This window comes from Rhipicephalus microplus, chromosome 2 (genome assembly GCF_043290135.1).
Source record: "Rhipicephalus microplus isolate Deutch F79 chromosome 2, USDA_Rmic, whole genome shotgun sequence".
NCBI classification, from domain to species: Eukaryota; Metazoa; Arthropoda; class Arachnida; order Ixodida; family Ixodidae; genus Rhipicephalus; species Rhipicephalus microplus.
Window position 1 is genome coordinate 256397044 of NC_134701.1, and position 288358 is coordinate 256685401.

The 288358-nt window shown below is 45.4% G+C and overlaps 1 protein-coding gene and 1 pseudogene across 1 annotated transcript; one reads left to right on the forward strand and one right to left on the reverse strand.

The window, feature by feature from the left end:
• Nucleotides 1-69055: 69055 nt before the first annotated feature.
• Nucleotides 69056-187775, reverse strand: LOC142794652 (cell adhesion molecule Dscam1-like; annotated as a pseudogene).
• Nucleotides 187776-265983: 78208 nt separating this feature from the next.
• On the forward strand, nt 265984-271299 carry LOC142794667 (uncharacterized). Its single transcript, XM_075885927.1, has one exon. The coding sequence runs from the start codon at nt 265984-265986 to the stop codon at nt 271297-271299; it is 5316 nt and encodes a 1771-aa protein (XP_075742042.1).
• The last annotated feature ends 17059 nt before the right edge of the window (nt 271300-288358 follow it).

The window sequence follows — 288358 nt, forward strand, 5'->3', positions numbered from 1 at the left end:
TCAGGAGAACGTTCCCCATTGAGTATAATGACCTTGTGGTCCGTGAAGTAGAAAGCGAAGGGATCTTGAATCATTGGATGTAGTGGAAGGTTCCTCGCCTATCGCACCTTTTCGTGGGCTCAACTCTTGGGGTCCACTATCGAGGAGTCTATGCTGTTTCAGCTGCGCAAGCCGTCACGGCTGTCGCCACCTGGGTGCTGGCTTGTGCTTGCGGCTGGTGATGATTTCTCGCTTTGTCTCGCGACCTCTCGACACGAAGTCTCGAGGGCGGGCTCACGCTACAACCACACTGAGAGCCCTCCGCGCCTCCGCTTTGGCTTCTGTGTTCATGGTGGAAGCTGAGTGGCAGTATCTAAGTGCATTGACTGATGTTCGGCGAGAGAAAAAGGCAGCTCGCTAAGAGCGAGCATTCTATGTAGGCGCGGCCCTTTAGCGGTCTCGTATCAAACTAGATTACGCGCCGAGAGTGGACCGCTCCCTGAGCGGCGGTGCGCCATTTAGTGAGCTCTCTAGACATCAATGAAGAACACAGCTGGGCGTCTAGCGAGAGCAACCAGAACTAGTTCACACGACGCAACGGTGAGACACAATCCCCATGTAAGAAGGAAGCTCCTAAAAAGTGCTATGAAGGTATAACGTAGTGGTTCGAGGATCTCTAAAGCATATAAAATGGCGTTGCAGAATCATATAATTGCACCAAGTGTCAAGACAGGTAAATTACGCAATGAATGAGTGAACTAAAGCTGCCCATTCATTACAATATGCGCAGCGGCGCAGGGGGCATGATGTCCTGCCGACACATAGAGGGTACTTCGGCAATTTCAAATACTTATGGCGTAGTGGGCACTTATAAACTGCGCACGTTCAATAGACATTCTAAGATAATTTGAGATAATTTGAAGCAACCCAATTACGCGTGCGAATGTTGTTTACTTGCAGCAAAGTGGAAGGCGATGCACCGGGGGCTCAGTTCCGCAATCGCAATCTACTATTGAAGCGACAGCAACCTGCAAAACATTAACAGACTTTTTAAACAAACTTTTCAAACAAACTTTCCAAACAAATGTTCTTATCAGAGCGTTCCTAGAGCAGTGCACGACTTTAGTTATATATGCTGAAATATTACCTAGATGGAATAAATATAAAGCAAAGCAGCCGTCAATCGCTCTACTAACTCACTTTCAAACTTTCGATTTACTCTCTCTCACTGTGTCGTGCATGTAAATCTAGTAAACTAGTACTTTCAACGCACATCTCTAGCGACGCTTACGGTGAACCTAGTAACGATGTACTGGAAAACGCGTGGACGTGAGTAAACGCACTTGCGGTGCTGGATGCCGAGTTGAATCAACATGTGCTGACCTTTTAATTTGATGAGTGACAGCATCCGAATATAGCGCTGAAGTAACCGTTCTAAATGCATTTGGCATTGATCATGAACAGACAAAAATTTAGTGCAGTGCCAAAGTGGCTTCTATGTAACATAATTAACCAAAACCGTCACCACCGCTGTCTGTTCCCGGAGACATGGGTTGCACTTCAGTATAACTACGTACTACTGTCAGTTGTTGTTGGGAAGGTAGATTTATTTAGACACGCTCTGTTTATTTTAACAAATAGATAGGCCTATACACGCCTACTTGTGTGTGCGTGTGTCTTCTCTCAGTCGCCAGTTCTGGTTTCATTACGTTCATGCGTAGTTCCGCATGGCAGTGCATCAGGTACCAAATTTAATTTCATCGCGAGCTCAGACAAACAGCAAATGGAATCTTACTTTGCGTGTGTAAGTGCTACAGGGTTCTTGAATAACTATTTGGCTATGACTGGACCTCACCGTAGAAACAGCAATCGACGCGTGAGCGATTTTAACGTATACCATTCTTTCGGCCACGCACATCCTAATTACCGTCGGGCCAGAACCTATACCATGCAAGCAGCCACGTAGTTAGACGGGCACACTTTTTAACAACCTATTCCGCGTCACTTCTTGTTAAGAGCACGTCGTCACCGCCCCCGCCCCGCTTTTCCGCATAGCTCTCACACCGAGAGACTCTGTCGCTCTCTCTTCGTAACGACGAAGAAAATTTGTGAAATGAGTGGTGAGCTAGTGGAAGAGAGGCGAGGCAAAGTACGGATGTGGGAGGCGTGTTCTTGACGTGAGAGGTCGCTGGCTGCTGGCGCTGTGTAGAGTTACTGTATATGCTACCTTTACCTAAAGGTAGCATAAAGAGTAACTCTAGCACCGTGCGACATTATTCACAGTGTCCTCTAAGGGTTACACAGAAGGTGCGTGAGAGCCCTTTTGCTTTCCCTCCTTTCTCTCGCGCTCACGAGTTTCGTAACACCGGAAAGAGAGAAAAAAAGAAGCAAACAAAATATACACTTGCGTTACAGTAGGTTCTCCTCAACCTTTCTTTTTATGTGTACGTGTGGTTGCATCTTTCCCTTTCACTAAACGCAAACGCCATTGGGAGCATGCAGCCATGGTTAGAAAACAAATATACATGTGCGCATGCTCGTGCTCCAACGCACGCACGTTCCTCGGGCTCAAACCATCAGCGCTTCCTGTGCATCACGGTAGTCTAGGCAGTGCGTTAAGGAGAAGACCGTATTCTTTATTATTTTCTATTTTCTCCTACTTCTTCTCTCTTCGCGATTCCTCTCCCCCTCCTTCTCTCTACATATTCCTCAACTCTCCTCTCTAGTCATTGTGTTGTTGTCGTGGCAACTAGAGTGAAGCTAGCGCGCTCCGGTGAAAGAAGGAATCCTAAGGAGACGTCGGACCACAAAGAATAAAGTATTCAGGAGCGGAACGGTGCGCGTTAAGAAGAGGAAGTGGCGGGTGAAAAACGCGTCGGTGTATTGTGGCATGGTTAGTTATCGTCACAAAAACTTTGATATGAAGAAAAGCTGATGGCGCAAGATGAAACCAAGTAAAATGAAAAGAAAAAAAGAAAACAACTTCCAGCGAACGGGGGCGGCACCAGAAGGCTAGGCTTCAGATTATGTTGGTCTTAATGGGCATCTTTCTCTACGTGCAATGAAGAGAGCCTAATTAGCAAAACCAAGTCAGTTGTTGGCAGAGAGAAAAAGGGACCGACTAGAGAGAATGCCGTCCTTAAGGCCATGGTTCTGCAAAGAAGACGGAAGCAAGCTCCGGTTCCGGCTGGTTTGTAGCCAGCTGCAACTTTTGTTTTACATCTCATACAAGAGCTATCATGCGTAGGGTAGCGCGTGTCAATGTTTGTGCAATATATTGAATTACGCAAACTTGATTAGTATTTCTTGATTTTTTTTGCCGAGTCATCAAGTGCACATGAATGCTCCGCAGAGTCACCACTTATGGTGCATGCTGGTTAGAAAGAAAAAAGAAGGAAGGCACTAAAGTTCGACCTGCTACATCGTAAATTAATGACGATGCAGCGCAGTCCTCAGAAACTGGCACGAAAGGAAAGACATGCGCTAGTATTTTTCTTCAATTCACCTCAACGTTTTTGAGTGTCATACGAGGCTCGAAAAGACCCTTACTTGATTATATTCCACTTACTAAAGCAAACGTTCATTCATGCTTGATTTTTCACGCGGGCTGCCTTATTTAACGCACGAGCGCAAGCGTATCTCCCCCCCCCCCCGACTGAATAGGTCAGTTGCCTGTTAGTTCTGGGTGAACAGAATGTTTCTTTCTTTTGTTTCCGTTCTGTGGCGCTAAGATTTCTTAGTCATGAACAGAATGTCACACGACTTTATAAAAAATGTTGTTCTCATAAGAGAGAACAAAAGGAATGTTATACTGATTGCTTAGTGCTTAGTTATTGCCTAATATTTCTCACTTGTGATATACACATGAATTGATAAACGAAAAACTTTACGCATAACATCGTGAAGATCCACGCCATATCTGCTACTTGAATTCCTTTAATCTCTGTCGGAGCCAACGCCAGTCAGTTACGCAGTAATTTTCCCTGCAAGCGCTGCACGTGCGTTTTTTGTCAACTAAACTATAAGCACAAGATTGGTTACTGTCAGAGGTGCGTTAAATGGAATACAACTGAAGCATATGCAGCGAAATCATATATACAAAAAAAAAGTAGCTCTGCATTTCTGGCGCACATCGCGAGACCCTGCCGACCACGGCAGCTGGCGCAGCCTGTCAACGCACTGCTTGGTGCCACCCGTGTACACACACTGTTGCGGCAGCTAACTCCCAACTCCCGCTCCCAGCCATCTCGCCGTCCTCCTGAAGGACGTGCCAGCCGAGCTCGACGCAGTCATGTCGCAACTCGGCGTGCGTGTCACACGGCCGCCGCGGTAATCTATAACGGGAGAGAATTGCAGCTTTACGGCCGAGCCCTGTTAGATTCCTTGCCCTGCCTGATGTGCTCCGTGGAGAATGACGTGGAAACAGAACTTGGGCCAACAACCTTTTGACTACGCGAGCGCACACGGCAGTTGAAGTGAAACTGGTGGACAGATGTGTGGATTTCGAAAACAGTTTGACCAACTCCCCCTCCTCTCACCTATCTCCTCTGCACACTTTCACCACGTGTCGCCTTTCCACTACACAATTCCTAAGCTTTCGCTTAACCCCACTAATTACCAAGTTAATTCGGAAACGCTTTCTACCTGAAAGCTAATTTTATGGCTACGTGAAGCAGGAAGAAAAATACTTTTATTGTACGGGCTAGTAATTGTATAACATAGACTAGCTTTCATTTTAATATAGATTCCATTGACTACGGGGCATATTTGAGATAGTTGTGCACAGCATATCTGGTGATATGCTCACTATTCACTTTCGTGTAATTTCTTACAGCACGTTACTTCGGTGTTTAGGGCTAACTTTGTTTCAGCACGATAGAAGCTCGGATGCACTGTGATGTACACCAATATAGTGAATGTAAGATGTTCCAGTTAGTTGAATGTAGCGCTTTGAACCTAAAAAAAAAACTTCCACTTAGGACGCCTGTAAAGCGTGCTTTACCAATTCAAGTGCAGTTCTGAGGTGAAGACAACTAATAAACACCACGCCTGCACGGTAGGCGCAGCACAATCACAGCGAAAGCTAGAAGAGTGGCCTTTCAGAGCCTTTTCAAAATGCTCATTGAGTAACCACTGCAAGGACACTTGCTTGATGCCCACTAGGGCGTTATAGCAAGCTTTTGGGTAGTAGTCCGGCAGTCGCTATGCTATTTTTTGTAATTCGTAAAAGCGTGTTATCATCCAAGCACTTCCAGCCCCACCGCGGTGGTCTAGTGGCTAAGGTACTCGGCTGCTGACCCGCAGGTCGCGGGTTCGAATCCCGGCTGCGGCGGCTGCATTTCCGATGGAGGCGGAAATGTTGTAGGCCCATGTGCTCAGATTTGGGTGCACGTTAAAGAACCCCAGGTGGTCGAAATTTGCGGAGCCCTCCACTACGGCATCTCTCATAATCATATGGTGGTTTTGGGACGTTAAACCCCACATATCAATCAATCAATCAATCAATCAATCAATCCAAGCACTTCCAAGGAATTCCGTGCCAATTGTTCATGCAGTGCCTGATGTAGATGACGAATTATGGCTGAAGTGCGTATGCACCACAGTTAAAAGGGAAAAAGAACAAGCTTTTGTAATAGGTTGGAGCATCGGACGGCCCACTTGTTACGCTATTTGCATTGTGCGGCGACTGGTTGTTCTTTCGCTATTGTAAAATGCTGTATAAGTCGTATTAACGTGATTGCTTTCTCGACATCAAGATTGCCCAAGCCAAGTTTGACAGTAACTCACAAGCACCGGTGTAGCTCAGTGGTATAATACTGGGCTGGCACCCAGCGGACCCGCGTTCTAGCCCCCCTGGGCTATACGTGTTAGGTCATGTCTGTCTAAGGCAATTTTGACAAGTTACAAGCACCGGCGTAGCTCAGTGGTAGAATATTAAGCTAGTGCCCAGCAGACCCGGGTTCAAGCCCCACTGCGTCATTGGGTGCAAGGTTTTTTTTTTTCTATTTCCCACGATGTGGTTACGGACACCGGTGGCGGCAGTGGCGTACAACATGCAACTGCGCGTGACCGAAAAAGTGATCTCATAACAGGTTTCGCTGTAAAAGGAACGGTCATAAACGGAACCTCGAATATTGTGCTTTCGAACTAGTCATGGACATGCGTGGAAGTCCCAAATTTTTGCATAAAGATGAAATGAGTCGAAGTAGTTATGCTATGACAAGAAAATTTAAAAGAAAAACAGATGATTACGTAGTTGATAACAAGCAGCAACGCCTATAATTACAAACAGAAGTTGCGAATTACATTCTGCCGTGACGACTATCCATTACTTCTATATATACGCATCAGATTCAGCAGCGTGTAACAAGTGGGACATGCCATAACCAAATGAGTGGATCAATTCAGCGAGTGCCGATGCAATAGAACTGTCAACAATATGCGCTAAGTTGACTCACACGACAAGGTTCGATTTACGGCACGAATAAGACATAAATGAAAATAAAACAGCGTGTGAACGAATAGCGATGTTACACACATCTTCAGGAGAAATGAAAAGGAATGTGATGGAAAGAGCATTCGGCCTAAGAGGGAGGTCAGATGCACGGTAGCATCGCATCACACATATCAGTTCCTTTAAATGTGATGCTCTTTTTTCCTCTTTAGCAGTACACTATAAAAAACAAGAAAAAAAGAACAGAAATACACCCGTGGTTAAGTTGAAGCAGCGCTTGCAAAATGTGATTTCGTGAAGTGCAGTGACGAAGGCGTCCCGACATTTGCATTCGTGGCGTCACAGTGAGCTTTCAAAATAATGTTGCATATGGTGGCCCACTCAAAACGACTAAAGATGCTCCCTACATTCTTCAGCGCCAAGTGACTTCCCCTCCTTCCCTTCCCTCCTAAAATACCTCAAACACACCAACTTTTACCTTCCCTGGTCTCTTTTTTTATGACCGTGGTTATTTTTACCCTTCATCTGAAGTCCTCGCCTCTTCCCCACCCGCTACTTTAAACATGCAAGCTCTTCATACCCCCTCCCGTGCAGAGGAAGCATGGTTCTAAAGTTCGGGCAGCCGTCACTGAGGCGTGGAGTCACTTTACCCAAAGCGCGTGGACGAACATCGTACTGGAAGCTTAGGTTAACGACTCTCAGAAATTCTCGTCGCACCTGAAGGACACTACAGATGAAAGGCAGAAAAGATGGAGCGGACGGTTTAATGTCATCCCAACTGTGCCGTGGCGCTATTAATATTTAATTGAAGTAAAGAGGTCACCGGCAACTTTCCTCGTCGAGAGTTTCTTGCCTAATGAGAATGCGTCAAACAAAACCCACCGTTTTCCAAGTGTACGCCTACGTGCAAGGCAACATGATTTTACGTCCAGACTACCAGGACAAATAGCACTTAGCGTGATACAAGTGCAGAGTAGGAGGAAGAAGGAAAAAAAAGAAGGGGATGGACGGAGAGGATAGCCACTTCTTGGACCGGCTGGCTACCTTGTGGTTGGGAAGGGGGTAAAGGGAGTAAAGACTATAGATTGGACCCGTATCTGCATGTTACACTGCAAACGTCGTCGAAAGACGATAGCCTTGTGTCTAGAGAGAGTGAAACAAAAACATTATTTGATGTTCTGCGCAAGAAAATCGGTGTATGGCATTCTGGAGGCGCCGCGTTAGAGCGCCTCGAGTGTGCAGCGGAGTCGAACGATCTCATCGAGTCACTTCACACGTGAGACGTGAGCGCTATCTGGCAGTTGGAAAACGAAGCACGCGGCGTGCGCAGCCGTCTCTTAGGCTACAAAGTGTACAACGCAAGGCGACGAGTAGGTGCCACCACCGTGTCATCTTAGTGAATAATTGGAAAGACTTGCTTTTCGTGCAAGCGTTGCATCGTCCGCGCAGCGTGATAAGCGCTACGGTCCTTAAAATTAATTATGTATGCCTTTTCTAGTAAAAAGATGCACATACAGAATATTAACCTGTTGTTGTGGTGCCTGAAATATGCGCAACAATTGCTTAATTTGACAATTGCGCACGTATGAAAGCTAAATCTTGAGCAATATTGGTGGGCGCTGCGGATGGAGTCGGCCGTTTGGAGTATGATTTGGTGCCGTTTAGGCCTTTAAAGTATCGTTAAGGGCGGACAAAGAGACAACTGTACAGACAGACAGACCAAATTATTTTGTCGAAAGTCACAAAGAAAGCCTATCGTCTTTAAAGCCGATGCTATTAGAAAGCACTGGTTTATTGTGTTTCTACTTGCGTATAGCGTTCAGAACACGAAACCTTCTGAAACGAATTAATATTTGTAAGACTCGCACCGAAGGGCACGCATCTGTCTCACGTTGTGCGCGATAAGCGGTGACTGGGGAGTGTAGCGCATCGCTTGCGTGTTTCCGGACGCCTTTTCCGTGCTTACTTCTGGTCTTATCAATGTTAGACGTTCTTGAAAATTCTCATAAAGTGAGCGACGGCCAGTTGGGCTAAACATTCAAGGTTTCATTCTAGCTCGGGAAAGGCGCGATGGAGCGTTATATATCTCAAGGTCGCAGCAGTGCTCTGAAGATGAGTCTCATCTAAAGGTTACAGCAGGTTTGACATTTAAGTACGGAGAGCATTAGTGACCCAAACTCACGTACATTGTCGTCGTCTCATGTAGTTCGGCGTAACGCCGACCAAACCGCGTGTAGTGAGCCATCTGTAGCGCAGTAATTATGCGCTCGAGTCAAGGAGAAGTCTTTTTCATATCGTTTTGAGAGTACCTCGCTAACATCAAGTGCAGAGCGCTTTAGGAACTTGGTCTGTCGAATGCTGCTACCGCTTGGAATAGCGCAAAAAAAACGACTTTTAAAAACAAAAAAAGAAGCAAACGAAAAATCGAAAGCTTAGAAAAAGAGAAAAATAAAGAAAAGATAAATGAGATCAGAAGAGAAAAGAGAGAAGAAAACTGGGAAAGCGAAAAGAAATCATGACATATCTAAGGAGTGAATAATGTGAGGTGGGCGAAGCACTGGGTTAGTTTGATGTAACTATTAATGACCCGTGACATTGGCCACTCACGCATGTAAATGTGTGACAAAGTGGTGTATAGTAATAAGCAATTTTTATTAGCCATGAATGGTATGTTGTGTTCAACTGTGGATCTGTGGATTTCACTTGCCCTTCAATATGCTGGTTTATGGTTCGTAAAATGTAGAGCCTGTGGTTCCTCTATTGAATATAGCCTGAACTTGGCAAGGTCGAGGTCTACGCACGTTCCCCCGGTGGTTCTAGATGACTTCTAGTCATACAAAACGCATTGTAGAACGTAACGAGACATCACGTACAATAGAAGCCAGTCATTGTCCGTGATGTCAGCGTTGACATCACCGAGAAGTATGATGGCATTGTTCTTGTACTTGTTTTTATAATCGTGCATAGCTGCATCCTTATACTTTCCTACGTTGCCTCGGGAGACATTCGGGGACCATAACATTGTCACAACAATTTCGTCAGAGTGATTCATAGCTCCGTGTTCGCCGTTGTCTGATTGGCTTGTTTTTGGTAGGTTGAGATTCAGCGTGGTCTCTGGCCACTTCACGTGCATGCCAACCCCACTCGCCAGATGGTGTGCTTGTTCTGTGCAGATGACGAAGCAGAATCTACTCATTTACGGACTTCTTGCATTCCACATTTCCGCAAAAAAAAAAAAAAAAAAGAAGTTTGCTTTCGTACGGGATCCCGCTCGATGTCGTCTGCGTGGGCATCGAGGGAGCAATTGTTTAGAAAGATCGGGTTAAACTTTATCGTTGGATCCACGTCTTCTTGAAAGGCTTTGAAGTACCATTGTAACAGTGTCGGCAAACTGTGTTGCTGGAGACGTTCAAACTCAAGCGCCATGTCCTTGTCCATGTTACAATTTTTGTGGTAGAAATGCTGATTCCGTCGGAATCGGTAAGGTAGGGCTTGCTAACGTTAATGCAACGACTGAAAGCAATCCATACCAACTTTTGCGGGTGATTTTTATTATGCTAATGGAGAATAGATGAGTACGTCCTTCCGTTCGATTTAGGCTCAATTACTGCTCTCGCACTAGCTAATAGAAATTGCTGTCGTCCGCACACAACATCCGTCTTGCAATCTAACGTTACAGTGGCCACGCGAGGTTCAATGCAGATCTCCGTGGAATAACAAAGATCAGTTAACGCCTCTGAGGTATCAAGGCTAACGCCGGGTGTTGTCGTGGTACTGCTTCTACCAGATGGCCTCGCATGGGTCGTCACATTTGCTGCAATTTGAGCAAATAGATTAAACACATCCGAAATTGTGTGGACATCTGGTCGAACCTGAGCGCACGCTTGCATCATGCGTGAAGTGCTAACTGTTGCATGTCATGCACGTGAATGATTAATCATTTTTACAACATCAAGCAAGGGGAGTGAAGAATCATTCATATCACGAATCAGTATATTTTGGGCTTGGGTTCGATAAGTGCCATAGAAAGTTTGATAAGAGTATGTACGAAGTGGTCTTAGAAAAAAGCAGGTGGGGTACATATCATGCCAGAGATTTCCCAATTCAATGCTCAATTAGAATGCTGCAACATAAGCGGCTAAGCTTTCCGAAGCCCATCATTCTAGTTGTGAGTTTTTTATTTTTAGCGGCGAACAATATTAAAACGTTGATAACCTCTAGAGGCTGCCTAAGTTTTTGAATATTTTTTTCAGCTAATAAGGACAGAGAAAAGCCACCAACACGTACTCATAAGGAGGATTGAGAAAAATATGTGTCTCTGGGCAACACCATTGACGAAAGAGCATAGAGCACGTCTTCTGAATAACGTGCAACAGATAGGACACCAAGAATGACGACGACTTTATTGACCAACAACTACGCCACCACCACTACCACCAACATCACGTACACCACCAACAACAGCGGCAGCAACAACAGCAACAACTACACCAGTAAACAGCAAGAAATGCGTATCTGATTTTTCTTAATCTATTGGGATGAGCGAAGCGATTGATGACTTTAAGAAGGTTAAGGAATATCTAGACAGAGAGTGTAAAAAACTTAGAGACAAACAAAGACGTTCACCTCTATGTCACAGTAGAAATGAATTGCTCGGGGTAACACTCGAGCACTTCTACCCTGGATAAGCATTTCCAGCACAACGGAGAAAGATCCCTGATGCTAGGAAGGCTGCCCCATAATTACGTTTTGGAGGACCCCGGCAAATCTAAACTGGACGTACGCCACTCACCAGGGAAAGGCACCGAGAAGTAAGGCAGCCCCCGGTTCACAGAGGTGCCCCTTTGATGGGGAAGAATATTGAAGCATTCATTCAACGCTCCCGTCTTCCGATCGGCTGGAACCAGACTCACGCCCCGATCTGTAATTACATTGGTGGGCCGAGTCGATCAGTCAGAAGGGCTCGAGCAGCACTTTTCACTTGGTGTATAGTTTGCAGTCGGAGGAGCTGAAGCGATGTGTGGGTGGACGGATTTATTGTAGTTGATAACGCACCGTATAGGCAATGGCGAACTGCTTCATTGTTTTTTACGGACATACCTAAAAGATCTGCTCAGCTTTACGTCAGCAATCGTGTTGTGTTTGTTAGTTCTCGAGGCGGCATGAGACGCTAAACCTCACAAAGTGTGGACGACGCGGTACGTGTGACGTTGACACCTTCTGCGATATATACAAAAGTAAGGGAGGTCATTGTATACACAAATATAAATAAAGCATGCCAAGCATAAGGGCTACTTTCGAAATCAGTGTATGGTGCTGAATGGAAACAATTTATTATTGCACTTACCAGTAGTCAATTGGTGAAACGGAGAAAGAAAAAAAGGGACGCACTAAGCAGTATATTCTGAGGGTAACCAGCATTACGCTACGTCACTTGTTCCCTGAAGCACGACTGCACCTGGTGGTGGCATGATTGGTCGAAGGCGTTTTCGCCACTAAGCACTCTCACCTCTGTGCTGCATTTAGCCCTCTCGTGCTGCTAGTGAGCTACACGAAGCACCCTCGTGCATCTCCTTTTTCTTATGTAGAACAGTAATGATAAATAGATAGATGCACTGGTCGCTGTTATTTACAATACAATGTACTGCGATTCTGCGGCAAATAATTGGTAGAAACAGTGCCTTCAAAACGAACGAAATAGTAAAATGTTGATACGTAATGAGATGGGCAACGTAAAAAATATATTCGATGACAGGAGGTGGGGGGTGATGGGATGTCGGCGGCACTAAAGCACAAGGAATGAAGCCAGAAGCGTACAAAGGCTCTTCTGGCGCCGCCATCGGTGGCTAGCAATGTTTAGTCATGTAATGGTTGCGCACGAGTCTGGGTTAGTGTTGAATCATTAAAAGCTATTTCATTCAGGGTCAGTATGAAGTTCTTGGTGGGTGAGAAAGATATAGAGATACGGAAAGGCACTTTAAGAGAGGAAGTGAGTCACGATTCCCAGCAAATGGCTTCCCCCTCTCGGCAGTGCGAACTTTATACGGTCTCCCCATGTCTGCGTCTGTCGTCACGCACCACTGTATGCCACCACCACGCGCTGGCATTATACACAACCTTAGAGTACCTGCGCAGACTGCCACCACATCACGCCTGGCGCGACCGAGCGCGCACTTGCACTGTTCAGGCAGGTGAGCTGATAATAGAACAGTGTATGTACTAGGAAAGCAGGCTAACAGTTGTCAGTTGTGCAACCAGTTGCAAGCGATTGCGCGGTTATGTTATTGCGGCGTGTAGCTTCATTCATTTTCCTAAATTTTTTTTTCGAGTTGGACAAACTATGACCGGCTTAGATAGCCCCGGTGTAAGGTTTTTTTTCTTCTAGTCACGGCTAGTTAACTTTAGACACTGACCACGCACTTGCTCCTTTATTCTAAACGCCCACTAAATGTTCGTCACTGTGGTACATGTGCTACCAACTGCATCCCAGATCTCTGTGTGCCGGTAGTTCCCATATAATTTTCTCTTGGCTGACCGGGGGAAAGGAGCCTATCGCTTAGTAACAAACAGCGCCTCGACCTATCACTTCCGAGGTCAAGCCTTTTTTTGTTATTTTCCTCCTGCCCTTTTTTACTACTTGCTTTACGCGAACAAAGAAGACCTGCACCACCGCCATTACACCAGCCTGCATGCAACGCTAGCCTTGCAGCCGGTGCAAGGCGTGGTCATGCATGTTGGCATTCCAAGCATACCTTTTCTTCGTACCCGAAAACATTCTTTCATTCTTCTTCCTCTTCCTTGCCAGACGACCCGACGTCCTCTTGTTGGACAAAGGAGAACAGGACCGCCGCCCGGGTGTTTGTGAGCGCGTGGTTTGCGCCCCCTGCACACTGGACGTGATGTCGCGACTCTGTTGGAATCAATAACGGGTGATCATTTTACTGGTCACGAGGCCGCCTGTGTTTTTTGTGTACTGTCGGCACAGCCAACTGACTCGCGATGAGAACTATATGTTCTCTCTAGGTACGTGCGGTGAAGTCAAAGCTGCGCCGTAATTTGGCCAGCCAGAACAAAAGTCTAGTAGAAATACTTCGATATGGTGTGCCTCCAATAACTCTACACTACAGATTGGAAGTGTCACAGAAGCCTATCACTTGATTACTCGAGCGTTACAGTTTTGACTTTGCCGGCGCAAAAACTGACATTCTCTAGACTGCACGAGATCAGTGAGACGCCGTGAGAACATTGCTGCTGCACTGCGAATCCTATGCTTACTCGGCACTGCAGCTGTCATCAGTCTGTGCCTTGTAACTGTCATTTGTGTTCGGACTTTAAAGCATGACACCATTCATGTCTTGCATCCTATGTTGCCGCTTCCAAAAAGTTCTACACGTACAGGCTGACTTTCAAAGAAAGGTGAATGGATTTTAAAAGAAGTGTTAAGATGCGGTGCATGCGAACATATCGTGGTTCAAGAGTTCAGATTATTTTCTTTTCTAATCACAAGCAAAATAAAGTGAGTATTTTTGTTAATTCATGTTGATTTTGTGTATTATTGAAATATTGTATCAAAGCTACTCTTTAAAATTTTATGCACCATTTACTTCTTTTATTCTTTCATATCCACTCTCTGAAGTACGAGAAATTGTGGAATATTAGAATATGCCCCAGCGCACTGTCACAACAGCGTATCCCAATGGATACCCAGTCACATTGAAATAAAGAAAATTGAAGAGGCTGACAGCCTCAACAAAAAACATTGAACGAGGGACGGGATTGCGCAATCTTTATGTCTGGGGTGGATATTCGACATTCTAAAACGCAAGGAGCTAACAATTGTTCAATGGAGAAGTGGTTCGATAGCCATAAATCAAAGGAATCAGTTCTTACTTTATGAAATTGATTTACACAGAAAATTTTTCATTGCGAAAGATCTTCCACTGAAATTACAGACGTTAATCCACAGACTTCGACTAGAAGTAGCATACGCAAACAGCTTCCTGCACAATATACATCCATCCAACTCCCCGGAATGCCATTGGGGTCATGCGGAAGAAAATTTTCGCCACATTCTTTAGGAATGCGTTGAATACGCGAATGAAAGAGAAAAATAAAGAACACATTAGCAAGTTCGGACTGACAGCCTCTCACATTAAAGAAATTACTCGGACTGGGGCCTGACATGCATCTTCATAAAAAGGCGAACATCTTCCTGACAGGCTTCTTAGGGGAGACCAGGCGTGATAAGCGCCTGTGATAGACAGCCAGGGATTGACGTATATGAAATCTGTTAGTGCATATACTGACAGTAGAAAAGAAAGATGTGTGTGTGTGAACAGCTTATGACAGTGTGAACTGCTGCAAGCAAACTGTGCATTGGCATGATATTTCAACTGGTTTCAGTGTGCCAATATGTTTTTTTTTCAGCTTGTTCTGACCGTTAAGTATTATTCTTTTTGTTTTTCGCTGCAGAACTTATTGATATGGAGTAGCCGAGGCAATATGGATCTCAACCTTTTCACAGAAAAACAGTTAGAACAGAACAGAACATAACAGATTGCCAATTAGAAACTTTTGTTAAGCTCACAGTGTGAATCACAACAATTGTTATCCACGTATGCAAACATAGAACTTAGTTTTACCTAATGCCTCGACTTCACGTTTCAGTTCACGTGTGCGCATGAACTTGCATTTTGTACGCCTTCATTTCGATCTCATTTGGATATTAGTTTCACTGGCATTACAACACAGCAGCATGATAGAAGCACGGGACAAGCTGAAGTTTCGTGTTAAAGCTCATCAAACGAGTGAAAATACATTAGAATCTTCTGGCACACGTTTTAAGCTCTCCCTGACTTCGAAGGTGAATGGAACAACTTTTGGTGCCCCGTCATCCGCATACAGTATGCAAAAGTTTCTTGTTCAAATCTAACGAAAGGTTATGTGTAATGAACGGTGATGCCGAAGCTTTCAATCAGCATTTTTCTGTTGGCTGTGTGTTAAGAGTATGCCATGACAGCGATAAATCGATCATGCTGCTCAAACGTTCGCGACCAGGTCCATCGCGTCGCTCACTCATCAATTAGTTACGTTTGTTTTGTTATGTTACACAATTTTCACCTCAATTGTTTTGCCTACACTGTATGCCGTCGCCAATATTTCTCACTCAAACCACCATCTCTACTCGGCTGTTTCATTCTGCGCGTCTTCCCTAAAAGCCCTACAGGGAAAGAGTCTTCTCGCCCGAACTTAAAAATTCCTCCAGCACATATCTGCACGCCATCCTATAAACTTGGGTGCCACTGTCACGCAGTACGTAATGCTGCGACGTGCTGCCGTCGCGCTGTCGAAGAAGGTGCCCAAGATTTGCTGATTCACAAGACACTCGATGGAATTCCTTTCCTGTGCCTCACAGCGGCATTCATTTGGAATGGTTCGAAACAGACCAGCATGCGACGAAGAACCCGCAGACCATCTTTGAAAGGAATAGAAAAGAGGGGGGTGGGCGGAGTTGAGGAGTCTCTGCGCGGTGTCCCGAAACGGGTTTGCTTAGGACTTGAAAAAGCATGCCTCAAAAAAGTATGCAAAGTGAATGATATACCATAAAAGGTACGGTTCGCAACAGATACTGAGGAGGTCTTTGCCGTTTCCTTGCAACTAAGGAGATCTTGAAGAGATGAAACGGGAACTCTCTCTTGGTGCGAAGTCACTCATTTGAAATTTCCCCAGAAATGTATACAGGACAGCATTCACCATTGGGAGGACGCTGAATGCTCAATTAAGGATGACTGGTGAGCCCAACTTGAACGCACCGAGGAAGCGATTATGAAGGTCTATAAAACGCCGCTCAAATACATCGCAAACCCTCGTTTTGAACGATATTTACTTCTCACTTTTTATACAACAAATAAGCAATAGGAAATGGCAGATTAGTTTGCTTTCTAAAACAAATATAAAGACAACAAAAAAGAACTAGTAGAGTACTAATAGACTCCTCGTATAAAGGCTACGTCTTGACTATTGCTTAGCAGACGTAAAAATATAAAGCGGTGGTGTTCCGTTTTGCAATAATTACTTAAGCCGTCAAGGATAATGCGCTACATATTTGAGAAGCTTTTCTCATACTCTCTTCTCTCTCCAGTAGTTTTCAGAATTTTGGTTATTTTATGTGGCGGTTTTGGACGTTAAACACCACATAACAAATGAAAACATCACAATTCAGGTTCTTGCTTCACCTCAGGAAAGTAGACAACCTCGCTTTGTGCCCGTCATCTAACAGCGCTGCTGTTTTAGTCACATCGCTAGATCGAAATACGTTCCTTCAACACAGGCTTGTTATAAAGCACAGGGTGCCAGCGTGCGCGCACGTGCGTTTGCGTGCGTGCCTGCGTTGTTGGGTATGGGGTGTCTCAGCACGCGTCTACATCTGCGCAGAGCTGATAGTTGGAGCGGACAAGGCGACGGTGAGTTAAGAAAACATTTGTGTACAGTATAAACAGGGGCGTTACATAGTCTGCACTGAGGCCGACAGCATACAGGTCTTGCAGCGAGGTGCATCGATGACCCGCAATTGGTTACTTTGGTTGGGTGTTGCATTCACAAAGTCGTACTCCTTTCGCATTGGTATGGCAGACACTCCTACATGTGACTACTGCAGAGATGAAGAGACCATCGAACACGTCCTGTGCAGCTGCGCTTGCTACAACACACAGCGATGCCAGCTACGGATGGTTTTGAATCGACTTGACCTCGGACCATTTTGTGTGCAGAAGATACTAGGGCCTTGGGCATCTGCCTCAGTTGCGCAGAAAGCAACTAAAGCACTGCTACTTTACCTTAAGTCAACAAACCTGAGCGACCGCCTGTAAACTGTGCGTGCTCCCCGAGTGTGCTCGTGATTGTGTGTACCTTCTCATCTTTCTGCAACCTCTTTTCTCCCCTTTATCTCCTCCCCAGTGCAGGGTAGCAAACCGGATGTGCGTCTGGTTAACTTCCCTGCCTTTCCTTGCATCTTTATCTCTGTCTCTCTCTCTTCGGTTACTCTCAGATCTTCACGCAGCTTGGTTATTTTATAGCCCATGTGGATACCTTCCATCAGCCAGTACTTTGACGCCTCCAATTAGGAACCGCCGCTGGTGGCTGGCTTGAATTGGATCCGTGGGCGTGCCGCACGTTGCGTGAAGGTTTTCTGTTGGTTACGCCAGGCGCACCGCAAGAGATGCCGTATATTGCATCAGAATTCCGCCTTGGTTGAAGCCACTCGCATCAGACGATACCAACTCGAATGCTTTGCTGAAACTATGCAGTCTGGGTTGGACTCCTAGGCTTAAAAGCGTGTCGATTTCAATACTAGCAGGACATGACATGCGGAAAAACTGACGTGCAATGCGATAAACTTTGAGCGTACGTGTGAGCATCATTGCGCTGTTTTATTTGGATAGCGCGATATTCTGAATGCACTGACGAAGTTTTTACGAGAGGCAGAACTCGACAAGAGACTATATATCCAATGTTTTCCTTTATCGCTACCTTCCTGATCATAATCAATAAAAGCCGTCTCTGTCATTTCTTTTCCACCCTCTCCCCATTCCTAACGCTGAGCAGCAGGTTGGAATATGAATTTTGACCTTAGTCGCAGTTTTTCTGCTATAATAAACATTTCTCTCTCCAAATTTATTGCCGCCTTTTCTAGGTGAACTTTTAAAAACAGTGTTAAAGCGAATGTTCCATTTACATCTTTACAAATAAAAAAAGCAACTTGCAAGAGTGGTCGTTCGTACTGTTGATTAGCTTCGCTGGAAAGACGCTCCTCAAAGGGTGCGAAAATGCATAAATAGGATGGATTCTACACCAGAACATCCCACTGGGCATGCCAGCTGCGTATTATTATTATTATTATTAGGCGTTGCTGTTGTTTTTATTACTAGTGTCACGTGCTCATCAAAGAATGTTCACAATAAATAATCAAATATATCTGGTGTCCATTTGCTCAAGTTCAGTCGCAGAACTACAGCTGAGGCTTCACCGGCCCAAAAGTTAGGGGCTCGATAGTTGATAAATTCGTTATTCGGATCCAATAAGTAGATTCGCTGTTTCTCTCCTGTCTAGCTATAGTCATATGAAAACCCATCCATCAATGCCACCCAGGGCAGGTCCTGTTTTGTTGATGAGTTACGAAATAGAAGGTTGCGTACGGCCGTCGCTATCTGTCATCACCTGAAACCCCGTCTTATCGCTCAGCTGGGAGTGAAACTAAGAAACTATTCACTAAGTCTAAGATAACATTACAACTCCCACAAAGTCGTTATTGCTGTCAATAACCTCCTTCCTGAAGCTTGGAAACCTTGGTGGTTTCCTCCCGACACACCACCTGGTGGTCGCTCACACTCAAAAGGCCACGCCAAGAACGTGAGTTGGCGGCTGATTGCAAGAGATACCGTGGGCGCGTGTTGACAAATGTGCTCGTAAAAACATGGCCGCGCACCACCACTAGTACCACTAGCACCACCACCATGATGAGCAGCAGCAAAATCGTCTGTAGAGAGCGTCATCCTGCAAGTCCCTAAGTGCCCGTGGCGTCGGGTTCCACGCTTTTCGGTAGAAGGCGTGTCAGCCGATGCGCGAGTCAAAGGGGCTGGCAAGTCGGCGCATAGACGCCACCGAGCTATATTTCTGCTGGTAGCGGCCCTTACCGTCGAGCGCATGCCGTCCCCGCATGCGTCAAGAGGCGGAGAAGTGGGAGGTCGCCGGCTCCCAGCGATGGCTCCCAGCGATGATTTACAAGCAGAAGGCGGGTAAAAAATCACCGCAAACACATAAATGCTAGTTATTTTTGTAGTTTCTTTATTATGCCAGTCAGATTTTAGGCCCCGTATATTTCGAAAATATTACTAAATAAAAACTCTAAAATCGAAATGTAAAGAAATAACAGAACTAAAGCCAGCGTGCGTGTACAAGTATGGCGTGAGGAGAGCTACTGTCGTGTCTTAAGCCACGAATTCCTTCTCTCTTCTTTTCTAGAAGACCCCATTTCAATCTAACTGAAATTCAAGTAACGAGAAAGAAGAGCCAAAGTACAAGTCTTTGATCAAGGTTATCATAGTGTCATTTTAAATTAAAGAAAGACGTGACGTCACACCGTGTGTCATAAAAAAAAAGGGCCACGACAGCTGGTCTTGCACCTCTTCCGAGTAGCCTGCTCGTCAACTTGACGCCAGTGCTTCAGTGTGCACTCTGGCTTGTTATCATCGGGAAACAAGATAGGGCGAATCGCTCTGACGCGGCTTCTTGACTTCTGTGCAGAGCCCTCCAAGCCGACTGCAAGGCAAGAACAGGAATTTAATTACACATTTCAGACACGAGGGAACGTTTCTCTGATTTCTGTTCTTCTCGTGTCGTCAATTTCGCTTCTAAGGAGCGTCTTTATCTAGACATTTACTTCGTTCCCGTTAGCGGAGGCTAGGTTGTCATAGTTAGACTTGTATAGGTCTACTTTTTCATAAAGCTGAATTTTGATTTTCCTATGTAGAAAACGTTAGCCGAAATTCGAAGCTTACCGAAGCATTCTTTAGCTCAGCATCTATTGTATATGCATGTAACTTTATTCCTTGGTGTCATGAGCTAGCGACCCAAGGGAGGGTTATCGTGCTAAAAAAAATGTTCGCATGCGCAAAAGAGAAGACGTGTGCGGGTTTTCGCTTTCTATAGGCGGCCGTGATTTTCAAAGGAGACTGCTGAAGAAAAGAAGCCTTCGTTTTTTTTCGCCTTGGGATCTTCTTTTGTCGAAGCTTTGCTGGTGTCAGGTATCGCTCTTGACGGCGCCTTGCCACCGCGCCTTTTCTTTACCGGGAGTCACGCATGGACAGAAGTACAAAGAAAAGGAAAATAGAAGTCTTATCGCGAGCGACAACAAAGCATGTTTTCAATTTGATGTAGTTTATAGACTGCCACTACCACTGGGAACTGTACATCATTTCTTGCTTTGATTAAAAGTTTGCAGTTATTTTTACTACTACTCCGGCGCCTGAAGCCAACAAAACGCTATAGGAGTTGTGTTCTTGTTGTTGGGCTACTTTTTTTCTCATCAAAAATTGGGGGAAAACCGGGAAAATGGCAAGCCGGATACTAAAAACAGATTGAAGTCACTGTCGGCAACATTGCAGAATACAATAAAAATTTAACGTTGTAAAAATGTCGATGTTTGGGGTTAGGATGATGAGGAACATGGATTGATACTATGTGGCTTCAGGACATAACCGCATTACGAAATGCACGCCTTGGGGTGAAGGTACTTTTCATTTCATCTTGGCATTGCGCTTCCGTCTTTCTAGTTTAGCGTGAATAGCATAGGAGAAAAGCGGCAAGTGGCTGTCATGTATGAGTGAGTTTATATAACTATGTCGAATTGTCAAAGCAGCTGGGAGATGCACCGTTTAACTCTTGCAGAACGAAATAAAATCACGGCAGATAGTATTGGGTCACGGACTTCTTCGTTTCCTTTAGACATGAAGGATGCTATTGACAGACCAAAATTAGACATCCTTGTAAGCATACGCACTGTATACTGTAATCAAGGAAGTAAAATGTAGAGAAAGAGGGGAACGGGGTAAGTAAAAGAGAGATGACGAAACGCGTTTCTGGTTTGCTACGCTGTATTTAGAGAAATCGATTAGGGAAAGCGGGTAATTGTTTCCTCTACACGTCGTGATGCATAGGTCCTGGTTTATTCCGGCTTCGTACTATACCAACAATAATATGAACAGCCCGAATGCCTACTAATATTTGTTCCACACTTTTTTTTCACTCAGCTTCGCTCATTTATTTATATTACACCTGCGGTTGTTACTGTGTTGTCGCTAACACTTCTAAATTGTAGTTAGCACTGCTACAAATTTTATTTATTTATTTATTTATTTATTTATTCACAATACTGTAAGCCCTGTCGGGCTGTTACAGAGTGGGAACTACATCATACAATGACAATTCTAATTTACCAACAAAAGATTCAACTGTGTCTACATTCTCAAAGAAATCGGCGCAAGACAGTTCCAGTCGACAATCGTTATGACAAGAAAAGTGTTTTTAAATGTGTCAATTCTCGGTGTGTAGGGCATAATTACGTGTGGGTGATTGGTTCTTGACTAGACTCTTCCTGGGGGACGCAAATAGAGAGAAGGGTTTAAATTGAGTTTATTGTTGTAAAGCTGATATAAAAACTTTAGTCGTGTGATTTTTCGGCGAATGGCAAGTTGACGAAGTTTAACCTCAGTGAGCAGGGTTGTTATTGACTGCCTCCTCTCATAAACGGAAAAAATGAATCGCGCTGCTAGCTTCTGAACACGCTCCACTTTATCTATTTGATATTGGTGATGCGGGTCCCAGATCATACTAGCGTATTCTAAGGTAGGCCGAATAATAGTTTTGTACGCCTGAAGTTTAACCTCAGGAGGAGCACCTCTTAATTTACGTCTCAATAGTCCAAGTTTCCGCTGCGCTGATCCGCAGATATTGTCAATATGTGCATTCCAATTTAGTGTATCTGTAATTGTCATTTCAAGATATTTAATTTGGGTGGACCTTTGATTTGGTTAGTATTCACTGTATAGTCAAACATTAAAGGCGTTTTCTTGTTTGAGACTGTCATGCAGGCAGACTTCTTAGGGTTGATTTCCATATCCCATTTTGCACACCAATTGTGAATAATGTTTAAGGCATCATTTAAACAAAGTTTGGTCAGAGACAGTCTTGACGCGTGTAAACAAAAGACAATCGTCGGCAAACAATCGCACTTCAATGTTGGGATGTACACCATTTGCAATGTCATTAATGTACAGCAGAAACAAAATTGGGCCTAAAACCGACCCTTGCGGCACACCAGAAGGAATGGGCAAAAAAGATGAATGTTTGCCGGCTATTTCCACAAAATGTTGACGATTCGTCAGGTAAGCTTGATTCCACCTAATTATTTGTAAATTAACACCGTAACCATGTAATTTATTTAGAAGTTTCGCATGACATACCCTGTCGAAAGCCTTTGATAAATCTAATGAAATAACATCTATTTGTTCTTTCGAATTCATAGCTGCAGCAAAGTGATGAATGGTTTCAAATAACTGTGTCACAGTTGAAAGGCGTCGGCGAAAACCATGTTGTTTGTTGTAAAAGAGGTTGTTATTTTCAAAGTACGCAACAAGATGTTTACCAATTATATGCTCTAAATGTTTACACACTGTACATGTAATGGAAATGGGGCGATAGTTTTCAACCATCAGCTTGTCTCCAACTTTGGGCACAGGCACAACCCTTGCTAGCAGCCAATCACTCAATACAACACGAGTTTCCAATGAGGAGGCAAAAATTTTGACTAAAAATAATGCAACCCATTCGCAATAGCGCTTTAAAAACTCGTTCGGTATTTTATCAGGCCCTGAAGACTTCTTGACATCTAATTTTAAAAGCAATTCAATTATACCTTCCTTAGAGATAACAATGTCATCTTCACAATGGCTACCACGTTCTTGACTTATCGAGGCCATGTCCGTCGTGCTAGTATATGTACTGTTAAAGAAATTGTTAAAAGCTTCAGCAACTGAAACTGGATCACTGCAAATGTTTCCATTTAAAAGTACACTGGTTGTAGCCGGCTTTGACCCAACCAAGTATCTCCAGAACTTCTGAGGTGAATGTTTCAAATAATCAGCCAACGTTGTTGAAACAAAATGCTTTTTAGCAGTTTTTAACTCCTTCCGCACGTCGGTACTAAGCGTAGCGATGGCAACGGGGTTTCTCGGTCTTTTTTGTCGTGCCCGGCGCAGTCGTCGTTTCAAATGAATTATATGTCGATTAACCCACGGGTTTGTTTTTTGTAAGCATTTCTTTCTTTTCGGCACAAAACGAGATAAGCATTCACTCACAGTAAGTGTAAAGTATTCCCAAAGTTCATGAACGTTATTTCCTCTGGGCATCTTATCAAGAGCAGTTTCTAGTAGATCAAGAATTGATGTGTAATCAGCACGTTTGAAATTGTAAACCTTCACGATCGGATTCTTTACTACGCCCTTATTCGCAATTTGAACCGTGGCCACGACAATCTTATGGTCAGAGATCCCTTCCTCAATTTCGACTGTGTAATAAAACGTTTCCTCTGACGAAAATACGAGGTCCAGCAAACTCTGGCACTGTCCTTTCATTCGCGTGGGGCTGTCAACTACCTGAATAAGACTGTGTGTTGCCATAGTTTTCAATATGCCTTCCGCGTGAGGCTTCTCTAAGGGCCCAGGAATGCGCGCCTCCCAATCTATTCCAGCCAAGTTGAAATTCCCAACCATAATTATCCGGCTTTTGGTACTAGTTAGGGCTGTTAAGTGATCATCTATTTTTTGAATGAATTCGACCGGGCTTCCCGGGGGTCTATAAATAACGCCAATTATTACAGCTATTTCGTCAAGAAATATCTTGCACCAAACACTTTCGTGCTCATCTAAAAGGGGTAACTGCTCATACTTGATGGAACCTTTAATCAGCAATGCCACACCACCCCCTCTCGTTGCCCTATCTTTACGGATTACGCTGTATGAACTGGGAAATACTTCGTCATTCGTAATGTCTTCGTTTAACCATGTCTCAGTTATGGCAATTAAATGTGGATCATGCTGTAACGATACGCACTTCAATTCTTCAAGCTTGTTTACGACACTTCGGGCGTTTATGTTTAGTAGCTTAATTCCATTGCTCGCCTGCTGTCAGTCCCGATCCCGCGAAGCAGTTCCATTATTACTGTGAATTCTGGCCCGAGCATTCGACTGCTTGTCCCACGTGTACATTGTACCATTAATATCGAGCTTGTCGTGAACAAGCTTGACTTTCGCTCCCTCTTTCTTGTCTTTTTGGGCTGATTGCCAAAGTAACCTCCGTTTTTCAAGAGTTTCCTGTGAATAATCATGGGATATACTGACCTCTGATCCTTTCAACTTTTTACACTGGTTGAATATCGCAATTTTTTTGTTGTATTCATATAGCCTCATGATAATAGGTCTGTCTTTATCGGCCTTTTTTCGCCCAAGTCTATGGATTCGCTCTACGGACGACACAGTGACACCAAGACGTTTAGTGAATACGCTTTTTAGCACCTTATCCTGTATATCTTCTCGCGTTTCGTTCTCAGCTTCCGGAATACCGAATGCAATCAAATTGTTCTGTCGGGCTTTATCTTCCATTGTAGTTATGCTTTGCTGTTGGTACTGGATAGTTCGCTCTAGGTTGCGGACGGTTTCTTCGAGGCCAAGGAGCCTCCCACACTGGTCCGCCAGAGATTGAATTTTGCCCTCAATATTAGCAAGCCTGGCCTCCATTTGATTTCGGTTGTCTAAAATTTTTTGAAGGAGTTCCTGAGTGGTTGGGCCCGGATTTGTTTCAACATCACCAGAAAGTAACACTTCTAGATACGACCACAAAGAGCACAGAATTTCACAACACCTCAGTGGGAGCGGCAGCACAACAAGAAAAATGCAGTTAGAACGATAACTTGTTTTTGAGTAATAACTAACCTGCAAAGAGAGCCATGCGTGCGTGAGCGACATGGTCACGAGCGTACTGCCGCCCCCACTGAAGTCCGGCGGGCTCGGAGACGGCTTTATATCCACGCTGCGGCTGGCTTCCGGCGTTGTCCCACTAGGCTGGTCCCTAAATTTTATGCTGTGACTGCACCCTACAGACACTGCTACTTTACGCTTAACCACTTTTTTCCCGTGTGACTTACGCATGTGGCTGAGAGCGAAAATAGAATGAAAAAAAAAAAACGAAAAGCGAATCTCCCGGCTTTCGGCGAATGACTTCCCGGTTGGGAATTTACCCACAAATGCCTTCCCCAGCATGTGCAATAAAAGTAAGCCTATCCACCCGCCAGCTAAATGTTTTCTCAGACCATAAGAAGGCTCCTTGATAACGCTGCAAAACGAATGCGAACGGGGGAGTGAACGCGTGAAAAAATAAAAATGAAAGGCATGGGCTGGGAAGCCCATGGTGCTGTGCCAAGAGAGAAAGTGTTCCTGCTCCTGGCCCTCCTCTCAATTTCCCGTCACCGGTTTGCCAATGGCAACGCGGCACGCGTCAGCCCCTGTTGGCGAGACGCTCGTGCCTGCCAGGAGGAGTTTCTCTCATCTTGTCACTCTTTCTTTTTACCCGCGGCTTACGCAGCAATCACTGATGGCCCATCATGTGAGCGCGCTACCAAGCATCCTCTCCATGCTTACTAATGCCTGATTACTGATTGAAGTATGTGTTCGCTATTAAATGAAATGTTGTGGAATGCTTACCGAGAAAGCTATGGCTAATCCACTTAGGTTTCTTTTACTTTCTTTCTCCGTTGTTTCTGCTCCTGCACTTGGTGTAGTGGTGAATGAAAAAAAAAGTGTCAGTTAAGCTTGAAGCCGGATCACAATGCTTGTTGCTGGTTTGCCTTTTCACCTTGTCTCCGTCTTTCAAACCGTCGCGCAGTCAAATACAAATATTCAAACGTTCACCAGGAAGGTTTGAAACTAGAAACAATATCTTCTCAACAGTTGAAAATGAAGTTGGACCCATAAATAACCCCAAATAGCACGCTTTTAGTTTTCTTTTCAAAGATGGATCTCGCGGACACCCAAAAATGGTATAGGAGATGCGCATTTGAGAACCACTGCTCCAGGAAATTATGTCTCTTCGCGGGGCTTTTTTTGCCATCAACGTTCACTTCAAGAGGAGCCTAAGTACATTACAAATCAGTACAAGTCTTTCTGGAAGTCTTTGTCTTGCACTTAAGATAATCTCTGTTATTTGCGCTTCATTTCATGAAAATTCTATGCTCGCCCCTGTTCACTCAGTATATCAATAATAATTTGTGAAGCCGACAACACGTAATATTGTACTAGGCTGACGAAAAGGACTAGTATGCAGGTAAGATGAATCAATGGTTAGTGAGAGGTACACACTTCATTCAGGTGCGTTTTGGAGTGCTTCCGAAATGTAATATTAAAGGGGCCGTTGGAGTCTATGTTATGAAAGTGTACTGTCAAATGTGTGCTCTTCAAAATAGAGTGCAGTGTGGGCGAGTTTGGGCGTGTGTCTAAGTATGTGTTTTCGCGTCTGCGCGTACAGGTGCTCCAAAAGTAAAATGAAGCATGCGAGCTGGGGCAAAGCGGAGCGAAACTTCATGCGAGCGCGCTCTATCATAAGATGCGTGGCAGATAGCGACACGGCACCAGCATATCCGGCTAAACCATATCTACATTCTGATGCTTTTGCCTTATCGCCGGCTCGAGCGAAGCCATGCTACTGCCACCACGGCTCGAAAGTGGTGGCATTATTGGCGATGTGGAAAGCGTATACCTCCGAAGATTACGTCATGGCGCAGGCAAGCAAGTGCGTAAAGCGTTGATTGCGTCCCCTTAAAAGAAGTAATGGTAGCAGTGCACCTTGGCTCCAGCCTTTATTAAAATATTTGTCGTTCGCTCATTGTAATGACTGTAAATTAAGAAAAATACCTAAAAATAACGCTAGAACGACAATTACTAGAGTGTTACATAGAAATGCACATTGGCTTTTTTTCAAACCGATGAAAACTTCAATTTTTGCCTGTGGGAAGTTGACCAGAAACAGTCACAAATTAAAAACCATGGAGGCATTGCGCCAATACAAAACCAGAGAGCTTTGTTATAGCTCTGGATGGGTGTAAAAATAGAAGCTATCAGAGGCCCCACTCACGGAATTGTGAAGACCTAAATGATGCACTTTTTTCATATTTATTTCCTATTGCCTTGCTTCTGACTCCAGATTATGCGGTCATGCAACGGCGGGTTATGGTTGACTCGATGATATCGCTCTAATTGGCGCCTGGGGAAGAATCACATTGCTGTACGCACCGCTGACTCCTGCTATTCGTTGATGGTATCTCAGAAAATGAATTGTCTTTCCTGTGCCCGAACTTCGTGTTGTCATCTATTGTGAGTTTCTTTTCTGTTTATTGCTTTCGTGAATTTTTCTTTTTTGAAGAGACTCGATGGTTTGTGGTGTACCAGGGGTTCACTATAATGATGGAAAATTTCAGACGCTTAAAACACCACAAAATGAATGGACGTAGAAGAACAGGGAAAGAGCGTCACTCTCAACTGATTTACTAGCAGGAAAAGAAAAAAAAACGAAAAAGCAGGAAGTCTGTAATTTTCTGCATTTTTTGGAGAGAATAAATCCGTCACGAGTGACGCACTTTCTTTATGCTTCTACATTCTTCTTGGGGTTTTAGGAGACTAAAATTTTCCCTCACTATGGTGTAACAACTAGCCTAGCAAAAAGTACTCTTGAGGTGTTACTATAATCTGTTAGAGGGGTTGCAAACTCACCCCTATACACTGTCAAAATTTTCAAAAATGATTGTTGGCTACGCTACTGTTTTGGGTAGTATCCATACAACAGTTCGCAAAAAAAAAATGGGTCGAATGCTATCGTTTCACTTCGACTACGAAACTCGCTGTCAGTGCTTTGTGCGAAAAAAGAAAGAAAGCAGTGAACAAGTGGACCAAGTTTGAAGAGGGTTAGAGACAAGTTAGCGAAAAGATAGTGGAAAATAAATAGCACTCAGTGATGCCGAAAGAGGTAGTTGTTAAATTTTGCGTCATCGTTAGACATTGAGTATTCATTAAATTAATACCTTATTGATGCAGCAGCACCATTCAAAGAATTTCAGAATTAGGGCCGACGTCGCAAAGCCTCTCTCGTGGTTATGTCCTTCCCCCCTATATGACACAGCCCTCTCTATCGCCTTTATTGACGGACCATGACGACTTGTCGTACCATGATATGATACGTCGACAAGCCTAGACCCTATGGGAATCCCTCCTGAACAAAAAAAAATTGCCCGCAGCTTCCCTCGGGGGAACACTGAGGAGGATGCGGAGCATATAATTGGTTAATGGGGTGTTAAAGTGCGACTTACTTGGGTCGATGGCTAAATTGGTTAACGTGGTTGTAGGAGGGGGTGTTAAATGAGTGAACACGTACACACGTATGCGAAAGGGCGGCGCTGGTCGAAGGGACGTCGATCATTGTGTTTGTGGATTCGTTGGAATTCATTTCACCGCGACCTTGGACGTCGACGCGCCGTACAAACCAACCGACGAGCGGCAACTGAGCGAGCGAGCGCCGACCTTGAGTATATATACAGCGCGACGGCGCATGCACTGTCAGCTGTCGAATGTTCGAGAAGGGGGAGAAGCGCAACGGCGCATGCGCGCGCGTCAGCTGCCGATGTTCTCGAAGCGCGACGGCGCATGCGCGCGCGTCAGCTGCCGATGTTCTCGAAGCGTGACGGCGCATGCGCGCTACATTATACAGCTAGCGAATGTTCGTGAAGAGGAGAAGCGCACGCGGTGTGTAGAGGAGGAAGGGTGCACAGATGGTGGAGGAGTGAAGCGCGCGCGGTGTGTAGAGGAGGAAGGGATGCACAGATGGTGGAAGAAGGAGGAGGAAGCTTGCGGACGGCGCCGCACTACAAGCCTCGAGTATTAGATGCTCCGCATCTAAAACAAACTAAATACGTTAGGAATTAAGAAACAGCGGCTTTGAATGCGTTTGTTCTGAACTTCTCAGCGTCGACTCCAACTTTATATCAACGCTGTCTGAAAAGCTGTTATGAAAACTGACCAATAAAAACTTTTTGAAAACTGATCAATAAAGAATATGAATAACTGGAAAGAAATTTCAGTCAGGGAAGTGTAAGCAAAGAACGCAATTCATCTTTTTCAGAGGCCCAGTAAAAATAATCTTCTTTCAAGTACCTTTAAAGATGCCCTTAATTTGAGAATGTTTTCTCGGATCGTTCTGGTATATACTGTTATGAATTTGCTCTGTCGCGATGGTAGCGGTGGCGAAGAGCGGCGAACCGTCGAGCGGACTTCGATGAAGCCTTAGCCCGAAGGTGAAACAGGGAGGCAATCCGTTTGGAAAACAGCAACAAAAGTAGCGTTTACTGTAGCAGGTTGTCGTTTTACAGAGCCGGCCAGCACGACAACGTCGGCTGGGGCAAAATCTTTCTAACATGGGGCCGACTCGGCCTTAAATAGCGTCTTTGGTCCATTCTCTCAGACCAGTTCTCGGGCTCGGAGGGGGAGACGTAGCCATACCCGGAACTGCAAAGTGGTCCGGCGGAGGAAGTGACGTTATCCCCGGAACTGCACGGTTCTTCTGCACGGAAGGCGGCGCTGGGAGGGGGGGGAGACAGTTCGTCGAAACAGGGCTCGATCTTGTGAGACGTGCTCCCGAACGAGGAACATAGCTGTGGCACAACAGCACCCCCGCCGCCAGACAATGCATCCGGAGTTTTGAGCCGTCAGCGCGGCTCGGAAGGAGGGATGCTGGTTGACCATCGGTAGCCGTTCCGCTTTCTCCGCCCGTTGAGACTTCTATAGGCCTGCAGAGGTTCACTGGAACGACGGAGTCGAACACAAAGCCGAACCACTCTGGCCAATACAAGCACCTTCCAAATGCTGATCAAGTCACCAGACCAGCAGACACCAAATGTTTCCTCGACATTACACTGGGCTAACAAATAGCATCACGAGCAACGAATCTCGGGAGGAATACATAATGCGGACACTCCTTTAGCTAAGTGTCAGTGCATGACACCGCTAAACCAAACAGAATTTTTTTTTCAAGCGATTCTCAATCGTGATTTAGGCAGATTCTGGATGATCGAAGCTTCTGAGGATTGCTCAATTTAGCACCGAAACTACAATTTAGTACGCCGACCAATCCTGGATCACGCACATTGGCGTCGCCTGCAAGCGTCATATTGTCAACTTAACAAAGTTCGTCCTCCTACAAGCTCTCTTTTCAATGCGCGCAGCCAATATGATCAAAACAAGATAAGACACGCTTGAAAAGTACGACAATAAGAGTAAAATCATGAAATAAGAATGAAATAAGAACGAAAGAATGAAACTTGCGTGCGTTACACAAAACAAAGTGAAAGTTAACCTACACTGACACGCTTACCAACACGTAATGCCAAACAAAGAACGCATTTTAAACAAGCCTCTTACTCAGCCTTCTCTGTTAAATTAAAACACACTGACTGTTACCTTTTTAAATTTTCTGAAAACAAAATAATGAAACAAACATACCAATGTGTGCTTCTCCAATGAGAAGGAAAGTAAAACACAAAAAATTCAAACACATTTATTACTGAATGGCCTACGACAAACTAGAAAAACAATTTTCAAAGCTGATTACATTGTCCATTCATAGTAATGACAAGACGGGGCCCCTCTCAGACGAACTCTGGGGAGTCGCGCACTCCACAGCTTCTGAGGGTTGCGGTCTGGACAAAAGGACGACGAAGCAACCTGTTCGCCGAACTCAGTAGCAGCGACTTTTGACCCGCAGCCGCTGAACTCGAAGAAAGGGGCATCTGCACTGCATCGTTTACGCCGCCCGGTCGACCAGTGACCCTTTCGCCACGGTGGGGAACAACCGCTTGTGTTACAGCTCAAGCGCTCCCAACGTTTCCCCACTTGCTTGCATCTACGCGGCATCAGAATTGATGAGGCAAGGCCAAGATCTCGTTGTCCGAATTTTCCCGAAAGTCGGTTTTTCTCAGCGCGCTTCCCGCCTAATCTTGAACTCAGTGACAGTCTGAGCTTCAAACGTTTCTTAGAGGGCCCTTTCGCGATCCTACGCCTAGCCCTGAACCTGGCGTATCGAATGAAGACGTCACAGCACTTAACAGCTGCTTTAACATGTTTGATGCCTCTCGTCTCTTCCGCGCTACGCTTTTGCCGATGCTTTTTTCTCTTCGAATGGCTAGGAATGGTGGAAGCCCTGACACACTTATTCACAAGCGCACTGCCTTCGACAGGCTCTGCCAAAACTCTATGCGGCTGAACCAACTTATCTTTGTGGGGAGTCGAAGTTCCCAATTTGTTGGCTAGCGTTTCCTGGCGCCCGGTGCTAGTGGTCTCTGCCTGTGGCATAAGGAGAGGCCCGATTAATTTAAGGCTAACAAAGGCGCTTACAGAGCTTTCAATCGGTGGGGGTCTATCGCTATCGTGGATAGCCCTTTTTCTCTGGCCTTCGAAGTCGGCCTCATGCTCTCTTTGACGCGATTTATCCTGATCGCGCGCGCTGCGCAGCGGCTCCATTTCTAGCGCTTTCTCATGCACCTTGGCGTCCTTAGGTTTCCGATGGGCTTCCGCCCCTAACTCCTCGTGCGGCTCCTCAGTGCCCGGATCTCTCTGACGCACTTCAGCGCCTTGTGCATAGCGACGGGCCTCAACCTCTCTCACGTTCCGTCTCTCTTTATTATTACGTGCTTCCCGACGCGCTTCTCGACGCCCTTCTACTTCTAGCGCTCTTCGGTGAGCCTCATTTTCACGAGCTTCTACCTACATCGCCTTACGCTGCGCCTCATTTCGCTCTTTCTGACGCACGTTGACGTCCTGCGCTTTGCGATGGGCCTCAATTTCTAGCGCTTTACAGCGCGCTTCAGCGCTGTCTCTATCGCTCCGACTTTCCCAGTCAGCAGGACTCGAAAGAAAAAAAATATCTTATCAGGGCATATCTAGCATGACTGAAGACTCCTGCTTCGTCGAAGGGTAAGCCATTCAAAACATGCGCGATCTTGCGCGGCAACAACGTGGCGAGCTTCTCAACCCAAAGGTCGCGGCTAACGCCAACATCACAGCAGACAACTTCAAAATCTTCAAGAAAATTCGCGATGTTCTCGCCTGTCTGAAAGTTGTGGAGCTGGTGTTTAGCTCGCTCCCATTTAAGGGCTTGAATTTTAAGGTCAAGCTCTCTCATTTTGAGAGCATGCTCTGTCCTTTTTCGTCTCTCCTCGGCTTGCCACTGTTCGTGACTTTGAGCTTCCAGCTCTTCGCGGCTTTTCTCGGCCTTTTGCCTTTGCTCACAAACGAGCTCCCAAAACTCGTCAGCTTCCTCGGCCGTCACATTCTCTGCCCGCATCACCTCGAGAATCGCTTCCCTTGTTTTAGCGGGCCCGGCGGAAATCCCCATGGCTCCACAAATTTCAAGGAGGTCCTGCACCAGGTACTGCTCCATCGCGATCTCGTCCCTCGTGATACTCTACTACTGATATTCACCGTACTCTAAAACTAATCTCGTGGTTTAAAGTAGGTGAATATTAAATTATAACCTACAAAACAAAACAAGTCACAACACTCTCCTAACATCTGCCTGTGCTAGAGAGGTCTGGCGAAGTGAACAGTAAATGTTGGGCATTCACCCAAGCAAAGTAGCCGACGATGGTCCAACTCGTGGCTGCCGTCGAACAGTGTCAGGCCTTCAGGGATCCGGTCCAACTTGCCAATGTTGAGATCCGGGGTTGCTTGCCCCAGCTTGCCGAGCGTATCGCAGCGTAGCCAAACGCTATCACGGCGGTCGTCCTCGTGCTCAGAGATCCGATCCAACTTTTCAGCCGTTGAGATCGGGGTAGCGAGTCCCAGAGCAGCAAAACGTTGAGGACAGGGGTCTGATCCGGCGTGCCAAACGTAGGATATCGTATCCCACCGCTGCCACCACTGTTATGAATTTGCTCTGTCGCGATGGTAGCGGTGGCGAAGAGCGGCGAACCATCGAGCGGACTTCGATGAAGCCTTAGCCCGAATGTGAAACAGGGAGGCAATCCGTTTGGAAAACAGCAACAAAAGTAGCGTTTACTGTAGCAGGTTGTCGTTTTACAGAGCCGGCCAGCACGACAACGTTGGCTGGGGCAAAATCTCCCTAACACGGGGCCGACTCGGCCTTAAATAGCGTCTTTGGTCCATTCTCTCAGACCAGTTCTCGGGCTCGGAGGGGGAGACGTAGCCATACCCGGAACTGCAAAGTGGTCCGGCGGAGGAAGTGACGTTATCCCCGGAACTGCACGGTTCTTCTGCGCGGAAGGCGGCGCTGGGAGGGGGGGGGGGAGACAGTTCGTCGAAACAGGGCTCGATCTTGTGAGACGTGCTCCCGAACGAGGAACATAGCTGTGGCACAACAATACGTAGTGGTTATCGTCCTGTTGTTTTGCAAATTTTCCGCTCACATCTGGCTATTTTTTGCTGTTTTCCCAAGCCATCCTAACCGACTTCTTTTCTTCAACCTACAGTACAATGCTTTATCGTCATTCTCTTTCTCTTAAGTCCTCTACTTTCCCTTTTTCCTTCTGCACGCAGTTGCCACAGATAGCAAACAAGACAGAAGCTTTTAGGCAGTCGTTTTCGAGTCGCTTTGCATTCGCAAATACTACCATTCTCCAGCCGAGGAAGAAGTGTCTTCCTCCATCTCCTGCTGCAGCAAAAAAATAAAAGTAATGTAAGGATTGAAATGAAAATAAAAAATATTGTCAAAGACAGCCACCGAAACTTGAGAAAGCTCCTTAGCTGAAGGACAGTTCTGGAGTGGTGCTACTTCAATATTGCGCGCAAGACCAATGCGACTGGGTGAACCTTTGCCGCCTGGAGCACGACTTCCGATACATTTGAGTTTTTTTTCTTTTTTTTCCTTCCTTTTTTTTCTTCTTCAAGACGTCTCCGTTCTACCATGTCATGTCAGCTCGACATTTGGCTCGGTCACGGAAGTTTACTGGTTCTAGTGTACCGTAAGAACTTGGGAAGAAATGTGGATTTGACGAGCTCAATAAACGCGGTGTTTCTTTTCCCTTATCTGTTTTTTCGTGCTTTTTATTTAGTTAGCCTACGAAAACAATGTAAAAGTGTCTTCCTTTAGGCTAGACTGGATTGGGTCTGTCGTTTCGGTGTCCTGCGACTGTTCCTCGCTAAGGAGATAAAGAGTATGCGGCAATCTTCACATATCTTCTGAACGGATGCACCTAGTAGGTGAAAAAGCTTTATCTTCCGACTTTTTTTTTCGAGTAAAGTAGAATTGTCAAAAAGTAATATTGTTTTGGTAAGTTTTGTTAATAAAGCAAACGTAATGTCCAACGTAGTAATTAAAGTTTCAGTCCAATGCAATTAACCCAACGTGAGCGTATTCTTGTTGGTAGGGAGCTGACTCTGTGAAGAAACCCTCACGACATCAATAGTAATGTAACCATAAAATACAAAGAAGCCAAAAGAATTATGTGAAGAGGCCCCGACATGGTGTTCTATGGGCTAAGGTACTCGGCTGCTGACCCGCAGGTCACAGGATTGAATCCCGGCTGCAGCGGTTGCATTTCTGATGGAGGCGGAAATATTGTAGGCCCTTGTGCTCAGATTTGCGTGCACGTTAAAGAACCCCAGGTGGTCGAAATTTCTGTAGCCCTCCACTACGATGTCTATCATAATCACATAGTGGTTTTAGGACGGTAAATCGCACATATCAATCATCCAATATGTGAAGAGATGAAATACCAAGCTTTTGTTTTGGTTGTAGAATGAATAGTAAATCTATGTGTACAAAAAAAGGCATATTGCCAACAATGAAAGCTTCGTGGACCCCGATCGAACTTTTCCATGGTGAAGGGCTAGCCCCTCTGCCATCTTCCTCGTAATTTCTTTTTTTTGAACTTTCTCGAGTATTTGTGATGGATGTCCACAGCCATGAGAGGGTTAATCAGCACCATTCGCATCTGTGAAGGCTGATATAATAAATTGTTATTTTCTCTGTTCTTCCTTCGCTTTCACCTTTGTCCCACACCCGTAGATTTTATTTCTTACTTCTTCGGGAGATTATCAATTCCGAAGAAAACATTGTCTTGGGGCCCAAAGCGAGACCGGATGTGTGTTTAGGGCAAAGCCAAAACTGTACGGAAACTATATAATAAAGAAAAAGAAACAACGCGTCAGTGGGATTAAATCTGACGATGGAAGACGAACATTTGTTCCGGAAAAGCGCCAAATGTTTCCAAGAGGCGAAAATAAAGAAAAACTGTAAATTCAGAGAAAAAAAAGATGAAAACAATACGAAAACACTTTACGCGTTCATGGGCGTAAAATGCGCGATGCGCCTGTTTCCGCGTGAGTCGAGAAACAACTACGCGACGAAGAGGACGTTAAAACCCTGGTCTCAATGTATCCGTGCTTTCTGTTAGACATCATGCTTTTAGGCTTTTTTCTTGTTCTTTTTCCGAACCCTCGAAAACTCACCTCTATCGCTTCGCGAGGAACGGTTTCAATGAAGCGTTTTCCTGCCGCGAAGAGACGTGGCGCTTTCCAGCAATCGCGAAATGGCCTGGAAGCAACGGCAGCTCGCGCCGGCTGCCACAGCCTCACGAAACAGACGCCTCCACGCTGAGTGAGCGAGAGCCAGCAGCTTCCTACGGTTTTTTGTGCTTACGTTCGTCCATGTCTGTGTATATCCGAGATGGAACAAATTTCGCGCGTCCGCGAACAATGACTGCAGGGTTTCACGCATTGCCGGCATAAGCTCGCGTGCTTTCTGTGCCTTAGATGTGCACGAGCTTCCATTGCTGGCTTTACATTTTTTCTGAGCCTTTCATCAGCGTTCTTTTTTCAAGTTCTAGCCCTGCGACGTAGAATCTTGCTGGTTCTCGTATACTTATGTGCTACATTGTTACGCCGAGGTTCGGATTATTTGTTGTCTTTCCTCCTTGTTATTTAGCCTGCGCCCAAAAACAGAACACGCCAACTGAATCATAACCGAAGCACAGGCTTTCATTGCTGCAAGGTATATAAACATTGTATTAAGAGACGTCGGTCACGGCCAGGACCACGGCCATAAACCGATGGAAACTGTCCTTACATGAGTTGCTCCAGTGGACGAAAATGCATTTCACTTTGACCATTTGGATATAGAATAGAGCAAGAACCGCACACCCTCAAAAAAGTATGGTAAGATTATCTTATGTTGAATATTCAGCCATACAGATCCATGATCTGCTAGATTGGGCTGAAGCGTGAGAGTAATACGCGCTCTTCAATGTAGCCAGCGTTGGTTTTAACTTCCTTAGAATTGCATAGCGGACCCCACCAGGTCACCCATTATTGTGACTACTAGGCATATTGGAAGGCTAAGTGATTGAAACTACACACACATTTTTGTTGTCAGTAGCGCCATTGTGTGTGTACCTCCTTCTTTTTTTCTTTGTATTTCTTCCCCACATCCAAAAAGAGTCCATTAGTAAGCACTCTGTATCAACAGGAGGTAGAGAAATAGAATATTTGAATATGATACGAGTATTTGCATTGGATGCATGATCAGTTGGACGTACTTCAACACAGTGCACGACTACGCGGACACAAGAGTAAAAGAAGAGACAAGCTGCAGCGTTGCGCTTTGCCCTCCCCCCTCTCCCTCACCTTATTTTCTTGTGTCCGTGTAGTCGTGCGCTGTGTTGAAATATGTTCCAGTACTGCCACCAAGTGGCACACTTTTAGTCCTTCTGCACAATTATTTGTTTGAGAACGTGGCTTGTCATCAGCCGGCTTGGGGTATATGTACTGTTGATTGTCCGAATAAACTGCATAGCTGAAAGTTAGGGCTATGTGTGTGTTATGTATCTCTTGCTCTGTTCCGTATACTGCGTGCGCGATATATCCGATGATATGGATAGCCAGCGAGCCCGCAGTGTAACTTTAGTACTGTAAAACATCAGAAAAATAAAGAAAGAACGAAGGAAAGAAGGACAGAAAGAAACAAGCAAAAAAGAAAGAAAAAGAAAGAAAGGAAGAAAGAAAGAAAGAAAGAAAGAAAGAGAGAAAGAAAGAAAGAAAGAACTTGAGTTCTAAGCAAACTTGCGTGCACTCTAGGAAAGCAGAGTATAAGTTACTATGTTCAGTTAATCCTGGCTTGCCGCTAATGTGACTCCCTTTCAAGAGGAACGGAAACTCGCTTTGGATTCTACGACTCTCCAAAGAGAGTGTAATAATCTTCAAAGAGGGTTCACGTGTCTCCTTAATGAGAGTCACATACGTGGCAAGTCAGGTCGCTCGAAAAAGAATCAAAAAGGCTCTATTCTTCTTAAACTGCCGTCAAAGAGAACGGATACTAAGACCCCTCTTCAATCAAGCCTCAAGCACGGCGAAAATGCCATCAAATTGCGAAACGCGTCTCATATATAGCTGAATCCCTCTGCTGTTTGCTACAACTCAATCGAATATAAATACTTCAAATAATGAAAATAAAGCAAACAGAAAAGACGGGAAGATGCTCGGACTAACGGTGGTCGCTTCTGACTTCACTGCCGAGGACAGGCCACGAGCGTTCGCGATGACGTCATGAGTGGAAGATGGTTGGTAGGGAATGGTGAGGCGAGAGGAAGCACGGAAGCTTCCTCTTTTCTCAGAGCCAGCCTTCCCGGATCCCGTTGGTCGCCACATTTTTGATTGCCTCCTATGATGGGAGAGGGGGAGGGGGTATTCTATGTTGACTCTTGGCTCCGAGATGCATTAACTTTCCCTCGGCGTATTCTGTGCCTTTATGAACTTTTCGTTATCTCCATTCCTTTTCAGCTCTCACTTTATCCTTCTATTTTTTTCCTTCCCGGAAGTGGAGACTTTTGCAGAAAGATGCTCTTGTGAAGGATCCGTGCCCACCAAAGGATGAATCACCGATGTTCGGCCTCCGGGGCTTGAAGCGCCACTAGCAGCTCACGTTAGCGGCATTGCTTCCCGTCCGGTCATCCGATACATTTACACTACAAGATACGGTCAATTCTGAACAGTGCTGTCAAAGCTATGTGTGCTCAGTGCTCCATACGAACATGACATGCCTTCACCCAAAGTGACGCATTGGAACTCAGATCGGTTACATTCGACAAGGACAGAAAGACAACGGAGGTTTCTTGTCGGGATCATTGGCCTGGCAACGTCGATGACCTGTTTTCTAGAACAACTGGACTCACCAATTTCATAAAATTCACGGACTTTTTATCACTCGACAAAACGCCGAGTGAACGTCTTTAGGCATTGCGAGTTTTCTAGCGCTGCACGGAATCAGTGCGAGGCGCAATGTGAAACGATTCGCTCGAGTAAAGACTCACTGCGCTCGTTTGGTGAAGACGATTTGTTGCGAGTCTATTGCGAGGCAACCTGTCAACGCTATTGGGCAGGCTCCTTTGATACAGGTCGCTACGGTGTCTACTACATATATAGCGAATTATGCGGAGTGATTTTATTAACAGTGCATTAGATATAGAGTAAATCAGAGAAGTCTTGCGTACTGAATCGCCTACAACGCAAGCCACGCTGACTGCCTTTAATGGGCCGACAGAACGTCTCTGCGGTTTGTCCACTCGCTGCGTACAAATTTCACTGACCCGATTTGGCGTTTGCGTAATGAATACCCTAATGGAAATTCGTTACACGGTAGATGTCATTTGACTAGTGCACTGGAGCTTAAATGCATATGCAGTATGGGTGCGTGAAGGAGTTTTTTTTTAGCTCTCCATTGATAGCTTGTTGTACGACGTGCCTTTCTATTCACTTCTGCATTTCAAATATTAATTTTATCACAATAGTTTTTCACGAACATCATGACAATTCAAGCAGAATGATTGTTCCAGGAACTATCAGTATTGCTAAACTTTAATTGCACTTTGCTAAATTGTTTCTATAACTATGAATAAATTTATTTTGTTCTTTCTGGAGCATTAGAGAGGACCTGATTACCTCCGACAGGTTGTTGGATAGAATATGTTCTGTAAGAGCATTTATAGGATTGTAAAATAAACAGAAGTGGAGTATTTGTGATTTTCATCAGTTAAGGAGAAACAAGAAGGTTTGGGCTAACTCTTCCTGGAAGTAGTTTTACTTTGCTAAACTTTTTTTCCTTCAAAAGAAAGTTTTTTGCAGGTAAAAGCAAGTTTAGTTATTATGTAGATCCGTTGTCCGGGCGAATGACATGTCTTTCAGGTGAAAGCCTTAGATGCTGCATATGTAGAGAGGAAAAAATATGTGCCGCAGTGGGTCACGCCTTTAGCAAGAGGAGCCGAGCGCGAGCTGTTGCCCCGAGCGTTGTGTTTCCTGCGTTGGTTCCTGCCGCACGCCTTCCGCATCAATTGACCTGCTGTGCAAGTACTACTTGCGCCAATAAACCCCGTTCCACATATAACGGTAAATTTGACCGTCGGCGGTGACCACCTCGGAACGTCGTGATGGAGTGACGCAAAAATACACGTGATGCCTTCCCCATTCGACATCATTATGACACCGGAAATCATAAAATATTTTGACGTCATTATGAAGTCACAAAATCTTGCGTGACGTCCAAGTACGTAATGCCACCTGAGGCCTTGTACTACCCTCCCTTGGGTGGCGTATAGAGCCGGAATGCGAGCGACCTCAAGAGAAGAAAATGAAATGGCAGTGGTGCGGGAAGCTAGGGCTCGTGTTTCCTGCAAGTAAGAAGAAAAATAGGATAGCATTCATCCTCGAGTGGTCTTAGGCGAACGCACAAGATACCTTATGTGTTCTTTTCTCGTTTTAGCGCAGCACTCCTAGTCATGAAAAACTTTGCCTGATACAGATGTTGAGTAACGAATCTAAAAGGATAACTTAAATAAGCAACCTTATTCGTCTGGAACACTCAACCGCCTTTTGTAGTTCTTTTGTTATTGCATTGGTAATGCAAGAGTGTTAACACGGGGGAAACAGTGTTTCCCAGTGCACGTGAATGTCTCCCGTTGCACTCAAGATGCTCGTTGTCGGTGAACTGAGGCGCAGATGCTTCTGGCTTCACATCAAATTCTCATTTGTACAGCGTAACCTAAACTATACGTCCCTCTTCGCAATTGCTTCACTTTTTCTGATCCTGCGATGAACGGCTTTATTTCCTTCATAGTTCAGTAGAACGCGCGTTTAGCGAAAAAAAAGATGATTATGTTGCCTTCGCGAGCGTAAGTATTAGTTTCTTAACGACAGAGTGATCACTGCTTTGAAACGCTACAGCTGAGCCTTGCAGCTGGCATTGGGACGGATGCGAGTGACTGTTCAGGAAGGCCAATTGGTATTTCCAAATATAGGGCGAGGTGAAATCATTTATAATACCGCGGCTTAGTCGTGGTCATGTTCTGCGCACTCTTTTATGTAACCTTGATTACATTAACGCTTGCAATTGGCCTGGACTTTTCGTTGTCGAATCGTAGTCGGTGGTAAAACATGCTTCCGCTTGCAGGAAATGTAAGTCAGGGCATCAAAAGGATTTTGCGTAATGTTGTTTGCGCTCTGTGGCACGATAAAAATGAAGAGAGAAAGAAACGTTTATTACGCTAAAATTAAGAATGATCTGAAGTCCGCGTTGGCTTTTCACTCGGAAGAGAACGATGATACGAAAGCACTGAAAATAAATGCAGTCATTAAAAGAGCCTACAAAAGAGCGAAATTTACTGTTGAATCTACACGAAGGGCATATAACCACCAGTGGAATGATGAATGTACAAGAGAGCACCGAGGACTTTTTGAGCTTTTCAGTATGTATAATGACGAGTAGAATATTAGGTTTGTATAATGTGTATTATGAGTTATGTCACAAGCTTATATTTATAATTTCTGTTTCAGCGTTGAACTGCTGTTCTCATTTGTTGTTTGTTTGTACCAGAAAAATTGGGGTCAGGAATCGCGTCAAGCCTTGCTGGCTTTTTGTTCACTGTCCTCAACAATGTACACATGTTGAAATAAACTTTCATTTGATTTGATTTGATTTTCCCGTGACCTGTACCTCGAAAAAAAAAACAAAGCATTGAAAGCGTCAGAACTCTTAGACTTATCTCTGCAGTTTGTGATTTTTTTTATCAAACACTTAGGCCAGCAAAATATATAGAAAAAGCGATCTCTCTAGCTAAGTTAGTTTTGAGCTTCGCTCACTGTGCGATGACCCGTAGGGAATTCGCCACATTCTCCCAAAAGTAATCTCTCCCGTCGCCCGTCACACTCCCTTTCTTCGCTGCGGTTTTCACAAAATTTTTGCGAGGCCCGCCCGACAGAACAGAACGAAAAATTTCATATCACTGAGAATCAGCCTCCTCTATTTTATGCTTTCATTGTGTCTTTTCTTAGTTTTATTTTTAGAGCTGCGATACTGCGCTTAATGCTTCACTCCAGGCGTCATCAACCAGGAGCGCACAGTGGAGTGAATATAGCTGCTCCACGCGAACATGACGGGAACATCCGCTTTTCTCTCATTTAATTATTTTACCACAATATCGTTTCTTTGGCACCCTTCTCTTTCTTCTAATCATTTTGTGTTTTTTTTATCCATTGCTGCATGAAAGTACGCACGTGAAGCAAAGCCACGTGCATGAAAAGCCGGCGTATTTGCGAGCACGCCAAGAATGACAATTCTGATTCACGCATTTTACAGAAGAGAGGCGGGGAGTGTCAACACAATGGGCGAACGTCAAGTTGAATGACTCTCCCTCTTTAACTCTTTTTTTCTTGTCACTTGCGAAAACAAGTTCCGGGCTTCAAAAGAAAACAATGGGTAAAGCATCCGTTTCAAACTGTGAAAAAAAAAAGAGTAGTTGAAGACGGGGGTGCAAGAAACAGGCCCCAACATGCCTTGGCTCAGCTTTCGGCTTGGCTTGGCCAGACTTGGTGGCCGGAAAAAAATAGCCTCAATCTTTTGCGCTCACTTTTTTTATAACCAAAGGGCCCTCGAAAAGGCACCCGGTATTGATTTCACCACTGCGTTGTTCGTGAGTCTTCAAAAGCTCTAGGGTGTCGGCGAGTGTATGCTAAAATAGTAGCTTGGCGGCGGCACGGCAGCACTCGGTGATTCACCGCGCTTTCCGTAACCTCCCATCCCGTCATTGTTGTAGCCGTCGGGCAGGCAACAGATATAATCTCGCTGCTGGCTCCGACACGTCTTGGCTGACACCGTCTTGGGCTTTCCGCGTCCACCTCGAAACCACGTTAGCCCTATACCAAAGTTTTCGAATAATTACTGGTTGTATGAATATTGTTATAGTGTTTCATGTTCCACTCCTCGTACTTTATCAGGAAGCAGCTTGCATTTGGAGTGTTGATACGAGCAGGTAGTGAAAGAGTTGCTCGTGCCTGAATTTAAATTGCTGACTTTTTTAAAAGAGCCCAAAGAAAGGCCGGAGTGGAGCTCTTCACAAGGAACAGAAATCGTCGGTTCTATAAAGTCCAGGTGACGCACTGGTAGAGATACTTCGGTTCAGGGAATGATTCATCGTTTCAGCTGATAGCTTCGAGCTTTGGTGACGCTGAGATGTCCCCATACCTCCGTCATGCCAGACTGCTTGTTGTTATGCCTGCGAGTCGACAGCGAACGTCCGTGCCTCTGAAAAAGGCAATCTGTGTCAAGGCCAGCCCGCGTCGCCCGCCTGACGCGATCAACAACTCAACGGCGTCATCACGCCACGGCGCCTTTCTGGCGCGCACGCGCAGTGAGTCATCTCAGCCGCGAGCCCGACGAGTAAACAACCGGCGTCTTCCTGTCTGGCGGCTGACGCAATGCGCGGCGACGTCACTCGTCCTTGGGTGCAGCCACCTGCCGCGCAGCCTCTCCAGATTCGATGAGAAAGAAGGACGCGGCCCAGCGGCGACCTCATTGGAGGATTCTGACCTCGCGACCAGCGGCGCTTCTGGTTGGACATTCGGGTTGGACATTCGGGTTGGACCCGGTGCATATAAAACAAGCCCTGCGGCGCGTCGAAGAGACCCCCCTTTGACAGCAGACCCATTTGAGAGCAGGCCTATGTGTTAGCGAAGAGAGCTCGGCTCTTCGAGTCTCTGTCGGCCCCAGTGCCGAATTTGTAACGCCTCTGTATATATGCTGTACATAAACCTTGTTTAACTCACCCTCGTCTCGTCCGCTCGTCTATCAGCTCTGCGCAGAAGCAGTCGCGAGCTGAGAAACCTACGCTACCAAACGGCTGGTGACCTTTCCGGCGGAGATCGAAACAGTGGTTGCAGCGTTGAGATTTCGAGGCGCCCTTCGTAACGTCGTCGGAGGTGCGCGTCGCAACAGTGGTTGGCAGCTGTGGGATCGGCCGGCGTCAGCGACATCGATGCGGTGAGTGCCTGATGTTTTCCCCTCAGTTCACCAGACTACTGTAGCTCAGGTTGTAGTAGTTTAGAGAAGGGCTGTGTGAAGCCTTGAAGTGAGCTTTGATCGTTTCAAGCAAAGTCGAAGTGCTTTGAAACCAAAGTTAATCCGGAGGGGGTAAACACGGGAGTGTGAAAAATTGCTTGCGCGTCTTGCTAGTTGACTTATAGTGGGTACGGCAAGTAAATTGTTAACAGGGGCAAACAGCAAGAGGCTAGTGTGAACGATGGAGAACGTTAAAGTGAAGGAACTCATCGAAATTTGTGAGGAACTCGGCATTACTTTGGGCCGTGCGAAACGAAAGCAAGCGATCCTTGAGATCATGAAGGATGAGGGAGTGTCGGCTGAGAAAGTCGATGAGGCCTGGGTGGATATCAAAGCACGCCGCGAGGAGGCTGAAAGGCGAAAAGCTCGCGAACGTGAAGAAGCTGAAAGGCGAGAAGCTCGCGAACAGTAAGAAAGGCGAGAAGCTCGCGAACGTGAAGAAAGGCGAGAAGCTCGCGAACGTGAAGAAGCTGAAAGGCGAGAAGTTCGTGAAGAAGCTGAAAGGCGAGAACGCCGCGAGGAGGCCGAGAGACAGGAGCGCCTCGAGTTGAAACGAATAGAATTGGCAATACTACAGTGTTCGCAGGCGCCTAGCGTAGCTTCTCCAACAGTTCAGGTCAGCGGTTATAGAATTCGGGACCAACTGCCACCGTTCGTCGTAGGCGAGGACATGGCGAAGTATCTCGTCAAGTTTGAACACGACTGTGAGCGAAACGCTTTGGAGCGGTCTCTTTGGGCGCAGAACCTGTTAGCTCTTCTTCCCGGCGAAGTGTCCGACCCGATAACTTGCTTGTCGAGGGAAGCGTTCGAGAGCTATGACGAGGTTAAGGAAGTGCTCTTGAGACGTTATAAGTTGTCACCCGAGGCTTTCAGGCAAAGGTTCCGGTATGCTAAAAAGAGGAATGAGTCACATGTTGACTTCGCGTTTCGTCTTAAAGCCGATTTAATTGAATGGCTCAAGGGCGAAGGTGTTTATGACGACCACGATAAAGTGGTGGAATGCGTTGCATTGGAGCAATTCTACCACTGCATCGAGGAGGATGTCAAACTTTGGCTTCAGGACAAAATTGATGAAGTACAGCTAAACAGGGCAGCAGAGGAAGCTGAGGATTATTATACTCGCCGGAAGTTGCATAGCAGGGCAGTGCGTGTTGAAAAGGATGAAAGAAAAGAGGGCTTTTCAAAGAAACCTGATCAACGGAAACCCGCTCCACATCGTAATTTCAAGAAGGACCCGTCTCTTACGAAGGACAGTGTAGGGGAAGGGCAAACAGAAGCGGAGAAATCGAGTGAGGTTCCTAAACAACGCACTGATACCACACGGGCGTTTGAATCACGGAAGCCGCTAATCTGCTACAACTGCAAAAAAGAAGGGCACATCGCGATAAACTGTAAGCAAAAGTTTGCTTTTGCAACAATTCGAGAATCGGAAAAGAACATGCGGTTGTTGGAGCCGTATATCCAGAAATTAGTGTGAATGGGCAAATGTGTCGAGCACTTCGTGACTCAGCGGCAACCATGGATGTTGTCCATCCTTCATTGGTGTCTCCGGATGACTTTACAGGAGAATGCGCATGGATCAGGCAAGTCACCGAGGAACAGAGTGCTTGCTCACCAATCGCCACGGTTGTCATTGAAGGCCCGTTCGGTAAGCTTCGCACCGAAGCGGCTGTGTCGGCCGCGCTTCCCGATCGTTCTCCTTATCTCTTCTCCAACAACTCAGAGCAGCTTCTCAAAGAGCAGGGTAAATCGTTCTTCCCCAACTTAGCGTACATGGCCCTCACGCGATCGCAAGCGCGGAAGCTTTCGCAGGAGCTTGATCTTGTTCAATGCGTTGAACTCTCAAGTGACCTTGTCGGCGGGTCGACGGAACCTCAGAGAGGAAATTTTCCGCGTGAGTCATGTGAGCAGTCACGCGAGCGGCCCGTCGCCGAAGCGACCGGCGCGGTTTCCGTAGAAAGGGGAGACGACATGGCGCCATTGAGTCAGAGCGAGAGGGATGCAACGCTCTCGCCTGTAGCGGAAAGTTGGAGTGAGCTGTCGAGGGTTAATCGAGAAACGCTCATTCGAGACAGGCGTGAGGACCTCTCGATTGAAGCGCTAATGGAAAGCGTAAACTTGGGAAAAAAGAAAAAGAATGTTTCTTTTTTTGAGAAAGCAGGGCTTTTGTATCGGAGCTACACAAATGCGCAAGGTCGCAAGTATGAGCAGCTCTTGGTGCCACAAAAGTATCGTCACCAACTATTGGAACTGGCGCATGAAAACGCATGGGCAGGGCATCTCGGCATAAAAAAAACCAAGGCTAGAGTTTCCCTTGAGTTTTATTGGCCGAAATGCTGGAAGGATATTGAAGACTTTGTGCGCTCATGCGACACTTGTCAGAGAGCGGGGAAATCCACGGACAAGTGGAAGGCACCCATGAAGCTTGTGCCAATTATCACAGAACCTTTTCGGCGCCTAGTAATTGATATAGTAGGGCCATTGCCAGAGTCAAGGCAAGGTTGTCGGTACATCCTGACGGCTCTCTGTGTAGCCACAAATTTTCCGGAAGCGATACCACTTAAGGAGCTCAATTCTCCTCATGTCGTGGATGCACTGCTATCTATATTTTCACGCGTCGGATTTCCTTCTGAAATCCAATGCGACAATGGTAGTGTCTTTACCAGCTGCCTTACCTCTACCTTTATGGATAAATGTGGAATAAAAGTAGTGCACAGCTCGATCCATCACCCGCAACCTAATCCGGTAGAGCGTATGCATTCCGTTCTGAAACGGATACTGAGAGCTCTCTGCTACGAGCACAAATGCGACTGGGAAGCGTGTATTCCTCCCGCTATGTTCGCTTTGAGATCAGCTCCTCATGAGAGCACTGGTTTTAGCCCTGCAGAGCTTGTGTATGGCAGGAGTTTGAGAACACCATTGCGAATGCTACGCGAGTCCTGGGAGGGATTCGATTAGGTCCCTAATGTAGTTGCGTATGTTTTAGACCTCCTTCAGAGGCTTGGAAAAACGAAAGATCTGGTGGAAAGCCACATGAAGGCTGCACAAGTGTTGTCGAAGGAGTACTACGACAAATCGGCGAAGAAGCGCACATTTGAAGTTGGTAGTCAAGTAATGCTGCTGCAGCCGCCCAAAAAGAACAAGCTTGAGGTTCATTGGGAAGGGCCCGCCAAAGTATTATCAAAGCTTTCTGATACCAATTACGAAGTGAAATCAGGAAGGCGGCCGAACAAAATTTACCACAGTAACACAATGAAACCATACGTTCAACGTCAAGCGGTCGTAAATCTGCTGTTGAATGCTTCAGAGGAAGAGGGAGAAGAAATTTTGAGTTCTAGTGATGTCATCGAAAGAGGATCGGAGGCAATCTTGGAGCAGTTGAACCTAGAGCCTAGGTTAAGTGAAGTCCAGAAGGAGGACCTGAGAAGGATTATTTCCGAGTTTCAAGACGTGTTTTCGGACCGTCCCGGAAACACGACGGTGATCGAGCACGATATCGAGCTAACTTGTGAGGAGCCAATCCGTAGCAAGCCGTATCATTGTTCCCCCGTGCAAAAGCAGATCATGAAAGAGGAGATCGATAAAATGCTGGAGTTGGGAGTCATAGTACCGGGCGAGAGTGACTATACATCCCCTCTAATATTGGTTCAGGTGCCAGGAAAAGATCCGAGGCCATGCATCGATTACCGGCGTCTTAACGCAATAACTCGAGACCAAAATTACCCGATACCAAACCTAGAGGAGAGGGTGGAAACTGTGTCACAGTCCAGCTATATTTCCACGTTAGACCTCGTGCGAGGGTATTGGCAAGTCCCCCTTACAGAGCGTGCTAGCCGCTATGCCACATTTGTTTCTCCATTTGGAACGTATCGTCCACTTAAGCTGAGTTTTGGATTGAAAATGCACCCTTTTGTTTTTCAGGCTTAACGGACCGCGTTCTTAAAGGCCTCTCCGAGTTCGCTCTGCCGTACCTTGACGCTGTCGCCATCTTCTCCAACAACTGGAAAGAACATGTCGAGCATTTACGCGTCGTGCTGAACAGGTTGAGAGAGGCTGGCCTTACCGTGAAACCTACTAAATGTCACCTGGGGTGTGGCGAGGTGTCTTACCTGGGGCACGTTGTGGGGCGTGGCCGGCGTAGACCTTCAGAAATTAGGGTAGCCGCTGTCGTGAACTATCCATGACCAACCACGAAATCTGAGATAAGGGCATTCTTGGGCCTGGCTGAATACTATCAGCAGTACGTGCAAGATTACTCTAGCATTGCCAGCCTTCTAACTGACGCACTTCGAAAATCCGAGCCGGTTAAAGTAGTATGGGACTCAAAAAAGGAGAATGCGTTTTGCCAGCTAAAACAGGCCCTAAGCGAAAAGCCTGTTCTCATGGCAACCGATTTCTCTAAAAGATTTGTGATTCAATGCGACGCGAGTGATCGCGGCATGGGAGCTGTATTGTGCCAGGAAGACAGTGCTGGTAACGAATGGCCAGTTTTATATTAAGTCGAAAACTCAGCGGCAGGGAAGAGGCGTACAGTACCTCTGAAAAGGAATGCGCTTGCCTCGTATGGGCCGTTCAAAAGCTAGCTTGTTATGTCTCCGGTTCGAGGTTTGTAGTTGAAACGGACCACTGTCCTCTAACCTGGTTAAATAACATGTCGCCTAAAAGTGGCCGGTTACTAAGGTGGAGCATGATACTCCAACAGCACAACTTTGACGTTCGCTACAGAAAAGGAAAGCTAAACGCTAATGGGGACGCATTGAGCCGTGCGTTTAGTTAGTACTTTCTCCACCTTTCGGTTTCTCGCTGGCGATTCGGGGCAAAATTTTGACCTCATCACGACCTGAGCTGAGCGCTCTCGTCCGGAGTGAGCTCAAGGGGCCAACTTTATGTGGTATTCTAATTCGTTACGTTGTTGAAAGTGGGAAAAAAAATTGAGTTGTCATTTTAAGAGTCTTGTGTCCCACATGTGCCTCTTGATGTAGAGGGAATGAAATTCCGATAGACACGTAGGTAGGTATATGTTGAACTATACTTTGTCTGGTGTTCTGTCGGGTGAGCGAGGGCACTTGCTTGTGTCGTGTGTTGTCTGTTGTCGAACCGTTCTTGGCAAGTTGCAGAACCACCGACAAGTGCTGAAACCAAAGATCGTGAGACGAGCGAAGCTGGTCAACAAGTTGTGGCGACAAGTAAGTGGAGCTGGCATCCGTCCTCAAGAATGGGATGTGTTCCCGGAACGGAGTCTGGAGCTGCATTATCCCCATGGCCCTGGAGGCGAACCTGGAGGGACCTGGCGAACGAGCGCGCCTGTCATCCGAGCCCCGTGGAAGCAGCTCGTCTTTTCGGCACATTGTCTGGCGGCGGGGGTGCTGTTATGCCTGCGAGTTGACAGTGAACGTCCGTGCCTCTGAAAAAGGCAATCTGTGTCAAGGCCAGCCCGCGTCGCCCGCCTGACGCGATCAAATACTCAACGGCGTCATCACGCCACGGCGCCTTTCTGGCGCGCACGTGCATTGAGTCATCTCAGCCGCGAGCCCGACGAGTAAACAACCGGCGTCTTCCTGTCTGGCGGCTGACGCAATGCGCGGCGACGTCACTCGTCCTTGGGTGCAGCCACCTGCAGCGCAGCCTCTCCAGATTCGATGAGAAAGAAGGACGCGGCCCAGCGGCGACCTCATTGGAGGATTCTGACCTCGCGACCAGCGGCGCTTCTGGTTGGACATTCGGGTTGGACCCGGTGCATATAAAAGAAGCCCTGCGGCGCGTCGAAGAGACCCCCCTTTGACAGCAGACCCATTTGAGAGCAGGCCTATGTGTTAGAGAGGAGAGCTCGGCTCTTCGAGTCTCTGTCGGCCCCAGTGCCGAATTCGTAACGCCTCTGCATATATGCTGTACATAAACCTTGTTTAACTCACCCTCGTCTCGTCCGCTCGTCTATCAGCTCTGCGCAGAAGCAGTCGCGAGCTGAGAAACCTACGCTACCAAACGGCTGGTGACCTTCCCGGCGGAGATCGAAACAGTGGTTGCAGCGTTGAGATTTCGAGGCGCCCTTCGTAACGTCGTCGGAGGTGTGCATCGCAACATTGTAAAGGTGATAGCGACGATAAAAAAAGACAATGGAATTACCAGGAATGCATTAGATCTGTCTAACTATGCGATGGCAGTTCTTTCTACTTCATTAGTTTAAGGTTAGTTTATCCCCCTTATCGTGTTCTTCTTCTCTTTATATCAACTTGACACACTGATCTCAATGGGTCAACTGTTCGTATTTCAGGGCATGAACAAAACCAATTTGTATTATGGAATCTATCTATCTATCTATCTATCTATCTATCTATCTATCTATCTATCTATCTATCTATCTATCTATCTATCTATCTATCTATCTATCTATCTATCTATCTATGGTTCTGATAACACTTCTGTTAAGAATTGCGGTAAGTTTGTGTCGTGGGGTTAGGCCACTCTCGAAGGTCGGAGAATCTGTCTCCTCTCAGTTTCACAGATTTGCAAGATGGCCCTTAATTGATCTTGAAGATTTGAGCTGCGCAGTGCAACCATCTCTCGAGCCACAGCGTCATTTGGGAATATATAGCATTTTTATCGCCTTATAGCCTTACATTCCCAGAAATCTGCATAAAAAATGCCTGAGTCTGAGCCCAGTCGCACAATTTCTGCCTGTAATCGTTAAGTGTGGTAATAACCATCTGTCTACACAAAGCTGGGAAGGATAAGGAAACGCATCACTTGCTCAACACTTCGTCGTAAAAATTCGACACTTAAGACTGACAAAGTCTTAGCTAGTGGATTCGTATTTGTCGTTACTTCCTGCCATCAAGTGGCCCGCTTACTATGTGGCAGGCAGTTCTGCCTGTCGTGTCCTCCGAACAAGATACGCAAGCTCCGCAATTTTAGGCACACGGGTTGTGAAAAATCACGTGCATGTTTCCAGGAGCCAATGCTGCAAAGTTTTACGAAACTATAGAGGCTAGTATGTTCACGCTAGAAAATACGCACTGTGGATGAGGTGACCAAATATTTTCCTCGTGAGCAGCACACAGCAAAACGACAATGACAAGTTCAGACTGGACCTCTTACATCAGAGACAACTTTACGTTTAGCAGTGATTTGCAGCTACAAGACGCGCCATCACTGGCCCTCTACATTTTCCAATGTCCTGTTCGGTCCTTTACTGTTTTGATAGGGTTTCGGTACGGGCCAGAACAATTGGTATCGCCAGAATAAAATATGCCGACATTGGAGGGTTTTTCGAGACCTTTCCGCTGCGGAAAGGGCGAATGCGCAGTGGTTTCTTGAAGGAGGCGGATCACTCGTGATGACGTTGTCGCATTTCACACCGTTAGTGCTGTACCTTTGTGCGGGTATGGGCTTGCTAATGTGCGCGCGCGTGCATCTCTTAACGTATGGGTTTCCCTAAGCTTACATGCCGTGTTATAGTCGAATCACTCAGTATTACGTTTTGTAGCATAACTCGGCAAAGTAAGAAAGAACCTGGCATGCCTCCTTGTTTTCCACTCGGTGGAAAAAAATGGCGTGACCTGTTAATACTTCGCGCGCTCATTAATGCAGCCTGAATGGTGTTCCGTGCGGTGTACATAAAGGAAGACATCGTTATCAACTTCCGGCAGGCGCTTTATAAGCAAACCCGGCTACACGTGGTGATCGATAGCGCGGTATAGCACGCCGAGTGCAAGTATTGAGCCGTTTCCATAACGATCCCTTCATAAACGGCAAGCCATCAAAGCTTCTCGCTATGCACAGGGCGTCAAGCTCGCGGGCTTCGTTAACATAAAATCGCGGCCTGCGCCTCGGCCCCCAAAACAACTCCAGGATGAATGGCAGGGCCCTTATTTCCCGGCGGTGCACCGAAATCTAAGCAAACGTGTCTCTGGCGTTTAGACGTCATCGAAATGCTGCCGTCGCGGCTGGGATTCGATTCCGCGACCTTCAGGTAAGCAGTACCAGCACCTAACTAAGTGTATACAATAGCTTCATCATTAAAAGCAAATAATGATACTCTACCCCGTGAGCAATGTTCTCTTTATCAGTTTGCCTTTTAAAATAACAATTAGATAACACCCAAACAATACTGTCCAGAAAAAATTAATAATCCTATTAGTGAAATATTTGCAATGATTGCGTTAATTGTGAACGCAGAATTTTTTTTTGTGTGGCTCAATGGCAGATGGCTAATTACTCATATCGGGACAGGGAGTGAGATCTCCCGTTCTTTATCATTGGTTCTTTTGGCTCTTGACTTCAAAATGCGTTTCAATGCGCATGCTTTAGATATCCGACAGGAACGCTTTAAATTACCCTCTGGAGTACGTGCTGAGGACCTTCCTACCTCAAGACATAATGGGATGAGGAATCGTTTTGCTGGCGCTCTTTAGGACGTCATTATTATTTACCGTATCTTATAAATTAGTGCAAATCGTTTAATACTACTGCATAAAAAGGCTCAAGATTTAATAGTTGAATTTCGATTACATTTAGAGCTCCATACATTCAGAAGAATCTCCCCTCTCCCCGGTGGTAAACACCCGGCGGTAAAATGTTTGATAATTTGGCTTTATCTGACAAACTCCGGTGTTAACAGTCAATATGAGCTTATTCCGCCTTTTCTCGAAAGACGTGATCTGAGCGTCTATTGATGCATCAGCCGGTTTGACCGATAGTTTCGATACTCAACGTCAAGAACATCTCTCGGAAATTGCGCCCACTGAACGTTTGTTAAGGGGCTTGTCGTGCTTGAATCGAGAGACGTCAAACCGCGAGAGCGTAAGGTGACATCTTGATAAACGGTCCTCTGACGACAATGGTTCGTGCCAGAAGACATTTAATATACTGACCACGTAAAGTATGCTTACGTCGACAAGCTTTCAGGTTGTAATTCGCACCAACTTTTTTTTTTCATTTTGTATTGAAGTATTGCTGCTTGTGTGGATGTGTGTGTGAACGTTCAAACCCTTTAGGTTACTGAAGTACGCTTTGTATGTCCTGATGTATCCACGTTCAGATATCTGAGGCAATATTATGCCACAAATATTGGAGGATTGGGGATTTACGAAATAAAACACCGACAAACGCCGAATGCTCGCTAGAAGATGTACTGCGAAAAGCACCCTCTGAATTTGAAAAAGAAAACATTTCTTAGTTCCTGCAAACTTTGGGAATTGGTTCCTTACGAAGCAGTCAGTGAGTGGCTGTCTATGCTACATTTTTTTTTTGTCTTTCAGTCAAGCGTCACGAGCTGGATCAGAGTGTTTTTGTAAATGGTGTCTAGTTGTGTGCAAATTGTTCACTTACGTGGCATGCCCACTCTTCTTGCGTTTAAACGTTAACTAATCGTGTTACGTAATGTAAGCACTCATGGTCGAGACAGGCGTCGCCTTTTTTGAAACCAAGAGCCACTCTATGCGATTCCCATTTCGCGTTCCTGAACACCTGGGATATGAAATATTTAGCTAATACTACGTACAATGTTCACAATCGCACGCTACGGTGATTAGCTGTGAAAGCACACGTAGTATTCGTAAGTGTATTCCTCTGGGGTCAAACAATGGTTTCATATATCTTGCTGAGTTATACGAGTACATATGTAAATTTATTTATTGGTAATAAGAGTGGATCCTGCACTCAAACTAAAAATCACATTAAACCGAAAGGGAGTGACTTTTCCTGCATCATTGCAACGCCTAATGTTTATTACCTTTTTAAACCGGTAGAGAGACAACAATGCAAACACAGTTCACTTTGCACCGACGTGTTTCTTGCGAATAGGATTGTTTTTTCAAGGCAGTTTTAAGAACGTGGAATGAATCCATGGTCGAATACTTGATTTACACGGAGAATGCTCGGGCTGAGTTCTTGCTTGAATTCTGATTTTCGTTTTTTGCATTCGTCGTGGTGAAATGGCTGATGCGGCATATTCTTGAGCTTTGGTGTTTCAATTTTCCGTGTCTGTTATCACCGTTACTAGGTAGATATAATGTGTGAATCACTTTTGGCTCATTCATATTCTGATTGTTGCTTCAAGGCACTGTATTGTCTAACAAAGTTGCTCTAAGTAGGCCCTTAAGAATACAATGAAGGCAATTTAATTTGAGTAATATTGTTCTCCGGGATCTATAGCAGAAAAAAATAGCATGCAATGAAAATTAAGTTTGGACAGAGAGAAAAGAAGTGGAACTAATCTAGCATGTTACTGACTGGCTCCACTTTGGAGCATGCGTCAGAAACACATCTGTTTTCACGGTTCTGTCCATCTATTTTCTCGAAGGAGTTTGCGTGTTTTCCTGTCTGCCGCTCGTCATCATGCACTCTACAGACGAACCCGATGCAAATGCAGTACAGATGTATATTGTTGCGTAACCATTATATATTATCCGTTGGAAGCTAGCTCAAAATGATGACAATAATGTGTTGCATGTAAGTTAACACCATTCCAGAGACGAAACCTAAAAGAACATATATATATATGAAAACCACGTAGTGTTCCGCACAATTTCTCAGTTAATCTTTAGTGCTACATCGTTTTGTAAAATCCGCCCATGACGTGCCCCATCCCCGTATTAGCAGCACAAAACAAACAAGTGCAGACGGTATACATGATTCATAGACTGAGCAGTAACAGACCGACGTAGCAGAGCAGTCAAAGGAGCTTTTGAGACCACGACTCAAAAGCCGAGTCATGTGCCTCAAACTGTGAAGCAAGCGTGTGGCCGAGAGACCGCTACGCTTAAGGTGACAGACGAGCAACGGCGCCTTGCAGCTTCGACCAGTAGTTAAAATGAATAAAAGTAAAAACGCGAAAAATGACAGGCTAACGCCAACCACATTAGTCTGAAGCAAAGAATTCGGGAAGGTTTAAGACGATTGTCTTTCTTGGGGACCTTCGACGCAAAAGTATTGTCTGTCTGTCTGTCTCGCTGTACATTTGTCTGTTTGTCCACTTTTACCGGCATAGGGTACTTGAAACGGCCGATCCCATCCGCAGCGACCACCAATGTTGCTCGAGGTTGAGCGTTCATGCTTGTGCAATTGTCAATCAAAAATCAATTGTTTCGCATGTATGGGGCACCATAACAACACGCATATATTCTGAATATGCATCTCTTGCTAGAAAACGCATACATAAGTAATTTTAAAGACCGTAGCGCTTATCACGCTGTGCTTACCATGCAACGCTTGCACGGAACGGGGAGAGTTTCGAATGCTTTGCTAAGACGAGATGGTGGTGGCACCTACACGTCGCCTCGCGTTCTACACCTTATCACCTTTGAGACGGGCGCGAACGGCCACACGCTTTGTTTTCCAAACGAAAATGCCAGATGGCGCTCATGTCTCGCGTGTGACGTGACTTGATGCACTCGTTCGCCTCCGCTGCACGCTCGAGGCACTCTAACGCAGCGCCTCCGGAATACCATTCACCATTTTTCTTAAGCAGAACATCAAATAAACGTTTTGTTCACTCTCTCCATACGCAAGACTATCGTCTTTCGCCGACATTTGCAGATTAAATGCAGATAAGGGGCCAATTTGTTAACCATTATCTCTTTCTTACGGCTTTTAAAGGAACACATAGCTTTCTGTGCAACACGAGACGAAAGCAAAGGAAAATATTTTCCTAGGGGTGAAAATATGAAAAAAGAAAGCAGGTCTGCGTCCATGACCTTGGAATGCAATAAACATGCACTGGGCTATGAAAATATTAGCGCGATGTATATCAATCTGTCCAACTAAGACAGTCAGCTCAAAGTAAACCACTATGTTATTTTAACGGGAACATTCAGGGCTGCTTCTTTCGCTTCGATATCGGTGTTCTCACGTTTTTGATTGTGTTCCCGGCAGTTTTGGAAAGGTAGAAAAAATGAATGCAGACAAGGTAAAAAAGCTTGCTTCACTGCATCGAGTTTGCTGTCCTACAGATGGGGAGGGAAATAAAAAAGCAAAAGGTAAAGAGAAAAAGAAAAACCTTTTGCAACACACATGGAAGTATAGCGTATCGCAGGCCGCCTTCAAGTGCTACTGGAGGGCTCATGAGGGTTTATGGGTTGATGTGCTGTGAGGCCAGGCTCCCAAGATTGGACACAGCGCCACAAGAAATGGTCAATAGTCCTTACCCAGTTGGGGCTATCGTACAGGCGTGAATCTGCCACACCGATGTGATAGCTTATTGAGTTGAAAGCAGGTCTTGTGAAGAAAGGTTGTGGTGTCAAGCCTGTCAATTCCCTCACCAAATGTCGATCTAATGTCGTTCATTGTATCTCACTGTCTTGTGGCAGGTTATACATCGGACAGACTGGGCACTGCTTGAATATTCGCCTGCGAGAACACTACAATGCACTGAAATCAGCCCCGGGTTTACATTTGTCCGCCCATTGCAAAAGGTGTGGCTGCGTACCTGATTTTTCGCGCACATCTGTCTTATACAGCCATCATGACATGAAAACTAGAGAGATTGTGGAAGCCTTTTTTATTAAAAAGAATATCAATAGTTGTGTTAGTTCACCGTCTATATCACTGTTAGATTGTGAAATATCGTTTCTGGACGACACCTGATCAAGGTGGAACCTTCCCCCAATTGTTTCCCTTTCTCATCTTTCTGGTATATAACTTCTTTGCTGAATAAACTCAGTTTCTGTCTGTGCTTTTTTGTCACTTCTCTTGTGTCCCGTTGGTTTGTGCTTCCAATTCTTTCATTATGAGGTGATAAAAGCTACACCGATTCCCAGCTGACACGTCATTTTACGTCACATCCAGAAATCTTGAATGGCAGTTGAAGCTGTGAGGAATCAAGTTTTTGTATGGCAATTGGAGTTTATCAATAAAATCCTATGCGTTTGTGTACACTTTTGTGCGATGTGGCGAAGTTCTTTTGCAGCATCCACTTTTCACAAAAACAAATTCCATTGCGGCTTGGATAGCGATGAACTCGAACCCCGTAGATGTAGGGAAATGTGATGTCTTCATCGTAACAATGACCGATTGAGATGGTACTGCACAGGCACGTGCTGAACTTTCTAAAAACAAACCGTCCGTGTAAACGTAAATTCATTTAGCGTGTGACATATGCAAAAACTTCAATCGGATATCCCCGAAAGCAGATTACACGTTAGCCCTTTTAGATATCCCCGGCAGTTGAAGGTGCACACGGATTTTTTTTTTTAGGCACCACTCCAGAGGAAGCGGTATGGTTGAAGGCGAGAACACCCACGATGTCGAAAGCTGGTTAGTGACAACAGTTTTGGAAAATGCTGTAATTGGTATTTCTTGTGATACATTGGTGGGGTGGTGGTGAGGCCCTCTAACTGCGGGATGATCGAATGTGCGCCCGGACGCAGTGCATTTATGCGTGCTTGTTGTTATATAGTGAATTCTGTAATTGTTGGCACATGCGTCCGTAAAGTATTCAAAACTCGACAGTTATATGTGTTGTAAGCGGTGGTCTTTGTCAACGGCAATCGTTGTTGTTGTGTTAGCCTACCAGGGAATCCAGAAATTTAAATGCTTTTCGGGACCCGGATGTTATTTTACCACGTGTTGGAGTTCACTGGAGGGCTATAGTGCCAATACCCTGAGAAAAGTGCCCCGAAACTTCAAGTTACAAACTAAAAATATGCTTCAAAATGGTGAGTTGTATGGCATCTTACAGAGAGGAGCGCATAATACGTTGACATATTATGCTTGTAGTTTGACCCTTCTACATCTTTTATCCACAGTAACAACAGAAATATTACTAATCAATCAAGTGCATAATATTATTAATAATATTAATAATAATAATAATATAACAAAAATATTAATAAAACGAGCTTTAACATTGATTATAGGGTCATTTAGAGGCCGTGCTTATTTATTGTTCCTGAATTTCAGAGTGGGATACCAGTGAATATTAAGAAACACGTACACAACAAGAAGCCACTTAACACAGACGAACGCTGTACTTACAAGTGTGATTTATTCCAATTCACATCGCCGCCAGAAATTTCTTACGCATGCACATTGCCATCACTTCCCATGGCACGTGACCCTTTAACCTTATCTTTCAGCTAAGCATTGCTCCTGTAAATAACTCTGACACATGAAATGCAAGATGCAGAGGCAATAAGCGAAAACAAACGTGAAAAATCCTGTCGTTAGAGCAGCAATGAGTAAGATACCACAGTGCAATATTAGTCAGTTCTGCTTAGTACTTTGACCCCTTAGTATTTTCATACTAAGCTAATGATAGCGAAGAAAAAGATAAATATATGTGCTCAACGCACAGCCCCCCAATCATGGCGGGGATACATTACGCAGCAACAGACTGCATTGCATTCTTCTCGCTTACACTCCAGGTCTTAATCGCCATGAAAACATGTGCGTAGGGGCCATTTTCTTGTCGTAGTGTATATGACACGAGCAACTGCTCTTAAGTCAAGTCATGTCAAGGTCCTTGACGATGTGGCGCAGACCCACGCTGGGGGATTGGCCAAGAACCGGATAGTTTTCATGAAAAACTTCCTTAATAACAGGATAAGATTATTATATTTACGGGAAACAAAAGAAAGGTGCAACAGGATGAATTTGATGGTTGAGTGGTAAATATTCTGTAGTGTAATGCAATAAAACGGCGTATTCGATTTATTGTGAATAGGATTCATAAAATCTACCGAAGAATGATTTCAACACCTAAACCTCTATGAACTTTTTGACGAACTCCTCCAATGCGTCAACAATCTTCCCGTCACTGTGGCCAAGGGACAAAGCCCCGAAAGAAAGCACATTTTGAGCATATAAATGTATTACGACAAGTTGGCAAACGGCACCTAATGTGTTTTTGCGTAAGGCAGACAATCTATTACAGTAAATGAGGTAATGTTCAGTTGACTCATTCATTCCAAAACAGGACAATAAGGGGAGGCTGCCAGACCAGCTCTGAGTAAATATAAATTTAGCTGTGGAATTAGACAGCACAGTCCAGTGATTGCGACTTCCGTTCCTCGCGTTCGACATATTTTACTATACCAATAGTACAACAAGCGCTTGAAATATTGTGTGGCTGTTAGTGAAGGTGTAGAAAATTTCTCTAATAGCAGTTTTCTTTTTGATCTAGTGCCCATTAAGAATTTTGATGCCGGTAATATCTCAATAACAGGCCCATTTAAAGATGAATTTGCCAGCCATTTGATTTATATAAATGCCCTTATGTCCTGGAACCAAGACCAATTGGATCAGATTGAGATGCGAGGGATCTAATACATTGAAAGTACTCTGAGCATGCGAGTTCTCATCTGCAGTAAGGGAGGCACATGCTGATAGTGATCCGTTAAAATTACTGCGGAACTTACTGAAGCAGTTATTTTACTGAGAGCTAGAATTATTGCAAAAAATTGTGGTTCAAATATGGCCTCAAAATCTGGAAGGCGAAGCGAAAAGGACGAATCTAGGGCAGGAGAAAAAAAATATTATTTCCACAATATACACAAGGTGAACCTCTGCTTTCTTTCTTTTTTCTTTCTTTTTTTCTCCTTCATTGCAGCTTCTTCCTTAATGTGCCCTCCCTTGTCAAAGACCTCGGTTCCCGATACTCTCCTGGCGCTTCCACTGCAGACGGATGCCCACGACTCGTTCTTTTTTGCCTTTCTAAACCATTACACCTCAAAGTGCCTGTAGCATTTCAAACTTCATAGTGCTTGCTCTCCTTCACTTTTTCTCTTTTTCCTTTACGTGCTCACATAGGAGACGTGGCGTACTATAGAATGTAGAGCCGGCCCACGTTCTCTATGGGATTGGGCTGGCTATTGACAAAAGCTTCGTCCTTGTCGTAAAATTGCACACACTAGACACACCTGTTAGGCGATATAAATCGACAGCAGATCATCGCATTATGCATTTAAATTGTCGCACCCCCTTACTGGTTACGTCCATGTTAATAAAATTTGCTTCGAAGGACATGAATGCCAAGCAATTTCGTTTGCGACTTTGAACGCCTCTTATTTACCTACTCCAGAAATTTCCATTAGGAGGTCTGAAGAAGATCACTGCAGAACGAGCCTTATACCTACCTTCAAACTGCGGAACTGGACGCAGCCTGTAACCCCAACAGCTTCGAAAGATGGGAAGGAGCAAGGGTGCTCTCACAAGTTAAGGAGAAAACCATCGATGTCTGAGCGAAAGGCGGAGCTACGTAGGGAAAGGGGAGGTTCACTTCCTCTCGCGATCATTCCCTAGCACTGCGCGTAGATCCCTGGGTGCATTCCCTAGTAAAGCTTCAAGAGAGAGGGTTTACCCCATGCCCTCTCTTGGCACAAACTCACGATTCAGCTCTCACTCTCGAGCACCTTTCCTTCTCCGGTGGTCACGTGAGTCGATGGAGACGCGTGCTGGATATCGCTGCCAGAGCGGCGGTCCGAAGCGAAGAACCAGCACGGTGTCGTCGAGCGACCCGACCACTTCTCGATGCAACCATAGCGTGCCTGCCACCGCTCGCGTCAACTTTCCAACACAGAGTTGCCCACCACCCGGTTACGGTGACGCGGCCGCACTGGTGCTAATAGCATTGTCTTTGTGGGGGTAGCGCCATCATCGTCGAAGAGATGGAAGTAGTAGTGGCGGTGACACAGTGCCACCTAATGAAACCTCGTGAAGGCCCAAAACTGTACCTCATATGGCACACGTCTTCAGTGGAAGTGGGCTACATTTTTTTTTTCAGTCGGCTGCTTTTGCTCTGTAAACGCTAGCACCCGCGCTATGACTACAGCGCTGCGACGCTGTAGGTTGCACGCTTTCTTGGTGGAGGCTCCTTACAGATTCCAGCGTTCGGCAGCATGTTCGAATCGGCGCTTTGCTCACTTGAGCGTCACTGGACTTTGATGCGGGTGTATATGGCATTTCTCTTGCACCTGCAAGATACCGAAGAAATGGTAATGAGGCACTGCTGCCTGAGTAGCGTCGGTAGCTTCAAACTTGTTATGTGTGCTGCTTTTGTTTGTCGACGGGTTGGACCCCGAGTAACCAGACGGTCAGGTGTGGCCAGAGAGTTGCTGTGTGAACCCTTGCTGTGGATACGACGACTATGGTGTGGAAAATATGACTGCCACTGTGTGTGTTGCTTTCCTCCACGCCTTTCTGGACTGATTGTAGGCACGGTAAGAAGAAAATCATAGCGCTTGCAGACTCGGTGAAGACCCTTTGTGCCATTAAACAAACCCAGCACTCCTGGAGACTGTCAAGTACCGGGTTTATGAGCTTGACATATATATTGCTCGCCTTGGTTAATCTGAAGACCTTCTTGAAGATCGCTTTAGGAACAATAGGCGCCTGGCAAGGTTCCATAAAGAAGTATTTACCAGGCAGCTGAACGAAAACGCTAAAAAGCTTAATCTGCAAGGCACACTAACACAAGTTGGTACGTCCGCTGCAAACCCCACTAACGACGACAAACACTGGAGTTGCAAGAAAGACCAACTTTAGAGCAAGCATTCTGGAACGCCATCTTCCCGAGCATTATCAAATTTAAAGGTCATTTTATAGATGGTAGCGTATATCACAGGGTACGCTGTTCCTGTGACCTTGAACTTCCTACATTGCGACAACTGCAAATATCCACTAAGCGAAATGGGAAAAAAAATGCATCACTTGCATTTCCGCTGTAAATCCTTGCCAAAGAATCAGAAAGATATGACCTTGTTTGCCTCGTAAGGTAAGCTATGAACGCAATTACACAAAGCTATCCCTTATACAACTTCTTGAATCAAAGCCTGATATATTAAAGTCCCACAGGCACCACCAGATAGCCGTGGAATATGCACCACCCTTACTTGTAATTCAAGAGTCCAGATATTTTGAATATTTTAAAAATGGACGTGATAGTGAACTAGTGATAAAGCATGTATTGCAGTATTGCACGAATACTTGTGAAAATTTCTTCCAATCCCTCAATGAGAAGGAACAAGTCAGAGAAGAAAATACTATAAAATAAACTTGTCACGCCTACCATTACCTGAATACATGGGTGTTCGCAACTATAAAGGTACAAAAGCGAGAAGAAGTGTGCAAAATTATTTTAAAATCTGTTTTCTTTAATTAAGAAAGTTTACCACTGTAATACGATGAGTTGTAATAAAAAAAGTCATTCACTAGTTGCACTAATGCTGTTGCTCCTTTTCATAATCCCTCACCTTTTATAGTATTCAATTACATCATTGAAGAAATTTCGTACAAAGTGATGATTTATGGCATGTGAGTAAAGGTGTGCCCCAGACTCACAATGTTAATCTCGGGTCCCCACATGCCTTATGATCGGCGCACGTTCATGGCATGTAATACGGCAAGATTCAGTATATTTGTCTCGTGGCTACCACGAAACTGATGAAGTAACATGGTCAATGGTGCAAGATAATCGACTTCTTTTATTCACCCACAACAGTCGCATAATGTTGAACACAACTGGCACCGTGTTCCTTGCACTTGGCAATTGAGGAGTACCTCAATGCTACAATAACAGCCTGGAACCTAAGGCTGTGCAGAGACATTAGCACAATGTATACCCTGCACAATTGTTGACGCGAGTCACGTACTCTCATAGTTGTCTTAGTAAGTGCATAATTGAATAAAGTTTAAGTTCAGTTAACTTAAAACTCTTGTTTTAAATGTAAAGTTTGTTTTAGTTGTGAAGAAAATTGGCAACTGCAAGTGAAATGTATGTATACAATAGGTATGCCTCTACTTATTCCCGCTGAAATGTTATTTTCTTCTTGTATACGCTTATCAAAGCTTTAGTACATGCGATGTGATGGATGCGTTAGCGTAACATCTGTATAAAATTAACATATCTTTTTTTTTTCATTTCCGAGGTTTCACTCTGAATTTCGAGTCAGTTCAAGACGCTGTTGTTGCTTATTCTGTGGCTCATTTGAGCCTCGCCAAATTCGTTCTGTACTTGAACAATAAAGAAACTAAACCAACAGTGGTCCCAGAGTGGCTTCCTGCACATTTTCGGGAGGTCAGGTACAGTTGCACTCTGCTTGCTCAACAAGATATTTCAGCAACATTAGGTTCACTAGTGAAAGTACTCAGCAATGTTGTGCTATGCCTGTTCCGTTGTTTTCTGTCACGTAAGTGATTCTAAAGCACATAAGTTTGACTTATTTACTCAAATTTGAATATACGATCAATTGTAAGCATATGTTGGATAGAATAACTCTATAGATATTTCCATGTAATGCATGGCACACAAACCCTTCCACACCAAATTAAAGAACTAAGACACTTGGTTTTTGACGAAGTCACTGCTGTGTTAATGTCATTTTTTTTTACCTCCTGCATGCAATTTTGCTCTATGACAGTTTTCTCATGACCATCTTTTTTATTAACATCGTGTATATTTGGTAAATTCTTATCAGGAATTCTACGCTGTTGTATGCCACCTTTCTTTCAGAAAAACAGCTGTTGTGCACGGAAAAACAAAACATGCCCACTACTTCGATTCTCATCGTGGTGTTAGAACGTAATACCAAGCTCAAAGGTCTGACATTCGTGCAGGTCGTTAGATCACAGGTTTCAGTTCTGGATTGACTTGGCTGTTATGAGGCAGTTGCCAAACGTGGAGTTAATGTGGATCATTCTGAATTCCACCATTGCTGTCTGTATTTCCATCTCACCCAGAGGGTGTACATAGGCACCCACATCTGTCTCCGTCCGACATACAACGTTGCTCGAGCTACAAGGTTCAGTTTAGGAAAGTGGTCGCAGTTGTATGTGCTTAGAGGTAAAATGCGCCAAGCTGATGAACTGTGTTAAAAAAAAGAAAAAAAAGAAAGTAGGAGTAACTTGACATGCCGTTACCCCATATCCCTCACGCGCTTCCTCCTTTGGTGCATTGTCCCAACCGCGCGCACACATACACACACACGTTTACTTCGGTCCATATGTAACGGGGTTTATTTGCAGCGCAGAACGCAGAAAGCGAAGCAGTCAGCAGCGTCCGGCCAAGCGCAGCAAGCACGAGCTTATGCTGATGGCGATGCCTCTGATGCGCCGAGAAATGCCGCTGAAGCTCCTCTTCTTCACTACAATCGCCCTCCGCACAAAAAGACGCCATCCTGGCGGATTAGGGAGAAGAAACGACTAATGGGTCGTAATATGGCTTGAGACGAGAGACGTGGACAGTGTCGCGGCCGCGGTAGCGTAGGTCTGTGGATGGGATGATGGGCTCCACGATATAGTTGACGAGTGACGTTTGCTCTACAACGCGGTATGGCCCGATGTATTTGGGAAGAAGTTTTGTGGAGCGGCCAGGCGCGGTAGCAGGTGCCCGAAGCCATACTAATGAACCAGGTGGAAAGTTCGGAGCCGAATGGTCCCCAGTATGGCGGGATTGCTGCTGCCACTGGTCCTCGGTAGAAAAAGAGCGGGCAAGCTGGCGGCATTCTTCAGCATGTCGGGCAGCTTCGGACAGAGTTGTACTTTCGGACTCATAAGGTTTATATGGAAGAATAGTGTCTACTGTATTTGAAGGTTCTCGTCCGTACAAAAGAAAGTATGGCGAAAACCCAGTAGTAGCTTGTACGGCAGTATTATACGCGTAGGTGACGAACGGGAGAACTTGGTCCCAATTTGAATGATCAGAGGCGACGTACATCGACAGCATACTTCCAAGAGTACGGTTGAAGCGCTCCGTCATGCCATTTGTTTGAGGGTGGTACGCTGTACTTGTGCGGTGCACGATTCGGCATTCGTTGAGTAATGCCTTCAAGGCGTCAGAAAGGAAGGCACGGCCTCTGTCACTTAAGAGCTCGCGAGGGGCCCCATGACGCAGAATGAAACGTTGCAATAGAAACGTTCCAACGTCACGGGCTGTGGCAGTCGGCAGCGCGGCTGTTTCGGCATAGCGTGTCAGATGGTCTATCGCAACAATAATCCAGCGATTACCAGCTAGAGTTGATGGTAGTGGTCCGTAAATGTCAATGCCGACGCGATCAAAAGGTCGACTAGGACAAGGAAGAGGTTGTGACGGGTAGACTTGCCCGGGAGGTAACTTTTGTCGTTGGCACTGAGCACACGAGCGAATGAACTTTCGCACGTAGTTATACATGCCACGCCAATAATATCTGAGTCGAAGCCTAGCGTATGTCTTGAAGAGGCCTGCGTGGGCGCACTGTGGGTCCGCGTGAAAAGCTTCGCAGATGGCAGCTCGAAGATGGCGGGGTATCACAAGGAGACACTTGCGACCGTCAGAAAGGTAGTTGCGTCGATAAAGAAGATCATCCCTTAGGCAAAAGTTGCTAGCCTGGCGGCGGAGAGCGCGAGACGGCGAAGGAGTGAGAGGATCAGAAAGAATGCTTATGAGGCCACTGATCCAGGGATCCTTTCGTTGTTCCACCGTCTTGTTGCGCAAGGCGGATGACGCAAGTGCAGGCTCGAGAGAAGAGAGGCAAACACCTTCATCCGATATGGGTGAGCGAGAAAGGGCGTCGGCGTCCGTGTGCTTACGACCAGATCTGTAAATAACGCGGATGTCGTATTCCTGAAGTTTGAGCGCCCAGCGAGCAAGTCGTCCGGAAGGGTCTTTAAGTGTGGATAGCCAACAAAGGGCGTGGTGGTCAGTGACGACGTCGAATGCGTGACCATACAGGTAGGGGCGAAATTTTCCAAGGGCCCAAATAATAGCTAAACACTCTTTCTCGGTCATGGAGTAGTTAGCCTCGGCTTTCGTCAAAGTACGGCTTGCGTAGACGACGACATATTCATCAAACCCTGCCTTTCGTTGCGCGAGCACAGCGCCAAGTCCAACACCGCTGGCATCAGTATGAACCTCCGTGGGAGCGGCAGGATCGTAGTGGCGGAGGATGGGTGGTGAAGTCAGCAGGTGGCGTAATTTGGTGAATGCATCGTCGCATGCTGGTGACCAGGTGGAAAGGTCCTTGTCGCCGCTAAGAAGGTCCGTAAGGGGCGCACATATGGAAGCAAAATTTCTAATAAAGCGTCGGAAGTATGACGACAAGCCGACAAAGCTTCTAAGTTCCTTCAAGTTTTTTGGCTTCGGAAAATCGGCGACTGCTCGAAGCTTGGCGGGGTCGGGAAGTATGCCGTCCCGCGATACGACGTGGCCAATAATGGTGAGCTGCCGAGCACCAAAACGACACTTCTTGAGGTTGAGTTGAAGGCCGGCGTCAGTGAGACGTGTGAGGACGTGCTCGAGACGATTTAAATGGGTGTCGAAATCGGTGGAAAAGACAACTACGTCATCGAGGTAGCATAAACATGTGTTCCACTTGAGGCCTCGTAAAATAGCGTCCATCATTCTTTCAAAAGCGGCTGGAGCGTTACAAAGGCCGAAAGGCATAACGGTAAACTCGTATAACCCATCAGGTGTGACAAATGCTGTTTTCGGTCGGTCAGATGCTTCCATAGGAACTTGCCAGTATCCAGACCGTAAATCCAGCGAAGAAAAATATTCTGCTTTCTGCAAACAGTCAAGGGCGTCGTCTATTCGAGGTAACGGGTAAACGTCCTTGGGGGTGATCTTGTTTAAACGTCGATAATCCACACAGAACCGAATGGAGCCGTCCTTCTTCTTAACAAGAACGACCGGTGACGCCCAGGGACTGTTAGAAGGCTGTACAATACCCCGCTGGAGCATGTCAGCAACCTGGTCGTCAATAACACGGCGCTCCGACGCTGAGACTCGGTAGGGGCGCTGCCGTAGAGCCGTATGGCTTCCTGTGTCAATCTTGTGAGATATGTTCGATGTGCGACTGAGGCCAGAAGCGTGGCTGTCAAAAGAAGTACGAAACTTTTGCAGCAAGTTCACTAACTGGCTTCGTTCTGACGAAGACGTTGCGACATCGATGGAGCGGTGGAAAGCGTCAAGGAGTGACTGGTCAACAACAGAGTCAGAAATGAGTGCGCTGAGGTCCGTAGAAAGTAAACTAGATGGAGCGTCAAAAATGTGACGGGCGTCGATCGGATGCACGTGACCGAGACATTCACCATAGAATAAAGGTAAAGGCCCTTCTAGCGTATTGTACACGAGCATCTTCGTGACGCCATGGTGGAGAGTAAGGAGAGCAATGGGCAGTGGAGAACATTTCCGTTGAATGAACAGGGCAGAGGGCGTAAATACAACATCACCGTCGGAAATAGCGTCACACGACACAGTTACCAGCAGAGAAGAGCGCGGTGGTACGGTGGTGTCGTCGGAAACAAACAGTTTATAACACGGCAGGGAGGCTTCGACAGCGTCAACATCAGGAAGTGCAGATAGCTCAAGTTCAGCGCGACAGCAGTCAATGACGGCATTATTATTCGCAAGGAAGTCCCAGCCGAGTATCATGTCATGGGAACACGAGGGCAGCACTACGAATTCGACAATATACACAATCCCTTCGATGACGACTCGTGTGGTGCAGGCTGCGAGAGGTGTTACACTTTCTGCGTTAGCCGTTCTAAGAGAGAGGCCGGATAATGGTGTCAGAACTTTGCGGAGTTTGCGGCACAGGTTCATGGACAGGACGGATAGAGCGGCTCCGGTGTCAACAAGCGCCATGACGACGATACCATCGACTGACACTTCAATGACGTTAGCTGGACAGGGGCGAGGACTTGTGCATGGCGACGGGGACGCAGTTCGTGCCTCGGGAACTGCGGCCGTTAGTTTTCCTGGTCGGTGGGTCCGGAACGGCGACGCATAGGGGAAAGCGAACGTCGACGTGGAGATGGGGAGCGGCGGGTCGGGCCGTGTGGACGATCAGAAGGAAAGGAAGAGGAAGGAGGGCTTGAAGGCGTAGACGAAAACTGAGGGTCGAAAGAGGGCATTCGTCGAATGTTCTGGGCAGCCTGGCGACGACGACAATAACGTGCCACGTGGCCAACACCACCACAAGAAAAACATATGGGACGGTTGTCGTAGGTCCGCCATTGGTCGGAGTAGACTCCGACTTGCGGCTGGGGGGCAGAAAACTGCGGCCGAGGTGGTATCTGCATAGGCGGCGGTGAATAGGTCGGCGGTGAATAGGTCGGCGGTGAATAGGTCGGCGGTGAATAGGTCGGCGGCGAAAAGGGCGGCGGCGAAAAGGGCGGCGGCGAATACATAGGCGCTGACTGGAACGCAGGCTGTCGAGGTCGAGCAACGGCTTCGGCGTACGTGAGAGGTGCGGCGACTGGGGGAGGTTCACGGGCGGGAGGAAGAACTTGTGCGACCTGGTCTTGAATGAAGTCGCGGAGTGTAGACGGCGATCTGCGTGGTTGATCGGGTACACAGGACATCAAAGAGAGCTGACGAGCGACCTCAGCGCGGATGAACTCTTGGATCTTGGAGAGAAGAGGGGCATGGTCTTCTCCTATGCCAAGGGTGGAAAGGCTGGACGAAGAGTCGTCGAGCACCGAGGGACGTCGGGTGGAAAGACGTTGCCTGCGCAACTCGTCAAAACTCTGGCATAACTCGGTCAGTTCTAGGACAGTGCGAAGACTCTTTGAAAGCAACATTTGGAAAGCGTCGTCCTCAATGCCCTTCATGATATGCTTGATCTTAAGCTCTTCGGACATTGACTCGTTCACTCGCTTGCAAAGGTCCAGAACGTCCTCAATATAGCTTGTGAAATTCTCACCAAGCTGCTGGGACCGAGTATGTAAGCGTTGTTCTGCACGGCGTTTGCGTACCTCAGGCCGCCCGAAAACTTGTGTGAGGCTCGTTTTGAAGGCCGACCATGTAGGGAGTTCCGCTTCGTGGTTTATAAACCACAGCTTGGCCACGTCCGACAGGTAGAAAGAGACGTAGGCCAACTTGGCGGTGTCATCCCATTTGTTGTGAGTACTCACTCGCTCGTACATTGAAATCCAGTCGTCAACATCCTTGTCTTCTGTGCCTGAGAAGACAGGGGGATCTCGCAGACGCAGAGAACCGGCGCAGAGAACAGTAGGCGGTGCCGGTGGAGGAGTTGGAGCGGCGCTTGCGTCGGTAGGCATAATGGATGGTAAAGTGCGATTCCGAAGCTCCAGGGTGATCGAAACCCAGCAGAATCCACCACTTGTAACGGGGTTTATTTGCAGCGCAGAACGCAGAAAGCGAAGCAGTCAGCAGCGTCCGGCCAAGCGCAGCAAGCACGAGCTTATGCTGATGGCGATGCCTCTGATGCGCCGAGAAATGCCGCTGAAGCTCCTCTTCTTCACTACACATATTTTTTGTACAAGGCGACGCTAACAAAGGCGCTTTTGTGGTTCTTGGTAGTTCACAGCACGTCTCCAACAAGGCCGCACGCACACTGTCTGTCTTGTTCGTATGTACAAAGCGCACCAGCATACTTTGAAAGGGCTGTATCCAGCCTGCCACTTGTAGATGATTGAAGCGTGGGTCTCCAGTATGCCAGTGGCCACTCTGTAAAGGTTTGTTCGTTGCATCGACAGTTGCTTCGCAGTCCTCTGGTACTTCTCGTGTTGCCACCATGGACGCGCACACTGACACGAAGTAATCACGTCCGCGTTTCAGTAGTATTTTGCGAAATAACGGCAGAATGTCCAGGCTGCACCTTATAATTTGTTTCCGGCACCTTATGAAAGACTAGACCTGTTTCAGGTGACCCTGGCTGCTGGCCTTCCATTTCTTGCTAGTGCTGCAAGAATTAGAAAAAGAAGGATAGAGCATTAGGAATAGTGAACGTAAAACAGAGTAATAAATAAAATAAACGCAATCTGATCTTGCCAAGAAATCAAGATATGTTGCCAGACGACGCACGTAGTAAATTGTTGGGAGCGAATGCATATGGCAGCTGAATTTGTTAAGCTCAGATGTTGACATGGCCAACAAAGAGAGGTGGTTAACTGTTGTCAAGCACCAAATTGATCAGTAACTAAAAAAATATTGCATGTCCTTAGCACACAGCATTGTTGGAGTCGCTTTTTGAAAAACGGCCTTTTTTTATTGCTGTCACTTAAAGTAGACAACACTACTTGTTGAGACCTTCGGTTAAGCGACACCCGAGTTCAAAACTTTTTCATCCCTTCAGGCTTCTATCCTCCCCTGAACTTTGGCCTTATTTGGCTTACCAGAGTAATGTATCACGTGAAACTTTGTAATAAGGTTCTGGATCATTTTTTTCCTCTTTAGAGTAAGTATGTGATTTTAAACGTGGCACAGACGGGCATGCGAACACCTCACCTGGACACTGGTATATGTGGCCATCAGACCGTGGCGGCCGTGGCGTTCGTTTCACAGTGGCGTAAAGGGGCTCGTCCTATGATAAAAAACAACAAATAAATTGAAGAAATTCGAAGGTGCTATACTACAAATCCTGGCTGTTTTATGACTACACACGGCTGTTTTATGACTAGGTGCCAACGAAGTTTATGTAAAGGCCATGTGATAGACGCTTCAGCAAGCATTGTAACTAAATAGACATTTTGCCTATGTAAAGCATCGTGCTGCGTTAAGCGTGGAACCGTTGAAGTCTTCTGTCAGTGTATTGCACCATATCTTTAGTCGATAATAATTACTTGAAATTGCGCTGTGCGCAGGTCATGCTGCTACGTGAAGTATATATTCAACGAGCTTGACAAAATGTAAAAAGCAAATGTTTGTCGCATTAAACGCAGCCGTTGTAGGTGGACCTAGAGTGGCTTTAACAGTTTCACCCTATGCAGCGTATAATACTTTATATGTTGTAATCAATTTCACACTAGAATTAGCCAAGAGACAAAAGTTCAGCTCCAGCTGCCGAGTATTTATTTGTAACTACGGTTGCAGTTTTCATAGTATACCATCCGTGCAAACTCGCTAGAACACAATCACAGAAGAGGCCTTTCCCCCACAAAGGTCCTTATTGCGGAAGAGGCTGCTTTACGTTAATGCCTAACAGCCACGTACCTTTAGGGGCGAAGCTCCTATAGTCTAACCTTGTCACTAGTCATGCGTAACCAAGAGAAGAAGAGACGAGAAATGAATGACCATTTCTCGTCTCATTTCATAGATGGTGTTAGCCTGTCACTACTCTCCGAAGTGCCACTATTCTCAGATTGGCTGCTGCGCACGCTTTGCCTGAGTGCGCGAACAAGTGCCTCTTTCAGTCCCTCGAACAGTCGCCGTACCAGGCGGATCGTTGGTGGGGCATGGACGAAGCAGAGCGGCGGGCGCGTTGAAAACGCTTGCGCTCGGCTTCTTTGAATGGGGTCTTGTCGGTTTTACCCACGCGCCACCTGCATTTTCGAACGCGATCGAATGCATGAACGCATCCATGGACGGACGGACACGTGGATGGACGGATGGACTGACGATTCGCCCCCCCCCCCCCCCCGCTATCATCATTCACTCTGTGAGTATGCTGTGATTTCTTTGTCGGGCTTCGAAACTTCGGCAGGTATCTATGGTATGGTCCACCATGAAAAGGGATACTCGAATAAGCACCTTCTGATTGCTGGGGCCTTGACTGCTAGTGAATGTGAAAAAAAAAACTTCGCACCTGGCACTGTTCTGTGAAAAAAAGTGGAGTCAGAATTAACCGCCACCATTAGTAGCATGCAAATATGAGCCACCACGCTTTTGCAAGAAAACCATTCCATTTGACTGTGGACTAGTCTGTGTGTCTGTCAAGTGGAAAACAGAAACGCCACTCACCACGTGGTCCGTCCTTTTTTCTGGACCCCTGGTGCCTAGTTGCGTGGTTGCGTAGGGCGCCGGCAAGAAGGCACTGCTGGAGCATTCCTTGCCCACTTTGCCTTCCAGGTCGCTGATCTGCATGGCCTCTTGCATGCCATTCTTTGGGGTGCCATAAAGCGAGCTGCCTGTGAATACGCGCGCAACAGAGCGAATTTAAAAGACTGCCCACTTCGATGTTCCTATTAGCTCGTTACACTTAAACGGGCATTTAACGCATAAGGACAGTAAAGGGCCGCATAGATTCGCCTAAATCAGGCAAGGCAGTTTTTCAAACTCGAATTTTCTTTAGCTCATCAGTAGATGTAAAAATTAAAATAGTCCATTTTCTTTCATTCTGTACCAGAACCTAAGCCACCCCTGCAACATTTTATGTAGTGATTCTAAAATTTATGTGCCCAGCTTAGGCTAATTTTTTTTCTGGAACATAAAGAGTTCTAAGCCGTTTGGTGGAACAATGTTTAGAATGTAGAATAGAATAAAATGTAGAAACTCAATTGCCTCTAAAGAAGTAGTAACAAAGCTTGCGCAGACGCTGTGAGGATGATTGCCTAAGGCATAACTTGCCCTTCAAATGACATCATTAGGCAAACACCAACTCGTCGAAGAAAACAAGGACTTTGTGCAAAAATGTAAGACAAAATTGTTTGCGGTTTCAAAAGCGTATTTCAGATAGAAAAACCTATCACTCCTCAAACACCTTAGTAGACTACTGACAATGCCTTATCATTGATTAAGTTTTATCTCGAGCGATAGCAATTATATGTGCACTGTCGGCAAATTATGTTCTGGATATTCCTCTCCTGGCTGCAAAGTGCCCCTAGAGTGCATGACTTTAAATAGCACTGGCAAAGAACCTACCTTTGGCTCAAGGTAACGCAATTCTAGATGCACTATAAAACGAAGCTTGCTCGCTAAGCAGGCCACACACGCACCGACCATACGACTATTTTATTCTTTTTTGTTCCATCAGATTGCACCACTGGGCAGCGCTGGGCTGATCGGCGCTTCGAATAATTCTGTGAGCACCTGTACGTTACAGAAAACTCTTGACCATATTTGGAATGACCACATCACTAGAAATCTTTTCCAATGCTCTGGGTAAATATTTCAACTAGGTCATGATGTAACGAAGTCAGCAGTTTTCGCATCTAAGATAATTTTATTTGGACGAACTTGTGGTCGGCAAACCGAACAGCAAGCAATGCACGCTGTACACTGATAACGGTGAACGTAGCGTCGGCCACCGATAATCTGATTCGCAACAAGGTGCGTCGGCGTTTATATATACATGCGGCATCGGCGATTCCAGCGTTATCGCGGGTGACTGAATTTCTTCGAGAATAAACGCATCTGTTCGCGTTTGCGCGCTCAAGCCCATCCGGTGATCCTAAAATAATCTGGAATGCTCTCACCCCCGTTTTCACAAACGCTCCTCGACACGGCTTCCACGCTTCACTTGGCAGAGTTGAGCACTGCGCCACCACTCGGCTAAAATGACGCTGTGCTACTCAAGAATCGCAGCAGACTATCGCTGATATGCAGTAACTTGCCATGCCTAGAAACGGCGCTCCCATAGGCTTTCTCAAGTGAAGGTGAAGCGTTGAGTGAAGGGGCGTTTTAGAAAACGGGCGTCAGGCATTCTATAGCGTGGTGCAAGGCAGTATCGACACGTGCAATGGGCAGGTAACCCGAAACATTATAAAATATTGTGGCAATACTTTTAGGAATTTATGCGATATATCGCCGACAGATCTATAAAAGTTTATTCCTAAATGAATGTGGGAACCGTTGTGGATCTGCCAGAACTGTGCATCTTCGCGCGCATGCTGCGTTTGTGACGCTTACCGTTGGCGTACGTACCACTCTGGGAACTGCCGGAGGAATGCTTCCTGCGGATGACCATGCACACGATGACCAGGAGGACCACCACAATGACTAGCGAAACCACCACCGGAACCACCACGGTCGCGTCGGACACTACAGACGACGTTTCGCGATGCACTTTCGTCCGGGGCGTCACCTGGTCTGCCGCTGCACGCGCAGGGAACCAGGTAAGTCATCGTGTATTGTTCAATGCCTTAAGCATTCGCGTCGCTAGTGTGTGTACAGATTGCTCACTAAGGAAGGCACTCACGTTTTACTAAAGTTGAGTAGGTGACCCCACGACATATACCAACAAGAACATAGCTACTTGAAAGGCCGTACGAATAGGTTTGTTGGTGTCGTTAGATGGTGAAACTTCTAGCGCATAAAAAAATGACAAAGAAGAGAAACCACTTTTAACTTAAGTGAGCGGCGATGGCTATAACTAGCCCTTTCGCCTATGAATGAAGCACGCACATAGCCTAATGTAGTATACCCATTACTCAAACGTTGTAACCGTGGAAGGTCGCACTGTGTGTAAATGTTTTGGCACAGTTTTCATGAAGGTGAGGTGACGGCTTTAAAACTGTTAACCTCACTTCGTGTAACTTTTTAACCCTTCTTTATCACTAGTCGGCCACATTCAAGCAAAACTGCGGGTTTTTTTTTCAGCGTTATGCCTTTTATAAAAATTCAAGTATCCATATCCCTATCTTTATTACCTTAGTGAAGACACATTTGATGACGGGGATTAGAGAAATCTGATTGGCGAACCGGGCTGAGGAGAACTAAGAAAGATTTCGACACAAGTCCCCAGTCCTGGTCGTGTCGCTCACTTCGCAAAAGAGCAAATTATGTTAAATTGCTAATTGACCCAACTTGTAGTTTTATTTGAATGATCATTGAGCGTATTAAACTTGTCAGTGTACCTCCGTACTTGGAGAGTGTGGCGAACGCGTACTCGGCTTCGGTGACACAGGCGCTGTTGTGCGCCGTCATCTGGAGCGTGTACCAGGTGGCTGGCGTGAGACCAGGGATCTCGAGGCGCTCGTCACGAGGCCTGGTTGCCTGCAACGTGGTCCAGTCAGCGTCCTGTCGACGCCGGTACTTGACCGTGAACTGGTGAATAGGGCAGCCGCCGCTGTGCCACGCTCCGAGCAGAACCACTGCCGAGCTCACGTTAGTCTGCACCAGCGACTGGCGATCCGGAGCCACCGGCGCTGCGCACGTAGAGGAGATGTCCGGTAACAATAGGGTGTTTTAGCCATGATGCTAATACCGCAGTGTAAGTATGCAAATGCCTTACACGTAAGAAACGAAATTGACAATGAATCACTTGTAGCACAAAGCCGGAAGGAAATTATGCGGATTTCTGAGACAGAAGCTTTAGTTGCGGAAAAGTATTTACGAGGATTCTTGGACAAAATTTACATTGTTGCCCGGTGAGAGAGGACCGGTGCACACCAAATTCCACCAGTCTGCGGCTATCCGCATGGTAAAATAATGCGACTGTACTTCAATTCTCGAGTGTCTCCGTGAAGTCGTATTTCTCTCCAACAGAAATCTCGGAGTTTGTCATTAGTTCAAACGAAAAAGAGGGCACATATTTTCACATTGTCAATATACAACGATATCACCTGCTTACCGGCCCCGCTTGTCTTGACGGTAACAATGTCGCTGTTTTCGCCATTGCCGGCCGCATTGTATCCTCGCACGGCAAACTGGTAGTTGGTGCCGCACTTGAGCTTGTCAACCATCAGGGAGTTCTGGTCCCCCGGCACGTGCGTCTCGTGCCACTCGCTGCCGGTGACGGCTTCTTTCTGCCGCACATAGTAACCTACAGCCCAAAAGCACATCGTAAATACATATTGCGCTTTCGGAAATTGGCCATTGCCTAAGTAGGTCGATCTCGGAGGCCATCTCGAGAGCTCGAAGGTAGAGCAACGTAAATGCGCCGAAGACAAGGACGGAGAGGAGACTTGAAACACACGAGTTCGATAAGCTGCAATCTCTGCACGCGAGCCACATCTCTGTCCTTGTCTTCGGCGCGTTTACCCTGTGGCAACTGCACCAACAAACCCTGGCTGGTGCCTTTTTAATGCGAAAGCCGTCAAGGGCTTACACTCGTGTCCGTCCATCTGTCCGTACCCTGGAACAGCGTAAGGTGTGGGCTATTCATTCTACACTCTCCAAGCAACAACGTGATTGCTAGGGTTACGCAACCCTTGACATCACATTGGTATTACTGTAGGCGCACTCTTTTCAGAGAAGTGTACACACCTGTGACGGGGTTTGGGTCACTCGGAGCGCGGTCCCACTTGATAGAAACGGAGGTGAATGATGTACCTTCTACTTGGAGATCAGGTGGAGATGGAGGATCTGTTTACAGAATGAGTGAAGTCTGTTTGAAATTATATCTAGGATTGATCAGAAAAAAATAAGAGCGTAGGGCGTGAATAGTGATTCACGGAAAGCCATAGAAAGCATATCGGTGTACAACTTGACCACAGGAAAGGCTCTTTATCTCATTGTTACGACACCTTGTGCGTGAGCAACCTTTCTTTGAAATGAAAAAAACAAGTGGCCGCCACGCGATGGGCTGTCATCCATTATACGATACAGAACACAGTAAGTACAGTTATATGATCGGAAAACCAAAGCGCTATTCATGCTAAAAAAAACTGGGCCTGCAAGCACGGACATAAACACGAGATTTTAACGCGATAATGTTAATGAGTTCGTTTCTCAGAAATTTTGGTGTCGGCGTTGTTGTCGACCTCGGTGACATTTGCTGTGAGCAAAAAATCATCTTGCACGTGAAAGAAAATTCAATAAACATGCAAATCAAGTAAATAAAAAATACAGTGAAAATAACTTTCTCTGCATGGACTTGCAGCCAACGTAACATGTCATGCAAAACACGTGTGATCTATATATGCTTCATAATGCAACATGTAAAAGGGTAGTAATAATGAGTGGTACAAGAGTACATTGCGATAGAGTGTAGAAACATGTAACTATTATGAATTTGTGGTTTAAAGCTGACCACTTACTACAGAAGGCACACACGTTACTACACCTTTTTTCACAAGGCCACGTAGTGGGTGCAGAGCGATTTCGAAAAGATTTCACGCGCCCAATTTTCCATGGTATAAAGCACGTTACCTAATGCACAGAAAGCCGCCGCATGAGAAATCTTCTCTGACACAAGCCATTTTGAACTCAGTACGGCCAAGAAACAGGATGTCACTGTCGCATTAAACAAGTAAGAGCAAAGCTTTAGGGTCTCCCAATTTTCTACCATCATTCACCATCATTTGATGGTATCATTTGATACCTAGACCTTCTGGTGAGCATTTGTGATGTATTTACTTCTCGCTTCTTTCCGTGTTAGCACTATTAGTTTTTTAGCTTGTGATATACATGCCTCTGTCCCTTCAGTGTACTCGTGATTCTTGCGACATGATAATTAACGCGTACGGACATGAATCAATGACGAATCCGAGTGGCGTGCCGCGAGGCCACTTCACAACACTCACCGCTATCGAGCGTCTGCACGACCACCTCGTCGGACGGTGGTCCGGCGCCCTTGTTGTTGTAGGCCTGCACGATGACGCTGTACTGCGTGAATCGTGACAACGAAGAGAGCACGCACTCCTCGCGGCCCTCTGCGCCCAAGTCGAGTGTCTTGTAGATGTACGGGTCTGACGAGGCCGCCACACGGTAGCCCACGTAGTAGCCCTTGATGGCACCAAAGTGAAACTCCTTGCTGGGCGGCTGCGTCATGGGGGTGCCAAAGAAAGATGCGCTGCTAAATCTCGGCGCACACCTTTCGCTTTTATTTAGATATATAGAGGACATGCCTTAAAACTGAGTTTGAAGTGAAATATTTCCAGTATTACCCAACACGATGATCTAGTAGGTAAGGTCAATGCTCGACTGCTGGTCGTGGAACCAAATCCCGGTCGCGTTGACTACATTTCCCTGAATAGGCGAGTGGTTCAAATGTCGTGTACGTATTTCATGCAATCTACATTTCCGTAGCCTTCCCCTACGGTGTCTCACATATTCCCAGCGTTGTTTCGGGAAGCGAAAATCTCAACGGTCATTAGGAGTATTTTCAATGCCAGCACTAACTACTAGTAGTAGTAGTAATAGACTTTTATTGTCTTGTAACTACTACATTTAATCAGCGTTAGTTATCAGTCAATCTACAGCTTCGATTCATCTACTTCATCTGGTGAGAGCTTTTCAACTCACATACAGCACACCTTCATGAAGAAATGTCGCTAAGCCATCGTTTCGAAAAACATGTGCGCGTCTGATAGATATCTTACCTTCCAAGTTATCTTCAGGGATTGTGAGCTCAGTGGTTGTGCCCTGACTTCTGTCGGTGGCCCTCCGGGTGCTGCGGAAGTCGCGAGAAAAAGAGAAAAAGTGTTCGGAACAAGTAATTACAAACGTTATTAAGTAATTATTAATTAAATACTACTGTGAGTCGAGTGCTTGGTGTCATTACAGAGAGGGTGTCACGTAATACGTAACACTCACTTCACACAAAAAATTATTGCCCATAGCGCATGAACTCTGCGTTTCCTCTGCTGTCTAAATAGTCACAGCTTTGCCGCAAAGGCGAGGCAATGAACGCGATAGCAACAAATTGGAAGATCACGCGCAGAATGGCAAGCAGATCGAAACGTGCCCCGTGTTTCTCACGCACAAATGACGCACGAAACGTACTCACAGGTACAGATTAACGTGAATAAGCGTCTCAGTTGTTACTTTGCCCTGTCTGAAAATCGCGCCCTTTTCGTAAACTGAGGATGTCTAACGATTGCAGTGATTTTGTGCGCCAGATAACTACAACATAATACGTACGAGACGTACGATCTTCCCTACTGCAAGATAAGGGCGTGCGATCGAGCGTACACCCACACATTCTCTACGCGGGCCAAAGTACGCGTGAGAGATGACAGCCGCCACGCGCTCATTGTGCCGTCTTGTTGATAATGCTGAAAACACGATAGCTATTCCCCCCCCCCCCCCCCCCCGAGAGGCCGGCCAACAGCGGTAAATGGTAGATAAACATAGCTTGCCGTTTGAACGTCCAAGCAGGTACTTAACGGTGGCTCAGTGGTGCAATAAAGAAAAAAAAAAACGGTGGCTCAGTGGTTAACGCCTCGCATTCATGACGCGGAAGTCCCACGTTCGATTCCGCGCGCAGGAGTCTTTTTTTTTCTGAATTTTTTTCTTGCATTTTCATATATATAGATACGTATGCATATACGATGCATGACATTGACTCCGACGTCCACGTTGACACCGACGCCTACGCCAACGCCAGCGGCAAAATCCAGCCGAGAGTGTCTATTAATTTGTTATCGCAATCAAATTCTCCGAGAGTAGTTATAATAGGAATATCGGATGAATAATCAGCATCAAAAAATTAAGTAACTAAGAACAGTGATTATAGAGATAAAAATCAATATAAAGTGCTTGCACCAAAACCCCACGACCATGAATAAAAAGAACACTGTATAATGCATCTTTGAAGTTGGCTGACCTTGTTTTTGAACATCCGCATTGGGCATATTATTCCACATTTTCATTGTATCTGGGGAAAGGAGTGGCGTAAGGCACTTCAAAGAAGATATATATATATATATATATATATATATATATATATATATATATATATATATATATATATTATATATATATATATATATATATATATACATATATATATATATATATATATATATATATATATATATGTATATATATATATATATATATATATATGTATGTATCGAGATAGCAAGTTTTTCTAAAGCACTCGGCAAGATGCGATTTAAGAGCGGCAGTGATTACTCAGCAAGAGGGACGTGAAATTGCCGTAGCAAGTACTTTCAGTCACAGATATGGATAAAGTGCCGCAGTGAAATACAGAGAATTCTCTAAACACGTATGTTTGTTCAGTCGTAATTTTATAAAAACATTCTTTAATTCTTTCAAAGTTAGGCCTATTTACTTGAACGTAAACTGCGTATTGTTTAAACACACTTTTTAAGCGAAGAGAATGAAGGCTATTTGAGTACAAACGTCCTATATCGCATAAGCTCTATGATAGCACAATGATAGCTCGTGTGTCACAGTCATAAATATTGTACTTCATAGACTACTATGAACGAAAGAAATGGATGTCAATCAATGAGAGAAGTACTTGGTATGCGACATGCGAATATGCTATGGGGTTAATGAATGAAAAAGAAAAGAAAACACAAATGACGTTTCATAGCATTTGCTATGAAAAAGACTTAGCAGGTTGCATGGACATGTAGCAGTTTCTCAAAGTTACATACCAGATTTTCTAACTAGTTACTTCAAAATTTTAAAATTTATCGGGAAACTCGAGTTTTGTTTGGCCTCCTGGGCTTTTTGACGTGTTCCTGCAACTAAGTACAGTAGTGTTCTCGCAGTTCGCCCCATCAAAATGCGTCCGTCATGCTCGGTAATCGAACCTGCATCCTCGACCATAGCAGCGCGACACATCTGCTAAGCTAACAGGCCACTCAGAATCGGCCCTCCAATCATCGAAACAATTTTTTTCGCCTACTCTATAACTCGTAAATTCTGTACATCGCAACATCCACTGTACAATCGTCGTCAAATGAAACCCAAACATTGGCAAGCCTTCCCGATGGTATAGTGCACGCTGTCCACTCATCACCACAGACAGGCACGCATATATGCGTATAGGTGCCGACCAGTATGTACGCACCTGTCAATGGTGATAACTGGAAGGTGCGCACTATACCATCGTGAAGGCTTGCCGCTGTTCGCGTTTCATTTGACGTGGATAGTACCTGAATATACATGGTTTCGTAATCACATGTATTCCGTTTATCAATCGCGCCCTTCATTGTGGATTCGACTTACTTTCGTCATTTCTATGCAGTGCTACGAAGGCGGAAACCGCTAAGAAGTGTGGAATGCCTGGCTGCACAGTACCTTGATAATAAACCTAGTCGCAACTAAAATTTATTGCTATAAAGCAATTTATTATTACATTTACCCTTACTTTCATTTGAGTTGTCCCCAACTTTAGTATAACACTTTGACTTTCGCACATGCATGAATAGTCGATCGTAATGGATGTCTGAAGGGGTTATTCTGTGACAATTCCTGTATTTTGACTCTGAGGAGTCAGCTACAACCCATGAATAAATCAAAGTTCCTACAACATACCATGACCTCTTCATGCTAGTCGTGCTTGCTGGTTTTACCTCGAAGCCTCTAGGTCATTCTAATTGCTAATGTCAATATCAGGAACATTAAAACATTAATGTTCTTTTTTAATGATTAACATATTTTTCACTCATAGCAGATGCATTTGACCGTTTATGCTGCGAACACAGACAGAACGAAATTGCTTGTATATATAACGAATCATCCGTTACGTCCCAATGATGTTTCTAGAGCTATGGTGTGCCAGCTTTATAACAAGTTACCTTCACAGCGAAGTATTTCCCTTCGTTGAAAAGCCGTTAGAATGCACGCTGATATTTGGGAACATGCACCGTCCCTCAAGCGTTTGTACCCATACCTTCTTCGGCCGTAGTCGCCTTGACCGATTGGCTGGCGTCGCTGCGTCCCAGTCAGTTCTCGGCGAACACCCTGAAGTGGTACGTCATGGCAGGCTTCAGACCGCGCACGATGCCCGTGGTCTCCGTGGCCGACGTGCTCAGGTTGATCATCTTTGCGTGCCACTTTGCTGTGTTATAATATTATTATCATCATCATCATCATCGTCATCTATGTTATTATTATTATTATTATTATTAATATTATTATAGTCAGAAACGCGTTTATACAAGCACACAAAAAATAATCTGCTGCCCAGAGGGGCCCACGCGCGTCTGCTCCTTCAAGAAACGGAAATATCGCGGAAAGACAGAAATTCCAGAAAAAACCAAAAAAAATACAGACACGGACGTAAAGTAGTAACATGAAAAATGTTTATAACCGTGAGGTCGAAGAAATTTTCGTCATAAAGCTAGCAGGTGTCGATGGGCTTGGTCATATCCAGCCACGGTGCAATAATACGGGCTTGGTCATATCCAACCACGGTGCAATAATACTTTAGGTGAGTGAACGCCGCTTAGCGAGTGCTTGGCGGGTAGGGACCGATTATGTTCTCGTTTGCGGCAGGCCGATAGATGGCTCGCCAGACTGAGGACTGTGGGGCGCTGCTGGCATATTCCGCAAAGCACGCCCGGCACATGGACGACGGTTTCCGAATTTGAGAAAACAGAGTGATCGCGCGATAACAACCACGCGACACGCATAAAGTGACGCTGCGAAAGAAGCGGTATGAGCGCCGCTACTTTCTCACGTACGGGGAGGAGGAGGAGGATTGAAAGAGGAAGGAAAGAGAGGTTAGCCAGTTCTTAGAACGGCTGGCTACCCGGTATTGGGGAAGGAGTAAGGAGGATAAAAGATGAGGGAAAAGAGACGTTGAAAAAAAAGGGAGAGAGAAGGTCGTCAGACGATCCCCGACGCTGCTTACAGTCTGTCTCAAAGACCACTTGCCCGCATAAAGCGCAACAACGTTCTCAATACCTTGCGTGCAGAGGACGGTCTCGGCCAGTGTCCTAATACCCTTTCTTCCGACAATTGGCGATATTCTAGTCTATCTAAAGCTTTTGACAGTTCTTTCCTTGGCACGCTGAAGCAAGGACACTCGCAGAGAAGATGGGAAAAAGTCTCTGCGCAGTCACTGGTGTAACATGTCGGACTGATGGCTATTCAGATTCGAAACGAATAAGCATTCGTAAAGGCCATCCCAATCCACAGATGGCAAAAAAGTGTCTCCTCAGCTCTGGTTATTCCTGACGGAAGACGGAGCTGTAGGTGTGGGTCCAAATTATGAAGGCGGGCGTTGGTGAATGCCGGTGAATTCCACTAAGCGAGTGCCCCTTCTCGTGCAAGTGGTCGAAGCCTTGCAGCGGCGTGCGTTCTTGATAATGGTATAGCTGCACAAGGGGCATCATCATGAGCAGTTCGGGCTGCTTCCTCTGCACGGTCGTTTCCATCAATGCTGCAGTGGCCTGGTATTTATTGATACGCTATGTCATGTTGTTTCTCTATAGCCCGGGGATTAAGCAGTCGTATTTCAGCAATTAGCTGTTTGTTTGGTCTATGACGATATGGCGAGGCAATGCTTTAGAGGGCTTCTTTGGAGTCGGAGAAGATTTACTATGTCTGTTGCGGGTTTTCAACTAGGAACTCCGGAGCGGCACGAATGGCGGCGAGTTCTGCCGCCGTGGATGATGTCAGATGCGAGGTCCTGAACTTTATCGTCATGGATTTCTCCGGAATTATCACTGCGCCTGTTGAACTTGTTGAAGTGACCGACCCATCCGTGTAAATGTGAATGCGTCCACTGTGTTTCTCATGCAGAAACAGTAATGTTGTTCGTTTTAGGGCCAAACTTGGCAAATTTTTCTTCTTTTGTATTCCGGGGATGGAATTCAGGAGCCGGTGCAAAGTTTGTAACGCCATCTTACGAGGTCATTGCTAAGCATAACATTATCGGGCACGTTCGCTCACCTTAAGTATTCTTGCAACGTGTGTCTAACACACCTTTTAAAAAAATAGCAATTAGAAAGGGCCGCACAATCAGGCCTAGTAAGTCCATATTCTTTGAATAACAGTTTTCGCTGCGCAAAGAACATGAGACGCTCTCAAATAAGACACAAAACTCATTAGGTATCCGCGCATCGCTGATAAATGAACTGATTGAAAACAAAAAATAATTTTATTGCGATACATGACAAGGGGACTACACCTGGTCATCAGAAGCAGGTATATTCGGAAAGTATTTTAAGAACGCCATTTCCAAAGATAAAACTAAAAAAAAGCAACTGGGGCCGACACACACACACACAAACACACACACACACACACACACACGCACACACACACACACACACCATGTAAGAACTTTTCATGTGGCAGTAAAATGACGTATCTTCACGTAGCAATTAGTGACGTGACTCAAATCGCCTAAGGTCCCGAAACTGGTAACGGAGCATGTTTCCGCCAAAAGTACGTCACACGTATACGTGCGTAATTTGAGGAACGCACCAAAACTGGAGGAGTATATATAGCCAAGTGTAGCCACATTAAGCACTTCTACAAAATCTTAAACACCTCTAACTTGCTGAACTTTGTTTTTTGCTCAAGTTGTTTCTTCTTCTTCTAGCAAAAGCTTCACATTATTAGCGAGACTTAGCTAAAGGCTGAATACTATATTGTATCGGCCCTGCGTCACTAGTTAAAGCTGCACACAGTTTTTCCGTTTTGGTTCGCTAATGAAAGAGTATCCAGAAATATATTTGCTTCCCACTGAAAACACAGGTAATATTGTAATCGTTCAAATAAAAATTTTTTTCTGCGTCGCTTTACTTGCTCACCAAACATTTCCTTACAAATTCTTCAATATTTTACAGTACCACTCACGTATATGCTCCCCATGTAGTGCTCCCCATCATCATCACGTATATGCTCCCCATCATCATCGTCATCATGTGACCACGTAGCGATATGTTTCTGCAGTTTTATCTTGTTGTTTGTATACACTTTCATAGTGCGAATGTATTTTCTGCCACCTATATAAGTAACAATGCTTCCGACTATATAACCGCACTCCCTCCCTTACCCGATATATTCTTGGAGGGCCGAAAGGTAGTTGTAACACAACCAATGAGCGGTGTGCCACATGCTTCTGCATATATTTATTTTACCTGTTCATAGGTGAAACTACCGATGTGTAACGTGCTCAACAACTAATGGGAAAAGGAGAAACAAGGTAGCTGCTTCTTAGCAGGTTGGCTGTGGGTGCGCTTGATGCTAACATATTTTTTTCCTTCATGCGAAAAAACATGCACCATCCTACTGAAGGGGGGTAATTTGTGACGCAGCTTACATCCGTCGTCCTTGTACTGAACCGTGTAGTGCGTGATGGCGCTGTTGCCGCTGTACGGGGCCGTCCACTCCAGCTTGACGCTCCTGCTACCAGCTTCCACCACTTTCAGGTCCTGGGGTGCGTCGGGAGGCTCTGCGTACCAAGAAAGAAACAAAAAAAGCGGTCGATGAGTGCGAAGTGCATTCGCTTAACGCGTCGCTGTTAAAAAAGCGTCGATATTACAAATAAAGCCCTTATCGATCCTGTCCATAACTAAGAAAAACTTCAGCGAGCATTACTGACCGAGATCTCGCATAGCGTAAGCAATAAGCGTGGTTCATTTGTTGACGCGAAATCTTTATCATCATTGAATGTTTCTCGCCAGCTAGAAGTGGAACGGTTCAGTTAGTTTGGCGTTAGTTAACGGAACGTTTGCTTCACGTGCAGCTAACCTAGCATGGCAAAGCCGAGCTAGACGTGCCTTCTCTATTTTATATTTTGTTCAGTTTTGTTAAGTGCTCACGGAATACGCGGCCCAAGAAAGCTACTGCATGTGCCATTGCGGTCGGCCATGGCACTTGGATCAATTCCGACCAGCTGCGGTTCTTTTTACGCATTGAAACGACCCATTTTGCGGTGTTTGCGTGCTTTAAAAAAATCACACGAACGTGCGAGCTACGCGTCTGCTTCGTTCACTTTGTCATCAATGCATTTGCGTGAGCGAAAAGTAATCCGGCAGATCCCAAGCGTTGTGTAAATCAATTTTACGCGAAACAGCCAGGCAGCAATAGCCCACGCGGGATTATCTTTTTTTTTCAGCCAAGCTTTAGGAAATGATTTGACGTCTTATTGTTCGGGCCAAGCAATTACAAGGCACGCTGAGAAACTGCGTGTGAAGGGTAACTCCTGGGCCAACGTGACATCCATACTTTCGTTCTGTCACCACGAAGAGCATGTTGAAGCGCGAAAATGCAATATTATACGCAATGGCGATAAGTGTATTTTGTCTACGCTGGACTATAGCTTGAGATAAGTCATGTGTATTACAAAGAAATGAAAGCGGATAGCCGACACTTCCACCCCGACCAGAATTGTCCTGACATGGCGCTTGTATAGGGTATTCTTTTACGAGACAACTGGAAGCACTGGCGTGGCTCTGTGGCAGAACGCTTGACTGCCAAGCAGAATACCTGGGTTCGATTGCGACTCGAGCCGCGGAAATTGCTTTTTGTTTCCTCTGGTTCGATCAACTCACAGAAAATGAGTGGTTATCTGTAGGGCATTTTTTTTACTTTTCTTGTCACTACTGGTGGGTTGTTCGATTCTGCTGGGTTATTAGTACCCTTTATTGTGTTATGATCCAAATTGCCTCGGCTGCTGAACAGATATCTCTAGATGACGCTGAAACTTCCAATGAATGATGCGAAAAGCGAGCGTGCTTTCTTTATCTGTCTGCTGATGGTGCTGTAGGCAGCCACCGCGTAAACCGCCGCAGAGTCCAAGCCGCAGAGTCCAAGCCACGCGCTCGCATGCTCTTTTTTTTTTTTAAGACGAAAGTGTAAGTCTCACACGCGTGACTCGTGTTCGATTCTACTTGTCCGGACAAGTTTAGAATCTACATCCACTTGTCCGGTTTCATTTGGCTGCTTCTCCTCTCTAAGCTTTTGGTGCTTGCCCTGCTGTCGCGCTTGGAAAACTTCATGTAGGCTCGAAAACATAGCTATTAGCCCATGTATGCGTTGCACATTGCCATAGGTTCAACTAGGTTCTCGTCTTCCCATATTTACAGAGCTGTGAGCATCTTTCTGATTTATTTTACATTTAAAGATGCAATAATGTGCACGCTGCCACCTCTTTACATAGCTTGTTCTTTCCCGCTGCAGTGAATTTAATCTCTCTATCTCCTTTTTTTCCCTTCTCTTCCCTCCTCTCTGTTCCTCATCTTTCTATTCCCCATCCCTAATCCCCTAGTGTACGGTGTCTAACCAGAATCCTTTCTGTTTGACCTCCCGGCCTTGTCCCATCTGTTTGTTTCCTTCCTTCCTTCATCTAAATTCAAAGTGAATGCGTTACTCATAACCACCTTGAAGTATGGGTGATCATTATAATGCGTTCTCAATATGGTTTAGCCAAACATGTGCTATACCTGCATTGGCAATGTATAAGGATAGAATGCCAGACACCTTATTCGATCATGGGAAAGCGTTAATAGGAATAGTACGATTTCAGCTATCGCACGGTTAACTGCTGAAGAATGAGCGAAAGCTTCCTGAAATTTGCATGTGCCCCAGCAGCCGCGTGCAAAGTGGAAATAGTCGGTTGTGGTGGGGTTGTGGAACTTGGATGTAGTTGAGAACACGTTTTTAAAAATTTACACAAAGCTAAGCTGTGAGGGGGTAAGCACTTGAAAGACAATCAAGTGCTGCATGTTTCTACAACTTTTTTGTCGAGTGTTTTTTGTGTTCTTCCTTGTTTGTTAAACACACACTCTCCTGACGACAGAAAAGGTTGCACTTGAAAGCACGGCCGTAGGGAAGACTTGGGACCGAGAAAGGAGAGAAACTTATTTGAATACCTTCGATGCTGCATTTTCCCGCTCCAGACGTCGTTTTCAATCTATTATAAAAAAACAAAAAACGAGTGCGCTGCGTCTTTTCGCTGAATTTATAAGTGGTACCAAGAGAAAACGAACCTGAAGTTCAGCCCGCATATTCTATGAACACTGCGCAACCGATCAACTACAGCAGTGATTGATGACTCACTCCGTAAAGCAAGAAAATGACACTGCTGGGAAAGATAGATTTTTATTCTAGTCGTGGCAGCAAAAAACTACTGTTTATTGAATTGATCACGTGGCTTGATCACTTTTTTTCTCTTTTGTGGGCTACATTATTGAATACGATAACGATAAAAGCGACGTGGTCTTGGTACCCTCGTTAAGAAATTGACTTTCCCGAAAGCCGAGATTAAAACGAAACTGCATCAGCACCTTATCAATCTTTTTTATCACTCATAAGTGTGTGGGAAACTGAGACGATCAGATTGAGAAGCTTTTTCACTGGCCTTCTACGGCAATTTTATCATTATTAATATTCCAAGAATTATACTTGTAAGCGATTTTTTGTTACGGTCTACGTGTTCGACTTTAGCTGATAAGCACAGCCTGTGTGTATCCTTTGTTATCAACTCAAGCTTCGATATTAACGTCATTTGTGCGATGAAGATATAACCAAAATAATATGTTTTGTCATTCCGAAGTTGCCGAGACAGTAACAGTTGAGTCAGAGAATAGACGCGTGCCACTGTGGACAAAACTAATAATAAAAAACTGGAGACATCATTCAGTAACAAAAAGATATAGTGCTGAAGTAGAAATGCTTATAAGTGTAACCACAATCAATTTGTCACAGCTTCACAGTATTAGTGCAAATTCCGAGGGAAGAGTGCAGCTTGCTGGACTTCCTTGTTTCTGTTTATATTGTAATGAAAAAGTGCTTGACGTCGGGGTCTAGAAAGCATTCAGTGACGTAGTTCCGTCACGAAAATGACGCCGATAGTATGCAGACAATCAAGTGGAAAAGAAAAAAATTGTGAACGGTAGCTCAAACCAGAAGTTCTAGATTGATGACAACAAATTCCAGGTTCGCTGTTCTCTCCGCCGCCATCACAAACGCACCTTTGTAATCTCTAATGTCCGTCAGGCAGAGCGCTTGGTTGGTGGATGGGTGTCGCCATCTGGGGACGGTGCAGCGAAGTAATGCATCATAACCAAACCCTCCGCGATTACCTTTTGCAACGTGTTGTTGCTACGCATCCTTCATTCGGTGCGTTTCCAAAAGAAAAGCAATTTCAAATATGCCTTAACACACATCGTTAGATGGCGACCATTACCCAAACTTCGACCTCAGTGACACCATCCATTCATATCAAAAATAGCTGTGGGACGCTCACCTGCCTCACCAGGAAAGCCTGACGTTCCACACTTACGCTCACTCCACGAACAATCGCTGCCGGTCAAAGCAAAATACGACGCGCGCTGCGTTTCTCTCTTGTTGGGCTGCGGTGTTCAATAACTGTAACATGCGTAGGCGACCTTAGTCCGAATGAGTAGGCGACCTTAGCCCGAATTTCGCGCCCAATCAGTCACGATCTTCTGGTTGTCACATTCTTTGCTTCCGCTCACGCTGTTAATTACTACAGTTACCACAAGCCTCAATCACCACAAGGGTTTTGTTAATCATTAATGATGGACGTCAGTCATCGGGATGATGATGTATGACTAAGCGTTAATATGTACGCACGCCAATACACACTGTGCAAGCTCTCTTACATCTGTGTACGATGAGGAAAACATTAAAATACTTTCTTAAGAACACGCTATACTTTCGTATTTTGCGGATTCCTATGATGGAAAGATCAACCAAGTTTTTTTTTTATTGTCATCCAGACTACAACCCTTTGAAATGAGGCGCGAAATGGCTCATAATGTATATTCTTGCATCGCTTGTTTTTCCTTCCATTCACACTGAACACAGGGCGACACTTATCACAGCGGAATACAATGCCGTTGTAAATAAATGATTGAAATATTTTCACCATACCGTTAAGATACTTCTATGTATAAGTTTTTGCCACGGGGCTTAATGTGGCATTAGAATGTGACTAGATTATAACCGAAGCATCGCTTACCTTGTATTATCAACTGGATGTTAGTGTCGTCCTGGCCGAAGTTGTTTGTGGCCAGGCACGTGAAAAGGGTGGAGTCGCGACGGTCCGTTTGGCGTATGAAGATCTCCGACGTGATGCCCGTGGACTGCACGGTCTCCACAAGCTCGTACCTGAAATTCAGAGGGGAGGAGTTTAATCGAGTATCTGGCCTGGCGGCATCTTTTCTTCAAGGTATGACGAATGCATCCACGACATTTCATCTTTCGCGCCATATTTGAGCAGTTGCGGACTCGATGAGTACCAAGTTACGCGCTTTCCATGCAAAGCCTACTGGTTTACTTTGTTAAAACGTAGCTGACCCGCAGGTCACGAGATCGATTCCCGGCTGCGGGGCTGCATTTCCGGTGGAGGCAGAAATGTTGTAGGCCCGTGTGCCCAGATTTGGGTGCACGTCAAAGAACCCCAGGTGGTCGAAATTTCCGCAGCCCTCCACTACGGCGTCTCTCATAATCATATGATGGCTTTTGGATGTTAAACCTCACATATTACTATTGTGTTAGAACGTAATTTACCCCGTATGTACACAGAAAAAATAAATAAAGCAAGGCCTGTTTAGATGCCATAAAACAGTTCTAACGCCTCCATCATTTTGTTTACGCGTTTTTTCCTGCTCACTGCATATCTTCTTGCGGAAAACTAAACTATAATTTCTTTTTGTAGAATTTCATACCTAGTTTCATTTTCAAATAGGTGACTCTTGAATTCTATAAATATAGTTATTCTTTACCTCGGGTCCTGCTTTGGACTGACTGGTTGTTTGTCCTTCATCCAGGATACTCCCATCGGTTTGTCGCCAATAGCGTCACACTTGAGTCTCGTTGTCTGTCCTTTGCGCACCATTTCGACTGCAAACTTCGTCTTGAAATGGGCAGCAACTGCAACGGCGCAGAAAAGAACATCAATTTTGAACGTGAAAACGTATATTTTCTCTGTTCTAATGCTGTGAAATCGCGCTTATACGCTTTCTACGGGAACAAAAAAATAAAGCGTATTATGCAAGAATTTTACTGGCAAAGCAGGTTAAAAAGGAGGAAAACAAGCGTGATTCATGCGTAACTCACTTTTATTCAGCTACATTGAAGCAGCTGGTCAATTTGAGCTAAACTTTCTTGTTTTCAATGTCTATGAGTAAAATCTTTTGACAAATGTTGATCCGAATTCTTCTGAATTTCTTCCTCGCGCCCATCATAATGATAATTGGGTGCAGTGAACAATCCTAGCAGCATCCTCTAAATTGACGCTACTGCTTGCCCTATGGCTCTGCAAAGTTCAGATTGCACCTTGTTGGAGCCCGGTTCGGGCTTGTATGCCGAATAATGAACGCAAGATTTATAACTGTGTTGGTCAAGATGCACTTTCGCGGTCGTATTATCTAAATTTGAGGAAATATATGGTCGTATCGAACGCGCTAAAATGCACATTTTCTGAGTTAACATCGCCGAGAATAAAAAAAAAAGTCGAAAAACAAGTAATATGCAGGCTGGTATCACCGAGGTTCCACGATAGCTTATCAGCATCACTTCGATGCCGTCAAGTATATCGCCAAAAGACGCAAACGCGGTGGCATTACTAGCACGGATGGATTGAATGACCTTTTCACGGGGACATTCCACCGCGAGGCATATTTTAATTTCCAACTCTCTTACGGGTGTATAAAGGGCACTCAGCGTGGCTAATACTCTCATCAGGACACTCTGCTGAGAAAGACCATGTTCGAGGCATTTCTCAGTCAAACAAGAATCGCCATGCATCTTGTGTGCATTTCGTTGCTTTATCACCGCCCTGTACCTCCGGCTTATAAACTGCAGCGTGACATAGCTTTCCTGATAGCAAAGTGGAGAGCCCGAGGGTATAGGAAAGGAAACGTGAAGCCCAATGAAGATTATACCTGCGGGACAAAAGACTCCCTTAAGGCACACACAGCAATAACGGAGTGCAGGTCAAGTAGAAGGTGGGAGCAAGTGTGCTTTTCTTCACTGTACGCGAACACTGTGCTTGTTGCGGCAGATGACACGTAAGTTGCGTTAAGTTAATTTTCGTGGCCCTCACTGTCAAACTAATATTCAGGTGCATGCGAAATTTCTTCAGTAAACAGTCCCAATGAGTAAACTGTGTATTCTCCTCACAGGTCTAGTTTCGAGCTAGCTGTCATGTACGAAAACTTGGAGGGTTGCTTAAACTTCACTCTCAAGAGTAGAGCGCGATAGCGTAATCGGACCCCGTACGCACCATCGATTCCTAGCTTGGCTTCGGTTCTGGGAGCATGTCTAAACCATGCCTAAACCGTGCCACAAGATAACGAACGTCTGTGTGCGTAACATTAGCTGCTTCAAACAATCCTAAAAAGCCTACTGCAAGTACAGTGGCGGAGTGCCTATCACTCCATGATTTTTCCTTTTTTTTTTCAAATCGGCAAATGACTCACTACGCACGCGAAAATTTGAGGTTGATGAAAATAAAACGTTATCCGAATATTCGGGTTGAGTAAAACCATGAATTCCAACGCCTGACATTTCGTGGCGCATGCTTTTAGAGCCGGTTGACCACCACACATACATGAGCAAGCGTACTAACAGCAAGCCATTCATTGACACTATATAACCTTGGTGGTACTTCGGATGTATTTAAGCACACACGAAAGGGTGCAAAGACCCCACGGGTGTGTTTTTAAATGACATATCTTTCCCTTGTTTTGCCCTGCCGCATGCATAGTTATAGAAGATGGAAGGCATCAGCAGTTTTGTTTTCCTTGCGGCATGGTTTAGGTGTCAACTAAGAAGCGAAGTAAGTGTTGCACTTAGGAAGGCGATACGAACACGATTAGATTATGCTATCGCTTTCTACTCTTGAAGGCGAAGCTCGAGTGTTCAAGATTGTCGCGTCTGTCCATGATAGATAATGCCAAGCGCGTATTGATAGAAACGTACTGTGTACGGTGACCTTGACGATCTTGCTGAGTCCTTGCCCGACGCCGTTGGTCGCCTGACAGAGGAAGAAGCCGGCGTCCTCCTCCTTGGCGTCGTTGATGGCCAGCGAGCCATTCTCGAATACCTGAACGTGCGCACTGCTCATCACCGGCTTGAAGTCGCGCGCCGCTTCACCTGCGTTTAGCGTGGACCATGCCTGCATGAGGCTCCTGTGTGGACACAAGCTAAAACACACGCGATGCGAAAATGGCCCTAATAAAGGCTCATACTGAAGCACTCCGGTGCTAGAGAAGCACAATTACAAAACAAAAAAGCCTTTTCATAGAGCGCTGAGGCTTTTACGAACACACACACTCTCTCTAAACACGCTGTATGTCTTTTTGTGCTCTTTTTTACACGCCATTACACACTTGTCGCCTTTTAAACAATGCTTAAGCTCCAGCCTATGTTGTACCGTGTGGTGCATTCGTATTCTTTTTTGAAAATATCATTCTAGGACCGTCGCGACAGCTCCTGGTCAGCGTGCCATATTAAGCACACTCTGTTCGATTAAGTTACAAGTGACATGACGTCTTGTTAAGGGGCTACTATAATGGGAGGGCACATTTTTTTAACTGAGCGTGAAATTTAAGGTGACGTATTGACAATCTATACGCGATAAGGGACTCAATATGGGAAAAAATGGTTCTCTGTGTGGTGAACTGAGAATATTTATCAAAGAAAGTTTGGTCAATTTCAATTTGAATGTTAGCGGTGACTGTTACTTGGACAATGTAAACATCATCTTAAGAGACAGATGGTGCAGAGATCATATTGAGTGTCTTGCATTGAATAGTGAAATTAATTATTTAAGAACTGAATTAATAGAAGTAGGTGGCTTTTTAAAATATCTCAGAAAAGCTCAAGGAGAAACAAGCAACACCAGCTCCATTTGCTTCTTGTTTTTCACTGCATGTAATTAGCTCTCCTTCCGAAAATAAAAACAAAATGGAAGTAAAAAAAATTTGGGCCCAGAGGGGGCAGAAGCAATGGCCCAAATGAACAGTGATGGTACCTCCAAGACAACTTTATGGACTTTATTTGGACTAATGAGAACTTTATGGACTTTATTTATAATCCGTAGCTTCATATCTTTTGTTAACTGTTATAAAATACGAAAAAATAATTAACAGAGAAAGCGTTGCAAACCTTCGGCCTTCGTCCATCGGATCCTTGGCTTGGGGAACCTGTCCGCTTCACAGTCGATGACTACAGTCTTGCCTTTGATGACGGATGTTTCTGCGGGCTCAATAATCCACTGTGGAGGGACTAGAGAAAAAGAAACAAGAAAGCCACACGTTTACTAATGTATTCTATGTAAATCAGTACACATTGTGCTTTGTGGGTAATTGAGATAGCACGAGCCACTGTAGGCGCGCTTAAAATGTTTTTTTGTTGTTATTGTACCCTGCAAAAGCAGTCAGCTAAGCTAAATGGCCATAGACCAGTATCAAGGAGAACAACGGGGAGGAATGCAAGGAGGGTTATAAAAGTCAATATAATGCGCTTAAAGTTTGATACCGTAACCTGAGTAAATCCAATTAAAAGATGCAAAAAAAGAAAGGCGTGTTCCTGTTCCAAATTTTCTACAACAGTTTCGGATATGTGTGCAGTACAGTACAGTACGGTACAGACAGTACAGTACTGTGCAGCCTGGCACAGTATGGTTGAGTGGTGCGTTAAAGTAGTACGTATGTTTGAGAGAAAAAGAGAGGTGGAGGTAGCGTTGATGGTTATCCCCTTACTGCTTCCTTCTGTCTCTCTTCCTCCTTTTATTTTCTTTTGTTGTTTGCAGCAGCTTCTCTATTTATCTTTTTGCCCCTTTATTACGAATGGTGCGGTTTTTGTGTCCTTGCCTGAGAAACAGTCACTGCTCTATCTTCCCTCAGTTATTGTCGCGTAATAATCTTCTCTCTGAAAGCTCTCACCTACTGCTATCATTCAAGCGAGATTCGTTAACAAACAAAGCGTCCTAATACGTGTGAAGTTCTGCATATGCTGTTAAAGAAACACAAGCAAGAAATGTGAAGGAGCACATAGCTCTATACAAAGTGAACAAAAGGTAACAGCGGCTGTTAGGTTCATCACTGTCGTGTCAATCGCAATGCACCGACGAGCAATCGATGTCTTCTAATTTCGCGCATAATTAAGGGTGTCAGAAGAGATAAAAATATCCACATCACATGTCTTTGGAAAACAATAAATTCATACACTCTCATTGTTAACGTATGCAGTGACGCGCATGGTAAGAAAAGAAAGAGAGAGAGAGAGAAATACATGAAAATAAAAGACAGAGGTTAAGTTGGTAGAACAACAAAACCGGCGTCTGGGCACGCATACGGCTTGCTAGTCGAGATGATGCGAAAAAGAATAGCAACTTCGAGGACGCTTGAGATTCACATTCAAGAGTAGAGAGCGTTAGCGTAATTGGCTCGGTTCGTATCGCATTTTCAATCTCTAGTCAGGCTTCGTTTCGTGGTATAGGCATCTCAACTGCACTGTGGGAAAGTAACGTCTGTGCGCGTAACATAGCCTATTTTGAACTACCTTAGAATTCCCACGGCAAGTAAAGTTGCGAAGTGCCTAATACGTCGTATTTCACTATTCAGCGGATCGGGCAAGTGCCTACAAGGCGTCCATGCGTGCACATACGCACCTGTACGCTTTGTCGATGCTGCTGCTGGTGATATTGATGAATTACGCCAAATTGATTTATACTGAGTGGGCTTAACCAATTCAATGCAGAACTCACCTGATGTGACGCCAGGTGTGACTATACGCTTCTGCCAGTTTATATTAGATGTCCTTGCGTGACTCCTCACACTGTAATATAACACCTGTAGATCATTTTCATTTTTTGAAGACATTCCAAGCTGTCTTGTGCCTTTGTGGTAGAACATCTGTTTTGCTTTCAATGCAGAATACCGAGGTTATATTCCCACCCGCACCACTTATTTTCGTTATTTGCATTCGTCGTCACTTTTCCCCAGCGGAGAACGCCGACTTTTCACTCCCAACCAACGACGACGACACCGGAATTTTAGAGAAACGAGCGTTGGAACACAATAAAGACGTCCTGGTGGGCTAGTTGGTAAATCATGACGAGGCATGACAACGCACATGCAACCATGAATGACTCGGAAGGTTAGACCAGCAAAAGCTTAATGCAAATTAATTTGAAATTGAAGGAGACATAACACCTTCGCATGCTTTGTGCCAATAACATTCAGTTATATATCTAATCAGCGCAAAGATGTGTTGTGTTCGCTTTCTACACCATCGCTTATTCGCGCTGTCCTCTAAACTATAGCGTTCAACTACCGAGACCTCAAGCTCGCTATGTTGAATTGCAATGATCTTTTGTGAGTGTAAGTGTACGCACCGTGGATGACCATAACCGCCGAGTGGCTGGCGCTGCCGGCGTCGTTCTGGGCGACGCAGGTGTAGTTGCCGCGATATTCGAGCCGCAGCGCCTTGAAGAGTAGCGTGGACGTGAATCCGGACACGGTGTTGACGAGGATGCCGGCCGTGTCAGGATTCGACTCGCTAATGGGTTCGCCGTCTTTGGTCCAGCTGATGTTGATGGGCAGGTCGCCGCTGATCACGGCGCACATCACGGATGCCCGCTGGCCCTCGCGGAAAGACGCCGGGTAGCTGAAGGGTTCTATTGCAGGTCTCACTGCGTTGTAGCACGTGTTCGGAGATTATGAGTAAGGCACAATCCCACAAGCAAGAAAATAAGGGACACGAAAGGAAAGTGAAGGAGGGACAAAAGTATAGTAAAAGAAGGCACAAAGAAGATGGAAAATTCGAATGAGTGAAGTATACGAAGAGGATGGGAAAGGCACGAAAAAATAAATGAGAAAGCAAGAAATGCTAACGTAAACAAGGAATGAGCGAGCGGAGGAAGAGACACCTTAGGGAAGAGAATAATAAAAGAAGGCCAAATGAGGAGCACGTATTGAGAACGATGACATTAAAGTTGTGTGGTTTCATAGAAGTTCCAACTCACTCACTCAATCACTCACTCACTCAATCAATCAGTCAATCAATCAATCAATCACTCAATCAATCAAGCAAGCAAACAATTGTCTGAATAATTATTTACCTGATTGTTTAATTAATCAATCAATCGATCGATCAATCTCTCAAGCTGTGTGCCGGCCTCTTTGAGCAGTCTTGATTGATCGAGCAGTAATTGATTGCGCACACGCATGTTTTATAATTCTTTCACATCAATCTCTCGCGGCTTAAGCAATCCGGCATTGCGCTGCGATCCGAAATTTCAGACCATAGTGCAAGCTTCTAATCTTGTCATGTTCCTTGCCATGTTCCTTTTTAGTCAGAAATCTCGCCATGTCTCTGTATCCAAAATAATGCGTCGAGAAATCCCTCCGCCGCCATGCACATTTGTTAGCGCAAAGCTCAGTGCCCAGTCAAGTACTTTGGGTGACTCATACGCAATCGTCGGCGTTAGGCCGACCAGACTGTTCTGTCTGGATATCCAGATTTTCTCGTAAAGCATGATCACTTTAGATGTCAGTGCGTGAAGCCATAACGGGTGCCACCTTCCGCAACATTGTGGAGTTTTATACTGCGAACAAAAACAGAGATCAGAAACCTATTCTTAAAAATGCTCGCAGTTTTTACAGGTGGCGCAAGCCAATGGAACGAACCACAGATCATGTGTTCAACCTATAGTCATGTGTTGCTGGTAGTGCCGAGCTTTTACTAGTATATATAATAAGTATGGCTGTGCTTGACTATTCTTCCGTTCGATCGGTCCCCACAGACCTGTCACGTGGTTTTATCGAAACCGTGTCACGTGACAACCCTTTCCATGGTTCTGACTGGACGATGTCACGGGAGGAGTTACGCCATGTGACGTAGCTTTATCACACCGAAAGCTGTTATGAGACCACAACAAGGGTCACGTGCGCCACAGTTGTGAGCCGCCACCTCAGCTGGTGTCCGTAACCAATATCGCGCAAAATAAGGAAAAAAACTATGTAAGTAAAAAAAAACACCAAGGGCACAATGGGATTTGAATCTGGGTCTCCCACTTGCCAGCCCAGTATTCTATTTTGAGGGTATGCTGGTGCTTGAAACAGCGATGTAGACTGCTCTTAGGCAAGCTTGATGTCGGAAAAAGAATTGCGTAAATTTGTGTAATAAGGCGTTTTAGAACAGCAAAGATAAAAACAGACGTCACACAATGTGAACTGCATTACGAGAGGGTCGTCGAATGCTGTTACACGAATACAAAAGCCTCCGACATAAATTTTTTATCGTCGTCAGCCGTCGCATCAAAAAAATTGCGCAAACTCTCTCGCAAGTCTGTAGCGGGTACCACGTTTCTCCGATGAATGACGAAGGGTGCCATAGTGGATACCTTCCTACTACACGAAAATTATGATGATTGGTGGCGTAGTGGGTGCCATGCAGGTGTGTAGCAGTTACCCAAATGTGTTTAAAAAAGGCTCTAAAAGGCCGCTCTTCTAGCTTTCGCTGTGATAGAGGTGGCAATGTTGTGGACCCGTGTGCTCAGACTTGGGTGCACGTTGAAGAACTCCAGGTGGTCGAAATTTCCGGAGCCCTCTACTACGGCGTCTCTCATAATCATATGATGGTTTTGGGATGTTAAATCTCACATATCAATGAAATCAAGCTTTCGCTGTGACCCTGCTGTGCGTTCCGCACAGGCAGAGTGGTTTTATTCATCTGACTAGTCGCTTTGTGATACAACGTTGGTTTAGTCACGTGATAAGTTTGGTTACTTCGACATTTGAGTCTCGTGACTAGTGACTACATGATTTTAAGTCATGCGAATAGTGTTAAGTGATTAGTCACGTGATGTTTCTCATTAATGTGTCAAGTGGCTAGCTTTTACGTATTTTTGTGGGTAGATGTCACGTGGTTCTCGTTACATGACTAGCTATTACGTGGTCTTGCCCGGAATATGTTCCATGACTATTTCTTGAATATTTTTGACGCAGCATGCGACGTGACTATTTAATAAGTGATATTACAAGATTTCACGTGACAAAATGATACGTTATTTATGGTGGGAACATGCCACGTGACTAGATGTTGAGTGATGTAGCGTTATTTTAATCACGTCACGATTAACATCATGTTGCGTGCGTTTTAGTAAATTGACTGGTTGCTACGCAGTGTTACATTGTTTTTATTCTCATGACTAATTGTCACACAATGCTGCGTCATTTTAATCAAGTGAATAGATGTTACATGACGTTACCCTATTTCAGTCACGTGAGTGTTGTTGATTGATGCTATGTTATTTTCCATTTTTATGGGATTTTTAGTCTTGTCTCTAGCTTCGTCATGCTACTTGATTCTGACCTTGTTACTAGCTTTTACGTGATTTTAGGTTACTTTTGGTCTCGTGACCAGTTGTTGCATGGTATTAGATGATTTGAATCCCATGACTCTAGTTGTTACGTGATATTATGTTACTTCTATACACGTAACAGACTTGCCCTTTGAAGATACCGTATTTCACTTCGTCAAATACAGTACATGTGCTGTGGGGCAGAAGCAGGAGTTGAAGAGGGAGATGCGAGCGCGTACCTGTTCATGGTGATATGATAATTCTGGTTCGCACTCCGTGGCGCACCGCAAGGCGAAAGTGTTCCGCGCTTAAAGCCCTTATTCAGGCGTGACTTCACAAGTCACAATGAGTGCCACACATTTGCTGGTGGACGTGAAAAAAGGTGCTGTACTTAGCCTGCTAAAAAACTCATAAGTGCAAGAGTTAGTTGAAACGAATGTGCTGTTTGACCAGTTTTCCTCTAGAAAAGAAAAGAAAGAAAAGAAATATGAAGGAGCAGGGTGTTGAACATTTAGATAATGCCGGCATGACACCCTGCACAAAGAAAAAATTGATGCAAAAATACTTTGACAGCCCCGCCACGGTAGTATAGTGTTTATTGGGCTCGACTGCTGACCCGCAGGTCGCGCGATCAAATACTGGCTGCGGCGGCAACATATTTGAGGGAGGCGAAAATGCTCGAGGCCAGTGTACTTAGATCTAGGTGCACGTTAACGAACACCAGGTAATCGAAATTACAAGAGTTCTTGAAATAATCATACCGTGGTTTTGGGTCACTAAACCGCAGCAATTATTAAGTATTAGAAAGGCTTTGACAATACCTAATAAGCCTCAGTCATTTGAAGGTCAATATTTTATGCGAGGTTTCCTTGTAAATTGTCGAAGGCATAATACCGTTTGTAATTTGGCTACATACGCTTTCTGCAAAGAATAGACAAATACAGAAGCTTTATGACTTGTATCCTCGAGGTCATTTAATGCAGTCATGGCAGAACATGTTCCCATCACTGTGAAGAGTAGCAAACCGGATACTTTACCAGGTTAACGTCCCTGCGTTTCTTTTCATGTATTTCTTGCTGTTGCCTTCTGTTCCGTAAAAAGCAATAAACTCTATAAAAAGTAACAACTTTGCCGCAAAGGAGAAGCAATGAACGTGATAGCAACAAATGAGAAGGTCACGCGCATAATGACAAGCAGATCAATATGTGCCTCACGTTTCTCACGCACAAATAACACACGAAACGTACTCGCAGGTGCAGATAAACGCGAATAACCGTCTCAGTTGTTACTTCGCTGTGTCTGAAAAGCACACTATTTTCGCAAACGGAGACTGGGCAACGATTGCAGCGACCTTTGTGAGCCTGGTAACTACAACACAATTGTTCCGGTGAAAGCCACAGGCCAGCCAAGATGTACGATCCTCCCCACCACGAGATAAGGGCGCGCGAGCGAGCGTCCACCTTCTCCTCTCTGAGGGGCAAAGTAGGCGTGGGAGATATGAGCATGCGCCTGCGTGCGTCCGTAGCGCCATCTTGCTGGTAATACTGAAAACAATATGATCCCCCCCCCCCCAAGGTGCCCATCACCAGCGGTAAGTTGAAGATAGTAATAGCTTGCCGTTTGCCGTTCGAACGTTGAAGGACGTGCTTTGCTTGGGCTCAGTGGTTAACGCCTTACATTCAGGATTCAGAAGTTCCACGTTCGATTCCGCGTGCCGGAGTATTTCAGGATTTTTTGTTTGTTGCGTTTTCTAATATATAGATACGTATACATATACGGTGAGTGACGGCGACGCCCACGTCGACGCTGACGCTGGCGGCAAAATCCAGCCGAGAGTCACAATAACAAGAAACGAGCCATTAATGAGACGGGAAGTCTTCCGGACGGCGTGAAGCTTACCTTTGACGCTGATGTACACAGTGCTTTGTGTGGTGTGGCCGTCTTTGTCCTTGGCCACGCACGTGTACGGTCCTTCGTCGGTGGCCCTCTACATGTGGTACACTTCGAGAGAGCCGTTGTCGTGAACTTTCTGCCGGTGATTGTAGGGCAGCCGGACACCCACTGCGCATAGCCGGTATACGTGAAAATGTCCACTTTATCCACCTTGACCACTTTTTCCATAAAACGATGAGACTCTTCAATACGAAATGTTTAGGACAGGAAATATACTGGAAACCATCAAATACTTCTATAATTAATACCTTGTGGTATGTTTTCAATGAACCTATTCCAGTATTCTTTGCGAGGATGTGTTGGCGTTTCACGTTAAAAATGCAAACGTTTGTCGCCGCACAACACCGTGATTTTTTCTCCCTCGCTCCAGCTCACTCACGTCTCTGTGAGGCTGTCGCCCGTTGCCTGTTTAGCAGCATAACAAAAACCGGAGCGAGTGATAATGCGTGCCTAAATGTCACAATGTCCCTCTGCCTCGTTACCGCCTTCCCCATCATGACGTCATAAGGGGTGTAGATGGCCGGTGGAATGAATTTCAAGGTAATTCTTAAAAATCAAACAAATTAAGCTACTTGTGTCGAGATGAAGTTTGCCATTATTCATTCTAGCGCTTCGACGTCAACTACCTTCATTCATCGTGCATAAAAAAGTAGTAACTGCGCAAGGGCTGGTTAGCTGCGGGTGAAACGAACTTCTCAAATACTCCAGAGGCCTGTATTGCTGCCGCAGTTGCAGCATCACGCAAGCTTCGTTATTTTCATTGTAAAAATTCACCGTTGTCGTTGTGTCGTGGTGGTCTGCTACTACCCTCTGCGCTGTTGAATAAGAGGTTCACGTCGCGTATCGTATGAGAGGGCGGAGTTCCCCATGTTGCAAGCATTATGCGGCGAGTTTCGAAGGCTGAGTGGGACGAGATATAGCTGCCTGTCTCGAGCGCACTGTTTTCGTGTACCCATCACCGAAGGTCAGTTTAAGTTTACGTGCGAGAATGCATCAAAATAATGTAATGCGAAGTGCGTTGACATCCAGCAGCCAAATATGTATCCTACCTCGCTCTCAGTTGATGGACTAGAGAGGGTATCCGGCCACTGGACATACTATGTTCAGTGTTTCACTGGCGACGACTGTCAGGTTTCGCATGGGCCGGACAACAGGTCGTCCTGCGAAAAAGTTTTGTGATGAGTTAAACTTCCATGTTACGTGACCGAACAGCCAAAAAAAAAGAAAAATACAGGAGGTAATCTTGAGTATTGCGATTCGGATGAAGCCTTCCAAAGACAGACTCAAGAAGACAAAGTTAAAAACCAAATAAGCTGTTTTGCTGCCCCAACATGATTGTGGATGAGCAGAGGACTTCTAAAATCGCAGTAGAGTTTGTCTAAGCTGCGTTTATTGTAAGTTACGTTGTCTTTTCCATAGCTTGAAGCATGGACTGTGTTTATATACAGTGATAATGCGTGATTTTATAAGCTCCCTCTTGTTGATGCGATGTGGCATAACATCGCACAGACGTGTTCCGGACGTCTCTCATTGCTCCACTAACACGAGCTCAAATCTTTCTTGTTAGCTTTTCTGCATTACAATGCGCTGAAACATCACCACGCGACATTTTTCCGCAAGCACCATAGCAGGCTTCAATCAGATTTTTAAAGATTACCAGGCTAAACCCCCATTAGCATCGCAAGGTCAAAAAAGCAAGAAAGATGGCACATTTCGCATACGGAGTTACATGTTCGAACAGTGAGCTGAGCCAGAGGTGCCACCGAACCACCAAAATTCCATCCGACTGGAGCTGCTGGCACAAAGCACATAATTATCTGGCTTCCTTTTCTCTCTTACGCCGAAAACGTAAGTCGCCGACGAATGTTTTGTGGCGCGTTCAACAGGCACGCTGACACAGCTGGACAGCGCACCTGGCACATTGATCCTGGCGGCGTGGTGCAGCGTTCCGGCGCCATTGTTCGCGGTGCATGAGTACTCGCCGCCGTCCTCGACTTGGACAAGCGAGAAGTTGAGGTAGCTGACCACGACGCCGTACTGCGTGACGTAGTCGCCGAAGCGCACGCGATGAGTTTCCGGCACGGGCGCGTCATCCAGAGACCACGTGATCTGCGGCAGCGGGTTCCCGGATGCCGAACACTTGAGCGATAGTCGCGTGCCCGCCTGTACCGTCTCGCCGCCGAATGTCTCCTGGAACTGGGGCAGGTCCTCTGTAAAGGCACAATTATCACTCAGTCAAACTTGTTGAAAGGGTCAGGAGGAAGGATATATGGGTACTAATGCGTTTCGAAAATCGAAGCCATAGCGCTAAAAACACGGGGATCAAGGAAGACGACAGAAAGCGTGTTTTTTTTTAACCGCGTGTTTTGAGCCTATGGCATGACTGTACATTACCAACGAAGTAGCCTAAAAGGCTCTACCCGTGAAAATCATACTGGTTCGTCAATAAGTTTCTTTGCAGCAATCATTTCAGGCGTGCAGCGGGAATATCTTCTGGTAAAAAGAAAACTGAATTAAACTGAGCGACAGTCGTTGACTGGCCATAGACATATGCACACCGTCTCAAGTTTTTGCACGGACAATCTGAAATCTACACAATATAGTAAGCCCATAAACAGTCCACGCACTACAATTTAAGAAGCCTTTATTAATTTAGTTATTTATTTATTATTTAAATATTTATTGTTTATTTATTTGTTTTTGTAATAATTTATTTCTTATTTATATATTTTGCTCGGTTGCCTGATATACACAACTCTCTTTCGTTCACTGCACTTAAAATGTTAGAAAGCGAGCCCTCTTCAGAATGAAGCAGATAAAGACTATTCGCTGTAGAATTTGAGGGTGGTGTAACTTTCACAATCACTATGCCCCGGCCAACGAGAGCAAACAGGTGTTTCATTAACCAGCATAAAGAATTTGTAGTATTTAGTGTTCGAGAATCTGCGCTTATCTGTGATTATTGTTTATCGCCTATCGACGCTTGTGGCTCACCTGCAAGCGCCAGTTCGAAGCTTGCTTGTACGGAGTCCACGTCGTTGTGGACGAAGCACTGGTACATGCCCTTGTCCTCCTTGTGCACCGAGCGAATGTCAAGGGCGTCTGCCGAGAGCAGCGCGACCCTCTCGCTTAGCGCCAGAGTTCGCTGGTTGAAGCGCCACGTTATGCCCGCCACGGGGTGTCCCGACACCGAGCACCGGATGGTGATCGGCTGGCCGACGCGCACCTGCTGCCGCGCCGGCTGGATGTGTGCACCCAGGGGCTCTGCGTAAACGCGTTGCGTCTACGATATATGCGTAGAAGTTAAGCCTGAAAGGTTGACCTTTGTTCGAGTAAACAATACAGCCTACATTAAACGTGCTCTTGGCGCCAAAAGCAGGCTACGAATAGTAAGGCTTTGTGCAATTCCTATAACGTGAAAATTGGTCCTCTGCGTCGACACGAGTGATGTAGAAAATCTTTATGCGATGACCTCACCACATATCACATGCGCCAAAACTAGTGAGTGACGTCACCATAACATTACTAATGCGACGTCATATGATCACGTCATCACATTACGACGTCGCTTGGTACAGGGCGAGGTAGTGATCACACTGGCAGTGACAAAAACACCAGGCCTGAGCTCAGTCACAGCAAAAGCTGGAACAGTGGAATTTCTATAGAGCTCGAACTAATACATGTGGGCTTGCATATTAACCGACTACGTCATCAATTGATGCGGTAGCTAGTGACAGCAAATAAATATGGCTTAGCCCTTTGTATTATCGGGGGACGCCTGGTTACACTATTCGCATCGTGTGACGTCTTGTTGTGATTTTACTCTTTTACCACGCTATATTACGCATGAAACCAAGGTTTCTTCCAAACATAGCGCCTCTATACATTTTTAGCGATGTAATTTCGGGCTCTGGCACAGCCCTGTGGTATAAATTAGACGCCACGAAAAAGGCCCAGGTTCTATATCCATTCAAAACTACTTATTTTTTATTAAGCTTTTTTTTTCTGCGCGATAGCGATTACAGATGTAGGCTGTGGCGGCAATTGTGATCTCCTAAGGGCTGTTGCTATAAAACCACGTGAGAGGCGAAAAGCATGGAGTGCTTTTGATTTTGGAGACGGTGCCAAACCCCGTTAGCTGCAGAAAGTTAGTTTTCTGATTATCGCGTGGGAGAATGGAAGTATTCTTTGAGATAAAAAAAGGAGATGACCTACGCCTTTAAGTGATATGAGATAAGCGCGTGAGGAATCCTGTCCGTTTTCGAGCACATCGTAGCACGGAACGTTAAAATAATTAGAATGGAATTACGTATACGTGGTGAGTAAAGATAAACAAGAGAGGGAACACAAACTGGAGCACCTGTGAGAGCACATTCATAAGAACATCCACCTCAGTAACAGCACCACCAACGTACCCGTAACGACAAGCTCGGTGGTGGTACGGTCCTCTCCGGCGCTACTGTTGGCCACGCAGGTGTTTTTCCCGGCGTCACCGACCGCCGCCTTTCGCACGAAAAGGACTCCGTCGATGAGCGAGGTCCGCTGGTCGAGGAAGACGAGGCCGCCGTCCTCGCGATACCAGCGGTACTGTGGCGGCGGTGATCCGTGGGCCACACATGGAAGCGACACGGCGTCTCCCACTGATGCCGTGATCTTCTGGCGAGAGTGAATTATCCGCGGTGGCACACCCGTGTGAGTTTCTGCGTACAGTTAGAAAACAGACGGCATCGTCAGGCCTGTGTATGGATGTGAATGAATGTAACAGATAGAAGCACACTATATTGAACTATTCTGACTACTCTGATACCAGCAATGATTCTGGCCAAACCAAGGTAGGCGTATATATATATGTGTGTATATATATATGTATATATATATGTATATATGTGTATATAATGTATATATGTGTATATATATAGTACTGCTTTTCTATCAACGGCAGATTAGCCGACAATTTGAATTAAGCAAGCTCTAGCTAAAATCAGCAATTATTTTGGCACCACTATACAACGTTACATATTATCTATCAGAACACTATCAGCAAAAACAGTATAGGCTAGGAAACCCCTGGTCATCATTAACTCCTCGTTCACAAATTGCTGCTATGAGGTGGAAGAGAAGTACGCTAAGATATGCTTTTGCCCACAAAGGCTAGCTTTCGCTCGCTGAATTGCTTAGTCCAAAAGAAATGCTCAGCTTTTTCGTCTTCGCCTCTTGTTTTTTACTGTTAAATTTTTTCTACTATGAAACAACGTGTTTTTTTTTTTTGGCTCACTGGCGAAAAATCATGACTCTAATCAAAAGTTTCTTGTCTAACGAGTACGAACTGGAGGAACCAATAAAAAAGTTCCTTGTTCTACACAGTGAAGCTGTAATTAGTGATAGGCAACTGATAACGTCCCCCTGTTTCTCTATTAGAACACTCGAGATTTTTCCTCCCTATGTTTCTGTACTCAGCTGCCGCCGACATTTTGGCGAAAGCCCAGGACTGCCTATATTGTGAATTTGAGCAGCGAAACACTTGCGCGGAGAGCGAAATAATCCAGGACATTGTTTTTATCATGCCCAATGTACCTTTTGGCAAGTATCTAGTTTCCCATTCTCCAATTTGTATCGTACGCAGAGGACCGAGGCACATCAAAATAAAAGCAAGCGCGATAGAGTGGCATCGTGTTCTTGTAGCCTTGGCCGAGTGAAGTAGATTTCATCGACCCTAGCCACATGCGTCCTCCACCCGCTTCACTTTATTCGTTCCCCTTCTTGTGAGCTCCCCGTTCATGGGATTACAGTAAGGTCTCTTACAATTTTCGCAAGCAGCGACCATGCACAGTCTACTGAGAAGTATCAAGTGCGTACCCAGGTTTCTTTTTTTGTTGTTGCTGTGCGTTGAGAGACCACGTCAGATTTCATTAGGCTTTCTAACAGGTAGGCAGAGCCAATGCGTGGGACAAAAGCAATCCGCCTTAAGATATTCCGCGTTGTTCACGAAAATTGCTCGCTGTCTGATATATTTGCGCTGAAAGCCGGCTTAGTTCGAAAAGATAATATATCTGCGCCTTGCGGGTCACTCAAGCGAAACTAATATGTCAGACGAAGATAATCTTGCACGTAGGACCACCGTCGTCCGAGATTTGCATTAAACGTAGGTTATTATACTTTGGCAGGAATTAAATAATATATTTTTCACCCAATGAAAAACTTGAGTCACTGTTTTGGTGATTGCTCTTGTTTTAAGAACGTTTTATTTGGAATTGGATTCTTCTTGTTTTCCCCCTCTTCTGAAGACTCTCAACACACCATTAATACAGTGTTTTACCAGGAAAACAGAGAGAAATAAAATCATCTCTTCTTGGTGAACCTTATCAGACACAATTTTTATCACTCCAAGTGCAGCGTTATTGTTTACACGCCTGACAAGGCTGAACTTACTTTATTTATCAGCTTCAGTGCAGTGAATATATTTCAACATACAGAGAACTCTCATGCGCAATATTTTATCCCCAGCAACGTTTCAATTGACAGATTTTGTATTATAAATATTTATCAGTGTCTTTGAAAAATAGAGTATTTGTAGCGCAGAATCATCTCCAGCATTGCAATGGTATCATCACGCACTAAGTATGGCTTGCTAACTTCAGACATTTCCTGAAGTGAATCCGATACGTGTGCTTTTACTTATACGCAGCGTCAGTGTTGCTTCAAATTAGTCTTGTGCATACAAACTTGTGGATGTAAAAACGATCTTCCATACGTAAGCGACTTTATAATTCGCCAACGTGAAAAAAAAAAGACAGCTTGCTAGCTGTAATAGTGTGAAACCGCAGGAAGATTTTACATCGCACAAGCGCCGAGTGATTCCCATTCGTAGAATTTCCACTGCTCCGCTTATCACAGCATGAATGACGTCATTGTTTGAGGTCAGCACATACGGTTTCCCCGACAAGAGTAGAATATTGCTAGGCAGATTTACATACTCCGAGTGTGAAATCAGCGCTACTACTGGAAGCGCTTCATAGACATCTTGCTGGTTACGAAAGCTGCGATAAGCGTCGTTTGCGCCGCGTTCCGTCAGGTTGTTTAACCACGTAGCGGCTGAGGTGGTTGTGGTTGTATAGAAGAGGAAAATGGCACCTATTTTCTGTCTGTCTCGGGGGCGACACGGCGCAGTGCCTTATAGGGGTGGGGGGAAGGAGGGATAAAAAGAATAGAAGGAAAATAGATGGAGATATAGAGAAGGCAAGTGACGGAAAATTGGAAATAGGAAAGTTGGGATCCGGTCGAAGCGCTGCGCCCGCACAGCGCCGACGCAAGGCCATGCTGGAGTAGAGACATTCACCAACTCGGCGAGTGAGTGGCGCCGTCTCTAGTGATCCGCGCTGGAGTCTGCCCTAGCTATGCGAAACAATTTGGCTATTTTAAAATGGCTTAATGCGATTAGTTTTGGCTATACCTGTTAAATGTGCCATTTTTTGCCTCGTTCGCTGATTCTGAACCGGGTTCGAGCAGTATATATACAATAAAAATACTTCATCCAACTTCGGACTTTCATGAATAAAGTTTTGTCAAACAGAACACAATCTCGCAGCGCACGACTGGGGACTGCAACATGTGACCCCTTCTGTCAGCTGCGTGCTGCTTTCAGCAATTACGCCATGTGCCATTCATTCCCCACGACACTAACAGCAGAAAACGAACACACGTTACATTGGGTGAAACACATCGGACTGCACATGTGGCAAAATATAAAAGAAACCTTATGTCGGGTGACAGGAGCAGCTCTGTGGACGCTGATGGCCATTAGAAATTGGTAGCAGCCTGCATCCGCGGAGCTGCTGTGGATGTCTAACTACTACAAATTATGCTGCACGCGGGTCATTTTGTATTACTTATGAAGCTGCGTTTGCGTTGTATCGCAAGTGACTCATGCTAGTTTCCCATTTTGTGGCTGTAGCATCCTCCTCATGTCCTGATTTCATCTCTTTTTGTTTTGTGCAATGTTACTCTAGCTTAAAATGTTGTATAGGGCCAGCATAATTTGTGGACCGGCTAGCCCCTGATTTCACACAAAAACTACCCAATTTTTCTATTTTGTGTGTAATTTTTGATTACGAATCCTTACAACAGAAATGCAAGCTTTCCAGACGAACGAAACAGTTTTGGGGTGTGATAGTTCATGTGATTGCAATTTTTGGACATGAGAACTGTAGCTACATGGCGTAAATAGCGTGTTTATATGTAATAATCTACAAGTTATTATGTGTTTTTTTCTTTAAAAATACTGACCCACAAGTCGGCTCACACTTTTGCGCAATATAGCTACATATCAAGTCTCCCCAGAGAGGCAGTTATACTTAACTTTTTTTAGCGCAAAAAAAAAAAAAACGCAATCTCATCACAGAAGATAAGAAGTAGTGCTTTCCTGTGTTACTGCGTTTCTTGTGTTGGTGTTTCTTGAGCAAAAAGTTGCCTCAAACTGTGTTTTCAGAAGAAAATATAGCTATATTGTTCTGAATGGTCACACTCTCTCATAACAAATAAATTAAAGCAACCAAGATGTGAATTTGCAGCCTATTTTTTATTATCTTTCATAATCAATTTCATGCCAAAAAAAGGCCACCATTTTTTCCCCTTAGCCGCCTCCCTCCACAAGAAGTGGCCTGCCTGTACAACATGCTTCTTGTGAGTTAACCACGCCATGCAAATAAGCACGCACACTCAACGAAAAGCTTAAATGAGTGAATTAGGTTGCTTTATTATAAAATGGTTAGTTAGCTTAATAACTCGTCTGGCCTTATAAAACGTCCTGAGTGATGCCGACGTTCTACAAAATAGGAATAAAACATTAAAAAGTGAGAATAGTTTCCTTCAATTAAGTTTAATAAAGAATGAAACATGCGTGGCTCACTCTACTTGAACAGCACGCCTCATCGTTGACTTAAACTTTGGCCACAGTGTTATGAAAATAAAGGAATAGAGAACGCTTAGTGGTAAAGTACTCAGTGCCGCGTTGTCTTCGATGCAGCGTCACAGTCTGTCTTCTACAGTTGCCTTCTTCATGTCGCATAAAGAAACGGGGACCTGCCATGCAAGTAAGTAGATTTTTAATCTATAAACGTGCCATGACATTCTCTCTGACAGCGTAATTTAGGTACTTATCAAGGACGCTCAACTTGCAAGACGCTTGCGGGGATGTGTTCGCAGTAAAGTTAATTACTTCGTTGAAATCAGGCTCGTTTTTAGCTCGGGGCAAATGAGCGACAGCAGCGCAGTTGCCGTAGTCGCCAGTAATGAAAAATGGTCCGTGTCGACAGCACACGCCGTCACTTCGCGATGTGTTTACCGATGAACTTCCCGGCGCAAACTAACAAGAAGGCGGAGATCTCAAAATGTGATACTTTTTCACTGATGTTTGTTCCTTCAAATATTGCTCATGAGCGAACACCTATTAAAAAAATAAAAAAAATAAAAAGGGCCTTCGAGACATCTGGGTCATAGAAACGCCAAAATCGCCTTTCCAGTGTTATTCCAAGGTTGAAATTGCTTGTGATTGCCTAGCTTTTTTGATTAGTGTTATAATCCTTGAGTGCCTGCTAGTCAGAGGGCACTGCTGTGTGTAAGAAACGCGCACTTGGCTTCTCGTTTGGAGAATCCAGTTTGATACGCTGCAAGCACTTTATGGGCCAATTATGTCTATTCCAAATCACAATTTCTAGTGTAAGGCCGGTCTCGCTGTCCTTGGTCATCACGTATCTTCATGAGACATCGTTTTGAGAACTCTATTTATTGTAAATGTATAGAATCATATACAACTCACTGTCAAGGTGGCAACCTTCATCAGAGAAAGCCTGTGAAGAAGTACTCATTATTGATACGAACAGCTGAGTGTTCAACAGGCGCCTAATTCACAAAAAAACATTCCGTTCTTAAGTAAAAAAAAATGCGCTAATGTGAGTTGCACTAGTAGCGACGACGCAAAAAACTCGGCAAGGTAGTACGCATTCATAACTTACGGGTACTGCTCAATGAAAGCGAAGACACCGAGAACACAACACAATCGCCTCTGTGGTGCTATTTCGTGTACCGTTGTCACCCTTGCGTGCTACTCGTAAATTAAGAGTGCAGTAACTTAAATTTGTTCAAGACGACAACGATGGGAACAGAGTAGAGAAGGCGACAGGCGGTGACTCGCAGGCTTTGAGAACGCTATACGACAGCGAGATGATATTGTACGTAACTCGAACACACGCGTGCCTCGTCCGTAATTGAGGAGACATAGATAAGGCGGGTGATAACCTGTATAAAAGGTGAAGACCATTACAATGCATTAACGTTCAATAAACAAGAGCTAGTGGCATGTAATTTTTTATAAATAATTAGCGTGGTACATAGGTAGGCTTTAGTTTTTCCGCTTCCCGAGCACCGTAAATGATCGTTTTCTTTGTGTGGCATTGCGCAGTTTGCTGCGCAGAACTTTCGATGTCAAGTCGAAAGCGGGCTACGGTGGTAAAGAAGCTAGAAGAGTCGCCCAAAAATCTTGATCTTGGAGATCCGAATTTTTTTTTCCATTTTTATCCTCACTTTTCCCCTACTCTTGAGATGACATCCCAGAATAGAATCTTTCCTGTTTCTTGCGAGGCTGCCAACAAAATCTCCAGTTGTTCATAGCTTTTATTTTTTTCAGTAGTAGGATTAATCATGAAACAGAATAAGAACACAAACGCAAACAGAGATACTCTTTATGGTGGAAGTGTCGTGTTCTTTAGTGAAGATGTATCGCCGGCTGATAAACGATCCCTGTCGCACAGCACTGGATAAGGCCCTCCACTCTCTCTCAAATCGCTCCGAAAAAAAGAAGTGGTAGTGTATTGCGCATAACAAATTGATGCCAAGATATATTTTCTGTGTGCATCCACGGAATGATGCTTTGCCTCCGCAGATGACGGTCGCGCAAAGTGGTTGAACACAACCACTTTTCGTTTGTATCAAGAAAAAAACACTGACGATGCCCATTAGATCCCCCTGAGTATTTTATTATTTCAAATATTTTGTTTCTTGAGCTCCGTCTGTATTTGTTGGTATACAAGTGTAAGCTTTTTGTATAGTTGCATCTGCACAATAAATTAAATTATTTACTATCTATTAGCAGGCTAAATTGTTTGAATAAGTTAAGAATGTGTTTATACATTCGTGCCATCGTATGAATTGCCACTTAAAGTTAATCATTTATTATTCTAAGAGCGACAAATGAAGTGAGTTGAAAAGAGAGAGAGAGACAACAAAAATGAAAAAGGAAACCGCAAGGTACCAGGTCATACCCTGCGAGGGAATCTCACAATAGTTTCGCAGTGATGAAATTATTGCCGTATGTACTTTTTGTGGTGCAAGTGTTCATTTTCGTATACTTGTTTTATTGTGTAAAATGTGCCATCTGCTGTCATTTAGAAAACGATGATAAAATTAACGCCAGTAAAATTTTTATCTCAAATGTATGTCTAACTTTTTTCGCGTTTTGTTTATAAAAACGGAAACAAAAAAAAGCCAGAGCAATATTTGCGCCTATGCTATGATACTCTTTCGTATTGTTTTTTTTCTCTAAATGGTACGTGGTCAGAACATGTGAAGCTGCTCCCCACTTTTCACTCCCTCGTTCTTCGCACCTATGCACTGACTTTCAACGGATTTCATCAACTCGATGTGGGGCTCACTCGACCCTCACTAATGCTTTACCTGGAACGTCACTGCGCCGCCTTTACTCGGGGAGCCACATGCACTGACGCCAATCTGTGTATCGCCGAAGCAGCATGTAGGCAATGTAACAAGTCACTCTCACAAATATGATGGAACTAAGCCGCACTTTCTGAGTCGCTGTATAATCGTCCTGACAATATGTTTCAAGGGCAAGTCTCTGTCGTTTAAATGAGAAGCTCTCCTAGAGAGCCAATATATTGGTAATGGAGCCGAAGAAGTTTGACCATAACAAAGTGGCAAAAGTACTAATGCAGTTCTTGGAGGCCAACTGTGTAAGCCATAGGCTTGCGACTTAGCGCAAGGAAGTTCTACTCTTCATTCTTTTGTATGCATTGGACAACAAGACGCTTACTTAGATAAACTTCCTCTCAGTAAACTTGCGCAAATAAAGTCAAACCTGCTGTAAGACCTTGATGTGACCCGTATTCAGCGTACTGCTGCACTATTAGGATATATCAATACGTTACGTTGTTTGCGCGCCGTTCGAAAAAGAGAGACACGTCAACTTTGCATGTGAGGGTGAACTCTAATTTCGCAGAGTGCATGCATGGTACAAGAAAAAAGGGAAAGCAAACCATCGTGAACTAACCAGCCTGGTTTCCATGCTATTCTAAAATGAACGTTATTACGACAGTGCGTAAGGTACTTTTCTTTGTTTTTGCAACCATTCTTGTTTTATTTCAGCGTTCCCGCCACGTATCTAGGTCGTTTCGTGTCCCGCTTCTTGCAAAAACATGATTGTCTACTTGAGACGCCCACTTCTAACACGATGCAACGAGCACGAAAACAACGCCTGCGAACACAAAGCACGCGAAGCACTACGCACGCCTGCCAACTCAGAAAGCACGATTTCCAAGAGGTGCGCGCACTTCAGCGTGAGCCTTTGTTGTGAAATTTCTTACAAGTACCGATACGCTTCAGGAACATTCGTGCTTGGAAGTCAAGACTCAAGAATAAAAATGCGGGAGACCGGAGCATTGTAATATAGTAGGTTTCCAACTTGTATCCCCGCGTGGTATAGCACTCGTTATGTATTCAAGTCGCAAAACTTTCTCGCCTTAAATGTGAGCGTAAACTAGGGAGAAAAATGGCGAGTTTCGTAGTGCGCTGACTCATTAGGTAAGAACCACTCGTGAAAGAAACCACTCGTGAAAGATGCCGGCAACCACTTTGCTTCAATTAAATATTAGTAATGCGGCGCCACAATTGGGACGACACTAAAATGTCCTCTCCTTTTTTCCTTCCTTCCCCCCCCCCCCTCCCCAGGTACTTTAGATGCGACGAGAATTTACGAGAGTCGTTACGTATGCTCGCGCTATAGTGTTGGATCTTCATGTTTTTAGGTGAAGTGACCCCGCGTCTCAGTGACGGCCTCCTGCTCTGGGAAAATTAAGCGACGCCTCCTTAGTTAGGAAGAGAGGAAGAATTTTCGGGCCTAAAATATTTGTGAGTTGAGGGGGATGGGAGGGGGGTGGCTAGTGGGAAGCGTGGTGACGGAGGCATAGATAGTGTGGAGATCAGAAAAGAGAGACTTGGGGAGGGGGTGGGTGGCTCAAAGCAGGCGCATTCGGGGTATCAGGAGCTGCGAGGTCGGAAGAGGGGGAACAGGGCTATCAAGAACGGATGTTATTCGAGGTTACTTGGCGGGGGGATGGGCCGGTAACTGGAGAAAGCCAGCTGCGTCTTAAGTCGTTCCCAGTGCGCTTCTTAAGAAATGCCACTCTGGAAAGGCAACTGTGAAGCCCTTAATTCAAATGAGCGGAACGCCGTCGCCACTGCACTTCATGAAATGACATTTTGCTGGCGCTGCTTCAGCTTAATCCCATCGTCTTTATTAATCTGTTTTTTTAGTTTAATGTAACTACTGATAAAGTAGAAACTAAGAAAGCGCCAGTTCTAAAGAAACCAATATCTGTGACACCATGTTACCTTGCTTCCGGCCCTTCTCCCTCACGTTTTATGAACGCTCTTGGCAATAAATACGTCTGTAATATCTCACTCAAATGCCGCGTTATTAACACTATCTGATGCCCTGTTTTTGTCGTCGTAGACGCAGTGGGATAGGTTGTGATTAATGTAATCATGAGCTCAACGAATATTGCCTTTTCTAACCTTGCGGCGGGAGTGAATGTAGCATAAATTAATGAAAGTCTTGCGTTAGTACTTGTTCAATTAAAGTTATGTCGTTTTCCACTTGTTACGCGTAAATATAGTTCGTCAGTTCAATCGATAGCTTATTAGGGCGGCACAAGGCAATGCTCAATTTGCGTAAGTCTGTTCCTGCTCGTCGACTCCAACGCAGCCATGTGTTTCTTAATTGTCTTTGTTTTGGTGTGTGTGTGGGTGGGTGTCTGTGTCATCGCCTTACTGTGTTGATTTCATATGCCGTTATACGAAAACACAGAGCTTCAACGCACCTTTCCGTTCCAACTATAGTTTGAGCTCCCACAGAGTGTTTCCAGTTTGCATTACCGTAGCTATTTCAGAGGAGTGATACTAAAGGTTTCTTTTGAGACCTTTCCTTCTTGACATCTTTCTCTCGAGACGTACAATTGTAATTACGTTGTAGAAACAAAAGCTACACCTTCAAACCCATACTCTCAGCTCAGTGGCATAATCTTACACTCAGTTAAGCCTACGTGATGCAGTGCTTACCAGTGGACGACCCGCTGTGTATAAACGCTGAAATTGTCTGCTTTAAAAAACTATGCGCACGTGAACGCTCAGAAAATCAGCAGATATGCAATGAGAGCTAATCTGTAAGGTATCCTTTCGTCTATGGAATGTATTACATAACCTAAAGGTTTTATAATTGCCGATCACTAGCTAGCACAATAAAGTTTTTTTGTTGCCCATATACGTATCCAGAAAATTATTAAAATACATCTCAGAAAGAACTTGTTTATTAGCTGGGCTAGGCGAAAGTCCACAAAAAGCACTGCACAATAATTTCTTACCCAAGCAAGCATATGCGTGCCATTATATAAACGTTTGTGGAGAAAATGGTCATTTAAAAAGTTAAAGTAATAAAATTGCGCTATTTACACAAAAAATTTCTTCTTTTGTGTTTCTATTTGTGACTCAACTGAAAAACCTCTTAACTAAAGAGTTATCATAAGTCTTGTGATATAGGTGGTAGTAAAGCGTAACATAAAATTGGCGATTCCGAATCCTGCGCATAACTCTTGACATTATAGAGGGCTTGTCATTGAAGCTAGTTTGCGTGGGTCTGACCAAGGCTTCTAGCCGCAATTATCCAAATGAGTTCATCAACCTTGAGCAATGAGTGAGGTTGGGACCATGACTGCGCAATCGTGGCTTTGATATTTTACGAATATGAATGAAACCAAGAGAGTTTGTAGGAAATAACTTTAATTAGAGCTTGATGAGTCTGAGTAAGAGGTTTTAAGAAATGCGAGTTCGTATTTTGAAAAAAAAAACTGTTTATTACATCAACAAAAATTTGGGCTACGTGCCTGCTATAACCAAATTTCCAGACTTGAGCTCATTTTGGTCTCCGCATCGCTACTCCAGCGTTTCGAGTGAGTGACATTTGCTCCAGCCAGATCCTTCATGCGTATCCAGTGGCTTTTTCTTTTAGGTTCATCCTATTTTGAGCGCGGAGGAAAAAAAGCGAACTCCGTTTCTGAAGCACCAGCTCGCTTGAGCGAAACTTCCCGACGAAACTCCTCGTTTTGAGAGCTAGCGGAGCATGTCGGCTCGATTTTAAGCTTACATCCTACGCGGATATCCTCAAGTTGCGCAGCCTTGCTTCCTTTCTCCCACCCATCTCATGCCCGACATCATTTTCTGCTCCCCGTCTTCACATTTCATTAGTTTAGCTGAGCCTAAACTTGATGTGAGATAGGAGGAACGTCGGCTGACTGAACGCAAGTGGCGACTGCTCTCGTGCGCGCCATGTATCGCGTTTTAATTACTGTCATTTCTCTCTGAACCCGAACTTCCACCGACGTTTTGCACGTTTCAATCACGACGCGGATTTCTAACATTCGGGGAAGCGAAAATTGCCAAACGCAGTGGCGTCTCCGCTTGATGGCGCGGCCGGCTTGGAATCTAATTTCACGAGAGGGCACAGATGGGCCAAACGGCCGTCTGCAATCTCGAAGCAAGTGTCGAAAAGGAGTATCGCATTGAGGAGGGAATCGGGCGATTGAAAAGGCGCGATGAATGTCGAGGAGGTGGAGGAAGAACAATAAGTAAAAAGGCAGAGAGGCTAACGAGGCACATGCGTGGTTGGCTACCCTACGCTGGGGGATAGGGAAAGAGGATTATAACGATGAGAGAGAGAGAAGAGAAAGAGACAAGAAAATGGCCAGCAAATGGGCTGACCCGTACGCAGCGGTGGCACCATACAAAAGTCAAGTAGGCAACGCCTAAACACTTAGGTGTATGGCCTGTTCAGACCCCAGTTTTTCTTTCAAACAATGTGTGATGTCTGTGTAGTTTATACCGGAGGAAGGCTTTCGCAGACTTCACAATCAGCCGACTTTCTCCCGCCTTCATTGCTCTCTCACCTCGCACCTCTCCATCAACTCACCACCTAGATTGCTGGAGGCCGTACGTAACGGTATTTTTGGGCTCATATTTTTGTGCGTCCGCTCTCACCAACGTCTGCACCATTTCGCTTCACCCCTTTTAAACATTGCCGGTACGTCAAGCTTCCTTTGTCATACATGCAGTCATGTACGAGCAGCCAATGCGCAGTTAAATCTCGAGAAGCAGGCTGTGGAGAAGGGGTCAAACTGTTTCCGAGAGGCGCGCGTGCGTGCACCAGTGACCGGTTTCAATTTAATTGCCATGGGAGCTCGCGTAGTTAAAAGGTCGTCGGCTTTCAAGTCTTATTCTCCTCTCCTTCTCCATGAAGCCACTCACGCCGGGCGAGGAAATTAATAAGGTGTAGATAGAAAGCTGGAATTCTCTCCCGTTCTGGATTACCGCGGTGCTCGTATGGCACGCGCGCCGAGCGATACAAGTTTTCGAGCGAACTACGCAGTGACTGCAACGTCGCTGTGTGTATAGCTCGGCTGACTCAGCGTGTCCTGGGGGAGTACGACGGGTCGGTAGGGAAAAGTGGAGGGGACGGGATGCGCGCACGCGAGACAGCGAGCCCAGCGTTCATAAGCTGCACCGGCTGCCATGGTCGACTGGGACTCGCGATGTGCGCGGGGAATGCGAACGGTGCGCGGTGATGGAGCGTGGCTTTGCGCTAGACATCCACGTAAGCCTCGCGATGACGCCTTGCGTCGCTACTCGCGTCAGCAGCCGGTGGCAACACGTGCCGTCGAGTTAATTTTCTTTTTCGCATACGTGGTTCGTGTGGGCATGGTCGTAATTATATGGGCGGTATTCACTGTAGTCTTTCATGGTTAATCATGAGTAATTGTTGGCAGATAGTTTAGTTATTAAAAGGCGTGCGTGCAAGTCGGAATCGCTACGCGAACAACTAGCACCGGTTCCGACGGGGATTATCAGCATTTAAGTGGCAATGCGGAAAAATGGCCTACATCTCCGTGCGTTGCTATACGTTAAGATGTTTAAAATATTCATTTGCTCAATGCGTGTGTTTATCGGGAAAAAGAGCCCTAAAGCGTTAATTACGTATACATAGCACTTGTATTTTCAGATTTAGGGGTGAGCACAATAAGGAGCAAGGCTTGTCCGGTGTCCGCTGTCACGGCTACGTTATATGGAGCAACGTTGAAGTGACGTATGGTATAGTCGAAACATTTGTGATACAAAAAAAGTTTAACAATAGACAAATAATAATCATTGTTGTGACGGAACGGTGCGAAATGCCTACAAGCACAATTATGTTATACTAGTCGGTGACTTCAATGTAGACATGATGAACCTTAGGACATTGGTTCGACAACTCGTCATGGTTAGTTTCGTCAAGATGCGCGGATATGTTTTTTTTCTTTCGCTCCTGTTACTTCAACCATTAAGTACTGTCATAACTCAGAATTAACAGAATACTGAGTTTTTGAGCGTGAGGGTTGCGCTTGCACTAGCAAGGTAATTCAGCTGGCCCTCAAGAAGTTGAAACATGAATGGTCTCGTTGCTAAGGGCGTTTTTATCGAGTGAAGATCCCTTGCAGCTTCAGCTTGCGCTAAACTCCGACAAGGTTAAATGAAAACAAAAACAAAAAACGCTCGAGCATGTAATTCATTTGAAGCCAGTTCCCGATGACCGCATCCCATCATCAATAATTTGTGGCAGACGAGGATGATTTTTGATGCTTTCGAGCGAACAACGCAGTGACAAACCAGACGGAACAGAAGTTCGCACTCTTATTTTTTTCAGAAACCACGGCTCTGAGGACGGCATTCTCCACAGTTCATCCCTTTCTTTCTGCCCTCATCCAGCCTGGTTTTATCAATTAGGCTTTATGAGCCGCATGCCGAGGGAGAGGTTATTTAAGAAGCGCCAGAACAGCATTGTAAACAGCCCAGCTTTTTTGAGCCCCCGTTGTTGCTTTGAAGCTGTTATTTTGTAATTACCTTCAACTCATGTTGCAATGTTAGCTTTTCTCTATACTACACTTAACGTGCTGATAACTTACCTGGCCGTAATTCACAGAGGGCTTTCGTTGCCCGCAAATTGTTCTTCATAACGTTTCCATTTTGTCGCGAAAGCTTCATTTTTTCTGGTCTGATGTATCCTTGGGCTTCCTGCTTTCACTGGAAGGCCTTTAACTTCGATCAAGTTTTGCGCAACAACAGATTAGAACGAAGGTGTTAAAAATTATCAAAGAAGGAGAGAGAAAAATCACGTAGGAAAGAGAGATCTAGGCGGAAAGAGAAAATAAAAGGTGGCCCTGATGTATGGGAAGCGCTGATGGTTTGAGCCCAAGGTGTGTGCGTGCGCGCACGTATGTTGTATGCGTGCGCGCACTAATGGCGTCGGTCTTTATAGAAAGTGAAAGAAACCCCACACATTCACGCCAAGAACGGAGGCGGTGAAGGCTCTGAAAGAGAAGTGAGTATATTTTTTTCCCTTTAGTGCTTTTTTTTTATTTGGCAAACTCGTAAGCACGGGAAAAAGGTGGGAAAAGCTGAAGAAGGGCCGTCGCACACCTCTTCAGCAACGCTTCGGGGGCGCTGTGAATATGTGGCGTGGCGCCTGCGAACGGCGACCTCTCGCGTCAGGAACATGCCTCCCACCATATCCGGCATTTTCTCTTCACCTCGCTTCTATCCACTCTACGCTCATTTCACTGCTTTCCTTCGTTGTTACGCATAGAGAGCAGTAACGACGTCTCTCGGTGCGAGAGCGATGCGTGAAGGGAGAGTGGCGTCGTGCCCTTGGCAGGAAGCTACGTGGAACAGGCTGTTAAAAAGTTTCCCCTTCTAATTAAGCAGCTGCTGGCGTAGTACACGTTCTCGCTCGAGGGTAAGAAGGAACTGGGTGACCTAGAAAATGTTGCGGGGTGAAAGTAATCCGACACCCAGCGCTGCTTTGACAGTAAGGCGAAACCATGAAAAACAATATTGTGTGTCACTAAAGCCCATACAAACACTCCAAAAAGTTAAACATATTGCTCTTGCGCTACGATCCCAACGAAACAAAGCTGCATGCTTGACGAGCTTTCGCATGAATGTGCGCACAAACGCTTATTGTTCAGACAACTACACTCGTGATCAGAGGATTGAGCAAACAACATACGAAAGATTTGTCTTCAGCCTCAAACTATTTTACTAAACAACTCCTGCGGAAGACTTTGATTCGTTAGTTCCTTTCTTCTATTCTTGTTCAAAATCTAGTGCTTCATGTGCACAAATGGACAGACATGCAGGCATGTTTTTTTTTTTGTCCTTGTGGCCATGACTGCGTTTTATCATAATAATGACTGTCTCTTAACATTCCACCTCCATTCTTGTTCATACGATTGGAAAACTTAGAAGGATACGTCCTTCATCATTTTTACATATCGTGGCACTTGAGTAGGCAGCATTAGTGCTAGCCCCCTTTGGTTTTGCTTACGCGATGCGCACTCGCACCACCTTTACCAGTTGCCTTACACCGCCACTGCCGCTTACAGTTGTCCCGTAAGCGGCAGTGGCGGTAAAGCGCGTGCTTTGATTTCCGGAACAGCGCTGCCCACACCGTGAACTTCAGCCCTGGTTTCCTATTTCAATAGCGAGTGTCCGCTGTTGTGCTTCAAAATCAGTACACGTAATATAATAAATGCGAAGGAGCCCTTTGACTCACACGCGTAACTCCGTACGCACGAGCATCCGTGCTAACGCGCTGCAACGCGTTCCCTTCACTGCAGGTGTTGGAGCGGTGGCAAGTAGGTCACGCCACAGCTGCGCATTTACGTCACGCTTCCCTCGCACGTTTACCTCGCAAGTGTGCGCTGATGTCACTTTTTCCCTCACCCGCAGCACGCTCATCGCAGCGCTCGCTACTGTCGGCTCCTCCCCCACTCGCACCACACTTCTCTCTTGCTACACCGAGTTTCATTTGAAACCATTTTTATGGCACCTGCGTTGATGGTCGTTTCAACCTGATTAATGCCGTTTACAAAGCTGCTGCTTCGCATTCCATCAGGGCTCTATTTGGGGAGATGGCCCACAGTTTTTCATATAGTTAACAAAACTCATATTTTGTGCCAAGGATTGGCGTTGAGAATCACGCGAGAAATTATGTTAAAAAGTTTGAAGTTTGTAAAAGATATCTACACTTTTCTGCATGAGTGTTGGCAGGGTTTCTGGGGGGCTTTTCTGAGGGAGAGCAGGGAAAATTGGAGTGCAAACCTGCTTTTCGTAGTGGCTTGGAGAAGAGCAAAGCACTGGTTAAACTTCAGCTAAGTGCCTTTTTTGCACACTTCTATCAACGTCTGTTTCTCGGTTGCTCTTGGCTCTTGACAGGCCTAACAAAAATTCTCATCAATTTGCAGAAAGGGTAGCTAGCAAAGCTCTAATTAAAAAAGGAACGACCGAGATATTAGAAATTTGATTGGCACTATTCCACAGTCATCTGCTTTTCAGTCATCTTTTCCACTCACGGTAATAGTTTGAACTATTAACTCCTTTGCGTACAATTTTGACCACGAAATGTGAATGAACCAAAAATTACAAGATTAGAGAAGGGACCCTATGTATTAAGGAAGGAAAAAAGCAGAGATACTGGAATTCCAACAGACGTTGTTTTATCATCCAGTGTACTCCGACATTTACTGCGGGTAATAAGGAAGTGGTGTGGCCGCTCGGAAATGAAGAATGTCTCACCGGTGATGCGTTCTTCGGGTGGTGCGAAACGGTCCGATTTCAATGCATGGTCATCACAGTGCATGGTCATCAGTTTTAGAATAGCGCACCGTGAGCCTTTGCGGTGCGATTGCGGCCACTGCATGTGCGTCGTACGTGAGCCGCCATTCGCGTTCTCAACTCCCAGCAGAAAATCCAAAGGAGCGGGAGGCGTGTGCGGCCCGCGAACACTGGTGTCGAGGCTATATGTGTACTTTCCGCGCATTTGAGTTTGTGGAACAGCTAAAGTCCCTAGATTGTTCCCTAGGAAGGGCAAACGTTATTCTAAACCTCATATGGTGCCCGCTATACCCGCAACGCCCGCAGCACCTGCAAACGTTATTCTGAAATTTCCTACCGGCTCACTGTTAAGGGTGCTGTGCTGTAAAAAGAAGCACGTTTACTCAATGCGGATCATCTTAGACATCCCGCGGGACGTCCAGAGACAAGTCTCCTGGCTGACGCATCACGTGAAAGCCGTTAAGTTTCACCCTGCGCTGTCTCGCAACTCCCACCCCCCCTACCTTCCCCTTTTCTATTTTTATTTTTAATGGCTGTCTTCAATGTCTTGCTGAGGTATCCGTAATGGCATATTGGGTTGGCCATCCTGGTTCTCTGGCTCAGAGTCGCCAGATGCAGAGGCAGCTCGCAATCGGAGCGCGAGAGACAGCGTACCAACCGAATACATCGGTGATCTCGGAGCGCTCAGAACAGCGCCTCCGTATCGCCACCGTGCAACCAGCGCGTGAAGCTGCCAGGTAAACATTGCTGCGCCACGTCAACAAATGGTGCCGATCAGTTGAGTGGACATCACTGACATGTCCGACCTTTCTTATACTCTTTCTCTCTCTCTCGCTCTGACATGTCTGGGCATAGCGAAAGTCTTCTGAGCTGTGCACATAAATCTGACGATCGTCCTCGTCCGAACTGCTATCTTCAAAGCAGGCTGTCTGCGAGCTGCTGTAACGACAGAATTGACGTTTCCTTCCCCTTCGCTAACCACCTCGTTATTGATATGGCGCATTTATGACTTCGTAGATGTGAATTAGCCCCACACGTGCGCAACTATTACGTACCCGGCGATGCCCTCATCCGAAATGCACGCTCGCGTTCCTCACCTCACCTCGTTCACTTGTCGCCAGCCACGTGATTGGCCGACTTGTGTCACGTGATCCGTCTTCTCAGTCAGATCGCGCCACGCTTCCATTTCGAAGTCAGAGCGGTCGGCAGCGCGCCGAGTCAGAGGCCTATGCTCTTAAAGAGCCAGCCGAAGGTAGTTCGAGCGCTCAAATACAACCAACCGAAGGCGCAGCCACTTTCCAGAGCGCTGGAAAACACCCAACCAAATACGCCATAAGATAGACTTAGGGCAGGAACATCCCGAAGCTGTCACATTCAAAGCTCTTGGGAAAAAATTTTAACGCCGCTCAACAGATAAATAAAAGGGTGTGACAGAAGTCTAGCGAGATAAATCTAGGTATTGAATCAAAGAATTCACATAACTTCGCGCGCATGCTTCTCAGGGTTGTCATAAAAGCTTCATGAAAGCTGATGACCACTGTAGCTCGGTCACATATATGGGTAAGTAGCTAAACCCGTGGGCGTTTACGTTATAGTGGGGTACGGTGGAGTAGTGGCTACAGGGTGCTTGGCTGCTGACCCGAAAATCACAAGTCCGATCCTGGCCATGGCGGTAGTATTTCGATGGCGGCGAAATGGTAGATCCCCGAGTTCAGTGCAATGGCAGTGCACGCTAAAGAACCTCAGATGGTCTAAATTTCCGGAGCCCTTCACTACGGCGCCTCTCATAATCATATAGTGGGTTTAGGACGTAAAGCCCTGGACAATATTTTTGGATTCAGAACTGTTATAAGCACCTCTTACGGTCAAATAAACCTAGAAAGTACTCCAGAAAAGAAACCCTTCTGTGCAAGCACCCAAACAGTGGTGTCAGGAACTTGGCAACATTGATTTGACGCATCACGATGAACATCGTAGAGTAACGTTTCTGGCTTATTTTCAGCATCTCATCTGTATTTGTTTAACGTCCAACTACATCTAAGCACACATGGCCCCAACATAAATGCACCTGCCGTGGCCGGAAAATATTCTTATAGAGTGATAACATCCTGGCTGACATTTTAAAATTATTTATTAATTAATTTCGCACGAATGAATATCTCGAAGACACGAAACTACAAGTGTGCGCAAGCTGAACCTGACGGGCTTAGAGTGCTGCACGATTCATCTGTCCTTACGGCGTTCACAACCTGCACGAGGCATTATCATGTACACAAATCCCTAAAACTGCTACCTTCTTCATTCTAATCTCAAATAACAAGTTTCTTTCGTTCTTTGAGTGCTACTAACACCATTACGAGCGAAAACGTTGGGGAGGCAGAGGAATTTTGAGTCGCCAGCCCTGCTTCGCTGGGTCACTTGACTGCGGCGCCATCTTATGACTTGCAGCAGAGTCCGCCTGGCAGAGCGAACATACTTCGGCCGCTCAGGCGGGAACTTGTGAACAGCGGAATATTTTTTTAAGCCATGGTGCGGGTGACACTTCGATGTGGGAACTAGTTCTGCGCAGCTGGCCAACGTCGCCCAAACACGTCTCACTTGGGTTGTGGTGGCTTTTTACCTGTTTCTAACACGCATTAAACGAAGAATGAAATGTTTCATGAATTGCTGATCAAGTGCTACGTAGCGTACGGGATAGCACGCCCTTACCATTTCTATCACATAAAGATGGAAGCATACACTGGATGTTCGCCATCCCTCATCCAAGGTTCTTTTGTGCCTAAGTCGTGTGAGACCGGTAAGATTCATTCAGTTTTTGAACAGCTGCAGTGCCGGTGTTCCTCAATATAACTGTGTTCTATTGAACATGGTGCCTAACAACTCGAGTGTTGATATTTGCACTTGTTCTACCGAAATATCACACTTTTTACGAGAATACGCCATGAATTTCGATTTTCTTTGCGAATGTTACCGTGCATTGATCGGGGAAGAGTGAGAGTTTTGAAGGCCTAAGTGGCGACGACCTCGTTTATATGCCTGTAGGTAAGTTGCGGACTATTGCTCCTACGTACTTTGGCAGCATATATAGTGGAATCCCAGCTGCGTTGTTAGTCTACATGTAATAGCCTAGTTGACATCTCGTTACACCACGATTATAACCCATTATTTACGCAGATAAATCACCAATATTATTTGATTTTTATCATTTTAACAATGCTTAATAATCTTGTCCAACTGATTGCAAGATATAGTCAAAACATTGTTTGCTATGTCAACCTTTGCAAGGTACACTGTCTCGAGCAAGCTGTATTTTGCCCACTGCCGAGGCAAACGCACGCTAATACTCGGAAGCCAGTACCGTTTCGTTCGGAAGCCTGAAAATGGCTGAAAAATTCGACAGATCCTTCGCGCTGTGAATATCTGTTTCGGGCGAAGCATCTTTGGGTTTGCCTATGGAAATACTTCGCAGTTAATACTAAAGAACACTAACCAAATATTGTCGGTCTTTCGAAAACTTCATGGCCGCCGTGAGAAGTGAAGGCATGTGCCCGATTTGTCAAGTAACCGTGAACAGTGTACAAGTGTCTCGACCCGCTAAGTGAGTACGGGGGCGTACGGCGCGTTGAAAGTGGGTGGTCGGGTAGTGAGATAACGCTGGAAGCTAACCTGTACGCAGAGACAAAATGATGGGGTGCGTGGGGTGACGCCGCTGTGGCAATTTATCGGCGCTGCCTTCAATGTCGCTGCGCCCGTGTCAGGTTAGTTCGCGCCCACGGGGGCAATCTACATAGAAATTCATTGTCAGACACGGGAGGCCGCGATACAAGCACTTCCCACTACTCAATCCTTCTGCTGAATTCTCCTCTCGCGAAATACTAATTTTTTTGCCGCTCCAGTTTGCGCGTGACACCCCACTCACCGCGATATTGTTCCTTTCATGCGTCGTCGCACCGTCACTGCTCACTACACGTCACAGGCAGGCAATTTGCTGGAACGTGCGAAAGAAGGGCGGTGAGTGAAGGACAAACAAACAAAAAACTCTCCGAAAAGCTAGAAATAAGGCAAAACGAGTAGCAGCGGGCAGGAAAGAACGAAACGAGAAGGGCAACTTTTCGGGTGCTGAGCCTGGCCGAGGGCTCGTCGAAACAAAGAGGGGTGCCAGCGAACGCGTTTGCCATGAAGGATCGTTAGCGCGTCCGTGCCTTCGCGCCCTTCTCCCTCTGTCTGCAGTGCTTTATGCAACAAGGCTCTGAGTGCCAGCGCGTGCCGAGAGTGGACGGGGCGAGCACTCACGTACAAATCTCCCAGGTCCGACGTGAACGGCGTAACGGACTAGCTCGAAATTGCCCCAGCTTCCCTACTGGCATGGCGCGGTTCAAAAAGGGAAAGGCACTGCAGGGCGTCAGCGCGGCGCCGACTCTCTCTCGTCGACGTTCGAGAGAGCCGTCGGTGGCGCTAATCATCGCCACCGGTGGTGGAGTTGACGCGAGAGTTCGCTCTGCTCTGTCGCCCTTCTTGCGCACGACGCGTTCTCTCGTCTACCGTGAATGGACGAGGAGGGTCTGGGCGATAATTAGCAGATTAGGCTGACCGTTACTGGTCTCGCCTCTCTCTCTTCTACGTGCCTACCCTACATTCTGCATTGCGCCCTATGAGTTCCTCGTGTTCTCATCGGCCCACTCACTCAGGCAGCGTGAACTAAAGCTCGCTCGTCGCCCCCCGAGGCCCAACTGGTTGTCGGTTGAAGCTGCTGTAACGTTTCCTTGCAGTATGTTGTCTTTTTGTTCCTGACCTTCCATCTCGCTTGTTGACTGCTTGGGGGACCACACGTTTGCTGTGAGGGTTCCAGAAGGGTGGGCGAGGGTTCGCTTTCCGGCGGCGAGAATAAATATGTGCGCTCTGACGAAGCGACATGGCCGGCGAATTAAGAGAGATAAAACAAGGACATGGCAACGCGGTGACAGCGTCATTTTATTGCGTTTATCCTTTCTCTCTCTTTTTTTGTTCTGTCCGTGCTTTTTGACGTCACTTCATCACTGTTAACAGCGAGTAAGGCGCTACGCGGTCTTGAAAAGAGAAACCAGAGGAAAGAATTTTATAGCAAATAGGGGGCAGGTGCCCAATTTGCCGAATAAATTTTACTCAACCACGCTTTTTAACTGATTTACAGCTCATTGTTGGTAACAGAACGTCACATCCTCAGGGTGATGAAAGAGGGTGTTACATCTGTGTGAGGTCAAACGTTCAGCAATGAACTTATTAAGACGTTGTTGGGCTAGGTGGTACCTCGTCATATTGTAAGTAATTTAGGGCAACTTGATAATTCCTAGAAACACACACAAATTCACACTCGCTTTCACTCAATAAAGAAGTATAGAACAATAAAAAACGTCATCGTGTTAGCAAGCCATCCGTGGCGTGGCATCAAAAAGAAATACCTTGAGTCGAGGCAAGATATCGGTGTCCCTAGCTTAATTGTCTGTCGTTCTGCCTTCTTCATTTTTTGTCACTGTTGGGTGGCAGTTAATTCTTTCATCTATTGTTGATTCCTTGCTCATGTGCGCCTTTTTTTCATTGCTTCTGAGCATCATTCTGTAAGTTTGTGAGATGGTCACTCACGCACAAAAAAGAAACAGTTGGTAGTAACTGCTGTGTGTTCTGTGTGTTTTTTGAGCGGAAGCGTGTGTGAATCTGTGAGTGTGTTTAGCGATTCCTTGACTTGATTAATATGTGAGGTTAAGGTCTCGAAACCACCATATGATTATGAGAGACGCCGTAGTGGAGGGCTCCGGAAATTTCGACCACCTGAGATTCTTTAACGTGCATACAAATCTGAGCACACGGGCCTACAGCATTTTCCCCTCCATCGAAGGTTGTTGATTCCTAAGTTGCGATAAATTGCATATAATATGACAGCAATGAGCTGAACATCGCTGTTGGAAGAATTCATTTCATAGTCCCTGACATGTGACGTATATAGGACAAATTGAACTTACCGAATCTAAGCGAGACTAGTATGAAATTGTGAATAATTGACATTGTGTGATTCCGACATACCTATGTACTTGTGCGTTGAAGGCTGGTTTGTACCGTTCTCACACAAATAATGTTTTCTGGGAAATAAGAGTTTTAGAACAACGCAACGCAAAGCTTTGCATTTGCGTTCAGCATGCGTCCTGCGCCAACCGTTTGCGGGCTCCCATTGAGTGATGGGCGTTACGCTACGCCGACATTCTTTGCGTGCGCTATTTTAAAACTACCTATGAAACTTCAAACGCCCAGCCCCCATATTGGTTGCAATATACAAATATAATTGCAGCAGCCCACAGTAGGTGGACGAATAAACCCACGCTGAAACGTAGCACTTATGTTGAAGAAACGTCTCCATCAGTTGTAAAGACTAAAAGTTGAATGATTTGAAAAGAAGATAGAGAGAGAGAGACAAAGATGCAAGGAAAGGCAGGGAGGTTAACCAGACGCACATCCGGTTTGCTACCCTGCACTGGGAGAGGATAAAGGGGAGAAAAGATGTTGCAGAAAGATGAGAAGGTACACACAATCACGAGCACACTCGGGGAGCACACACAGTCTACAGGCGGTCGCTCAGGTTTGTTGACTTAAGGTAAAATAGCAGTGCTTTAGTTGCTTTCTGCGCAACTGAGGCAGATGCCCAAGGTCCTAGTATCTTCTGCAACCAAAATGGTCCGGGGTCAAGTCGATTCAAAACCATTCGTAGCTGGCATCGCTGTGTGTCGTAGCAAGCGCAGCTGCACAGGACGTGTTCGATGGTCTCTTCAGCTCCGCAGTAGTCGCATGTAGGAGTGTCTGCCATACCAATGCGAAAGGAGTACACCTTTGTGAATGCAACACCCAACCAAAGGCGGCATAACAGTGTCGCATCGGAGCGGGAAAGTTGTGATGGTAGCTTTAGCTTGAGCGAAGGATCCAGTTCATAAAATTGACACCTTTGGAAGCTGGTAGACGACCAGAACGTGCGTGTGAGATCTCGAGCCAGCAGGTAAAGTTGTCTTGCTGCATCATTCCTTGATAGAGAAATCGGGACTACACGGGTTTCTTCATGGGCTGAGCGGGCTGCATCATCGGCTAATTGATTTCCGGTAATACCGATATGTCCAGGCACCCATTGATATATAATATCATGCCCTCGTGCTAGAGCTTCATGATGGCAATGTCTTATTTCTTGTACCAGTTGGTCATGGCTCCTCCTACGCATGGCAGACTGCAAACTCTGAAGCGCTGCCTTCGAATCACAGAATATGACCCATTTTCCTGGACGTTCTTGAACGAGATATTGTAAAGCAGCCCTTATAGCAGCAAGCTCTGATGCCGTAGAGGTAGTCATATGCGACAACTTAAACTTGATTGTCATTTCTGCAGCCGGAATTACAGCGGCACCTGATGAGCTGCTGGATGAGACGGACCCATCAGTGTATATCTGCGTTCGGTCCAAGTACAGCTCATGTAATAATAGCAGTGTTGCTTGCTTCAATGCTACTCTGGAGTGACTGCTTTTCTTTTTGATTCCCGGAATTTCTAGACGTACTTGCGGCTGGTCGAGGCACCACAAAGGGCATGCCGTTCTCGCAGCTGGCGTATATCCTGATGGAATGCTGTTTAAGTGCTTGGCTATGACGTCTGAAAATGTAGCACGTGGTCTTCCGGAAGGTAGAAGGGCCAAGTGGTGGTCGGGGACACGGCTAGCATGTCGAATGTGCGCTCTGAGGCAATCCACAACTATATATGTCCTGACCGGATGGTCTTTGGCAAGCATGATTGTGGCATAAGTAGAAGCGCATCGGGGCAGTCCTAGGCAGATACGCAGTGCCTGACCCTGCAAACTCTCCAATGAATGAGTATTCGATTTCCAAGTGTTAGTCAGTACCAGCAAGCTGTAGCGCAATAGACCCAGAAATAGGGCCCTGTAAAGCTGTAGCATGGAGGCCACAGAAGTTCCCCATGCTTTACCGCACAAGAATTTCATGATATGCACAATAGATAGCAGTCTCTTCTTCAAGTACGCACAATGTGGGCTCCACGAAAGACTTCTGTCGATTATTATGCCCAGGAAACGATGCGTCCGTGCATATTTGACCCTCTGCCCATTGATGTAAACAGGGTATGGCGTCATTGGATTGCGTGTAAACGCCATCAACGTGCACTTCACAGTTGATATATTTAGGCCTTGTTTCTTAAGGTAGGCTGTTGTGAGGGTTGCTGCCCGCTGTATTCGTGCACGCACCTGAAGGCGAGTAACTGCAGCACTCCAGAGGCAAATATCATCGGCGTATATGGATAGGCACACCGACTTTGGCAGAACCTTTACCAGACCAATGAGGGCCACATTGAACAATGCGGGGCTTAAAACACCTCCCTGAGGTACTCCGCAGTAGGTGTAATGTTGGGCAGTTGTACCCTCATATGTTTGTACAAAGAAACCCTTGCCAGTTATATAATCTTTTATCCATTGAAACATTCGTCCACCAATGCCCATTGCTGCGAGAGAAGTGAGGATGGCATCGTGAGCTACATTATCATATGCACCCTTCACGTCAAGAAAGAGTGCCACTGATATGCGCTTGCGACTTTTTTCTTGTTGAACAAATGTCGATAAGTCAAGGACACAGTCAATGAAGGAGCGGCCCCGACGAAAACCTGCCATGCAAGAAGGGTATTTGGTGTATCGTTCCAAGTACCACTCGAGACGAAATAGAACCATTCTTTCCATCACTTTTTCTAGGCAGCTTGCGAGGGCAATAGGGCGATACGCTGTCAAGTCCAATGGTGATTTTCCCGATTTCAAAAGGGGTATTAATCGACTTATTTACCATTCTCGCGGAACACTGCCGCTGAGCCAGGAGTTGTTGAAGCATGTTAAAAGTTCTTTTCTAGCTTTTTGTCCAAGGTGTCCCAACGCATTATAAGTAATACCATCAGGACCTGGCGATGACATGCGCTTAGAAGCGACTAACGCACTTTCCAGTTCTTCCATGGTGAACGGAATGTCCATTTCTGGTAATCGCGTCTCAGGAACGATCACGGCGTCGATGCCCTCGTTCATAATGTTCCCGGCAACTCTCGTGCAAAATTCTTCAGCCACCTCGAGTTCTGTTTTTTTATGATGGAGTGCCAAAGCTTTAAAAGGTTGCCGTTGTTGTGGAGAGGAGCGAAGACCACGAACTGTTCTCCAGATATATGACAGCGGTTTATGAGGGTCTAGATATTCGCAGAATGCTTTCCATCATTCGCTCTCCAGTTTGTAAATGCGTCGTTGAATCTTTTTCTGGAGCCGCCTTGCTTCCCTCAGATCGTAAATTGATCTTGTGCGTCTGTATCGTCGTTCAGCACGCCTTCGTATAGCTCGTAATTTTTCCAGTTCGATGTCAAACTGTGTTACTTTAGACGAAAATGGTAATTTACATATGGACGCTTGCATAGCTTCCACTATCGTATTTTCCAGGCTGCAGGCGAGGCCTTCTTGGCAAGCGTTCTGAACACGCGATGCAAACATCGACCAGTCCGTGCCAATTGCAACACCCGAAGAGAAATTTTTTATGATACCATCGATCGTCACGTAGGTGGGTATGTGATCACTCCCACGAGTCTCAATATCGCAAAACCACTTAACTTTGTGAGAGAAGCACCATGACACCAATGTCAGGTCAAGGCAACTGCCATACGTGAGACCCCGCAGATATGTGGGGGTGCCATCGTTCATGATGGAAAGGCCGTAATCGGAAGCGAATGTAACAATGTTCCGGCCCCAGGCATTCATCCTAGTGCTCCCCCAAAGCATGTAATGGGCGTTGAAGTCACAGGTGATGATCCAAGGCCCATCGGTTCTCATTAGGATGTCTTTTAATCGGTCGCAGTCAAATCGCGATGACGGAGATATATATCCACCAATAAGCGTGAACGAAACTGCATTCTTCTTCACACGAAGACACACGTACTGATTGTCGTCATTTGAACTTATTTGGTGCGAAAGATAAGTCAAGTCTGTGCGAATGTAAACAATTACTTTGCTTCGTTATTCGCAAGCGGCTGAACAAAAAGCTTCACAACCGGACAATCTATAAGCTGTTGATACGTTTGGTTCACATATGACAAGTATAGGGAATTGATTGGCCCGAACAAATTGGCGAAAGTCCGAGATACGGGACTTCATGCCTCTGGCATTCCACTGAAAAATCGAAGCACTTTTAACTTCAGTGCAGAAGATGAGATTTTGTTGAGCCATTGTGCTTATACGAAGTTAGCAAGAACTGGATTCAGTGCATCCAGTATTTGCAGTGCACTCTTAGCAGACAGAGATGGTATGGTGCTCAGTAGCGTGCGAATCGTGGCAATTAATGATTGCACGATTGCAGCCAATTGCCTGTCTTGGTTGGAAAGATCTCGAACCGGGACGATTGCAGTCACTTGCCTGTCTTGGTTGGAAAGATCTCGAACCGGGAGCGCGGACTGGCCGTCATGAAGCTCCTACGGTTCGCTTGATGCTGCTTCCCTTTGAAGTGCAGGCCACTCTGTCACAGTTAGGGTATGCTCACTGGCTTTGTCCTTTACAGCCTTTCCCACGGCATGTGGTCTGGGAGGCAAAGGAGGTGGTACTGATGAGGGATCACGCAAACGTGTCGAGAAGGTAGCGGGCGTCCTCGAAGACCGACGTCGACGTGAACGACGCCTTCTGACTTTAGCTGCGGCTTCTCGATGAGATGAGTGATTGCGCACCATCTCCTTCAAGATGGCAATTTCCTTCTGAATCCGCGGGCAGTCCTTCAATGTGGCTTCATGGGATCCATTGCGATTAGAGCATTTCTTGACAGTTGCGACGCACTTATCCGCTTCATGGTGCTCGGCGCAGCGGTGGCATACCACCGAATTCTCGCAGATGCTGCTCACATGTCCAAGTTTCATGCATTTACGGCACTGGAGAGGCTTCGGAATGAAAGGCCGCACAGCATATCTGAAGTACCCCTCCTTCACATGAGAGGGGAGTGATGTGCTCTTAAACGCAATCTTCACACAGCGAGACTTGCCTTGCCGGGTGACATCAACAATTGGAGTATCAGTTGTTGACTTGACAAGAAGTTGTGAGTCCTTATTGGAAATAGCGACATCAATGTCGTAGATCACGCCGGTTACTACATCACATCCCAAGGGAACATGAGAGCACACCTGGTTGCCGTCCAAGTCAGTTACACTACGTAGAACGCCCAACGCACTTGCGTGCAAAACGTCCACAGCCGGTACATTCTTTCTGGCGTTCACTCTTATGTCCGTGAACTCATTTGGCACGAGCGTTTCCAGAGACCTCGACACAGACTGTCTGTTAAGGCGTTTCATGCTGACGGTAGGAAGTGCAGGCAGAAACAGGATGGTATAAGTGTTCGATTTTGGCGCTTCACTTACAGTTTGAATAGTTGAGGATGAGGATGTCCTCATGTTCCTTCTCTTCGCCTTGCGGCTCAGCACAGGTTGGAAACCGTCATCTGAGAAGTCCTCACTGCTGAGATAGTAAGCATGAGTATCTTCACTGTCGCTGTCGCTCGCTTGTCCCATCCGTTCCTGGAGGTGGTCGCCGCTGACGCCGCTGGTGCCGGCAGGCGCCCGGGGTGGTCTACTTCCATCCCCTCCAAGGGAGCAGCGGAAACTGATCAACAGACTTAAATTACAACTGAAATACGCCGGAGTTAGCAGAAGTAGCTCCTATTCAAAACACACTTCTTCGTCTTCCATCCTGAAAAGAAGATAGAGAAAGCAGAATTCAAGGCACCTGTGAAAGAAAAATTCAGCACACTCTTCTTCTTCGAAAACACTCACGTACGCACGCGCAAGCACGCACCCACCCACACGCACGAAACATGACGTTTAAAGAGTGCCCATTATAATTAGAAACCATAAACGCACACGTAAGCTTATGCATTGATGTGCCGCTAGCCTATGTTCAACTTGAACACGCTTCTGAGGCGACGAAACTGATGATGGTGGTGGCTTTACTTGGTGTACTTCTTCTTTTGCATTCCAATACTGCGGGTGAATACACACTAAATTAGTATAGTTGAGGGATTTATGACAGTACATTAAGGCTTAAGATGCAGTGCTTATACACATATACTGGTTGGCCGCTGAACGGTTGTGCAGCACGTTGCCTCTGGCGAGGTAGGTAGCGTTTTGAGGATGACCACCAGTCATTCGCTCTCCCTCGCCAGGTGTTGAGCGCAGTGGTGGCGGCGAGAGAGAGAGAGAGCGAACACTTGGCTAGAACATGTGACATTTCTCTTGCGCTCAAAAATTGGCCATCACGACAGCAGCAGCAGACGATCATGCACGCCGACACTCTCAGAACCTAAGGAGCTAGGAGCTCCGCCCCCAAAACGCACACCTTATGTCAGACGCCACCGCGTGGCAGGAGACGCAGAGGCTCACTCCACGCGCTGCAGTTTAAAAGAAGCATATGAGACCGTAGTGTTCTGTGTTGTCGCCAATTGCAATGTGTTTCTCATCATCATCATCATCGTCGTCGTCGTCATCATCATCATCATCAGTGCGCTGCTCAAGCACAAAAACGTAACAACTATGACAGTTATTAGTTCACGTTTGTCCTCGAATGCTGTATTCCGTGCCGAACGGTTGTATCCCCGCCATCTCTGACGCCAGCGTAGCTCTCGCTAATTGGTCCGGCGTCCGCGATCTGGCTTTGATACGCCGGGAAGCTCTCGCCGAGTGGTGCCCCGTCCTCGGACTCCTTCGACCGTGTCCTAATCCTCTTCTTTCTTAGTATTCACTTCTAATTATATCCCTTTTAATCCCTGCTTTTTCCATTCTTTCGTGAGCTATGGCTGAAGGGTCGCACTTAGCTTTGTGTCCAGTGGCGCGCTGCAAGCACCAAGCTGCCTGTCGTTCTTCGTGTGATATTTCAATTTCCTGCTATCGTATTCATTGATTTAATTCAGTGCTATTGATTCATCCTTGCGGTGAAACTGTGGCTCTTTAGCAAAGTGTAACTAATTAAGATCAGCAAGCATTAAGCTTGTTCAGAGCTGGTAATTCGCTGTTTCTTTTATTATGAAGTGGGTAGGCTTAGGCAATAGGCTGAACTTGAACACAGTAAAAAAAAAAAAGCTTGCGGCGCTCTAATTAACTACTAAGTTGCGTACCACAAGGCCAACGGCTCTGTGAAGACATCAGTGCAACCGGCAGATATGAAAGAAACGGGTGACGTCCAGTAGGCTCCCCTTCTCTGATACCACGTAAATGCCGAGATTTTAAAACAGTAACCACGGTTCAAAATTTAATACCTGCAAGCACGCATGCTTAATTTGTTGCGAAAGAAAATACTGCATTTACGAAGCTTTTATTCTTTTTAGCGCCTGGAAAAGTTTGCGTCACGTGTTAGTCAACAAGCTCTCAAAGAATGGAGGAAGACTATGCATAATATCAGACATTTACAGCGAGAGAAAAGAAACAGAAGTCAGAATGTTTCTGAATAGGTCAGAAGCAGGTCGCTCAAGGAAGTACCACGTAAAAAAAGGGGGGGGGGGGGAGGGTACTAGAAGAATGAAATATATCGACGTTTTACGCGATGACCATTCCTCAGTTATAATTTGTTCCAGCTTATAGTTTAACTTGCGGAGCGTTACCCGACCACCCTCTCGGATGTTTTCATGTTTTTTTTCTTTTATTCAACACAACCTCCTCTACATTAGTTCACTTTCATTTTTGGTCTTCCTGCTTTAAAAATCAAGGAGAAAGACAGCGAAACATTTGACATTTGGCAAGAAGGGCGGCCCTTTTCTTTGCGACATGTACTCTTTTTGATGCGCTTTCGAAGCGTCGCTTTTACCACGTTGGTGCACTATCGTGAAGTAGAGAAATGTTTGCGACCATTAAACAGCAGTGAAAAGAGAGCCTCTGACTTTTTTTTTGTGCCTAAAGATGTTTGCGCTGTAGGTTTCACCAACTGCGATTCTACAGGGAACTAACGGACAGCGAGAGAACAGCAACAGGGGACAGGAGGGAAAAGAAAGGCAGGGATGTTAACCATTCTAGAACGACTCGTAAGCTACTCTACACACCGGGGTCAGAGATGAGAGAGTAGGTTGTGACTTTAGTGCCTATGGTGATAAAATGCAGTTCGCGTGGCCCGGCAATCAAAAAGGCGCAAAGCGCATTGCTTTTGCATGTGGATAATTGCGAAGGCTCATGCATGTCGTACTTCCTCCTTTCTCTCTTCCTCTTACCTACTCAAGGCTAGTGAGCTTCGGCGACGAGCCTATTTCTCTCGGCCATACGGCCTTATTTTATTACTGCTGTCCCTTTCATCCGTCCATTCAGAAGAACGCGAAGACGGGGAAAAGGATTGGTGAAAAGAGAAGGGCGGTGGGTCTGAAGTGGACATAGAGGCCATCTATAAGGGTGACGCCAAAGTGGTGCGTCAACTCTTTATTTTCCTCCTCTACTATGCGCTCCGATCATGTGCACAAGCAGGCATCAGCGGTAGCGACAGCAGACAGCAAGCCATTTGATTAGATTACACGCGGCCTCTCGTTCCGGTCTCGTCTACTTTCTTTTGTTGATTTTTGTTGACGTTGTTCTTTCTTGCGTGTCATGATCGAGGACCGACCAAGCGTGTCTCCCTGGATGTTTCGCATCATCCGCGAGCAATATTGCCTGCCTGCCGGCGCCACTTGGGCTGGCCGCCGTTGCGCAAATTTCGTTGGATGAGATGGGGGAAGAGTCAAAGAGTACGCGGTGACGAGTGGTCAAAATTAAGAACTTCCGGCAAACTAAGGGTTGCTTGTCTACATTTAACAATTCCACCAGTCTTCACTTCTTTTGGTTTCTTTCTTTTCGCGATGTGCGTCGAACAACGAATAGTTGATGTGATTCCATTGATCGTCATGAACTAGCTTTTTTTTCTCGCCTGATTTCTGTCATGCTGCCGGACATGGAGGCAGGGGAAATATTGTTCATAGCAAGGGTTTGGAAAGTGACGTGCCCTCGCGCTATCTTCCGGTCTCGTGACTAATTACCCGTCTCAAAAGGAGCAATGTAACAGAAAGATCAATAATCATGAGGCTTTGTAATGCGCGTTTGCATTTACAGTGGAATGCGATTGAGGGAGTTGAGAATTGCGTAAACGGTTCCTGACGCCAAATACGTGTGTCTGCACAACCATCAAGCTATTCATATACGTTATCTTGACAAAGTGCGTGGCATGTTTCCGATAGAACACTCGTACATGCACACACACACATGCAAGCACTCGTACCCGTGAACGCACACACGCGTCGCTTCACCCTAGCTGCCACGTAAGCAAAGCTTCTTCAAAAGTAGCGGGAGGCTGTTATGCCAAAAGGCAACTTTACATTCTTCGAGTTTCCTCGGCACTGGCCGCTCAGCGCCCTGGCCACGTGAGTGAATTCATCGATGTTGACGGATAATAACAGTGAACGGGTGTGTTTTTTTAAAGCAGACTTCCGACGTTATTGTGAACGCAAGGGACGACTTGTAATGTTTCAAACAGGCACTGCAAGCGAAAATCCTCTCCGTATACGGTATTACGTCTTGGTAGCCCGGGCATACGGCTTGTGCGTGATAGCGGACTCCTGATACTACTTACTTTGCAATCGAAAGGTTTTCTAAAAGAGATGGCATAACAGTCACTGGTGGAGTCCCAAGCGGGCACAATTTCTGAAAAATGCGTTATGCATATGACAAAGTTGTGACCAGCAGCCGGTAGCTCCCATAGCGTCTACAGGGCAGTATCCACCGACTATGACCTGAGTGATCGCGAGCTATGTCGATAAATCTCTCTTCAAAGGCTTCAGTCATAAAACAGGTGAAGGCCGCGTTAAGAGCATTAGATATGAGAAGACATCGTAATCCTTTGCAACACGTCTATACGTTTCTGCGCACACAAAGGTTGCCGATATGTCCCCGTTTAGCAGCTATTAAACAACGGCTTCCCTAAGTTGCGTGTCGTTCTCAAGACTTTAAGGCTTGTGTGTTTCGGCTGTTCAGGAACTTCCAAATTCAATTTTTGTGACTCATAAGTTGATTGTGGGAGGCGCGAGTCTCTAAACATAATTTTAGAAGTCATTTGGCGGCCCTTGACTAGGCCCGTTGAGCCGAAATAGCCAGTGGAACCGCCCTGAACGAGGGACCCCACCCACAGTAACCAGAGAGCCCTAGGTTTGTTAGTTGGTTTACTGTTCTTCACGATCCCGTAAAAGGCACTCTGCGCGTTTTATCTCCCCCTTCATGTAAACACTTAGCTGTAATAGCACCCTTATTTCTTTTATAAATGTAAGGGGAAGAAAATAAGTACTATTACTCAAGCATGCCTCAACACGACTCGGCTACCTTGCCTAAACTTATTGGGACGCGTATAGACGCGGTAAATAAAGACAACCAGATGGCGTGAATACCAATCTTCCACGAACTTTTTCATTCGCTTGTTCTTTTCTTCACCCTTTCATTCACCGGGGGGGGGGGGGTGAGTTGTTTGTGTAGGCAATGGTAGAACCAGTGAGAAGAGGGTAATTGCTGTTTCTTTTTTACCTGGCCGACCACTGCTTTAGTTGCGGCCACCACGAACTCGCTTTCCGCCACATGGCTGTTTTCCCCTATGGAACACTTAATTGTATAGCATGTTCAGTTCTGTGATATCTTCGAAATAAACTCCGTATTTATGAGGATGCGAAATAACGTATTCGACAACAAGCATGTAAAAACTGGGCTACCACCTTTTAAGGAAATTTATATAGGTCAAGGGAAGAGACATATCGTTTCTTTCTTTAGCCCATGGTTTTTTTTTTTCATTTACATCAGGAGGTTGTGTCATTACGAATAATGTCTACATACTTGTAGAAGGAGCAAAACAGGGGTCTCAAAGTGGCGCATCATTATTTAAGTTTTTCTGAACACCACCCCAAGTGTCTATTTTCTCAAGTAATATTTCCAGCAAAGCAAATAATCTTGCATATCCATTAAGAAAGAAAAACGCAGCTGCAAAAAGAAACGCCGGATAACGTAGGAAAAATAGTACTGTATGCAGATGAACGCAGCATACTGAGGAGCTACTGGGTCAGTGGGTATTATAAGAAGAAATCTAAATATTTATTCTAATGATTTCCAGTCTATGCTTTCTTTGAGCTACCAGCGCTGACTTCTCCCTGTGCAATGTTTCATTCGGTCTTCTCTCTGACCCCTTAATAATTTTTTTTTGGGTCTCACATGCTGTTATATTGCAAATGAGCCTAGTTCGTCACCCGAATCTTGGTACTTTCATTTATGATTAAAGCGTGCATGCACATGCTACAAAACAAACACAAAAGACCGTCTAGCATAAAGGCAACGCGTACAAGCTCAAAGGAAAATAAAGCAAGAGGTTCACGAAGGCGACAACTACAGAGTCGTTGTTATTCATACTGCGGTACCATGGAAAGAGAAGAGGGGAGAAGGGTATTCATGCATTGTTTCATAAAGTTTCATAGCGGTTGTGTCCCTTCAAACGACACGCAGCAACTAATTGGAAACACCGAAGCCAGCGAGGCATGGTATACGAGCGTTTTTCCTCCTGCTTTGCAAACTGATCTGCGAGCATGCGTGAGAGCTGCAGTGCTTTGCTTCTGAGCGATAACGCTGATGTACACTAAGATGACCCAAGAGAGGAAAAATAATGAGAAAGGACCTGGGAAGACTCGAAAGCAGAGACTGTGTCACGGCTCCCAAACTTGTGCGCGAGTCCATAGTGTGCGTATACGTAACCTGGAGGAAGCGGGGTGATCCGTTTCTTCGGTCTGTATGGTTTTTCTTTCGGATTTAAGCGTCATTCGCCCCGCAGAGGCAAGTTTCTTGGCCACCTTAAAGTGATAAGCGAAAATGATCGCGCTCTCAAGCCACATTTTGAATTCCATTCATGCTACACTGGACAGTATGATATAGTTCAATAGTAACTAGAGGTTAAGAGAGAGAGAGGTACGGTATGAAGAAAGGGAAGTTAACCAGAAAGCAAGTGTCTGGTTTGCTACCCTGCACTGGGGAAGGGGAAATGGGAGAGAGAAAAGTAAAGAAAAAAAACGAGAATAAGAGAGCGGGACGGAAGCGAAAACACACAAACACACTGAAACGTCATAAACGTTCGAGGCGGGTCGGTCGATCGCAGAAACTTCAGGATGGTTTATACATGTAATTTTGTTACCACAATAGCAATTAGGTTCTTTCTTTCTTTCCGTCCTTCTTTCTTTATTTTTTTTCGCTTTCTTTAAAGAAAACTGAAGGGTTCTGCAACTGTATACGCCAGCTTTCATGTTTCGAAGTTTACGATGGAACAGAGCGTCAGTTGACACCAATCCACTGAGTGCTGTCGTTCGCTATGTGACATTTTGTTTGCTGTAGAAAACAACTCGTACGTCGCAGTTCGTGCCTTGCACAGCAAGCTACGCCCCTCTGTTCGCCAGAAATCTGCGCAACAGCCTCATATTGATTTTTTCTTTTTTTATCGCAATCTTTCATCAGCGTGACGACGTCGAGTGCAACCAGACGTCACGACAGCGGCACAAGTAAGCAAGGTTCTCCTAAAAACACAGGCATATCACACTCAGCTCTACGCCTAGTTTTGAACGGTGTTGAATACTGTCTTATAGCCGCTGCTGTCTTACAGGCGTCACCCGATGTGTCGCGGCGACATAGCGGGGGTTAAGACTGACTGACGCGCATTTGGATACGGGCTGACGGAAATCGTTCGGTGAAAGGGACGGTCGTAGCCGTCACATTCGCATTGTGTAACAGACAGCTAGGGAAACAGACAACAGGTAAACACTTTAATGTCATGCCGTAGAAATTGGGCGCAAAACATACAACATCTTGAACGCTACGCTTCTTTGCTCTTCCCCGTGCGCCAACGTCGTGAGCACGCTAGCGAGCGATCAAGCCAGCCAGACGGCCTCTCCCAAACAGCCAATGCGGGGTCTTAACTGGCGCGGACGCGGCCTCGACAGCTGAAATGAGAAACGTGCGTTTTGCAGCCGTGAAACTTGCAAGCTCACTACATGTTTTGTCCTGCCGTTTTTTTTTTCTCTCGCTTTCGTTTTTCCCCATTTCTTACTCCCGTTTCATCAATGTACTCAGTGATTTCATCTCGGAATCAAGTCGCTCCTGAGAGTAAACTCGTTCAAAGTGAGATATTTTCAAATTAGGGTTGGGAAAGGAAGAAAAGAAAGGCGTGACGGGTTCATCGTTTCTCTTACTTTAGGATTTTTCTTCTGTTTTTCAAACTAGCATATGCCTGCCGACATTGAAGATGTGTGTAGCAGAAAACCCTGCTTGCTCCTGCTGCAAGCCTGTTCACGTCGCCACGACTTCCCTGACTGCAGGGTACGCGGAGAGGTTGGTAGGGTGCGGGAGTGGGATTTCTTGTTTTCGCAGTCTAGGCTCCGTATACAGACCGCATGAATCAGAGTACGAACCAAAGTGTTTGTATTTTCCGCCAATGCACTTCGTGATATTCACTTTATTTCACCTCTGTGTTCTTTAATTCTTATTCGCAACCAGCAACGTTGTTCGCTTCTTTAAGTTTGATTCCTTAACCACTGTTATTATTTTTTTTTGTTTCGCTATTTCAGGAGCACCGTCACCTTTCTTTTGTTATTGAAGGGTTCTTCAAGTTCCATTCTTCGTCGACTTTCACTGGGCCTTCCAGCTACGTTCACTTGATCCACTTATGATGTTCTTCTTTCTTTTCTGCTTGTTTCACTCTATTTTCTTCAAGATATAGTGCTATTTTGTTCTTAATTTTAGGTTTCCGACATTCCTGAACGAAACCCCTCGGTACGTTTCCTTACACTTTCATTTCTTGGTTATCATTTTTTTCTCATCGTAGCCCTAGTGGAAGCATTCTCAAAAATTGGATTACAATATCGATGGGTCCAGCAGTTTGGACGCGAACGTCGGTGGTTGAACGAGTTGGTTTCGGAACTTATTCGCTCCGAGGAATACACGCAGTGTGCGCGAGTGGGAGACTTCGTGGTTCCCCGGCTCACTCGCTGAAGTTTGTTCGCGAACGTAAACGAACGCATAAACGCACATATACGAAGCACAAAATGTGAATGATGAAGACGCCATTGAAGACGAAAAAAAAATGGTGTCGCTTCAATGATGGGGATCAGAGGGTTGGGATAGGTCGCGTCTAGATTGGATGCCAATCTTGAGGCAGCTCACCGACAGTCTCTTTAAGAGCTCATCTTACTCATCGCTTACGACGTACACGGAAAGGGCTTAACTGCGCAGCCCTAGATACGCAAACCTGCCCCTCTTTACACATTTGATGTATTTTTTTAATCTTGCAGCAACCCTGTTAGAACTTTCCGTTCTCTTTTACGCCATATTCTTCAAACCGATTGCAGGGTAGCATACCGAATCCTATCGTCTGGTTAACCGCCCTGCCATCTTTTTTACAGCGAAAGCTGTTACAAGATCACAATTCAGGTCACGCGCAGTTTTCTTTCGCCACCACCGCTTCCGCCGGTGTCTGTAACCACATCGCTGGAAATAAAAAAAAAGCCCCTAGCACTAAAGAAACACTGGGGCTTGAAACCCGGGTCTGCTGGGTGCCAGCCCAGTATTCTACAACTGCGCAATGCCGGTGCTTGTGACGTTGTTGGCAAAACTATCACCACTTAGCTACGCTGTTTTTTTTTCTTCACTGCCTTAGTGACTTGTTGGCAAACTTGCCTTAGACAGGCCTCATGTCGTGAAAGCAATCAAGTCAATACAACTTATAAAGCGTTTTAAATAAGCGAAAGAACAACCAGTCGTCACACAATGTGAATAGAGAAACGAGTGGGCCGTCCAATGCTCCAACCCATTGCAAAAGCTTGTTCGTGTTCCCTTATTAACTGTGGCGCGTACCAACTTCAGCCATAATTCGTCGTCAACGTCAGCCACTGCATGAAAAGTTGGCACAAAATTCCCTGCAAGTGTTTAGTGGGTACCACGCTTCTCAGAAGAATGGCGAAATATAAACTAAAATAAATGACAAAATATAGCATAGCGAATGCCAGCCTACTACCCATATGTTTATTAATAATGCCCTAGTAAGTATCAAGCAAGTGTGCTTGCAGTAGTTGCCGAATGAGCACATGTTTTGAAAAGGCTCTGAAAGTGCTGTGACTGTGCTGCGCTTTCCGCGGAGACCTGGCGTTTGCTCCTCTTTTCTCTCTTTTTCTTTGCCAATTATGTCTATACGTCGCCAAACAGTTGAATTATATTACGAAGAGTCACCTGGTTCGATTTCAGCATCGTTACCGTATCGGAAAAAAAAAAGAATGGTGGGCATGGTGTAAACCACCACCCACCATTATAGTAGATTAATGTAGTGGGTGAATGGTGGGAAACGCCCACCATGGCGCATGGTGGTATATGGTGGGTGCTGCAGTGCCGGCAGCGCTTGAGCGCGAATTAGCGTCAGGATCGCCGTGACAAGCTGCCACAAAAAATAAAAAAGAATTCTATAAAAACGGTATAAAAAAACACCCGTCCCGTAAAAAAAAAAAAAGCGTGCCATGGAGGATCGAACGTGCAACCTTTTGATTCCTATCTGGAGACACTATACCACTGCGCCATACCATTTTTTTTCTTTATTTCCGGTAAACTTCACAAACGGGTTGCTACACTTAATATATTACAATTCACAACAAACAATACAAAAAACTGAGCCCGTCAAGCATTACTATAACACATCACGTTCTAGAATTCCTTCATGGTCAGTAGGGCTTCTACCCTTTCTACCCATAAAGGTACACATTCGTCTGTTCTTACTACCTCGAGTAATCTTGAGATGCTTTCTTTAAAATACTCTCTTGCTGGTCTTCTGTCTGGGTCACAATGAACTCCAGCCATCTAGAGCGCCATATACTGTGCAAGGCAGTCATCATAATAAAATCGGAAGGTAATCCATCCTTGTTCTCTATGTCCAAATACCTGATCCCATAAGGATCTAACGGGAACTCTTTTTTTATTGTCCTTTGTAATACGTCCCAAAAATAAACTCCTTCCTAACAGTGCAGAAAAACATGGTCAATAGTTCCCGGTTTCTTGCAGATTAGACAGTGAGATCCCCAAGGCATATAAAACCCACGCTCCTCTAGGAAGGCTCTTACAGGAAGTGTTCCAGTGTGTAATTTGAAAAAAAAAAAACGTTTTCGCACTTGGAGCTGCTGGCATTTTTTAACTCGTTTAAGTACATTCTGACCCTTGCGTGCTGTATATAGCGCTCTATACAATGGGATGGGGAGCATCGTGTCACATAAATCTTTGTACAGTTTTTTCTTTCCAACAGACCACAGGTAGTCAGTTGAAAAACGAACACACAAATCCCGCACGCTGGCCACAACTTCCTTCATGTATCCTTGCACAGCCCCTGTGGTAACATGAGTACTCACAACAAACTCGGGCAACAGTCTACTTAGTCTTGTTTGACACACTGTTAGTAGGAAAGGATCTCTTGTCTCGCGAAAAAAGAAAAACCAATTTACTAACTGCTTGATAAATAGATGTCCTAGCCCAAGGCCTCCACACTTCACCCGTCTAAACAAATTCGTGCGACTGAAACTTTCCCAGTTAGAACCCCACACAAATACTGCAAACACCCGATGTAATTTTTGCACATTGACCCGGGAACAGTACAGCACTTGCATCACATATCACAGCTTAGACACAAAAAACCAGTTGCATGCAGTAGCCCTAGCAAACATGGACAGATAGGTTGCATTCCACCTATTCGCTTTCTCTTTAATTTCTTTCGTTTGCTGTGTCCAATATTCATCAGTACTTTTGTATGACTCGAGCGGTACTCCGAGATAATTAACTGGCGTTCTTGTCCATTTAATGGCTGCTGCGAAATTGTGGGGTTGAAGGCCAATATCCATGCCAGAAGCCGTGGCATTTACCCCAGTTTATGTGGCTTCCTGTAACTTCGGCGAAAGATTTAGAAACTCTGATTGATTCTTCAATACCTTCATAGGAAGAGCTACAAATCGCAACATCATCAGCGTATGCGAGTAGTTTGACCTCTGAAGATTGTACGACTCTAAACCCATTAATGATGTCATTCTGCAATATCGACCGACATAAAGTTTCAATATATATGCAAAACAAAAGTGGACTAACAGGGTAACCTTGACGCACTGAGTGCTCAATTCTAATGGGGGGGGGGGGCAATGTCTTGTTAATAATTAGTCTCGTACTACCATTCCGGTATGCCATGGCTACTCCATCAATAATTATCTTACCAACATTAATGTGCTTCAATACTGCAAACAAAAGAGCGTGGGCAACGCAATCAAACGCTTTCTCCAGATCCAGCTGGAGTATGGCCACACGAGCTTGACTGGTGTCAACACATTCGAGCACGGATCGCATTTTATGAACATTTGTAGCTATGGACCGACCTTTGATTCCACACGTTTGGTGTGGACTGACGATATCTTTTATTACTGACTGAAGTCTAGCTGCCAAAATTTTCATTAATATTTTGTAGTCTACGTTTGTCAGTGCGATTGGCCTTTACGCTGTGACGTGCCTGAGCATTTCAACCTCGTCTGTTTTCGGAATCAGAACGGTACGCGATTCACCAAAGGATGGTGGTAATTTCTTTTCCTGATATTCCTCATTAAAAACTCCCGCAAGTATTGAAGACAATTCACTTTTAAAACATTTGTACCACTTGGCACAAAGACCATCTGGTCCTGGAGATTTCCCGGGATTTAACTTATCAATCGCCCGTTCAACTTCAGATGCAGATATAGATAATTCCAAAGCGTTTTTCACTTCCTCACTCACTTGCGGCATGCGTCCTAAATATTCTTCTTTAAATCTTTCTAGGTTTACCTGTCTACACACAAAAAGGTTTTCAAAATGACTTGAAAATACGGATAAAATGCTGTCCGTATCGGTTACTTCGTGACCGTCCTTCTCTATTTTTTCGATATGATTCCGTCGAGCGTTCGTTTTCTCCACCCCTAACGCTCTTTTGGTTGGCGTCTCTCCAGCCGCTAAAGCCTCAGCCCTAGCACGGACGAGTGCACCGCGGTAGCGTTCCTCGTCAAACAGAGCAAGTTTCTGCTTAATATTGCGTATGTCAATTTTATACTCTCCCGGTTGTTTGCACTCCAAGTCTATTAGTCTTTCCAAAGTCTTTCGAAGTTCTTTTTCTTTCTTTTTCCTTTCGTAACTCAATGCGCAAGAACGATCAATAGCTTTTATTTTTGTTCGCTGCTTGAACTCTTCCCATTGCTCTGCAAGTTTAACTTCATCATCCATTTTTATTTCATTGATACAGTTCATTACCTTATCTAAGAAATATTCGTCAGTGATCAAAGTGGAATTCATCTTCCACAGCTCCCATGAGAAAGTTCCACCTTTTGTTTTCTCTCCCATATCACATTTAACTAAACAAGGATCACTGAAGTGTATTGGGTAGACAGCATATGTCTTACAGTGGGCTATTAATTCAAGCGACACATAAATGCGATCAAGACGCGCATGGCTATTCCCCTGAAAATGTGTGAAACGCACATCCCGCGTTCCCTCCATACAGCTGCCCACGTCTTCTAACTCGAATTCAGTAACTACGTCGCTAGCGTCTTACTACTTTTATCGTAAATGGCGCGTCCGTTTGCTCAATCTCGCCCGTTGAGGACGCAGTTAAAATCACCCAGTAATACATATTTCCTTTCCAAAGTGAAGTGCTGCTTTAGGCTTGAAAAAAAATTTGATCGCTCCTTGCAAATAGTTGGTGCATAAATACATACTATACGCCACTGACATTCATTGAATACAAAATCACAGGAAACCAATCTACCAGACGGGCAAGAAAAGGTATCTTGCACTACCAGACCCGGTAACTTCTTAATGAACAAAACACAGCCTGCAGAAGTGCCTATTGCTTGAGTTACAATTGCGTAGTAACGCGCCGTAAACCTCAGCACCATGCCCCGGGTCTCTTCTTCACCATCTACTTTTGTTTCTTGTACAGCTAGTATATCTAGATCATGATCCACGAGCAGCCTGTAGACTTGGCTCTGTTTCCGCTTGGCGGCAAGACCTCGAACATTTAACGTTGCCACTCTAAGTTTAGGTGAAAAAGCCATGTCTACACAATGAAGAAGTTAGCCCGGGGCGTGATGCTTACCTTCAGCGTCTAGCATAGACGCTAGACATCTTCGGAACCTCCAGGTAGACCCATGCCACTGGAGGGCAAAGGTGGCCAGTGTTTGTCCAATGTCGGGCTGGGACGCAGCCTTGTGCTGCTGCGTCTGAACGAAGTCGCCTTCGCAGGTGGCCCCTCTTCATGCTTTTCACTGGGCACCTCACGCCATCCTGCTGACTGCTCGTGGGGTCATTTGCTTGACGTCCCACCACTGATACTCTCGCACGACACTGGAAGTTCGTTTAATACCACCGGCTCCGGCACCTTCAATGGAGTGCTTGTGAAGCCTTCTTCGGTTTGGCCGGCTGGCTCTTGAGTAACCTCCCCGGATTCTATGTCTGCTTGGACTGTTGGTTCATCACCACCAGTCGGTGTGGCAGTACCTGTTGAAGCTTCCGGGTTCACCACGTCGCCTGCACCTTTCGCCGCGTCTTCAGCCTCGGTCACGTCCATCACCAACTCAGCTGTGTCTTCACCTTCAGCTGATCCTACAGTCGATGCGTACGTGCGCATGCACGCGTCTTCGCTTTGGCCAAAACACCGACAACGCGAGCATCGGGGTTTCTTACTCTCTTCTAACATGGCCGGTGCCTTGGCAGCGCAGACACTGCATTGGCCGACCAGGTGCAACCACAAGTGCCAGTTCACCAGCCACCCTGATTTGATGCGGGAGATCTTCAACCTTCACGCCACTCTTGAGCTTAAGAAGCACATTTCGTGTGGTTGATCCCTTGTCGCTGACTCCTTGAACACGCCAATTCTTCCTGGTGACTTGTACGACCTTCCCATAAGTCGCCAACGCCGTTCTCACGTCTTCATCGTTGACACCATGCAGCAGCCAATGAAGACGCAGCCGCACCTGCTGATCCTGGGGGTCTACGATGATGCAGCGTCGACCCTTGACTTTCAGCTCTTTCACGTCCAGCAAGCGTCTCGTAGCGTCCGCGTTGTTCATGGTGACTGCCCAGATATGATTTATCTGGTAGGCCCCCAGTGTCAACACCTCCGGCAGTAGTCCTGTAGGTCCGAGCGCGTCTCGGAAATCTTCTACTCGATACGGTCTGCCACGCACATCACCGCGTAAAAACAGTGTTTTGCGCGACGCATCCCTTGGGCAGTGGTGGCCAAATAATCTCGTATCCTGCGTCTTGGTCTTCGGTCATCCTGTTACCGCGGCTAGTTTACGCCGCAAACGCCGCTCCAACGAAGCACATGATTCTTGCGTCCGACGCGCGTGAGTGCCGACGAAAGAATGGACTACGCCATACCAACATGAGGTTAGTTGGGTGTTAAATAGTTAGTTCTGATACAAATCTACAGTTCAACTTCAGTTATGTTTGTCGTGTACACAACATAGACGAGATCTGCACCTGCTACTAAAAGTTGCACATTTATTAAACACAAGCAACTGCTGCCTAGAACGATTGCCACTGTGTTAATGGCACCAGTGCTATTTTTTTACAATTCACAACTGCAAAAAAAAAAAAACCAAGTGGACTGGGGAGCAGCCACAGTTTACCGGCGGGGTCTGCCAAGTTTAATATCCGCTTCGCGCTCGTTCTAAAGGGCGACATCTGCTCACGCTTTATGACGCTTCTAGGCTCATTCCATAGATACGCCCGCCTAATTTATTTGTTGAGTATTGGGATGCTTAACGCGCAATGTAGAGGGTGGTCGTGCCAGGGCAATGCTGTAGCTCTTTCACTAAAGCAACAACTACATAACGGCTTGGCCGAAACGAATGCAGTGTGCCGGAAACATTACGCAATCCTATTGGTATTACGCTATTACGCTATCCCCAAGCATACGAATTGTCACGTCTGAGTTCTCGCACAAAAGCTAGGGAAGTGCCGGCGAGTGCGACCGGCGGCTGTCGGTGAGAAGCGAGTACGTTCTCTGCGAGTGCTTGAATCGCGTCGCATCGATATTTTTTGTTTCTTGAGCAGACATCACACACAATGAAAAATTCTTCATTTAGGTTAATTGATGTTATGGCTGTGCTGTATTGTCATTCTTAATCGTCCAAATTGTGTATTCTGAAACCCGGAAGGACGGATAACACAATCGTACGGGCTCGGTCGGTAGGCCTAACCTTTGGTGGAAATCATGGTGGTAGAACATGTAGTCTACAGATCCCAGCTTTGTACACTATATAAATTGCCCGTCAATGTAAGCCCACCCATCATCTGCTTACTGCTTCCCAGCATTATCGTAATGGTGGGCAGAGCTTCTCAGCTTGGTACACCATGTGGCCCACCATAACAAGCAGTACTCATCATCTGCTTAGTGCTTCCCAGCATTATCGCAATGGTGGGAAGAGTTTCTCAGCTTGGTACACCATGTGGCCCACCATAATAAGCACCACCCACCATATGCTTAGGGCTCCCAAGCATTACCGCAATAGTGGGGATAGTGTCCCATTATTGCCCACTATCTAGCCTCTGGTTTCCACCATCATTTCCACTTTACCCGTCATCTGTACACCATTCCACCCAGTATGTCCCGGCATACCCACCATATTTTCCACTGCGTTCCACCATATCCATGATAATTTCCACCATGCCCGCTATTATTTCCACTACGCGCACCATGTTTTCCAGTATCCACCATGACAATTTTTCCGATAGGGTATACTGTATACTTGTCTTAAACATACATATCTGAAACGTTGTAAGGGCGGTCAGAATTTTTCTTTTATTTTGATAACATGCTAAATCTTATTTCTTGCGTATTGAGGTTCAAGTGTTTGTGTGATATTAAAAAAAGTCTTTCGTTCTGATTTGTGAAGTATTCTTTTTAAAGATGAAATGAAGAGAAAATTGTGTGCGTCTACTTTTCTTCAGATACTTTCGGTACCCACGTGGACCGGTACCATACTGAATACAAAGTTTCTTCTCTGTATCACATGCGACGTTCATTGTGCTTCTCCTTCCGCTTGAATTCGTAAACAAACAAAAATTCGCCACTGATGCAGCCATTTCACTGAAGAGCCACTCAGCGAAATTGAAGGCAGATCGTCTTACTTGACACCATCAAAACGCAAATGTGGTGCTGAAATGTATAACAGCGCATACGAGGCCTAGCTTGTAGTCTCTGCAACACTCTCGTCCTGTTTTCCGGTTTAAACCTAGCGAACAGCAAGAAGTCTTTGTAACTGATTACCGAGAGTGGCGTTCAAATTTCGGCCCGAAAATACACTTGAGTTTCATTTCACGAGTTTCATATCGCATGTCATCACCGAAGGAAACGAAATTCTAAAAAACCGCACTGATCCATAAAAAAAACTTTGTGCTTAAAATCTTGTTCCAATCCACGGCGTGGAGTTGGTTGAAAAGCGAGGCTGATCTTATGGACAAGTGTGACGTATACTTTAACTGAGCAATGCAGTACATGATATGATTCATAGCAGGACGATTAAATGTTGTATATATGTCCGTAATAGCTTTGTGATGCGGCCTTCTTGAACCTCGCTGGTCTGCTTTTTCTTTTACGTGTGAAAGTTCACTGACAAATTTTCCTGTGTTACATTCTACAATTGCCGCAACTCTTCATTGCCTCGCCTCTCAAGATATTTTGATGCCCGTTTGCCTCTTTCCCCTGTTCTATGGCTCAATGCTTGGATTAAATTAGAGTGAAGACAGAGTTGGTGTTACAACCGCAGATAGTAAATGCTAACTACCAAGCATCGGTACAAACAAGTCCCAGTAGTATAGGCACGGTGTGGCCGGAGGAGAAGGGTGTAAGCCTTCACGATTTCAGGGAGAAAGTCGAAGGTAACCCACTTGTGGGTGGGGGGTGCTGAGAGATTACTGAAAACAATGTGGATCATTGAGAATATGCAGTATAATATGAGAGATCAACAAGCCGTCTGAAAGCGACAACGGCTGTGTGTTTCGAAAATAAATTAGTGTGACTTGCAATAGTGGCCCAAGGCTACAAACATAGTGGAACTGATCAGCACTCAACCGGGTTGTGCTTTTACGACGTTGCGCTTCATTCTGGCGAGGTTCGCAAGTTGATAGTATATTGAAAAGTATTTGGCGAGGCATTAACAAATCACTCTTTGGTATTTACGAGGTTTGGCTGCGTTCTAGAGAAAAATAAATAAAGGAAGAGACAGGGAGATTAACCTAGAAGAACTGGTTTGTTACCCTGTACAGGGATGGCGAAACAAGGCTCGGAAAGAGGATAAAAATAGACACATATAAAATGAATTAGGATAAAACTCACACGCACTTAATTGATTGCATGAGCCTATATTCAGTTTCAGCCTTAGTGGGTTCCCCCTCTCCCTCATTAGGAGGGCTGGTGAGTTTATCCAAGTGTTCACAAGTGTTGAAAAGTGGGCGAGTTCGTTCTTCCTACTTGTAATAGGCTCGAAGCGCAGCTCTCTTCCGAGGTTGTTGTACATTACTTTCGTTTTCTGCAGAATAATTTTAAGACCCACCTTTCTGCTTTCCTTGTGTAACTCTGTAATCATGAGTCGCAATTCATCCCCTGAGTTACTCAGCAATGCAATGTCATCAGCGAAGAGAAGGTTACTAAGGTACTCTTCATTAACTCTTATGCCTAACTGTTCACATTCCAGTACTCTGAAAACTTGCTGTAAGCAAGCAGTAAATAGCGTTGGGGAGATGCTATTCTCCTGCCATTCTATTCTATTCTTGATTAGTATTCTGTTGCTTTCTTTATGAAGCAATATGGTAGCAGTTGATCCCCTGTAGATTTCTTCCAGGATGTTTATATATACTTCATCCACGCCCTGAATCCTCAGTGCCTGCATGACTGCTGATATTTATGCTGAATCAAACGCATTCTCGTAATCTATGAAGGGTATGTATAGTGGTTGGCTATGTTCTGAGCATTTCTCTATTACCTGATTGATAGTATGAATGTGGTCAATTGTTAAGTAGCCTGTTCGAAATCCCGCTTGTTTCTTTGGTTGATTGAATTCTAATGTTTTCTTAACTCTGTTAGCAATTACCTTTGTATATAGCTTGTATACTACGGAGAGCAGGCTGATCGGCCTGTAATTCTTCAAGTCCTTGTCATCTCCTTTCTTATGTATTAAGATGATGTTATCGTTCTTCCAAGATTCTGGTGCCTTTCCCGTCAGCAGACACCTCGTAAACAGGGTGGCTAGTTTTTCTAACACAATCTGTCCTCCATCTTTCAGCAGATCTGATGTTACCTGATCCTCACCAGCAGCTTTATTTCTTTGCATGCTCTCCAAGGCTTTTCTCACTTCTTCTATCATTACTAGTGGGGTGTCATCTGGGTTACTGCTAGTTTTTATAGTATTAAGGTCGGGGTTGTACCGGCTACTGTACATGTCTCGGTAAAACTTTTCCGCCAGTTTAATTATCCTATTCATATTGGCAGTTATTTTGCCTTCTTTGTCCCTTAGTGCATACATCCGATTTCTGCCTATCGCAAATTTCCTCTTGACTGGTTTGACGCTTCCTCCGTTTTTCCGAGCGTGTTCAATTCTCTCCATGTTATACATTCTTACATATTGTACCTTACGCTTATCAATCAACTTCTAAAGCTCTGCCAGTTCTATTTTTTCTGCTGTACTTGAGACTTCCATGCTTTGACGCTTTTTATTGAGGTTCTTCGTCTCCTGGGATTGCTTGCCAGTGTTCTGCCTAAGTATCGTACCTCCAACTTCCACTGCACACTCCGTAATGATACTCGTGAGATTATCATTCATTGCGTCAAGGCTAAGGCTGGTTTCCTCGATAAGTGCCGAGTACCTGTTCTGAAGTGAGACCCTGAATTCTCCTACTTCCCTCTCAGTGCTAGCTCATTGATTGGCTTCTTCTCGGAAGGGAGCAGCGCTTCGAGATTGGTAATAGTGCAGTTCAAGTCGTAAATGACTATGTCTACTTAGGGCAGGTAATATCCGCTGAGCCAAACCACGAGATTAAAGAAACTAGAAGAATAAGAATGGGGTGGAGCACATTTGGGAAGCACTCTCAAATCATGACAGGTAGAATTATCCCTCAAGAGGAAGGTATATAACAGCTGCATCATGCCGGTACTTTGCTATGGAGCAGAAACCTGGGGACTTACAAAGAGGGTTCAGCTTAAATTGACGACGACGCAGCGAGCAATGGAAAGAAAAATGGTAGGTGTAACCTTAAGAGACAAGAAGAGAGCAGAGTGGATTAGGGAACAAACGGGGTTAAAGATATCATAGTTGAAATCAAGAAGAAGAAATGGACATGGACCGGGTATGTAGCGCGTAGACAGGATAACCGTTGGTCATTAAGGGTAACTAACTGGATTTCCAGAGAAGGCATGCGGGTTAGGAGGAGACAAAAGTTTAGGTCAGCAGATCTCAAGAAGTTTGCGAGTATAAAGTGGCAGCAGCAAGCACAGGACCGAGTTGACTGGCGGAACATGGGAGAGGCCTTTGTCCTGCAGTGGACGTAGTCAGGATGGTGATGATGATGATGATGATGATGATGATGATTTGTAATACTAGAGCGCATTGCGGAAAAATAAAAACGGCCCAACAGACCGACACAAGAGGACAGAGCGCTAACTTCCAACAGTTAGAAATTCGCGCTGTGTCCTATTGTGCTGGTCTGCTCAGCCGTTTTTAACCATTGTGCGCTCTAGCAGTTGAAGTAGCCAAATGTTACCGGGTAGTCGTTAGTGAGGTTCAGCTAACCCTGGCAATCAGGCTCAGCAAGTCTGGTTGCGAATAAACTGCGATGTTCCTCTATAGCCTTGTGCCACTATTAGCTACGTTCGGTAATTTTTCACGAGTAACTGACGTCGCTATTCAAGGACGGTAACATCACTCGCTTAGCTACAGATCAAGAAATCAGAGCCAAGTCGTATTCAATCACATTTATTATGCCCTGTTGGCTGCAAAAGCTTGCGGTTACCCAATGCGTGACGCAGAAGCGGAAAACTGCACTGTAGCCTTCACCTACCATCACTGCTGCCACCTACCGTCACACGGCGCAGTTCTGAGACTATAAGCTATGCACTCCGAGATTAGCTCCACCAACACACCGCTGCTAGAGCTAATCGCCGAGGTCATGGCCGATAACCTAGACACCACGTCATGTGGTTGGTAGGTGGCACAGCAGTGCAGCTCTTCGTCGCTCCAACACGCACTTGAAATTCCGCAAAACTTTGTGGCCGACAGCGCATAACTATGAACAATTTTTATTATGTACAACAATTGGTCGTAGTTATCGACGTCGTCCCGGCCATCTTCATTGTCAGAGAACTGGTATCGATTGGCCAATGCAAGGTATCGGCCATGCATTTTGAGCTAGGATGAGCTCAACTAAGGATTTTCTGCAATATCTTCATTATTGATTGATTAACAATTAGCTATCTATTAGTTACAGATTGGCCATTTCGAAGTGTTGGCCAGCTATTTTGGGATAGCAGCATCGCGCACATTGAGAATGTATTGTTGACTGAACAGTTCTTCAGTACCTGTTGAATGGCTATCGAATATCACCCGGCACCAATTGCTAGACTAAACTTAACTAGTCTCAGTGATGTTCCCAAAACTTCGTGAGGGCGTGCTTGACGTCCTGCTTCTTTTTTTCCTTCCTTCTTTCTCGCTTCTTTTCTTTCCTTCTTTCTTTCTATCAGAAGTTGCTGCCCTCTGCGATGCAGTTTTCAGACTGAATAGGCATTAAATCATTCATGTTCTCTGCCACCTTCGTGAGCCCATATAGCTTTCCCGATGTTTAATAATGCCGTAAAATCACTGACAAACTTTGAATTCCCGCATTCATCCTCGAGAACTTTCACTGCCCCGTAACTGGCCCTGTAATGTTAGCACGCAGGTTTTTCAAAGGGGAGTAGAGTGTCATGGCGTCACACATTGGTTATATTCGCGTACCCTGCTTCCTATAATGCCGGGGCGTGAACCACGTGTGCAACTACCTCGCCCTCAAATGCGAAGGCAAGTCCACAGGCCTGAACTGCATCCTAATCTCTTCAAGCAGGTGCTTCTCCTAAACACGCGAGCCCTGTTAGTCATAGATTAGCTTTTTTCAGAGAACACCACGCGTCACTCCGTCGGAAATTATCCTCCGCTTTAGAATAAGCTCACTCGCTAGCTCAGCGCATTGGTTGAACTGAAGGAGGCGCCGCTTTTTTCTAGGACACGCCTTTCAACTTTTGGTACGTTGTGTGTTCACGCTTCATGGTTTCAACAAAAAGGATAAAAAAGGAAAAAAACAAGCTAAGGTACGTGCTGTACGAAGAGGCCCTAACTAAGTCGGTATAACACGTGCATGCACATGTGCTCTCTAAGCTATACGCGATGCACAGCTAGTCCTGTAACTTATCCCCTGGTAACGAGGTAAGTGAATCAAAACGTGTAAATTGTGACTGTGAGAGAGGCGCGAAGAATATAAGCTAGAAAAACAAAAATAATGAAGTTATTCTTCATCTATCAATTTTCCAGCTCAAATAGCACAGTGTCAATTGGTGTACGGAAGATATGGCACTGTTTAACGTGGATGTACCAAAGTTGATGCTTGGAGGTACACGTTCATTTCTATGACCAACGTCTATGACCAATGATTAAACAAAAATTGTGTTAGTTGCTGGTGTTTGTCGTATTACATCCAGGTGGGGCAGGGGTGCGTTTCGGAGCTTCCAGGTTTGCTGTATATTAAACTACAATATACATCTGCAGTTTGGATTATAGTGAACTATATTTTAGATGGACGGTAAGAGCGATGTAAACGCTTGGGCTGTGGTCGCCACATCATGATGTGTTGAGGTGGTTACAAAGTTGCACTTGTATTGAAAACACGCTGAGTGGGACAGACGCGTAGCAACATGCGTTGGAGGTTCTAGTCACGGAGGCCATAGAACGAATGCGTTGCATTACATTACCGTTCCAAGAGAACGATACCACCTCACTGAACAAGAGCACTACGAAAGGGAAGTGTCGAAAATTGGCAGATTTCACGTACAATAGTAATCGATGATATGCGAAACATGAATGAAGAAGGTTGATATGTCACTTTCAAATCAGCACAATATTGCGATGTGGACGTAAATTATGCCGTACAGAACTTCCATATCAAGATTATCACGTTTGGACGTGTTCTTTAACTTCGACATCTATTTTCGTCACGCGATACCAAATTTGGTATATGTGGAGCTAGCGAAACGGCCGTCAGCACGCCATGAGCGTAGCTTGTGGTCAAGTTTTACATGACACGCATGTCAAGATTATCATGTTTGGACGTGTCTTTATTGTCGTCTATTCACGTCACGTGATACCGAATTTTGTATATGTGGGGCTAGCCAAACGACCGCGAGCAGGCTAAGAGCGCAGCATGAAGTATTGTTTTACATGACACGCTTATCTTGATTATCCTGTTCGGACGGGTCATTTACCTTTGAGTCTATTCACATCACGTGATACCAAATTTGGTATATGTGGAGCTATCGAAACAGCCGTGAGCGCGCTATGAGCGTAGCATGTAGTCATGTTCTTACATGACACGCATCTCATGATTATTGTGTTTGTCGCCGTCATATACATTCACCATCCATGCACGTCCCGTAATACCAAATGTGGTGTATGGGAAGCTATCCAAACCACCGCGAGCGCGTCATGAGTGTGGCATATAGCCATGTTCTTACATGACACGCATCTCGTGACTATCATGTTTGCACCAGTCATAAACCTTCGTCATTCATTAACGTTCTGTGATACCAATTTTGGTATATGTAAAGCTAGCGAAACGGCCGCGAGCGCATCATGAGTGGGGCATATAGCAATGTACTTACATGACACGCATGTCATGATTATCATGTTTGCACCCGTCATGGTGCAACATCGTCATCTATACATATCTCGTAATACCTAATTTGGCATAAGCAAAACTAGCGAAATGACTGCCAGCACACCATGTGTGTGGTGTGTAGTCAAGACTTACATGACATGCATGTCATGATTTTCAAGTTAGGGTCTGTCACCTATATTCGCCATGCAGTCGTGCCATATCATACCAGTTTTGCAATGTCGTGTGAACAAAGCCACGGCAAGAGCAGCAATACCATGAAATGTAAATCATGACAATCATGACATACATTTGATGATTTTACTGTTATGACTGGTCGTCTATGTTCTTCATACAGTTATGTTTCGTTGGCGGCTAGATAGATAGATAGATAGATAGATAGATAGATAGATAGATGGATAGATGGATAGATGGATAGATGGATAGATGGATAGATGGATAGATGGATAGATGGATAGATGGATAGATAGATAGATAGATAGATCTGGCATAAAATACATTCAAGTAAAAAAAAAAGACCCGTCGTTTGGAGTCGCTCGCAGTAGTCCCTCTTTGACCTTTCTTATAGTGTTAGACAGATTGCACTGGCTTTGCAGCATGGTACTATAAATGCAGGAGCAAAAGTACTGAGCCTATCTTTTTCTACCTTCTTCGTGAAATCCTTCAACGTGTCAGCAAGTTCAGTAGCAAGTCCAATCAAGGTGATGTTAAAAAGTGTCGGACTGAGAACACTTCCTTGAGGAACACCACGGTGACTGTTATAATGGTCTGTATCTCCATCGCTTGTTGACATATACACGGTACGGTCGCTAAGGTAGCTCACGATCTATGCATACAGTCGTCCGCCGATTTATAGATCCTCAAGCGCATCAAGGATGGCATAATGTAAGACATTACTATAGGCGCATTTAATGTCAAGAAAAACAGCAGCCACTAATCTGCCTCGACATCTTTCCTGTTCAACATCGGAGACCAAGTTGATGACCCCGTCAATGGCTGATCGGCCTCTCCTAAAGCCATTCTTGAACGCAGGAAAGCGATTATTGCTCTCTAAGAGCCACTTTAATCTTGACAATACCATCCTTCCCATGACTTTGCCAATGCAGCTGCTCTAGTTGATCGGCCGGTAAGATGAAAGCTCATTAGGGCACTTTCCCGGTTTAAGCAGTGCGATTATGCGGCTGCACTTTCACTTATCTGGAACATTTCCTGACTACCAGGAGGTGTTGCAGTAAGATAACAGGATCTTCCGTGCTTCTGTATCAAGATGGCGAAGTGCAGCGTACGTAATTCCGTCCGGCCCAGGTGCCGATGAGCGTCGGGAAAGTGAAATTGCAGCGTCCAGTTCCTGCGTTGTAAGAGGCACTTCGAGGCGTTCGTCGAAACACGGGGGCACAGTGGTGGTATGAGTTTGGGTCACAGTGTGAGCGGTAGAAACGACAAGGCTACAGTAGCCCTTGGCTACCTTTAATTCACTCCGACCCTGATGTAGAGCCACCGCACGGAATGGCCAAATTTGTTGTGGAGACTTCGTACCATCCACCAGATTTTAGAGAGAGGCTGTCTTGAGTCCAAAGAACCGCAGAACGACCTTCATAGTTGCCTGTCCAGCTTGTCGAGATGCCGAAGAACGTGTAGTTGAGCTTCACGACAGGCTGAGAGGTCTGACGGTGATCTTCTTCTGAATCCGTTCTGCGCGGCGACGGATAGCACGAAAGGCCTCGTATTGTAAGCCGATAGCTGATCGTTGCAGCGGAACGGTAACTTGTCTTATTGTGTCACGCAGGGACGAAGAAAAGATGTCTTCTACTTCGGATGGTGCAGTAGTGCGTTGACAGCTGGTTTTCACAGATGACTTGAAAAGACGCCATTCTGTCTGATGAACCGCGAGTCTCTATATCCGTGGACCAAGCTGCAGAAGACAGGAGATTCCCGGATACAAATGCAATGTCGAGGCAGCTGCTGTAAGAAGTACTCCGAATGAAAGTGGGCGATCCGTCGTTCAGCACCCTTAATCCAAAATTACACACGAAGTCACACAAATTTCTGCCACAGCCGTTCATTACAGTGCTACCCCAAAGGGGATGATGAGCGTTGAAATCTCCAATGACAATGCGGGGGCTCTGAGCAGCCTGAAGCACAGACCTAAGGTGGGAGCAGTCCATCTTCGCACTTGGGTGGGTGTATCCTTCAATAACTGACAACGTGCGCCTCTTATACTTTATAGTCACGCAAACGTAATCATTCGCTGTATGCGACAGAATGTCATGTCGTACTTACGTCATATCGCGGCGTACACAAACTAGCACCTTGCTTGCGCGGTGATCACTGCGAGACCACAACTGGACGTACCCAGATAAACGGAATGCAGAATCTATGTTTGGTTCGCAGATGACAATAACTGAGTACTGGTATTTCAATACTTTCTGTCTGAAATCAGAGAGACAGCCACGTAAACCACGAGCATTCCACTACATAACAAGCGTCTGCCGCATGCGATCTTCGAACATCGAGGCCATGTTCGCTTACTGAAGAACAACAAGAAGTGGCTACAGCACCTCAAGTAACTGGACAGCAGCTTTAGCCGCCGGAGTGTTTAGACCACTAAGAATCTTGGGCATTGAACCCATGAAATGTCGAAGCATACTCTTGATGTCATTGTTATCCATCTTGTCGTCCTGCTCGCCGCATTCAGCAGCATTATGCGCGGAAGGCGTACACGTGGGTATTGATGGTAAAGAAGGCCACACCAAAGAATTACGGGCCGGTGGCTGGTTGGCTCGTCTATTCATCAGCTGTAAAGGTACGGAAGCACAGACATCTTTATTTCTGGGCGGTAAAAGCAAGCGACGAGAAGGTGAAGCCTGGAGGTTTGATGTCAGTTCTTCAACTCGGTTAGCTCTGCTCCCTCGTTTGCGTCGGTGTCGTGAACGACGTATAGTGCGTCGGACAGCCCTTGCAGCTTCTCTGTGCGTGGAGTGGTCTCCAATCATCTTCTTCATGATAGTTATTTGGCTCCTCATTTCAGGACAGTCCTTTGAGGTTGCGTCGTGGGCGCCCGTGCAGTTAGGACAATTTGTGGCAGCGTTGCAGTTGCCATTGTCATGAGGTCCACCACATCGTTTGCAAGTTACCACATCCTTACAAACTGCACTGACATGCCCGAATTTCAAACATTTAGGACACTGTAGAGGCCTCGGTACATAAGGGCGTACCGGATGACGCATATATCCAACCTTGACGTGAGTACACAACGACTCGGACTCGAACACTACTTTCACACAACGCGACCATCCAAAGCGATGAAAACCAATTACAGGAGCCGTCGAAGAAACCAATTTCTCGAGGCTCGAGTCTGTAATCTCTTCGTCCACATCATAAATGACGCCTATGGTAGTTGCCTTGTCGTACGCGGAAAACGCGCGCACTGGAATGTTTCCCAACTGGACAATGGCCTTTAGCGTGTCCAGTATAGTTGTGTTACTGCTAAACATATCGCATATGGTGCTAAACAATTTTTTGCCAGAATTGTTAGCTAATTGAGGTTTCACATTCGCGGCTACTGAATGATTTTTGGCTTGCATTGCATTGTGCCGCAACTTCTGTTTTTTTCATCATCGTTGTTATTAGACAAATTATTTTTACAGAGAAGCCGTCGATGGCTAGGATACAAGCCTCGTGGCGTCTGTGCCTCCGCGTTTGGCTCTCGCATTGCACCGCTGCGCGTCGACTGAGATAATGCTTCTTGAGATGGCGCTAGTCGTCCATGCTGGAGCACAATGTGCGGGAATGGGGTGCACCTTGAATTGATTGTTACCAAACATGGTGTGTTTTATGAAAGGAGTTTACCTCTCTAGCTTTGCCTATATAAACAAGCATAAGGAAGGTTTCTCTGTGAATTTTTTCAATCAAATACTACACTAATTGATACTTGTCGTGGTTCTTTATTCATCGGATACGTAAGTTGTAGTGATTCTAGAAGGAATATTCCCAGAAGCAATCGTTCACCCGCAGAAGTGATGGACACGAAAAAAAAAGATTCTTTGCGAGCAAATTCTGTATAGTACTTCGTACCTGAGAACACCAGCTGTATGATAAAATAAAAAAAATTACTCACTTCATCAGTACCATATAATTGTAATGTATACTGTGGTGGCTTAGCGGAGGCTGATTCGCGCCGCTTAAAACATCGCCAAGAACGTGTTAACAGCAGATTGCGACTCTTATGAACGCTGAGTGCAGTTGAGTTAGTTTTTCGTGAAGAAACTAGTATGCGTTAAAGGGAATATGGAAGTCTCTACTAAGGCCTACTTTATGACTTACGAGTAAATTTGAAACGAATGTGCTCATCAATTGCTCACGGAGGTTATGACGATTGTCGGTATTTTGATAAACCAAGAGAACAATAACCAAGATATGCCGTGCCGAGAAAGACGAAGGCGTCATGTATGACTGAAGGAACAATGATGAAAAAGTACCTTCCCCCTGGCAACAATGGTGAAAAATAACACGAACCCGCAAACAAACAAAAATAAAGAACGAAGCAAAAGTACATGAGAAATATCTGGCACCAGCGGGGTTTCCGTGAATGGGGGCCAGTGGGGAGGGGTACTTCCGTCGAGGAAGCCTCTCCTTATTACCGGCTCCGCTGTAAATCATAGCCGGGAGCCAATTAAACGCGAGGCGCGTGTGGTGACCTCGCATTTCTCCGCAAGTTGACGCGTGCAGGGATGGCATACGCTCGGCGGGAAGGGCCGCTGCCAGCAGGAATATCACTTGGTGGCGTTGCTGCACCAACGTGTTACTCGCGCAACCGTTGAAGCGCCTCCTTTGGGAAGCGTAGCTCGCGACGCCGGGGACCTTTAGGGACGTTTGGAGGCGCCCCCTGCGGTGGCTGTTACTGATGGTAATAAGGGCACCAGAAGGCGGCCACGTTGTTATGAGCGTGTTTATCACCACGTGCCCTAAACTCGTGGTATCTCCGACAAGCAGACGCCGACTCACGGCTTCGACGTTGCCGTTGGAGTACGAAGGACGGACTGATATTGCGTCGGCGAAAAAGCGAAGGGATCTCTCTTTACATTATTATTTCCTGTTTTAATGTGAAGCATTTGTTGGTGAATTTCGGCGACTATGAAAGTGTCTGTCTATCTATCTATCTATCTATCTATCTATCTATCTATCTATCTATCTATCTATCTATCTATCTATCTATCTATCTATCTATCTATCTATCTATCTATCTATCTATCTATCTATCTATTTGTCTATCTATCTGTCTATCTATCTATCTGTCTGTCTGTGTGTCTACCTATCTATCTATCTGTCTGTCTATCTATCTGTCTGTGTGTCTGTCTGTCTGTGTGTCTGTCTGTCTATCTATCTATCTATCTGTCTGTGTGTCTGTCTGTGTGTCTGTCTGCCTGTCTATCTATCTATCTGTCTGTGTGTCTGTCTGTGTGTCTGTCTGTCTGTCTGTGTGTGTGTGTCTGTGTGTCTGTCTGTCTGTGTGTGTGTCTGTGTGTCTGTCTGTCTGTCTGTGTGTCTGTGTGTCTGTCTGTGTGTGTCTGTGTGTCTGTCTGTCTGTCTGTCTGTCTGTCTGTGTGTCTGTCTGTGTGTGTCTGTCTGTGTGTCTGTCTGCCTGTGTGTCTGTCTGCCTGTGTGTCTGTGTGTCTGTGTGTCTGTGTGTCTGTGTGTCTGTGTGTCTGTCTGCCTGTGTGTCTGTCTGCCTGTGTGTCTGTGTGTCTGTGTGTCTGTGTGTCTGTGTGTCTGTGTGTCTGTCTGTGTGTCTGTCTAAAAGCGGTATGGTGTAACATGAATAACTTGTCATATGAAAACTAGCGACTGCAGAAGCAGTGCTTGGTGTTTTCTCTGGCGTTCAGGTGTACGCGCGCACTTTAGGCGAGTGAACAAGCGGTTTGGAAGGTAAAAAAATTGCAGCATATGCGCGGATTGAATTTTGATGAGGGGGGCGAAGCGTTCGTCCCTCCGTCGGTCTATCAATCTATCTATTTGTCTGTCACGCTAGACACATATCACGCTAGAGTCATATCACGCTAGAGCACACATCGGATGAACTAACGCTTCCATCCACTCATCATCATTCACTCCGTGGATATGCTGACTACGCAGGATGGAAGGACGACCGACCAGGTGATGCTATCAGGAGCTTGGCCCCAAAAAAACGATGCACGTGTGACTTCAGGAGCAGCCGCAAGAAGGGGCAGTGGTGCATTTCGCCGAGCGTTTCGGTGGTTTCTGATTGCGGCTTTACAGTCGCGCGCAACATGAAGGTTATTGCGTGAGCGTCGACCTGCCAAACATACCAGGGGCCTAGCGGCACATTTCACGGCAGTGAAAAGTCAAGATTGTGCATTCTTCTCTCCCTCGTTGGCTGCTGCGTGATACAACAATCACACCCACGATGAACTCTACCCCCTTGCTATCATTTTTAGATGCGGAGCATCTTATACTCGCGCCTTGTAGTGCGCCGTCCGCACCGCTTCTCGAACATTCGACAGCTGACGCGCGCGCATGCGCCGTCGCGCCGTCGCCCACTCTTCCACCATCTGTGCATCCCTTCCTCCTCTACACACCGCGCGCGCTTCACTCCTCCACCATCTGTGCACCCTTCCTCCTCTACACACCGCGTTCGACATCTACAATTCTCCTGATTCTCCAGTGGACGCGCATGTGGCGTCGCGCTTCGAGAACATTCAACAGCTCACAGTGCATGCGCCGTCGTGCTGTATATATACTCAAGGTCGGCGCTCGCTCGCTCAGTTGCCGCTCGTCGGTTGGTTTGTACGGCGCGTCGACGTCCAAGGTCGCGGTGAAATGAATTCCAACGAATCCACAAACACAATGATCGACGTCCCTTCGACCAGCGCCGCCCTTTCGCATACGTGTGTACGTGTTCACTCATTTAACACCCCCTCCTACAACCACGTTAACTAATTTAGCCATCGACCCAAGTATGTCGCAATTTAACACCCCATTTCACAACCACGTTAACCAATTTAGCCATCGACCCAAGTAAGTCGCACTTTAACACCCCGTTAACCAATTATATGGTCCGCATCCTCCTCAGTGTTCCCCCGAGGGAAGCTGCGGGCAATTTTTTTAGCCTTCCTTTCTTCCCGATCAAGTGTATTTTAGCTGGGCTCTTATTTCCGCAGGCGATTACGAAATCACTGGGAGAGATGTGTTAAGGCTGGTGCTTCACACTGTTTCGTTTAAAGAGCTTTCTTTAAGGAATAGCAAAAAAGTGAGTGGCGCTTGCGTGATACCACCCTCTCCTATAAAGAGTATTCTGGGACGGGGCGCTGTTGTAGTGGTTGTAGTTCTTAATTGATGATCACGTGATAACCTTCAAATTGCGCTCGACTGTGCAGCGGTTACCGCCTACGCTCAGACTTCATGCGAATGTGCTTACGCCGACCTTGCCAGAAGGCGGCTCTTGTTGACGGCTGTTGCCACAGTTGCAGTGGAAGTCGGGTTCCTAATGAATAAAGGTGAGAAAACACGTTATAATACTAAAGGTTTAGACCACCTGAGGTTCTGTGGGTAATTTTCACACGCCCTATTACCTGATGCGTAATCCACGTGGCATAATTAGGCGGGAGTTGAAGGTTTGTTCTTTTAACTGGATCTTAGCCACCTAACGTGACTTGTACCTACTTTCAAGAACCCTCCCGGGCAGAAGCCTCGTCATCTTCTGCTCAAGACCACGCGGGCCAATCCAGCGTCGTCGCAGTGGCAGGCCTGTGTAGGTTGGCTCGTTAGTTTTGAGCGTCAAGGGATGGGCGCGCATTTGCATTTTGAGCTGGGCCCGAGGTGAGGGGGGGGGGGGGGCTGGTCTGAGGAATCAAAATACAGGGTGTTGAGCAAAAGCTAATAAGCATGGAGCACTTTCTTTCTTGTTTTTTTTTTCATGTTGTCTGAAGTAGCAAAGAATTCCGAACATGGTTCCCCGTTTTTCTACCAGTGGCGTGCCAACCTCGAACGTTCGAAATTCACGCTGTGAGCCCCGCCACGGTGGTCTAGTGGCTAAGGTACTCGGCTGCTGACCCGCAGGTCGCGGGATGAAATCCCGGCTTTGGCGGCTGCATTTCCGATGGAGGCGAAAATGTTGTAGGCCCGTGTACTCAGATTTGGGTGCACGTTAAAGAACCCCAGGTGGTCAAAATTTCCTGAGCCCTCCACTATGGCGTCTCTCATAATCATATAGTGGTTTTGGGACGTTAAACCCCACAAATCAATCAATGAATCAAATTCACGCTGTGACGGACTGCCGACCAGTACTAGGCCGCAAACAAGACTTCGATTTTCACTGGTATATCAATTTTCTACTGCCGCGCGGGATTTCGTTCATTGTTATCACGCATAGTACCTATCTCCGGTATGATTGCCATTATTCTACTTTGATAGAATGAAAGCTACGACGGCTTCTTTCGAACTGTGTGAAATTGGGTCGATAACGTTTTTGACGATTACGACTGATTTGACTTATGCTGACAGACGGTTCACGAGACAGGAAAACGTAGGCACTGCTGCCAAAAAAGCGTGCCGCGTTCAAAGTGTACGATGGAAAATATTTGTGCCGAGTAAGAAAATTACCGGGACAAGAGAGGGATGCGTCTTAGGCGTAGCGCTGTGGTTGATCGTTGCCTTCGCAGCAAAAATGTCGCAAAGAGGCTCCTGGCCACACGATTACGTGGTCTGCCACCGCGTTTTCCAACAACTCCAACCAGACCCAACCCTGGATGACTGGAAAATCCTACGAAGTGCTGGGCTGCAGCGTAGATTGTACGAAGTAAAGTACGGTGCGTCCCAGTTCCCGAAGCCCCTGAAGTCCTCTCCACAATCCTAAGTCGAACGGCCGCGCAATGACACTACGCAATAATCCGAAATTCGGAAGCAGGGAGATTTCTCTGATGCAGCTAAAAATCGATACCTGGAAAAAAAGCTTCACTTTTTTCGGAACAAAAAGCGCCATCACGACAATGAATGGACGAAACATGAAGCGATAAACAAATCGCCCCGTTTCTGCGACGAAGACAAAATCAAATTAAACAACACACACACGCACACATGCGGACTCACTGAATATAGTGACTCTCTAACAAAACGCAAAAAAAAAACGGAAATCGAAAATTTGGCGTTTTGTGCGATATACGATGGGCGAACGTTATTCATTGAGGACCGAAAGTAGCTTTGGGAAGGCGGAAACTGAAATCACATTTAAACGGCTGGCTGGCTCTGTTTTGTGTCAGTCACCTTTTAAACAAGTACATTCAATCCGAACCTCTAGGCTTCATTGTTCAGCTGGAGACTTATAATGAAGTGATCGAAGGCAAGGTAATAAAAAATAAACGCCTATACTTGGCACTGTAATTCTATAAGTAGCAGCAGCGACAGCCTGAAGATTATTTTGGAACTATACCTCGCTAAAAGAAGAATGATGACAAAAGGCGGTAGTAAAGTGCAGTAATCATTACGTGTCACTAGTAGTAGCACTGAGTATCGTCATGAATGTTTACCGGCTCTACGGATGTAGTGCAATTTTCAGATTTAACAGCTGTTTTTCACACTTTTACTACCTGTGTTATTGCTTTAATCCTTATCCGAGGATTACAGTTTCAGCACTTTTAACCGGTACACAATGCTGATATATCTATAAGAACGAATAGAATAAACCAAACTAAAGCAAAATACTTAGTCATTCCTGTAGAACAAAACGCAGTTCATTATAAATAAGGCACAAAAAAAAGCTAGCAAATCTAGCTTCTTTTTTTTAATGTTCGATCAGCACATTTTTTTTTCGAGCTCCATCGCAGCTTCACTTTTTTTTCAAACTTCAGTTGTAGGGCCCGCCATTTTTCTTTCATCATGCAAACACCTAAGTTAAAGAACGAACGCTTTTTACGCAGCTATTTTTTTTTTCTTGCTATATCGAAACATGTCAGGGGAGTTTCGAAATTTTAGAAGCTCTTGGGCTTGGTGCCCATTCTTTTCATGGAACTCAATTAGACTTGATTACGGCATTTCCTCTGAGAGTAATAAACTTTGCGCCTATGATACAGTGACGTAGGCGCACACGGGCAGAATGATTTGTTTCACTAGTTGAAAGAAAGAAAAAAAAATATTCTGCACAATGGCGCTTATGTCACGACCCATTTCTTCAACAAGAAAAAAAAGGTGAAGAAAAAAATGTCCAAAATTTTTTGAAGCTTCATGTCCCAAATTTTTTGAAGCTTCGATTGCTTTTTTTAGTGATTTGAGTTTTTAGTGGTCATCCAACCATGCACACACAGAAAAGAAAGCAACCAAGGAACCTCCGAATAAAAAACATGACGTCTCTTTTGAGTTATGCCTTAGATGACTAATAACTACATGGCGTTGGTTCTCGAATCGGCATCGCTAATACGCATCGATGCTACTATTATTTATATTTCACATTCACAATAATTAATGATTAAAGGGCAAAAGTACAGCGAAGCTTCGTGTTGCTATCGGGGCTTCGGTTGTTAATAGCGTTTTTCACTTTTAGCCGGTGATATATTGTACAAAATGTCGGTCCTAAGGGGCAATAGTTTCGCTTTCTATCAGTTGCTCTACCGGAACAGTCGTCAACGTCTTCACCGTTTCAATAAAATATAGGTAGGTCAATGATAAATTGTGCCGATGGCACAAACGCTATAATGGGGGAGGGGGAGGGGAGACAACAAAAGCCTATCGTCGGGCACCTGAAAGCACGTGACGAAGTTCATTCATAACTATACATGAGTGAATGTAGTTTAGAGTTACAGCTTCCGGTGTTTTTTTTTTTTCACGCCACCTTTGTAACATATGCTGTCTGTATTATTTATTTACCTCATTTTACTAAGTAAACGCAGCTGCGACTAGTCGTCATAAGTTCGTAGCCATTTTTAAAATCTGCATCTTTAAATCTTCATCATCCCCTTATACAGTGTAGGGTAGCATACCGGTCCTTTTAGGCTGGTTAACATCCCTGCCTTTCCATTATTTCCCGTTCCTTCCTCCCCAAACATGAATATTGTCATGTATCTTGTAAATAGTTATGTGTATACATACAACGCCTCCGAGGCGTTGATACATAGTACACGACTGTGTAACATGAATTCTCTAATATATGATACATCCTAGCGGATATTTGTGAGACGGTAGGAAATCTCAGCTACGAATTGATATTTCAAGTGGATTCCAAGGGAAGGTAAATGTACAAGGAGAAGACAAAGTTCAGTGGGCGGATTAAACTAAGAAGTTTGCGGGTACACCCCAGCAGCAGTGGGTACAGGGCCAGATTGATTGGCGGAACTTGGGAGAGGCCTTCGCCCTGCAAAGGGTGCAGCCAGACTGATTATGATGATGATGATGTTGATAATGCCCAAGTGATATGCGTCCCGTAGACAGCCAGGTAAATGTGTGGTAAGCGGCATCAAGCTCGTTCGCCGGTGGCATGGCGTATTTCCATATCTAAAAGAGCAACGAAAGAATTCCGGGTGGCCGTCACATGCTGAAGAGTCAAGTGGACAGAGCAGAAACGTCACGTTTGACGTCATTGATAGATTGGCACGTCACTGTCAACCCTGGTTATAGCAGCGGTGATGCTGGGAAAATAGTGAGAAACGCTACGCAGCACTGCGTGAGTTTCCGGCTCCCCAGTGACGCGGATCAGCCGCTGACGTTGCAAAAATAACTACAGCTATGCAGCGCCAGGCCGAGCTTTCCATTTTGTTTAACGGGTACAGTGGTGATATGAGGTCATGCGCGAGGTTTATGCTAAGGTCACAGGATTATTTTACGCGGAATGACGCCCGAAAGTTGCACCCTCATGCTCTTTAGAATATGTAAACGTAGGTTGTGGAAAGGGAAGTGTATGATTAAGTGAAGTGAAAGAGTGTTATATTGTTTGTCTACTTTTAATTTTGTCGACGTAGGACGTGGTTATTCTGATATTGCAGAGACATACGTCTTTGTCCTTCTGTGAGCTCAAACTTAGCTCAAGTTTGATGATGATGACAATAGAGATCACGTCGACAAGAACTATAGAAGCAGGTGGCAGGAAATGGCTAAAATGAAGAGCTGACTGATTGCTCACTACAATACAGCCACGTTGAATGCAGTCTTCAATACAGACCACTTATACATACCGTAGCCTTTACGTTTACACAATGCTCGTCGCTAAGAGCTTATTGAAACTGGAGTGCTTATTGAACTCGCCACCAACTAACTGCAGTCATAATAGGTCGTCGTCACAATTAGGCTGCAGCACATAGTGGAAAATATTCTGTTATTGCTTGACGCCTTAAATGCTCACTGACGCGCGTGCCTCAATCCCTTGAAATTTTCAAGCCTGGCACACTTTTGTCCAATCGCGGTTATCAGTGCCCGCGAAAGGCACAGGTGTCCACCATATGTTCTTTTAAATGTGGAATTCCGTGGAAGCTATAGCGGGTAAAGGAACACCTGCTTTCACGCTCAGCTTTCATCTGAGGTTCAAGAAGACCGTGTGACGCGTTTAACAACCGAAAAATTATCTAGGTAATGCGCGTGAATATTTGCGAGCATGCGCAAAACAGTTACGTGCTCCCCCAATATCACTGCCCCCCTCCCTCTCTGCCCCGCCGTGGTGGTCTAGTGGCTAAGGTACTCGGCTGCTGACCCACAGGTCGCGGGATCGAATCGCGGCTGCGGCGGCTGCAATTTCGATGGAGGCGGAAATGTTGTAGGCCCGTGTGCTCCGATTTGGGTGCACGTTAAAGAACCCCAGGTGGTTGAAACTTCTGGAGCCCTCCACTATGGCGCGTCTCATAATGATATGGTGGTTTTGGGACGTTAAACACATAACCCTCCCTTGTTTCTTCTGTCTTCCCAGCACTGAAGCCACACAATTAAGCACACAATTTTGCTCATGAACCGTGTGTAGTCAAGTGGATCCGTGAAAGCTTGTCGCATTCAAAGTGGTCACCATTAACTTCCGGACCGGACGACATTAACGACAAATGACGAGCAGGAGGGGAAGTGTATTCTTAGCAGTACTGCTTGGAATGCGAGTTAAGTGAGATCAGTAATGTCCTGTTAGCCGAAACCTTGCACTATAACGCGAGAATCAAAAGAACGCCTTAGGTCGACGTCCCATGCTCTCTCAAATGTCTCCCAAACTTCAAGACTCGACCACAGAAGCCTGCACTTCCGGGTGAGCATCAACACAACGAGCCAGCAAGCAAAAAAAAAAAAACTAGGAAATAGTTATTATATTTTTTGTTGGTGGGGGGACTGGATGCTTTTCATCCGCCGCCTGCTTTCAGGGGCAAGGTATGCACACAGTCTACCACACACTCACGAAGCTTCAGTCTTGCGCAAAGTACGGGACCATTGCCATTGAATTTGAACGAGGGATAGCTGTTGGGCGGACAAGGTGCAAGCACCATACAGTGTCGTGGTTCCGGGAGGCAACAAGTCATTCAATAGTATAAGGCAACGGAAAACGCGCGACAGCTTGCTGCGAACCACAGACAGGTTAAACGGCGCATTGTATTTTCGCAGCGCCGGTGTCGCTATTAGTGTCGGATACAGCTACTACACAGTTCATCTCCACGTCGTCGTATTCTGCACACATCTGGTGTTTACTAATTGAAAGACAGAGAGAGAGAGAGAAAAAAAAAACAGCAGTACAGCAAAGGAAGTAAATACCACAACGAAGCATGTGGCGTGCTAATTGGGGCAGAACGTAAAATTTACGGCATGGTTGGGGTCCTATAAAATCCCTGAAATGAAGCACCGGTGGCTCAAAAGGGCTCCGATCCGCCACCAGGGGAGGCGGTAGTGGCGGTAAAACTTTTTTGTACATTTAGAAGCAACTTTCAGGCACTTCACACTGCTTTATTTGCTCTTTCTAACTTTCTTTGGATGGTACTGAAGCAAGGTCAAAACGCTTTCCTCCCACGGCAGCAATTTTCCAGCCCACAAAACAATAACGCCCCGCAACAGTTACATACGTCACGAGCAAGCAGCGCTGAAAACATGGCTGATACTCCTGTCATAGGAATCGGTAGAATACGAAAGTGAAATGTCTCTTCACAGATGCAACTCATCGTTTATTGAGCATTGTTTTGCCCTAAAGGCTAAGAAACGAATGCTATAGCAACCAAGGAGGTTAAAAAAATTGCTGGAGTGGAAATTGTTGCTCACGAGTGTAGCCATGCCAATCGTAAGATGGCGGCTGCGTCAGCCATCGTACTAAGGGGCATGATGAGGTGTTGGTGTTTGGCGATTAAGAAAGGGAAGTTTATTGTACACATAACTTGTACGTAAACAAAAGATCGAATACAAGTAAAGACAGTGTATACATCTTACAAATAAGCACCAAAATCTAATTGATTACTGGGTATCCAAATGTTACAAGTGAAATAAAAATGAAAGTGAATCAAGTTAATCACGTTTGACAGAATATAGAAGGAACGTTTTGCTCGCACGCCAAATGAGTTTAACGTGGCAACCTTTACGGATCTAATAGTGCTTGAAGTGCGTCCTTGTGTAACTAGTTTTATTTAGTAAGCCTCGTAAGGCAAATTCTATTGGAGATTAAGTCACCGATACTTGTCTCTGCAGACCATTTCATTGAGCTCCACTATCTTTTAATTTATGTTTAACATAGCTTTCAGACTAACAAATCAAAACCGCCCAATATCTAAGTGGGAACCACAACAGAATAGCCTGTTGTTGAGATCTTAGGAGGGCAAAAACTGGCTTCACTTCTGCCGGCAAAGCACTGCGAGTGCTTCCACCACAGCAATTTCTTTTAAACCTCCTAGACAGTAACCAATTGCAATGTCACGCGAAGAACGACAAGCATATCGAAACGTGCAGCGCGCTCGTGACGCAGAAAGGACGCGCGATAAGAACATACACACGGAAGAGTGCGAACTAACAACCGTCACAGCTTGGCACTTAAAGAGCGAAGCTCAAACAAAGAAAAAGACGCACGGCATGACCGCTAAACTATATACACGATGAGCGCCAAGTTAGAAAATATTATCTGGGGTTTCACGTCCTAAAACCATGATATGATTACGAGAGACGCCGTGTGGAGGGCTCCAGAAACTTCGACCACCTAGGGTTCCATAACTTTCACGCTTATCTAGTACACGGGTGAGCGTGAACTAGCAACTGCCGCAGTTACTTCACGATGTTAGTTTTTGTGTGTGAGCAACGTGGTTTTCTCGCAAACGGGGCCGGTGCGGTGAGTGAAATGACTTTCGTGCTCTGTAAATTCAACGGTGGTGAAAGAACAAGACGTACAAATCGCCCCATTCATCAGATGAGTGCGTGCGCTCAAGCTGAAGTGCCAAGTAGCTCGGAGTATCGCCAACGCTAAACGGTGACTATGATAGCTCGCTATTAGCACGCTGAAGAACTTTCGGTTTGTGGCCGAGTCGTATCGCACCGTGCGCTGTGAAGCGAGAGGTATTTATGTCACTCTCGGTGACATAAAATTTTATTCGTGGTTTTTTCTCTACCTTTTGCTGGAGTTAATTTTGCATCATGTCTGCGACGAAAATACATCAGTGAAGCCATGATAGAGCTCCGCATAAAATTTTCTTGTTAAAAAAAGTGATAGGGCTGGGCGCGTGTTCACGCTATGTACAACCTGTTTGGAACGGCGAGAGCAAATTCATTTGAGCTCGTTAATGAACCACAAATGGTCGAAATTTCTGGAGTCCTTTACTAGGCGTCTCACATAATCATATTGTGGTTTTGGGATTTTAAACCTCACATATAAATCAAGTTTATTTGTGTTTATTCGACCCCTTTTTTTCGATTAACAGCGAAAAAAATGTCCTCTCGTAGTGTTATTGTGTATTGTTATGTTGTATTGTAATTGTGTATACTGTTATTGCGTTATTGTGACTGACTTTCCTTCCTTCTTGCTCAAAGGCATGGAGGTTATTATGGCCATGTGCAATACGCCATGAATTGTTAGTAGTGCTGCATCTTGGCGTCATCCTACATCCTCTACGCTAAACTTCAAGATCTGCAGATGATTACTGTATTGGCAATTTCGCATCTGATTATTGGTTCATGCGCATGTGGTCATGGTGTTACATTTTTCCTATTTACTCAGAGTGATCCGCCCATGAATAAACAGTGTGACTAGTTTGCTTTTTTCTCCGTACCCTGCCATGTGAGCATGCTTCCTTTTTTGTGCAACGTTTAGTTTCAAGTTTTTTTCATAAGGGAACCTGTGTGATGCTAAATAGACGGAAGCACTAACGTGCTTAAGCATGATACTGAAGGAAACGAATGTGAATTGGCAGAAGCTAGAGCCACAAAAGAAGTACTGACTACTTGCACACGTTTTCATGTTCCACGAAGCCAAGAAAACCAATCGTTCCCGCACGTGTTGCAAAGTCCCGTTTTATGGGCACACAGTCCTGAGTGCACATGTGTCTGGGCAAATTAAGAATTCATAAGCCAAAGGTGCAGCAGCTCGTCGCGGAGAAATTCATGAGCACGTAGAGAAGACGCGAAATGCACTGCGGATAATGTGTTGTCTTGGTGCAGCAGAGGTGGCTTGGAAAATGGAGAGCTCTATTGCGGCATTTTCCCCAAGAGAGTATGTACAGTAGGCTTAAAGCGAAAGGCTGGGTCACGAAGGAGCGTAAACAAAACACAACTTCCTCCGAAATAAATGACGATGAGTGGGCGAAGTAGTGGTATAGTTCGGGTGTTACCGTAAATAACCCGGGACATTAACCACTCGCGCATGTAAATGAGTGACAAAGCGGTGTACAGTTATATACAATGTTTATTGGTCATAGATGGTATGCTGTGTTGAGTTGTGAATTTTTTTTTCCTTCATTATTAGTACTTTGTGGTATCGGATCTAGCCTGAAGTTGGCAAAGACGAGGTCTGGGACCGTTCTCCTAATAGTTTTTGGTTGTTTCCAGTCATACGAAATGCATCGTAGACGATATCTAGACGTCATATATGGCACAAGCCAGTCGTTGTCCAGAATCATCATCGTCATCAACATCATCGTCATCGTCAGCGGTGGTTACGGCACACAACGCCAACGTCAACAGACAAGCCCCAACCATAAAGAGTTTGTCCCCTAAATGAAACCAAAACAACACGAAAGCTTACCGTTTCAACTGATAGCTCAGGTTCCTTCGTCAGTGATGTAAGGACACGCCGACAAAATTGCACGACGCAAGAGTAACATGACGCTTTCGGCTTCGTATTCACTGCCTTCGACGTCAATGCATTTCTCTCTCGAGTGCAGTGGGAGTGAGGTTGAAGCCCACACTTTGCAGAAGGCAACTTCAGTGTTTGAATGGACTGCTGTTGTTTCGTGTCCTGTCCGCTCTGGTACCAAGTAACTGCTAAGGTGTGGCAGCCACGGCCACGCCTGCCACTTTGTGACAATAACTTTAAGCCCTATTCACTCTCAAGTCACCCTTCTTCGTTTCCCCACATAGTCTACCTCTTCGTCCAAGGCATCATTGAAAGCACATTGAAATATTTAGGTAAATAAATAAATGAATAAAATAAATATTTCATAGATAAATAAAAACATATAGTTACAGAACATCACTAGGATGGCAGTGGCAAGATTCGCCGAAAGTCTAATTATAATTGCTATCACAATAAATATAACTGCCCTTACAGCGCGTATGTATGACTCGGGGAAGAATGATTGCATCTTATCGCCAAATTTACTGTCCTGCTTGAGCTCTTCGTTTCCAAATCAACAAATGGAAGAGCTTTGCAGATGGGACATTGCAAATAAATGAATTTGAACGAATTCGGCACAATGATAGCTCTAGATTCGGCGCAAGGATTCGGACCCGCTCGAACGCAATACAGTGGGGCATTGTCTAAAGCGGTTAGTTCAATTCACAAGATTTTTTCTACTCAGAGTGCTTTGCATTGAGCTTCCTGTGCTGCTGTTTGTTTCTTGCTCTTTTCTTATGCGTCGCTGCTCCGTATTCTGCACTCCAGCCTGAACTCTAGTTGCGGCCACATTTCGAAGGGCAACGAGCTTAAGCGAAGAAATATGATCAAGGCCGACATCAAAGAGGTGTCCTTCGCATTCTCAAATCTGCATTTCCGTTTTGCATATACACAGGCGGATTTGTAAGGCACGCCAAAGGCAGACGTGTTTTCCCCGTATGCCAGTGAAAAAAAAAAAGCTTGGAAGTACGCAACGTAGCTGAGCAACTCTCGCAAGCAACGTGCTCGGCATGCGATTCGCGGCCTTGGAACACTTGCACTGCGAACATCAATATTTTTAGGCTTTTCCGTCACTATGTGGGCTCTTTTCGTATCTCCCCAAGTGCCCTCATTACAACAGATGACTCGTCTAATGCAAGGATAGTCTGCGCTGCGTGATGTCGCCGCTACAGCTCATGTATAATCTGTGTCTTGCTTTGACTGTGGAATAGTATAGCATTCTTATCAGACGCCGCTGCGTCCGTTTATGCATCAGAATAGTAGGAATGCCTGCCCGCTCCAGCGATTGTTCCCAGTTGAAAGATATGGAAAGTGATGCATATACACTCACTTCATTTAAGCGGAAGCTGTTTCTCTGACCATCACATTCGATCGTTTGGGGGGCGTATAATGGATGAACGATCAAACTGTAGAAAACAAAACTGCGAAAGTGTTTGAAAAAAAAAAGCGTTTTGTTTATGTCCTTTTCTTTCTTTTTCTTTACCGCACTCCGTTGTGAACGAGGACCTGAGATATATAATGCTCTGCACTTATTCTGAATTTAAATTGCCCGTGCTTGCTCAGCATAGAGCTTCTATGCAAATGACGTGAGATTCGTATGCGCACGAGTATGAGTAGTGATTTACTGAAGCGCAGATACCAGTGCAAGAAATAGTTTTGAAAGGAAACTCATCCATAAAATACTTTTATATACTAAAACCGTAAGTGACGAAGCCATTGAACAGGGCCTAAAAATGCGAACTGTTAGTTGAGAGTGGGGACCAGACATCGTATGATGAACGAAAGAGCGGATGATGAAGAATCTATGGAAATTGAATGGGATGCTTAGTATAAATAAACACGGTTCTTGATACGCTGCGTAGAATGTCGAAATTCACAGTGTACCGTCTTTTCCGTCTAAGCATAAAATGAAAAAAAAAAGTTGCCGCCATCCCACCTTGTGAACGTGAATGTCTAGCTAAGCTGCATTAAACACTGAACATGCTGATTCGGCGGGGTGGAGGGCATGTTTTAATATTACTTCAGTGTAATGGTAGTGATAATCACTTTGTGGTCACTGTGGTATAATGTGTTGGGTTCTGCGACCATTCTCGGTAAGACTAATTTGTTCCTGTTGTCGAGCATTGTACCTACGCTGTTCTGATGTCTTTACTTCTCGTGGTCTTCCAATGGCAGTCTTAAAATGAGCTGGATAAGTGACTAGACGGGTGTACGAAAACAGAAAACACACGCGGGGAGAATAAAAAATAGTTTTAGGTCATTCGATGCCGTTGTGTGGTAGTGCAAAACAGCTGCAACATAATATTATGGAGAATGCGTGGAAGAGTTCCCATTGTTTACAGGTGCTTTATCATTCACACTGCGGTTTCGATGTTTGCTTTGTGTTTTGATTATTGACCTGAGTACTGAGCTTTATGCTATATACCTGATTTTGAAGAAATAAATAGACTTTGCTTGAAATTCCCAAAGGGCCCCTCAACCAGCCGGAGATTGAAATTCACCTGTGGCGTTAGGGATGTGCGCGAGTCTACTGCGAACGCGTTTGTCAGCTCTCTGAATACCATTGATGAAAAAGAAAGATAAAAAAATATCTAACAGCAATGTGTTATACGTAGTTGAAGCTTGCGCCGAACTGCTCAAACACTAAGAAGTAACTGTGAACTGATGTGCGTTCGCGATTATTTTGTGTATAACTGTGCGTTATTTTTGCGGGTCCTCCTTTTTGCTTGAGAAGTGCGATGCAAACGCGGAATTGCGACAGCTTTAGGGCTCACTCGTCTTTTGTGTGTTCTTTTCATGCATTTTTTGTACTTGAGTGGTAGGCTGCGAATTACTAGTTGCTTGTCTTTCTTTCTGTGACATTTATTCTAGGGCTATTAAATTCATTGTTTCGTTCTTGTGGGGAAACTGTAACTTGTTTATTTACCCGACATGTGGCGCATCAAAGGCCTCAGACACGATAGATCAAATGTATTGCTAATGCTCAGTTGTGATCTATTAAAAATATCGGTGTTACATTTACGTAAAACACGAGGAAGAAGAAAGAACATTCACGAACTACTGAAGGCACTACTTACAACTTACTAGCTCAATCAAAACATTTCATCATCACCATCATTCATATGATACTGGGTAACATCGTGTCAACAGGTCACTCGGCCATCAAAGAGTGATATACAAATAAATGTCACTCCACGTTTGAACTTCAAACTTCACCTTTCAGCAGAGATTCTGAACGTTCGCGCACATCATTGCACAATGCATTCCGTCAACGTTGGTGTGTTTTACCTGTTTCTCTTAACTCTCAGTATTCACATCACTGTGTTGCGGGATAGCTCCCTGCGCCATTGAGTACGACAGTGGCAGTGCTTGCAACCTTTTCGAGTGCTCTACAAAACTAGAAGCTAGATGCGGTAATGCCGTACAACGTGGTACGCTCGCTAATTGTTTCTTTTCCCAGCGCGGGGCCTACTACTATAGCCCGAGGCGGTGCATTCGACGATGCCTCGCAACGTCGTTAATACCAGACACGGTGATTCGTATTCTTCACTTGTTTTTCTTTTTTTATTGGCGTCTCATTTCTCCTCTCTCTGGCAAACAAGAGTGTATATAACGGAAGAACTACCGGTGTAGCCCGACAGCAACAGCGGAGCAATTACTTCCGCTGTGCATGCGCGGTACGCCTAATTACTTCCTTTAAATTGCCGCCTCTCGTTGGCAGCACAGCACGTCACGACAATCTTGCTGTGTAGACACTCTTAATAGGACGAAGGCTAGCGTCTCATTTAATGTTATTTCATTTAAACTCTAAAATTAAAGGTATGCCAGTCGACAATATCAAAAGATGCTTGCAGACATTTGCTGCAAACTGCCTTAGCGCGAATTTCTGGGAGTGGTGACTTCCCCGCAATGACACACACCTTTTTTATTACTTATTGTTTAACTCTATATTTTATTATTACATATTCACAGAAAGAACAAAGCTCATTACCGGCTCTCCTAAGGAACGACATAAATAGGTACAAGCTACTTGTAAAACCTAAATGGTTACTCCATGCATAATTAATGAATCTAACAGACAATCATGACAGAGAAGGCACAGGGGATGTTAATAGAAATAATTGTAACGCAATTGCGAAGAAAGAAAAGCGGGCAAAAAGATACCTCGCTGTGAGCAGAGACCGAACCTATGACTTTTGAATAGCGCGTCCTATGCTTTACCAACTAAGCTAGCATGGCAGGATTGTCTGTTAAATCTCAATTATCTTATGTCTTACGAAGAAAAAAAAAACCCTTAAACGTACACTCATTTCCTTAACTCCCTACATCCAATTTCATGCCAGAGACCACAGTTTGCGGTTCTGGGACATTTAAATCATGCTGCAGGTTTGCATTATTGCCATAAAAATGTTGTGCATACTCCCCGCAACAATTCGCTGCTGCTGTCACAGTCGCCGTCATGCCCCAGATATGTATGTATATATCTATGTATGTATGTATGTGTGTGTGTGGGGGGGGGGGGTGTAAGATGCCCAAAAAAGAAATAAGCTTCAAGAAAAAATTCTGAAGCACTCGACCGTAGATTCAAGCACGCGCCATGCATGGACGAGCATAATAACGTCAAACTATATATATGCACCATTTATCCCTCGTAGATCTCGCAGAAGCTTGAGCGTATTTTCTATCACACAATGATCTCACTTTTTTTTTCATTTGAAAGCTGCATTTAAGACGTGCACAAAATGTGGCCCTCTTTGTGTACCCACTTATTATGTGGAACGAAAAAAGAAGGAACACCGGTTACACCACGTGTGAGACACCATCACGTGACAGGAGACGCAGAGGGGTCATTGCATGCCCCACAGCCTAAATCAAAGATAAGTGTCTGAGAGCGTGGAGTTATTACACGGACTCTAGAGGAAAAGCTGCGTCGGAAATTCTATAACCACCAAAGCGCTGACATCTTGAAATGTTGTCAATGTTTCCATCACAATAATTTAAAGAAGCGGTAAACTTAGGCGTTTAGAACACTCCAGCCTTCGCTGTACAAATCGTAAAAAAGCGTGTTCACGTATAGTAGACGAACAAGATTTGCATGACGTTTATATCGCCTATTTTTAGGGAAAATACGCTGGCCATTTATGCAATATGCTGGGCCCGGAATGGAGGGTTTGCATGTTCGTTTGGTAGCTTGCGCCATCATCTTTGTCAAGTTGTGAGCGCGCGGTGGTGCGGCGTTCGGCCGATTGCGCCGGCTTGCTTGCCCGCCGATTGACTCGTATGCAATGCCTCGTCATTCATTTTTTTTTTTGTTGCCATGAGTCAAAAAGTCCACCTAATGTGGCAGTCTCTTTTTTCGATGTAACAGAGATCCACGAAACAGAAAGAATGGCCGGGGTTATTGCATCATGCCATGGCGTGTGCGAGTGAACGTCCCCCGAAAGTTTCCCCGAACGTCCCACGAACGTCCCCCGAAAGACTATCGTTTCATCATGGTGGCACCCGAGTGGTTATAGGTTTTATAGCATGGGCCCCATAGAAAACCTTTCCTCTAGGGTATGTATATCAACTCTGTCTAAGAGCGTCCTGTTCACCATTTCTGCCACTTGCACTGCGTTGCTCGAACACAAAAACGTAACTATGAGAGTTGTTAGTTAAAGCTTGTCCTGTGAATGCCTGCAAGTTTTTTTGGAGCGTCCTTATTTGCGCTTCAGCCACGATCGAGATGCTTGTCATCGTTCTCCGTGTGACAGTAAATTTATTGCTATTGCATTCAATGCCTCGTCCTTGTGGCAGAACGTTCCTTTTCTTAACTTTTTATATCTTACTCTCGTATTTCGAAGTACCAGCATGGTGAAGTAACAGGCTACGCGATTTTATTGTTTGAAATTAGTGAACATAGTATTAATATTTAGGGTGAACTCGTACATTAATCAAAATATTTTACCCTTTTTATTGCTATAAAATACCTCCTATCTCATAAATTTTAAAGTCGTCTTCACCTTTGAAAGAAAATTGCTGTAAAAAAGCGCGCTTGACAGGTAGTCTAATTGAAGTGATGGGTAATAGGTCGCCTGTCCCAGCAGAAGGTAAACGTTATTACGTACAACTGGAAAAGGCACTACGCTTCATGAGTAGCAGAACTAACCGTTTATGAGCTAAGAGCTACAGGGTCGTCGTTAATACAGTAAGCTTACAGAATGCGCAAACTTTAACGAGGTGCGTAGAGCCAGTAAAAAACAGTAATTGGAATGCTTTATTTTAATAACCTAATATATTTACTCCTCTTTCTTGCTTACCAGTAACCTTAGATACTGATACATAAAACATACATTTATAAATTGACAGCTGATGTAGAGTTTAATAGTAAGGAGAAGTACATTTAAGGGTTAGCATGACTTCTTTAACGCGTAGCATTGTTAAAGGAACCCTCCAACACTTTTCACGACTTCATAGTTTTAGATGTTTTTTATAGCTGCTCGCGTTCACTGACGGCTTAAGAGATAATTGCCGCAAGAACGGCAGCGATAGGGCCACGCAGTGCAAAGTCATTCAGCGTAGAGATGTCAAAATACAATGAATTCAGGGCTTACTTTCAACTCGATTTTCACGCGCTCACCTTACTGTGTTCCTCGCTCTCTGACGTCAGAAGGCTGCCCAATGAAATGAACTCACAGCCCTACCGTACAAGAAGCTCGCATGACCTATCGTCTGTTACGTATAGCGTATTAAGGATGTTGTTGCGATGGTAACAAACAATGTGGTACTTGAAGAGGGAACGACACGTCCGAAACGAGCCAGCTCGTGAACGCTTCTATAATGTTTTGTAGCTTTGCTGATCTTTCTGTTTGCAATGACGTGTAGATATCAACGCTCTTACATTTTTTTTCTTTTAGTTTCTTCAAAGACCGGCGCCCAGAGCGTCGGCGTCGCGTTTCCTCCAGAACGTGACCTTCGACACATTCTCTGACCTGCTTTGCAGTTTTCAAGCTGGACAAGTCGGAGAGTTTTATTCTGTGTAACTTTGAGTGAACAATCATACTAATGAAAAAATAAATCCAATTAATAGTAACTGCTATTTCAATGCAATGCCGCAGTCACATTTCACGTTACATTTATCGAATCATATGGCGGCAACCTTCCAGCGTCATTTCCGCTCGCAGTAGTTTTGGCGAGTGCCACTACGAGTTATCCAGTCGGCACAGATGTTTTGAAGCGTTAGAGGGCCCCTTTAAGAGAACAATGCATATATACACTCATACTTTTCATAGAAAATTATTTCTTAAAAACTTCATAAGCTTAGCCATCCAGATTAGTCGCAGGAACACAAATTAGGCACATTAATTATCACAATATTTACACCATATGCTATCTGTATTTTCCAGAAAAAAGTCTGGCTCTTGAAATGTCTTTTCTTGCATCTTTACGGTGCTTTCATTCTGTAGAGGCGAAGGGCTCCGCCATTATAGTCAAATATCACAGCCAGTGCAAGAAATAAAATGAAAAAAACGATATAAGCAAAGAAAGAAACAGTGTTATATCTGTGGGACTTTCGCGGGCCGTGAAGATTCAACAACTTCTGTATAATCGCCAGAATGAATGGCTGCTGCTTCTTAACACTCCGGGGCGATCATTTGTCATCGTGCCTCGCTGGCCGGAAAGCCACTCCCTCGCGGGCGTTACTCACGCCAAAGCTCTTGCTCGTTTCATTCTAGTTTTCCTCTGTGTTTCTCCAATTTGCTTCTTTTTTTTTCTATTTTTACACTTGCATGTGAATAGGGTCAAGGAGAAAACAATGAGCAGGAAGAGGGCCGAATTTAAGTGTGCGTGTCTTCGTTACCTTACCGCAGTTTTTATACGAGCATCTTCCTCAGCCGGATTTGAACAGGAAAGTAGTTGTTTTTCTTTTCCTGTTTCGCAGCGAAAGCTGTTCTGTGAGATCACAACAAGGGTCGCGTGTGCCGCCGGTGTCCACCGCTGCCGGTGTCCGTAACCACTATGGCGAAAAATTAAAAAATCGAATAAAATAAGAAAATACACAATCTGATTAGAACCAGGATCGCCGGCATGCCAGCACAGTATTCTACCGCAGAGCTACGCGTACCAAATATCATGCATTCAAAGTCACTTCGCTTACAGGTAACATGTAATGGCACGACGTAACTTGGTTGCTTAACATAGTAACCATTATGATTATGACATTAATTACTTTCTTCTGTAAGAACTTACTGAATATTTTCCTATAATAAATTTACAAATCAAACGATGAACCAGTATCGGCACAAAGCATGTAATAGGTGGCTGCAAAATGATAGCTTTTATTACACATACAACTTTATAGGTATTTGCGCATAAGCGTAACTGCTCAGTTCATGTTATACTTTCTGTCTAGTAAGTTTTATCAAGTAAGTTTAGCGGCTCAACTATTCATATCACGCGTTAATTGGGCAGCTACTAGCGTGCCCCCACTGCAATCCATCATCACTCATTTCCGATTCAACCACTGAGATGAGCAGTTAAAGTAACCCTGCGCTTTTGTCCAGGCACGTGTTTCTGATTAGGAACTGCACAGCCAACACATATTAAGCTTTCATTTCGTTGAGGGAGTGATTTAATTGTTTCGTTGCTTGATGTAACATACAAGGGTGGAGACTGGATAACTTCTTGTTTTGTTGGGTTGCCTCATGAAGCAGTGATGTCTAACTAAGCTTTGCTTTCTGCCATTACAAGCATTGTAGATGACTTCAAATAGCTTCAAAGGTGGCTATACTTGGCACTAAAGCATTTAATTTCTCATCTTAGCGCTACAAGCGAAGTCATAAGGTACCATCGCAAATGGAAAACTTCTTGAAGATATCTAAAACTGTTATAAATGTTGCAGTGTCTATGGTCTCAACTTCACCGTAAGGTTGACTCATTCTGACACTGTCAACACAGGACTAAGCATGGTCGCAAAAGCTTCGGGTTTTAGGAAGTGACTACCTTTACTGTGCAATTCAGCATGATGATTGCCTAGCATTTGTTTCCTACAAGCTGCAAACTCTATCGTAACAATTTTAAGCGTGTGCGAGTTCGTGTGTTTGATTCGCGAGCCATTTTACTCCTAAGAGCGTTGAACTATTGTCGGGTTGCTTGCGTTAGCAGTATGCCCAGGAAGAAAATTTTGCTTTTGCGAAAAGGTCCAGCATTGGCATTTTTTGCGTAAAATTCAGAATTTACGAGGTTAGGCCTTTACAGCAATAGAACTGCTAGCGTAAACACCTTAAAACACATTAAAGGGTACTTGATCTAGTTCTGTTAAAGAACTGGGATCGTAAAACCAAACCTGGTGATGCAAAGGCTAGATAAAAACTAATAAATCGATCAGCGCAACAAAGAAACCCAGCTCATTAAGCATAACAAAATATAAACAGACGTTTGGGAAGCCTATGTTTCTTCTTTACAGCTCTTTTCTCCCAAGTTTAGTAGCGTGAGCACCGAAAATTGATCCGGAAGTGGGCACTTGAGACATAAAATTTACCGTTTTTACAGTCACTCCCCATTGAATGCTCAATGACTTGTAAACGTAAGTGCCTTCCTCAACCCTTTTGCTGATAAACGATCCAGACCTCGCAGGAATCCTTCTCACGTCTAATGTCGTGGAAGATCAAAGGTGGCAGTGTGCCCCGTTTAAGGGAAAATAGTGACAGATTGAATGGGAAATCTACTGACCACAGGGGAATCGCAAGCTATTTGAGACGGTGGGCTTTCGTCAAACATACGCACTCCTAAGCATGTACGTTTACGCACATACAAACCCGAATGGTCGCACTCAATGAGTTGCAACATGTTGGCTATGGTTAAAGTGACCCTAATTCTAAACCATGGCCACTTTATCTACCCCTTGATTGAGCGGACGTACCTGAACAATGACACTGACAAAAGTTAAAGTGGTTCAGAAAGTGCCACGAGCTGAGAGAGCTTAATTCATCGTTTTTCTTTATATAGCTGCCGCTTTGAAGTGGTGGTGCCATTTAGTCACAGACAGCGTTTGTAACTCACACTGATTGCGACTGTACATACATACATACATACATACATACATACATACATACATACATACATACATACATACATACATACATGCATGCATACATACATACATACATACATACATACATACATACATACATACATACATACATACATACATACATACATACATACATACATACATACATACACGCATGCACGCATGCACGCATGCACGCACGCACGCACACACGCACACACGCACACACGCACACACGCACACACGCACACATGCACACATGCACACATACATGCATGCATGCATGCATGCATGCACATGGTGAAGTGGCAGACCTATTTCTCCTCTTCATGTGATAAACTGCATTTAGGTTCTTATAACCTGCAGTTGCATTAGCTTACACGCATCATCGTGCAACTTGTTAATTAGGCGTTATACCATGTCGTTATTAGCAACAAAAGTACTTGATTACATAGTCTCAATGTTAATAATCCCAAAACGCTTCCTTGTTTTTGCTGGGGATATTATTACCGCAAACGCCCTTTTCTTTTCATTCATGTTAACAGCCCATTACACGTGTAACTACTGCTTTGCGCACCCCCCCCCCCTCAATAAATGGAAACCTCCCAAATTACTTTAGAACATTTCTGTAGATTATGCGCACAACGCGAACATTTGAATTCATTCTAAAACTTACGCGGTAACCATAGATAAAGCTGGAATCATCGATAGCATATGTATAAATGCCGATGCGCTTTACAGCGTGGCAGATGACTCTATGGCTGGCGACTGTTCTTGCGGCTATCAATGCGCAGCCTTTATCGCTTGTGTGTTTAGAAAAAGTTTATTCTATCATGGGACGCAACAAATTCAAGAACGAGCGTCTGTGCAACAAGCACAATAACAAAAAATTGACAAAGGACAACATACATTACACATTTAAACAAAAGTGTCCAAGTCCGTAGCGTGTCCATAGTCCGTGGTACTAATAACTACATACACTACATATATACACCACTCACAATATGTGGAGCTTTTTAGGGGCGAAGCTTTGGATAGCGGCACCCGTTCATCCCTCGTAGCCGCTGTAGTGTGTAACAAGCATAAGATTTTGACCTCCAAGGTGGTGCCGGTAAGAAATTTCTTCTGTGCGTTGTTGAACAATAAAAATAGTGCTCAATGTACATGCCAATGGCTGCTAATGGGGACTGAGAGACAGCAGCATTCGTCTTTTAGTTAACGCGCACGCTGCGATCCCCATTAGCAGCCATTGGCATGTACATTGAGCACTATCTGAGAAGAAAGGGTTGCTACGTTATACTCGCTGGGTGTAACCAAGGAGGATTAAAGAAAAAATTTTTTAATCCTCCTTGGGTGTAACATCCTTAGTTTTAGAAAGGTTTAGCGAGCATTGAGCCGAAGTGCCATGAATACAATCAACTAGTATATACCATGAATGAACTCGAGGTGGTTAAAGGTAGGAAGTATATACGAAGCGCAAGCCGTAAGAAAGTAAAAGCCAAATCCTGTCTCTCATTTCCCATTAGCAGCCATTGGCATGTACATTGAGCACTATCTGACAGGAACAGGTTGCTACGTTATACTCGCTGGGCGTAACCTCCTTGGTTTTAGAAAGGTTTAGCGAGCGTTCGGCCGCAGTGCCACGAATACTGTGAACTAGTGTATTGCATGAACTCGAGGTGGTTGGGAAGTATATACGAAGCGCAAGCCGTAAGAAAGTAAAAGCGGAATTCTGTCTCTCATTTTCCCATTAGCAGCCATTGACATGTACATTGAGCACTATCTGACAGGAAAAAGTTGCTATACGTTATACTTGCTGGGCGTAACCTCCTTGGTTTTAGAAAGGTTTAGTGAGCGTTGGGCCGCAGTACCATGAATACAGTGAACTAGTATATACCATGAACTCGAGGTGGCTAAAGATAGGAAGTAGACCCGAAGCACAAGTCGTAAGATAGTGTGCGTGTGCCACCTCTCATTTAGTCCTAGGAACGTCCGCTGTATGACGGTGCTTCTATATGGTGAATATAGGATGAAAAGATGCGAGATGGTTGCACTTGGGGTGTTGAATAGATGGACGAACAGACACACAGACAGATGCATGGATGGACGCATGAACGGACGCAGGGGCGGCTGCATGGACGAACGCAGGGACGGACGCACGAACAGACGCATAGACGGTCACACAGACGGACGCATGAACGGATGGAAGGAAGAATGAATGGATGGATGAATGCTTCGCCCCACTCTCCATCATTCACTCCGTGGATATGCTGCCATTTTTTTTTATTTGCGGACACCAATGCAGCGAAATGTATACAGACTTCCGTATGTATTGTTCACTTTCATAAATATGTGACAGTATGGGTCAGCGCCACAGCAGCAATTCTCAAAGAAGGCTAACGTGATCCCGAGGTACACGATGGCCAACACGTTCTCACGACAAATACGCCTCTCTAATTTTTGTGCACCCGTTCCCCCTCTCCTACACCGCGGCCTTTCTTTTTCTAGTGTCACATCACGCATAAAGCGCCTGCAAAAAAAGCCTCGCGGTGCCATCAGAGTGGTTACTTCCACCCAGAATGACTTTGCTTTTCGACGTCTCAGCTAAAGAACGGCAACGTAGTGAGCAGGGTGGGTACAGCGTCATGACGCGTTGGTGAGGAAACGAGGATCTCATTTCCTCTCATCTTGTGCCCGCTAACCTCAACGTCGGAAGCAAACCGGCTCGCCATTAGGAGCCCCTCCAAGTGACTGGTACAGCCACTGGAACTAGAACGGTGCAGAAGGAGCACTGTCCTTTTGCAATTTTCTAACTGCTTTCTCTCCTTCGTCTCCGTCCGTGTTTTAACGTCTATAGCTATTTCACGCAAAGGGCGACGATTGCAGTAGAAGACTTAAGCATACAGCGGAAAGCTGCATTTTCACTTATTTCCCCAGAAAGAGAAAGCGAGCACAATCTCACTCACTCACTCACTCACTCTCTCACTCACTCACTCACTCACTCGCAGTATGAAATATCAACAGCATCGCTTGAATTCTTGGTAATTATTACTTATGTCTAACAGCATTGCATGTAAATTAATAGACGTTGCAGGAAAGAGCGCATTAGGATGGCCACGATTTCTCAGTGTATTATTTTCTAAACATAATTAAAATACGCAGTTTTATTAACCAGGTCTTAAATGACCATAACACACATTGAATGTTTTATAAGCGTTACATGTCGGTAACAAAAAACGATTAGTGTCTCTATCTGCGGCGTGTACAAAGACCTCGCACCATAAAAGAGCAACTTGTATTGAGCGCACGTTGCAGTAAAAGGTGCACCATCTAACAAAAGCAAGACGAAATCCATAAACTGGCTTCATTAGTTAAATGTAATTGAGACGGTGACCGCATTATAAAACGCCACGCATCTAGCACGACCACTGAGCGATTAGCGACTCGTTCTTAAATTTAAACTCGGCCGTCGGTTAAATGTGAACCCAAAAGAAATTCGCTGCTCTTTTCCTTTTCACGCTCGCTGGGGCCTTCTTCTCACATTATAGCTTATTCGTTGTTGCCACTTCTATTTCTTTTTGTGAGGGTTAAGCTAGAAGCTGCTTCGTTACCGCTCCTAATTTCTTTATAACGACGTCTCGCAACGTGCTTTCTTGGATCTTGCCTCGTTTTCATGGTGTTGCGCTGGCAGGCACCATCGTCATCGCAGTTGGCGATCGATAAAAGACAACTAAAGAAAGTCAATTAAAAAAATGATCGGGAAAGAAAAATAAACCTTACGCGGAGGCTCTTTTTGAAGCGTGGAATACTCTGAAGGGTGGAATACTCTGCTCGAAGTTCGGTGCTACTTTGTGTTGCAAGTAGGCACCGCTCTAAGGTGTCGGCGCGTTTTTAGTTATGCCGGCCATATCGTCAGCTGCTGGCTCACATGAAACGGAGGAGAAAGTGTGGCAGTTCGCGACTGTTCACCGTTTCGCATCGCCCACCAAAAATGACTTCAAGTTACCTGCGGACACGTTCGCAACGTGGACTTCGCGAGAAAGTAGGTGGGAACAAGTTGACTTTGAAGGAGCCCCAGGCAAGCACGTTGAGTGCTCTGGATGTTGCATTCTAGACTGTACCATATCCGCACATGTCAAAGCATGAGAATACGGTTACACTAGATGAAATCGTACAGGAATGATAAAAGAACTTTTCTAAGCAAAGTTCGTAAGTGCTTCATCGGTGAAGTGTTACTACACCTTCCAAAGACTAGAAAATAAAGCGACCTTTTGTGTTTTACAAAGAGGAGAGGCTTGTGCTTAGCTTACTGGCAGTGGGACCTAAGTTATACTTCAGATCCACGTTCACTTCAGATCCATACTTCAGATACTTCAGATACTTCAGATACTTCAGATACTTCAGATCCATAACGCGTAAGCAACCAACTTACACTGTTTAGAGATGAAACCGGCACAATGCGGCAAACTTGAGTATTGTAGCTAGAACCCGATCATCCTAATTCATCGCAATTCGTCATTGCAATTCATAGCGATTCAACAATTTGATCGCAATTTGTCAGATCGTAATATTTGTCAGAACATCGCATAGGTGTTTGTAGATGTCGATCTATGCTCGTTTGTCTTTTAACCATAAACAAAATGTTTTAACAGCTTCACTGTTGAAACTTTGTTGAACCGGGTGGCGCGAAAAAAAATTAACCAGCACGTGATCACTTCATCTTCCTTAGCCTCACTCCCACAACTAGTGTGCCGATTCGTCCGTCCATGGAATGCATTAACCGTGTTTGACGATTAAGTTACGAGACTAACAATGATGTGTAGTCACGTCACTAAGATTACGTACTACCATGTAACAAATAGTCATGTGGCTATGTCCTGTGACATCAGGAGACGTGTTCCCACCTAACAACTTACCGCGTCACTGAAACAGCGTAGCGTCATGAAACAGCTAGCCAGGTGACTGAAAATTGCCTAACGTCACGTGTCAGCTAGCCAAGTGACATTTTCTAACCATAAACCACGTAATAACTAGTTGCGTGACTCAAAATGCGTAACTGCTAGCCACGTGACAGTGCCTGCCTCAACCGTGTTGCAGCTACTCTCGTGACCAAAACACATTGGAACGCAACTGAAGATTAGGTACCATTACGTAATAGCTATAGTTGCGCGAAGAAAATCATAACACCAGGTAACAGCTAGTCACGTAAAGTATTTCCGCCAGAAGCACGAGACACATTTGTACATAGTATAGCTATTTCATGCGCAGAACTTTATTTTTGGTAGGAAGCAGAGTTTTTATTGAAAAAATGTCGTAATCTTCAGCAGAAAACAATTTTTTTCCGAGGAACAAAATATTGTCAGTTTTTGTCAGTTTTAATCATCTGAAGTGACCACAATGCAGTAAGGGTCCACTGGTCCCTTCCGGTGAAAGTGAAGCCCTCCATTTTGATAGTGGCTAGCGTTAACTACTGATAAACATGCTCTCCTGCACTACTAACGTAATGGGAACAGCATATACTTATATATCTATAAATACATCGCGAGTCCACCATCTAGGGTGCCTTGAGCACAATGGCAACCAGAACAAAGCGAACGTAAAATGCCACATTGAAGTTCTAAAGAAAGTAACGGCATCTCTGTCGGATTGCCGAAAGCATTAAAATGTGGACCATTCAAAATCCGACGCGCCAGGTTCACGTGTTTCAAGAGAAAAAGTGAAGAAAGGTGCTTACCTGGGGTGACCACCGTGCTGGAAAGAGATAGGGAACGAACCGATACCGTACAAGTACAGCCAAACCTAGCCATACTTTGAAATACTGTTAAAAAACACATATCTTGAAAAAACATAGAAAAAAGATAGGTTGTACACGAACTACTTTGTTAGTTCGAGCCTTGCACCACTACTGCAAGTTGCACTTTTTTTTTTCATCATAGATAGAATTACCAGGCAATGTAAAAAGCGATATATTCCGGAAAAAGGATTGCCCCATGCTACGATGATGTTATATGTCCATGTTTCCGCAACGTCTTCTTCTATGAACAAGCGAGCGCTGTGCTGTGCCCGTATGGTTCGTAGTGTGCCAAATTATCCTACGCGTAAACGAGAAGCACGTTCTTTCTTTTTTCGTGTGGCCGCTATAAGTCTTTTTTTTTTCTAAATAAGAAGACACCTTTAGCGTTTATTAGGATCTTACTGCTAGCGAGACAAAAAGAAAAAGATACAAAGATGAGCACAAGTAGGGAATATCGCGCTTACGTAACAGTTAATGGTGGGACAGTGGATTCCCATTAAAGAGAGACGAATTTCTCTTCCTTTATTAAAATTTACACGTCTGGGATAGGCAAAGCCTAAACCTCTCCGTGGCTTGTGTGTCATAAGTAACGAAAGAAGGAAGAGTTTTATAATTATGATATACGAGGCAAGAAGGCAGCAAGCTTTTTCTGGTCAGCCATTGTACTCGCGCGAATATAGTTTTTTTCCCTACCAGTACCACATACAAGAAACGTCGTTAACTGTACCTCGGTGGGAAATGTCGTCTTCACACACAGGAGACGCGCCACCAATGCGATCAAAGCAGCCGAGCCGTTTTCCGTCTTAAGCCAGTCGTCATAAATCATTCGCGAGCCAAGCCGTCGAGGCCCTTTCGAGTCCCCTTTTCGGGGAATATAACGTTGAACGGTGCTGGGCGTTGAGTTATGTGGTTGTCAAGTATTTAGCGGCGCCGCCAGGCCCGGCGCAACAGTTGGACTTCTTAATTCGGCAGCTTACACCATGGCCATAAAAGAGCGAAAGGAAGGCAAGGGGTGCCTTTATCAGAGCTACATTAAAATTTAAAAGGCACTTGTTTAAGAAGCTTAACTGCCTCCTTCCCTATTAATTCCTGAAACTTTTCTCAGTTTCACCAAGTATACAAAATTCAGATCTTTTCTGAGTTTGGTCGTTCGTTTTTTTTTTTCAACAATTCCGCCGGGCGGCAGCCATATAGTGTTAAGGCTCTGCGGGCGAGCCTTAGATAAAGCGAACTCCATCCTCATTTCAAGAAACGATGCTGGAGGGACTGCGCATCGATTAAGCAATGATGCCTATTAATCTCGCGCAAAGGGACAGCTCTTTCCTCCGAGTGGCTTTCGAGTGAAATTTGTGACGCGCTTCATCGCTCTGTGACTAACGGATGACAATAGCCAAGGCGTGTTGCGAAGTGTTGTATTTGCACGTCAATGTGCAATTGAAGCGATGTTTGTATTGGCGAGGGATGTTTTGTGTCGAGGTGCCGGGAATACGTTTCCAAAGGATTTTAGATGTTACAGGCATCCGGCATCACTCAGCGTCGGCTGTTTTCTAAGCTTCGATAGCCACTTTGAGCACAGTTATTATGATCTGGCATAAAAAAAAATGGCAGCATATCCACGGAGTGAATGATGGAGGGTGGGGTGAAGAATTCGTCCGTCCATTCGTTCTTGCTTCCGTCCGTCCATGCGTCCGTCAGTGTGACCGTCCATGCGTCCATCAGCCCGTCCGTGCGTGCGTCTGTTAGTGCGTCCGTCCCTGCGTTCGCCCATGCAGCCGCCCCAGCGTCCGTTCATGCGTCCATCCATGCATCTGTCTATGTGTCCGTTCGTCCATCTATTCAACACTCCAAGTACCACCATCTCGCATCTTTTCATCATATCTTCCCCATATAGAAGCACCGCCATCCAGCGGACATTCCAAGGACTAAACGAGAGGTGGCACACGCACACTTTCTTACGGCTTGCGCTTCGGGTCCACTTCCCACCTTTAACCACCTCGAGTTCATGGTATATAATAGTTCACTGTATTCATGGCACTGCGGCTGAACGCTTGCTAAACCTTTCTAAAACCAAGGAGGTTACACCCAGCGAGTATAACGTAGCAACCCTTTCTTGTCAGATCGTGCTCAATGTACATGCCAATAGCTGCTAATTGGGATTGCAGCGTGCGCGTTACCTAAAGGCCGAATGCTACTGTCTCTCATTCCCCCTTAGCAGCCCTTAACATGTGCATTGAGCACTATCTTTTATTGTTACACAACGCACAGAAGAAATCGCTCACCGGAACCACCTTGGAGGTCAAAATCGTAAGAACCGCTATTTCGGGTATGTGCCACTGGTGGTTACGTACTACGAGAGACGCACAAGCCACGCCATAAGGAGCTTCGCCCCTAAAATGACGCGTTGTGTTTGATTGCATGTTCTATGAACGAACGAGAGCGAAGCCCATTTCCCCAGCAGTCTACGATAAAACCATTCGTTATCGTCTCATGAGATGTTTCAAGCTGCATAGCATGGTGTCGATAAATTCTTTTATTATCGATTCGAAGCCATGACCTCTCGTTTCCGTGGCAGTTGTGAATCCCCTGTCTGGTGTTTTACACAGAATGATAGGATAGGCATTGGAGGCTTACCTGTACTCGAGCGCAGCTTTGGAAGCAGCGTGATTGCTGAGGTCTTTTGCAGGCACCAATCCTCAAGCTTCCGGGTTCATGGAGAGCGCTCAATTGATATCACAGGATATATGGCGTAGCCGGGTGGTGGCACTCCGGGCCCGTGCCCTACACCAAATTTTTTTCTTCTAGGTTAGCCTCCCTGTCCGTTCTTTTAATTTATTTCTCTCTTTTCGTCATGCATATAATGCGCGAAATGACCATTTGCCTACCTAGCCCCCACTTTAGATCAAAAAGGTGCCCAGCCTCCCCCCCCCCCAAATGCATACAACCATGTACAGATTGCTTTCTGTTTTCTTGTCTTTTTCTTTTTAAGTACATATTTTCACGTCGATTGAACAAGCTTTCTTTAAGTCAGTAATTTAACCGGCCATTCGACTGCTCTCGTCTCAGAAAACTCAAAATAGAATAAGAACGCCAAAAATGGGAAGGTAACGAGAACTTGTGAGCCAAACGGGTATCAAGTGTCAGAAAACACAAAAATAACGTAATCTCTGCAATCAACACAAATAACAAAGATGGTAACTATTTATATCCTTCTTGGACTACCTTGTAAATGATATAAGGCCCTCATGCAGGCTACACCAGAAAGTAGCTCGAATGATCAGCATACCAGCATGTGTTTGTTCATCTGTGGAAAATATTTACTACAGAAACACGTTTGTAATAACACAGTCTAAGTAATACCGCTGTGTTGCGACAACATCTTCTCGCAGTCACCGAAGAATTCTGTTCCGCATTTAATTACTCCTATAGGAGTGCTGAATTACAAACGATTTTGGTCTTCAGCGAAGTGTAAGTGATGAACGAAGGGTAAGCAGATAGCGGATGAGTGTTTAGATTGAAAATGTATTCTGCAAGTTGAAGTCACTCCTGGAAGCGCAGCCTCAAACTGCACTCTTACCCGCAAAGATGCACTCACCCTATCGGAAGCACAGGGAAGTAAGTCAATTCTCAGCAAGTCTGAGAAGTGGCTCACCTCCCTGTATTTCCAGTTTTATCTTCCTCCTCCTCCTTCTCGTTATGCTTAACAAAACCATATTGTCACGGGGGCGTGACGTGGCCGAAGACAGAAGACTTCGTGTTAGGATTTAACTGTTTATTTGGGCGAACCTGGGCCCGGTAAACTGAAAGTCCAATTACAGCAGCAGTCTCGCACAGATAGCAGTCTCGGACTGATAGCGGCGAACGGAGCGTCGGCCTTCGATCAACAACTGACAAGCGGCGAAGCGCGTCGGCATTTATACTCTTGCCGTCGAATGTTCTAGCGTTATCGCTGGCGGTGGCGTAGCTTCCAGAACAATCTGTACCGTTCGCACAGTGGGCGTGATCTTATCGAAATGATCTACTACAGTCCGGAACCTTCTAGAAAACTGCAGGCGCGGTTTGCGCTGAGAATCGTGCGGTGTTTTCGGACGATAACAAAAACTTGGGAAATGGAACGTGGCAATATTAGAAAAAAAAACAAGTACAGGAAAAAGCATGAATGTCAACATGGCCACACTGTTGGATACCCAAGATTTGGTGCAAAGGAAAGGGTATCAATAGAAAAATAGTGAACACCCTACGCGCACGCAGGAGTGCAGGCACATCTACAGTTAGATGTCCGCTAAGTGATGCTGTATGAAAGATAAACGACGCCATTAGTTGGGTAAGTGGTGCTCCGGAAAATAGCTAACAGGAACCGCTGTACATGTATACAAATAACTCTTCACGCCGACTATAGATATGACTATTTTCTGCGTACATAGTAACGTGGATTCACATTCAAACGCATAGCGGAATGAGACCAGAGAGATAAGACCAACAGTTCAGTTAGTTCCAACTAAAGTTAAGGAAGCTCTTCTCAGATATTTCAATCGAGCCGAGAGAGCTGAAGCGACAGGACTGAAGGCATGGTGTAAGTTTTTCTAGAGATATAAAAACAGGCTTCTAGCTTTGTCGTTCTCAAAATGTAGCACGTTTATCGCTTTAACTTCAAAGGCCCGTAACATGCACACTTGAACCTTCCTTTCTCCTCCCCTCTTCTCTCCCTCACCTACCCGCCCGCTCACTACCTCCTGAGCTTTCTTGGCATTCTATACGTCCACTAGACTCATCATCCGTAGAATGTAGAGCACAACGCGAAAGAGAAGCTACTGCGCCTCAACTACTTGCGCCAACGTGTTCCTATTCCCTGGCAGTCACTACAAGCTAAAAAGGCGGCAGGAGAGGATTACTCGGCCGCTGCCTAACGTCGCCGTCGAGAAATGATTTCTCCTGGTCAGTCATGCGTGCCGCAGTGCGATACAACAAGAGCGACGTCGGCCCCGAGCAAGACGAAAAAATCAAAAATTTTGCAAAGAGAATAGCTATAAGTAACGTAAGAGAGATCGAGTCAACGCCGCCAAGCACGTCCAGTAAAAGTAGGCAGAAAGTTGAGTGACAGAGAGAGGTAAGAAGGAAGCCAAAATGTATAAGTGGTTAGTGACATCCCGCGGAGAAGTCTAGGGCGTGATGCCGTGAAGGATGACGCTGCTTTGGCAGTTGCCAAGCGAAAAAGCAATGAACGGTAATGCGGAAGGAAGAAGCCCAGCCGACAGCTTGATCCAGCGTAGCTGAGCTCAGCGCGTTGTACTGAGTGGACAGCAGAAGATGCTTTCTGCGAATTGCGCGATTGCGTCTGCGAGTGAAGAATGGTGGTCAGGATGCCTCGCTTCTCGAGCGGGACCACATTGCTCGTGCCGGAGATGGCTTGTTCGAAGCGGCCAGCGAATAGCGACTCGGACAGAAATACAGACGCATGAAATGTTCATATGGCAGAAAGGTGGGGCAGCGAATGGGCTGTGTTGCCTTGCTTATGGTCTTAGGCACTGTTCAATGTAGCCAGGAGTTTCCGCCGCTCTAATTGCGTTCCTAATAAATGTTCCTCGTCTTGAGTTATTGCCGAATCATTCCTGGATTATTGCCTGACGTCGCCTGACCTATATAGAAGACATATTCCCCTCCCGCTGTTAGCTTGCGTGTATGTGAGCACGCGTGCATCGGCGAGAGTGAGGTAAACGTTAGTCATGACTGATGCAGAAATAAAGAAATCGAGCTTTTGTGAGTAATTATTTTCCAGAATTGTCTTTCTACACCGAGGATGGCCCTTCGAAGGCCTAACACAGATCCCTTTGACTCGTGATGCTTCAGCGTAGGCTGATTGATGGTGCTGGAGAAGAGAAATGACTGATTTGTGCTTAAAGGTTAGAGAGAGGCGAGGGCATACTGTTAGAACGACTAGTCGACATAGTTACACATATGGCACACTGTGTTGATGCATGTTGGCATTTAAAGTGGCAAGTGCGTGTGAATACATCAGGAAGCAAGCAGTGATGAAAAAATACATGTATATTTGTTACGACCTACCGGGCAAAGGCAGGCAGTGGAGAATTTAAAACCAGTTGATGGAGCAGGGCAAAAAAAGCCGAGCATTCATTTGTACCGACTTGTTATCTGCAGCAATATTGAAGAAAGTGTAAATAGTCTGTCGTCTATAGATGATGTTTTTTCTTTCAGGTCAAGCTGAGGTCTATCTTACAAGCCTGTACTGTTTGTAATTAATCGGAAAACGCATAAGGAAACTCCAGAGGTGCGTCCCCAAACTGAGTGCACGATGCCGGAACAAGTATACACTTTTCGATCTCATTTGGGATTGTATCTTACAGCAGCAGCAGTAAACACACACAGGATTATTTTACTTGATGTTGCTGCTTTTCGTTTAAACACTCATCTTATCGTATTCAACCTCGGGATATACAAAAAACGTATTATATTCCCCGCAATGTTCTCAAAACTTCGGCACAGCCAAATTTGCTGCGAATATTACGTAGCGAACTTGTCTTCTTCATAGTCACTCGAACTTAAAGTATACAGCGACTTCTGTGCAGCTTGGTCCACCACACATTTCGCATGCAAGGCCACTGCAGATTGTAGCAAGTAACGTGTCCTAACATGTACTGAACGCATAACTTGTGCTCATGTGGTCGTATGTCATAAGTAGATTCTAGTCGATACTTTAAAAGGATATAAACTTGAGCCTGTTGGCATGGCTCCACCGTAAAAACCTCGTTGGCCGTGCGAGAAAAATGCTCTGATTTCAGAACGTACTTTTAGCGGGACGGCTCAGTTCTCTCCCATAGTTGAGTACGAAGTGCTCGATATCGTTAAACACTTTTTTCTAAACACACAAAAACCTGCCACGAGACAAAGATGACAACCGGACTTTTTCACCACCAACAACAGGACCTTGCACTGGCTAACAACGTGAGCGTTCATTTCGTGTGAATAAACATTTAGGTTTGCAAAGGGAAAAAAATTAAAATATGGCGACCAAAAAACCCTTCGCAAGTGTCTCGTCTAGTAGATGAAAATGCAAAATTTGATCACGGAGATAATTATTATCTTTCCCTGTATGATGCACGGTACGCTCAAATATGATGGCACAATGGAATTCGCGATTTCAAAAAAAAACGCGCGTCTGTTCAAAACTTGAAGTGCATCCACACTCGGCACAGTGACTATTGAGATTGCTTCCAGTTTTGTCTTTTAAATTGCTCCTGTGCTTTGGAAGCAGGTCGTCAACCTGTCCGTTTGACCAACGTAGCGGCCACCGCAAGATGTTTGTATTTCGTAGACAGCTTCAGTCTTGCAAGGCACTAACCACGTAGGATGTTGCTTCTTGCAAATGAAAGCATTTCGACAAAGGGGTGTTCCCGTTCTTGTCCAAAGATCCCAGTTTTACTGGAGCCGACAGCACCACCCTTAAGCTGGCACGTGCAGCCACCTTGTTGGTTTTGTCATTAACACCGTGCAGATAGGGTATGACCGCCACTCTTGCCCTGTCATCTACAGCACGAAGTTTTGTCATATTGCGACTCCCCTTAACTGTCATCTGCTAAAGACACATTTATCAATACCACTCTTCCATCCACGCTATCCAACAATCATAAAAAGTTTTGGCGCGTCATAAACCCAAGTAGTGAACAAACGATAACCCTTATCAATGGCTCTGGAGACGCTGTAGCCCCTGAGCAGTGCGCTTCATCTCTCAACATCTCTTTCACTGGCAATTTCTGTCGCACTATTAATGTTCCTCTGCCACCTAAAACATGCTATAACTACCCAATCATGTTCCCAATTATGATAGATTCTGTTGGTGTAGAAAACATAATTAAGTCCCTCAAACTTTCATCCGCCCCGGGCTGCGACCTGATTACCACCAAGTTCCTTAAAGGTACCTGTGCCTACTCATCCATTATTCTTACTAAAATTTTTCAACAGTCTCTTCACGAAGGCGTATTACCAATCGAATGGAAGATTGGCAAAATTGTGCCATTTCACAAGTCCGGTGACAAGCATTCCTCATTAAACTATAGACCCCTTCTCACTTACTAGCATTCCATGCAAAATACTGGAGCACATTTCGTACTTTAACCTTGCAACCTTCCTTGAGTCTAACTCGTTTTTTACGCGTCACCAACATGGCTTTAGGAAAACATTCTCGTGCGAAACCCAGCTTGTAGCCTTTACACACAAATTAAACGTTATTCTCGACCAAACTAGCTCTGCCGACTGCATATTCATAGATTTCTCCAAAGCTTTTAATAAAGTCTGTCACAACTTGCTGTTGCACAAATTAAATGAACTTAATATAGATCCCAGGCTTCTAACATGGCTCGAATGTTTTCTAAAAAATCGTTCTCAGTTTGTTTCAGTTAATAATGTAAGCTCTGAACCAAGTGCCGTTCATTCCGGCGTACCACAAGGCTCCGTACTAGGCCCACTGATCTTCCTTATATACAATAATAATTTACCGTCCTGTATTGCCTCCAATATTCATTTATTTGCGGATGACTGCGTAATCTTCCGAGAGATAACTCGTGATGGCGATATTACCTCTCTTCAACATGATCTTAACTCCATTTTTCTTTGGTGTAAAACATGGCTCATGGAGTTAAACAATAAGAAATGCCAATTTTTACGTGTTTTGAGAGCGAACCATCAACTTCCAAACTATTACCTTGATAACACCCCTCTTCAATCCGTGACAAACTATAAATACTTTGGGGTGCATATAACAACTGATCTGACCTGGACTGTTCACTGTAATTACGTCATTAAAAATGCTAACCGAATGTTAGGTTACCTCCGCCGCAACTTTTCAACGGCCCCTTCTTTCTTGAAACTTCTTCTTTACACTACACTAATACGACCTAAACTCGAATATTCCGCTGCAGTATGGGATCCTAGTCATGCCAACCTAATACACTCTCTTGAAATGGTACAGAATAACTCAATTCGTTTTATACTTTCTAATTACAACAGGACAGCTAGCATAACAGCCATGAAATCTAGCCTCAACTTACCTTCACTTTCATCCCGTCGTAAAATGTTTCGTCTCCACTTGTTTCACAAGCTGTTTCATCACACATCGCTGCGGGACGGTCTTATCTTGCCCCCTAGTTATATCTCTCCCCGGCTGGATCATTCCCATAAGGTCGGGTTGCCTTCTTGCAGGACTCGCGCCTTTTCTCAGTCTTTCATACCTCGCACCTCTGAGGACTGGAACCGGCTTCCCGCATGAACGGCAACCATTGTAAATCACCTTCATTTCAAAAGTGTCTTAGCTAGTTATGTGTAATTACAGCCAACAAAGTACTGTATTACGCGATGCTGTGTTGTTCCTGTACAGTATTTATTTTCTTGTCGTTTTTCCTGTCTTGATGTAATTCTCATCATTCCCGCGTTTTTGTTTGCCATAAAGCCTGTTAGCTAACCTGTATAATTAAGATCTTCTGCTCGATGTAAGATTCGCCGCTGCATTTTCTAAAAATTTTTTGTCTTTTCTTTCTCAACCACTCCCTGTAATGCCGTTTGGCCCTGAGGGTATTGCAAATAAATATATAATAAATAAATAAATAAATAAATACAACTTTGCCCAACCCGGACAACAACTGTTCAACTCTGACAAAAAAACTGTATGCGGGCGTAATGTTAGTGAAACATCAATTCGGATTGCTGCGTTGACAATTGAATTTTATGAACATTACCTATGTACTCCACTAAAACAGACGTCATGTCTGTTTAGCCTCCTTTATACTCAAGCCCCATCTACTGAAATTCATCTACGTAGCACTAACCAGAGCTACCATCCTCACAACCACAAGCGCTGCATTTCAGCTTACTGCTTCTGGTGTCGGCAATACATATGTCGCTCTTGGCATCGTTTCGCAACTGTGATGAACTGGTCATATAAAACGTATACGACTGTTCGAACCGTATGTGCATATAACAGGCGCACGAAAGTCTGGCGTCATTTACACCGGTCACCTTCTCTGGAATTACACAATGATCACCTTCTCTCCACATGCTTCGCATAACATCGATTCCCATGATGCGTGGCATCCACCAAATTATCAAAATATCCATTACCACCAAGTCCAGCACTTTAACTGTATTTCTCTCGTACAGTTCGTTCACTTACGGTGATATCTCGTATTGAAATAACTGTCATATATTTACTTATACCACTGCATTGTATTGATTGAAGGAAATATGAAATGTAGCTTTAAAAATGGTGGACTGCGAAAACAACCATTGTTGCTTGGGACATTACCACGTAGAGGGACTACTCACTCACGACCTCCTGCACATGTCTAGCGTTGCTTAACTATTTCTACATTCGTGACCATTCAGAAAAGATCTTATCTATACCATGCACATCCATTCGCTTCTGATGTCTGGCAAGCATCACAACGCAAAACTTCCTGATAGTTTTCAAATAGACTGGTAAAGGTATGCTGCATTCATACACCGCTACTTACATATACGCTCACAGCGATTACTAAAAAAGACGAAAAGTACGTAACGGGAGTCAAAGAAGGATGGTAGCAATCAGCCCACTCCATTCAATCACATTGATGAAGACAGTGAAGAGTCGTTGTAGAGAATTTTCAATCCTGGCGGCTGAGCCCGTTCCATCGGGCAGACCATGCACTGACGCCTACACATGCTCCCTGGCATTTTCCACTTGGCTTCGCTGCGTGTGGCTTCTAAAATTTTAATCAAAGGACGGTGGCCTTCCCGGCAACGAAGGGAAAAGGCAGTGCACGTACACAGCCGTAGCAGGGCGCATTGGCGAAGAAGGTTTCCAGCATCCTCGTTTTGATACACTGCTTTCGCGAGCCACCAATATTGCTTGCTCGCATGCGTTGGTCGTGTCTGGATTTAGCGGCTGTCCTCGTAGAGAGTTACAGTGCACCGAGAGCCTAGCACTTCCATAGGCTAAGATGAGGCGACAAATAGGAAACGGTCCCGAGAGTCGGAAAGCGCCAAGCGACCGCCTCGCATCTCAAGAACGCTCCATTGTTCCGCGTAAAGCTGCGCCAAAGAGTGCGCACTCGGCCATTGTTCCGACGTCACGCCGGCGAGGCTTAGTTACGTCTCGCGCTACTCCTTTTGCCTTGAACCCATTGCTCACGCCGTGCTGCTTAGGAGGCGCCTCCTCTTTTCTAGGGAACGTTCGAAAAACATTGCACGCTCTATGTGCTGGACAGTGTCCTTCCTACGATGACCGTTGCTGTAAAACAAGAATGAGGTGAGTCAGAGACAAAGGAAAGGGCGTCAGAAGCCATCGCATCTAGCCCGCTTGCGTTGCATGAAAACACAGGAGCGTCGAAGTTTCCCTCTCCCTATTTCGCTTCCCTCTCTCTCCGTCATACAGCATTCCCTTCCTAGTTGTCTTCGCAGAAGAGAGAGCCCGCATCGCAACGTATATGTCGGTGACATAGAGCACGCCTTGAGCTTTCCGAAGACTTCGTGCTGTGCGGAAAGCTTACGAGGCCGCTTCCATAATCATTGTCTACTTACAGAAGTCCGTACACCCCCCCCCCCCCCCCACACACACACATGCGCACACGCACACGCACACCCGCGCACACGCGCACGCACGCAAGCATATATATATATATATATATAGTATGATACACAGAGAACGAGAGGAATGAAAGTGGCCATCTCCAGCATTTTATGTCGCCGCTCAAAAGGGCACGCTACAAGCACAAAAGAAAAGGCGGGACTGCGTTGTTGTGTCACGTGTGCAGCTCTCCGGGATATAAAGGCGAACGACCTTTTATCGTCATCTTGGAGTCACTGAACTGCAAGTCGATTGCTCGCGGTCATGGCCGTCTAGAACTGCAGTGCAGAAGATGGCTCGAACCAGGCTGCGTCGTACACACATAGCTTCGTGTACACGCGCCATACGAAGCGGTCCCCGAATCCTTAGAAACTGTTTCCGAAGTTACAAAGCGCGTGTCTGAAGCATATTGAACCGTACTTTTGAACACGATGCACCATTTTAACGATACGGAAATGGTAGGCAGATGTGTTTTTCTTTCTTTTTCGCAGATCGGCATGATCCAGATGTTTTGGATTTCAAGGTAAATGACGAGCGATGCCTGCATAGCTTCTATTGTAATGCAAAGCCTCCCATCGAGAAGTAAGCTGGGGAGGTCGACGCAGGTCACCGTTAGCTGTGACTAAAATTAAGAAAAAGAAACGTTAGTGAAGCAAAGTAGACCACAAACAATAATGTTTAAAAAATTATTGGAGTTCCTCGTGCCTTCGTATAACTTGTCTCGGAAAGATAAAGCTATCTTCTTCTTCTCAGTCGATGTATCGATCGTGGCCCGCAGCTGTTCGAAAGCTTTCCGCCCCTAAATTGGTTTGCCATTGCCTCCAAGATCGGGGGCAGCTCACCTGTTTCTGCATTGACTCCGCGATAACGCCACCCTTTACCCGGGTGCGATGTCACATGATGGCGTCACGACAAGACGTCATGTAACGTGACGTAACAGTGATGTCGCGATGACGGCGTCAAAGTGACATTACAAATTTTGTTAATCTATGACGTCATCGTGACGTGATCACGCAGTGATGATTTCTTTGCATCATGCATCCCCGACGCCCCAGGACGCCAGCTCCTGTGGCCAAATTTCACGTGTTATGAGGCATTTAAGGCTTTCACCTCAATAATCACGATCGAGCATTAACGATAAAAGTAGCAAATGTTCAAATAAACCTTTAATTAGTATTTTCTACAGAATTTAAGCAAGAACTTAGAAACGCATAGGTGCAGAATGTCAGCTCTGTCTAATGTTTGCCGATGTTGCCTCACTGTTGGCTGGAACTGGCGAAAGCTTGCTAATTATAGTTTGGTTAATTCAGGCTTGCCTCAGCTAATGTTTGCTAGTGTTGGCTAGTATTGCGTACACCGTGGTAGATCAGTGGTTTCGATCGTGCTCGCATTTAGGCGGAGGCGAAATGGTAGATGGCAGTGTACATTGTGATGTAAGTGCACGTTAAAAATAGCATATTTTACGTATCAACAAAATCTAGTTTTTCAAAGTCCTTCCCTACGGCGTGCATTACAATCATATTATGTTTTTGGCACGTACATCTCCGGATATTATAAGTGCCGCAGATGCACGCCACGGTCAGTGATCGCACTGTACCCTCAACGATTCCGCTTTGGCTGAATACTCTCGGTCCCTTCAGTTGCAATTTGAATGGATGCTTAGTTTTCCAACAGGCTAGTGAAGTATCTCATGTTAACGCTGGTGTTTGCCAGAGGTAGCTTAGATATGCGCGATCGAGTGGTTGTTTACTATCAACAGCAAGTCCTACTGCTGGATGTAGGTCAGTGTCTTCTTTTCTGAAGTATCCACGCGTGTAATCTGGCTTGTTATAGGCGTAAAGGAAAAAAAAACTGTGGGAGGGTCGTCTCACGGATGTTAGTGAGTCTGTGGTTGCAGTGCACAGCTAACGTATTTACAAGTGCATGTAGTTTTGCGTGGTGTAACATTGAGTCCTTGTTTCATTGTCGGCTCGTCAAGCTTGCGCTTATAATAAAGTTTAGCACTTACGAATGGTAGGCAAGAAACATTTTTAAGGGTATGGTTCTCAACTTGGGGCCCACGAAAGTCATTGTGGAAAAAAAAGAGCTCTTTCTTTTGATGGCACACCATGTTCACTGACAGCAGCCCCTCCTAATTTCGGAATGCTTTGCTGCTTGGAAATACTGCAGTGTGGCGGAACTAACTTGTGAATTTCATTTTCATTGAGAGAAAGAAAGAGAGTGAGAGAGAGAAAACATTTATTAAAAGAGGGTTTCACCACGAGGGGGGCCCATCTTCCAAGACTCCACTGATGATAGCGGCTCAGTGGGCCTGACCAAGGGTCACCAGTTGGCTTCCAAGGCTTCCCATACTCTGAAACCCGAGTTTGTGCTAAGCACGGCTAACCCAGCAATTCCCCGTTCTCAGAGCTCTCGTTGCTACGCTTACCAAGTCGTCGATGACGTCAGTGTTTATGGTAAGCACGTAGGGTTTCCTCAGCGCGAGTAGAATTTTGTTAAGGAGATTCGCAAACTCGGGGGTGCGACAAGTGTACTACTTGTTACTGCGCTTCATGGACTTCTGCTTGTTACTGCTGTTGAGACACGTGTCGTCTGTAGCGAGTTGCGTCCCTTTGTTTCCCCCTTCAGATGCAGTCACGTAGCGACGCGCCAGCACTGCACCGACGCAGAGGTGGCGCAGGGGGAGAAGTATTCGCTCGCTCGGCTAGGTGATGGAGACCTATCCTTGCAACCCACCGTAGCCAGCCCCACGTTTTCAAAATGGTTCGACAATATTAGGTAAGTAATTCCATTCCTTCTTTACTCTTACTGTTAATTATAATATTTAAGACCATGCAGGTTCCGTTTAACCCGGGTTTGAGCATTGATGGCTTTGTTATGGCCCGTTTTGAGCGCTTTACTCGGAGTGTGATCTCGCGAGATGGATTAGTGGTGACCCCCCAAAAGTGCGAACGTTTTGGGGCGCAGCGCTCAGAAAACTACTCACAGAGAAACATGGCAGACACGAGGAGTTCTGACTCGCAACTCATTTATATTGCCTTCATTAGACCGAGTATGTTTTTCGTAATCACTCAGAATTTATTTTCAGAATAACCCTTTACCAGAACGAACAAACAGCGATAAAAAAATGAGAATTTGTTTAGATAGCAAAAAAAAATCACACGTAGCTTGCGTGCAGGAATGAAACAGCACTAGGGGTAAACAAAGTAAAACATCTGATGAGCACTTCGCGTAAAAAATGCCCGAACAGGGTGAAAAACTTAAGAGAAAAACCAACATGTGCAAGTAAGAAACAACGCTCCAGATAACACCTTTGCAATAATGAGCTTCAGTGTGAGACAAAACAATGAAAGTTCTGCTCATGCAGTCGTCCTCCGCTTAATGGATGAAAAAAAAAAAACTTCGACAATTTTGCGCGCAGCTTTTATATTCTTTTTCTTGAGCATGCAGCAAGGCTACGTGCACCAGGGTGAATGACTCCATCATCCGGTTTCAGTGATCTTCTGCTGTATAGGCTGCACGACATGCCGGCCTTCCTCTTTTCAACACAATTGGAAAATATCAACCCTATACTCAGATCTTGAAAAGCATGCTTCAATCTGTCACTATATTTCACATTTTTTTATTTCCACTAATCACACGTTCTGGCCAGTTGTCATTCCCTTGAGCCAGTAGGCCTAAAATCTAACACAACGTTATGAAAATACCTCGTAAGCCTCAACGGTGGTTGTATGTTTTGATGACATTACTAAGCCTCTATATACGCGGAAACAAGGTGCCAAGGCTTGCAAGGAGCAAAAAATGTTTTTTGACATTGTATTCATCAATTCTAGGAGGAACAGGAGGGAAAGTAAAGGCAGGGATGTTAACCTTTCTGGAACGACCACTATGCTACCCTATACTGGGGCAGGGAAGAGGGAGTTTGACAGACAGAGAAAGAGAATTGTTCGCAGCGTATATAGGGAATCTAGTGTTGCCTTTATGCACCACTTCTAGACTAGCTTTAATTTTCTTTTGTTATTATGTGTTAGCCTTCAACCGATGCCCTGTCGCACGCATGCACACCAACAAAAAAGTGACGGTAAAACACGAAGCTACGAAATATGCATGTATTGCGCAGCACCAATGTCACACGTGCCAGCATATACGCAGGAAAAGTGTGGTATCGGGGTTTCGGTACCGGTTTGCGAACCTGTTGTTTGGCCCACTAGAGGGCGTTGTACATATGTTCATATACAACGGCTTGGTGGTGTTAGCCACCACCCGATCTAAAGGGTACAGCCATATCAATCCACCCAATCCATCCATCCATATAGCGATGCTTGTGTCATATAAAAGAAATCCTGTTTGGCTACCGGCTGCTGCAAACTTCTTGACAGCCGGCGCTTCGGTGCCGCGCTTTGTGTTTCCCTTGCGTCGTGTCCGACGCACGATACTTCAAGAAGGTCGAAAGTTTCTGGAGTTGTTTTGTCTCTTCTTGGTGCCCGACAGCACGTGTCTAACTTCCTGCATCGCGTCACGTGTCGGCAAAGTGCCTGTCCAGAAGCACACGCAGGTTATCGCAAAGTCTCGCGGGGTACGCCGGGAATGCCCGCGAGAACCAATCTCGAATACGTCAGGCCACAAGCTCCACGGAGCAGAACGCGTGGCGGCTTGCCGTCAACTGTGCCAGCTCCTTCGGTGTCTTTTTTTCTGCATTTTTTTAATGACGTGATAGGCACGGTTCGTGTAAAAAAAGTCATTCACTCAGATAGAACCTTATGCATCTCATTTCATTCCAGTGTAATATGAAAAGGCAAAAAAAAAAAGAGAAAGAAATAGAGTGAAAAGAGATGGAGAAGCTAAATTTTCTAAGCTCTGTGTACTGAACTGCAGGCTAGGACTCGCGTCTGCCAATAGATACTAAAAAAAAAACCCGCCAATAGCATGCCACTGACTCTTACGTGGTCTCTCCGAGTCGACATGGCGCAAAAGACAAATGTTAGTAACAGAGGAATCCGGCGCAAAGCTGGTGAGCTGGGGCAGAGATGCAAGCACCGTTTTCTACTCTGCCCACCCCGATATGGGTTAAGTAGAGAAGAGAGGAGGAACAAAGCAAACGTGAATGAGGAAGTGAAACGCGCGTGCGAGAAAGAAAGAGAGAGGAATATAATATCGGGCGTTTTACGTCTCAAAAACACGGAACAATTATGAGAGGCGCCGTATGAGAGGGCTCCGGAAATTTCGACAATATGATGCCCGTTCACGTGCACTGAAATTGCGCGTTACACGGGTCTCCAATGTAGTGCCTCGATCGAGATGCAGTCGCTGCGCTACTTTCGGGTCAGCAGTTTAGCACTATATCGCCATAGAGGATACATTCTAAGAGGTGATAGATGATTTACTGACATTTGCAGTTAACGCACAGTTCTGAATCAGCCGTTCCAATGCGATCCGTTGGTGTCCCATATTAGTGAACTTTGTAGTTGTACTGTTAATGGAGGAGGGCACGACGTAATTTCACAAGGGCTGTCGGATCATTGGAGAATAAGTGGTGACTACCACACCGATAGTGCTTCCCGATGTCCCCTTGATGGTGCGCCAAGCGAAACATTATAGCACACAGACGTAACGTCATGCTAATAGCGCTTAAATGTGGTCGCTGAAGTTAATCAACCTATAAATTTGTTATAAATGTTATTGTTTCATCATGAACATAGCTGTGACACCTGATACAGTGGTCATGAACGTTTTTAATTGGCAAACGGGCCTGTATTTCAGCTTTTTCAACAAGGCCTGATAAGCACTCGCGCTAACGTCGTGAAAAATCAAACGTAAATGTATTTAACACCTTGGGGGGGGGGGGGGGGGGAGTGTTATGGGAAACTGCCCCATACGTAGAGTTTTAGCAATATTAATAAAAAGTGAAGCCATAGAAAACCTTCTCAATAGCCCCAACCCCTTCAGCTCGCTTTGGGTTTTTCTTTTTATATTTATGTCTTCCTCACCACAAGCACTGATAGAACCGCGGTATTGAGAAAACAAGCACGTCATTATGAAGCCTGACTGATATCATTTCACTTCAATTCATAAAGTGCTGGAAAAAGAATACAATGAGTATAAAAGGCTCCGCTTTGAATAGCCGAAAGACGACACGTAAAGCTTTTTATATATCAACCGGATTGCCCGGATGACTGTCGGTCAAATATTTGGTGACACCTGAGAGGGTGGCACAGAAAAATATAATAATAAATTTCCTTAGTGTTCGCCCTAGGGGCTTTGTAGTAAAATTATAGTTGGCATGGGCCCATGCTTCAGGTCGTAGTTTCCAACAAAGCGTCGTGTCCCCGAGGCAATTTCATAAGCGGCGAGATTGGTAGAAAGAATGAAAAAAAAAAGAGGGACATAGCTGCAGTGAACGTCGCAGCGATAAAATTACGTCACTTATCAGCGGCTTGTTTCTCCTTATTTTTCAAGTATGGTGTTTGTAGGCGATTTTTAATATGCATATGCATGAGATCAGTAATCAATAATTTTTGTCCAGCAAGATTCGCTTAAGCGAAAAATAGGTATCTCATAAAGCCGCAAGCATTTAGCAAAAAGCACAGAATAAAACAAATATTTAAATCACCAGCATCTGCGAAAACTGACAAGTATACGCTCTTTCTGTAGCACTGCAATATAGCAAGACGAGAGTATAGTCACTTTATTCCAGGAAAGTTTTGGACTGTTGCAAAATACATGCCACCAGCACAGACAGATAAAAGAAAGAAAGTTCAAAGTTGAACGCAAGGAGATCATTCAGATGTCCCTATTGGTCCAATGTCCTTGAGCATCCGTAACCATGCATTAAAAAAAATGTATATAGAGAGAGCAAACCGCACTTTCCCCGCCAAACTGCACGTCGCATGGCCGCGTTGTAGCAAAGAATGGATGCTTGATTGATTTATTGAAACGTTTGAATAAAATATTTAGGAAGATTAAGAAAAGTGACAGCTTTGATGTATTGGCGATGATGAGGTCTGCGTTTGAAGTATGGCGAGGACCACGATGTTAGTCAAGAAAATAACGGAAAACTTTTTTTGAGCTGAAGTATTCCATGTACCTCTCTTCTTATCTCTTTATTTTCTATCTCCAGATTTATCATCAAGTTCGTATGACGCAATCATAAGCAGAGGGATAGAGAAAAGAGAGAAAATGCGGGCAGAGAAGTTAACCCCATGCTAGGATCAGGTATGCTACCCTGCACTGGGGTTAGGGTAGCTGGCTAGGGTTAGGTTAGCTGCAGATTCGCTCATTACACTCGCAACGTGCATCTACCGCATAGCAAGCACAATAAACGAGACAGAGAAGAAAGGTAAACAGGCAATATACAGTGGGTGAAATTCATGAAATTCGTAGTAGAGCTCCTAGTACTCTGAATCGTTAACCTCCTTTTCTAAACACACAAAACAATGTTGCTGGCTACCACAACATCTCAATCAGCCGCTTTACTCGCCATCATTCCGATATCCAGATCTGATAGCAAGAGCTGTTACGACCTACGCAGCTTCATTCACCCCGACGTATAGCATCGATGTTTGTGTCTTGTTCACTCCTTTAGTGAGAAAAAAAAATGTACAAATTATCGGTGCCACAACTGCCCATGAGAAGCATGTGATCAGACTCGCCGAAGCAGCTCCTCTGCCAAACGTATTCCCTCCACGCTTGAGTTCCAAGACCTCGCCCCACGAGTTTTCCGTACGTGGCATAAAAAGAATAAAGTTCAGACAGTGCCGAACAATGCGTGCCAGAAATGAAGAAGAGGCGTAGGAAAAAAGGGGGAGGCAGCAAGGACCACGATGTATGAAGTAACAAGAGATGCTAAAGGAGCCAGGCGTCTGATAGCGGGACAGGAGGACAGCAACGGGGGGAAGGCGGGAACAGAGCAGAGACAACGATGGAAGAGTCGGATGGAGGTTGGGAGGAGAGGATGACAACCAGTCTCCCGTGATGCTGTCTGCGGTGTGGCCACTTTGCAAACATCCCTCCTTATTTTTTCCCTCTCTGAGAGCAAGTAGGGAGCGCATCCGTCGGGCTGTCTCCTTTCGGGATGCTTGGTTAGAGCCGGGCCTGCTTTTATTATTGGGATATTTGCTTCGGCGCGCTCTTGCTTTGCTTGCTCTGGTGGGACTTCGACGTAGGGTGAACGGGGGGGGGGGGGGTGGACGAGAACGGTAATCGCGAGGTCTCTCGATAGCCACGCTTGAGCTCCGATCGCGTTCTTCTAGTCTCCCATCCTCCTGGACATCAGCTGGCGTCGTAGCAGCTGAGAGAGAGAACACGCCTGCACAGACACACGTACGCACATACTTTACGAAGTGGTGGCGGTTCTCGGTGTGGTGAACAAAGCGGGAAAGCAAGGCTAGTCTCCTGGCTTTGCTAAGGGATACCGCTTGGCAGAAACTGATTCCGAGCCGGCAACTTACTCCTGAGAACGACTTCGAATGCCCATGGTCCCGAGGAAGACCCCTGTGTCCCATCTTTTCGAAGAGGTGGCTGCTGCTGCTTGCGGGGGCGCTAGTCTTCTCGATCTGTTTTTCTTGTTCAGACTATGTTTTTCCTGCTGGTATTATTTCTGAGTCTGGCGCAAACAGTTGCGCACTCTTTTTTGTCGTCATGGGTCTCACTGCCATGTTTGTCAGTCCTTCTAGTCTTTTTTTAAAACCTTACTATAGTGTCCCTAAGACTCTGCAGAACTGCACAAGCTGCTGCGTGATTCGCTTTTCCAGGGAAATTATGTCTTGAATCTATTCTCGCTGTGACGCTCAAAGAGCTGTCCCAGAAATGCAGGCAGCACCGGCTTTCCTTTGATGCGTTAAAGTGATTACCGCATCACGAACGCCGGCAAATGTTGGTACATTCTATAACGAAACAACAGTTTTCTAAAGTCAACTTCCTCAGTACATGCTGCGGCAGTTTTTTTACCTTCCAGGGTAGTGCACGTATTCATATAGCAAAACTGAAGGCGACAGGAAAGAATAACACAGACGCGAACTTCAGAGAGCGTCACCCTCTAGTGGCCTCGCGACGTATTAGTGCAGTGACGGGTATCAAAAGAAAGAGACACTATGGTGAAAGGACAAAGAATGAATGGGTGTATCTATCGATGAGCGAGGTCTAGTCGACTCGACTAATTACACACTTTCTTCTTTGCATTCACTCCATGTTTCTTTTTTTTCTTCCTTATGACGCGGCAGTTCAAAAGTTCTGTGCCAGGCTTGGTTAATTGTGCTCTAACGAGTAAAGGACGCCGTTAAAGCGATGATGTGCGTGGTGCAAAAAATGAATAAAATAAAAATGCTTCTTCGAAAAGACACGCTGTCATGTGCAGCACGCTAATAGATTGTAGCCCTTGTTTACACGTTTTTTCCTTCTTTCTTCTCCACGTGAAGTGAAAATAAGCGGAAAAGAATTGTCACTTCCAGAAGAGGCAGATGTTTCATTCTGGGACTGCTCTATTTCCTACCTATTTTAAACGTTTGTTTCACGAATTGATCTTCGTTAATGAAGTTTTCAAGAGCTGAGTACCATGGTCGGGCGATTATTTAGGGTCCTTGTAAGCTTAATTGTATTACGCGTCGGCACATTGATCAATAACTCGCAGTCAAAGTTACATTATGTCATTTTCCTTTATTTTGCATGCGGAGGAATGAAGGCATACTCTTAACAAGTTGCCGATCACATGAAACAAGGTTACCTACTTTCAAGCTCTGTCACGGACGTAATGTTACGCAAGTTTTTCAGCTTATGAACAAATGAAGCAACGGTAATTGTTTACTGAGAAATAAAGATGCTTATTGCATATTTAACACCCGTCTCCTAGAGTTTTCTAACCGTTATAACCAGGCACACTTAATCTGTCAAGGAGCAAGACGAGAAAGCGTGCTTTTCCTGTGAATTTTAAAATGTTGGGGAGTTGTGAGAAGTATACAGTGCACAAAAAGGATAACTGAACTTACCTAAAAAGGGGTTTCTGCCAGCAAATGAGCCAGCAAACCTATACTCAGTTTCTCTGGGCGACTCAATAAAACTGATTTTGCGCTATGAGGTCGTGCGAGGAAACCACGCTTTATGTTCGACATAACACATAATCACTCTAGAGGGCTTCAAACAGAGACTAAATCAGGCGTATTTCCAGCGCATCTTTGCTATCGGCGCGTGCATTGACGTTCTTTGAGCGCTTCTCGCGTTATAATCCACCTTCAAACGTAGCTTTGTGTGGTGTACCCAAAACACATTACGCATCTCGGCGATGACAACGGCTTCAAGTTAGACTATCGTTAAATTACTGTGCCAGATCAACAACATAAGTCTGTCAGATTTTTTTATTTTAACTTGAGTTTAGATTCAGCAACAGTCACGTCTTGCGTGCGCGCGAATATATAGGAAGGATATAACCTTCAATATCAAATATAAATGTCCTTCAACTTATGATATCAAATATTCTAGGATACTCTTTATTGACCTTCGGAAACCATACTTTCTACATCTATGAATTGCACACGAACTTCAATATCCTCATCCTTTTAAATCTGTAGCTCTTAGGAAGATCACAATAATACTTAATTAGCGCCTATATGTGTCTGCTGGCTTGAAAATATAAATTGCAGTGTTAGAGGCATGCACATGTAAACACAGAACTGACCGTTATAACGGTACGTGATGTAAAGTACTAATTGCACAATGCCGCCGGACTCGTCATTGTGCGTTCCTCAATGTAACGCCCAAGAAGATCTTATTCATGTTTTTCATCAATTCAGTCCAGGCACATGTGAAGGAAGCCTTACATTTTCAAGCAGAATCGCGAGCTGGGCGAGTTGGTGGATGTTTATCGTGGAATATTTTACAGCGCTGTGTCCCTTCTCTGTCCTCATCTAACCCGTTGCGCTGTAAAATATTCCACGATTTACATCTTCAACTGATTGATATGTGGGGTTTATTGTCCCAAAACCACTATATGATTATGAGAGACGCAGTAGTGAAGGGCTCCGGAAATTTAGACCACCTGGGGTTCTTTAACGTGCACCCAAATCTGAGCACACGGGCTTACAACATTTCCGCCTCCATCGGAAATGCAGCCGCCGCAGCCGGGATATGAACCCGCGCCCTGCGGGTCAGCAGTCGAGTACCTTAGCCACTAGACCACCGCGGCGGGGCTTACATCTTCAACTGGACTCGTGCTTGGGCGCGTAACAACACCTGTGGGCTACGTGCCGCGAGAGCGCTGTTGGTTTTCTTGCGATCCGCGAGCCTGAACAAACTTTTGTAAATAGTGTAGTCTACGTGTGTATGGCTGTACGTACTGTTAAGTGTTTATCGGTGCATAAATCACAATCATCACTCGGCACCTGGAGTAGCATGTCAGGCGAATAGTCGGATGAAGATCTCCCGCTTTTCATAATATACAGATGCATATATCTCTACTCTCACAATAATTAAATCGTTTCTAATTTTACAAAATAGTTTTAGGGCGATAAAGATTTTCGAATAAGCGCCAAGTAGCTCTAAACTAGAAAGCTCTCAGCTAATTTTAGCCATCTGAAGGTTCCTCCTGCCAAAGCATATTTATTCCCGCCTTTACGGAGGTGCATTGTGGCAAGTATAGCAACCAGGAATCAAGCTCCTGGCCTTGAAATCGGGTGAAATACGCGCGATTACCGTAGAGCCTTTCCTAAACATATTTCAATTCTGTTTTGTTCTGCATAACTCAACAATTTCATGTCACTTACTCATCGTGGCGAATTCGTGTTCCGTCCTGGTGTATATTCAACGGCGGGACGACAAATTCTCGCTTCTTTCTTATTTTTATCACATCTAAACAATAATTTTGCATAATTATTTTCAAGCGTCATGCTATTTATTGACCATAAATACCCAGGCCACATGTCAACCGGTATTCGTGATTTTTAGGAAGCTATCTATATAGCCCTGATGTAAAAATAAAACTGTGCTCTCTTAGCAATTTAAATCGTGGTGTGGCTATGATAACTGCACCGTGAATTCAGCATACGAGTCCGTGGCCGGTGCATTGACTGCCCACGTCGAGACAAAAAAAAAATGAAACATTAAAAAGGCTGAGCGTATAAAAGCCCCGTTTGTTCGCCATTCGCGTGAGAACGATTTCCTTCCGCGACGCCCCCACGCCAATAGCAGGACAGCCAGAAACGACCCGCTCTCTATTTTCCCAGAAGCTTGCAAAACACATCGCAGCTCACTTCTCCACGACGAACTGGCCAGCTGCCGTCAGCTCCGAACTGCCGCCGGCACCATTTCAAAATGATTGGTCCACAAACACTGCAACGCTCTGTGGCCAAAAAGCAAACCCTTACCCCCTCCTCGCTTCGGCCGCACGCATACATTGATCCATGCTTCAATATGGTCCGAGTGTGTTTACATACATACCGTATATTATGCTTCCCGTAACTCATGGACCACTGGCGGCCTGCTATAAAGTGCAGTTGGAGGAGCCAATCGAACTCGAAACGCAGCGTGAAATATTCCCTCTCCGGGAGAACGCTGGCGTTGAATGAGTCGGCGTTGAGTGCAAGTTTTCCAGACTGCTATTCTATCGCTATTTTTTTTGCCTATATGAACAGCAACAAATAACAAAACGCATCGAAAGAGAGAATCGACAGAAAGGGGGATGGCCACCTACACCCGTCGCATTTCTATGTATATGTGCACATGTGTATATGCGGGACTGCTTCTTCTGCTGCCCTTGCACAGTTTCCATCTTTAAACCTAGACTCGTGTTTGAAAAAAAAAAAAGCTTTAGAGTTGGCGCCATTCTTTTATTTCTGCACAAAACGAGCCACATGTGTTGTTCATCGTAGCGAAAGATTTCGATGTGCTGGCATGCAGCATGTGTGTGAGCATGCGTACGTGCGTGCGTTAGTGCGTAGTAGGCTAGTGTTCCCAAACTTGCGTTGTTTTTAGCAGGGAAAAAGTGGTGAAGGGTGTGATCTATGAGGAAGAGTTGAAAAGAAATCGCGGCAGCAAGCGCCACGCTAAGGCGTCGGGAAGATGTGGCGAGCTGAATACGTATGCGCATACGTGAACTGGCTGAGGGGGAAGGGTGCGGGAGAAGAAAAAGGTGCCAAGCGTTAGCTCAAAGTTGCCGGGAACACTATTGCTGCTGTACGTGTATGTTTCCTTCGGTGGTACGCGGGTGCTTGTCCATCGTATCTTTGCGGCTGATCTCGCATTCTTCGTTTCTCACGTTTTTCTTCAAGTATGCCCCTGTTGACACCCTCAGCGTTGTTCGTTCTTGTTACCGTACTTTACCACTTTTAGTAAATATTTGTCTGCGCACGCCGGCCTGCGACGCACCGCCAGAGCCGTGCTAAGCAGCAGGCAGAAACCACTCAAACGTAAAGTATTGAAGAATGAACAGCTGCTGCCATCTACATATATCTTAGTTTTCTTTCTTTCCTTCTTTCTTTCTTTCTGTCTGTCTTTCTTTCTTTCTTTCTTTCTTTTTTTCTTCCTTTCTTTCTTTCTTTTTTTCTTTCTTTCTTTTATTTCAATGCACACGTTACAGCAGCGTGTCGCAGCTTATTTTTACTGTGAAAGTGCTTTGTTCCAACCGTCTTTTGCTGCTTCCGTCTATCGCTCGTCTTCGGCGTCTTTTGTGCGTATGAGTAAAGCTCCCTGTTTTGTAAACAAATAAGAACGGCAATCGATCTTCAAGAGCCTCGAGCTACCACACAAGAGCACAGCCATCCACCAGGGCCTCGTTTTCTTTATTTTGGTATACATTTGTGTTTGTTTCTTAGTTGTTATGTTTGTCTTGCGTGCGCGTGCCTCCCTTGCATCTGCGTCAGTGTTCGAAAGACTGAGACGCGTGCAAATTTGGGATGAAATGCATGCACAGCGACCAGAACTGTTCTCGTATATGCCCACTTCCCCCTTAACTCTTCCGGGTGTCCTAGACGCGTCGCGATGCACACGTTACACGCTATTTATGCCTCAGATTCCTTGGGAGAAGTGGTATGGAAAGATCGCGAATGCAGTAAAATATAAAAAAAAGAAAGAAAACACAATGCCTTACGTTATTCTCTGATTTTTGGTTTAAACTCTCGCTTTTGATTGGCTCTGGTATGAGGTATTCTTCTTGCATGTCGCGGGTGTTTTTCGTTTTATTCGTGCGATGCCGAAGTGAGTTTTGGCAGCCGTTCTGCGCGTTCTGATAGTATATTTTGCTTTACTCGACTAAACTGCTTACTTTTTTTAAGAAGAGTAGTAAAATTTAGTCTAAACAATATGAGACAGTAAACACAACGCTGAACATATTTACTTGTTTTTAATGGTCTTACGACCAGCGGTGTCATAGTTGGAAAAACAGAATAGCGTAGATAAAGAAAAAAACATACTGCGACAATATTTTTTTCTGCATCTATTTTGTTCTTTTGCTTCAGTCAAAAGTATCATGAATATCAGTGTATGACTTCACGATTTATAAGATTCTGTGTTCAAGATAGTAGATCGCATTCCACATTGACATTATTTTTGGATTTCTCTTATGTCAGCTTTACTCCTCCTCAGACTGTGATGACGAGTATGATTGTGCGGCGATGATTTGAAGACTACTGCGATTTTGTTGATGGTGATCTTAACTATGACACAAGCTGATAGCTAAGAGGCTGATTGTTCATAAGAATGCAATGACTGAGCTCTTTAGGCCATCCGAGCGTAACACAGAACCCATTCTAAACATGCGACAGCTTTTTTATAAGTTCTTCTTGATAAGTGATGCACATGGACACTGCAGCAGCGCTAAAAGGATGCACTTGCGTATGCTTAGCGTTCAGTTCATGTTGTTGCAGGCATCAATTCGCTAAAGGACGCACGAAACAATCCAAGTCGACACAAAGAAATATTATTGTGAAGCAGCAGTGATGCAATGATGGGGCTACATTTTTTAGCATGTACGAACTCACTTTTATTTAACTTTTTTTGTGCCTTTGTGAAACAAGTTCGTGTGCCTGAATGAAGTATTAAAGATACCTTAGTAAACAGACAAATTTGTTACCAAAATTAAATCATTTTATATACTTGAATTTCACTTGCGAATTAATAAATGCAATAAAGTAAAACATTACGAATGGCAGACTACAATTTTTTCATATTTATGCATTGAAATGGACCTCTAACGTTAATGCTTGCTGCTATGTTCAGTGCTAATTCTATGCAACCTTGAAGCCAAGATCTCGCAAGTCTTATCCAGAATGCCTCCATGTTGTACTTTTCTTCTTTTGGCCTTCATCGAAATGCGACCACCGCATGGTGCACGCAACCTTCGGGTTAGCAGTCAAACAACATACCCCTATACCACACCACTGGACAACGCGCTGATTGTTTCGGCTATGACTCACGACGAACTTCGACCATAACAGCTTTGCTGTAAGAAAACTTCATGCTCACGCTGTAGTACACGATACGAACAACATCATTGCATAAGGCCCTGTTATAAAAAGAAATTACGGTGAACTTCCATAAGGTGGAAGTGTCGTGTGTGCGCAGGTATAAGGTGCTTATGTCACTGATAGACATTCAAAAAACAGTATAGCCACCATTATCCAACAGTAACGAACAGTTTGCAACGTCAGGTCAACAGTTAGCCAAAACTATTTAACCTTAGAAATTCGAGTACTCGTGTTGTGTATACCGCAAGGCCCTGCAGCAATTTCCGTAACGACTCGCTAGCAGAGTTTGCTTTCAAAATTAGGTTTTCTTTTCCCAAGCCTAAAAAATCGTGTTCTCCAGGTGAGCAGATACGTCACATTTAAAATGGCATATTAATACCCCGAGGATAATTCACACAAAAGCGATGTTATTACATGTACTTGAACTTGACCTTGCCACATCAAGGGACTCGCCCACTCTGTATCTTTAGAACTGCTCCAGCAGCAAATCAGAGCCTTCGAGACAACAGCTTTCCACAGACAGAAGGTATGCTGAGGCGTAAAAAGCATAAAACAAGTGCCCCAGCCTGCAGCGCCGAGGCACAACAGGCTTAACTTCCCGTTGACAAAATTTTCAAGTGAAACCGGATAAACGTCAAATGGGAAGCATCCGGCTGCGCACCCATGTCCCGAGTGGGCCGCCCTCAGCACTGGTCTGTTTTGAAGCATGAAGCACTCCCGGTGCTAGCAAATTGTCGCCACTTAGCTGCAGAAGCCACTTGAGACCCCTTAGCTGCATAATTCACGCCGAAAGAGCCTTAATACTTACCACACGGGCTCTAACGGTAGAATTGAGAGAGGCTGGGGATGATCACGATGCCGCATGACTGCAGCAACCGTACTAAATGCGCTGGTGGAGATGAAAACTTCACTGCCACCACCTTCACTGGCCAGATCCTACGCGCACCGACGACACCGTCTGGCGCAGAGACACTGTCGACGATGGTGCAGTTGCCGTGAAGCCATTAGGGACTGTTCATCAGTATAACAAAATAGGAAGAAGGTGCAGCGACCGAGCATGGTAGTGGCAGATGGCAGCGCGTGAGGTGGTTCTTGTTGCGTCGCTTCCTTTTTTCCGAGTCAGGCCGGGAAATGACACTGGTTATAGGTGAACGACGATGCCGAAAGTTAAAGGGGGTGCAAACTGGGATAAACATTTTTGAAGGTACTCGAGCTTCGGAAAAAATAGTGGAAACTGGTAGCGTGATCTGGTCCCACGTGCATCACCTTCTCCATTGCCAGCTTCGCTTCGGTTCTCAGTGCATGCCTCAACCCTGCCGAAAGGAAACGAGTAACTGTGCGTGAAGCACTGTAACGTTGGCCGTTGTTAAGGGCCCACTACGCTATAATTCTCCTTTTAACAAACAAGTGAAGGGCACACACACGCACACACACACGCACATACATACATACATACATACATGCATGCATACATACATACATACATACATACATACATACATACATACATACATACGTACGTATGTACGTACATACATACATACATACGTACGTACATACGTACATACATACATACATACATACATACATACATACATACATACATACATACATACATACATACATACATACATACATACATACATACATACATACATACATACATACATACATACATACATACATACATACATACATACATACATATCCAACAGATGACCTCTCGCTCTGCGTCACGGCCACCGATGTGCACCTCTTTCAGTATATACTAACGCCGCGCTGTATATATAAACCTATAACCACTGCTGGTACGCCATTCTCAGAGGTATATTCGTATGTTTTATATATACCAGCGAGATGGCGCGAAAGACGCACTCGGCACCCGGATCGTTGCGATGCGTTGCGAACGACAAGAAATGCAATGGGAATCGTGGATGTAACTGCGCAAGGGGCGAAGGAAAATGCAATTGAATAGAGTGTAAACTGGGAGTAAAATTGGAGATACATAGGAGCAAAATGCAGTAAGTTACAGTATGGCACAAAAGAGAAAAGCGGTTGATAGCACGATACGAACGCTTGGCGGTGAGATCTCTGAAACGTGATGAAAGGTGCGCTTTGAAGGCAGCATTGAAACGATGGCAGCTCGTCATGGGGGGGATGCGCGGTAAAGTTTTTCTTGAAAAGGAACCCGTGGGGCCGAGAAAAGAGCAATCACTCGCAGATGTCTCTCAAAACGAAGTAACGACAGTTAACGAAGGAAACGAGGAAGGTCAGCCTTACTTTTTATGCTATAGCATTGGCAGGATGGCATGAGAAGTGGACGAAAGAGACGGGGGGGGGGGGGGGCAGGGAGGCATCAATTGCGACGTCAGCATGAAAGGAGATGCGATGCTAGAAGAAAGGAAGAAAGCTTGGAGTATTCATACAGAAAAGATTAAACTCCACCAGAAGTTAAGACTATTGACGACATACCACCAGACAATGGGCGGAAAAACATTACCGTAAAAGGCCATAGAACTGGCAACTTCTTCCACGAGTCGGCACTAGTGTTCCAGACACTCGCAATGGAGAGCTCTTCTATAACTTTTGAGTAGCATCGCCATCTCCCGTCTTTCGCAGCCGTCGTATACTACTTGACGGACATTCCTGCACCCATTCAGAAGGCACTCGGTTACTTTGGTGAGAGTGTATGCTTTAACGAAACCGCGGTCAAAAGATCAGCCTTCTTAGGAGTTGCTCGGGACTTGAGTGTGTGCTCTCTTTCAATACTTCCCCCAGCGTAGTGTGGATTCATTACTCTACCAACGGTGAGTGTTTGCAAAAGGAGCATCCAAGAAAATGTTGCCCTTTGAGAGACCAGATGATGAAGAAGTGAGAACAGTAGACAGCGGCCTAACTTAAAGAAACGATGCTAGTGACTTCGTGAAATCCACGAGAAGAGGCGACAAATCAAGTGACTGGTCGCTCTTGTCTAGTTGAATGTTTTCCAACGAGAGTTCCTCCGTAATGACAACATTGGTATTTAGGAAGTTCGAATAGGATTCCCAGACATCTGCAACAGTACCAGAACAGGAATAACAATTCGCTGTGTGTTAATGCGGCTGCGGTACATGGGTGCAGCACTTCCAAATTTTAAATTCATTCACTGTTACGTAACAGGAAGCAAAAAGCTTCAGTAGCAAAATAGAAATTTCCGCCGCACCATCGGTCACTGCAGCACCGAGGAGAAGGTGCATTGTCATGAATAAATAACGGTGCCGTGGTGGTCTTCATGTGGTATAGTGCTCCCCTCTTACAGCTGCAATGATTGCTCTGGACCTGATTACTATTGAAATTTTCAGAAAAATGCTGGTGCTTAACCACGCGGAATGCTGCTCAATGTTCCTTTTAACATGCTTCTTCGCTGAATTTATTCATTTCTTGCTTCTGGTGATCTAAGAAGGAAGAAAGAAGAAACAACTTTTAAATGCGAAGACACTCCGCTAATTTACTTAGAGCTGACAAAGCATTTTGTCCCTTATTGCCAGCTTTATATATGGAACTTTGCCCTTCTAACAACGCTTAACTAAAGGACTGCCGCGGTGATGCCGAGTGCTCAGAGACGCGGTTGCAAACGTAAGCGTAAAATTCGTAAGTATTTAGCCACGACATGATTCGGGGCTGCTGAAATCAGGAAAGCGATGAATTCACCAAACAATAATCCCGGGTTCCCTCTGTAGACGCTGCTCCATTTCTCGCGGCTTGCAATAGGTGTGTGCGAGGTAAGTATATATCTCATGTCTTACAGCCCCCATTACAAATCACCAGGTCGTTGCAATCCCTCATTGGCTCCTTTTTCTGGTCGGGTGGAACAGAGCTGGTTTGCCGAGCAGCTCTTGGGCAACCGAGAAACTGCGGTGGATTCGCATTCCCATCCGTCTCTGTTCGCTGCCGGCTACTTGCCCTACGATTCTTACTTCGGTTGTTGCATGGTGATCAGTGCCCCGCGCGTGATCTCGCCTGCTACTTCTTAGGCACCAAGTTACGCTATTTACTACCAGATGCACGGCTTAATTCTGCACCACAAACACTTCACGTACCTGCATTTTACTCAACGGCAGTATCTTTTTATCGACACGCGCAGCAGGTTTGTCCCGATGTGGACATTCTTGAAAGCCGCATTGTAGATACAACGGCGGCTCTTCTGCTTCCTCTGGTTCCTCCAGCCCGTCTAGCACGATCGAGACAAGTCTCGTGGAGCGCGATAACGGCATTGTTTTTGCCTGGTCACCTCCGTGACTTTATGTGGCGTCTTGGATGGAGAGTACTCCCAACACGGGACAGACTGGAGAGGTGGGGCATGGTCCCATCTTCCACTTGTCCTAACTGCCCGTTACAGGAGTCTAACCAGCATATGCTGCAGCAATGTGTCATTGCAAAGGTGTTTTGGAAGTCACTTAACACTAGTTTTCGCGGCCTAGGTGATAATCGCTTTGTAACATCTGGTCGCTGCCCGCGTAGTCGCTTTGCACGCCTTCTCATAGCTGCGGGAGCTTTTTGTTTATGGCGTAATAGGTGCGAAGCTGTTGCGGCAGATCATCGTCGTCGTGCTCTTTTTCCAATACTGGAACGCCTCTACTCTGAACTTATATCGTTTCTGTCGGAGGAATTGTTCTTCCTTGGGGAGGAAGAATTTCTGCGACAATGGTCGTGCCGCTTTCTGTCCGTAGTTGACAGACGCGTTCAATTAGTTTTCCACCTGGCCTGGTTCCTATAGCCAGGTCACCTGTCAATGTCTGATGGGTGCATGTAATCACTATGTGCTTACTATTTTTATGTGTTTGTGTGTGTTCAATACGGGTGTTAGCTCTCCTATATATGCATTTCATTCGAACGCTGTAAGTTATGTAACCTTTATGAATATTAATACCTGTTGTACATATTTTCTAACATCTTCACCAAGTCTTGTAAATTCTGTACATATATCATCATGTACATTGTCCATATTGTGATTAGTGCATTTACGTAGTATATGTACAGTTATTAGTACAACGGACTATGGACATGCTACGGACTTGGACACTTTAGTTTAAATGTGTAGTGTATGTTGTGCTTTGTCTTTTGTTTGTTATTGTACCTGTTATACAGACGCTTGTCTCTTAGGTTTGTTTCGTCCTATGAAAGAATAAACTTTTTCTAAACAAGTCTTCGTTATAGCTCGCAGCTAGCGCGTGCCGTTGGCGTGGTGGTGCGCCTTTTCGGGAAATTGCTCACTTATTCCGAAGACAATGAAGCGGGCTCTTCAAACAATGTGGACTTAATGCCGTCTCTTTTGCCATAGCGTATATAGTGGTGTAGTTTGCCGGTGATTGTACTCACTTGTACGCAATGCAGTCGAACCCCCCTTGTTCGCAACAACGACAGCGCGTGAGCGAGGCTGCATGTTCACTGCCGAAACATTGTCTCATATTGTGGGCGTGTGTGTGCTTGTGCTTGTGTGGGAAGCACATCAACACTCGCGAGAAAACATTCATAGCTGTGGCGGTAGTGGTTAACGGTGCGTGAATTTCCGGTGCTGTCATGAACTCAACGTGTATGTCTGACTCTCAAAATACCGGGAGCAATATATAATATCTATCGAGGTGAAGAGCTCGGCATATGTCAAAAAATGTGAAGTGAAATGATCATTCAGTTTTTTTTATGAAACATAATGTCCCCTCGTTTCGTGATTCCGAGCGAAACACGAGAGCCAGCTGCTCTTAGTTTCTAGCTTGTGCAAAAAACTAAAAAAACCCATACACATTAAAAAGGAGGCAGCCTTTTTTTTCAGATGAAGTAGCCTGGTCCAGAGCCAAAAAGGGGGGGGGGGGCAGAAAAGGCTCCCCCCTCTAAATTCGGTTGAAACTGGGTATTTTGTCGATAAACAATAATGAAAATAGAGGTTTCTGAAAGCTTTCATTGAATAGCCCCCCCCCCCCTGAAAAAAATTCTGGCTACAGGCGATATGGTATGAAACAGTACGCCCCCAAGTTTCCTACTGCAGTTATCACTCGTAGTTTTGTCTCACATTCTCTTCTTTCTCACAGAGCAACTTTCACTACAACGCAGACGTCGGGTGTGCGCAATTACTGGATTCTAGGGAATTTGCACTGTCCGGTGTAGCGTTGTCTCAGAGGCCTGGAGATTGAACATGTCGATCATTGGGAAGGATCTCGGCAATGGCGAGACGGCATATAAGAAAATGAAATGTTTAGTTTCGTCAACTACGTCAGTGGTGGTCAGCTCGACAAGGTTCCGAGCACTTCAGAGTATTCTCTTCATTAGTCGGCTGTAGAGTATAGAGCAACCGGCCACATAAAGCATTTTCTTGTTTTTCCAGAAACTCCTTCATTTCACCCGATACTTAAATCTACCTGCAATGACGACACCACCCGTGATACTTTTGTGAAACAGGCTACATCCACTATCACCATAACAGCCGCTTGCCTAAAGAATTTTCGATAGAACCCTTACACAGCGACACGTTGATCTTAAGGGAGCGGACAACAAAGAGGCCGGCCATTACTGATGCGGTTCCCCCCAAGTTGGAGAGCTGCAGAGAGCCCAGTGGGTTGGTTGTGCAACGAGGCCGATATTCAAACTGAGAAGAGAGGTAATCCCCGAAAACGTTGTGGCCACCATGCCACTTTTGTATTGCAGGAACGCATAGCGGGGGAACTCTATCGTTGCCCCTTGACGACAAACATAGCTACCACCAAACCGTGCTATCAGGCGAAGCCACTCTCGATGGGGAAGTGAATCAGTTACAAAAAGAGCCGCGCCACCTCTCATGTATAACCCGACGCCGTCATCACCCCTGCAGGTTAGGAATGACGTCTTCCAGTAGATCTCATGTTTTTTTTCGTCTTTATTCACCGTATGACAGACACATGCAAGCTTGCAGACGCCACAAGAATGTCATAGTCCGCAGTAAGCTCGGGCATCGCAAGAATTGTCATCCCGCTTATATCTCTTTCTAACGCACCCTCACACACAAGCCACGCCATCTTACTCCTCAATTTTTTCCATAGCTATTGCACGGTAGCATATATGCTTGAAAGTTTTCCCTTTTCCGCAGGAACCCTTCCGGTGGGTTATTCACCCCAGCGGAGTCAGGCTATATCTCCGACGAAACACAGCATCGACCGATCTCACTGCGCGTTTTCGGCCGGAACATACAGCGCGTGCCGAGGAAGACCCCTGGAGGACGTCGACGCCGTGCATGTCGCCGTCTGGCACTGCCGCGGGATATTCGACTACAGCCAGGGCTGCGGGCTGTCGCCTCCACTATCTGCTAATCTTCACCGCGAATGCGTCTCTTGATCCTGTCGTCCAGGCGTGTTTCTAATGGAAGTCACTCTATTCTTCGCTTATGCATGTCTTTTTCTTCCTCTTTCATTGCTCTTGTACACGCATTACATTCTTCAAAGCGAAAAGTAAGCACATGAACAAATAGATAGAAACGATATAGAAATAGATAGAGTGCTGGTGAACAATAAGATAGGAGAAGAAGCAACAGATAAAAGAGTGCCATGTTGTTATCTGTGGCTTCATGCTTGCAGCGGACTACGCATCGTTTGCGGTGGCTCCTCGTGAAAGTTACAGGATGGTGACGACGTTCGGTGAAGCAAATTGAGAAAGCAGGCGAATAGGAGAAAAATGTGCCTTGCTTTGTTTGTTTTATTTTGTGAGTAAAGCTGGCAGAGAGATCGTTGCCGGTGCAAGTAGCAACGTGAAGAAGTGAAATAAAAGTGTTGCGGAAGTGTCAGGCATTGAAGTGCCGGGAGGCGAGCGAGATGCGTGAGGCGCGCACCTCGTGCAGAATCTTTAGCGCTCCTGTGGCTTTTGATGTCACTGCGTGGTAGGCGTTATTGCTGCCTGGTAGCTCGACGTGAAACTGATAAGTTGTTGTAGTGCTGCTTCGATTAGAAGAAACGAAGAGAGCCACTACGTGTGCGAAATTGCGTTATCAAAAACGCTTGTGTTGTTAGCTTGTGCACTTGTGTTGTTCTCTCCTCCAGTCCTTGTTATGTAGCGCGCCCAACGTCTTCCATAATGAATCACAAACACGCAGTTAGGCTTAAACAAGTGACGTTGATGAGGCTACCGCAAGGAGCCAAATGATGGCATGTGGCAACACCAGGTTATATAACAACGTGATTTGTATGTAGCCATATCGGGTCGAAGATTAAAGAGCGCATAAAAAGAAAGCCCTATAATCTAGCCTCGCTTACACGGATGCGCCAGATTGTATCGCCCAAAGCAGGCAGTAAAGTGGTAGAAAGGCGAGTCGCGTTAAGACTCATTGTTTTGTGAATAATTATAGTTTCAGAGGACTTTGCAACGCCACATCGGAGCATAAAATGATTCGGATTGGTTTATGCCATAATGTTTGGCTACAACATTCATGTTTCCTTTTTTCTCTCTTTCTTTTTTGTCCTGTGAGCAACTTCCCTATCAGCGTCACTCTATGTGCACGGTGTTTTCTATACTATTGTTTCTAACATTGTACACCGAGCAATTAAAAAATGTGGCGTAAAATAAGGGGTCATTTAGCCTTTTTTGAATTCTGATACAATGTCTCGAAAGCCGAACGAGTGAGTGAGTAAAAACTTTATTGAACATGTCCGGCGTCATTGAGCGGGGTGGGGCTACAAGCACCCCGGCCTAGATGACGGCCTCGAGTCCTTGGACTCGGGCGGCATCCTGGGCATGCCGGACGGCCCACAGTTGATCGGCAAGGTCGTGGCTGAGCAGAGCCGCCTCCCATCGTGCCTCGTGGTTCGAGACCGCCATGTCTACCGGGTTCGTAGGGGACTGCTGCGCGTTACCGGTACATTTCCACAGCATGTGCTGCAGCGTCGCTCTGGCTCCGCACGCCTTACACGCGTCGGACGTATAAATGCCTGGGTAGCAGAGGCGAAGGATCACCGGATTCGGGTACGTGTGTGTCTGTAGTTGTCTCCAGGCAACCTGCTGTTTCTTGTTTAGTTTGGCGTGGGGTGGTGGATATTTGCATCTGTTCAGTCTGTAGTGTTGCGTGATGTCTCTGAAAGTGGTCATGCGATCCCCCCACGTCCATTCCCGCATCGCTGTCGAAGTGTGCGAGACATCGGGACTGTCGGCAGGCGTAGCAGCTCGGCGTGTAAGTCCTCGAGCAGCTTTGTGGGCAGTCGCGTTGCACGCAAGCGGAGGGTCCGTGTGGGCAGGGGTCCATACGAGGAAACTGTCGTTTTTGCGGCAGATGTTGCGTTCGTGAATTTGAAGAATGCGGGCCGCTTCGCGGGAGATCCGGCCGCTTGCGTAGTTGCGATTTGCCGCCTGCGAGTCGCCTATTATCACCTCGGCGTCCGTGGTGGCTATCGCGAGGGCTATGGCAGCTTCTTCGGCCGCCTCCGTCTCTTCCGTGCCTATCGTCGCACTCGTGACGCAAGTTCCTACATGATCCGTGATCGCGACCGCGAAGTCGCGGTGGCAGTCGTAACGGGACGCGTCCACGTAAACTGTGTCTTTGCTATTGCCGAATTTCTTTTCAAGGTCTTGGGCGCGCCTGTTGCGCCGACCGATGTGATGTGTCGGGTGCATGTTCTTAGGCAACGGCAGAACGACGATGCGCTCGCGAATACGTCTGGGTATCCCGACCTTTTCGCCGTGCTGCCAGTGTCTCGAGGATGTGTCGACCAGTTATGGTCTTCGCCAGACGTTCGTACTGGGCGATGTTGTGTGCTTCGATTATCTCATCTAAAGTATTGTGCAACCCCAGCTCGAGAAATTTTTCCGTGCTGGTATTGGCCGGTAATCCGTATTCGCGCTTGTACGCCTTGCGGATGAGACAATCTAGTTTGGTGCGTTCAGTCGCCTGCCACTTGAGGTAGGAGGCGACGTACGTTATATGGTTCATAACGAAAGCATATACCAGGCGAATGGTATTGCTTTCCTTCATTCCGCTATGCCGATTTGTTATTCGTTTCAGCAACCGGATTGTTTCATTGACCGCGCCCTCTAGTCTGCGAATGGTTTCGCCATTGTGGCCGTTGGCGGACAGGCGCAAGCCCAGTACCCTAATGGTGTTAACTTGTGGGGTGACAGCGCCGTCTCATGTGCGTACATTAATTTCTCTATATGCGCACTCGAATGCGGAATCGGCGTTCTTGGGTTTACGGCCCCTGCGCGAGGGTCTATAGAGCAGGAGCTCCGATTTAGCGGCGGAACATTCGAGGCCAGTGTCGCGAAGGTAGTCCTGCACCACGTCGACGGCTTCCTGCAGCGTTTGCTCTACGTGGCCGTCATTTCCCTCGGCAACCCAGAGGGTGATATCATCGGCGTATAAGCTATGGTGAAGGCCTTCTATCTCAGCGAGTTTTCGTGGTAATCCGACAAGCACGAGGTTAAAGAGCATGGGCGAGATTACGGAGCCCTGCGGCGTGCCCGTACAACCCATGTATATGTCCTGCGATTCTAGTTCGCCGATCGCTAATCGGGCCCGGCGGCCCGTAAGAAAATCCCGTACGTAGTGGTACGTTCTCTCGCCCAGTCCCAACGCTCGTATACTTTCAAGTATCACAGCATGGCTAACGTTGTCGAACGCCTTTTTGAGGTCGAGCCCGAGTATCGCTTTGGTGGATCGTGTGGAATTGTCTACGATATCGTGCTTGAGTTGAAGCATAACGTCCTGCGTGGAAAGGTTACGACGGAACCCGAGCGTCGTGTGTGGGAGCATGTTTCGGCCCTCTAGGTAGTTGGTAAGGCGAGCGAGAACCACATGTTCCATGACCTTACCAACGCAGGACATCAGGGATATCGGTCGAAGGTTGTCAATCTGTACTCATTTGCCCGGTTTGGGGATCATAATTATGCGCGCCGTTTTCCACGAGTTCGGTATAGCGCCCGCATTCCAGCACTCGTTCATGTAAGCCGTCAGTTGTTCTATCGACTCATCGTCCAAGTTACGTAGCGCTTTGTTGGTTATCCCGTCCGGGCCTGGCGCCGACTTTGTGTTGAGCCTGTGCAGCACCGCCCTCACCTCTGACACGCTGAAGTCCTCGTCTAGCTCCGCGTTACCCTCACCCTCCCAGGCGTATGCCGAGTGCGCGAGGGGGCTACGTGACTGAAAGTAACGGCTTCGCACGTCATCTAGAAAGTCCGCGTGGGTGCCTTTGTAGTCGTGCAGCAACTTGTTAAGCTTATGTGCGTGCGATGTTTTCGTCTCCTTCGAATCCAAGAGGTGCCGGAGGAGATGCCACGTCTTGGCCCGTCCCAGCTGGTTCTCCATCCCATTGCAGATCTCTTCCCATTGCGTTTTGCATACCTGTAACGCGTGCTCTTCCATGTCCCTGCTTAGCCGTGCTATGCGTCTGCACAGCGTTCGATTGTGGCGTTGACGCTTCCACCTGTCTTGCAGGCTGCGCTTCGCTTCCCACATGGGTAGGAGTTTGCTGTCTACCACTCCGAGCTGTGCTTCTGGCGGAACCTCCCGCGTCGCCGTTTCTAAATCCCCCTTGAGCGTCGCAGTCCAGCTATCTATATCCTCAATAGCCGCACTGCCACGATTCTGCTCTTCCCGGACTTTGCGAAACGCGTCCCAATCCACCAGCCGGTGGTTCTTGCCCTTGGTACCTTCCCCATGAACGCGGTGGTGAGGTTCAGCGTCGACCTGGATCTCGATCACTGAGTGATCGCTACCCAGGTCCTCCTGTGTATTGTGCCATCGCGCGCTAGCAACGTTCTTGGTAAATGTGAGGTCAGGTGAGGTGTCTGCACATACGCTGTTGCCCCTGCGCGTAGGCGCGGAAGGGTCTGTGATGAGCTCGAGGCCCTCATTCTGCGCATCGTCCCAAAGGCGCTTACCTTTTGGCGTTTTGTAGCCGTACCCCCACGCCACGTGGGGCGCGTTGAAGTCGCCCGCGATGAGCAAGGGCCCGTCGGCAGCTGCCTCGCGCACCTCTCGCAAAGCCGAACGAATCATTTTTTTTTAAAGATTCAACATGAATTTGCTGTAGAAAACTTAAAGTATTCTGCTGTATAATATATGGCTTTATATCTCATACGTTGCAGCGTTGTGAACTATCACAATACAGTGCTTATATAAACCAATTGTGTAATTAACAAACAACAATTTATATTTTTTATTGACACATTTTATTGTTTTCACAAGTTGATGATTTCTAATAACAGAGCAATGCAAGACAGAAATGGTAAAATAGTCTGAAGGTCGCTGGCTCGGTGCCTACCTGCAGCAAACCATATTTTAGTTCATTTTACTTTTTTTACATCTGCATAATAATTACAAAACTATACCTCTATTACCACAAATACTGTAAACAGTACTTTCCGTGTCTTCATTTTCTGTGTCTTTCATAAGGTTGTGTCTAACAAATAAAAAACGGGCCCTTAAAGTTTTACCTCTCTCTCATTCAATAAGAAAGTGTTTGGCTATTCTTTAGACGCAAGAATTACTACAAATAATTATATTGATGCATTGCGTAACGAGAATTTTGTAACAAAGCACCTCAAAGAGTGGCTCTTCGAGATTTTTTAGATTATTTATTTTATCGATTATCTTCAGTTATTCAATCCTGTCATTATCATGTCAATATGATGATAATCTTTCTTGTCAAATAACTCTAATGCCTGCCTGTAGCAATGCGATAACTATTGTTCTAACAGTGAGGAGTTCTCAGGACTGCTATTCATCTCAGAAAAGGAATACACACCCATTTCACGCGAGTATTGAGATCAAACCGCAGGGACTTGTGGTAAACCTACTGCGCTGATGCCCGTTTTTCGGCATGCAATACCAAGAGAAGGCGAACATTTCACAAACGATACGCGGCGTGCCTGCCACATGTCAGCGTAGCTGAGAGCCAGGAACATGCTCTCGAAAGTAACAATAAAAACAGACTATGTCTAGAAAGTCGATGACCCCGCAAAATAGCTTTACTGTCGAGGAAGGCTTCGGATGGACATTTGTTTTTTCACCGTCGCGGATAAAATAAGAACAATTGGTTCATGAGCCAAAGCGCGACAGAAGTCTCTTGAATTTGGAAGAAAAGAGAGATAGAGAGAAAAGAGGGCGTGAAAACAAGGCTAGAAAGGGGCGACGTCAAAATAAGCACGTGACCAGAGAGGCACACTGCGTGGCGCACCATGAATACAATATTCGTTCATTGAATTTTTTATGCGAACTTTCACTGCTGTGCCAAGCAATGGAAAGGCTATTCATGGCAGGAAAATTAAACTTTGCACAAACCGGAGGCGAAAGAATGCCTTGACTGTAAAAAAGCAACGAGAAATATTGTACATGCCGCGAAGAACTGCAAAGAGTTAGAGAAAGTGCAAAGGGGACGCGTTTCATTTTTAATGTGAGCGGTGTTGCCAACGACATGTGCACGTTGCATCACAGCCATTCGCCGTAGCGAACGAAGTTTCGTAACGACTGCATGCATTTTCTTGGCAAAGAAGCTGAAAAAATGAGAACCTTCACGTTCGTATAAATCTCATTTTCCCGCTGACGAGCTTTCCTGGCGCTGTTGTCTGAGCAAAAGAAGATAAGCCACTCATTTTGCGCTAGACTACGCACAAAGCGCATGACAAGCCGGGTAATGGCTTGACACTTACTTGCTTCGGGGGAGGTTTGCCTGAAAAAATTAATTTGGGGGGTCACTTGGAAACAAAAGAAAATAAATGCTTGTGAAACGTCTACGAAGAGCTATAGGAAGAGCACGGTTGTATACAGTCTTGAGCAGGGACTAGTTACTAGTAACTGTTCACTTTGTTCCGAGAGTCTGTATGATTACTTTCCAGAGAAAATAACTTGTAACGGTAATACGTCACTTTTTATATGAAGTAACTGTACCGGAAAATAATGTTACGCTTACCTACATTTTCGTAAGAAAATGTATCCTACTGCAACACTCATTGTCGATGTCAAAATTTTCGAACCTTGTTCTTTATGATATCCTCTCCACGTGGCCGTGTAGTTTAGGTGATGTGGTTACTGAGAGAAATATTTTCTCTTCAGGAGAGTGAGTTGAGATGTTGCAAGTTTACATGCAAACTATGTGCTGCAAATAAATCATGTTGCCATTGAAAAGCTTTCTAAGTTAACGACCATTAGCGCTTTTGTTTTTTCAGCACGTATATCACTTCTGTCGCTTGAGGTTCCAGCCCAGTTCTTGGTGTACCTGTGCAGCATTTTATAGGGCGCCAAGTTTACAGTATATTAACGTTATAGCATGGAAAGGTTCGTTTCGCAGAAATTTTGATGTTAGTGGCGTCACTGTCGGTGTCGTTAGCTGTGAGTAAAAAAAAAAAACTGAGCAAGATGCAAGTAAAATAAACAATAAGCAAACTGCTGCCCGAAAAAGATTGAAACCGAGGCCACCTGCACGGCAGACAGGTTTTCTGCTGAAGCCACAAAATTGATCAAATCTAAATAAAAAAAAAACTATAAAACAAAACAAAGTACAAGATGACTTTCGAGTAGCGGAAGAATCTATTATTCTTAAGGCACGCAGTATCGCGCAGCCGAAGCGTAGAATCGCGCCAGGGGTCAGAAGATGTGAATTTCGCAACGAGTGGGTGTTTTAAGCACCCACTTTTTACAACGCGCTGAAACATAGCTTTGCTTCATATACGGACGATTATTGGGCCATTCATTAATGCATTCGCAAAAAGAAGAACTGTACCTGCCGTAGACATTCCAGGACAGTTTGAGCATAACATTCGCCATTTCAGAGTCATTCGTTTCCCTACAGCAGCGCTTAAGCATGTGTTGAGAATTGAAGCCAGGCAAGGCATGGAGGAAGCTCAGCGCACGGGTGCCGATTATGCTATCGCGGAGCCCAGTCATGCTCTAGAAGGTGAAGCTCAAGTGTATTCAATTGTGTTTGACAGGTGGCTAGAAAGAAGGAGGGTTCGAAACATTTAAGGGCCCTTGAAGTAGCGCGAACTAATGAAGCTTTAAAAAAATCTCTTTAGAACGTATTTCAAAAGGTTAACAAATTAACATTGATCCTCCTATACAGGTGGCATTCTCAGTATACACTGAAAAAAAAAACGATACAAAAAATAAATAGAAAATAAATGGTGGCCAACCTGTCCACTAGTTAGACAAAAATGTCAGCTAAGGAGTTGCAGTTGTTAGAAGACGATGCGTAGCTGCGAAACAACCACGGTTCCAGTATTTTTCTTTCGTCTCACAACCAAGCACGAGCCACTATATAGCACGAGCAAACATCGAGCGAGAGTCAGCATCGCCTTATTGTTCAGGTCAAAGCTATTCTTCGTTAAACGTGCTGCATGCCCCGTTTGACGTGTGGTGAATCATGCATGGTACTGTAGATGACTGATGACCCCCCTCTGATTGCCCACAGGTGTGAGGTACTTGGGTGTCCCAAACGCGTGTCTAAAAAAACAAAACGGTTTATATGTCCAGCGGACTCAGAGCTCTTCGAGAACAGGATTTGATGTTGAGTGTACACAGTGAACGTTGAGTTCCCCCGTGACGCACTTATTTTTTGTCTTCGCCAGCACTTCTTGGTATCATTCCACGTACTACAATAAGGCCATCGTTCCAATGCATCTATACCAACGTTATGTGATTCTTACTATTACGTTCATTATTTGGGGAAAATGAGGCTTGAAAAACAATTGCTTGTGATGAAGTTTTCTCCGCGTGTAGGAACCCAGTGAAATTTCTCTTGCTTGCGTGCCTTCGTGCGTTTGTAATAAATAATATCTGTCGCTTTGTTTGTGATCAAGTAGTTTATTATACAGCAACAGAAAAGTAATGACCTTACTTTTTCGCACTAAGCTTAACTGTAACACGTTACTTTTTGAAACTTTGTAAGTGTAACAGAGTTACTTGTTAGCTTAGGTAACTGCAAGTATATCACTGTTACTTTTTTTCGGTGACATCCCCATAACTGTTTGTATTATCGAGAGATCGCCGGTATTGCCAACGTAGAGAGCGGCTCGCCGATATCGGTATAGCGCGAAAAAGAAAATGACGCATACACAATTATCGATGCCTCACAGTTGGGACTGTTTGGTTGCCACTATTGAAAAGAAGCTAGAGAAACAACTCCACGACCATGGATGCTGTTATCAGGCCCAGTGTAGCACAGCCAGCAAAAATCACATGTGTGGTTTCAATGAACACAAAATAGCTCAAACTAACATGGCTACGCTGAAGGGCGATGCGCATAAAAAGAAAGTATCTATAACAAAATTATTATGTAAATGTATGAAACATGTAATGATTTTGGCTCGTGTGGTCGGTCACCTTCTAGTGACCTTGGAAACATGCCGGCGTCATTATCCAGCTTCTCAAACAACATAATACGGGCACCTTTGCGCGAACGAACTGAGACATCCGGGTAACCACCAATAGGTTAGAAAAATTGATATTTGGTTGCCAACTCTCCTACAAAACTGAGCAATATATACCTTAGTTTTGGTCCAAAAATTTGAAAAGACATTGCTGCCGAGATTGTTTTAGTGTTTATTCCCGCTATCACTGAAAGTCTCCCAGTTTGCTGAAGTTTTATATTTTCCAGTAGTAACATTTCCTATTCACATGCAGTGCACCATAATCTTGCTTTTTTAAATGCAAGATACAGAGAAAGAGAAAGAGAGAGAGAGAGAGAGCATCATCTAGACCAATAAACCATTGTTATTGCTGACACTACTGATCAGGTAAATAATAGGTGCGCTATTATTATTCTCCGAACGCGCCAACTAATGAATAACCATTCTCCTTTGTTTGTTCGTTGGTTTGTTTTGCCTAATAGCAGCTATTTCTGATGGTTACAGCAGCTTTGACAAGGACATTTATGCTTACATCAGTGGCAGGTAAACATCCATTAACACATTTTTTCTGCGCATCAGTGTTGACATCCCATGGAGCACCATTGGTTTTACTTTAAAAAAATAGCAAAGCACTCCCGTATTAGAAAGTTAAAGACTAGCACGTAAAAAGTGTTACCCATGCAGGATGACAGTATGAAATCCGTGTTTACTAAAAGTATGGCAAAAGTATTACTGCCATGAATTCGCACGTTGAGAGCAGGTGTATATTAGCTTTTTTTTTACTTCTTGCGCAGTAATTCTCGGCACAAGTATGCACCATGCGAAAAAAAAGGCGCATGAGCATCAGATAGTCATAATACAAAACCACCACACTGCATTAGCTGAAAAAGCTGTGCCATCCACCAGGATGAAGGCGACGTGAACACCTTGCGTCCTTTACTTTCCTAATGGAAGTGGATGCATAGAAAAATAAAGTGATATAGCCTAATAGAGAGAAAGAGACGAAAAGAGGGTGCGGAGTAATTACGCGACATGTCACGTCACGCGTAATTGGTTAAAAAAAAAAAAAAACCTTTGCCACCACCTCCTTACGACCGCCATTGAGTACGAAGCGGCCTCTGGCGGATCATCTTTCTTGTCGGAAATTACGCGGTCGGCCACGCATGTGCCGAAGCCAGCACCACCGCCACTGTGAACCCACTGCGAGCCTATAAAGGCAGAAAGAAAGCCCGAGCAAATGATATATCCACCTTTTAGATTACAGTCGCGCGAATAAATGGGTATATGGTGGAGATAGTCCAAACAGCGACGCCCGAAGAATATTCTTTCGGGCCGAAAGATAGGGCCTTTGCGGCGTCTTTACACCCGAAGAATATTCTTTCGGGCCGAAAGACAGGGGCTTTACGGACTGTCGCCTTCGTTTTAATTCGTAGTCGTCGTCGTTACCGCCCTGGCCATTGTTTTCGGACGCTTGCATTATGCGTATTTCGTTTCTTTTTTTATTATAATTTCCTGCTTCTATCTTCTCTATTACCAGAGAGCCTCTAGTTTTTCGTTTCTTCTTTTTACAAACTGTTTTTGCTGATACCCAGGCGTGCGTGCTTTCATGTGCATCACGGCGAAAACTAAGGAGCCACCAGTGTCTCCTCGCAATGTGCTTGCTTCCTCTGTATTTCGTTTCGTTCTTCATTTTTTATTATTTTTCCGTTTCGCTATTCTGAAGTTTTTACTTTACGACGCCCGTCTGAACTCTAACCACTCCAGTTCCCGACCTTCTCTTACTGTTGTCTTCCAACAGCATTTTCTTCTTTTCTTTCTACACTTCGTCAACACCAAACTCTATCCAGGGGAAGAAATCACACCAGCCTAAAGAAAAAAAAACATGAGAGAGAGAAAGAGAGAAGACGTAGTTCTCAGAAAAAGACAGAAACATGAGGGTGGCTCTAAATGAATTTTGGTGCCTTAACCCAAGCGTTTGAGCATGAACCCAGCTGAACCCATCCTCTTTTCTCCCTCTATATAGTTTCAATCACTTGCACGTTTGTCTTTCTCAACCATTTCAAACTGTTTTTATTTCTTCATGCCATAACTTCCGAGGTTGTTGTTTGTCGTCTCCTGTGTCTTCCGCCTCCGTAACTCTTTAAGTTTTTTGCCCACTCCATTAGGGAAACATCTTCCTCTTGGAACGTTCGGTGTTCGCCTTCAATTCCGGTTGTATTCTCATGCTCAGTTTCATCCAAAAATTACTGAACACCGAATATACAGGTGCGAGCCTGTACATCGGTTCTTAGCGCACACATAAGGAGCCTGCCAGGCAGTAAGGCGCGAGTGGCGTTGGTCACCTGGATTTTCTGCTTCTTCATTCGAAAAAAAAAATCATCTGTGCTCAAGCCAGCCTTTTAATTTTTTTTTTCATGTCTTTAAATTTTATAGAAGAACCTTCTTATAGAGGCACTCGTTCGTTCTCTGTAGTATGCAACAAGTATAACATTTTGACCTCCAAGGTGGTGCCGGTGGAGACTTCTTCTGTGTGTTGTTGAACAATAAAAAATAGTGCTCAATGTACATGTCAATGGCTGCTGATGGGGAATTAGAGACAGGAGCATTCGGCTTTTAGTTAACGTGCAGGCTGCGATCAACATCAACAGCCATTGGCATGTACATTGAGTACTATCTGACAAGAAAGGGTTGCTACGTTATACTCGCTGGGTGTAACCTCCTTAGCTTTAGAAAGGTTTAGCGTGCGTTGAGCCTCAGTGCCAGGATTACGATGAACTTGTATATACCATGAATGATCTCGAGGTGGTTAAAAATGGGAAGTAGATACGAAGCGCAAGCCGTAAGAAAGTAAAAGCCGAATTCTCCGCCTCTCATTTCCCTTTAGCAGCCATTGGCATGTACATTGAGCACTATCTGTCTGAAAAAGTTTGCTACATCATACTCGCTGGGCGTAACCTCCTTGGTTTTCGAAAGGTTTAGCGAGCGTTCGGCCGCAGTGCCATGAATACAGTGAATTAGTATATACCATGAACTCGAGGTGGTTTAAGGTGGGAAGTGGACCCGAAGCGCAAGCCGTAAAAAAGTAAAAGCCGAATTTTCCGCCTCTCATTTCCCATTCGCAGCCATTGGCATGTACATTGAGCACTATCTGACTGAAAAAGTTTGCTACGTCATACTCGCTGGGCGTAACCTCCTTGGTTTTCGAAAGGTTTAGCGAGCGTTCGGCCGCAGTGCCATGAATACAGTGAACTAGTATATACCATGAACTCGAGGTGGTTAAAGGTGGGAAGCTGACCCGAAGCGCAAGCCATAAGAAAGTGTGCGTGTGCCACCTCTCGTTTAGTCTTTGGAATGTCCGCTGGATGACGGTGCTTCTATATGGGGAATATATGATGAAAAGATGCGAGATGGTGGTACTTGGAGTGTTGAACAGATGGACGAACGGACACATAGGCAGATGCATTGATGGACGCATGATCGGACGCAGGGGCGGCTGCATGGACGAACGCAGGGACGGATGCACGAACAGACGCACGCACGGACGGGCTGATGGACGCATGGATGGTCACACTGACGGACGCATGGACGGACGGAAGCAAGAACGAATGGACGGACGAATTCTTCGCCCCACTCTCCATCATTCACTCCGTGGATATGCTGCCATTTTTTTGATCTTGATCTTCAACTGAACTGAACGCTTCGACAGAATTTTTCTTAATGCGCATTGTATTGTCTATTTCGCGTATACGCACTACCATGTATCCTTTAAAAAATAAAGTGATCTGAATGAAATATTCTCGGAGCTTATTTGTCGGGCAGCCTCCACAGACCTAGGATTGCGGAAATGCTGTACAATACAAAAGTGGAATTTGTGGAGTCTTACTTTTGCTTCATTACATCGCCAACAGTGGGACGAAAGTGGATGTACATCTGTTCGTTGCTGTTCTTGTATACGTGACGCCAAACGCTGGACGGGTGTGTAAGAAAAATGTTTTACTTTTCTCAGCAACCTTTGAAGCAGTCATATTACAATGTATTTCATTTGATTCATAAAAAAGGTCTTATTCGATCACATTTTCAGATTGAAATTGGGCAGTTTCCATGTACCATTGGAATGGATGTTATGTGAAGCATGCGGAGAGAAGATGTCGCGTAAATATGATTGAGTTATACGTTACAAAAATATGCTAATGATACGCGAAACTGCGGTACGCACTGACATATATTCAACAATCAAATATTTTTTATATAATAAGGTCGTGGGATCGAATTCTAGTCCCCGCGGTCGTTTTTGTTTTCAAGCGGACGAAAATACCTGAGGCCCATACATAAATTTAGGTGAACGTTAAAGAACCCCGGGCTACCGAAATTTCTGGAGCCTTCCGCTACGGCCTCCCTCGTAGTCACAATGTAGCTTTTGGACCTTAAGCTATAATTATTATTATTACTAGAAATACGAGTATACTCAAGGAAACACACAAAAAACTGAAGTATTTTAAGGGGGTGTGTCCTGCGTGTTGGCCAACATTAAATTTACGGATTTATTTTGGCCTTCAACAGACTCCACGCATTTTTTGTCGTGTTCTTTTTTTCCTCCCAACGGTGCATGCAGAATAGCACGCAAAATCAAACTAGCCCCATCTTCAGGCTTTTCTTTCCTTTTCTCTCTTTTGAGCCTCCACAGGCACAGTGGAGGGTCTGACATTGTTGTCAAATTTTACGCAGGGAGGGATCGACGGTGTCTTTGCAGTTGTATTCAGCACACATGGATATATTAGCCATTCTGGTGTTGCACTGTGCCAGTTAGTAAAATATTACCTGGAGCCATACCTAGTCTAGCAGTGTTGGTTGACGTTGCAAAATATTTGCTAACAAATCTACTACGATAAGTGATTGAGGCTGCATATACAATGGCTAAAGTAGTGTAGAGCAATCCAGTGTTTAAACGCAGTGCTTTGCATGGTATGGTGGTTAGTCACTCATTTAAGAACTTTAGTGAAAGGTCATGAGGAGCTTAAGCCACCGAGGGGTCCACAAGCGAAATCCTAGCAGTCGTTACCGTGTAGGTGACGTCCGAGTAGGGCCGGGAACAGAGTGGCGTTCCGCCAGCTTTCAGGCCCTCTTGTCTGATTTTATTTGGTGGTGGAACTCGGAGCTCCTGAGTGCTTCTTCTCAGTTGTACTCATTGGTGAGAGGTTTCTGAGGTAACGCGGGACATTCCGGACAAGTTCTAAGTTATCTTCCAGCGTCTACTCTTGATAAAGGTCGCTTCCTACTGTACCTTGTTTCGCCAATAAAATATAGTCCTTACGTAATGCCGCATTTGAAAATTGACAGAGTATTGCAACAATGTTTCTGGAATAAATATTTAACGTTTTGTGACAACTGATGAAATGTAGTTATCGAGTAACTTGCTTAACTGCTGGCACCGCGCCCGAGGGAGTAGGATAGTGGGTGGTGCTCACTAAAACAAAAACGAAAACTGGTATTCGCGAAAATGCGTGCTTTCGGGCAATGAAAATGAAATGGTATGTGAAATGCTGAGTTATTGCGACACTTTTTATTGCTTCGCTTCTTTGTTGTTATCCGCTTCAACTTACTAGCAAGCAAGACCCGTAAACCCTAATTAATTGACGCACCTAAGCGCTTCAAGAAGAAACGAATATCGTGAAATGTTTTCGAGTGAGCACGTATGGCGTGAGTCCAGCCTCGCTTCCCGCTGTATCACTTTTGCAAAATATAAAATAATACAGTCCAGGAATTGTGAAACACCGATAACATTGACAAACGACGGGACCCTTGCTTTATCAACTAGTTAATCTGTCATTATATACGCGTATCATCTGTAGAAGATTTCTGTACAAGCGAAATCAATCAAACACATAAACGAGCAAACAACCAAGCGAGAGAGCATAACCTGCGAGAAAAGAAGAAGGCTTCGGGCGCATTTTCAAGATTAGCGTTGCATTCTCCACGCCTTATTCGGTTGAGAGATCGCTCGCGTCCATTCGAACAGGCGCGTGCGCTACCCATGTGCGTGCTGTGTCTGAATTGCGAGTGAGTTCTTCGGTTCTGGAAGCGGAAGTGAAGTGGTTGAAGGAAAAGCTTTCGAGAGAAGCCCTTTTTTTTTCGCGTACACTCGCCATTCTAGATAACAAGCGTGCGTAGCAGTCAGCGTTTCTGAAGACAAACACGGCTTTCGTTTGCGCTTCCCTCCCCCTTGAGATAAAGAGTAAATAGAAGCTTTATTAATTGATGAGAAGCAAGAATGACGGAGAGCAACGACAGCATTGCAGTAACAACGTTTGCGCTGAACTAGCATGCACGGTCGGTAACAAGGTAAGTGGATGGGGGAGGAGGAAACAAGCAGGGGTCTCGAGTTCGAAGAAAGCCGTACAACATTTTACCTTTCAACGTTTATTTCTTTAAATATTTCTTTTTGGAAGAGGGTGAAAGTGAAGACAGTTTCTCAGAAAGAGCAAAGATGGCGATCACCGCTACACCACCGTCGCGTTTCGGATTACGGCTATTAACTTAGCCCTCATAAGCTCATGCATGCTTTACGTTTTCTTCCTTAAAGCCAGAAGATAACAAACAAACAAACAAACAAGCAAACAAACAAGCAAACAACCAACCAATTAAACAAACAAAAACACTCTTCGCCATGTTAGTTTGGTATATTTATGCATTTTCGTACTTTAAGATTGATCTCACTTTTTATTTTCCTTGTACGGTGTTAGGATAAAAGCCCAAAACATTTTTTTTTGCTTTTTTCTGTACGCCCTGCGCGAAGTTTTCGGTATCTTCGAGCAGTTCTCAGCACGTCTTCGCTCACTTCGTCGTTCTCTCGTGTTTCCGCGCATCGATGCGTTCTCCGTTTTCTTACCGGCCTTCACTGTGCGCTTTGTTTATCCAGCGTCAACGCGTTCACGAACGATGTTACAAGGCTGTTTATTATGTCCGTGAAAGGAACGAGGAAGAATGAGTGGCAAGTTAAGCTGAAGAAAAACTGTATAAGCTAACACGTGACAAAGTCCTCCGGTGACGGTTGCCGGAGCTAAATGCTGCGGCCATTTGTATCGCTCTTCTTTCGTCTTGCATACAGCGGACTATATTTCTTTGGGTTTGCATTGCAGGCATTCTGAGTATAGTGCTTTCATTCCTGAATTCTTTTTGTCATTTCGTGCGTTGTTTTGCAATGCAGGATTTCGTGACGCCTAGCTGGTGGAACCCCTTCTCCTCCTTACTAAACCCTTTTCTGTAATTAGCAGTTTCTTTAAGCATGTCCAACCAATCATGTGTAAGTGAAAGAGGGCGGGGCGAAATCGCAAACGTGACGGTGCGAACTGGCCATTTGCATCGCGACTAATGAGCTTCTAAACTCCACTCCTCGTAAAGCGATTCCGAGTTTGCAACTGTTCACGAAGATTATCGCGAAGGGCTTGTTTCGCGACATTAAAAGAGAGAAGAGGCGGAAGGAACGTGAAGGAAGGAAAGGACAAAACAGCGACGACAGACGTGTGTGCATACACTGCGACACAAGCCGAAGCTACGAACTCAGCGATGTTTGTCGTTGTGCGTCGACTGAGGCGGGTCATCATTTGTTTTAATTTAACCTCTCTTCCGCTCGTCCTCATCGTCTTCTTTTCTTTATTCATCATTTTCAGTCTCCTCCCATTCTCGCATTCACAAGCTACGAGAAGCTATAAACCGGAGAGGAAGAATGTGCCAGGAATAAAGGAAGCTGTATGGGAGAGAGATTGTTGAAGCTGACTGGAGAATGGGTCAGAAACAAAGATCACTGCCATGAATCTAGAGTGGCGGCGTCCAAGCCGGCTTGAACAAACTGCCGAAGGCAAAATCGTGTCAAGAGACTGAATTTTAATGGCTCCCTCAGCTTACGCGAGAAGGACGACACGGCTTTTGGCGGACTTCAAAACATGTACCGATCCTCGAAGCGGAAGTAACGCTTTCCCCTAAGACCTCCGCTGAGCATTCACTTCAGTTTTCTTTATTTTGTAAGTGTTGTTTGTCAGAAGATGCGCAAACTTTATACACTGCCATAGGTTTTTCTTCTTGGTTATGCGACAGTGCCAATTCAATGGCCACAACAGTATTCAAGGGAAGGTCTTGTTCAATTTGAATTATCCGTCTTATTTTTACGCAATGCTAGCAGGTCTCTGAAAGCAAGTTCCTTAACTATAATGTTACGTCCTAATGCGAAAATGAAAACACACTCAACACACATAAACGGGGACAAGTTTGAAAGAAATCTATCAAAACTAGCCATCACTAAATTCATTGCTTGTAAATATAAATATATATATATATATATATTCCTGCTCACGGCTGGTTATTTTCTGATCTGGATGAGAATATTTTCTGGATGAGAAAATAACCAGCCGTGAGCAGGAATATATATATATATATATAAAAGAAAGAAAGAGAGAAGCCTCGCGATAGTTTTTTATTCACTATAAGTTTGGCTGAATATAGACTTGATGTGCAGTGGAAAGCTGTTGCCTCTCTTGTGGCTATGCAAATGGTGCTACGCGATGCCTTAAATAGGCGCGGTTCACGTGCCGTGGAGATAAGCAAGCAGCGTTTTTTCCGGAGGGAGCGCGCCTTCCATCGGATATCCTTCCTTGTGCGAGGCGCGAACGACTATCCACTGCGTGAAACGATAAGCGATATTATACCGAAAAAAGGCAAGATAAGAGATTAAGTAAACAGTGAGCAACCGATGGCAGAAGTGAAATCACTCCACACTCACTGCTTATTTTAAGAAGATTAGAAACCTCGGAAGGCGCATGCAAATTAGTCGTCATTATGTGCATAATTATTCCTCTATTAACAATTCTTGCGGTAAGCTCATCTCTTCTTGTAGTTGTCACCTTTCACCAGGACTCTCTTCTCTCCGCAGTTGTTTTTGTCAATCTTTTATTTTGCTTTATCAAAGCGATTTAATTAATGCAATTCATACCGCTCACGACAGTGCCGCACTGTGCCGTTCTCACAGGATGGTACTATACCACTCGGTCATGCATGCCACTCGATGTATTCAGGGCCCCGAGCACGTACATTACTATGAAAACTCTGAGCCGACTCGTTTCAGTGAAGCCGTTGCGCAAAGGCTCTCTATTGGCTAATCACGCGATTCTACACGTCGAACGCTCAAGGCCACGAATAAATAATTAAAAGCAGTCTTCGATATAACGTTACCTTCACTTAATGCTCACCATAAGCAGAGTGATTTTTTTTTTTGAGATACACAATTCACTGATGCAATTCAACTTCTATTTTCAATCGTGTTTCTTCAAAAGCCAGTAAACACCCACACTAAACGATGTAGATCCGAAATATGAAAAAAATAGAGGGGCCGTGGCTGAGGGGGGGGGGGGGGGGGGAGGGTGAGATCCTTATAATTTTGGGGAGAGGCGTAAGTACTTGGATGGATGGAAGGAAGATTCTGTACCAGGTGTCACAAAGCTGGAGCTCCGCGCGTTTCGCAGAGTTTAAAAGGCTAAGGAAGTATTAAACACACCTAGAAAGGGAGTTCCAGGCACGGCGGCATTAAGTTCGCCTAATATCTTGGGGTTGCGGAAAGTTATCGGTAGGCGTCGCAATATGCCGAAAAGCGACGGTACGCTTACTTCGCGCTTTTGTACAGCAGGCGAGCGCGAACAGAAAGATGGCGACAAAAACAGTGTAGCATTATACGGACGATCAAAAATATAAGTAAAAGAAAGAAATCGAGGAAGGAGAAAAGCCTCGTGCCTCAGTTGCCACCAATTGTGCGGATAACAATTCCATTCAATCTACTAGCGGCACTATACCAACCCCTTTTGGGCCTCACTCAGAACCCTGGGTCTCACGCCTTTAAGACCATCTTTCTCGTCGCCTGGCATAGTTATCAGTCACTGGCACGATAAAAAAACCCAGCGCGTGAGATAGACAAAGACTTCCTGGAAGAAGCTAGAAACGAAAATTGAAAAACAGAAGCATTGTGAGGGCAACAAAAGCAAGTAGAGACTGAGAAAAATAACGAATGAAATAGGAATAAAAATAATAATGGCCGCGCCTTAGATTTTTTTACCGCCGTAATAAATCGGCCGAGACCGACGACAAAAGCCTGTTCGACGTCGATAATTTTGGCTGAAGGTGGTGCCGCACCCTTTGCTTCCTCGCGGGAGATTCTGTGTCACTTCCTTCTTTCTCTTATTCCTTTCGAAGCGAATGAGGCGAGAAATTTGGGAGGCGAAGAAGGACGATGTGCTTCGAATGGCCTCACTTTCCCCCATTTACACCCTCCTCACCACTTAGTTTCACTTTCCGTTCAACATACCTTATTTATTTATATCTTTTTTTCTCCCGTAACACGCTTATTTGCTTCGGCGAGATTTGCGCTTTTGTAACGAGCTCGCTTCTTCATTACTCTTCGTCTTTTATTGTGCAAGAAGAAGAGAAGATTAGATACGACGGCTTCGTCACTCCTCACCTTCGCATGTATGTAGTAGAATGCTGTGAAACAGCTAGCCGAACGATGCCACGCCGATTCCCCCAGCCGACAGAAGAGATCAACTGTCAGCGTTGCCTTGCTTGCTTACAAGCAAGCGGAGCCCACATCTTTAGCTTTTTTTTTTGTTCATCGTCCACCCATCGCTTCTTGTGGAGCTGCGATGGCTAGAACCATACATTTTAATTCCCGGCCATCGTTTTGACAGTTATCCCCTACGAACCGACACGGTTGCTATTTCATGATCTCGACGCTATACAGCAAAAACGTTTACACGCGATTGGGAGAGGATATGCATTATCAACGCAGACATTCTTGTGTATATCTATTTTCTGTTTGATATTAATCATGTGTGTGGATTCTATATGCGCCCGTAATGGAAAAGCATAAAAAGGAAACTGTATATGGTCCTATAGCTTTTGTATTTTTTGACATGCTTTCTGTGCAGCAGCTGTCGAAACGCTCCACAACGCATGTTTGTCAAGCTGAGAGCCTGATAAAAGAATCCTTACGACGTTTTTTTTTTTTTTCGTGCGGGTTATTATTCATTTTGGGTTAACCGATGTAATGATGCCCGCCCCGCCGCGGTGGTCTTGTGGCTAAGGTGCTCGGCTGCTGACCCGCAGGTCGCGGGATCCAATCCCGGCTGCGGCGGCTGCGTTTCCGATGTAGGCGGAAATGCTGCAGGCCTGTGTGCTCAGATTTGGGCGCACGTTAAAGAACCCCAGGTGGTGCGAAATTTCCGGAGCCCTTCACTACGGCGTCTCTCATAATCATATGGTGACTTCGGGACGTTAAATCCCACATATCAGTCAATCATTTAATGGTGGCAAGAGAGAGAGAGAGAGAGAAAAAGGTGCGTGTGCGTCTGTAGCGTAAATTCGGGAACCCTAAGCTTCGCTTTTACAAGTTGAACAAGATAGCGATATTTCGTTCCTGTGCGTGCTTCAAACCCTTCGTCCATATTTTTTATTGTACGATGTTACTCGAGAAGTTTAAATTGTGAATTTTCTACAGTCAATGAAGTTGAAAGTGGCTTGTGTCAGTGATTCTTTCCCATATGGCTGGATTCCTTGTAATGGGTAGTATAGTTTAAAGCACAAAAAATTGTTGTGCTTAGGAGGTGACGATATTCGTTCTGTAAATAACTCTTTGGGATATTATTGTTATTCTTTGCTGTTGTACTGATGTACCACACTCCTGCAATAGCCCTGCATTAATCTATAGTATCTGAAAATAAATAAAATAAATAAATAAACAAATGAATAAATTACAGGCTAGAAATCTTTTCGGACTTGCTATGCACTCTCTACGGGGTCCTAAGAGAATGGAATAACATTATTTTTGTTCTGCAGGGCATGCTTAGCGCGCATTGGGCGTTTACCACGAACCATACCATGAACAAACTAGTTCATGGTATGCTATCCTGCCCTTTATTTCAAAGTTGTGTAAGTTAACCAGAGAGAATCAACGATTTAATGGACCTGCCAACTTTTCAACCGCCAACTTTTCAACCGCCAACTTCTTTTAACACTCTACTGTTCACAGAATACAAAGTCTATATGATGTTAACTTTCATGATCTTGTTTTTTAACAGTTCACTGTCATTGTTTTTATTTCAGCTCTGCATCGTTTTGACATAGTTTTTCACAATGTACAGATTCTTCTCTTTCCGTCTTTCTTGGATGATTTCTACACAGTTATGTATACTCCCCTTTATTTTTCACTTCCATTACGTGATTCTCGTCTTGTCGTTTCATCTTTCCAATTTTGCGCTAATTATTTGTTTTTGTGAATTTTCACCCTTAATATAATTATCTTCTGAAGAGTGTCTGTGTTATATTGTTTATTTCTATTGCTTTATTGTTTTATTTTTGTTTTCATTGTTTACTTGTATTGTCTAACTTTTGCGTGTGCCTGCACTAAGACCTGATGATTGTTCCAGGGCACGTTAATAATAATAATAATAATAATAATAATAATAATAATAATAATAATAATAATAATAATAATAATAATAATAATAATAATAATAAAAATAATTTATTATTATTATTATTATTATTATTATTATTATTATTATTATTATTATTAATATTAATATTATTATTATTATTATTATTATTATTATTATTATTTCATGTCTACCAGCACCAGTAGGAGTGTAATGCTGTGGGGTTCATTTATATTAATGTTGGTCACGCGGTGTCCTGCCTAAATTTACCTTCACTTCGCTTTCGACAGTAAGGAAAGGAAACTGGTCGCGATGAACTTTAACGAACGTGACTGTCTTTTGCATGCAACGAATATTCATTGTTTCTCTCTTCTTTTCGCCAAGAAAATTTCGTTTATGAACTCGCACCGAGAAAATATCTCATTTTGACTTCGTGCTGATTTGCATTTGCGCAAGAATGCTACTTGAGCGTGCACGTGACGGTAAACGCTTCCCGCCTAAGCCAACCCTGCTTTCTTTTCTGCTTTTTTTGTCCGTATCACACATGCTCAAAAAATGCTTTATACTATAGATAACAAAATGCGCCAAGCCGATCTTGTACCACCGCGATTCTCTCGTGTCGTTTTCTTCTTTCCGTATTTATTGCCTCCAGTTTAATCGTATGCCACATTTTTTATTTTAGATGAGAATATTTCTTGGTATGTAAATCTGCCTCGACAACGGTCGAGTGCGTGGTGAGCGTACTAGCCGTCGTTGCAAAAACGTTGGCAGTTACAGCACCTCCGTCTGGCATTTCTCGCTTGAATAGCGTGGGCAGCCGAGCACGCACATTTCGTGCTCTATGTATTCTATCTCTTTTTTATGGCTTTTATTTTTTTTAGTGGATACGTGCACAGATTGGACTTACGTTCAACACTTGAATTTTTGCTTGAAGACAACAAAATAGCGAGACCCAAAGAGAGAGAGAACAATGTCGTCAGGGGCGTTCGTGAACAAAAAAAACAAGAAAGAAACAAACTAAAAACACGGCATAACGAGATTAATCAAAAGTAGAACGCACTCTCAGAGCTACTTACTGTATCTTTTCAGTCATTCAGAAAGAACGCGATCTTCTGCGTGTGTACAGACGTGCAAATGTGGAGAACGAAAACACGCACACAAAAAAGGGTGTGCAGGGGTGCTTTTAGAGACGGAGTGCGTCGAGCCCTCCCACTATCTTCCTTTTGCTCCTATATACTTCTGTCCCTCAAGGGATGTTGGCGCGCGTGTTACGTAAATGTAACTCATGTCGTTCTGCATTCGAGGCATTGTTTCCCGCCAGAGGAGCCCACTGTCACAGAACGAGTGCTCAAAAAGAGCGCGCCGCCAAATTCTCGCGACGAACCACCGGAGTGACGCCGCGAGGTCAACGAAAAAGAAAGAAAAAGAAAAACATCTAAAGGCTCCCCGGGCGCGCGAGCCTCTCCTCTCGGAAGCGTGGCTTCGCCGACGAACCTCCTCACCCCCCATCGGCGGCCGAGCAAGCACTGGAAATTTCTAGAAGGAACGGGGCGTGTTATGCCGGGTTCAGTCATCTGTCGGGGACGGCCCTCGTACAGTCTTGCGCTATCCCCCAGCCTTCGCTGCGCATCGCGCCGACGAAATGAGGAGAACTTTCTGGAATGTCGTGCGGAAGGTATTTAACCGAGCAGCGGAGACGAGAGATCAGGAGAAGACGGAAGTTAGCGCCAGAGCGCGTAGGGATTCCGCCGTGTAGTCGGCGAAGGTTTTGTCCGTGGAGACAAAGCAGGAGAAGATGATTTCCACCTGAGGGGTGACGACTCGAGCTACAGGCAAGAGTGTGTGTGTTTACCGCTATCGAGTGAAGACGCGTGGCAACAGCTGCGTGTGTGAAGCCGACGTGTTTCCGGCGAAGAAGTTTGAAGCTTGGAGAGTGGCCTATTGAAGACGTGAGGTTTCCTGGAAGAGAAACCTCGGCGAGGTTTCCTGGAAGAGAAACTTCGAGCGCAGCGGAATGACAACAATGCTGGACTTTGAGTGAGTGATTCTCGGAAGAGTATCATCCAGACTTTTGTTCCAAGAACTTTGGACTGAATAGGTTTTTTATCTCTTTAGTCTTTAAGTGTCTTGGTTGTTCAATGCACGCGACTGCATTGTGGTGCGTATAGTTGTCTGTGTCCATTGTCACGAGTGTGGCTGATTGTACTGTGTAGTACGTTGTTTGATTGGCGACATAGTGTATGCAACTATTGTGGAGTGTGCATTCTTGTGTATGGTTTTCGATCTGCCATTATTGAGAATATAATTGTGTTTTGTTTATCAACTCTCGGCTCTGACTTGTTCTTTGGGCCACAGCTGGCGTCCGCTGGCGCACCAAAAAAGACCACTTGTAAATTGTCCACGCTTTCGTGGTGCGGTTCGGGGGGCCAATACTTCGGCCCTTGGAATTAGCCCAGCGATCGCCTCCCTAAATAACGGGACCTGTGTGACAATTAATCTGGCGTCCGCGACCGCAACCTTTGGTGCACAGTGTGTCCAAAGTAGTGAGAAAGAGCCTCGAGTTGTTGATAGTGCTATCGGAACGATTTTGTGTGTTGTTCAGTGTTCTCGTTAACGAGTGCAGGGGAGTGTTCCGATAGACTGATTTAGGCAGATACTTTTTGCACGCGGCAAAGTTTTAATTGCGAGACACAATGGATCTCGAAAAGTTAGTCGCTCTTCGTGAGGAGATGGGTCTTTCTGGCGCCGAACTACGGAAGTGGGTAAGCCAGAAGGAGAAAGAGGCGGTGGAGAGAGAGAGGTTGGCAGCGGAGAGAGCCAAGGAAGAAAAAGCAGCTGAGTTGGAACGAGAGAGGTTGGCGGCTGAAAGGGCCAAGGAAGAAAAGCAGCTGAGTTGAAGAGAGAAAGGCTGGCCGCTGAAAGGGCGAGAGAAGAAAGAGAAGCAAAGGAGCGACAGCTGAAAGAAGAAAGAGAGGCAAAAGAGCGACAGCTGAAGGAAGAAAGAGAGCAGCAATTGAAGTTGGAGCTGGAGAGAGAAAAGTTGGCAGCCGAAAGGGCGAGAGAAGAAAGAGAGGCAAAGGAGCGACAGCTGAAGGAAGAAAGAGAGCAACAATTGAAGTTGGAGATGGAGAGAGAAAGACTGGCAGCTGAGAGGGCGAAAGAAGAAAGAGAAGTGGAGATAGGTGAAAGGAAACGGCAGCGGCAGCACGAAATGGAACTCGAGCGCCTCCGTTTGCAACAGCGAAGTGAAACTCCCGTCCAAGCTAGAGTTGAAAGCAGCGAACGGGAGAACCACAGCTTCCGCTCGAACCCAAGCAAGCGGCTCGTAGCGTTTGATGAAAGGAAGGACGACCTTGACGCGTATCTTCACCGATTTGAGACGATTGCGAGGAGCCAGAATTGGCCGGAGCATCAATGGGCAACTGCTTTGAGTACTTGCTTGAGTGGTGAAGCGCTCAGTGTGTACGGTAGGCTGACGCCGACCGATGCAGCCAACTATACAAAGCTGAAAGCTGCCCCGCCGCGGTGGTCTAGTGGCTAAGGTACTCGGCTGCTGACCCGCAGGTCGCGGGTTCAAATCCCGGCTGCGGCGGCTGCATTTCCGATGGAGGCGGAAATGTCGTAGGCCCGTGCGCTCAGATTTGGGTGCACGTTAAAGAACCCCAGGTGGTCAAAATTTCCGGAGCCCTCCACTACGGCGTCTCTCATAATCATATGGTGGTTTTGGGACGTTAAACCCCGCAAATCAATCAATCAATCAAAGCTGAAAGCTGCTTTGCTGAAGTGATTTAGATTTACTGTAGAAGGATTTCGAGACAGATTTCGGACAGGAAAGCCAGCTGATGGTGAGACGGCTACGCAGTATGCCGCCCGACTTTGCCATTATTTCGACAGATGGATTGAACTTTCAGGGACAGCGCAGGAGTACGACGAGCTTAGAGAGCTCCTAATTAGAGAACAATTTCTTACTAGTTACCACCCAAGCCTGTCGCTGTACTTGAAAGAGAGGAAGACCAAGTCACTTGAAGGCATGCTCGAATTGGCTGATCAATTCTTGGAAGCGCAAGGTGGAACTGATTTGGCCAGGGTCAAGAAGGAATGTCCTGAAGATTCGAAGAAATCGGCTCCCGAAGAAAAGAAGCGTGCACCGGAGAGCATTCCGCGATGTTTTCTGTGTAACCGAGTGGGTCACCGTGCTAAAAACTGCCGAACTAACTTCACCAGCCCCACGGTTGTAAAATGTTTCAAATGTGGTCAGACTGGGCACAAAGCAGACGCATGTCGAAACGGAGTGAGTCAAACTCACCAGGTATCCTGTGTGCTAGCAGCACCGAAATCCGGTGATAATGCCGTCACCGACGGATTTGTAGAGTTGAAAAATGGGGAGAAAATTCCTATTGTGGGTGCTGTAATGACAAAACAGCCAACCGGTGTTTCGAAGGGAATGCCAACGGTGCCTGGAAAAGTTGCGGACAAAAAGATTGCGGTGTTAAGAGATACCGGCAGCTCCACTGTTATCGTGCGGAGAAATTTGGTACGGGAAAGTGAGTTAACAGGCAAAACGAAACTGGTTTGCCTAATTGACCGTACGGTTTGGATGCTTCCCGAAGCAGAAATTGAGGTTGAAACCCCGTACTTCAGTGGGAAGGTTACTGCTTTATGCATGACGACCCCCCTTTACGACGTTGTCATCGGAAACATCGCCGGGGCGTGAGGACCGAATGATCCGGAACGTTTGGGGGAAGACCCGAAGATAGAGCCCTCGCCAACCCAGCGGCCGCGAGATACTGTGGAGGAGCATCTTGTGACGGATCTCACTAGAGCCCAAGGTGAAGCCGCAGCGCTAAAGACAGTGAATGGGAAGATGATCGAGTTGAACGAGTTCACGTGCTGGGCAGCTGGACGTACGTCGGCACGACCTCAACCGACAGACAGTGTAAAGGTGACGGAGTTGGCCAGCCAGGCGCAATATCGTGACATGAACAAGCGGGTGACAGGATCGGTTGAGCGTTATCACCCATTAACAGTGTCAGAAGTGACAACGATGGCTGAGACGCCACCTCAGACCCCGTCGTTGGAAAAAGCTCGCCGAAAAAGAACAAGGAAAAACAAGAAGAGATCGAGCGAGCACCGCAAGAACGGACGCAAGCGCAGCTCGAAATACACAGGATAGGTGCTGAGGTAGAATCGGAATGTGTTTGGCAGGGCTGAGTGACATATGTTGTGTTAATGTTGTGTTATCCTGTGTCACAAGTGTCGAAGTGTTTGTGCTGTGATGTATAGTGTTGTATAATTGTTGTAAAGACAGAACCTTGTACGTTTGTATTGTTTGGAATGTGTGATGAAGCGTTGTACTCTTGTACCTGCGGTTATATTTCATGTGTGTGAGATTGAATTGTAATGTCCAATCGTATTGAGTGATATATTGTGAATGTGACGTGTCATGAGCGACGGACTATGTTACAGTCTTTGAGAGTGTGGGCACTGTTCGCGCTCGTTTGTGTGGTTTTGAGTATTATGAGATAATATTCTTAAAGTGAGGGGCAGTGTCACAGAACGAGCGCTCAAAAAGGGCGCGCCGCCAAATTCTCCTGACGAACCGCCGGAGTGACGCCGCGAGGTCAATGAAAAAGAAAGAAAAAGAAAAACATCTAAAGGCTCCCCGGGCGCGCGAGCCTCTCCTCTCGGAAGCGTGGCTTCGCCGACGAACCTCCTCACCCCACATCGGCGGCCGAGCAAGCACTGGAAATTTCTAGAAGGAAAGGGGCGTGTTATGCCGGGTTGAGTCATCTGTCGGGGACGGCCCTCGTACAGTCTTGCGCTATCACCCAGCCTTCGCTGCGCATCGCGCCGACGAAATTAGGAGAACTTTCTGGAATGTCGTGCGGAAGGTATTTAACCGAGCAGCGGAGACGAGAGATCAGGAGAAGACGGAAGTTAGCGCCAGAGCGCGTAGGGATTCAACCGTGTAGTCGGCGAAGGTTTTGTCCATGGAGACAAAGCAGGAGAAGATGATTTCCACCTGAGGGGTGACGACTCGAGCTACAGGCAAGAGTGTGTGTGTTTACCGCTATCAAGCGAAGACGCGTGGCAACAGCTGTGTGTGTGAAGCCGACGTGTTTCCGGCGAAGAAGTTTGAAGCTTGGAGAGTGGCCTATTGAAGACGTGAGGTTTCCTGGAAGAGAAACCTCGGCGAGGTTTCCTGGAAGAGAAACTCGGAGGGCAGCGGAATGACAACAACGCTGGACTTTGAGTGAGTGATTCTCGGAAGAGTATCATCCAGACTTTTGTTCCAAGAACTTTGGACTGAATAGGTTTTTTATCTCTTTAGTCTTTAAGTATCTTGGTTGTTCAATGCATGCGACTGCATTGTGGTGCGTATTGTTGTCTGTGTCCATTGTCTCGAGTGTGGCTGATTGTACTGTGTAGTACGTTGTTTGATTGGCGACATAGTGTATGCAACTATTGTGGAGTGTGCATTCTTGTGTATGGTTTTCGATCTGCCATTATTGAGAATATAATTGTGTTTTGTTTACCAACTCTCGGCTCTGACTTGTTCTTTCGGCCACAGCCGGCGTCCGCGGGCGCACCAAAAAGGACCATTTCTAAATTGTCCACGCTTTCGTGGTGCGGTTCGGGGGGCCTATTCTTCGGCCTTTGGAATTAGCCCGGCAATCGCCTCCCTAAATAACGGGACCTGTGTGACACCCACTTCGTGCTAGTCGCGCCTCTCGGGCCTGTAAAATACATCCATAAGCTAGGCAGTTTCGTAAACACGCTCCCAATCCACGAATCTCTTGATAAACGAAGGCCTTATTAACGTTAAGCAACTTGGCTTTCTTTTTTTATAATGTCCTCGACGTGAAATTCAAGCAGGAACTTTTGGAGAGAGATGGAGAGACATTGTCAAAACATTGCTCAACCAATCTCAGCCTATATGTGTATAAAAAAAAGGAATCACCGTGAATTAAAAAAGAAAATGCAGAAAAACTGAATAATTAAAAAAAAGCTCGAAACATGCAAGAGGAAGCTGGCTCTTTGATTAAAACTTTCTTCTATATAAACCTTTGCGCGATGCTCAGAGAAAGAGTATTCTGGTATGTACCAGTGTGGGATACGATGCATGTAGGAGGGGGTTGCTCCCTTTAGTCACCTAAGAAGGGGGCGCTGCGACTCGAGGGGGTGTTGCTAATTCAGCCCCCATACATTGTCATAATATGAAGGGGGCTCGCTGAGGGAAACCTTAGCCCCGCCTCCCTCCGTGCGTATCATATTGAGCGTGCGCTGGCCCCAGAAAGAAGCCGTATTCTTCATGTTGTTCGAGCACCTTGATGATGATTAGCTATCATTGGCGGCAGAAAAAAAAATGTGCGCTTTGCATGACGCAGGCAAAACAACGTATAAAATAGAAAAAAACGAAAAGCAAGTGCGAGATAGGAAGAGAAAGAAGTGAAAAAAAAAATCAAGAAAAAAGAAAAAGCAAGAAAGAAAAATAGATGAAGCGAAGAATAGGTACTTAGAAATACAGAAAGAAAAAAGACAGAAGATAATGAGTAACAAGAAGCGAACAAAAATACACTGCGTGTATTCCTCGGAGCGAATTGTTTCCGAAACCGACCCGCTTGACCACCCACGTTTCCGTCCGAACCGCTGGACCCATCGATATCGTAATACAATTTTGAGGGTGCTCGAGCTACAGCGTCTATGGCAAGAAACAATAAACAACAAACTAAACTGAAAGGAGACTTGCAGGGGCGTTTCTTTGCGTGCAAAAACGTAATGTAGGATACAGAAAAGAAAAAAAACAGAAGATTATAATATCCAGTAGACAATAGAAAGGAAAACGAAACAAAAAGACAACGATAAGCCTATCAAGTGAATGTAGTTGGAAGGTGCAAGGGAAACCGAAGAGGAATCCAAATTAAAAGAAGCGTTCAGTAACGAAAGAATGGCGAAGAGGTTCCCGAAATAATGGAAGGAAAAATAAATACAGGGGTGAAGGCATCAATCTTCAGAGAAGCAAGCATAACGTAAGCGGTTTTGAAGAAGAAAGAAAGAAAGAAAGAAAAGAAGAACAAGTGTGACAAATAGTCTTAGTATCACAAAACAGATATGAAAACAGTGCAAACACCTTGAACCGTCGTCGCATTCACGTGGTACCTTAACGCAGCATACACAGCGAGAAGAAGGGATTCTCAACTTCCCTACTCAACCTTCTTTTCCTCTTACCAGTCAGTGGTCTGTGTATGCTTCCTTTCACTAACGCATTCTTCCCGACCAGACGGCGCCTCCTGGCACTGGCGGTTCGGTGTGGGGCAAAAAAGAGCTTTTTTAGGAAGTTCTAAGCTTTTAACTACTCGGGGTCCCGTCAACATTTCATCGTAGAAAGAGGGGTGCCGCGTATTGCGGCACCCCTCGTAGTAGTAGTAGTAGTAGTAGTAGTAGGTAGCCACTTCTCGTTTGGTGCTTGGAATGTCCGATGGATGGTGGTACTTGTATATAATCAATATATGCTGAAAAGATGCGAGATGGCGGTACTTGGAGTGTTCACTAGATGGATTGACAGATGGACAGAGGCACGGATGGACGGACAAACGGACGGACAGACAGACAGACAGACAGACAGACGCACGGACGGGCACATGGATGGAAGGATGCATGGATGGACGCACGGATGGATGGACGCATGAACGGTCGCATTGGTGAACGTACGCGCGGACGGAAGCACGGACGGACTGAAGGACGCTTCACGTGACTCATTATCATTCACTTCGAGGATATGCTGGGATTTTTTAAATAAATTAGCAGTCACTTTTGTTTATTAAGCATGTCCATCTCTATCTACAAAAATTTTTTCGGGTTCAACGAGATTACTCCTTCCGTCAACAGATATCGTCTAGCCATTCATATATTCATCTTGGCATGGGGTGTAGCGTATGCTGCGCACTGTGTCACGATGACAAATATGGATAACTGGCTGATTTAACCATCATGCTGACGCACGTCATTAGCATCACTAGGCCTTTAGAATAAAGGTGATCATTTCTCTTCCCCCTACAACAGCATTTCAGAGTCCAGATCAAACATGCATTAACAAATGTCAACATAATTTACTCCTGTGTAATTTTGCTCTGTGCCGCAGGTTTTGCAGGCTTGCCGTATAGCTAGAAATCGGGTGAGACTGTAATCGACTATAAATATTGATCCATTCAGTTCATCTGACGTTGTTTGCGCACTTTCCAAGTAGTAGGAAACAAATCCAAATGAAATAAAGACTGGTGGGACCACGATATGGAGACATTTAGCGTATCAGTTTGCCAGAAAGACCCACCCATCAATGCCTGTCTTTTGACTTTTTTCTTTGTGCATCTCAACTAATGAGCTCTGTGGGGCTGCGGCTACCACCCCAAGTGGAGCTGGCAGGCAGGCAGGCAAAATTGCTCGCACATGATCCGAGACATTCAAGAAGGCACGCCTGGTCGGGCCTCGATTATGACGCGCAACAAGCACGACAGCGACGACAAACAACAATGGAAAGAAGACGAGACCGGAACGAGAGGCCGCGTCTAATCTAGTCAAAAGGGTTGCTCTCTGCTTGTCGCTGTGGCTGTGCACACGAGAGAACCGCACAGTAATACAGGAAAATAATGGGAGGGTGCACTACTTGAACTTCTTTCTTCTAGATGCGCAATTAATATCCGCATTTCTTTTTCATCAGACTCTTTCTCCGTCTGAGTGACCAACTCAACGGACAAAGGAAAGGGATAGCAGTAATGTAATTAGGCAATACAGCCGAGAAGAATACGCTGGTCGCCGAAGCTTACTGTTGGCGAGGAGGAGGTGGAGAGAGGAAGAGGCGCAGGAGGTACAACACGCTCAATCCTATGAGAGTGGCTGCATGCAAACGCAACGCACTTTGCGCCTGATTGATCGCCGGGCCACGGCAACCGCGTTTTACGACCGCAGGCAGTGAACACCCAACCTTCTCTCGCACTGTCAGCCTCATTGCAGCAGGAGCGCTGTTGCTGAAGCGTACATGCGTGCCGGTCCTCTCTCACCACAGTATTCATCGGACATTCTCTCGTGTGCCTTCCCTGCAGCGCAACGCTCACAGGCGACGTTTTACGTCATGATGACGTCACCGACACGTGAAAAAGCCACATGTCGAAGGAATGTCAAGACGAGTAGAAGTGGCGAAGAAAAGTGACGTAATTTTTTTGTCGAATGCCTCGTGTTGCTGAGAGGCCTGTGAAAAGAACGCTTTGCCATCCTAATGCCTAGTTAAGGAAAACAAAAGCTAACTAATGTAGATGAAGGAACGTCGTACAACAGTGTAAACAATTCCTGTAAACGTTTGAACCGACATCTGGACATGCTTTGCAAGTTAAACCATTAGCAGGAACAAGTGAACACCAAGAAATGACCATGACATCGCGCGTTTCCTATAAGTTTATCTTTTGGGCGGTTTTAATATTTATATGGTTCTCTGTCTGCTTTGAGACTGCCTCGCCACGGTAGCATAAAGTCTAAGGCACTCAGCTGCATGCTGACCAGCAGGTCGCAGGATCCTATCGCGGCCACGGTAGCCGCATTTTCGATGAAGGTGAGAATGCTTGAGGCCTTTGTGCCTATATGTGCAGGTGCACGTTGAACTCCAGGTGATCGAAATTTCTGGAGCCCTCCACAACGGCGTTTCTCATTATCGTAAGGTGGTTTTGGGATGCCAAACACCAAGAATACTTAATATTTCTTTAGATCCAATGGAGGCGGAAATGTCGTAGGCCCGTGTGCTCAGATTTGGGTGCACGTTAAAGAACGCCAGGTGGTCAAAATTTCCGGAGCCCTCCACTACGGCGTCTCTCATAATCATATGGTGGTTTTGGGACGTTAAACCCTACAAATCAATCAATCAATCTAATATTTCTTTAGAGTAGTTCTACAATAATCAAGTCAGTTAAATGTCAACTTGGCTTAGACACAATTTTTTTTCTCAATGTAAGGTGCTGAAGATCTTTTAGACGGTGCCTCGAATGCTGCTGTTTTTCTAGATCTTCATTTAGAACACTCAGCGTTTGTTTGTTACGGCGACTCCGAGGTGCGAACTCAGCCCGGTAACCTGCAGGAAATGAATAAAGTTGTTCACTCACTCACACACTGCAGATGTGACATCAGTATTAGTGCAAAGCCTGACGGTGATGGTATGCGTACACCTAAGTCCTTATGTCCCCGAGATGGCCTCTTCACATATTTAGGTGATTGCGTTTAGAGTCCGTGTCGCAGATATTTCGGTGTTAGCGTCATTAATTGTGAGCGAAGAATCATCTTGTCCGTGACCGAAAAATGTAGAAATATGCAAATCAGACAAACAGTTGAGAACTTCGGTTTGAGTGGGAATCGAACCCAGGCCGACTTCATGGCAAGCAGGTGTTCTACACCAAAACAAGGTCATTGCTTGAAACTGCTTAAAAAAAAAACACACACACTTTACGAATGCCATGTGGCGGAAGAAGTATGTAGTAATGCCGCAGAAGCGCAGGATCACGTCCGACGTCGGAACACGGGAATCGCGCAATGGGTGGGGATTTTAAGACCCACCCAGTACAAAGCGCTCCGACATATTTATTTTCATCAGACGTAAAAGCATCAACAAAATGAACAGCGGCGTAGATTCACGTGTAGCCTTACTAATGCGTGGTGGGCCTTTGGGTGGTTCGCAAAAGAAATCATAAACAGAAGAAAGAAAGAAAGAAAGAAAGAAAGAAAGAAAGAAAGAAAGAAAAAAAGACTCTACTCGCAATATTGTATGGTATGGAAAAACTTTGATGTAGGCTGTCTAGAATAGCTTGAAACGGCCAACGAAACAAACACAGCTGTTCCTTTCTTTACAGCACGTTGCACCGTGATCAAAAAAGCAGGCGAGCAATAGAAAAGGCGAGGCGCACGCATGGGGCATGACGAAGCTACCACGTTCAACTCTAGAAGTCAAAACTCAAGTGTAGCACAAGTTTTTGTTTAACAGAAAAAAATTTTTGTGCACTGTGATTGAAAACAACCACGAAATGTGTAGGTGTATAGGTATAAGGCAAATCATAGCGTGGCACAACTTCAAGCCTGATAGTACCGCGAATGTGACAGTACGTACCGACTCCAGCTTCTAACAAAGTGATAAAGACGATAGTTATAGCGCGAGAACAGAACGACGACAAAGCGACAAGGACACGCCGTCGTTTGGTTGTCGTTCTGTTGTCGTCGTTCTGTTATCGCGCTACAACTATCGTCATGTCATACCAACTAGCCCAAACTACCACACCTCGAATTGATAACGTGTTGAGAAATTATCTGGCTTCGAATTGAGAACTTTGATTGATTTGTAGGGTTTAACGTCTCAAAACCACCATATGATTATGAGAGACGCCGTAGTGGAGGGCTCCGGAAATTTTGACCACCTGGCGTTCTTTAACGTGCACCCAAATCTGAGCACACGGGCCTACAACATTTCCGCCTCCATTGGAAATGCAGCACCTGCAGCCGGGATTCAAACCCGCGACCTGTGGGTCAGCAGCCGAGTACCTTAGCCACTAGACCACGCGGCGGGGCTTCGAATTGGCAACTGCAGTTTACGGTACAAAATAGGGCAATGATAATGAAATGCACTCTTACAGCTTCGTTAACAAGTTTGCTGCAGCTCAGACCTCGCACGCATGAAACATTAAATTTGACCCACATGCAGACGCAAGGTCACGTTACCAGGCAAGGATGAAGTGTAAATTAAACACCTCCCTCTCAAAAATATATTCCCCGCACTAAGCACGTCTCCTACCATCCTCTTTTTTTTTTTTTCAAAAGCTCTTCAGTTGTCCTTTTTTTTTTCAAGAGAGTGTAGCGCTTAACCTGATACATTTCAATTTTAAACAGTGTAGTGACGGGCTGAAAATAAAAACAGCAAGGACACGAGAAAAAGAAGGACACGTGCTTTACCTCACTTATTACGCCTACCATGCCTCGTCGTCAAATCACTCATATTTGCGAGCGCTACCGGAAAGCAAGCAAACCCTCGCCCACCCCATACTGGTATGCGAACAGCGTGCTGTCCTAAATGTACTTCATAAGCGATGAGAGAAGGAGAGGGGGACAAAATGAAACGCAATGCAGGGAAACGTTAGAGCGGCTTCAACCGGGAAACAGTTGGGCCTCATGGGGTGGCGAGCGAGCTTTGGTCAACATGCAACCTGGTGTGCCGGATAGAACAGGAGGAACATAACAGAGGTACTACTCAAGGGAGCGTAAGCGCGTAGAAGAGAGAGCGGCGAGGCCAGCAATAGTCAGCCTAATCTGCTAATTATCGTCTACCCCTCCTTCCTTCCCTTCCCCATGTAAGTGAAAAAAAAAAAACTCGTTCTGCGCAAAAAGGGTGAGAGAGCGTGGCAAAACCTCGCAACAACACCAACTCCACCACCAACACCGCCAATGATTAGCGACTCCGACGGCTCTCTCGAACGTCGACGAGAGAGCATCGCAGCCACTGCCGAACTGCGCCACGCCAGTAGAGAAGTCGGGGCAATTTCGCGCTAGCATATCACGCCGTTCACGTCAGACCTGGGAGAGATTTGTGTGTGAGTGTTCACTCCGTCCGCGCTCGGCACTCGCTAGGACTCAGTGCCTCGTTGCATACAGCAATGGAGATGGAGAGGGCAGGGGAGAAGGCACGGACGCGCTAATGATCCTTCATAGCCAACGCGCTCACTTGCAACTTTTTTTTTTTTGACAAGCCCTTAGTCAGGCTCAGAACCAAAAGGTTGTCCTCCTTCTTTCTTCCTTCCCGGCCCACTGTTGCTGCAGGCATGTTACGTTATTTCTGGCTTTTCGCCGTCTTTTGCACTTCACCCGTTGCTACTTCTTACTCCATCATTTACATGTTCTGGCGAATTCTCTGCCTTTGACGCGTATTGAGTAGTGACGGTGCAACCATGCGTAGAACGAACAATCTTGCAGCAAGTGGGGTGCATCATTCAGACCATTATGGTAAAGAACAACCAAATCACAAGGGAGGAAGACAAAAGAATGATTGAGCAGCGGGAGGGAGCTGGTTGTGTCGAGGCCTTCCCAACCTTTACGGTGGGTAAGTATGCAGATTGTCCCCGTGGGCGTAAAGGAACCTTACACGGGCGCGGCGGCATTGAAGGCAGCGGCGATAATTTGTCACTGCGGCGTCTCGTCGGCGCAAACCATTAATTTTGTTTCTGCGTACGAGTTAGTTATGCCGTTTGTGGCGCTACATTGCCCCTCAACCAGTACACAGTCGGCGCGCTGTACAGTCGCATACGCACTAACGTGGTCACACACTTGTACTGATTTCAGGGTTACTTGCCACAGCGGGCGCACGTGCACTCACTGCGGTGCTCTATAAAGACTGACATACATCAGTTATAGTCTCTTGGTTCGTGTTCTGGAAGGTTTTTGAACAAAACATCCTGAACTAAGTGTCATGTATTAACATGTATTCGCCTTTGCAGTAGGTAGAGTACGTGTTGTTTTTGAGTGTCTACATGCAAAGACCGATGGTAGTGCAAATACCGCCTTTATATCTACACTAGACAACACAGTGTACACGAATCAGCGCAGGTAAAAACTGATAACTATAACAACTAAGCCCAATCGTGATGTGGCCTTGACACTGTGCTATCTACAAAAACATACCGGGACGTCAACTGTAGGCTTTTATATAATAGACTCATTTAATGATTGACCATTATTTATGTCTTATCAAAACAAGAAGGTGCATTTATCGCCAACATACATTTCGGGGTACGTATGCCATCACTGAGACCTTCAGAACTCTCACTCTTGCATGTATACTGCTTGTTTCTGTTGCTTTTTTTTGTTGTAGCCTTTCTTTTACAACACTCATATCACCACGTTTCTATGGCCTTCTTTATATCGCACATACGTACACATTGACGGGACTGACAAGGAACAAAAAAATTAAAAGACAAAACTAGAGGTTCATATTTGTCTATATTATACGAATGTACACACTCATTTTTTTTACATGAAAGTTTTTTATGCTGGGGTCCACCACCACTCCACTGACGTATTTACGCCATGAATATGACGCTGCAAAATATATACCAACAGAATGCAAAGAAAAAACAGGAACGAAATGTTTCACGGCGGGGCGTTGAACCAGGGACCTGACACCACTACCAACCACTTATCTGCAGAACAAAAGTTCTGCAACTTGTGACTGGCGAACCATTTATATACGCCATGTACCACTAGCAGTCCTCAGAGCTCAGCATCTTCAGCACGCTTTCGTTATCAATAGTGAGACGGCACGACGGGAGCGCGTGCTCTAAAGGTCGACGTGCCGCGCCTTCACATGCTGTGGTCAAAGGGCGTATACATGTTCTCTAACGCAATGCTCACTAGCATGCGCGCTTATCTCGGAATTCAGATAATTTGTCCCTCTTGTGCTTTTACCACAAGTTTGCTATGAAGGTACAGTAGTTAAAGAGAGCACAAACATCTCTTCGCTCACTGCCGCGGCTGCATTTGCAAAAGGAGCGCGCCGATCACACACGATGTAAGAATTGTGACAGTTGTTTGTGCTCATCCTGTGTATATTTGTGCGTTCGTTTTGTGCGTCTTTATTTCTGTTTGAGCAGCGTGCTTTAAGTGTCGAGCTGTTACAGTTGTTTGTCCGCGCTCGTCCTGTGAATGCTCATTTCGTGCGTGCATTCTGCTTGGGGTGTGCGCTGCAACTTTTCAGTAGCTCGTCGGTCTTCGTTTGGCATTGAAATTTGTTGCTGCAGCATTTGTTTCTTCGCCCTCCGAAACAAAGCACAACGAATGCTGAACTACCTCTGCGAGGAAACGTTTCGCTTTCTTGTTAATACTAATTCCCAAAAAGAGAGATCAGCCACGTCTTTCATTTTTAAGTGGCCAACGTACTACAACGTAAACGCGCATGGATTTAATCGCTTACCCATACATGCGACTGAGCTCAAAGGCACATCAGGGTTCACGGGCCTTTTATAACGACCTGGTTTTGGGACATCTGACCCCACATATCAATCAATCTTTTATGACAACCTCCAACACCTCAGCGCAATGCTATATGCATAATTTGATCCCAAAGCCACATTTTTTTCTCTAAACATCCATACAACCGGGTATTATTATCTGTTACACAGCTCTGAATTTGCTTGATGAGCTTTGAACGAGAAGTCGCGTTTGAACGAGTGTTCGCGTTTTGTCCATGTTACGTACACCTGAGCAAGACGAGAAAGACAGTCGGTAAAGATAGGGAAGGTAAAGAAGAGGGGAGATAGTCAAGGAAACTTGAGGGGTAAAACTTGCCTTAGATCAAGAGCTCCATGGCTGGCTCGTGATGCCCTAAATATTTCTACGAAATGCCCGCACATCGTCTCGAATGACCCAAAGTAGGCAGAGCGTGTTCTTTTAACGGCGCCCTAAAAAGTGAGCCAGTGACGACCGTGCCTTTAAATAGGACCGCCTCGCCGCAAGAAGTGTCGAGACGCTCTGTGTCCCCAAACCACCAGAGAAGAAGGCCGCACCACCCCACCTTCAAGTGGGGTGAAAATGGGTTGGGGGCGCGGCGTCGTAAAACGATGTCTTTCAGCGTTCCGAAATGTGATCTTTTGCTCTCCTTTGGGAATATGGTCCCTCTCTCATCCTGCCGTTTCGCGTTGGCCTTGGTTTGCATGATAATGTCGTATGCCAGGAGGTTAATGGTTGAACATTGGCCTGAGAGGAAGGAGCGACTGAATAGAAAACGGATGTGGCACTGTGTAAAACCTCTAACACTTTGGGTACTTCATTTTTTATTATTCAGTTAAGGCTCGGCTAGCTTCATTTTCTACCACTATCAACTGGTAAATGTGGTAGCGTAACACATGGACACTTGCAGCCGTGGGGATAGTGAGACAGTGATTGTGTAACCACGGATGTCGTGCTGTTTAGGATGATAGTTTCCGCTTTGAGCATATACAGGTGCTCTGTCTGTTTTTCAGAAATTTTCCTATAAAACATATGTGCGCGCGCGTGCTATTTTCTTTTGTTTCTGTTATTCCACGTTTTCGTCATTCTCTTCTTCATTTGCAATTTAGACAAATGATGCTTATAGGCCAGCTGTGGAGAAATTTTCTTTCTCACTGTTTGCAAGGCATTTTTTCTCTAGCAAATGCTGTAGGTTTATGCACAAACAATACATTCGTTGGCCTACAAACACAGGCAAGAATAAAGACATACATGAGCATACCTTGTTTTCTCTGAAGAATTCACCGTAAGGCGCGAGAACAAAAAGATGTAAACCGTGTTTTTGGAGACTACATAATTGAATTCCTCTCATGGTTCCTATTGCAGCACCCGTACCATAGGGTGCGAGATTCTGACGCCTTGACCCCACCGTAAGATCAGCGTTGGCTGAATGAGCAGTTACAAAATATCCTAGTTGGTCGGCCACTAACTAGCCCATTACCCTCGACAGAGAAAGTATATACACCGTTAGTGGCCATTTATTAGAAGGGCAGATTTTTAACAGCCTGTTCCGCGTCGCTTCTCGCCAAAAATTCGTCATCACCCTCTCTTTACACATCACTCTCGCAGCGAGGGACTTCAGCGCTCTCTTATCACAACGACCAAGGAAAGCTGTAAAATGAGTTGCGACAGCGAAGCAACGGCAGTGCATTTGAGGACATATAATCCAGGGCGATGTATTTTCATGGCGATGCATGATGATGCATTCCAGGACATAATCTATGGCGAAGCAAATGCTTCGCCAGGGATTATGGCCTGAAGTGCATCTTCAGAAAAAGGCGAACATTTTCCTGAAAGATTTCCTTGTGGACACCGAATGGATAAGCGCGTGGGATGTATGCGGCTGTATGTTGTGATATACGCAATGATAGGTTTGTCCGTACACGTTGAGCAGAACTACAAATGCATGCGTGCGAACGTTTTATTGCTGTGTGCACTTCTGCCAGCAAGCTATCCATTACAATGTATTTTAACGTGATTCAGTGGGCCATTGGGGTTTTTTAAAGAGCTCATTGTTAATTTTTGGGCGACATTTTTTACTACAATTTCGCTGCAGAACCTATAGATATAATAGTCGAGGTAACATTTACCTCAACTTTTTCACAGCAACACAGTTGCAACAGAACAGAAGGCTATGCCACATATGGCAAGCCCTTTCTTGACACGAGTTGGCTGCATCGTTGCAGGCGCCACGCGACATCATTCACAGAATCCCTTAAGAGTTTCACAAGGGGTGCGTGACAGCCCTACAGCTTTCTACTTCTCTGCAACGTGCTGACGTACCTCGCTACGCAACAAAATAAAACCAAAATGAAAATAAATACATGAAATTCAAAGAAAAAGTAATCACCTCTTCCGTTACGGTGGCCTCTCCTCCTTCCCTCTTTCTGTGCATTTGTGTGTCTCCTTTCACTTTCACTAAATAGCGGCGCCATTAGGTGGATGCAGCGATGACTACAAAGCCAACATACGAGCGCTCACATGCGGGCTCACACACACGCATACACCTTAGGCTTGGTCTCAAACTATAAGCGCTCCCCATGCGTCGCGGTGGTCTATAGGCACCACATTAAGGATATTCCCATACCGTTTATTCGTTTCCTCCTGCATCTCTCCCACTTTGTTTTCTTCGCGATTTCTCTCATTCTTATTCTTTCCCAATATTTCTTAACTCTCGTCTGTCGCCATTTTGTGTTCACGCCAACTAAAGCAAAGGTAACACCTACCGGTGAAAGCAGGAAGCATATAAGAAGACATCGGACCTGAAAGAATGAAGTTTCGAGAGGTGAAATGTGGGCGTTTATAATTAAAAGTCACTAGCGAACGATAGTTGTAGCGCGAGAACAGAACGAGGACACAGAGACAAGAATGACATGAAGTCTCTGTGTCGTCGTTCTGTTCTCATGCTATAACTATCGTCATGTCATACCAACTAGCCCAGTCTGCCACACATAACTAGCGAAGAAAAGGGCCCCGCCGTGGTGGTCTAGTAGCTAAGGTAGTCAGCTGCTGACCCGAAGGTCGCGGGATCGAATCCCGGCTGCGGCGGCTGCACTTTCGATGGAGGCGGAAATGTTGTACGCCAGTGTGCTCAGATTTGGGTGCACGTTAAATAAATAACCCCCGGTGTTGGAAATTTCCAAAGCCCCCCACTACGGTGTCTCTCATAATCATGTGGTGGTTTTGGGACGTTAAACCCCCACACAATCAATAGCGAAGAAAAGTGTGGGAGTGACGAACCGGTTTCTTATCATCACGTTAACTGTATAGTTGAGAAAGGCTGACGGTGTAAGATGGAACGAAGGTAAGTGAAAAGCATCTTAAGTGAAATGGTGCCATTCCGGTGCTTCTTAATGGGCCTCTTCCCAGACGGGCCGTAGGGAGAGCCTAATTGATACAACCAGGCCAGATGTGGGCACAGAGAAAGAAGGCCGGTTTCTGCAAAGAATAAGGGTGCGAGCCCCGGTTTCGGCTTGTTCGTGGCCTGCGGCAACTTTGTTTCCTGTTGTTCGGGCACTCTCGCGTGTTGCGGTGCGCGTTTGTTTAGGTGATATCAAGTTACCTCAACCTTATTAGTAGCCTTTTTTTAGTTTGGTTTGCCGAGTAATCAATTGCACGCTCCACTGAGCCACCACTGATAGCATGTGCTAGCAGAAGAAAATGGAGAAAGGATAGCATGAATGTTCAATCTCGCATGCCGCAAATTAATTACGATGGGGTGCGGCCAACAGGAACCAGTCTCGAAAGAAAAATATGTACTAGTATTTTTCCTCAGTTAGCCTCATCAGGGTTCAGCGGGAGCTGATGTTCTAGATCATCTCTAATCACTACTGACGCCCTAAACAACGCAACTATTATTGTTAGAGCTTTTTTGCAGGCCACCTCATTTTCAGTATGACCGTAAGGACATCCCTCGAACTGAAGAGATCAACCGCCTCTTCTGCACTATGAAAGTACTTCACAGCTGAAATGAAATGAAAGAAAAAAGTACAAGTGCTGCGCATAAATAATGTTTTAAGGATCTTATTCATAATAGATAAGCGCTTTAAGTAAATAAATATATTATGCATTTTTCCGGATAGCGTCGCACAGAGCTTTGGACCATATTTGCCACTTAAACGCTGAGAATTTCCGTCCTAGCTGCTGCCAGTTAATAACGTAGTGATTCCGGTGTTGCACGCCTTATATTACCTATACTATCTTCCCACACTTAGTCACTCGTGGAGCACCGTTAAAGGCTGTGGTGTCTTCCATCCATACAGTTGCTGTTGCGCACAAACGAATCACGTACCCATAAAAAAAAACCTCTGTGGCACGCGTCGTCACTGGCTGCTGACGCGAGCAGCGACGAACGCATCATCGCGAGGCTTCCAAGCATTTCTAGCGCGAAGCGAGGTGCCTGTTGTATTTGTCGCATACTGGGAAGCAGCCCCCGCTTCGGGGGAGCGTTAATTGAAAGACTCCGCGGCGAAGAGGGGGAGGAGGGGCAACTCGGAGGGACTCGTCTCCGGGTGGTTCGCGTGACGGGCAATGCGAAAGGAGCGAAGGGCGTCCTTGACATCTGTTTTTACCTACAAGCCCAGCCGTGAAGGGAAAAGGGGGTGAGGGCCACAATGACCCTTCTCGAACACGCGGAAAGCGTTTTGTCCATCTGTCCTTGAAGACCGTCGCACGTGCGGGGTGCGGAGGAAACTCTTTGACAATACTTGTGCTTCTCTGTTTGCTTTTCCTTTTTTTCTTCCCCTCTCTACGACAGCGGTACATAGCGAACGAATAAACCAGTCTTCGTGATGCGTTCAAACTGAAAGGACGTGTTTTTTCTCTGTCGTCGTCTCACTAGAAAAAGTCTGCCTCCCTGCTATTCCGCTACAACATTTTTTGGTGCCGAAACCCGGGAATTAGGGACCCAAAGATGGACATCGACAGGATGAAGCGCAAAAGGGCCGTGGTGCGAACGTCAACAACAAAGCTGCTCAATGACATCGCTACCATGGAGGACGACGCGTCACTCGGTGAGCTTGAAGAAAAGATCAACCTTCTCACCCTTAAGGAAGACTCACTCAAAGAGCTAGATCGGGAAATTGAGATTGGCGTAGAAGATGATGCATTAGAAGAGGAAATTGCATGCTCCGAGAACTACAAAGAAAAGATCAACGTAGCAAGGACTAAAGTACAGCTCATGCTACGTGAGCGTAGCTGCACTAACGCCGCATCAGTGAGCGCTTCGCTAGATCGCACCTCAAGTTCCTCAGATCAAAGAGAATCTAGCCGTAACATCCCGCAAGTAACCCCCACAGTAAAGCTGCCAAAACTAGAGATAGCAAAGTTCAACGGCGAGCTTCGACAGTGGCAAGGCTTTTGGAGTCAGTTCGACACGACAATAAACGCTAACCACCACCTGTCAAACGTGGACAAGTTCAAGTACCTGAACAGTTACTTAACAGGAAAAGCAGCGGCTGCTGTTGCGGGTCTTGATTTGTCCGACGGAAACTACGAAGTTGCTCTCTCGCTGTTAAAGGAAAGGTTCGGTCGTAAAGAAGCCATAATCGAGGATCAAATGTCCAGACTGCTCAATATCAAGTCAGTGCGTGACTCGCGGAACCTCAGCCAACTTCGGAGCCTCGTTGACGAAGTAGAGAGAGGTGTACGGAGCCTCACTTCTCTTGGCGTCGGTGTCAGCACGTACGGAGCTCTGCTCCTGACAGTAGTAAAGAAGGCGGTGCCTGCGGACCTTCATCTCGAATACTGTCGACGAAAGGGCGCTACTACAGGAGGCAGTGAACTGGAGGCATTTGCGCATTTTTTGAGAGTCGAGGTAGAGGCACGGGAGATTATACAGCGGGCCGAAACACCAAGGGGCATGTGTGTAGAATCGTCTGTCGAAAACCGTAACAGCACCTTTAAAGCGGCGAGAATGTCTTCAGCCGCTGCACTGCATACCATGACCAAGGAGAGAAAAGGGTGTCTGTTTTGTTCGTCAGGGTGCCACGAAAGCGGTGACTGCGATGCAGAGATGTCGGCAGCTGATAAAAGAGAAATGCTGAAGCGTGAGAATAGATGTTTCCGCTGCACAGTAAAGGGGCACACGTCAAGAGAGTGCCGTAAGGCCAAATGGCTCAGGTGTGCCAACTGTAGCGGAAAACACCTCACGGCTATGTGTGATCCTGATTTCAGAGAATACCGTGGCAGTGGTGAACAGAATGCATCCTCTCCAACAGCGACAGGACAAGCCACAGTGCTAAAGTCTTCTCTAGGCTCAGAGGAGAAATTTATGTGCATGGAGGGGCATCAGTTTCTTCTGCAAACAGCACGAGCTTGGACAGTGGGACCGCACAAAAGTACGCTTGTCAGGCTTCTCCTAGATGGTGGCAGTCAAAGGACGTTCATCCATCGCAAGTTGTCTGAAAGACTGCAGTTGAACGTGCTTGGGGAAGAGGAACTTAAAATCTATGCCTTCGGCGACAAGTCCGCTATAACCCGCACTAAAGCGCGTCTGGTCGAGCTGTGGCTGCAAAGCCAGTACGACGGGAAAAGGGCGCGAGTGGAGGCCCTCGAAGTTCCCTGCATCTGCGCAGATATAATGGCTGCGCCTTTAAAGTCAGTTCTTCTGGAACTTTCGAAATTTGGCTTGCCAGTCGCGGACGTCGCGCAGGGTGACGGAAGTGAAAACATTGATCTTCTGATCGGCGCTGATAATTATTGGGAAATTGTCACGGGATCCACTAAGCGCCTAACCTCCAAGCTGATGGCAGTAGAAACTGCATTTGGGTGGACAGTCCAGGGCCAGGTAGGCGCAAAAAGGTCACCAGGAGTCTGTCCCTCTGTTGCTGGCGTAATGCGAGTAGCAGTGAGCGAACAAACTAACAAAGAAATATCAGCACAGTTGAGGTCATTCTGGAAGCTCGAACACATTGGTATCCAGGAACACGAACCAGCTCGCCACCAAGACGCAATCCAACAGCACTACAAAGAAACCGTCAAATTTGAGCATGGGCGGTACACAGTGTCTTTCCCCTGGAAGCCTATGGTTGATGAGCTCGACGACAACTACGAGTGCGCCGCGAAGCGTCTTAGAGCCAACACGACGCGCCTTTTGAAGGGAGATTCCTTGATCGTGGAATATGACGCCTGCCTCCGAGAATACATCGAAAAGGGCTATGCAGAGCCAGCCAACAAGCATTGCAGCGCTTCGGAAGGTCCGGTGTATTACATGCCACATCAAGCAGTTGTTCGACAAGAAAGCCTGACAACAAAAGTGAGGGTGGTGTTCGACGCATCATCAAGTGCCAAAGATCGCCTCTCACTGAATGATGTTTTGGAAAGTGGTCCAAAACTTAATCCAGAGCTCATTGATTTGTTGATCAACTTCCGCACTTACAACATCGGCATCGTCGCGGATATTGAAAAGGCATTCCTTCAAATATCTCTGTCAGAGGGTGACCGGAACGCTGTGCGGTTTCTCTGGTATGCTGCCACTCCGAAGAAAGGTGAAGAACTTCCAGCGGTGGCGGCCTACCGGATGACGCGCGTTCCGTTCGGTGTTACATCCAGCCCATTCCTATTAGCCGCAACATTACGACACCATCTTGAAGGACTCCCAGAGCAGTATGCTGAGACTGCGAACATCCTGCGCAGCCATCTCTATGTTGACGACCTTGTGACAGGGGTCGACACCCTCGAACAGGGTAAAGTGCTATGCCAGGAATCAAGCGATATATTATCTCAAGCAGGAATGCGGCTCCACAAGTGGATGTCTAACGACCACGATTTAGTCAACTTCATAGAGGATGGGAACGTGGCGAAGAGGTATGCAAATGCCGAACTTCCTGCAGCCACCAAGGTATTGGGAGTAGGTTGGAATGCTCATACAGATAACTTCGAGTACAATCTGACCTCACTTCTTGAATTCCTCACCACAAGAGCCGACAGCAAGAGATTCGTATTGCAAGTCTCAGCCAGAATTTTCGACCCCTTTGGGTTTATCGCTCCTACAACACTGTACGTAAAGACAATGTTCCAAAGGTTGTGGGAGTTGGGAGCGGGTTGGGACGACCCCTTGCCAGAATTGATGCAAGCGGAGTGGAAGTGCTGGTGTGAAGAGCTTCAATGCATCAAGGCGGTGTCCATTCCGAGGATCATCGCAAGGGATTTCCGAGATGAAAAGACAGAGAAGGTGTTGCACATTTTCTGCGATGCCAGCCCAAAGGCCTACGGTGCTGTCGGATACGTTGCATGCAAGTCTGCTCAAGGAATAATCAATATAAGCCTAATTATGGCCAAATCAAGAGTTGCCCCTTTGAAGCGCCTCTCGTTACCCCGACTAGAGCTGATGGGGGCCCTCATTGGTGCTCGACTGTGCCACTACGTTGCCAAGGCCTTGAACCTCCAGAATGCTGCTGCCATCCTTTGGACCGATTCCACAGTGGCTATGCACTGGATTAAAGGAAACGCTGCCAGATGGAAGCCCTTCGTGGCAAACCGAGTATCAGAGGTTCAGGCGCTGACTGATCCCGAGGATTGGAGGCACTGCCCAGGACTAGACAACCCCGCTGACCTAATCACTCGCGGTATCCTCCCATCAGCCTTGTTAGAAAGCGAATTGTGGTGGAGAGGACCACACTGGCTTCACAAGGATAAGACGCATTGGCCAACGACCGGTGAGCAGAGCCCAGGGGCAGTAGAATGTCACCTGGAAGAGCGAAAAGTGACGGTGATGCCCGTAATATCATCGCCGTTCGAGGCAGTGCTGAAAGTAGAGGAGTTCAGCTCATGCAGCAGAGTCGTGCGCTTAACTGCGTGGGTCCGCCGCTTTGTCAACAATTGCCGCCGCGGGAAGGAAAGGAAAGGTGGTCCGCTACGAGCTGAAGAGGTGATCGATGCTGAGAGGTACTGGTTGGCAACAACTCAAGGAGAAGCATTCAGTGACGACATTTCCAACTTGAAAGCCCAAAGACCACTGCACAAAGGCTCTCCTGTTCTGCCACTCAGTCCGTACCTTGACGGGGAAGGTCTCATGCGAGTTGGTGGACGCTTGCAATTCACCGACAACCACGAAGAGACTAAACATCCCATCATTCTACCTAGCACTCATCCCTTCACGCTACTGCTCATAAGGAAAGAGCACGTGAGAATGCTACACTCAGGGGTGCGCGACACCTTGGCGTCATTGCGAGAGTCGTATTGGATCATCCGAGGGCGCCAGGCCGTAAAAAAGGTTATCAAGCAGTGCCTCATCTGTCGCAAACAAAGTTGCCCTCAAGCCACGGAACCAGTGGCACCACTTCCAGCTGACAGAGTAACAGAAGGAAATCCGTTCGACACTGTCGGCATCGATTTCGCAGGACCTTTGATTTGTCAAGAGTCGCGCGGTGCCCGAAAATGTTACATCGCAATTTTAACCTGCGCTGTGACACGTGCCGTCCATCTTGAGCTCGTTAGCGACATGTCGACTACAGCCTTTCTCCTGGCTTTCAAGCGCTTCGTGGCTCGCAGGGGAATCTGCTCGACTATTTATTCGGACAACGCGCTAACCTTCAAGAGAGCAGCAAAAGATCTGAATGCAATGTTCACGCTACTAAAATCAGAGGAAATGCAGTCATACTTCGCCGGAAACCAGATCAGGTGGAAGTTTATTGTTGAAAGGGCAGCTTGGTGGGGCGGATTCTGGGAACGGTTGGTGCGATCGGTGAAGGTAGCGTTGCGCAAGGTGTTAGGTCGGAGCAGTTTAAGCTTTGAAGAACTCACAACTGTCTTGTACGAAGTCGAGGCCGTAATAAACTCACGCCCATTGACTTTCACCTACGATGATGCTCAAGAGCCAGAACCACTGTCGCCGGCGCACTTCCTCGTCGGAAGAAAGCTGACAACCCTTCCTCCACACCACCTGCCAGCCGAAATTCCGGGCGGTGACGCGCATATCTCACGACGCTGGAAGTACCGGTCTGCCATGGCTGAAGGATTCTGGAGACGGTGGCGGAGAGAGTACTTATTGGAGCTTCGATCGGCGCATCTGTCCCGGCCAACGACATCGAGTGACCTAAAGATAGACGATTTAGTTCTTTTAAAGGAAGATCATCTCAAACGACACATGTGGAAGATCGCCAGAATCAAGGAAACGTTCAAGGGCAGGGACGGCAGGGTGCGGGCCTGCAGTTTGAAACTAAGCGGGGGAACGGTGGTGAAACGACCAATACAGCTGCTTTATCCGCTAGAAGTCGACCGACAATGAGCTCAAGAGTTCGCTCATCCGGGGGAGGTTGTTGTATTTGTCGCATACTGGGAAGCAGCCCCCGCTTCGGGGGAGCGTTAATTGAAAGACTCCGCGGCGAAGAGGGGGAGGAGGGGCAACTCGGAGGGACTCGTCTCCGGGTGGTTCGCGTGACGGGCAATGCGAAAGGAGCGAAGGGCGTCCTTGACATCTGTTTTTACCTACAAGCCCAGCCGTGAAGGGAAAAGGGGGTGAGGGCCACAATGACCCTTCTCGAACACGCGGAAAGCGTTTTGTCCATCTGTCCTTGAAGACCGTCGCACGTGCGGGGTGCGGAGGAAACTCTTTGACAATACTTGTGCTTCTCTGTTTGCTTTTCCTTTTTTTCTTCCCCTCTCTACGACAGCGGTACATAGCGAACGAATAAACCAGTCTTCGTGATGCGTTCAAACTGAAAGGACGTGTTTTTTCTCTGTCGTCGTCTCACTAGAAAAAGTCTGCCTCCCTGCTATTCCGCTACAACAGTGCCGCTGCAATCAACGCGTGCTCGTTGCATTCCCCGCGCGTATCACGAGTTTCAGTCGACCATGGCGAGCAATGCGGCTTATGAATTCTCGGCTAGCTGTCACACACGCACCCCCCCCCCCCCCCCCTAAGCCATCTCCTCCACTTTTCTCAACTAACCCGTCGTTCTCCAACAGGACGTGGTAGGCTTTATCCTGCAGAGCTGAAAGAACCCACGTTGAAGTCACTACGTCGTTCGCTCAAAAACTTGTATCGCGCGTGCCACATGGCTGCCGCGGTAATCCAGAACGGCAGAGAATTCCAACATTCTGTCGGCACCCTATTAAATTCCTCGCTCGGCGTGAGTGGCTCTCTAGAAAAGGAGGACATAATAAAACTTGGGCCGACGACCTTTCAACTGCGCGAGCTCTCAGCGCAATTAAATTGAAGCTGCATGGCCACTGAAGCACGCACACGCGGTTTTCGGAAACAGTTTGACCCCTTCATCCCCGCCTGCTCCTCCAGCTTTAACTCTGCACTGGCTGCCCCTACATGACGGCGTGTACAACAAAAAAAAAAAAGCCTCATGCACTCGCTTGGGTAAAAAAAGGAAGCGGTGATTTGATGGAAAGAAGTTTAGGAGCGGATGAGTCAAATTCTAAGCTCTAAATACCATTATGGGCAGCCTCCAGTAATACCGGGGCAAGTTTCTTTATTTATTGGAAATTGAAAATTCACATAAGAAAAACTTCGCAAACGCTTGTTCGGTGCCATGGCCTACAGGTGGCTAGTAGCGGGACCAATTGTGGGACAGGCCTGCATAATTATGGAAGTGGTTACGCCAGCGACAAAACACAACAAATTAAATAGAAACATATAAAAACCGCATCATGTAATAAACAGCGAATAACAAAATAACCCCATCTAAAGTTACAACCCTTAAAAACTGCACATAAAGTCCTTCGTGGACATAGAAAAATAATTAGCCTCTTTCACATCAGTAGGTATAGAATTGCAAATGAGAGCGCCGTGAAAATTTGATGAGCCTTTGAAGTAGAAATTTCTGGCAACCGCTAAGTTAAACCGTATGCTCGCTGCGGCTCTTGTATAGCGCACGGGTAACGCAAAGGTGCTGAATGGGAATGGGACATCATGTTTCCTAATTATATGCAGTATGTATGAAAAGAGGGTAGTGGTAGTATACGCACATGTTGAAGCAGTAGTTTTGTGTTTTCCGCCCCACTTGAGAATGTGATTATCCTAGTTGCCCTCATTAGTAGATCTCTAATACATTTCATATGCGTTCTACATTTACTGCCCCATCGTACTATGCAGTAGTTCGAGTGACTGTGTTCAAAAGCATATGTGTATCTTTCCCATATGCGATTTTCTGTTAATCTCTGAGTCAAGCATGACCACCTCAGTACTTGAACAAGGCTACTCGGTGTAGGAGTGCTGTATTTAAAACCACGCTGAACCTTGCCAAATTGTGTTGCTTCTTCCTAGAGAGGAAGACTGTAGGTTTAAGATTATTTGTGTTGGTATTTAGATGGTTTTGTTTAAACCATGAATGAGATCTCTGTAACTTTTTGTTAATTTCCCATTTGATATGACTTGAACTGTCAAATAAAGAATTAGTCCCGTATCGTCTGCACACATTTAAGTAGGATGGAGGAGATACAGTTAACATACAGCAAGAAAATAGTAGTCCAATAATTGAGCCTTGTGGTACTCCCCGCACTACTGACTGAGTAGGCGATACGACACTATCCATCGCTACTCATTGCAGTCGGTCGGATAAGTAAAGTTTTAGTGGCTGGTAAACTTTGCTTTCGAAGCCATAGTCGTAAAACTTACTTAACACGATGTTGTGGTTGATGAAATTTGAGGTTTCCTTATTAAATCTCGGAGGACTACGACAGCAATATAATTGACGTTCAAGGCTTTCCTGACTTGCTGGGTTAATACCCACTAGATTAATCTCCAAATCTTCACTAGATGAAGATATCTATGCCCGGAATTCATGCTGTTTTGAGCAAGCTGCATTATGTTTTGATCCAAATGATGTTATTTGCACTGATTGTATTCTTTCCAACAATGTATTATTTACACTTAACATAGATATTGGTCTGTCTCTTGGGGCAATAAAACGGTTTCCATTTTCGTATACAGGAATGAATTTGCCCAAATTAAGCTCATTTGACTATTCACCACCTTCCTGTCTGTTGAAATATGTAGCACAAATTGTCCACCAGAACGCCTATATTATATTTACTAAGTTTAACTGTAGTATGATCGAGCTCAGCCTCTTGATTGGTACCTAGCTTTTTTTTTTACTATTGAGAGGATATTTACCCTTTCTATCTCGAACAAAGGCAAACCTATCAAAAACTGGTCTTTCGGGGTTCTTGTCACCTGTAGTGTCGGGAAACTTAGTTGATTGCGGCCTGAGAGGTGAGAGAGGAAGGCATTTGGGAGAATGAAAGTCCGGTAATTTTGAATGCTGTTAAAGCTGTCATCCTGTATAGACTACACAGACATCGCGTATTGTTCGTTTGACCAATAAGCGATGGCACTAGCAGGCCATGTGCACTTAGGTGATGCCCATTTATAGCGTATTTTTTATCCCTTAACTCCCCCATACATTCAAGCACAGGAAGCACAGCACCGGGTTAACTGGCGGAACATGGGAGAGGCCTTTGTGCTGCAGTGGACGTAGTCAGGCTGATGATGATGATGATGATGATGATGACATTCAACACTCCCTTTTCTACTTTTTCTTCGCATTCAGAGAAGGCTGGTTGGCCCATATGCGCTTTCTCGCCAAATTAGTTTCGAAGCCGGTGCGTCATCTAGCGGAGCGGAGATACCGGCGTGTTTGCCGCTTTGTGATTCCCCGAGTGTTAAAAAGCCTCGTAGCCATTGAACTGTGAACAACGCCGGTGGGAGTTCCGGTTTAGAGAGAAATAGCTGTAATTAAAAAGTGATACTTGGCGTGCACGTGGGACCGCCGCTTGCGATCAGTCAACTGAAGTCTCTCCAATCTCACGCCGAAAGTAGACCAAGTAAAACAAAAAAAAAATGCGAGGACAGAGAGCAGAAAATGATTTTGGTTGTGGGAAGGGGTGGGAGAAAGCAAGTGAGGCTCAAAAGGCGGGGCAATGTGAGGATATCCGCATGGGATATCAGCTTAAAATCGAGCCAACAAGCTCCGCTAACTCCCAAAGCGAAGAGTTTCGTTAGAGAGTTTCGCTCAAGCGAGCTAGAACTTCGGAAACGTGTCCCCTCTTCTTCTTCTGCGCTCGAAATAGGATAAATTTGAAAAAAAAAAGATCCACCGGTTACGCATGAAGAATTCGGGGAAAATGTCACTCACTCGAAGGAGTGCAGACCAAAGGGAGATCAGAAACTTTCTACCATGAAGTAGTGAATAGCACTGGGACAAACGCTGACGCAGGCCGCAGTTTTGATACCGCTAGTACATACAAGTTAATCTCAGACAGACAAAATAAACAGATTTATGAAATAGCTCGAAATATTTTATAACCTTTTATCATTCAGACTCGTCACAGTCTAAGGCGATATCATGTGAACTTTTTCAATCTCGCTTATACTTGCGAAACAACAAAGTCAGATATAAGCGATTACAGGCACAACCTCGGAGAACGCTAGGAGTTCACAAAATCATTTGGGCATTCGTGATTAGTGGCGTCACCTATTCAAACTAGCATGCATGACATGTACTCTAAGGTCGCAAGTTAACCACAGGATTCGGAACCGCCAGCTTCACGGTACATCTTGGAATGAACGTATCATGCATTAGTTTCCCGATTTTTAGACAACCCAGCTATGCAGCAAGTTCATTTGAAAATAATTTCTACTTGAATGTGTTTTTGTGGGTAAGCATAGCAATAAGAGAATACTTTCATTGTACAGGCTAGTGATTGTGGCTCCTCATTGATAAACTTTCGCTTCACATCTAGTAATCTTTTTAGCGTTGACGCGCGCGTAATTTTCTAGAACTCCTTGTTTTGAAAGCGTTTCTGCTAAGTCAGAGATTTGTCCGATTCTAGGCACTGCATCGCTTTGACCACAGTTGTACCCTTCCATTACAAAGACCCAGAAGAACAAAATTCTCGCGGAAACGAAGAGACCTGGTGTCCGCGCGGTGAACCTCCTCAGTGTTAAATGCACACGTCTTCTCAAAGTGGCGGAGAGAAATGATTAAAATATATTTAAAGCACTTCGCACCATTGGTGCCAAGTCTGTAAGATGTGGGGAGTCGGGCTGTAATCTTTGTTTCCTTTCAGTTTCTTCTTTTTTTCTCCACTCTATCTATATATTTTCTATTTTTTATTTTTTCCTCGTTTTCTTACGCTAACTTTCTTTCTGCTTTTCCTCCAATTTTTCCTTTCTTGCTATTTTTCTATTTTAGCTTGCTCCTCATCTTTCGGTTTTGTACGTGGTATTATCTCTAAACTGCTCAACACTTACATTATCAAGACGCTCAAAGAAGAAAAGAAAGAATATTTCTGCTAGGCTTTCAGTGCGTGTTTAACATGCTACAGTTGGCTATGGCATATGTGGTTTCACCTGCCGTAAAGTTATAATAACAACAATAAGTGAGATTTAACCATGGCGGTTGCTATATGGTTAGAGCGTCCGCTTCCAGTGCAGGAGTTGCCGGGTTCGATTTCTGGTGCCGACCGGTAACCCACCGGTTTTTCCCAAAATGGCTAGGCGAGTGCACCGACCTGGCGCTCGGTTGTTTCTCGGTACTCATATCGAAAGGTAGCCCCGTAAGGTTCCGCGAAGGCGCCTGGGCGTACATAAACACACCGCAGCCTTGGTCAAATAGTTGAGCATCCACCGCTGCCATCGGAGGGGAAGAATTGCTGCCGCCAGGTACCTATACTGGTTTAATAGCTACAAGCGCACTGCCGGCATTGTGCTCGGCAGAAAGAAGTTATAGTCGCTTGAGAGCGCACCCACTCTGTCTGAAATTGGCGGCATGGGACCGCCAGACCTAAAATTAAGGTCATTCCCCCCTCCTTTTTTTACAAGATAGTGAAGGGCTCTCAAATTATCATCAAGACACTAAAAGAAGAGGATGATGAAGACACGTGCTACATATCATATCCACGCATACCATAGCCATTTGAGCACGTGCTCAAATGGCTATGCTATGCGTGGTTTTGCCCGCGTTACGCCCGCATTCGATAACAACATGCGACAGCCCGGCCTCTTAAAGTGCGATTAAAAGGGTCGCCGCAATAACGTTTCAGGTGGGAATCTACAACACTTTTTCAATTTTCGCTAGTTGTGAACCCCGAAGTTTAAACAGTGCAGCGCTGCTCACTCAAATAGGTTGGTGCCCCGCCGCGGTGGTCTAGTGGCTAAGGTACTCGGCTGCTGACCCGCAGGGCGCGGGTTCAAATCCCGGCTGCGGCGGCTGCATTTCCGATGGAGGCGGAAATGTTGTAGGCCCGTGTGCTCAGATTTGGGTGCACGTTAAAGAACCCGAGGTGGTCTAAATTTCCGGAGCCCTCCACTACGGCGTCTCTCATAATCATATAGTGGTTTTAGGACGTTAAACCCCACATATCAATCAATCAATCCAATAGGTTGGTATACACCTCTCTGAAAAGATGAATTGGGGTGGCCACATTGTTTATATTCCGCGGGATGGCGATGATAGCAATGAGACTCCTTTTTCAGAGGCGAAGCTCCTCAAGGTAGATGTCTTCCGTCGTCTCTCGATGACGATGACGCTGATGACGATGAAGAACAAGTGCGTTCCAGACAACGAATTTTTTTTTCTGCTATCACGGCAAAGCACATGCGAGGTACCCACTATACGCCATGACGGTGACGATGAAGATGATGATGATGACGACGGACAATGATTGGCTTGTGCAGTAAATGTTGTTTCGAGTTCGATAAGCTGTAAGATGCATTTCGTATCACTGGAAACAACCAACAACCACAAGGGGAACGTGTCCAAAGCTTGTCTTTGCAAGCTTCAGGATAGATCCGATACGAGAAAGCAGTAAAAATGAAGGCGAAACTAATTCACAAATAAACACAACACACTAGCTATGACCAATAAACATTGTAGATAACCGTACACCGTTTTGCCACTCATTTACATACGTGAGTGGTTAATGCCATGGCTTCTTCACGGAAACACCAAATGATCCCATTGCTTCGCCCATTCATCATCACTCACTTCGAGGATATGCAGTGATTTTTTCGTCGACGAGAGCAGTTTTCTGCTAACACCTCGGTTGGAAACTACGTAGGCACATGACGTTTAGAGTGACGACACCCACGAATGTGGCATCATGTCGAAAGGCGGTCTGTAGACTATCTATCCGGTACTTGCAGCGCCTCTTCACGCGCACGCTGAGACCTCACGCGTGTTGCTTGCGTGCAGTTTTGGTTGGTCCTCCGGTAGCCTGCCATTTTCTATTTGAAAGTGGAACTTTGGACGCTTCAGTAAAAGCCTAGTATCATCAGCGAAGCTGTCAAATGTAGATAAATAGTGGTTTTATCGCACAACCATTATTCCGGTATCCCCTGCAGTTCGAAAGATAACATACTGGCGCCACTTCGGGACGGTTGATTGATTTGTGGGGTTTAACGTCTCAAACCCACTATTTGATTATGAGAGACGCCATAGTGGAGGGCTCCGGAAATTTCGACCACCTGGGGTTCTTTAACGTGCACCCAAATCTGAGTACACGGGCCTACAACATTTCCGGCTCACTTCGCGACGGTGCACATGCACAGTAAAAGGCGGTGAAATGATCCTCAATGAAAACGTTAGGCAACTTATTTCGTTAAATTTTGCTCGTGTAAAGTGATTACTGGGCGTATCTTTCTTTTTCTATTTTCCAGTCTACGAAGTTTTTCCGAGAACTAACGAAATTCACTTCCCCGGTGGCTTCGCTATCGACAGATTCTATTGTATATTGGAGGTAAAATTATGCCATTCGACTGAAATTGTTGTTTTGAAAACGTAAATTTTATTTTCTTTATAACTAGAGCCGCATGTCTCGAGAGAAACACGTGAAAAAAAAAGGTCTCAAAAGAAACCTGCAAGATTGTACCCCTGGAATAGGTATGGTGATGCAAACTGGAAAGCTGTGCAAAAGCTACCGATGTTGACGGCTTCTGCGCAGGGTTTCGAAACATCATAGCAATGCGTAGACAAAAATAAAAGAAACAGATGACCACGCTGAAGCCAACAAGCAGCAACACATTTACACAAGTTGAGCAGTAGCTTCTGCTGCGCTGATATGCCATTGATGGCCCATGCAGACTGCATTGAGTATATTACGCAACTAGTGGAAAGCGACATAGCCATAAACACTTCATATGATCAAGCGCTAACCAAATACAATTCTCAAGGCTTTTGGCTGAGGTCACTCTCGCTGCAAGGTTGAAAATAGAAATCTGCACTGATTTCATCAAAACATTAATTAGAACCTATTTTGCAGCGTTTTTAACGGCAAAAACACGGCATTGGGTAACGGCAAAAACACGGCACTGGAGCGGCATATGACCAGAATGCAGTGCTATACACGTTTTAGACGCAAAGAAAAGACTACGGAAAGAGCGCGCATAGAAAGTGAGGGAGTTGGGGCAGATGCTAGGTAGCCTTACGCCACGGCATCGCTTCCTTTGAAACCGGCACCTTCTTTCTTTGTTTTGAACTTGTAGATCAAGCTACTAAAAAATGAAATGTTATGAGCGGGTGTGCTGAAGTGGACGTTGCGCCCTGAAAACGTCATTTCGTGAAGTGCACTGTAGACGGCGTTCTGCTCATTGACATTTAGTGCTTCACAACCTTTTTGCAGGGCAGTGTTGTTTAAGTAGCGTGCTGGAAAGGACTAGAGAAGACGATGCCTGCTTGCCCCAGCACTCCCACCTCCCTCCTGACTTTCCTCCCTGTTAGCCCTCTCAGAATACCACCCGTTGGCGATAGCCCTGTCGCCTCCTTCCGCCACCCTCTTTCTACCCAGTGCGCCAACTTTTACTCACCCACAACTTTCTCCCAAGACGCTTTCCGCATCTCAGCATTCTGCCCCTTCGCCGCACTACCCCTTACACCCTCTTCCCCTTTACTTTAGACACAGAAACCGTTCCTATCCTCTTCCTATTAAAGGCGGCGTGGCTTGATTTTCAAAATGCGGAGTGCCGTTGCTTAGGCAAGGGGGTCACTTCACCCTCAAACGAGCAGATCTAGCATTCTACTAGAAACTCACGTTAACGACACTCGTAAATTCTCGTCGCATATGAAGGACCTGGGCGAGGGAAGGAAGGGAAAAAGGAAAAGACACTGCAGTCTCGTACGGAGTGTGGGGTGGCCTTAGTAATATTTATTTGAAGCAAAGTGGTCGCCGGCAACTTCTTCCCTCGACGAGTGGTCCTTACCTAATGAGAAAGCCCAGCACAAAACCCGTGGTCTCCTCCAGAGTTTATGCGCTGGCGCTTAATACGAAAATATTTTGCCGCATGATTACTGGGCGAGTGCTGGCTGAATATAGTGCTAAAAGGGATACAAGTAGAATACCAGTTTTATTTCAACGCACTGGTTGATCACATTTCTATTCTCGAGCCTATACTTCGGAACAAAAATGTTCCTGAACACGGCTACATGTGCTTGTACGAACGCTTACAACTCAGGCTCGCTCTGAAGTAGGCCCATCTGTTGGACATCGCGTGCTGTGAATGTCGACAGGCGATCGTAGCGCATCGCGTGATTTGCTATGGCGTGCTCGGAGGAGTTGCTGTCGTGCTGGTCGCGTCGATGTTAGACGTGTGTAGCAGCGCTTCTTAAGTAGGCAAACTTACTTTTAGGTGGAGTGTGTACGAAGCGACCTATACGCGTTCCGGGAGTGCTGGAAGAAAGCAAAGATAGTTGTAAAAAACGAAGTACCAAATGCACTACTGAAATAACGTTTCCTTTAGCATGGCAGTGAAACCAGACCTGCGTCTTCGCGATGACCTGGTTTCCTTTTTTTCTCGTTCCGTGCATGCATTAGGGGAAAACGGCGTTCACGCTCGCATGGAATGTCTACGGGTCTTTTTTTTTTATGACCACAACTGACAAACATCGGAGTGGTTTTTTGAAATGATGTTCACATTTATCGCTTGTTTTTCTGTTTTAAAAGCAAGGAAGTTTTGTTTCCATAGCAATGTTCTTGTTTATGAGAGACACCGTATTTTCATGAACCGCTTGTATGCCTCCTCGGCCAAATGTTTCGAGTTCTTACTGCACCCCACGAACGGTGTGCAAACAACGGAAGCTATTCATATATCTAAGTTTGGCAACAGTACGCTAAATACCAGTTATATGGATATTTTATAGAACGTATGACTCCTGTTCATCATGGTGGTGTCTGCTGGAGTACAGAAAAAGGTTAGCTATAGTAGCACTTGGTAGTCCAATTCATGCTAGAGCTTGAAGGACGAGATTTTCGCATAGACGCAAATGCTATTCTTACCCACTTTACCTCTAGGAATCGCAGTAGTGCCTCAGTAACTTTGTTCGTATTAAAAACTTTTCGGAAATGCTCCCCGTACATCTGATTTCAAGAAAAGCGCCCAATTAAAGCAGCTGAGGCTCGCACGCGGAGCGTAGTGTCAGTAAAGTGACATAGCATCGCAAAATGTGCGATCAATTTTTAACACATCAGCAAGAGTCACTTGCGGAGTTTTCAGCAGGCTGCTGCGGCGAGAAACGCATTAGCAATCGCGATGACATGTGACGCCCTAACGAAACTTTAGGCAATCCACTGACATTCTTTCATGACAGAAGTTTCCCGACAACAGGCGAAGTCACAAGTCGGGGTCCTGTGTGAGTCAGGTGGCCGTAGTGAGTTGACGAACATTGTGGAAATTGATGAAAAGTTGAAATTCATCGAGCAACGAGCGAGCGAAATATGGTGATCAAATGCGCACGTGCTGAATATATATTGTTGAGAAGGAGCTATGCAGAAGATGGTCCAAGCTGAGTAGAGGCACGTATTTTGGTTTGCCTTTTGTACTTGCGTTCTTAAAAAAAAGTAAGAAGAGGGTAAGGGCGATGCTAACACACGGCGTGTCAAGCTTAAGAAACAGCAAAGATGGTCAATCTTAGAGCCTTAACGGGGCCTTCTTGGCTGATGCCAGGTCTTTCATTGGCGTAGACAGAGTAAAGTCGAACAACAGTCAGTCACAGGCGATGCAAGGATGTCCCAACTCCAGCGCCAGAACTAACGTGGAAAGCTGGTCGTATCACCCCCGCTAGAAGCGCGGCCCATTCATCTCCCGTTCTTGGCTCCCGCGGCGGGAAATCTCCTTGCGGCGACTGTGCGGATTGTCTCCGGTGCTGGACACGGCTGATAAACATAGGTGCGGAGGGTTTCTTCCAGACAACCAACGTTTGCCCTCAGGTTTTAAGAGCTTCGCTTTGAAGAAACTTTTGTCCAAAAGAAATTGAAGAAAAAAAACTAAACACGCAAAAAGCCTTATTAGTAATACTGGCTTTAACTACATCTTGGCTTTCTAAATGACACTGGTTGACATTTTACACAACAAAACAGATGTGCATAAATGGGCACTAGCATTGCAGAAAGTACGCACGGCAATCTTCCTATCACTGCAATATATTATGGGATTCCCTCCCAGGGTCCACCCAGGAACCCTTGGGTTTTTTTTGTACTTTTATTGATGTTTTTCAATTTTTGTTGCTCACTTTGTTTGGCTTTTTTACTGTAGTAACATGCTTAATTATAAGTAGCCCTTCATACGATGACTAAAATGCCTAAACACACAATTCATTTATCCAAAGAATCTTACCTGCTTCTGACTAGAAAGTGTACAATTTCAAATATACTATAGAAGTAACTAAACCAAAAATTTTAACTTCCACCATCGAAACAGAAGATGCGTTCGGAGCTCAAGAAACAAAATGCTCGAGAGTTCAGAATACTCAAATGACTTAAATATTCACAGTCAAAAATTCTTCAAAATCCTTTCTCTGCACACCAACAAAACGCGTGTTTCTGTTCTACCAATATGCGCAAACGTCCTCTGCAGAAGTAGAACAACTTTCCTTGGGCGTGCACAGGCAATATTTTACGACATCGATTCGCCATGCGCAGTACACAGCTAGTTCTTTTGGAGGATGGCTAATGCTGTGCAGTGTGACAGCGAACGTCCGTTAGTAAGCGATCTATCTTCACTATAGAACATCATAACGAGCACCTGCAATTGTGTTTGGTTCTCCTTTTGTTTAACGATCAATCTTAGTAATAAAAAAATTAAAACTATGTACAAGTTGGAATTTAGTGGGAAGTGCCACAAGACGCAGGAAGAACTCAATTCTGGGATGTTTCAAGGGAAATTATTAGAGCGAAGAGGAAAGCAAATAAAAAAAGTTTTGGGAGCTCCAAAAGCAGTCGTTAATAGACTCGGCTAGAAGAGTCGCAAAAGTTTGAAGCTTGTTTACGGTCGTTCCCTGTACTATGCTTGACAACGAAAGTTCGGCTCAACGAACTACGCAAAGTTGCATACAGAGAGCGCAAATTTACCGTGCTTAAAAGGAGGAAAACGGAAACTAATCTCTGTTTTGCACTAAGTGTTTTTGAAAGATTGAATGCCGCTAGCAGGTCATTGCCACGCTAGGCTGTTTACTGAATGCTATACATAGTAATAAATTCATAGAATGATTGTCAAGTCTAGATGTACTTGAATATCGCCAATTGTCGGAAGAAAGGGTATTAGGCACTGGCCGAGACTGTCCTCGGCACGCAAGGCATTGAGAGCGTTGTTGCGCTTCTTGCGGGCAAGTGGTTTTGGGGACAGACTGTAAGCAGCGTCGTGGATCGCACTGTTGTCCCTATTCCTTTTTTTTTCTTCTTCAACGTCTCTTTTCTCTCATGTTTTATTCCCCTTTCCCCATCTCCAGCACAGGGTAGCCAGCCGGTCAGAGAACTGGCTAACCTCCCTGTCCTTCCCCCTTCCGTCCTCCTCCACCTCCTCCTCCTCACCATTTAGTGCACGGGTTATCCGCCAGCTTATATCTGTTTGCTCAACCTCGAAGGTGGTGTACGTGTGTGTGTGTGTGCAAGTCATTTGCAAGGGTTTCTAGCCGTAGCATAGCTTTCTTAGAGCCGATCAGCTTTCACTTGCCACATCCTACTTTCTTTGTACTGCGGTTGCCTTAACCGCATGTATGCCGGTTACTATACTCATAATTTGCGGGGTGCGCGCAGGAAAAACGACTGACTGACTGGATGAGTGAGTAGAAACCTAATTGTCGTCCAAAAGTGATAGAGGCGGACGTTACTGAAGGCGTCGCTAGCTCAGCCAGGTGGCGTCACCCAGGAAAGTGCTGGAAGTTGTAGCCTCTTGGCAATGTCCCGGGCGTTCTGAACGGTCAGAAGTTGGTTGCTGAGTTCTAAGCTGAGAATGACAGCTTCCGAGGAGCAGCTGTTGTCCGATAACTTGGACCCCAAGTTAAAGGGGTGCATCCAGGGAATACGGTATAAATTACAGTATTAGTGACTACTGCCCATTATAATGCTTATGCATTTGCAAACATGATAGTATTTATGAATTCAGTTTACCATTGTACTGAATATAAAATTACAAGTTTTGTGTAAAATACCGTCTCTGTACCTTTACATCATGCACATGCTGCAGTTTCGTTGCAAGAAATAGTCAACAATGTGTTATGAAAGAAATCGATGACGAGAACTTCCGACATATTCAAACAAGGATTGCTGCAGCTATCCTTGAAAGGAAGAGAAATAAGGGGAGAAAAGGTAAGCGAAGAAAATGAGAAATAACTAGGAAGGAAGGATTACCGTCGTGCTTGCAAAACGTTATAACAGGAAAACTCTGCTCCAGAAATACGCAGACGTGAGCGGACTGCTACTTCTCCGACAATTTATACGCGACTCCGGCTGCTGCGTTCGTCACCGCAGCTTAACGGGAACTGTGCTACTGCGCCCCTTTCGGTGCTGCTCGCATGACGAATGCCTGTGAGCGATTTCAAACTGCAGCGTAGTCACTACCATGGAACCGGCGCGTACACATATCCCACTTTTTTTCGGTGAACTGTTGAATTCTACATGCCAAATTCCAAACAAGAAATATGCACGTTTTCACAATCGGTAGACGCGCCATGAAATTCCTTACATGTTTTTCCCGGCTCTTTTGTTATGCCTTTCATGATATCGCTTACGTTATTATTATTATTATTTTTTGCTGTTTTTCTCTGAACGGCGCTGCGATCTGAGCGTTCAATTTGTCCAAACCTATATGATCAGGTGTGCGCACCCTTTCGAAATTACGTTTTGCAGCAAGTGGGATTTTACACTCAGAGCAATTTCACACGCAACCCCCCCCCCCTCCCCTTTTTTTCTTGACCGTATTCTTCGCATTCGAAATGAGATCTCTAGGCGACATGTTTGAAGTAGAATCCCGTATTTAATATATTCACGTGGTATATTAGGGTTTGGAGAAATCGTGCGCGTGTTTTGCTTGAAGACAGGAAAATTTAAGAAAAAACTGAGTTGCCAAGTGCGTTGAGAAATTCAAACACTGCTTCTCGAAGTCTTCTCTGTACGCGGAGTTTCTGAGAACACAAGGAAATATCGCACTGCCGAGGAGTTCAGCTGAATTAAGTACGCTGCTTGCACCTACACAGATGTAGTATTGGGGGAGAGAGTGAGTGAGAAAGGAAAGGCCGGGAGGTTAACCAGATGTTGGCATCTGGTTTGCTACCCAGCGCTGGGGGTGGGGAAGTAGGGGCAAGAAAGAGGGGTTAGAGAGAGGGAAAAAAAAAACGCACGCGCACTCATAAAAAACAAAAACGAAAACAAACACTTGAAGGGCGTCCCAGCTACAACCGTTCAGCAAGGCTGGTCAATCGCAAAAAGTGCAGCAGCGCTTTCAGGGCCCTCTTCTGTGAAGTCGCATCCTGACGATACTGCAGAATTTCCTGCTCCGACAGAGGCTGATCATCTAATTTGTTGAGTTCCCTGCGAAGGCATAGTCGCCACCTACTATACGCTAGGCACTCACAGAGAACATGTTGAATGGTTTCCTCCTTGCCACAGTGGCCACAGGCTGCGGTGTCGGCCATCCCAATGCGGAAAGCGTAGGCGTTGGTAAATGCAACGCCCAACCACAGCCTACATAACAGGGTCTGGTCTGCTCGGCGAAGCCTCGACGGGACTTGAAGACTTAGCGTAGGGTCAAGCGAGTACAGTCGGGCATGCTTGAAGTGCGGCTGATTCCATTGCGATGTGGTTTGCCGGCGAGCAAGTCTGCGGAGCTCTCGTGCAGCATCCGTCCTAGAAAGTGGTAGTCGCAGTTTATGATTTTCTGTGTGGGCTGAGCGGGCAGCTTGATCGGCCCGTTCATTGCCGATTATTCCGCAGTGACTGGGCAACCACTGAAATGTAATTTGGTGCCCTTTCTCAGTCAGGCGGTGTATAATCTCTGCTATCTCTAGTACCAGCTGCTCGTGTGGTCCACGGCGTAAGGCTGATAGTAGAGACTGCAGTGCCGCCTTCGAGTCGCAGAAAATAGTCCACTTGCGCTTAGGCTGATAAACTACAAATTGCAACGCGGCACGAAGTGCTGCCAATTCTGCTGCGGCTGATGTTGTTGCGTGCGATGTCTTGAATTTAATTGTCGTGGCCAACCTTGGTATCACTACTGCTCCTGTAGAGCTGTCCGGCTGAACCGATCCGTCAGTGTAGATATGTGTGGAGTCTTGATATTTCTCATACAAGAGAAGTAGTGTGAGCTGTTTAAGAGCCGGTGACGACAAATTGGCCTTTTTCTCGACGCCAGGTATGTTAATATTAATTATTGGTTGAGCGAGGCACCATGGCGGAGTCACAGGTCTAGCGGCAGGAGAGAACGAAGTTGGGATCGACTCACCATGTGCGGTCACTGTTTTGCAGTAAGATGTGCATGGTCGGACCACTGGTAGAGAGGCTAGGTGATGTCGAGGGGTTCGAGCAAGGTGTCGTATATGTGTCCTCAGCACTTCCACATTAATGTGGGTCTTGATGAGGTTGTCCCTTGTGATGGCGATAGTCGCCGCTGTTGATGCACTTTGGGGCAAGCCTAAACATATCCGGAGTGCTTGAGCCTGGACACTTTGAAGCATTCGTATGCTTGTTTTACTTGCGTTGGTTAACACAGGTAGGCTGTACCGAAGGAATCCAAGGAAAAGAAACCTGTATAGTCGCAACATAGCAGTTGTGGACATTCCCCAGTTCTTTCCAGCGAAATACTTGAACAAATGACAGATGCCTGTCAATCGCCTTTTCATGTATGATACATGTGAGCTCCATGAGAGGTCTCTGTCAATTATAACACCTAGGAACTTGTATGATCTGAGGTGACGTATTCTTTCGCTGTTTATCAGAACGCTGTAGTTATGCATTGGTTTGCGCGTAAATGCCACTAGTGCACATTTCTCAGAGGGAATTTCCAGACCTCGTTGACGGAGGTAATTAGCAACTTGAGTGGCAGTTCTCTGAATTCGCGCTCGCAGCTGTAGACGTGTTACTGCAGACGTCCAAACGCAGATGTCGTCCGCGTACATTGACAATCTGACAGTACTTGGCAGATGCTCATTTAGAGCTATTAGCGTCAGGTTGAGTAGTACAGGGCTAAGTATGCCACCCTGGGGAACACCACGGTGGCTGTAGTGTAGGGAAGTGTCACCATCCTTGGTTCTCACGAAAAAGGATCGCTCAGAGAGATAGCTATTTTTTATTCATGAGCTTCAAGCAGCACTGGCTTTGTGTAGACGGACATCAGCACCCGGGCCTGATGGAATATCATACAGAGCACTGTGTCACCTTGGCGAGTGTGCGAGGAGTGCCCTCCTCGAGATATACAACGACTCGTGGCGAGAGGGCACCCTCCCAGTTAACTGGAAGACCAGCCGTTTGGTTCCATTACTGAAGCCTGGCAAGTCACTATTGGTGCTCACATCATACCGCCCGATTGCACTGGCTAGTTGCTTGGGCAAAGTGATGGAGAGGATGGTACTTGGACGGCTAGAATGGTTCCTGGAGCATCACAACCCGGACGCTATGACGGGATTTCGCCGTGGCCGGTCATCAATTGATAGCGTCATAGACCTGGTCACCTACGTGCAACACGAAAAAAGCCGTAAGCGTCTCTGCGCTTCTTTATTTCTTGATGTTAAAGGGGCGTACGATAACGTCACACATGAAGCTGTCCTCACCGCTCTCAAGGAGGTAGGAGTGGGTGGTCGGATGTTTCAGTGGATACAGATGTAGTATTATATCACATTCTGGACGAGTACCTAACGACATAACCATGCTTTCATTATAATTGCTGAATATTATGTAATCTCCAAAATGAATCAAATGCATAGCATGAACACTTCTAAAGCCATAAGTATAAAACTTGCAATAGTTGACACAAGCACAACTCCGATATATGCTGCCTTGAAGTGTAAACAGCAGCTATTCATACGTTACCTTTTGCAACCAGTTGCGAGAATTCATCTTAGAATCACGGTGGA

Coding starts and splice junctions, on each gene's coding strand:
- LOC142794667 (XM_075885927.1), top strand. CDS start 265,984: ATGGACATCGACAGGATGAAGCGCAAAAGGGCCGTGGTGCGAACGTCA.